Below are 288358 nucleotides of genomic sequence, written 5' to 3'. Positions count from 1 at the left end.
CTTTTTTAATGAGATCAGAGAAGAGCTACTACCAATATCTCATTGCCCAAAGAATGGAGAAAGGGGAGAAAGATGAATGGGATCAGCCCAAGGTCAGAAAAGGGAAGACACATACTGGTTGGGAGCCGGCCAGGAAATAAGGGTGGCAAGGAATGATACCGAATGATAAGATACGAGAAATATTGGTGGTTACAAGGACGGCCTGAAAGAGGCCAGCTAGAATACAGAGTCAGAGTAAGCAGTGAATGAGCTGCTGCTATCGAGGTCAGGGTGATAAAAAATGGTTAAATAGGATTTAACTTTTGGCTTGATCTGGGGTCAGCTCAGCTTGATTGGGTTGAGTTCACCTTATTGTTTATTACAATAAAACTAATTACTCTGCTTGCCTATCCTTCGACTCCTAGAGCCTTCTTTCAAGGTGTGAATCTACTGTGGATTTTACACTCCAACATTCTCCAATGTAGAACCCTCATGATCATCTGAGTTCACTTCTGTTATAGCATGTGTCAGATTGGGGCGAGTATGAAAGTGACTGGGAGAATAAAACTGAATAAAAAAAAATGCTAACCTTTACAAGTACCATAAATTTACACTGGCTGTTACAGACTCAAATCAAATAGTAAGAATAAGAGCAGCTCACTTCTCAAAATGGAGGCATCCAGAATTAAACTGGTGACCTTTTGATTATCAGTCAGCAGTTCTTACCGCTGTAACATCAAAACGGTCGTATTAAGGGCATGTCAATGTCGCAACCTAACACAAGTTATATTCTTGAATAAAAGCACACTTGTATTGTTATACTTGTACCTTTTGTGAAAGTGTTTATTTGATATTTGGACTTCAGGCTTCACACATTATACACTTCATGTCTAAATTTTGTCAATTATTACTAAAATATGAAAAATGTTTGTTTTAATGATGTGTTTACATAGATTGTTGTAGACACGAAACAGACAGGAAATGCATGTATTCCAAATAACAATATTTTATTTACATTATAGAACTGTAGGCAACTCACACACAGGTAAACAGACTTGAGCTGAGAGAACTTTCTGCCCTTTCTGTGTTGGTAGGAGGGTATAGCAGACTGCTTGCTGCTTCTACCGATCAACACATTTACATAACAAAAGATGGTGACGGAGAGGTGCAAATGGATTTAAGATGGGCCGGGATTACAAGGTTTATTTAGGCTTTGATAATTCTAGTGTTAAGCAAGGATCAGTTTTGGCTGCACAGAATCTGGACTGGCTAAATATTCCATTCCAGCTTTACAAAGAAAACCACTTGTGTGGGAATTCTCATACATATAATAAATGCATTTGTAGTATCAGATGTAGTATCTGATTGTCAAAGGTGATATGTGATCGTCATGGGTAATTTATTTAACTGTAAAGTGACTTTGATAAACATTTACGCATGCAATGTGGATGATAGGGACTTCATCCAAAACGTATTTGCATCCATTCCCAACGTGAACACTTAAAAAATTATAATGGCTGGTGACTTTAATTGTGATTTAAGTCCAGACCTACATAGGTCTCCTGCCACAGGGGCGATGACATCTAACACTGTAAAAAAAATTACACAGTTTGTAACCGATTACAACTTATCAGACCCCTGGAGATTTCTAAACCCAAACTCAAGTGCATATTCCTTTTACTCACCAGTGCGTCACTGTTACTCAAGAATTGATTATTTCTCTATAGATAATACTTTCTTGCCTAAGATTAAATCTTCTGAGTACAACACTATTGTTATTTCCGACCATGCCCCTTTAATCATGGAGGTTAAATTACTATGCCCCACATACTCATTTCACAGCTGGCGTCAATCCACTTTTATTAGCTGACAAGAACTGTACAGAAGTTAAATCCAAGCAATCATTTTTTTTTAGAGACAAATACATCCTCAGAGGTCTCTGCAGGAATACTCTGTGAAACTCTGAAGGCTTACTTAAAATGGCAGATTATTGCATATCTTTCTCACAAAAATAAACCAGAAACCAAGAAATTATCAGAGCTAATCACTGAAATTACCAGAATAGATCAAGAACATGCCAGGTGTCCAAATAAGGCACGTCATAGGAAATGGCTTTACATAGAGAACTTAACCTCTTGACAACTAAAGAAACAGACCAACTCATTTAAATCAAGACATCATTACTATAAATATGCAGAAAAGGCTAATAACATTTTAGCTCAACAAATCCACAAGCAGGAAGTTTGCAATGCAATACCAATAATTACCAACACAGACGGAGACAAAAATCATTGATCATAAAAACATAATGCAAACATTTAAAGACTACTATAAGTCCTTATATTCTACTCAGGTTAAAGAAGACAAGACACAATCTAATGCATCTTTGGATGCATTACAGATACCACAACTAGATACTTTCAGTGCAGAGGAATTGGATAAACCTCTGGCACTAAGAGAATTACTAGATGCATTAAACTCACTTCAGAGTGGGAAAGCAGCAGGCTCTGATGGCTACCCTGCCGAATTTTATTAAAAAATTCTCAATTTAGCTCCCTTTTATTAGCAACATTTACATAAAATTCTACCTCAAATTTTAAGTATTAAATTACCATCTTTCCTAAGCAAAATAAGGACTTATTACAAAGTGCATCAAACACACCTATCTCACTTTTGAATAATGATGTTAAGATACTCTCCAAAGTCCAAGCTAGAAGGAGTGAGAAAGTGCTTCCTTCTGTAATATCAAAAGACTGAACTAGATTTATTAAAGGCAGACATTTAGCTTTCAATCTTCGACGCCTGCTTAATGTAATATATTTACCAACAAAGTCTACCACTCCGGAGATGATATTATCATTGGGTGCAGAAAAAGCATTCGATATTGGTAAATGGAACTTCATTTTCACTACATTGGAGAACTTTGGGTCTGGCCTGAACATATGTGCATGCATCAAACTACTATATACTAGTCCAGAAGCTTCAGTTTAACATTATTTCAGAGTACTTCAAACCAGAACGTGGTACTAGACAAGGATGCCCCTTGTGACCACTGCTTTTTGCAATTGCCATAGAGCCACTGGCAGTTCACTGTCATTATGCTTATTAGGTAAAGGGGATTATCAGAGAAGGACTTGAACAGAAAATTTGACTATATGGAGATGATATGGTTCTTTACATATCAGATCCACAAAATACTATGCCTGCAGTAAAGAGTTTAAAAAGATTTCTGGTAATTTGAATAAAAATGTGCTCTTTTCAGTGAACATTCTAGCATACAATACTAGATTGTACACCTTCCCTTTTATCATTGCAGATCAATTAAAAGAGCATAAAGCTCTTTTTAACAAAATTTTGCTGTCTGCATAGAAAAACTGAAGCAAGACTTGCATAGATGGTCTATCCTTCATCTCACTTTAGCTGGAATTAACACTGTCAAGATGAATATCCTTCCTAAGCTTCTTTTTTATTTCAAAGCATACTAATATGCATCAATAAATCATTTTTAAGAAAGTGGGCTCAATCATAACCTCATTTATTTGGAATTCAAAACATCCATGTATCCAAAGGGTGACACTACAAAGACCTAAGGCAGAAGGAGGTATGGCTCTACCTAACTTTCAGTTTTATTACAAGCTATAAAAACCTGGACACTGAAACAAATAGATGAACATGCACAGGCTTGGTCCGCAATAGAAATAAAAGCCTGCATTACTTCTTTATATTTCTTGCTTTGTGCCCCTGTAAATACAAGTTATTGCCAATATACTAACAACCCAATTGTGCTTCATTCACTCATAATATCATTTCTGTGAGTCAGCTGGCTCCTTTTTAAGCTGCACCGGGAGGCTCATTAGGGAGGTTTGGAATTCATTCCAGGTGTGGCGGATGCCCAAGGTAGAGCTCTCCCTAGCGGCATCCACAGTACCAAAAAGGGCTGTGCTGACAAATAGTAATTTCCATACAGCCCTGGGGGAATCTGAAGCACCACTGCAACCCAGGGGGGCTGCCAAGCAGCACTTTGGTGGAGATAGCGTCCTTCAAAAGCCATCTTCCCCTGTCATTCCTTTAAATATTCTGCACTGAAACAATGTAAAGTAGAGCAATAACCAACTTTCGCTCATGTGGTGCATGTTCAGGTTTGACATCTGTATTCATATCAGATTTGAAAACAAAAATTAATCTAAGTAATCAAAAAGAAAAAAAAAACAGCTACGAAGCAAAAATCTGGACGTCACTTTTAGCTGCAGTGTGAGCGTATGCTGTTTTATGTTCTACAATGGTATCCAAAAAAAGACTAAAGGGTTATTTATACTTCTAAAGCAAACCCATGGCCTGTAGTATAAATACTGATTAGGTACTTATTAAGTGTATACTTGTTTACTCATGTATGATACTACAAAGAAAAATTAAGGAGTACTCAACTCAATTTTAAGTCAGCTGCACATCCATTTAAATATTATATAAAAAGACAAATATTGTTTACACAAATGTATACATGTTTATGAATATTGTAAAAAGAGGATAAAGCCTAAAAGGTGTTCCAATGGCTTCATAGGGAAGTCTAAGGATGCATTTTGACACTAATAAAATAAAGAAACCTACCAAAAATATTTACTTCTTATCAATCTAATACAAAACAACAATGCTGTGTGTAGTCAGTGGCGAACTAAAGGCCTGACATTGTAGAAAAGCATAGTCATTAGCTGACTGCCCTTTGTCAGATCATCACCTGTCAAGCTTTGGCTGTCACAGTTTAGCGCAAATTATTTTCAGAAGCAGTGTTTCTTCTGTCAAGAACTGATTGCTCTAAGTCAGGGATATGCCTGTCAAGAGCCATGAAGAGCAATTCCTGTCAAGAGCTGAGTGCCCTGAGTCACAGAAGTTACTGTCAACAGCTAAACAGTACAGTGCTTGTCAACAGTTGAGCGGCCTTGGTCAGAACCCTGCCTGAGCAGTGCAATAGCTGTCAGAAGTTAAGCGAGTTGAGCCAAACCCTGCCATGGTTTCTCATTTTGAAAGTCATTGTACATTTTATGGGACATTTACTTAAAGACCTACAGACATTCTTTGACATGCTTGCCTCTATAAATGTCATTATATTCAAACGCTCCGGCTACTATACTTGAATGAATTAAAGATTTTGTGTACACAATTGAAAAGGACAGTGCATGTTTATTGCCACAAGAATTACAATTACTATATTTTAAAATGAATGTTATTCTAAAAAGCAACAATCACTTCACAACTTTTATAAAATATACCTCCTGATACATGATTTTTACAATTATCTGCTTGCAGGTACACAGGCCTGATCTTTGACTAGCACTTTTTTGCCTTAAACCCTCATCTCAAATTCTGAATAATAAAACTACTGGGTAAAAATGACTGTAAAATGTCCTGGGATAACTTTAAAGCCAATCTACCAAATTATTTGTGGTGTTATAGGCATCCTGCATCGGCTCATTACAGGCATGTATAATGCAATTGCTCATTATAGAATTCCCTATTCCAGTGCTGCATTTTTTAAAATACTCTAATGAAGAGGTTTATTGTTTTATAATGTGTTTATTTTGTGTCATTTTGGCTGGTTACTAATAAAGTTGATGTGTAAAATTAAACAGTATTAGCTTTACTGAAGTTTGTGAGTTTTTCTTCTTCTTCTTTGTTCGGCTACTCCCGTTACGGGTCTCCACAGCGGATCATCTTCTTCCTTATCTTTCTGTCCTCTGCATCTTGTTCTGTTACACCCATCACCTGCATGTCCTCTCTCAACACATCCATAAACCTTCTCTTAGGCCTTCCTCTTTTTCTATTGCCTGGCAGCTCTATCCTTAGCATCCTTTTCCCAATATACTAAGCATCTCTCCTCTGCACATGTCCAAACCAAAGCAATCTCTCGCCTCTCTGACTTTGTCTCCCAACCATCCAACTTCAGGTGGCCCTCTAATGTACTCATTTCTAATCCTATCCATCCTTGTCACACCCAATGCAAATCTTAGCATTTTAACTCTGCTACCTCAAGCTCTGTCTCCTGCTTTCTGGTCAGTGCCACCATCTCCAACCCATATAACATAGCTGGTCTCACTACCGTCCTGTAGACCTTCCCTTTCACTCTTGCTGATATCCATCTGTCACAAATCACTCCTGACACTCTTCACCCATTCCACCCTGCCTGCACTCTCTTTTTCACCTTTCTCCCACAATCCCCATTACTCTGTACTGTTGATCCCAAGTATTTAAACTCATCCACCTTTAACTCTACTCCTTGCATCCTCACCATTCCACTGACTTCCCTCTCATTTACACACATGTATTCTGTCTTGTTCCTACTGACCTTCATTCCTCTCCTCTCTAGAGCATATCTTTACCTCTCCAGGGTCTCCTCAACCTGCTCCCTACTATCACTACAGATCACAATGTCATCGGCAAACATCATAGTCCACGGGGAATCCTGTCTAATCTCGTCTGTCAACCAGTCCATCACCATTGCAAATAAGAAAGGGCTCAGAGCCGATCCCTGATGTAATCCCACCTCCACCTTGAATGCATCTGTCACTCCTACCGCAGACCTCACCACAGTCACACTTCCCTTGTACATATCCTGTACAACTCTTACATACTTCTCTGCCACTCCCGACTTCCTCATATAATACCACAGCTCCTGTCGAGGCACCCTGTCATATGCTTTCTCCAGGTCCACAAAGATGTAATGCAACTCCTTCTGGCCTTCTCTATACTTCTCCATCAGCACCCTCAGAACAAACATCACATTTTGGTGCTCTTTCTTGGCATGAAACCATACTGCTACTCACTAATCATCACCTCACTTCTTAACCTAGCTTCCACTACTCTTTTCCATAGCTTCATGCTGTGCAATTTTATTCCCCTGTAGTTACTACAATCCTGCACATCCCCCTTATTCTTAAATATCAGCACCAGTACACTTCTCCTCCACTCCTCAGGCACCCTCTCACTTTCCAAGATTCCATTAAACAATCTGGTTAAAAACACCACTGCCATCTCTCCTAAACACCTCCATGCTTCCACAGGTATGTCATCTGGGCCAATGGCTTTTCCATTCTTCATCCTCTTCATAGCTGTCCTTACTTCCTCCTTGCTAATCCATTGCACTTCCTGATTCACTATCTCCACATCATCCAACCGCTTCTCTCTCTCTCATTCTCTTCATTCATAATCCTTTCAAAGTACTCTTTCCATCTGCTCAACACACTCTCCTCGCTTGTGAGTACTTTTCCATCTTTATCCTTTATTACCCTAACCTGCTGCACATCTTTCCCAGCTCGGTCCCTCTGTCTAGCCAATCGGTACAGGTTCTTTTCTCCCTCCTTAGTGTCCAGCCTCTCATACAACTCATCATACGCCTTTTCTTTAGCCTTCGCCACCTCTCTCTTCACCTCTTATCTCCTTGTACTCTTGTCTACTTTCTGCATCTCTCTGACTATCTCACTTCTTCTTTGCCATCCTCTTCCTCTGTATACTCTCCTGCACTTCCCCATTCCACCACCAGGTTTCCTTTTCCTCCTTCCTCTGTCCAGATGTCACTCCAAGCACCCTTCTTGGGTACACTGTTCATCACTTCATCCAACTCACTCCAAAAATCTTCTTTCTCATCCATTGCACACCCAACTTGAGGGGCATATGCACTAACAACATTCATCATCACACCTCCAACTTACATCTTCATAATCATTACTCTGTCAGACACTCTTTTCACCTCCAAAACACTCTTGACATACTGTTCCTTCAGAATAACCCCTACTCCATTTCGCCTCCTATCCACACCATAATAGAACCATTTGAATCCACCTCCGATCCACCTGGTCTTACTTCCCTTCCATTTAGCCTCTTGCATGCACAATATATCAACCTTCCTTCTCTTCATCATATCTGATAACTCTCTCCCCTTACCAGTCATACTGCCAACATTCAAAGTTCCTACCCTCAGTTCCACTGTCTTTACCTTCCTCCTGCCTCCGGAAACGTCTCCCCCCACTTTTTCTCCAGCCAACAGTAGCCTAATTTCCGCCAGCACCCTGTTGACTAACAGTACTGGTGGCGGTCGTTGTTAACCCGGGGCTCGACTGATCCGGTATGGAAATTTGTATTGTTGTCCGCATATTGATTTGGCAAAATTTTACACTGGATGCCCTTCCTGAAGTAACCTTCCCCATTTATCCAGGCTTGAGACCGGCACGAAGAAACACACTGGTGTATGTATCTTTGAAGTTAAGATATACATATGTGTGCACATGTGAATTGTTCTGAATAAGAGGTACTTACCAACCACTCCAGTTTTGCTTGGGGAGAAAACAAGAGTTAAAAATAATGACTTGCTTTTCTTTATATTTTAAAAAACACTTTTGGTATGCTTTTTTTAAAGAAGAAAAAATAACACATATAATGAAATCTTTTTGAAGTTTAGAGACAGAAACTCTGGACTGAGCAGAAGTTTCATGAAGAAGAGTTTAAAATTTTCTGCTTTAAATAATAACAATACATTTTTTTCACAGAGGTAGCCTTAAAGCTGTGACAAATCCAAAAAAGCAAGGAAGCTTCAGGAATTGTGGAAAACAAATGTTACCATGAGCTTGTTGTTTAGTAGTCACATATGCACTTGCTTATGCTCCATAACTTAAAGCTTACTGCACTGACTGAGTCAGTGTTTCTTAATAAATTTATAAATCTAACATATGCCGCAGGGCTAACTAGCAACCTATTCTTAGTGTTTCGAGACATTAACCATCGCACTCTGTAACAGTGTCTATATCTTGTCTCTGTTTAAGTGAATACAGTGAATAGATTACAGGTTTCCATGCAGTTTTAAAATAGAAGACATTGTATAAAACTAAAATAAGAATGACTTTAATTAAGTTCTTTACTTAGTTAACATGCCATATATTTTCACAGTTAAATATTAGCCACTACTTATGCTTCAACAGACTGCTACTAAATATACTAAAGCACTAAATAAAAGTTTAGAACACAAATTCTTTTTGATTAAGAAAAATATTGTGTGATTTTCTAGATGTACTAAAACATGTACTGTATGAAATTTTATTGAGTGTCCTGGACTACCTTTGCTGTGGCCATTAAAGAAGCACTTGGTAAGACACATTCAAGATGAACTACAAACCTTTAAAATTATTGAATATCAAAGACAGCAGACATTATTTAGTCTAAGACAGAGAAGGAGATTATGAATTTACATGGACACATTAAATTTCTCACCAACATCTACACATTTTTGGTGGAATCTGCCTTTACTGGCTGCATTACTTCAAGGTATTGCTCAGGACACCAAAGCAATGAATAGAGTGTTGTAGTCAGCAAAGAATATTACTGACAAGTAACTCCCTTCTGTTCTGGACAGACATACCACATGCTGTTGGGTTTTACAGCTCAAAATAGAAAAAAATGGCGTGCAGATGCAAAGCACACTAAAAGACCAGGCCAGATCCTCAATAGTCTACCCCCAAATAAGCCTCACTCAAGGCAATCAGACCCCAAACTCAAGAGGCAGGCTTCAAGGCCCAAATTTGGGGCCCAGGTTATTCAAGTAAAAAAAAAAAACATTAAATATTCAAAATATACAAAAAACCATTAGCTTGAAAAGATAAGGCATAGCAATATTCCTCTAATATAAACAATTATTAAGATAATCAAAAATGAAAGACAAACGAGACAAAACTTAGGCAAAAAGGATATGCCTAAAAAAACAGTCTAAAGCAAGCAAGCTAATATCTGTAATATAATAAATCCAAAGAACAGAAACAAAATACTCAATATCCAGAAATACCAATACAATACTATTATGATCTTCATACCACCAGCATCTTTCATGGTTTTGTCCGATTGTTTTCTTTGTCCTCCATTTAAGCTCCTTTCTTATGTCTTCTTTGTGCAATTGAAAGTGTTTCATATGTATTTATGATGTGTTTATAACATTTAATTATTGAGTAATGTAGTTTCTACTTGTGGTTACATGTCCTATTATTTCCCTTGTGCTTTGTGGGTGGTCCCCCAAGAGGCGGGACACCACTGGTTGGTCTCTGTGTGGAAACATCTCCAGCCCAATTCAGGCAGAGGAGACCCACTGGTCTGGTGGAGGCAGTGTGTCATAGTGATTAAGGCTTTGGACACCAAATCCTGAGGTGGTGGATTCAAATCCCAATACTGACAGTGTGTGACCGTTGGCAAGTCACTTGACCTGTCTGTATTCCAATTGGGAAACCCAAAGAAATGCAATTTTATAATAAATTTTGTAATTTGCATTGAATAGAGACATCAGACAAATAAGTAAATGTAATGTAAAATGTATTGTGGTTCATTTGAATGTGCTTGATGGTTTCAGTGAGTTCTACTGATTGTGTTTTTGTGATTTCCCAGATTTTGACCTTCATGCTCTGTTTTTGACCATTCTTGTTGGATATCTGTCTTTTGGACTTTGATTGCTTTTCAGGCAACTCCTGCTATTCCTTTTGTGCTTGCTGGATCTATTTGTTATAAGGGCATTTTTGTAATTTGTTTTCATTTATAAAGAATCTTTATTTGCCCCTCAATTCTACAAGCTTAAATTGTCTGGGTGTTTCGGAACTCCCTAAGATATTCATTACAAAACCTCTGCCAAGCAGAGATAGACAAGTCATGAATAATTCATTTTATATGAACAACTCTTTTCAGTGAATCATAAGAATTGATTCACGGGCATGAATGAATCGATTCTGTGGAGTACAATAGGAGTGCTAAAGTGCATGTGTACCTTGCATGATGTAATTAGCATCTTTCATTTTACTGATGCTGTTAGATGTTTAAAGTGCATACCTAAAAAAACACATGATTCATGAGTCTTCACTTTTAATTCATTTGAGTTCAAAGTATATAAAGATTGGCAAACAAAGTGTCACTGATAATTCTGTCATTCAGCATACAAGTACAATACATGCATATCATACAGTATTTATATTAGAATACATTGTTTTGTTTTATACAATTCATTATCAGAATTTGTTCAAACTGAATATATTAACAATATTAAAATTAATACATTTATGTTTCTTTGTACATTCAACAAATTAGTCACAAAAAACTGAACCTTATAAAATTAATATTCTAATTCATAACAATTGTTTTAAACTTTACCAGACACTTTTTAATGACTCATTGTGTGTACAAGGCTTGTACCACTCTCTGATTCTTTTGAGGTCAAACTGAATCATTACCTGAGAACTAGTTGCTCAATTCTGATTCATTTGGTTTGTTGACGAATCATTACCAAAAAACTAGTTGTATAATTCTCGCTCATTTGATTCATGAAATTACAACGTAATCATTACCCGAAGACCAGTTGCACAAGTCTCATTTTTTTGATCTGTGAACAAATCATTGACTTAGAACCATTTGCACAAATCTCATTCATGAATCATTACCCATGAACTAATCAGATGATCCTCATTCACTTATGAATTCTGTAATGAAAGAGTTTATTTTAATTATGCATCTTAAATTTGTTGTCATGCTTTGTGTGCTGAAATAGAACAATGTCATAATAACTATATATTTTACATGATGATAATTTTTAAGTTATATATTTGGGATGCTATCAGAAGAGGACCACACCTCCTGTTGACTTTACATACAGTATGTACCATTGACAAAACCTAAAAATGAATAAAGCCAATTAAATCAATTACAGGAATTAATTCATTTAAATGGTTAGTTTGAAAGAATCAATTCAGTAAAGTGAAAATGCCTATTACTACTGATGGGACAATCTCCTCAACATCAGTATAAAGGCTGAGGGCCAGCTCACAGTAGTGATGTCACATGAAAAACAGTAAATGACAAAAAAAAAAAATAATAAAATGGAAAATAAACAAAAGCCAAAGGAAAAACTGTGTTATGATTGATATTTTTCATTAAATTCTTATGGAGTTTTCTGAAGCTTTTTGAGCAAGATTTGTGTCTGTTTGGAGTTTCATTACCCGAAGAATTAAATTCTGACCTTTGCTTTTATCTGGAATGATTTAAGTTGAATATTTTACTGTTATGCTACAACACTATTTTATTTAGTTGAGGGGGATGCCATTGATATAATTTTCATGATGATAGGATTTAAAGCATGTATTAAACGTTGGGTCATGGTGGCGCAGTGCCCCATCCAGAGACTGTTGCTGCCTCTTGCAAGATGCTTGCTGCGCCATGCGTGACCCTCGATTAAATAATTTATTGCAGCAGTACTGTCTCTTTCAAGTGTACTAACCCCAATTCCTGTTCTTCCTTTTCTTTTTCCAAGTAACCAATCACCACACAATCAGCTTTGTAATGAATGTCAAGCCATCTGTAAGCTTAGAACATCGATTCTTCAAAACTTTTAAGGAACATTGAAATTTCTTCATTGTACATGTTAACTATTTCATCCATCTATCCTTCCTGGGCTGTGCCAGTCCCAGCAAGAATACAGCATGAGGCAGGAACAATCCCTGAATGGGGTATCAGCTCATCGCTACTGCTGATCCACCGCTCCCTCACATGTTTAATTATTAACAGTATACATTATTTAAATGAAGTTAAAAATGTATCTGTATAATGCAATATACATACTTTACTGCATTTCATTTTAAAAATGATATCAAGAGCTCCAAGAAGGTAGCGCTTGGAAATCTAAATCGATTTAGAAGCCAGTTGACATCATCTGTAAATATGCACTCTCTTCTATTGAATTGAATTCCTTTATTGTTATTCTATGGTAATATGAGATTCAATATGCAAATCCTCCATAAACTTATTTTCCTATAAAATGATAAAATACAAGTAATAATAATATTATGATAAAAAACAATGAAAAATATACAATTATAATGAATTTTATTAACTGCTATATTTAATTTGGTGCTTAAATATATTGTATTTTTACATTCCCATACTCGGTGGCTGCATCATGTGCCAAGGAACTTTTTTACTTAATCATTATATAATGGCAATAAATGTTTGTCCTTTCAACAATCTGGGCTCTATGATGAAGTTTCTATTTGAATGTAGTGACTAGTGCTTTGAGGATGTAGAAACATTAGCCAGAATTTAATGTAACTTTTTATCTCTTCTCAATGTTAAAAATATTTTCCCCAAATCACCCATCAGCATAATTCCTTTTAAATAGTACAGTAATCCCTCCTCGATCGCGGGGGTTGCGTTCCAGAACCCCCCGCGATAGGTGAAAATCTGCAAAGTAGAAACCATATGTTCTGTATGGTTATTTTTATATATTTTAAGCCTTTAGAAACTGTCCCACACTGTTTATAAATATTCTCTGCACAGTTATACAGTAAACCCTCGTTTATAGCGGTTAATCCGCTCCAGACAGATAAATGAGTTTCCACGAAGTAATATTCTTTAATTATAAATCTAATATTTTCACAGAGCATAAAAAACCTGTTTACGACCTTCTAAATATGTTTTTTAACATTATTAGAGCCCTCTAGACATGAAATAATACCCAAAAGTTTAAACTGTGCTCCATGACAAGACAGAGATGACAGTTCTTTCTCACAATTAAAAGAATGCAAACATGTCTTCCTCTTCAAAGGAGTGCCGTCAGGAGCAGAGAATGTCAGAGAGAGAGAGAAATGTAAACAATCAAAAATCAATAGGTCTGTTAGGCTTTTAAGTATACGAAGCACCCGCGATAAAGCGGCCGCAACGAAGGGATCAATGTGAAGGTAGTCTTTCATCATTGTAGATAACCTGATGATAGTTTGGTATTTTGACCTAATCCGTTTGCCGTACCTGAGTGTATATTGTCACGCTTGGGTCACAGATTTGCACAGAGACACAGAAGGTCGTAGAAAAAAAGAAGGATTTTTATTCAGACACCGCAAACACATGAGCTTAAACGTGCTCCATGACAAGTCAGATATAACAGTTCCGCTAGGAGCAGAGAGAGATAAAAGCAAACAATCAATTCCCAAACTGACAGGCGCTGCAAGGCTTATAAGTCGTCGGAGTACCGCGTAGTGCTTGTATTACGCGTTATAGTGCAAGGATAAGGAGCAATGTGTAGTCAGTGTTTCAGGGTTTGTGGTTTTCCCAGGGGCGTCTGTCTCTATTTGGGGTGCGAACAGCCCTCCAGCTCACACCCTCCCCCTCAGCTTTATTCACATTCCTGTGAATCAAGCGACTCTCTGTACTAGGTTCATTTAGTCGTGATAATACATCTGCGTTGACGTGTTCAGAACCTGGTCGGTGCTTTACTGTGAAACTGTAAGGTTGTAAACCCAGAAACCATCTCATTAGACGAGAGTTTGTATCTTTCTGTCGGTACAACCACTGGAGTGGAGCATGATCAGTTACCAAAGTGAAGTTTCGTCCCCACAAGTAATAGCGAAGCGCTTCCACAGCCCACTTAATTGCCAAGCATTCTTTCTCAATTGTAGAATAATTGCGTTCCCTAGGAAGTAATTTCCTACTCAAATATGTGATTGGATGTTCTTCTCCATCAAAAATTTGTGACAGGACTGCGCCCACACCAAATGCACTTGCGTCTGTTTGCAAGATAAAATCTTTTGTGAAATCCGGGTTCCTTAGAACCGGGTAAGAAGACAATGCTTTTTAAATCGTTGAAAGAACGTTAGCAATTTTCTGTCCACAGGACAGGTCGGTTTTTCTGCCTCTAGTAAGTTCTGTAAGAGGAGCAGCTCTATGTGCAAAATTTGGAATGAATTTTCTGTAGTAACCAGCGAGTCCCAGAAAGGCGTACTTGTTTCTGTGTCTCAGGTCTCGGGTAAACAAGCATTTCTTCTATTTTCCTTAATTGTGGCCTAAGTAAACCCTTGCCCATAGAATAGCCTAAGTAATGAGTCTCGGACATGCCTAGTTTACATTTCTTAGGGTTAGCAGTAAGGCCAGCCTGTCTCAAGCTTTCAAGAACGGCTTGAAGCCGCTCTAAGTGTGTTTTCCAATCATTGCTAAAAATCACGACATCGTCAAGGTATGCCCCAGCATATTCAGAGTGAGGACGTAGGATCTGATCCATCATACGCTGAAAAGTTAGAGGTGCCCGTGAAGACCAAACGGGAGTCTTGTAAATTCATAGAGTCCGTCAGGAGTCGCAAATGCCGTTTTCTCACAACTGCTAGCCTCTAAAGGCACCTGCCAATAGCCTTTCGTGAGATCTAGCGTGGAGATATAGCTCGCCTGACCCAGTTTTTCCAACAGTTCATCGACACGGGGCATGGGATAAGCATCGAATTTAGAGACCTTATTCAAGCGTCTGAAATCGATACAGAACCGAACCGAACCGTCTTGCTTTGGGACTAATACGACTGGGCTGCACCAGTCACTTTTACTTTCACGAATTACACCCAGTGTCAGCATCTTTTTTACCTCTTCGCACAATATTTGCGCGCTTCCGGTATCCGAACGGCCGCATCTGTACGAACATCAGGTCAGTGGTAATTTTATGTTTTGTAATGTTAGTCTTGCCTGGTAAATCTGAAAAGACATCAGTGTTCCGTTCTATCAAAGATAACAGTTCTGTCTTTTGCGTGTCAGTAAGATCGTTACCAATGGTAACATCGGACTGAGAAACAGCAGCCAAGGAAGTGTTAACCTCTTGTCGGTCGTGCCATTCCTTCAAGAGGTTAATGTGTAAAATCTGGAATGGTTTGCGCCGCCGGTATTCTAACCTTGTAATTTACTGGACTCATACGCTCCTCAATAATGGCGGGCCCTGCCATTTAGCTAAGAATTTGTGTGGATCCGAGGGAACCAGTACCAAAACACGATCGCCAGGTTTGAACTCACGGAGCTTGCTGCGCCTATCGTAAAGACGCTTCTGAGTTTCCTGTTCTCGTTGTTGGTGTTCCACAGCAATAGAGGAAAGCATAGAAATTCTGTCTTGCAACGAAATTAGTCGATCTGCAAAGCTTGGACCCTTAGCTGCTCTCTCGTTTCCTATCCATTCCTCACGCATCCACATCCAGGATGCCTCGCGCCGCCTGCCAATAACAACTCGAAGGGACTCAAGCCAGTGGACGCCTGTGGTGATTCTCGCACGCATACAAAACAAACGGTAGGACAGTGTTCCATGTTGTGGGATCATTATGAGCAACTCGCCTGATCATCTGTTTCAATGTTTTGTTAAATCGCCGGTTAAACCATTCGTTTGAGGATGGTAAACAGTAGTACTCAATTTCTTAATAGCAAAGCTGTCACACAATTGTTTCATCACGCGAGAAGTGAAAGGTGTGCCCTGATCAGTTAAGATTTCTCTAGGGATACCAATACGAGTAAAAGTTTCACATAGTGCTTTGGCTACAGCCGAAGAGTTGGCCTTTTCAGCGCATCATTTCTGGATATCGTGTCGCATAATCAACCAACACCAGCAAATATTGGTACCCATCCTTAGTCTTAGGTAATGGTCCCACAATATCTAATCCCACACGCTGAAAGGGAACTTCCAATATGGGCATAGGACAAAGGGGAGCCGAGGAGGCTTATAAGCAGAGACGATCTGGCAGTCTGGACATGAAGTACAAAATCGTTCAACATCTTTTCCCATATTAAGCCAATAAAATCGTTTTGATAACCGGTCTCTAGTTTTGTCGGCACCGAGGTGCCCCCCCAAGATGTGTGAATGTGCCAGATGCAAAACAGTTTCCCTATGTGCTTCAGGTACCACCAGTTGTTCAATAAATTCCCCCTCCAAATGATCTGAGATCACTCTGAAAAGGCAACCGTCCTTTTCTATAAAGTGTGGGTTTTCACACCCGATTTACGCTCTTGGTAATAAGAGTCATTAGCAGGGCGAGCCTGTTTAAATGCATATTCTAATGAGCTATCAGTATGCTGCAAACGCACAAAATCTGATTGTTCGTTAACACTCGGTTTGTGTTCGAGGCGTTTGCAATCTGGGAAGATGTAGAAGGAGCAGCCCATTCTGGAAGATTGTCGGGGGTGACCTCCTCCGTCTCGCTGGAGAGATCGGGTTCAATATCTAAGTTGGGCTCTAGATTTTCCCGGCCGCTACCAGTTCTTCGTCTTGGATTTCTTCTTCTTCCCCCCCCCCACCAAGTTCATTAGTGGACTGGACTACTGGTCCCTTACATTTATTAATCAGTTTCGGAAAAAGGGCATTTCTCCGTCCTATGAGTAATGGCCAAGGGCACGAGTCCGAAACGGCAGACCAAACCTTAAAGTGGCCCCTATAAGTTAAAGGAAGAAGTAAAGTCTGATAATCTTTAACATCACCATGTACACAGCGTATTTTTACAGTCTCACAGTCTCTAAGGCATTGTTCATTAAGACAGTCTCGTCTCACAATACAAAGGTCACTTCCGAATCTAACAATGCTGAGATTTCTTTGTGTCCCAATTTCACCGGGATCAACAAGCCATCTTTTCCATCCGGATATGTAATAGTTGAGCAACAAATCTCGCCAGTCCAATCCCATTGAATGAGCTGGAGACAAGCGACAATCTCTTGCCAAATGGCCGAGCTGATCACATCGGAAACATCTACGGTCGGCTCCGTTTCGAAATATCCTCTGCGACGCCCCGCGTCGGCGTGCTCTGTAGCCTCCACGGTCTTGTCGACCCGCTGTTGCCGCTGTCTCCCCAGAAACAGGCGTCCCATCTACGACTGGATTTCCCGGGGTCCTACCTGACCCCATTAGATTTTCAGGTCCTGCAGCTTGTCGATCGAGCGGCGAGAATGTCCTGGACGTTCGTTCACAGGTTGCGAAGCAGCACGAAATCCACCGCTCTTTCTCCAAGTGGACTGTGAACCCTCTAATCGTCTGGACATAATCGTTAATGATTTAATATCATGGCGTAGAAATTCATCTCGAAGAACTTCAGGTATGCCGGCCAGTAATATATTCACGACAACTGCTTCCATTACGTCTCCTTCAAACCAACAGTGCACTTTATGTATCAAATCTTGAATTTGCGCACGGATTGGGTCATCCATGTTTAGTTTCCAGTCTTTAAGTGCAAATGTTTTAGACTTCTGAAATAAGTCTTCGGCGGCATCCATCTGTGCAACCACTTCTGGTACCACTTGTCACGCTTGGGTCACAGATTTGCACAGAGACACAGAAGGTCATAGAAAAAAAGAAGGATTTTTATGCAGACACCGCAAACACATGAGCTTAAACGTGCTCCATGACAAGTCAGATATAACAGTTCCGCTAGGAGCAGAGAGAGATAAAAGCAAACAATCAATTCCCAAACTGACAGGCGCTGCAAGGCTTATAAGTCGGCGGAGTACCGCCGAGGCTTGTATTACGCGTTATAGTGCAAGGATAAGGAGCAATGTGTAGTCAGTGTTTCAGGGTTTGTGGTTTTCCCAGGGGCGTCTGTCTCTATTTGGGGTGCGAACAGCCCTCCAGCTCACAATATCTATATACGTTTGTGTGTTATATACGTCATTCGTTCTATTGAGTCTGGGCATGTAAGTTCTCTGTTCCTTTATTAAAGCCAAGTTAACTAAAACAACTGCTTCATCATTATTATACTGGTGAACATAAAATAATCATTTTTACAGGGGTGTCCGTATTTTCTAAGCAAACAGCCACTGTGCAAACAGCCCCTCTGCTCACACCCCCTCCGTCAGGAGCAGAGAATGTCAGAGAGAGAGCGAGATTAAAGCAAACAATCAAAAAATCAATACGGGCTGTTAGAGCTTTGAAGTGTGCGAAGCAACATGCAGGAAGCATATCGTATATCATTGAGGAGTTTTATTTAATACGTGCTCTGATTGGGTAGCTTCTCAGCCATCTGCCAATAGTGTCCCTTGTATGAAATCAACTGGGCAAACAAACTGAGGAAGCATGTACCACAAGTTAAAAGACCCATTGTCTGCAGAAATCCGCAAACCAGCGAAAAATCTGTGATATATATTTAGATATGCTTACATTTAAAATCCGCGATGGAGTGAAGCCGCGAAAGTCGAAGCGCGAGGTCACTGTATAGTCATCATCTTTAAACTCAAATGCATAATGCTGCCACATTCTGTGAAAGGACTTTGAAAAGAAGTGTCAGCTTCGATAATGGCACAGAAAAAGTAACTCCTGACAGCTTAAAAAGATAACTAAATTTGGCACTTTAGAAAAGTTAAGTTCTTCTGCCAATTATTTACAGTATGTTGTCCTATTAAGTTATTCTGCTTCATCCAGTGAATTAACACATGTTGTTAAAGTAATAGGTAAAGGACTCAATGGTGGAATTAAAAAAAACAACGGTTTAAAATTTGTGGTAACACTCTTTACACTGGTCTACCCCAATCTGCAACAAAGTACAGTACAACAACTAGTATAGAAACCTACAGTACATACTGAAACAAAGATTTGATAGTATAACAGAAGAGAAAAGCAAACTTCAGAATGGAATAAAACATAGAGAAAAGTAAACCCCTTGGGTTCTGGGCTTCATGGTTATTGCATTTACAGTAGAAGTAACCAGCAACAAATGTCTTCAAACCTTGAATGAACCCTGTACTCTACAGTGGATAGGGACTTAATGTGAAGCAGCCTCTGAGCAAAATGAAGGGGAGCAAGTACAAGTAGTTCCAATAAATTGTTAGTAGAAAGTGAAAAATTACATACCTGATTTTGTAAGTAAGGAGACCACAGTCCAAACTCCTAAAGTTGGTATGAGTAAATAATACTGAGCTCAGAGTGAACAGATTTCTTGTTCAAATTGCTGTACAAACAGTGGAAAAAGTATATAGATACAGTGTACAGTGAAATTGTTAACTTGCATGTACTAATCAACATGCAAATGTCACCTCTCACCGGGACCAGGCTAAGTGAGTATGATTACTGCCTCAAAACTCCTGTCTTACTTAACCTGAAAAAAATGTATTTAACAAATTATACTCATAAAATATGTAAAAATACAATAAACAGTAAAAAAACATAGTCTAACAATAAGTGTTCCTGGAGAATCCCTTGCAGTTACTCTCATCTTGAACTCTTTGACTTGAAATGTTCAGACGATAAAGAGTTTCTTTAAATTCCACATAGCACCTCAAAAAGTTGGTGGGCATAAAAGAAGCTCAGGCCATCAGGACTGTATGTATAATGAAACCCACAAAATGACAACAGACATATATTCAGGGTGAAAGCCCAACAAGATAGGACCCGGGGATTCTACCTTCTTATGCTACATTAATGAATGGTGCTAAAAGGAGGTTAATGGTTTCTGAGGAGTACTTTGCTTCACAGACTGCAAAGGTGGTAGATTCTATAGAAGGAATGGGCACAAAAGGAATATGTGATAAAAAATAAGATCTCCTGTTTTAAGAGGAAGTAAAGTTTGGTTAAAGTTTATTTGTGTTTGATCCAGGGACATTTGTGGAGAAACTGTAGGTTACTGCCAGTTGAAAAATCAAGACAACGGACATATTGCATAAACTGGTTGTGAAAGTTGGCTTCTACTGGAATGAATTCTGAGGTATCTGCTTCTTCTTGTTGCAATGTGTTTTTGAAGAGCCAGAATGTCCTCCACATACTGTTTGTCTCATGCTTGTGGGACTGGCCAATTCATGCACTCAGCCGAGAGGGTTTGGGGCATGTAAAGGTAAGTCGGTGTTTCCTGGGTATTGGGTTCTGCTTCAGAGTGCCCCCTTCTGGTCACAACATATATGCTGCACTAATGTTAAAAGTACATTTTAGACAATATATTGTATTGCTTTAGCTGAGAAAATTCTAACATCCCTGAGATATAAGTAATGAAAACAACTGACAATGTTATGACTTTCAATACTGCATCTGCATTTTTTAAAATAGAAAAATGTGACCTAATCATCTGTAAAATATTTTATTTACATAAGTTCCTTCCTTTAAGGGAATTGAAGCTCTCATCATCAGCTTGTTTCATTGTGTTTTTTTTCCGCTGTTCCATATGCACTCTATCAACAGCCACCCCTGACTCTAACCATGTGCTCATGTTCAACAATAACAGCAGAGGAAAGGAAATTGGAGGCATTGATTCCACTTATCTTGGCCAACTTTTCTTCTACAGATTGAATTCTGTCATCACAGCAGCTATTGAATTGGAAAATTGTATGTGTTCTTTCCAGTCTTCCAAATATATCCATGAGCTTTGTATGAATCAAACTATTTAAGATTTACAAGCTCGCTCTAAACCAATTCACAATGTAATAGCTTAGAAATAAAACACATTATACACATACTGTATACATTAATGTCCTTTAAACTTTTACTGTGACAAACTGAATTCTCTTCCAAGGCTGTCCATTGCTCCTCCGGATTAAGCCCCCTGAAACCCTTTGGTTTGTCAAGTAGGTTCAGCTGGATAATTATTGTTGCCTTTTGCAGTTTGTTTTGCCTAAAGTTAATGGAAAATAATAAAATTATACATATTTGTATACAAGTTTACTCAAATTGTATGTACCTGTACACGACACTAAGAAGGTCCACATTATAAGTGAGATGCAATTTTAAAAATAAACAGCCAAACTGATTTCAAAATAATTTGCTTTGGCAGAACATGATTTCAAGACATCTCAGTGGACAAGAATCTTTTGTGAGATAAGACGACTACCTTGTGCTTTATTTCCTGATCTGTTTTCTCCTTCTGGATACTTCCTTCATACTTACAGTATATTAACATATTGAATAGTTACAGTTTGCTAAATAAAATTCATACCATTTTAACAATACCCATCACAATTTCCTAGCTCCTTGCTAATAATCCAACATAGGCTAATATTGGTAAACACTTACACTTCTCATTTCTTTTTTGAGTTGATCTAGAGCAATAGAGAGATATATATTTTGAAAGTGAATTCACATGTAAAGGGATGTTAAATTACTGCTTGAATATTCTGGTAAACAGGCGCATCAACATATACTATTTGCTTTGTTATGTTTGTGTAGTTCTGCATTTGTATTCAGTATTTTTTAATTAAAAGTGAAGGTGTTGCTGAATGGAAAAATGAAATGATTTTCATGATACTAATAATGGTAAAGTTTTAAAGCTGTAATGCTGACTTCAACAAAATATGTTATTATTCCTGAGAATTAGGATAAATTAAAATGAGTTCTGACACACTTTTTGGCCCATCATCTCATAAATTCAAAGGTCACATAATGACAGAAATGCACCAGTAGAGATGGACAAATAAAACAGTACAAAAACCATCAGAGCATCGTTTTCACAATATGTTAAAAGAAAAAGATGATTTGGTTTTTACCAGAGTACCAGTCAAGCACCCAAATAAGCAGATGCAGAATGGGCACAGCTAGACAATCGGCTTCACAAGGGTCTGAAACCCTGAAAACCACTGCGTGCATATTACCAAAATTATCTAAATTCGTAGCCACAAAAACTATACTTTATTGTATATTTTGGCCTGTCATTTCTTGAAAGATATTTGACAAGTTACTATAATGAGAAAAGAACAAGTCTGTGAGGATTATATGCTGAAACCAGTCACTGTATAAATTCTGTGATAAGTGAAGAAATATAAATAAGAATTAGTTAACAAGAAAAACTGGAGCCATAGAGGCACACTATTCTGAGCTATCTTAATATGCATTTTAAAATATATTGAATTAAGCACAATTTATTAAATCTTCAGGTATTTAAAATTAAGATATTTTAAGCACAATGATGTGAAGTTCAAATTGAATTGCAAGACCAAGATTTCTCATGCACTAAACACTAATTCAATTTATGGCTATCTTGCCTTCATTTTATTATTTCTAAATTCTGGCATGGAACTGAACCACTTTCAGTTTTGTAAATTATACACATGACAATTGAAGGACATTTAGAAAATTTTATACTGTAACAAATTTTAAAACCATGAGTACTGTATGATTTTTGAAAATTAATGTGTAAGAAAAATAAACATTTCAGCCTGCTAAAATGACATGGCATGCCAAACTGTTTACGCTTTAAAAACACAAATTAGTCATTCACACACTTTCAAATATTACACTGTAGGAGTTTACAAGGATATCTGAATATAAAACGGTTGTCAATCTAAATAGTGACTTTTCTTTGAAATTCCATGAAACTCATTTACAAAATAAAAGAAAGGGTCTTACATGGTCAGTTGCTTGTCAGCAATGAAACAATGCAGTTGACAGACATTGTACATTTAACAGTGCAATAAAACACACTCCTGAGATGGACCTGTCTTAACACTTTACATGTTTCAGCCGCCCTTATTTCTGCATCATGTGCTTTTTTTAATTTGTCCTTTCATTTCTATGGGTTAAAGCAAGAGAACATTTTTGAACCTGAATTTATGAACCTGGGTTGGGAGAGATGACAGTTCATAGTGGAGACATTGTTGCTATGAAAAAAATACATTAACCAAAACAGCATGAAAATAAATTTGTCAAAAGTTCTATATTATTTAAATAAAATAAACAAAGGACAGCTTTAAAGTGATTCCTTGTTTCTACACAGCTACTAACCCAAAACAACTGATACTATTAAAACATACTGTAGAGGAAGAAAAGAACTGCGACATAAAGTTATGTTTAAGCCCTTAAGTAAAGTCCACAGTCTATTATTGCTCAGTTCTTTTTTGAATATCAATAAAATATTGTAGCTGATCTAAGGAGATGGTCCTTGCTGCAGCACATGGGATGAGGTGGGGTCAAATGTAGGTGGAGTTGGATGTCTGAGTGTTACCATGTGATGTTCAAATTAAACTTAAGCAACACAAACCCCTAACTTTAACTTACATTCTAAATGTGCTCTCTTAAAATTGTGCTGACATTACCGTATGTCCTAAAACTGCACTGAGTTCATAGGATCGTGGCTCTGAAAATACAAGATACTGCTGCATACTGGTACAGTAGAGGATGGTACTGAAGTGATGAATAAATAAAAAATATATAATTACTAGTGAATTGAATGAATATAGAATGTAAACTACTAGTAAACTGATTAAATAAATACATATCTAACATGGTACCTTCCTTATAGTGGGCATTGCTGAAAATGGGAGGGGTCTGACATCCAGCTCGCCCAAATCAGTCTCAGTCTATGTTCTGCAACAAGGGAAGGAGTACTGAATGCAGCAGGAGTCTTAGATCTGGCTCCACCCACATCAGTCCCTGTCCTATCCTGCATCTTGTGACAAGTAGTTGGAGTAATTAGCCATTTCTTTTACAAATATTATATCTGAAGCTGAAGATGAAACTGAATATGCTGCCAGTTTCTCAGGCGAGGTGGAGGATGGACCAGGTGTAGCAGCTGTCACAGCTTTAACTTCTCCAGATGTTACAGTATTGGTAGTGTGATCATTCCATAGTTTAATGCAGGCTTGAGCAACATTGGTCCTGGAGGGCCATGGTGGTTGCATGTTTTTGTTCCAAACCAACTTCTTATTGAGAAGTCAGTTCTTGCTGATGCAGTACTGATTGCTGAAGCCACATTTTATTGCTTCATTTTAGTTGTCTTGCTTGTTAACATTTTCTACACTTGTTTATTTTAGTCTTAAAAAGCTGTTTTTAATTTCCGCTTATTAGCAATAAGATGCAAATAACAAAGGAACCAGCAGTTGTATATAGAACTTGTTTCCATTTATACCTGTGGGTATTCATCATGAACTATCTGGTGTAATAAAATATTTGGAAATAAACTGAAAAGAATAAAGAGAAGGACTGAGAATTTCTAATCTGATTAAGGCTTCAAATCATTTGGATGATATCTTTGGAAAGGAAAAAATCTACCATATAAGAATGATTTGACATGGCAAAATCAAAAATTCAACTAGCCATTAAATTAAATAAAATCTGCTATTGATAAAGACTGGCATCAAATTAAGCAACTGGGTTGGAACAAAAACATGCAGCCACTACAGCCCTCCAGGACTGATCTAGGTGCTCTAGCGTAAGGAGTGCGTATCTACATGTTATGGCAGAGGCAGCTGCACCTCACGGTGTTTCAATAGAGGTAGTATGATTTAGAGTGGTTAAAGTAGAGGCAATATGGCCTTTGAGTGCTGAAGAGTGACAAATGGTAGACATATTACATCTACAATTGGAGACAGTCTTCCTGGAATGCTGTAATACTGTTTGCTATTTCTCGTGACTTAAGTATTGGTTTTCATGAAGTGTTTCTTTTAATTTTCTGCATGTTCTCTCCCTTTTTAGATACCACTGATATGTTTGATATGAAGAAAGGGAGGATTTACTTAATGTCTGGTCAATCATCATTATGTGGGCTGTCCATTTCCTTGCTTTGGCTGTGGAATGTTGCATGACCCTCACAGATATCTAATTCATCCTGGGTTTGTCTACTTCAAGTATATTATCCATTATATTAAAGGATCTTTCAAACAGAGGGCCCTGATAGTCACCTTGACCAGTTTTTCTAGAACAGAAAATCCTGCATCTACCTTTCGCATCATCCTGGATATAATTCCATTCCATTGTCCAAAAACAACTCACTCTTTTCCCTCAGTATAATTCTAATTATGAATTATCAAGCCCTGGTCTATCTGAAAAGCCTGTAGCTCTTCACCATACTGCCCAATCCCTTCTGGTTTAACAGCATTAGGTAAGGCCTTGCCTAAGATAACATAAGCTGTTTTGACAGATTGCTGCTGAATTAAGGATTGTGTCAATTCAGATGGGGATGTGAGGACATAGTTATCCAAATTAAGGTTTTTTGGAATAAATTTTGCTGAATCAATGTAGCCTTCTCTAAATCAGTTATGCACTTTTACAAAAATATGGCTTCGACTCCATGTGAGATATATTTATTTCAGAGTAGCAACATCTCCCATAAAATATCTTTTTCAGACAACATGAGTCCATCCCCTGGACATTCACTTTCAGTAGCTCCTTTGCACTTAGTGAGGTGGCATCTTGCTTCATGAATATTGGAAGGAGTTCTCTGAGTTGAACCACCATCTCTGTATGTAGCAATTACACTAGGACTTTTAAATGCTGAAGCCATTTTAGTAAAATTCATTAATGAGGTCCCCTAATTTCTTGCGTGCTTATGTTAAAACTTCACTGAAATCTATGAACAGTTATTGCCACCTCTACTGGTTCTGATTAAGACAATTACATAAGACAAAACTTCTAAACTAAGGTTGTTTATTTATGGATTAGAAAATCTATGAATTTTAAAAATAGGAGCTTAACACTGTTTCATGATATTGTAGATAGTTTCACCATTTCTGATATACTGTTGTTAATGCACATTAATGCCTTGAGACATCTGCTGATAGTTCCAAGACACGGTAGAAGTGCATCACCAAAACATCAGTGACACTGCATGTTCTTTCACAAATATTTGACATCTTAAAACTGCTGTTAATGGGTCTGATCAGGCTCCTCACTGACAAACGCAGCAACAGCCTGAAACAGCAAAAACTTTGCTTTGTTTAGTTGGATTTTCAATAAAATCATAGATGTCAGAGCCGAATCCTTCGGCCACTGAGCTAAATCGACCTATGAAAGCCTGGGATAAATAGGACACCATACATAGTAAACATTATCTCCTCGTTTTGCCCAAATGTAAATCACCCTCCTTGCCAGAGTCTCTACTTCTGATTTATTGCCACTCATCAATAGCAATACAGAATACTGATGATTTGTTTTCAGCAGTGACCATGAGTCACAACAATATCTTTTATCTCCGGCATAATGATTGATGTATCAACAATATTTACTTTTCTGCTATCCAAATATTGCATTGTAATTTTACTCAGGTAATCATAATACAATCTCAGCAATACATTTAATATTCTCTTCATGTTCAAGATTCTGCGGTGGGTTGGCACCCTACCCAGGATTGGTTCCTGCCTTGTGCCCTGTGTTGGCTGGGATTGGCTCCAGTGGACCCCCGTGACCCTGTGTTCGGATTCAGCGGGTTAGAAAATGGATGGATGGATGTTCAAGATTGTAACTTGTCTGCCAAACAAAGCCTGAACTAGTAGACAATACACATACCTGGCTTATTTGCACAGCCTTTTATACAAGTCAATGAATGGTTGAGTAATTTCAGAATAGAGTATGCTCCACAATAAGTGTGCCAATGCATACTTTTTGACTACAATATGAAGTCCTGTGTAGACACTGTGGTAGCTGTGCTGGCTGTGGTTCCCACCACCAATGACCCAAAAGGGGAGCACATATACTGTAGCAGGCCCTGTGCACTGTATCTATTTAATGCCATGTACAAGTACAGAAGCAAGCACTGGGTTCCTTTATTTGTGATTTCAAGTGCTAAGGCACTGTCAGTCTCAACTGTTTTCCTCCCATCAAGCCCATAGCCATTTATTTTTAATACCTTATGCTAAACTTGTGCCTCTCCTAGTATTAGGCAACTTTAACTACATTTCAAGGTAAGACTATGAATTATGCTTACAGAGTTTGCACCCCGACATCCACAAGCTAGCCTGAGTGGATGCCACTAGTAAATGCATACTAAGAATACTATTTCACACCTGGTTACAATATATCTAATTATTATTTCTTTTTTATGTGGCTGTTTTATCCTTTAACCTGCTTAATGTTATGTTTACTCTTAGAAAAGTAGGCCAAAAGTGTTGAATTTTTTCAACAGCAAAAAATGTTGTCATGTGTAACAGATGCATGTAAATACAAAAATGTCAACATAATTACAGCAGGAAACATATGTCTAGAGTACACTACTGTGCTGATTCAGAATTGGTACACATGCCTCAAGTGATACATTTTGTAACAGTTACCAAAGCACACAGGCAGTGTTCTTTTTGTTGCTTGTGCATGATGGAGTAGAATGTCAGTGCCTGTCCCACATGATCAACACCATCCATTGTGTTATTGTAGCCTACTGGAGTGTAACACATATTGACTTCCATATTTCCCCTAACATGAACATTGTCAGTTGCTTATGGGGAGGGTATTCCTGTCCTTCCATTTGATCACAATTATTTTAACTTTTTGCCACACAGCTACTGTACCTCATTGCAGTTTGACACATTGAAGTGAACAAAGTTAGCAGGCATATCACAGTGGTTTGGTCATACTGTGCCATGTGCATTAGTTTTCCAAGCAGTTTAGTCGAGGTATGCAAACTAAATTGTTGTACAGTAACCTAGTCCAGCAAAATGTCCACCAATATGTCCACCAATGACAGCACAGATGATGTAGCAATGTCATATTGACTATATTTGCTATACCACTTGGTCCCTATATTGATGTAAAATATCAAGTATCACATTTACCCAGAGCTTACTTCTCAGAGCATGGAAAACTTGATACCGAATTGTGCCCATTTGGATGTGATATAGTGTATACATAACAGCCTTCTCTTGTAATCCATGACACTTTTGTCAATACTTGTGTCATGAATGGGAGCATATGTGTTCTGCATATTTTTGATGGTTGCCTGATACACATCTCACAGTTTGTTTCAGCGCTAGGTGACTGGCTTCATCACAGTCATTATTATTGGTGAAATGCAGGTATTACATAATGAGTGAAAACTGACACATAAATAACACTGCTGAAAATGGGTATTTAGAACAACTGATTTGTGCATCAGTACCATCTCTGGACTGGAACATTCACTATACCCTGCAGTATTAGGAGATTGAAAAACACTCACATGTTGTCGGTAATATCAGCCTGCCAACAAGTGTGGCAAACATATGGTTTACTGTGACTTTTCCAGCACTGCTCAGCATAGCAGTTCATTTTAAACAACTATTTTCTCCACCAGACTATCACTGACAAATTGTAAATAGTCCAGATAATGAAGATCTACAGACAAGATTAGACCAGGTTTACCCATAAATTGGGCAATGAGGAAGTGCAGGACTGTGAGCAGTAGTAAGATGACACTATACATGAACGTCGCTGAAACTTTGCAAGTTTCTACAGAATCATTGCCCGTGTCAAGGTCTAATGGCCAATTCACATCTTCAGCACTATCTCTCAATTCAAGAAATAGTTCAGTTTCAGTTTCTTCTAAAACTGGTATTATGCCTTTTTGTTTGTCATTATGTTTTTGGTTGAAGGTTCAACCACTCTCATAAATATTGATGAGATGCCATAGAGTTAGCATAATGTAGCAGAACACATACATATTTATGATTTTCCTTTGCAGCACAATATTATTTCATCCACTAGATGGCAATAGAATGCTGTCCCAAGAGTTATCCGGGCTTAACACTGTAAAGTGAATCATTACATGTCACCCCAAGACAGACTCAGATTTAACTGTATTTACATAGAACTCTGAGCTAAAATCATATTTTAGGTTAATGCCAAAGAGGTTAATAAAATGACACAATGGGCAGTCAATGTTATTAATTTAAAAATTCCATATTCTGAAAAACTTTAAGCACAGCATTCCAAATGAAACTAACACATTGTTACTATTATTTCTAACGACTGTATTGTACATTTTTAAAATGAATATGCGTTGTGTTTATATAGTGGAGGGCAACATACTTAGTTTCCAAGACAACTTCTCAACTGACCCTGGAAATGTTTCTGTGGTTTGGCTGTAAGTATTTATTGAAATCCAGACAGAGTGGAGATTTTTGTGGTAAAGGTATATGGTTGACAGAAAGAGTCCAGTATTGCGTTTCTTTCAGGTTAAAAAACATACACATACACAATACTGTATTTCCTATTGTCCACTGAATTACTGATTCAATATTTTCCAATGCTGAAAGTCACATACATACGCACTACACTAAGTCATATTCAAAAAAACAAAGGATTACAGTAACATTTAATTCTTTAAAAAAACACAAACCTTCTATTACAGGAAGAAACAGAACTTTGGACCGTTATAACCAAAACTGATTAAAGGTAAATGTGACACATTCTTATTGCAAAGAGATAAAACACATGCTGAACCACACACTTCTTCTTGTTGCAGGAGGATTACTCTTTTTTATTGATTAGCATTCACTGTATTTTATTTCACTTCAGAAGGACACCTCTTTAAAACATGATTCCCAGCACACTGTAGGTGCAGCACGCACTGCATAAACCTATTACTCTAACAATTCAGATGAATGATAAAAAAGATTTATACATTCCAATTATTTAAATGTAGAAAAATAAGTGCTTCTTGGAACAGCAAATGCTTATTAAGCAACTAATCATAATAATTCATCCATTACATTAACTGTTATCATTTATAAATCATCATCAAAGACAAGTATATTAAGAGTAGTAAGAGACATAATAAATTGCCCTGATCTCTATACTTGCATACAGGCAACTACTACAAAAAAAGCTCTCCAATAGTTAATGAGTACTAAAGTAATCAGCAATCTAAAGCAGCAATTGCCAAACTAAAGAGACATCAATCCAAACGTGAAAACAAAAGACATAAAATTTAGCAAATACAGTCCATTTTTGAAGCCAATAATGTTATCAAATATTGATCCACGTCTTAAGACAGAGTTTTCGGGAAAGAGTTAAAAAAGAAAAGATTTTTTTTTGTAAGATTCACCCTTTTTAAAAGAAGACCACCTGTACGCTTCAGCTCACTGCCTGTCTCCATCCAAAACATTTCATCCCTAGATATTGCAGCAGAGACATTTTAAAACTTTGTTATGCTTATAATACATTTGTACAGGTTCTTCACTAAAATCACAGAATTCCTGGTACTTTATAGATTTTGCTTTCATTATTACTTCGCTATTTGCAGTTATCACAATTTATTTGATTATTTTTATTAATGAACATTGACAGTTGTCGTGGGGTCCAGCGGCTGTGAGGCATCTGTTGGTAAAGAAAGATTCACGGATCTTGACTTTTCTGACAATGCTGTGATCTTCACGGAGTCAATGGAGGCTCTGCTCGGGGTGCTCAAGAGACTGAACGAGGAGTATGAGTGTCTGGGCTTGCGAGTGTCCTGGATGAAAACCAAGATCCAGGCTTTTAATGACCTCTTGGGTACAGCCAGCAGCAGTGTGTCTGTTAGCGTAGTGTTGACCTTGTAGAGAGGTTTACTTACCTTGGCAGTGACATGCATGTCTCTGGTAACTCTTCCTATTAAGTCAGTAGACGGATTGAGAGAGCATGGGGGGTCATGAGGTCGCTGGAAAGGGGTGTGTGGCGCTCATAATATCTATACAAAAGGACGAAGGTCCAAGTCTTTAGAGTCCTGGTGCTTCCTGTCTTACTATATGGTTGCGAGACATGGATGATATCCAGTGGCCTGAAACAAAGACTTCACTCCTTTGGTACTGTGTCTACCCGGAAAATACTTGGGTACCGCTGGTTTGACTTTATGTTGAATGAGCGGTTGGTCATGGAGTCCCGAATGAGGCACATTACCGGCATTGTGAGGGAGCGTCGGCTATGTGGCGCGTTCCCCCAATGGTGGTCCAGCTCATAAGATCCTCATTGTTGGGGACCCAAGTGGCTGGACCAGGCCAAGGGGTCACCAACTTAACACCTGGCTGCAGCAGATAGAGGGTCATTTCCGGTGTGTGGGTCTGGACCGCGTGTCTGCCTGGGGGGTTGCCAACCGAGATCCTGAGTTGTCTCGTTGTGTAGTGGGTGCGGCAACACACTGTACCAGCGCATGCTCCCCAACTTGATTTGACTTGACAGTTTATAGTGTAACTCCACTTTTCTTTTGTGATAGGCATCACAATTTGGGGATTTCTGTTATCTAGACAACTGCTAGTTGTTTGGGGGTGCAGTTTCGGAGGTTATCATGCCTGATGTCATTAATGCAATGCTCTAATTCCCAGTGCAATGTCTCTCTCCACATCCCAAATTATGGATAATCTGAAAATTTTGATGTGTGAACTCCATCTTTGAAATCTTTGGCAATCCCTTTTTGACTTTTGGGTTTGATTAGAGTTTGTAGTTTGGCAACAGATTTAACTGTCCTTCCAGTTTTTAACCTGTTTATCTGAGTTTAGACATTGATTCATCTCCTGGTCCATTATTCATCCTTTCTCTGCTTCTTCAAGCATTACACTGGGCCGTGCATACTGTTTCCACCTTGAAAAATCTTCTCCTGCTGCTGTTGCTATCCAGACACATATTGCTAGACAATTATCACCAAAAAAATGTCACAGCAACAATTACTCAGTCTTCAATTATGTGTGCTGAAAATCACAGACAAACTGAAAACTGTTGGTGCTCCAGCAGTTTCAGTCAGGGCCACAGAAAGCATCTGCAGGAGATACTGTGGATATGCAGGAATTGCTGCAAGCTATTACAAAATACATGTATTTGTTAATTCTATAAAGATAATTAAAATCATTTAAATATTATTTATATTTGTTACAAATCAGGGACATCAATAAAAGTCTTCTGTCAGGAATCCACTGAAAATTACTGATTTCTTTTATTCATTTAAAAGCACTGCCCTCAGTTATTCTCTTTTTGCCACATTTTGTGCAACACTGACTTACAATGTGCTATAAAATTCTATATCAGTAGTACTTTATTCTGTTTCATCAATCCTTGGTTCAATCCCTTAATCTGTGTTTTTCTTTCTTTAGCATATTTTTATTGTGCATGCACACAACACCCCACAGAAATTATGTATAATTTTGAGTGATGATTGGCATTACAAACTTAGTAATGATATGCAGGTGGTCTTTCTCTCTTTCAAAAATTTGAAGCTTTGACAAAAAATGTAATTTAGTGTAGTGTGATCCAAGTACAACTAAAGTTTTATTTGTAAACTTCACTAACACGCATCACACACAGTGAATCTAGCTGTGTATTTTATGCAATCCATAACAACTCATAATATAATAGCTGAAAAGAACACTGACAAGATTTCTGCTTTGGAAAACATCTTTTGCTACAAGTCATGGCAGACTATAACCGTTGATAAAACAAAATAAGAGATACAAAAGGTGGAAACTAAGCAGCCTGAAGCTGCAATAAGCCATTTGTGGTGCAATAATGGGAAATGTCAAAACTTAACACACAATAGCTACTGTACGCAGACATGCAAACAGGCAATGTATTCTTACCCAAAGAAAAATAGTACCAAGTATCTGTAATAAAGTTTATTACTTCCAGTTTCCTTTTGTTATCACAGACATGTTTTAAAAATAAGGAAGACACGTTTTAAATCGAAACCTTTGCTACTTCAAAATGGAATATTCAGCAAATTATTGTGGCTTTTATTGATCCTCATTATGTGAGTTTGTATGGCTTTCTTTCATTTGTTTACTCTTTGTAATGACACTTTTTTAACCCCTTGTAAAACTCTTTGTGTTTACTATTTTGTATGAAAATGAGCTATAGAAATAAATGTTGTTGTTGTTTGCTTGCCCTTTGGACACCGTTTTAAACTGTAATGAATATTATGTGACAAATTAATATGTACTTTGACTGTGAAAAAAGAACTTACTAAACTTACCCCTCAATAGTGACTTACATTTAAAATACACTGGTTCAATACCAGTGACTATAATAATGCTGACAATGTATTATTTTAATATACCAGTTGTCTCATTTCTTTTTACATTTTTGTTTTCATAAAATTTCCAGCAAAGATTTGCTCTGCCATGCATTAGTTCTATTTTATATATTAATGGTAATATTAAAGCTTGCTGAGAACAACTTCCTATGCCAGTGATAAAGAAGTTTCCTAATTTAATACCAACTCTGATTAAATACAACAAAGTTAACATGAATTTTCATTAAAGGATATAACACGATCATTAGATTCATAAAGATTGACATATGTATTTTAATGAGCAAATAGTGCAAATTAAATTTGCTCTTTAATAAAATAACACTTTTACAAACTACCTTTTTACTTAAAATATTATTTACTTGTATGTATTTATGCTCTAGGTATACATAGTAAAAAAGACCACTGTAACACACATTTCCAGGTATGTTACCACCATATAACAATGCATAATTAAATTCTGCGTGCAAACTAGCAATTTTACATAATAAGTGTTCAATCATGTGTGACAGTAATTGGTAATGCTGACTGTTACGGTCATTTTCAGGTGATATATGACAGTTTTTAAAGAGCTGTTATTCCTAAAGAAAAATGAGTTGCCTGGGATATTGATCAATGATGGTGCACTGACTGAGAATTAATCAGTACTGTGACCCCCATTAACACATGGGCAGTCTACGTTATAGTCAAGTGCAAAGTAAGTGGCAGTTTGCCTAATTCCACTGAAGGCAACCAGCTGTTAAAAATGACTGCAACCAGCAAGGACAGAAAATGGATAGGCTGTTTGCTCAGAAGACCTCAGCTATAGAATAACTGGTTTGCAAGACATGATATAGTCAGTTTTGATGACTGCTTAATTTTTGCTTTCGAATATTTATAGAAATAAAATACCAGTTTCTGAAAGTATTAGACTTTCAATAAATAACAATTTTAAAAGTATAAGTCTGATTTTAATACTTTTATTAAATTATAGTAGCTGAAAAAAAGTAATTCTCAATCTTATCATTAATTATACTTCATCATGTGTCATGATCTGTGCTTTTCAATAAGTTATTTCACAAATTTATTATATTTTATAGCATATTTTATGTTGATTATTGGATTTTGACACATACACATTCCAAATATAAGGTTTGTTTATGTGTTTTTTGCACTTTACTTTAAAATTTAGGTACATTTTTTAAAATGTGTTTACTTTTTACTACAACGTCATTTTGTCATTTCTCTTGGATGGCAGCATTTTGTGGGTCCTGTTGTCATGATGCAACCTGCTGGGTGTGTGTTTTCAGAGGTTGTGACCCTGACCGTGTTAGATCAAAGGTTCAAAGGTTAGCTTGTAGTTTGCATATAAGCTGTAAGAGCCAATCTTAGAAAGTTAAAGTTTTCAGTTAAACTCATATTAATGTTTGCTTAATTTCAATAGAATGTGCATTTCTTTAATAGTCATAGACAATGGTATAGTCTTTTCCCCCATAAGTTAGTAAGAGATAGAACTTTCTTGCTATAACTAAGATACAGTGTGTTAATTGTTGTTTAGAATCGGTCCCAGTATACAGGGTAAAAGACCGTTTTCAACTTAGAAATGGGACAGGCATTAAGTTTTCTGACCGTTTTGAAATGGTTCAGAAACATTTTGAAGTATTTTGAAATGATTTGAAATGCAACAAGACTTAAGCTTTGAACAGAACTTTTCTTAACAAGAACTTTTCTATTTTTTGATATTTCAATTTTCTCTTTTTTGCGTGAACAGTTTTACTTTGAATTTTGACTAAAACATTTAAAAATGAAGAATATTTTGTCTGTGAAATCATCTCAGCATGTCAGGCTTTTGCTGAACTTTGGTAATTTTGGGAAAACGCAGCTACATAAGTCTTGAATCGTTGAGTTAGACCAGGGGTGGGCAATGTTGGTCCTGGAGAGCCGCAGTGGCTGCAGGATTTTGTTCCAACACAGTTTCTCAATGAGAAGTCAATTATTAGTGATGAAACACTTATTGCTCAAGTGACATTTTGATGCTTCATTTTAATGGTCTTGCTTGTTAAGGTTCCCCACCCTTAACTGCTTATTTCAATCTTAAACAGCTGCATTCACTATTTTAATAGCTCCTTATTAACAATAAGATATAAATGACAAAGCAGGCAGAAGTTCTCCATCTAGCTTGTTTCCTTTTACATTTGTGTGTATTCATCATGCACTGTTTGATTTAATAAAACAGTTAATAGAAAATATGATAGACTGAAAACAGTCCTTTTTAGGCTTCAAATCATTTGGATGATATCCTACGATGTAAGAACCTTACACTGCAGAGCAACAAACCATAAAATTAAATAAGGTCTGAGACTGACAATGACTGGTTTCTAATTAAACAATTGGGTTGGAATGAAAACCTGTAGCCACTGTGGCTCTTCAGGACCGACATTGCCCACCGCTGTGTTAGACTGTTGCTATTGGTGCCTTTCTGCTTAATGAACACCTGCTATTCATTTTATGATTTTGATTGTGTTTTATTTTTGATGAAGGAAGCTTTTTTGTCCTCCTGGTTTCTGATCTGTTGCTTTTGGTTGTGACTTCTGATTTTTTGAATACGTTCCCGGTTTGTTTGCAAGACAGGACTAATTTTCCTTTCTGACTTTGGCATGCTTTTTGACTTCTGCCAGTCCTTACATAAAACAATTTTAATGTTTATCTGTGAGGCTGTACAATTTTTTCATGCTTCCTTTCTAGACAGTCATGTAGCAATCTCTCTACCAGATAAACTAAAAAATTCAATATACAAAAATACAGTTTCTAAAAGTCTCCAAAAACAAGAACCGCAAGACTCCAATCAATAGTACAATGAGGTCAAAAGCCAAATACTTCCAGGACTGTATATCCCCAAAAAGTTCTCTCCTGAAGTGTTAATACACACTTTAATCTAAAGTTTACAACTAATTATTAACCTAAATGACAGGCAAGGTTGAATGTCCTAGTGAACACAAGCAGATTTGCAAGTGTTTACATTTGGGAATAAGAAGAACTATCAAGAATGTCAGCAGCTTTGGTATAAAGAAATTGTACCTTTATTCCCATTACTAGGACTGAGAAATACATTGTAATTAAATATGTTTTTAAAAATACATTGGTAAGTTTTGATTAAGCACTTAATAGTAAAAGGGTATCTTTAGGGAAGTTAAAGCTCCACATCATCATCAAGGGGGGTTTGGAGCAGAATGTTTTTTAGGTCAGATGCCCTTTCTGATGCTAAATTACTTTAATCACCTTCTATGAGTCACAAGAGGGATGGTGACCCAATTCTAACCCCAGGTCATGGGTATAATACACATTACTAGAACTATACCAAAATCAGGACCACACAAATTTCTTTTCCCTAAGTTCTTACTTTCATGATGCTGTTCAAGCATTAGAATCTAAGAAAGCTTTTCCTTTGAGTGGTCAACATTTGGAGACTTTCTTTTGCCTACTGATTTCTTATAGTCGGCAGAGGTGCACACTACCCTGCCAGGGGAAAAGCTGCATATGTAGCCAAAAATAGTGGATCCTAATAAGAAACACTGGGAATGGTTTAAAGGAATCAAAACAACAGAAAAAAAAAAAAAAATGTCATAAATAACATACTACTATGTTTTTATCTGTGAAAGTAATTGAGAGACAGTAACAAATGTGAATTCAAATTTAACACATATACAGAGCAAAAAGAAAAAGAAGAAAATAAGTCAACCACGCATTCCTGACAATAGTAGCCATCATTAAACTTTCAAAAAAATATTGCCTCAAAAAGGAAAAAAAGCCTATTTTGTTTTTCAGTAAGTTTGACCAGAAAAGTCAGTATTTTACCTCACTACAATGCCCTGTTTGCCATAGACGTTGTGCTATGACTTCACACATCAGTATGTGCATGGCAATGACTAGTGACGAGTGAACCCATGAAGTTTGCTGTGCTGTGAGTTCAGTGAAATCATGTAAATGATCAGGCACTTAGCCAAACTTCGTAAAATGCATTGAAGTCAGTGGGGATGGAGAAACTAAACTAGTTTTATAAACAAGAATTATAAACGAGCTATGGTCTTTAAAGTGTCCCTGAGGGCTAGGGAAGCATCTGGCAACAATGCTAAACTGATTATTGGAGCCAAAAATATGATCTGAGCCACTGTGTCTCAAACAATAAAAGATGCAGACGAAATGAATACCACAAACAAAATCAATAAACAGCCACAAACTAGCAATAAGCAAATCAAATATAGATCATCGTACTGACAGTTTTTACCTTCTCTTTTGCCAAAACAGAAATGGAATCTAAATGTATTTCTTGTGCTAAAGGTTTTTTTTAAAATCACACATTTGGTGTCCTATTTTATGTTTAGGGGACAGTTTTTGAAATGTAATTATTCATTTTATCATTCTGTTGGTAACATTATTTGGGTCTATTTTGAAGTAATTGCTTGTTGCAAGTGCCATGTGCATCTTGCATGGTTATGGCTATGTTGTATATGGTTACTGTGCCCATTTCCAGTCGTAATGCACCTAGCTGCCTACAGAACATGGCAGCATGCTTAAGTATGCATCTGAGTGAAAACAAAACACACTGAAAATTAGCAATAGCTAGGCCAAATGCCCACCTATGAGTTTAAGGTCCTTTTAGTTTAAATTTATTTAGCTTTTGTTATTTTTCACCACAGCATGTTATCTGACAAAGCTTTTGCTACTCCATAAGCTTCTTCCATCTCTGTGTTATTTAGCACATTCGTAAAAATTAAATGAATGTTCATTATAAGACTTTCTTGGGCCTAATCATAAACAATTTTCCATTTGTCTCTAATTTGAAACATGGAGGACTATTTTATTAATTAGTCACTTTAATATATTGTTGTTGTTGTACAATTTTCGTTAGCACTAGAATTACCAGAGCCTACAAAAAAACTCATAACTCCAGCCCGCCTTAAATCCTTTTGTCTTCTAAATGTGTCGATAAGCCCAAGCAGTAAGCAGCCTGCTATACCATCTCCCCCACCGCCTCAGAACGGGTAAGAAGTTCTCCTAGTTCCTGCCTCGATTGATTATCTGGGAGTGAGCTACCAGTGAGCTAGTTATGTGTTTGTATTTTCTTGTTCTTGTAATAATTCTTGCAGCTGCATTTTGGATTAACTGGAGACTGTATAGAGAACAGTTTGAACAGCCAGTGAACACAGCATTGCAGAAGTCTGCAGAACTCTAGTTCTCTACTAGAGATAAATGAATTAATTAATTTCTCAGAATCCTGTTTATTTAGAAAGCGCCTTCATTTCCTAACATTTTTAAGATGGAAGAAACATGTTTTGGACAACTTTGTAATATGCGTTTTACTAGAGTCAAAGATAACTCCTAGATTGCGGGCTGATTCAGTAAAATTAATTGGGATTCCAACTGAGTTAAATGATGACAAAATACTGTTGTGATCAGCGTCATTCCCTCCAACAATTAACATCTCTGTTTTATCGGTATTTAAAGACAAGTAGTTCTCATTCATCCACTCCTTTAATTCACTAACACAACTAATTAAAGACATCTGAGAAACTTCATTTGATTTAAATGAAAGGTATAACTGGATGTCAGTACTGAGCCCTGCGGGACACCATATTGAACTTCTGTGTATAATGATGGAGTACTGTCCGCACATTTCTGTACATATTGGAATCGATTTGATAAATAAGAACTAAACCAAGCGAGCACAGGGCCTGTAAGCCCAACATAATTTTCTAGCCTGTGCAGTAAAATAGAATGGTCAATGGTGTCAAATGCTGCACTTAAGTCCAACAACATAATTACCGTGGAGTTTCCTTCATCAGAGGATATCAGAATGTCATTTACAACCCGTGTTAGTGCCGTTTCTGTACTATGACCAGTGCGAAAACCAGACTGGAATTTCTCAAATAAACTGTAATGCGTACGTGTAATGCATGTAATACGAACACAAAGTACCAAGAAAGTTCAACAAACTACTAAAGCAACCGAGGAACTTAATTATTGTAGAGAGCCATCTCGTAACCATTTGTACAGACTTCCGCAAAAAGTTATTACTAAGTGAGATACTGGTTTGTACCAGGTCCTCCAGATGTTGCGTCCTATCACATTGAATTGAAAATCAAAGATAAAATAATGAAAATTTTGTAATATTTCGCTGCGGTGAACACTTTAGGAACCACTGCTTTAATGAAAGGATTAAAGTAATCACTACAGCATTATTTAAAAAAAAAAAAAAAACGGGTGTAAACTTATGCTACTTGTAAGTTAGATTTTTTTCAGTTTTAGTATCTCAGTCACGTTCACACTCTCCCCACCACCCCAACCCCAATCTGACTGTAACTAACAGCACTAGCAAAAATTCACACCCGATCTGATGCTGTTCATTTTCAAATAATATTGCGCTAATGCGATGATGTTTTCTGATTGGTACTTACAGGTCATAAAATGATTTCTTCAAAATGTCATATATATTTGTCTCTTTCTTTTTTTCCCAGTGCTGCGTTGACATCATGTACCAGAAGGCGTGAGCTTATTCAGTGCGAGCAGAAGCTACAAGCCTGATCTGGCGGCGATGAACACACTTGTATTGTACAAGGCGTGCACGGGTCCACTGATAAAATTAGAGTGTTCTTGGCTCACCTTGCAGAGGAACTTCGTTGTCGCTTCTTACAAGAAAAGACGATGGATAAAGCAAAAGAGGTTGCAACATCAACAAGCTTTTGTTCCAAGACCGCCTCTTCTCCCAGGAAAGCAAACTCAGTCAGTGTCAGGCGCCCCTTCAGTGTAATAGTAACCACAGCACAAACAGAAGTGTGTACATTGCAACAGGCACACATGTAAATGTAGGAAGGAAGGTCCTTGGGTGTGTGGGAACTGTTAACATTTAAATTTGATGATTGCATATAGTGCGGAACTGACCGCTCTGTACTATTCTTTCCTCTGCATATTCTGGAGTACAAAAGAAACACCACTATGCATACAAAATGTGGAGACTGGGCAAGATCAGGAAAAAAAAACACAGTCAGTGATTACAACTGCAAGGTACGCAAATGAATATGAATAATATGAATAATGTTGCATCAGTGCCACAATGTTTTCTTAAATATACTATACATGTCCACATGATCATCATCATCAAGTTCTCCAATGAGAACCCTGAATACAATAAGGACTGATTGAGGTCATTTATATTAGGTAGAATGCCTAGAGGGGGCTGGGCGGTCATGTGGCCTGGAACCCCTGCAGATTTAATTTTTTCTCTCCAGCCGTCTGGAGTTTTTTTTTTGTTTTTTCTGACCTCTCTGGCTTACTATTATTTTATATTAATTAGTGTTCCCTTATTTTAATTTTTATTTATTTTGTCTTTTTTCTCTTTCTTCATCATGTAAAGCACTTTGACCTGCATTATTTGTATGAAAATGTGCTATTTAAATAAATGTTGTTGTTGTATACGGGTCATAAAATGAATTATTCCAAATATCACATATACCTATGTGTCTGTTTTTTGTCAGTGCGGCTTTGACATCATTAGCCATAAGGTGCATACTAATTCAGCGTGAGCAGGAACACTCAATAAAACTGAATAAAAAAATTCAAGTAAAAATGAGATACGAATAAGGCAGATTTACCAGCATTTGTGTGTCAGCTTTTATCCCTCCAGATCAGAGAATTTCCAGATTCATTGTCTCAAAACACCAATCACATCTATAGTTATTTCCAGTTTCAGATAAAAACTAACAGCCTCAGATCTGGGGTGGGTGTTGCATCATGATGATGAGAGAAGAAAAAAAAAGGGTAACTTTTACAAGTACTATAAATTTACACAGGCTGTTACAGACACAAATCAAATATATGTTTTTACTGTATAATATTAACAATAAGAGCAGCTCTCTACTCAAAACGGTAAATTTGCGGGGGAGCTGGTTTCAAACACATAACCTCTGGATAACTCAGCAATTCTTGTCACTGCACCACGGAAGCTGTCGTATTGCACTTGTACATTTTGTGAAAGTGTTTATTTGATATTTGACCATCATCCTTCACACAGTATACAGTTCATGTCTACATTGTGTCATTTATTACTAAAACATAAAAAAGTTTTTGTTATAACAATGTGTTTACATTGTTTGTCGTAGTCACGGAACACACATGAAATCATTTCCCCTATACAACTCTTAGGTAGCTGACTCCTAGATAATCATGGCTTGAACTGGGGGAACTTCTTGCCTGTTCTGCGGCAGTTGGGGGGTGGTATAGCAGACTGCTTGGCCTTATCGACACATTTACAAGACAAAAGTCGCTGACGGAGAGGTGGTTTAGGATTTGTTTTGCTCAAATGAATCCCTTGTTTTTTAGGTAGTATCTTTCCCTTTTCAATAGAAACTGGATGTGGCTCCATCTTCTGCCCTTCTCGAAGTTTTGTTTGAGACTTATTACATACCATAAGTATACTGTAGGGGGAAAAAAATAAAACCTATTTTGAATCTTTTTATTTCTCTGTTATATGACACATCATATATTTATGAACAGTCATACTCAAAAGTCTTTTTCATTTATAAAACATTAATTTTCTGTGGACTTAATAATTTAAATAAGCTTCAGTAAACAAGTAATCATATGTTAACTAAACAATAAATGTGAACAAGTCAGGTATATGACAATTCTTGGTTCTACTGGACTGTAAAAATCGGCATTACACATGCCAGCCCTTGCATGTGACATTTAAATAATAGAAATCATTCATGAAAGAAAGCTTCATTATACAGAAAATACTTTAAAGTTAAGAGGAGGAAGCAAAACAAATCTGTAATTACTGTGTTAAATCAACGCATGCTGAAGATAATGAAATGTACACTAGGTTAAAAAAGTTAAAAGTGAGCAGAGCAGCAGTTGAAAAGCTTTTCTCATACTTTAGAATGTTTAAAAGCAAAATATAAACTGATGGGGATGTACATCATTTATTTTCACTCTTTAAAATTATATTTAAGGGTCAGAACATTCTGTTTGATATGTAAATTTAAAGAAACCAAACGTTTTTAAATGTAGAATGAACCAGCAATAGATTACACAGAGTCAAGATTTTTTTTCCAGTATTCTCTGACGGACTTAAAAATATGCAAAAAATGCATAGAGCTGAATATCAATGCATTCTCACTGTATTGCTTTATTCAACATATTAATATGTTAAAAAACAATTTCATATTAACAGAAACTTACTGAAACTTTGATACAGAATAATTAATGGTAATTAGGTGAATAATCTCGTACATTCACATTTAGTGAGAAAACAATCGTGACATAACAAAAAACAATTAATAGAGCCATGAACCAAATATGCAACTTAAAAAATATGATCAGGTTGTATGTATTAAATAAATTAAAATGTTTGTTTACATTAAATAATTAACATGGTATACATGTGCGTTTAACTTTTTGCATTTATGTTTACCTGAAACTTTTAATGGACACAACTTTCAGAAATACAAATATTTCCAAAATGTTATTTTGTTACTGTTTTACCTTTTGCTGAAAGGACAGCAATGAGTTATTTCATACTGTATGTCCAGGGGTAAGCACTATGAAGTTATTTAACATAACTAATTTAAATAATGTCAATAAAAAGGTTTTATTTAGGCAATATTAAACAAGCAACTAAAGTTTATTTCAAACAATGCCTTAACTTTTGCAATTTGCGTATCCTTATTTTTACCAGATACTTGAATGCACATTAAAATTGACTAAGAAAAAATTGTTGATAAAAACAGTACTACTTCACATGTTTAAAATACTATGCTTATGTGAAATTTTGGAAAGCCAGACTCAACAAATGGTTTTGGAGGAAGGTGTGAAAGTATTGTGTGCCCCCATTGGTCTGAAGTATGGCTGTTTGGGATTGGTTTGAATTAGAGGCCATTCTGTAGCAGGACACCCTATTGGTGTAAAGATTTGGACAAAGAATATATACATTTGGTTGCTTTACCCCTCCCTTTTTCTCTCTCCCTCACACCATCATGATGAAGGAGCATCTCACACACCATGGACTGAAAAGAAGACCACACTGAGAAGCACAATTCAGCAGCCATATTAAGACAGACATGCGGCCTCTTTTGAAGAAAGCTGACCAAAAATGATGACTTAACTAGAGACATTTTAAGTAACTAATAAGTCTATGTGTCACCTGAAACTACACATCAGCATTTATCAGGTTCTATGGTTGCCAATATTCAAATGTGCTTTGCTTATTGTTATTAATTTATTATCAGTAATACATTATTTAAGATGCAACTTTATTCCTGCTTGTCTTTTACTCTATGTAATTCCCTGAGGTTATAGATGTAAAAGGAAAGGTGGGGAGAAGTTATAAAGTACAATACCTTATAAACAGTGGTAAGTCTATGGGATTTGAGGCATTCTGATCTGGGAGGTGTTTTTCGTATGTGGATTACCCATTTAGCCGGATGTAATTGTTGATGATCTGGCATGATCCTGGATCTGTCGGTTTTTCGAAACTCTTGCTGGATGTGTTGTCATAGCAGCACATCGAAATCCTCAAACCTGCTCGGAGTAGGTTTGTTCTCTGTAAATAGGGATTACCTCACACACTTAATCAGTGTACGTGAATGGAATTCATTCAGTCATGGCTTCGCCTTTCATGAATAAGTGACCAATATCGGTGCACAAATTATAAGAAGAGAATTTCAAAGAGAGGGTTTTGTGTGATCGACAAGATCCTTTATTGCTCCCAGAGGAAATTCTTTTTGAAAAATACCGCTTTAGCTGGGGGTGAATATTGTACCTCAAAGATTTATTAGCACCTTATAAGTGAAGTCGGGCTCTCACAACCACACAGACAGTATGCATTGCTTTGAGGTTTTTGCAAGTGGCCCTTTTTTTTTTTTTAATATACCATAAGCGATGCAGAAAATCTATCTGAAAGTGCAGTTTGCCAGGCAATTTGTAAAGTCTGTTTGGCTCTGAAATATTTCTTTCAGGTTTTCACACTGTTTCCTGGACACCTGCATGTGCAGACAATAAAAGATGCGTTTCATGCCATTGCAGGTAGGTAATATACAGGCAAAAACACCCACAGTTCCATAAAGAATCTCACAATCAGCCTAACATTCTCATTACCCAGGACTTCCAAATGTGATTGGGGAACATAGCACTCATCAGAGTGGAGTTTGATCAAACATTATTTGGAAAATTTACCTCTCCTCCTGATGAATAGTTAGACACTGTCTTTATGAAATATTTGACCTTCGTCAATATCTCGTTGGTCAGAGACAGGTTCTAGGGAGATGACATTCCCTGCAACTGACCCAACAAAAAAGAGGGCTATATGGAACATACCTATGGCACACTTTGAGGACAAATATATGCAATGACCATCCTTTACTTGAAATGAAGTGACCATTGCATCCTGCCACTGGTTCTGAGGAGGAGCTTCCCCCTGGAATGCCCTCAGAAACAGGCCGATGGGCATTTTGCTGGAGAGCCAACTGTTCTGCAGGGGTTAGGTCTGGACTGCGTGGACCTCCACCTGTTTTTTGCAAGTCTACCTTATAAGCTTTAAAATTTTTTTTGTTATATTATACAGTAATCCCTCCTCGATTGCAGGGGTTGCGTTCCAGAACCTCCCGCGATAGGTGAAAATCCGCGAAGTAGAGACCATATGTTTGTATGGTTATTTTTATATATTTTAAGCTCTTAAAAACTCTCCCACACTGTTTATAAATATTCTCCGCACAGTTATACAGTAAACCCTCATTTATAGCGGTTGATCCGCTCCAGACAAATAAATGTATTTCCAAGAAGTAGGATTCTTTATTTATAAATCTAATATTTTCGCAGTTAGTGCATTGAAAACCTGTTTACGACCTTCTAAATACGTTTTAAAACATTATTAGAGCCCTCTAGACATGAAATAACACCCTTTAGTCAAAGTTAAACTGTGCTCCATGACAAGACAGAGATGACCGTTCTATCTCACAATTAAAAGAATGCAAACATATCTTCCTCTTCAAGGTGCGCCATCAGGAGCAGAGAATGTCAGAGAGAGAGTAAAGTAAACAATCAAAAATCAATAGGGCTGGTGCGCTTTTAAGTATGCAAGCACCGCGATAAAGCAGCGCAATGAAAGGATCAATGTGAAGGTAGCCTTTCAGCATTTTTTTACAGGCGCGTCCGTATCTTCTAAGCAAACAGCCCCTCTGCTCACACCCCCTCCGTCAGGAGCAGATAATGGGGCTAATCATAAGTCTCCCTGATGGTATTGCATGATGGATAAGTATCTGCCTGTATTTCTCAGAGAGAGTGAGACACAGAGAAAAGCAAACAATGAAAAATCAATACGGGCTGTTAGAGCTTTTAAGTGTGCAAAGCAGCGCGCGGAAAGAATATCGTATATCATTGAGGAGTTTTAGTTAATACGTAATACATGCTCTGATTGGGTAGCTTCTCAGCCATCCGCCAATAGTGTCCCTTGTATGAAACCAACTGGGCAAACAAACTGAGGAAGAATGTAACATAAATTGAAAGACCCATTGTCCGCGAAAAATCCGTGATATATATTTAGATATGCTTACATTTAAAATCTGCGATGGAGTGAAGTCGCGAAAGTCGAAGCGCGATATAGCGAGGGATTACTGTATATGATTCTTTATGTCAACAATTCTTTAAATAGTTATATGCCAATATTTACCAGTTTGAAGTATATTCTTGTACTTCACTTTAACCTGCTCCCATGTTTTCCTTGTTCTCACGTTTGATCTGGAATGATGACAAATTAAAAAATAATCTGACACACAGGAAATGAAACGCTGCATTCGTAAGTACAATGCACACTACTTACGCGTTTAATTTGTCGGCCACTTTTTGCAGCTGTCTTTTCTGGTTTGGGCTGCTTTTGCAGTGTTACCCCTTGTGCATATTAAATCTTGAAATTCTTCATATCCCTCGAGTAAAAGGTCCTGCTCCACTTGTGTGAAAAAATGCTCCCGTTATTTCATGATTTTGTTGCAGCTTATCAAAGACTTGCTGATCATGTTTTCTAGACTCAATATATATAGGCCTTTCAATCAGCGCGGGCGAGCACATTCATCTCAGATAATTAGATCCAGCTAGATTATCTACTACACGGCTGCATTTGAAAAACTGACTGATGAGTTTCACTGGCATTAACTCATCCAAGATGAGGCATCTGATCTTGGATGATTTAAGCGACATACGGAAAATACCCCCAAGGGCTACACATTAAAGAATACAAACAGGGAAAGTAGCGTAATATAGAACCCATCAAGACAAAACACTATGTGTCAATATTTGCACAATACTAATTAGCACGTTCAGTATTAGGCCACTTTTACACTCATTTTTCCATGTTTGTGCATTAAAAAATGAAATCAATGCATGAAGTTTTCATCTACATAATGTTAGCATATTGAAGACAAAAGCAAAAAAAAAATAAGTTAACCATTACACTAAACTATTCCCATAACCTGAAATCACATTTAGATCCACATTACCTACAGTAGGTAATGTGGAACTAAATGTTGCATTTCCTAGCAAGCATATGAACACCACCTCTCTTTTCTTTAAGTCTCCCAATTACTGTGTCATTCCAGATGATTCTACAGCAGGTTTACATGACTCAGAGCGGTTCAACTTTCCATAAACAAACTACATAATCTACTAATATCCAGAATGCTGAAAGGTTTGCATGCCCCCAAACAACAAGATCTCTAAAACATTTCACTACCCAAAACATGTAGCCCAGTGTGGCTTGATCAAGATTGATCTACATTGCAAGATTCATATGCTGAATCTTGCCTTGGAAACATTTTGATTAGTTTTAATCAAGATAAATGCACTCAATACAAGATTTTAAGTTGAATAATTGAGTGTTGTGCACAAATGGAGCTAAAATGTATTCTGTACATGGCTGCCTTACACTCCTTTTCTGAAATATTAACTGAAAGATTCTTTCCCCATTGTACCCTGAGATCTTTGAAAGGAAGGGACTCTAAAATGTTTTTATACATTATACAGATAATATCTGAGTCTTCAAGACTGATCAGTATTTCTTCTAGAATATAAATAGGTGGAAATTGAGGAAAACTGGGGATAATGTTTCAGTTCCACTGTTTTCCTAATAACAGTAATTTAGCATGATACGTTGCCAGCTGCATAATTACTGGAAAAGAAAAACACTGCCTTAAAATAAATATGAAAACTGAGTGCAATACAGGGAGCTAAACGCACAAGGTCAGGATAAATGTGTGGTCTTACTTGGCAATTAATCTTGTGGTGCTGATAACCTGATTTCAGTCACCTTTGCCTTCCTTGGATATGAGTAATTTCCCTTTTTCACACTAAGAAAGGGCTGTAAGTGTCATAAGGCCAAAGTTTCTTGAGGCAAGAACAGAAATGTTGGCATCACATTGAAAGCCCATGTGGTTTGCAAATCTGTAAGCTGTTACTTTTTCCGCATCAGGACAATCAATAACTGCCTGTTTTTATACTTGGACTCTAAAAACTAGGCTTAACTCTTGAAGGAATAAAAATAAGAAGGGTTGTTTACTCAATGACTTAATTGTGTAAATGTAACACTAATGATTATGTTAAAGGACAAAAATATATTAAAAATTCAAACAATGGGAACTGCAAAGACAGCCTAGATATAAATTTGCATTTTTAGGACTTGCTTAAAAAGAGATCATCTGTTAACAATGAGAAAGTCACAAGATTTGTCAGTAGTCAGATAATACTGGACTGTCTTGAGCTACAGCAATGGTCAAGGTCTGGTCTTTTTATCTTGCCATGCTGTGACTGAAATAAGCAGGATAAGCAATTAGAAACTGACTGATTGATGCATAGTACAATTTAATGAAAAAAGGAAAGAAAGAAATAAACAACCCTTCTGAATACCCTCTTCTTTTAATGACCAAATGAGCAAAGCACCATGTTTTGGTACAAAACTCTTTCTCCAATGTAGAACTCTCATCCTCAACTGAGTTCACCTCTGTTATAGCACTTCTTTATTTTGAAACTAACAGTGTCAGATAGGGGGGAGTGTGAACGTGACTGAGAGAATAAAACTAAATAATAAAAGAAAAAAATGCTAACCAATAATAAAAGAAAAAAACACTAACCTTTACAAGTACCATAAATTTACACTGGCTGTTACAGACTCAAATCAAATGTATGTTTTTATTCCACAATAGTAATAAGACCAGCTCACTACTCAAAATGGTAAATGCCGGAAGGACCCGGAATCAAACCTGCAACCTCTTGATTATGAGCCAAGCAGAAGTGTCGGCCTCGCCCCCTAACCAATTTCCTTTGGTTATATTCTTGAATAAATGTGCACTTGTTTTATTATACTTGTACCTTTTGTGAAAGTGTTTGATATTTGGGCTTCCCTCTTCACACATTATACACTTCATGTCAACATTTTGTCATTAGTACTATAACATGCAAAAACTTTGTCTTAGTTATGTATTCAACACTTCTTGCCTCGCATTTCCTGTCATCCAACATTTATCCAGATCGTTGCAGACACACATGAAATGAATGTATTCCAAATAACGATATATTATTCACCCTATACAACTCCAGAAAACTTAACACTCAGATCAAGAGCATTTAGCTGGGAGAACTTCAACTGCGTTGGTGGGGCATGGGATAGCAGGCTGCTTGCTACCAGTGCTGATCGACACATTTGCAAAACAAAGATGCTTATGAAGAGATGCAAAGGAGTTTAAGGTGGCCCGTATGCTTCAGGTATTCTAGTATTAATATTTAACCAGTTTAAATTAGCTATAGGGAATTAAAGTTTTGCAATAATAAACAAGCTTAGCACATTTAACCTTAGCTTTACTTTCACTTGTATAAGATTGCACAATCTGCTTATTTTTCACATTTCAATTATAACAATTCATTTGCATCCTCTCAAAATTGTTTTACTTTTTTCATTTGTATATTTAAACATGAGGAGTAGCTGGTCATTTAACCTTTCTTTATAAATGTTTACTGAAGACAGTCTTAGAGCCAATTTATACTTCACGCTCAGAACGCGTACGCGCCCGCATCATGGCTGCCACGCGTTCCCAGTGTTCATTTCACGCGTCCTCTGAGCAGGTCCTCAGAAATTAACGCGTGCGTGAGTTGCAGTACAAGCAAAAAGTTGGAGGGCGCTGTGTGTTCAATTTGGAACGTGACGTCAGAGTTTTTGTTTAACCAACATGGCTGAACGGTTTGAGGAAGATTTGACAGAGGAGGTGAGAAAATATCATCTTTACGATGTCGCAACCCCTTTCCACAGTGACAAACACGCTTGCCAGAACAGCTGTCATCAAATTGCCATGTCTTTGGAAGCAGACATCGAAACATGCAAGACAAAGTGGAAACAAATTTGGGACAGATACGTTCGTGCAAGGCGGAAAATGGCCGGGAAAAGGAGTGGCAATTCGGCCGATTCTGCATTTTGTCCTGAGATCATCAGGCGTCTCGCATGGCTTCATAACTTTGTCAGCCATCGTACAACCGACACAAATTTCGATACTGTGGTAAGTGTCAAAACTTCGTATAGCGTATAATATAGCATACTTTACGTTAATGTGATGCTTAGCTATCATCACCAAATCACAAAGCAATTTTCTGTTAACTCTGTTTTCTTCATGTATACTACCTAATCATTTACTTTTTAGCAATGTGATACTTTATATTTACACAAGTTGTGTATACATGCAGTGTGGTGCTGTGGGTCTGAACGTCAATCAATGATGTTCAATGACACTGATACTGTGTGACCCAAATCAGGTCACTTCACCCACCTGTGCTCCGACTGGAAATGCAAAAGAAATGTGGCCAACTGTATTTTAAAGTTACTGGACAAAATATAAATGTAAAGGTATATTGCCTCCAAATATTTGTTGCCCCCATGTTGCAGTCAGTACAGTTTGTTGACAGAAATAAATTGTATTTTATATTATGGTTACAGAACAAGCAACCAAGAAATCCCAGGACCAAGCACAATACATGTGCCTCCACAGAAAACTGAGCAACATTCTCCAGGCCCTTCCGAGTCCAGTCAGTCGTCAGCAGCTTCGTAACATTCTGGAAAGAGAAAGCGAGACAAAACGGATCCTGTTGACGTTGCTATTCTGCAGACTTTGTCTCACCTGCAAAATAAAAGTGAGAAAGCACCGAACATGTATAGTGCGTTTTGTGGCTACCTGGAACAGTTCCTTCTACAGCTTCCAGAACCAGATGCTAAGAAACTTGTAAAGGATATAAAGCAACTGATGGCTTCATATGAGTAGTTTTATAAACTCATTGATGTTTTGCAATAATAATTGTTAATTGAAAGGTGCAAACTGTATTTATACTTCACATTTCTATTTTGTTCTCATTGAGTTGTATATATTAATATTTGAAATAGTATTCATGGTTATATTTTGGAAACTGTATATATATTTGTGTTCATTTATTGGACTGTTACTTTTATTGGTTTATGTTTAAATAAACACAGTGTGTTCCTATTGTTTACATATGTTTTTGCATGTCACATTCCTTTAAAAAATTGTTTATTTAAAGATTTACACATATAACAAATTGATGTTACAGATCTTACAAAACTGTTTAGCATTACTGCAGCAAAAATAACATCCAGTATTTCTTCCAAAAATGCCACACAAGTAAAAAAAAAATAAAAAAAAATAACAATCTCCCAAAATCTTGAATATTTACATTCTACACCTTTGAGGGCCAAATTATGACAAAAAGCATAAACATAGCCTTAATTGACTGTACCTCGGTGAAGCACAGCATCCTGGAAAGTCACTTTCCCTGCAACAGTCTGAAAATATTCTTTAAGACAGTCACGGACAAGAATGCCAGTCCTTGTAGCCCGGCTGCCAGTGAGGCGTCCTGGGTTTGTTAAGTTGGAATCACCCTCAACTGTGCATCTCCATTCTCCTGGGATGTCGCCCTCATCCACCAGGCGTCTGGAAACATATCATGTCCCATTAGCCTCCATACTGTCACCAGTGCAGAGATAATTGTGTAGACAAATGCACGCTTTGGTGATGTCTTGTGCTCTGTCAACTGAACACTCCATGGCCTTTCCAAAAATCCTGCACCTAGCAGCAAGAATTCCAAATGCATTCTCTACAACCCGTCTTGCTCTGGAATGCCGATAATTGTAGATGCGCTGCTCAGGAGTGAGATTGGTTCCTGTAAATAAAATATGAAACAAAATCAGGATTACATTTCTATATAAGCATCTCTGCTAAAAAGACAAACACACACCAAAAAAGGCAACTGTGTGTGTGTGTGTGAGAGAGAGAGATACAAAAAACACATTCCCAGTCCTAATACTTATTTTTCATTTAGGCAACTGAGAAAAAAAATGTCTCAATCCACTCTCTCTCTTTTTTCAAAATGTACTATCTGAAAAATGTAATAGAGAGCTGTATTTTTAATTTGGCTCTCCATCAACCTGAGATGCTGGGTAAACCTTGCTCTTAATTAAATTTTTATCTCTTCTATGTATATTGCTCCACAGTATGCACATTGAATTGCATTCATACAATTTTGAGTTTAAATTTGGAGTTTCTTTATTATAAATAATCTTGTTTCTAACAAAATGATTTCCTAAAATAGTACATAAGGCATGCACTACAATATCTTTTAAAATTTTGTTTTTACTGTAGGCATTAATTGATTTGAAATTCTGTAAAGGTGAATAGGTCTGTTGTAATTCTTGAAAGTGGGAAAGTATAACTCTGACAACATGTTGTGTTTGGGAAGAAAATGTAAACACCACTGGAATATCTGTAAGCTGGACATTTATAGGAGAAACTGTATAGCACAAGGACATCCAGAGGCCTAATTCTTTCTGTTAGCTCCCTATTCAAATCCATATCAATCATACTTTCTACCATTATTATTACATCCAATCTATCATTCCCCCATCCACTAATTAGGATTAGGTATGAATATCATATCATCTGCAAATGTTCATACTGACCTGAATAGGGTCGCATCAGGTTATCCTTCAAATGGAATGCTTCATCTGCGATGAACACATGGGGGCTCAGCACTTCATTGCCAGGCAGAGTAGATAGAGGCAACAGGGACAGGTTTCCTTCAATAAGTTGTGAGCCAAACTGGCTTCTCACAAATACTCCTGCGTCACTGTCACGTCTGTATGCTCCTATATCCACAACAGTGAATCTGTATCTGGCATCACACACAGCCATTTGGGTGAAGCTGAAGTATCCCTTGTAATTAAAAAATGCACTCCCAGAGTGACATGGTGCACGTACCCTCACATGTTTCCCGCCTATTGCGCCAAGGCAGTTTGGAAAGTTCCAGAAATCCCAGAAATCCTGTCTTATATTCTTCCACTGCTCCTTATCAGGGAAAGCCACAAACACATCCTTTAGGAGAGCCCATATGGCTTGGCAGACCTCGGCCACGATTTTACAAACTGTTGCTGGGCCGAGCTTGTAGCTGGCTGCTAATGCTCGTAGACTCATGCATGTTGCAAGGTAACGCAGCGCAACAGCAAGCCGGATTGCAGCTCCAACAGGATCAATGTGCGTACGTCGATGTTTGATGTGTGGCTTGATTCGGTGAAGCAAATCGTCAAACTTAACAGCTGACTTGCGAAAGTATTCGTGGTATTTTTCCGCAGCCATTTGTCGCAAGGGAAATACAAGTGACAAATATTCCCCATCATAATAACGCAATACATTTAAAGGCCTCACATTCCATCTCCTGTGTCTTTGTTTCTGTCTTTTTTTCATCCTTCACAACAGCATGAGAATACAAAGTTTCTCCGTGGACATCTTTTCCCCTCAACTCACAACACAATCAAACCGGACGTTGTTTACTCGCTGTGATATGATGCTTTCTCACACTGCCACCTGGTGGACTCCTCCAGATTTACGTAAAGTACGTGCGCAAGTATAAACACTTCCACGCTTGCAAAGCAGGAGCGTCTGCTGCAGCATGCGTCGCGTGAAGTATAACTCCGGCCTTAGAATGTCTGTGGAAATATAATATAATCTATATACTGCATAATGCTTTATTTAGACATTTTGTAAAAGAGAATGGTGCTCAAGGACCATCTGCCTTGTCTAGTATGGAAGAAGGTGGTTAAATATGTAGAAACAGTTTAGACGTGGACATGTCAATTTCCTTTTTCTGGTGGTGTAGTTCATTCTGGCAACTGAGAACCTCTTCACTTTAGATACCATTTTTTTGTGTTGTGTGTGTTTTTTCTAATTTGATTATAGAAGAGTCTGAATAATCTGATTCAAACTTCAAATAATATAAGAACAAAAATAAGAAATGAAAGGAGTATGATTTCCAGTAAGAATTGGCTTCTTATATGTTTCCTCAAAGTACCATAGTTTTTGAAGTTAACAAAACATTGGCTTGTGTTAAGTTGCATTTTTTTCACCCATCTTAGGTACTGCCTTCCCATCAATCTATCTTCCCTGAAACAAATGTATTGATATTCTCTCTGTCACGTGTCAATTAAACAAAACAACTCCAATAAAACCCTAAAGTAAAAGCTATGGAAATCAACAATTTTATTTTTCAATGTGCAATCTAGTTTTAAAAAAAAATCAATGTACAGCAAATGTAAACAGCTCAAAAACAGATAGACCAGAATGAAAGAATGTTAATGGAGTAAGAAGTGAAGCTAAGAGGAATGATGAAGAAGATCAATAGGGATCAAAAAGCCAGAAAACCCACAATGCCATATTCTGAAAAATCCAAAACAATAACCAACAAAAAAGCCTAGTCAACCAAAAAAAGGCAAAAGTTCTCACCAAGTTTGTTACAAATTCAAGTCACTTGGACACTAGGAGGAGTGCCACCATCCTAAATATTGTATGCAAATACACAAAATGGAAGTGCCTGCAAACAAAAAAAAACAATGCAAAATGGCAGCATGAAGACTCCAATAATATTACTGTGAAAATTCTATTTAAAAGTTAATGAAGAATTGGATTCAGCATTCACAAAGCCTTAAACCATAAAAAAAATTGATAATGAAAAGAATGTTTACCATTAAACAACTAATTACTTTTCACTAACAACTAATTTACATATATACAATAAATACAGCTATACAAAGTACATTACATTAACAATAGTATTCTGAAATGTTCACATTGTTCCATTAGTTACATCTAACAATTTGGTGCCTCAGTGAATTCTGAATGTGCGAACATTCTATAGCATGTGTTCTTCAAGTTTATCAGTAATTGCTGAATCTTTTCCTGACTCAGAGCGGTTCCACTTTCCATAAACATAATAAATAATCCACTAATATCCAGAAATCTAAAGCATTTCACCACTTACTATGCTCTTTAGTTTGAGATCCAAAATGCAGCCAGGCCTAGCAACTACAATGTACGCATTTAAGCTAGAATTCTTTGTTGGAATGTATCACAATAGGGAGTATAATATGAAACTTCTCTTTTGGTTGCTTAATCCCTTCTGAATATTTATCTGCAGAAAGAAAACATTTATTGCATTTTTTTCAATTTTTCTCTACTATGTTGCTGTTAAAGTTTTCATCGTTCTTAAGAGAACATGCTTAGTATCTGAGAATAACTACACACATTGCCATAAAAATGGGTCAATAAGCAAACTCCCAATTAACTTGAGGTCTACCAAGTCTAAAGTCTCAAATTTTAAAGTCTTAGAATTCCAATAACCCCAGACACTGCTGTAGCTAGACATGAGGTTTTAGTCCTTCCACTCATTCAAGATGAAGGGTGTAAAAACTAGGCCTGGACCGTGGGGAACATGGAACCTAGCAGTCTGGTTGATAATGCACAGACAACCTCAGCTGAATGTGTTAAGGTTTCAATATTTGCACACTTCTCCTTTTACAAATATGAGAACAAAAAATAATACCACTGAGTTCGCATCAATGAAAATCTTCCTTGCCAGTGCAGATTCACTGACTCCAAAAGCCAGTCATCTAGTTAATAGCATTTTAAATATTAAAGGAAAAATGTTGGGGTACTCAAACAAAACACCCAGCATTTTGACAGACACAAAAGCTTTAAAGAAAGCAGAGATTCTCTGCTCAAACAGATTGCCAAAGGTTGAGCTTCACTCATGATCTATACTGGCAGTACAAGTGACATAGGACAAAATACAATTTGAGCCAGTAAAAAATATCCATGTCTCTGCCAGCTATAATGTAGCTGTAGAAATAAGAGTTTCTCTTTAAGCAGGGACCACTAAATTTTGTGTTGCCAAGAAAAGCAAGGAAGTGGGATAAAGCAATGGTTAAGAATCAAGGAGCAGTGGCAGGTCTCTCTCTAGCTACATCCTCTCTTAGATGCCAGATCCTAAAAATGTTCTTGCACCCAATGCAATTAACCCACTGTTTTACAGTACACTTGTTCAAAGTTACTCATATTCTTACGTGTAAGGCTGTCAGTAGATTTTTTTTTTTAATTGCACCTTGCTTTATGAAATTAGTCATGATTAATTGCACAATACGATGCATATTTCACAAGCTTCATTATTATATTCTCTGAACTACATCTCAGATCAGCTATAAATGTAACAAAGTCAGTATTGTAAAATACAAGTAACTTTCAGAAGATTTCAGAAATTTCATTTATTGCCAAAATTATGACAAACACAATATTTTGGATATGGCTGTAACATTGTTCAAGACAACTGTCATCATTAGTTTTCCTTCTTAACATTGAACCAGTTGCTAAGGCACACAAGTTTGTTCACAATATGCACAGCGAGTGAAAACAGTCTCTCACATGTCATAGCTTGTGAACCCTGCACATGGTCGTAGCAGATAAAACAGGTCGTTAGTGGCAATCCTTATAATGTTATTGAGACCCTGCTCTTCAATGATGTTGATAGGATAGCAGTTCATTCCTGTCCACTTTGCAATAGCAGTAGTTTGCCTAGCTGATGTTTGATCATGGTTCGGCTGAATTGGTCCGTGGTGGCAACCAGGTTTTTGGTTTCATAAATTCATGGAATCTCACAGTTATTTTGCATTAATTATTTAATTTCAAGGCTTTTAAGTTAATCTCAAGCATTAACCGTCAATGCTGACAACTGTAGCCATGATTAACACACTTGGTTGCGTGAACCTTACAGAAAATAATACTGCATTAAAACTGGTAATGGAAATGTGAAAACAACTTGTCATCATGTCTTTTGTTCAGTTTGATTTTGTCAAATCACAGATTTTAAGAGTTTGACTATGAATTAGGCTAATACTTTAGAAAACATGTCCAAAATAATTTATCACTTAAAATCTTAAGGCTGTGCTGAGTACTGAAACATATCTTCATCTTTGCAAAAATCTCAATTATTAAATTGCCAGATTGTAAAAAAATAAGTTAGAAAACACATGAATAGTGTAACATTCAAGTGAATTCAGGAAGTCAGTTGGCTGATTTGAAAGTTGGTGCTTTTTAAATATTTTTGAGGCAACAGAGTAACACTACAGCATAATAAAATAAACAAGAGTGATGAAGTGGTAATCTCATTTAAGCCCATTACACAAGCCCATTTCCGCTGGTTAATGTAGCAAAATAAAAACATGATTAAATTGTATAAATAAAGAACACTGGCCTCCCAGGACCCGAGATTGAAGCCCCAGAGTAATACCATCAGCTACTTCCCACTGTGTGACAGTCTGTGGGCTCCAACGTGATTAGTATTTCCTCTACCCATTCCTTTACCAACTTTTTTTATTCCCTTTATGTACCTCTACATCTTCTGTATATACCATTTATTGTAATAAAAAATGTGTTGCATAGTATTAGTGACTTGTGACAAATACTTTGGAATGGAAGTGTTTTGTGAGAAATGTCATAGGTATCAGAGTGCTGTTGTACTTTGTTGAGTTAATTTTAATTAGATGATGCTTCTGCCCTTAGATTGAAGTGTTAGACTAACAGTACATGATCTATAGTGGACTGGACCTGCTAGCACTTAATATGTTGTTTTGCTAATGTTTTAAAAAAAAAATTAGAATACTATGTAACTACAAAAATATAAAAAAAGTATTCTAACATTTTTACAAGAACAAAAACTGAGGACAAAAACTTTTTTTTTGAGATTGCATTACTATGATAGCTTAACTGAATTAAATATATGTCTTAAAAATAGTGAACATCTACTATAAACCTGTAATTAACATAAAACTGTCATCAGGTATTTCTGTTGGTCATTGATGGTGTCCCTGTGGCTGCCATGGCTACCTGATACTGGAAAAGGGTAAAAATCATTTACAACACTGTTCTCTGAAGCAAATTAAGGATCCCATGCTAACAGTACACCTACTGGCTTTTTACAATGAGATACACAACTGAGAAGGTAATTTATATGAGGATTTGGCTAAATTTGCATTAACATGGTGTTTGCTAGCACAGTGGTTTATGGAATAGCAACAAGTCTGTAGAGACAGAAGTCACCAGGATAGACCTGAATGTACATGTTTGTTTATATACAGGATGAAGTGCATTCTTCAGGGATAGTAATGCAATACTTTTAAGTCTACCAAAAATTATTTTTCTACGATGGAGTAATTCCATTCTCTTGTCGGCGATTTTCTACTAAGGTTGTGTGAATACCATCTTGAGCTCATATTTCAAGGCATCAGTTTGGAGAATAAATTCTTTGGTATCTTATATGATGATGTGAAAAGAATGCATTTTTATATCTTATCGATTGGTTTATCATGTTTTTTTATTATGTTTTTCGGTTTAGAGAAATATGTTATGTAATATTTAGAAATAAGACTATACCAGCTTACCTAAGCAAAGTACAGCCTTGTTGTTGCGTAGGAAACGCAGGTACTTTCCTTCAGTCCTGTAAGTTCCTGTGGTTTACTAACACTTTGCTCAGGAGATTAAAAGTTAATGGGTTTCAGATATTCTCAATTTGCACTTTTTTAATTTATGAACCCTAACTTGCTCATACCATGAGGTACAATCTGTAGATGGATAAAATGTGCGACTCCCAGTTTTTTTATGTGACTATGTCATCAAGTTACCCAAGTGAATGCTCTGATTTTGTTAAAATTGAACTCTCCATATAATGAAAGTAGCCTTATGAAGCCCAACTAGGAATCTGCCAAACTCTAAATGATTTTGTTGAAGAAAAAAAGGCGCTTTTGTCAAAAATAGACATCTGCCAGTATTCCTCTGTCAGAGTCAATAGTGATGTAATATTCTACTCCAAACTTTTCCAGACATCTGACGTATGACATTGGTATTCTGCCTGATAGAATTTGCAGGCAAACAAAATTAGATTAAAATCTTTAGAGACAGACCTGGATCAGATGGGCGAAAGTACAGACTCCTCGGGACCACGGTCCGCTACATCGTCGCCTGCTGAGAGCGAAAAGGGGAGCGAAGGTGCGATCGTGAGTGCAGATGTGGATAGCTCGCCGATTGGAGAGGATTACCTGAAACTGGAAAAGGCCGGGAGGTCCGCGGCTTCAGTTACGCAATCACGCGGGACTGGAGCAGCGGGGACACCGGCTTCAGCAGAGTCTGCTGCTTCATCTACGGTACAAGAAGGCACATTTCAGCTATCTGAACTGAAAGTGTTGCTCGCTGACCTCAGGCAAGATATAAAGAAAAGCGAGAAGGCTAATGAGAAAGCAACGGCAAAGGCACATGAGAGACTGAAACAGGAGATGAAACAGGCCAATGAATGTCTGCGACAGGAAATCCAACAGGCAAATGAAAGGCTTCGTCAAGAGGTACAGCTTGAACTTCGACAGGTGCTGGGTAAAATTGAAGAGCGCATTGAGAAAAACTCGGCTAAACTGAGCACGCTTGCTGATCGATTGGAGCATCTTAGTGAGACATTCACGAATCGGATCGAAATAGCCGAACATCTAGCTGCCAGTGCCGAGGAAAGAGCAGTAAATGTCAGTTCGGAATGTAAAAAACTCGGAGAAAAACTTGGAGACAGACTGGCTGCTTTAGAAGATGGGAATAGAAGGTATAATGTCAGAATTGAAGGCTTGCCGGAGAATCGAAAGTTTAAACCCGTGAAATTCGCAACTGAACTTTTTCTAAAATAATCGGGGCGACTTTAAAGCAGAATCTGAGATAGCAGCGCTTACAGCGTCACGCTGATCAAACACCGTCAGACCCCGACCAAGATCTTTTATAGTCCGTTTTGAACGATTATCATTTAAGTTAGAGGTGATGGAACTCCTCAGGAAAAAAGGAAGATATTATATATGAAGATTGCCACATTCGCGTCTTCCCTGACTTCTCTCCAGCAACAGCTATCAAACGCGCCTTCTATAATATTAAACAGCTGCTACGGCAAGCCAATGTCAAATACGGCCTCCTGTATCCGCAAAACTGAAAGTGGAATGGCAGGGCATTTCTATGTTTTCGCTAGCAAGGAGGAGGCAGAAAATGAGTTAAGAAAGCTGATCCCGGACTATTCTGATACATAATTGTGAGTCATGGCGGTAAATGATAAAGCTAGGATTAATAATCTACTGTCTGATCTATTTGTTTTAAAATACGGGTTTTTATCAGCATATATTCTCATATTCTTATATTATTATTACTTACTTATTACTTATCATTACTTAGTATTACTAGGGCTAAATGTTTGTGTTTTATTGTGCTTAATTACGTTTTCCTCCTCTCTTTTTTTTTTTTTCTTTTCTAATTATTTCATGTGTACCCTAAATGAGACTGTTCAATATCATACCCTTGGTTTGCTGTTATTGCTATTACTGCATTAAGACTTGTTATGCTTGTTTTGGACACATCTTTAACACCATCACCTGGGTTTATTATCTGGGGATATCATCTTAATGCACTAAAATTGATGAAGATTATATGTATGTATGTATGTATATATATATATATATATATATATATATATTATAGTGCAAAATTCTTTTCTTTTTTTTTTTTTTTTTTCCTCTTTTAAAGACTATATTGGTAACAGATATCTCTATCTTTTAACCTTAAAGCGCCACTGCATGGGGGCTTGATGTGCTTTGGACGTGCTCTGTCTCTGGGTATGTCAGAGGACTGGGACTGCATGAAGTGGGTTTTAGCCTCACCTGGGGAGGCAAAAAGGGAGGGTGGGGGTTAAGGGGAAGAGAAAGAGAGCAGGCTTGATCTATATCTAATCTATCATCTCAATCTTTATAATTATAACTATCAACGTAATAATAAGCTGCATGGCAACAACTCTTGGGGGAATAGGAAATTAAGACCTAAACTATTTCACTTCCAGTTAAGACTATAATATGACACCAAAAACTCAGAATCAGTGTCTCCATGATGGGACAGTTAACTTCGTAAGCTGGAATGTTAAAGGCCTGAATCACGAATTAAAGAGAAAGAAAGTACTTTCTCACCTAACAGGTCTAAATGCTAAAATAGTATTTTTACAGGAAACCCACTTACTAAGTAAGGATCAGTTCCGCTGCAAAAGACTGGACTGGCCAAATGTTCCATTCTAGTTTTACAAAGAAAACTAGAGGGGTGGGAATTCTCATACATAGAACAGTACCATTTGTAGCATCAGATGTAGTATTGGATCCTGAAGGGAGATATGTGATGGTCATGGGAGACTTATCTAACTGTAAAATGATTTTGATAAATGTTTATGCACCTAATGTTGATGATAAGGAATTTATACAAAATTTATTTGCATCCATTCCCAATCTGAACACTCATAAACTTATAATGGCTGGGGACTTTAATTGTGTTCTAAATCCACTTTTAGATAAGACTTCCTCCACAGGGGGAACGCAACTAACACCGCAAAGATAATTACAAAGTTTATAACTGATCACAACTTATCAGATCCCTGGAGGTTTTAAACCCAAATTCAAGAACATATTCTTTCTACTCACCAGTACATCATTGCTACTCAAGGATTGATTACTTCTTTATAGATAATAACTTCTTGCCTAAGATTAAATCTTGTAAATACGATGCTATTGTTATTTCAGACCATGCTCCGATGATCTTGGAGCTGAAATTACTAAGCCCCATACACTCACCCGAGATGGCGTCTCAATCCGCTTCTATTAGCTGACGAGAATTGTACTGAATTTATATCCAAACAAATTGAATTCTTTCTAGAGACAAATACATCCCCTGAGATCTCTGCAGGAACACTCTGGGAAACTCTTAAGGCCTTCTTAAGAGGACAGATTATCTCATATCTTTCCCACAGAAATAAATCCGAAAGAAAGTAGCAGAGATAAAAGCGAAATTACTAAAATAGATGAAGAACATGCCAGACTACCAAGCGAGACTCTACATAAGAGGAGGCAGGCTCTACATTCAGAATTAAACCTCTTGACAACTAAAGAAACCGAACAACTAATTTACAAATCCAGACATCATTATTATGAACATGGAGAGAAAGCTAATAAGCTTTTAGCGCAACAAATTCACAAGCAAGAAGTGCAACGCAATCTCGTAATTACTAACACGAATGGAGATAAAATCATCGAACACAAAAATATAATGTGCACTTTTAGAGACTACTATAAATCCCTATATACTACTGAGTTTAAAGAAGACAATATACAATCTAATGCATTTCTGGATAAATTACAGATACCACAAATTGACGCTTTTAGTGTGGAGGAGCTCGATAAACCTCTGTCATTATCAGAATTACTGGATGCTATAAAGTCACTCCAAGGTGGAAAAGCAGCAGGCCCTGATGGCTACCCTGCAGAGTTTTACAAGAAATTCTCCGCTCAGCTAGCTCCCTCCTATTAGCAACATTTACAGAAGCCAGAGATAACCAATCTCTTCCACAAACCTTTCGCCAAGCACTAATCACTGTCTTTCCAAAACAAAATAAGGACTTATTACAATGTGCATCATACAGACCAATTTCACTTCTGAATAACGACGTTAAAATACTCTCTAAAATCATAGCTAGAAGGATGGAGAAAGTGCTCCCTCAATAATATCACAAGACCAAACTGGATTTATTAGGGGCCGACACTTATCTTCAAATCTTCGACGCCTGTTTAATGTAATATACTCACCAACTAAATCAAACACCCCAGAAATATTATTATCATTGGATGCAGAAAAAGCATTCGACATGATTGAATGGAAATACCTTTTACTATTTTGGAGAAGTTTGGGTTTGGCCCAACATTTGTGCATGGATTAAATTACTGTATACTAACCCAGAAGCTTCAGTTTGCATCAATAACATTTGCTCAGACTACTTTAAACTAGAACGTGGCACAAGACAAGGATGCCCTTTGTCACCACTGCTGTTTGCAATTGCCATTGAACCACTGGCAATACATTGTCGAAATACTGATCAGATAAAGGGGATTAGCAGAGAAGGACTGGAACAGAAAATCTCATTATATGCAGATGACATGGTACTGTATATATCGGACCCAGAAAATTCTGTGCCTGCAGTCTTAGCAGCACTCACAGAATTTCAAAAGCTCTCTGGTCTCAGAATTAATCTGAATAAAAGTGTACTCTTTCCGTGAATTCGCAAGCATATAATATTAGATTAGACACCCTTCCTTTTATCATTGCAGAACAGTTTAAATACCTCGGGGTAAACATCACAAGTAAACATAAAGCTCTTTATCAAAAAATTTCGTCGTCTGTATGGAAAAAATTAAACAAGACTTGCATAGATGGTCAACCCTTCATCTCACACTAGCTGGAAGAATTAACACTGTTAAGATGAATATTCTTCCTAAGCTCCTTTTTATTTCAAAACATACCAATATACATTAATAAATCGTTCTTTAAGCAATTAGATTCAACAATAACCTCATTTATTTGGAATTCTAAACATCCACGCATCAAAAGAGCGACCCTACAAAGACAAAAGGCAGAAGGCGGCATGGCTCTACCTAACTTCCAGTTTTATTACTGGGCAAATATACAGTCGATAAGAACCTGGACACAAATAGAAGAACATACACAGGCATGGACCGCAATAGAAGTAAAATCCTGCAGTACTTCTTTGTATTCCTTGCTTTGTGCTCCAATAAACACACGTTATCGGCAATACACTAATAACCCAATTGTGCTCCACTCACTTAGAATCTGGAACCAATGTAGAAAGCATTTTAAGACGGAGAAGCTTCTTTCTGTGGCACCCTGCAAAAGAACCACCTCTTTCAACCCTCACAAACATATGCAGTTTTAATATCTGGAAAAATTTGGAATTAACTTGCTTAGAGATCTTTATATAGACAACGTCTTTGCATCCTATGAACAATTACGTTCCAAATTTAACATTCCAGCTACAAATTTCTTTCACTATCTTCAAATCAGGAACTTTGTTAAACAGAACCTTCCAGATTTTCCTCATCTTGCACCCTCATCCACGCTGGAAAAATTATTGCTCAATTTCAAGGAGTTAGACTCCATCTCTACAATATATAAAATCCTTTTACAATCCCTTCCTTTCAAAGATCCAAGAGGACACTGGGAAAATGACCTCTCAATTAATATATCAGAAAAGGAGTGGAAAGTAGCAATGCAGAGAATTCACTCAAGCTCCATATGCAAAGCATACAATTATACAACTCAAAATTATATATCGAGCACATCTGTCTCGACTAAAACTCTCAAAATGTTTCCAGGGCATGATCCAACCTGCGAACGTTGCAACCAAGCCCCAGCCTCACTAGGTCACATGTTCTGGGCCTGCTCCAAATTAACATTATTCTGGACAAAAATTTTAATTACCTCTCAGACAGTCTTGGACTCACAATCCCTCCTAACCCATTAACAGCTGTGTTTGGGGTTCTTCCAGAGGGTCTTAAAGTGGAGAAAGACAAACAAACTGTGATTGCATTCACTACACTGTTGGCACGCAGACTTATTCTGATAAACTGGAAGAACCCAAACTCTCCTCTTTTAAGTCAGTGGGAAACTGATGTGTTATATTATTTAAAATTGGAAAAAATCAAATACTCAGTTAGAGGATCTGTGCAGACTTTTTTCAAAACATGGCAGGATCTAATCAGTAATATTTTGAAATGATTTTATAAAGCACAGAGAATTTGTTGATTTAGGTATTTTTAAAAGCCTTAAATTTTACACCGTTTGGCTTGCTCTCTCTCTCAAGGGTGGGGATCGATCTGTTCTTAGCATAATTCTTTTTTTTTGTAAAAACTTGATTGCTATGTATTGATTGTAATAAAATTAATAAAAAAAAAAAAAAAAAAAAAAATCTTTAGATGAGAGAGGCAGCAATTGAAAGGCTTTTAACCACTCTCAAAATGGCAATAATTTTGTTTTTTTTAATAAGCTGATATGTTTATAGGAGAGAGTTGTAGGTCTAATTCGTGGTAAATTTTGTCAGACTTCAAATAATACATGACTGAGATTATCAGGAGTATGACTTCAAGTATAAATTGGCCACTTATAGTTTTCCCCAAGTAGCCTCAGTTTTTGCAGTTAATAAAACACCTTCTTAGGTATCATATATTCTGCTCTCTTATTAATCTTTCTTCCATGAAACAAATGTATTGATCCTCTCTCTGTCACAATTAAACAATTAGGCACATACAGGCTTCTCCAAAAAATAACCTCAAATAACATTCTGGAAATTAGCTGTTTTATTTTTATTATTCAGTCTAACTGGGTGATAACTTACACATGCTGTACATTTATTTTTTTAAATTAAGTTAAAAACAGATTGACCAGAAGGCAAGAATACTAATGTTGCGGGAAATGAGGCCAAGACAAATCATGGTCAAAACAAATAGGAGTCAAAAAAGCCATATTTCAAAGAAATCCAAAACAATAACCAAAAAATACATTAAAAAAAATTGTTTCTCATGAGGTTTGTTGCAGAAACATGTTACTTATCACACTAGTTGGAGTGCCACCATCTTACATAGTATATGTAAATACACAAAATAGAAGTGTTCACAATCAAAACAACAACAAAAAAAATGTCAGCATGAAGAACTCACTAATATTACTGTGAAAATTCTATTGAAAATAAATGTCAAATTGGGTTCCGCATTCATAAAACCATAAATCATAAGAATTTAGAAGTGAAAATAATATTACTATACATCAAATCATTTTCACCTACTATTAATGTACTTCTACACAATAAATATATCTGTAAAAAGTATATTATGTTAAAACTATATTGAAATATTCATATTGTTGCATTAGTTGCATCCAAAAATTTCATTGCTCAGTGATTTCCGAGTATAGAAACATTCCCCAGCATATCTTCTTAACTAAGTTTGTCATTAATTGTTTTCTTTTCCTGTTTCAGAGTGGTTCCGTTTAACATAAACAAAATAAATATTTAAAATGTAAATACCCAAATGTTGAAAAGTATTCATGCCCCAGCATTTTGTAAAGCGGGCATTTACAAAAATGCTGATCAATGTCAAAAAGGACAATTGGAACGTGAATAGACAAGCATTTTGTTTTCAGTCGCATTTCCAATAATATTCATGTAAATGAGAGACAAGGCCAGCTGCAAAAAACAAGAAACACGAAACATTTCATAACTTGCTAGGTTCCACATAGTTTGAGATTGAAAATGTAGCCAAGCTTAGGAAATAAATACAGTAGTTAAACTAGACAATATGGAGACTAATTTGAAACTTGTTTTTTAGTTGCTTGATCAAACTATTTTCTCCATACTTAACCTTTACTATACTGCTATTAACATTATTTTTATTCTTAAGAAAATGAGAGAATGCTTGGTATCTAAGAATAAGTACAAAGGTTCCCATAATTAAACAGACCACTACAGTCTCAGTTAACATGAGATCTGCTAAATCTAAAATCATAAACATAAAAGCCATCAGAGTTCCACTACTGTAGCCGGAAATCAGGTTTTAGCTCTTCTGTTTATTCAAGATGAAATTTATGAAAATTAGGACTGGACCATGTGGTACATGAAATCTACCAGACAGAGTGATAATGTATAAACAGCTTCAGCTGAATATATATATTTGGTGTATATAACGGCAATAAACAATACCGCAGAGTTCACGCCAGTGAAAATCTTCCTTACAAGTGTAGATTCACTGACTTCAAGTGCCAGTCCACCAGTTAATAGTATAATACGTATTAAAGGAAAAATGTCCGGGTATTTGGACAAAAAAGCTTGAATTATTATTATAACAATTTTATGCAACTTGCATTCTTAAGTTTGTTTGGGTCAAATTTTGCAATCAATTTTTTACCCACTTTTACCAAACCGATTTCCTTCTAACTTTGCATAAATGCTGATCTCCAGTGACAATTCAGTATTTCATCAGCTTTTACATGGGATCTGTACAGTATATTAATTATGTCAAATTTAAATTTATTTCCCTGTACTTTTAGCAAATACACATCCATATAGCGTGTTAGAATTTCAATCCAGTAGTGGAAGGTTCAAGACCACTGTAAATAAATCAAAGAAAACATTTTGATGAATTGTTTTGTCAAATTACTTCAATATGAAAATTAAGCAGTATTGGTCAAGTGCTTAGTGTGTTGGATGTTTATGCGATTTTATTTATTGTCCTTTGTCCGGGTCAAATTTTGCAATTTTTACGCCCTTTCATCAATTTTCTCCACAGTTTGCATGCATGCTGATCTCAGGTGAAAATGCAAAATTTCATCAGTTTTTATCCAGAATCTGTATGTCAATTACATCAAATTTAAATTTCTCATTTCCTTATACTTTTAGGAATACACATATGGTAGTTGCATTTACCCAAATTTATCAAAGTTCTGCAGCTTTAGTTTGGTTTCGTGGAATTCTAGCAATAGCTTGACAAGTTGAAATGACTCCACGGACAAAATATCTTTGTTTTTATTACCTTTAGTAAACATTCAAGGTAAAACAGTTTACACAAAAACAGAGTAAAAATTGGTATTGCAAAGTAAAGAAAAGTTATGTTTAAGGCTTATATATCTTGCTTGTTTCTTTAAGTTTTCTAAAACAGTTGAACCATTTATAATAAGGTCAGAAAACTGTATGCCTATCCCACTTACAAAACGCACGTAGGTCTTTCAGTCCATGCTAGCAATGAGACTAATTCTAATTTTTTAGTGTGTTGGACTTTTGATCAAATGGTTGAAGGTTTAAGACCAATGTAGACAAACTAATTTTTTTTTTTAATTTGATCAATTTTTGTATCATTTATATACAGATTTGGCAACATACTCTTTTCAGTTATTTGGCGATGCTGACTCAGTGGATCAAGTGTTGGGCTTTTTAAAAAAAGAGTGAAGTTTTGATTCTTTAATAGACAAATGCACATTTCCAGTACTTTACACGTGGAAGTTTTTACCATGTACAGAATTTTTTGAAATGAGAAATTAACATGAATGAATGTTATGTTTCACTTTAAGATCGTAATAATAATTCTTTACATTTATATGGCACTTTCAGGTTAGATTTCACTCTGTGACTAATGCCATTCATGTCAAATCACCTTCCTACCCAAGTCAAGGTTTTTGTAACATGCCGAGGACTGTGTGGCATTAGGGTGAAATATATTTTAAAAATGCATATTAAAATGTAAAGATTCCTTGAATGTTTAAAAAAATAACTCTTAACAATTTGAAAGTTTTTCCAATTATAACCATTATTCTATATACTTTAATCAATTTTTATATGTGTCATTTTCTTTCCATAGTTAAGCTGGTTAGAAATTTCACTTTAATGAATCTATACATTTTAATTTAATTAAATTGTTTTATGGGGGCCCCACAATTTTGTTTTTAGTCACATATGACGAACAAGATTTTAGTACAAGAAAACATTATTTCTTTACTTTTTAGTGCATTTTTTTAACAAAATTATGTGATTTAAAAAATATATATATATATTTGATCCTCTGCTCAATCAGATTAATAGATGTTGAGCTTAACACATGAGCTGTGCTGACAGTACAAATGACATAGGAGAGAATCCAGTTCCAGTCAGTAAAAAAACAATGTCCAGATCTCTCCTACCTATAATACAGCTGTAGAAGTAAGAAAAGTTTATTTTTAAATTCTCAGTACTAAATTTTGTGTAGCCAAGAAAAGAAAGGGAGTATTTTTATTCTGAAACAAACTTTGTTATGCTCAATAATAGAAAAACAGCAACACATTACTATATACAGCTAATAAATAATCAACATTTTCATAGAAAGTTAATAATTGCTTTACTCCTCTACTCCACCAGTACACTCCTATTCCTCACATAAATTCAAATAATTACCTATGATAGTTTTTTTTTTTTTTACAAGAAAGAAATGGTATATAGTTTACTCCACCATTACACCCCCTAGAACACTCCTTCTACTCTGTACATAAATTCAATAATTGTAAGTATAAATTATTATAAGTATATTCAGGAAAGCAATGCTTAACAAATACCAGTCTTAGTACAAACAGAAAACAATGAAGTGCCCTCCATGATTTAACACCATTTTACCAATTCCTCACCAACTCGTCACCCTCAGTAGGGTACAGTATTTGTCAAACTCCTCATATATCGCAAAATTTTTTGAACTCATTAATTAGTCTATATATAATACATATATTCAAGTTTTAGTCTACCCTTTACAAGTACTTTAAACATTAGCAGTACAGCACTGGAATTTTTTCTCTTTGCTTTGTCTCATTTTAACAATTACTGGTTTTGCCTGTACTAAGGAAATTCCCAATTGTGCACTTACTCTTAACTTTTTTATTGCATTTTATTTCAAAAATAAAACAGACATTTGGAAAGTCCATTTTTAACCTATTAAAAAGCAAATTTAGGAAGAGAGAGACTTCAGTCTTTCACAATATAGGAAACAATGGAAAATGGTTTCTCATTTTGTGTAAAATGGACACTGATCTGAACATACAGCTTATATTGTGTTGAGGAAGGCATTGGTAGCAAGAGCTAAGTGCATGATCCTCCATTGCAAGTTTTTTTCTGTAATGCAAGTTTGTAAAAGGCTTTCCACACTGGTCTGATGATTTCAGTAATTCTATTCTCTAATACAAGTTTGTCAATTCTGTTAATGATTTGTAAAAAGTCATCGTGGCACACAGGTCATACAAATCTTTTTTTTTTTTGTTAAACGGTTCAAACTGTTTTTCTACCAGATCATCATACATTAGAATGTTCCCTTGTCTGTCTACTCAATCAGAGACATTTGGTCTCACTGTAGTAGAACAAGCTGATGTCTCCAATTCTAATGATCTTTTTACCTGTAAAGTATTCAGCACACAAGAAGTCCATACCTGTTTCATGCAATGCCACCTTCAATTGATTGAGGAAGAATTTGACCAAGCACTCTGATCGAACCCTAACACTGCAGCAAAGTGGGCAGGGGAGTGGCTGGACCTTGTGTTCTCTTTTATCAGTTGTTGGATTTTTGTGATCCCTTTTCTAAGACGAATAAAAACAAATGTTCAGAATGTAACAGAGGACACTCTAGAGCCCTGTTCAAAATGAGAGGTTCCTCCATTAACCAAAAAAAGCTATCCAAGTCCAATGTCCTTACAAATGTATTGTGCCATGTCTGAAATGCTGTATGGTAGACTGTTGGTAAGTTGGATATAGCTAATGTAGCATATTTTACAAATGATTTTGCAGATGATTATCAAAATTGTGATTCTTAACTCTATGTAAAAAATCAAGGGCTAGTTCCATCCATGAAAAATGTTCTGCAGAGTCTGCCATCTAAAGGCCTCCTGCCTGCTCATGAAATCAATGAAATCTTGACCACCCACCTCTACCAGCAAGTACAGAACACTGAACCTCACCGAGTATACACCATCGTAGAAGAAATTTAAGATCATTTTCTGAGTTGCTTTGATGATTAAAATTGGAGGTTCTGCAAAATGTAGCCTGTGGCAGAACATGGAGGCCACCGACTTATTTACAATTAACACCCTGCCCTGACATGAAATGTCTTGAGACATTTCCATTGGTTTATTCTTGTTTGTAATTTATATCCCTAATCAGCCCATGTTTTTACAGCCACCTCATTCTGTCCTAAAAATACTCACAGATATCTGAACCCCTTTTTATTATTATAAAGTCATCTGCATGGGCGACCACCTTGAGGCCCAGTTAGGGAACTTGTGGAATAGTGAGGTCCTGAAAATAATGTCAAAGGCACTGTAGCTAAGGTTCATTAAACAATCTGAACAGCCTTGTAAGTGTTCCTCTAGGAACCAAAAAAGGTGCCATCAAAGTCCCATTAATTTTGCAAATTTTGAAGATATTGTGATGCAAGAATTGAATGTACTGAATAAAAGAGGACCCAAATCTAAAAGCTTTCATTACTTTTATAAGATATTTATGATCCACAGATCCAATAGTTTTTACTTGATCTAATGAAACCAATCCCATTTTGAAACAAAAAATCTTGGCAGCAGTAATCACATCTCACATTTAGTAAATTTTGTCAAAACTCGTGCGGTTAGGAACACAGTAGTTCTGATCCTTATTGACAATAAAAAACTGATAATATTTCTTAGGTGAATGGCCAGGGCCTTGGATAAGATTTTATATTCCATGCACAGAAGGCTCGCTGGGAGCCAATTTTTAATCCCAGTTAGGTCTCCTTTTTTAGGTATTAACATAATTAAAGTTCTTTGGCATGAAAGTGGAAGTTTCCAGTTGTGAGACCATTTAGTGCTAAAGTGAGTTCTTCCAGAGTGAGGCTTGTTCCAGAAGATCCCACTCACAAGTAGGAATCTGCGGTAATCCCTCAGGAAACACAATATCTCAGGCGAATCCTCAGTGAATTTGGTAGAAAACATCTATTGATAAAATTTTAAAGCTAAGGACCAAATGGCCTCAGGCTCTTCAAGTTGCTGCCCTTTATAATTTTTCAAACTGTGAATTATTTTGTTTTGCCTTGTCTTTTTTTGCAGTCCACAAAAGAGCTGAACGGGTGCATACATTTGAGACGGTGACTGCATCCGGGAGTGGACAAGTGCCCCTTGGATTTGCCTGCTGATCTGTTCCATCCTGAGTTGTTTTTTTTATTTTTAAGTTTTTAAAACAATGTCAAAGTTTGTTTTCAGTGCCGAGTAGAGTTCACAAGTTTCTCTGTCTAGCTCTTATACCCTTGCATTGGCTCTTTTAATGGTTTGTTGTGAATGTTGCTGACACAGCACTCATATCTCTGTGTTTGAGCAGTCCCACCAATGACGTAGAGAAGAAAAGCTCCCATTTAGTTTGCTTCCATTGGCTCCAAATGTAACACAAAACATTTCATAAAAATGGAAATCCTACAGCTGCTTGGTGTTAAAGTGCCAGTAAGAAACTCACAGCTGAATAGATAGAGCAGTAAGTGATGAGATTTTTCTGATGTTTAAAGACATAAAACTGATCAAGCCTGGCCATTGAAAGGAGCCCAGCAGAGCCCTTCACCCATGAGTACTGCCTGGTCCCAGGATGCAGAGCCTTTCAAATATCAATGAGGTTTATTCTTTGAGATAATTGACAGATCATGGGTGCAGTTCTGATTCCTGTCTAACTGTTTTCAGAGTAGTTAAAGTCGCCCCCAAAAAACAAACTCTTAATCTTTACATTGCCCAAGTGTATCATTTAAAACTGAAAAGAACTGGAGTCTCTCCCTGCCTTTATTGGAGGCATAAACATTCACATAGATACACCTCTTTTTTCCTGATAATCTGCCTTCTCCTTTAAAAACCTCTCCTGATTATCTCAATGAAATTGAAAGAATTGGGTGGAAAAAAGCTTTTTGAGAAAAGGACGGCCACCTCAGCACTGGCATTAGAGCCATTACTTAACACAGTCTTCCCTCCAGACTCCTTGTGCCATTCCAACTGGCTGATGTTCCGGTGTGCATTTCTTGTAAAATAACAAAACCAGGCATTGCGACTATACTAATATATACAAGGAAAACTAGAAATTTTTGTTGAAACTTGGTACAATAAGGAGTCTAATATGGAACTTGTTTTTAGTTGCTTGATCCCTTGTGAATATTTATCTGCAGCAATAGAAACATTCATTAATATTTTCTTTATGTTTACCTCTACCATACTGCTGTCAACATTATCTTTGTTCTTAAGAGAATGTGCTTGGTATCTGAGAATAAGTACACAGGTTGCCATAAGAAAACTGGCCACTAGAGTCTCAGTTAAATGAGGTCTACTAAGTCTTAAATCTCAAACATATCAGAGTTCCACCACTGTAACCGGAGTTGTTTTTGTAGAACACATAGCTGTTCTGTTCATTCAAGATGTGGTATGTGAAACCTACCAGCCTGGTTGATAATGCATAGACAGTCCCAGCTGAATGTGTTGAAGTTTCAACACTTGCACTCTTCTCATTTAATGAATCCAGATATGACAACAAAAAAGCAATGCCACTGAGTTCACTATAGTGAAAATCTTCCTTACCATTGCAGATTCACTGACTCCAAACGCCAGTCATCCAGTTAACAGCATCATAAGTGTTAAAGGAAAAATGGCCAGGTATTTGGACAAAACACCTGGGGCCTCATGTATAAACGGTGCGTACGCACAGAAATGTTGCGTAAGAACTTTTCCACGTTCAAATCACGATGTATAAAACCTACACTTGGTGTAAAGCCACGCACTTTTCCACGGTACCTCATGCCTTGTCGTACGCAAGTTCTCCGCTCGGTTTTGCAGACTGGCGGCACCCAGCGTCAAAGCAGTGCTACTGTTCCTGTGTGATTACTCCTTATTTTCATGACGCGGCTTTATAAATACACCGAAACTAACTGCATATTGTTTATTAGTGTAACGCATCTGATTGTAATTAACTTCTAACAATATAATGGTCCAGGGAACAGCCATAGTATTCCAAATACCATAACTGATTTAGCGTTGTTACTCTCACTGCACCTTCCTCTTCTTATTTTTCTTCTTCTTCTTTCAGCTCCTCCCATTAGGAGTTGCCACAGCTGATCATCTTTTTCCATATTACTCTCACTGCACGACTCGGAGTATTTATATCACTGTATCTGAGTGTGAATCACAGCAGCAGCTGATCGGAAGAAATTATATACAGGTTCATGGACACGCTGTCTCAGCCACTGCAGAACGTTTTAAAGCAATTCCTGTACGGACCTCGCGGTTCAGAAACAGTCTCATCCCAAGAACTTTAAATGCACTCAATCAATTGCACCTTGTGGAACTGTTTGTACTTATAAATACAATCACCCCACTGTTAACTTGCACTAATTATAATATCGCACAACCTGAGCCACTTTATAAAGCGCGTATTTACATATGATGACGATATCATTTTTAAGATGAAATGCAGCAAAATATGTTTATTAAATTATACAGATAAAACTTTAACTTCATTTAAATAATCTATATTCTTCACTGGGAGTGTCGTTAAGGATAGAATAATTAAACATGTACTACGAAGATATTTCAATGTTCCTTAAACGTTTTGAAGAATCGGCGCTAAGCTTACAGATGGCTTAACGTCTATTACAGAGCTGATTGTATGGCGATCGGTTACTTTTGGAAAGAAAAGCACTGAATGCAGTGACTGCTACGCCAATATATATTGAATATAAATCAGAAAGAGAAAATAACAACACAGCTAAAAACGCAGCAACAAATTTCGGCAAAAGTTAAATGCTTGTGTCATGAGCACGAGGCGGCTAAGCAGTGTCTGCAACGGACATGGCCATCCACCGTGCATAAGCTACCTTACTGACGGGCGGGCGAAGGAGCCACCGATTCTTCCTCTGCCCAGTGCCTCCACAAGCCTAGAGCCACCCCTGAGTACTGCTGCAATAAATTATTTCATCGAAGTGAAACACATGTTTAATAACATGCTTTAACTCCTATCATCATGAAAATGATATCACGTATACATCTCAGTGTTTGAGTTATTCAGAGAGCTGTAATATCATGAATGTAATTGATTCTGTGTCCAGTTGGAGGAAGAGAGCCGGTTTAAGAAGCAAGTAGTGATTCCCACACATAGGCACATAGAAGATCAAATACAAAACAAAGCATTTAACGTGCTACTTTAATTACGATGTGATTTGAGAAACTGGTTAATTAAATGATTTTAAGATGAAGTTTATGATGTTCTACTTTAATGACAAAATAAACTACGTGATTAAAGTGGAAATGTCGAAAATGAAGTTGACATTTCGTGCTTTTTCCCCACTGTGTGCCTTTTTTCTCTGTACTCTAATAAGCTTTCATATGACACTCAGACGGTGGGCTACAACTCGGCTTTTCACGGCGACTTTGATATGTGACTTCTTTTTTATTTCCGCACTGTGCGATTTTGTGAATATGAGCTTTCAACTTTCTCCAACACGCTAAGTCACTCGATCAACTTCCTTTTGTTGATTATACTACGGTTTATTTGAACAAATAGTATGCTTTTCCTTTGCCTCCACTTGGTATTCGCTAAAATTCTTATATTTTCCCCCGTGCTTTTCCTATTGTCTTTTCACAGAAGGCTGCGCTTAAGGGCGATATATATTGATTTGCATATTCAAAGAGGCGTAATTCTGGGAGGAGTAGGGGCGTTACATAAAGCGCGCACGAGCGTTAGTTTTCACGCTGATCGGGATTTACGTAGCGGAAGAGCGTGGAAGTTGGAGTACGCACAGATTCCTGTATCTGAATTTTTTTGTGCGTAAGCACATTTCGGCTTTTGTGCTTACGCCATGTTATAGTGCGAGTTCTACGCACGGTGTTATACATGAGGCCCCTGGCATTTTTGATCCTAAGCTCAATCATATTGTCAAAGGTTGAGCTCCCTGCATGAGCTATGCTTTTAGTAGAAAGGAAGTAGGATAATGCAATGATTAAGATGCAAAGGACAGCAGCAGATCTCTCTCTGGGTATGTCTTTGCTAGGTACATAGACACCAGTTCCCACAGTGCTTCTCGCAATCCGTTGCAATCCAGTACACTCTATTACAGTACCATTTGTTCAAATTTACTTATCTTCTTACTTGCCATGATTTGTACTTCCAGTGCATGGCACTTACAACATACAGCACTCCATCCAATCACACGTCAGTGCTGTAAAGTCAGTAATGGAAATGACTTTTATCACATCTTTCCTTCACAGATTTAAAGTTTGATTGTTTCTACTAAACATGTCAAATATAATTTTACATTTAAAATCTGTAGGCTTTTTTTGAACTGGAAGATATTACAATCAGCCGTAATGTAAAAAATTATGTTAGAAAACACATGCATGGTTTAAAATTCGGTCCTTTCAAGGAGTTAATTAATCAATTTGAAAGTTGATGAAATATTAAATAATTTTGAGGCAACAAAAAAAACATACAAACTAAAAATATAGGAAATTAGAGTGATAGAAGGAATATACTCTGTATTTGTTATTTATTAGATCGAAAAAATGTAATACATTTTATTTAGTACGTGTAACAAATACATTGGAATGGACATGTCGTGAGTGATGTAATAGGTATTATAGAATGCGGCTGTACTTAGTTGAATTTATTTCAAGTAAATGATGTTTCTGCACCTTATTATTATTAAAGTGTTAGACCAACAGTAAATGATTTATGGTGAACTGGACCCGCTAGTATTTAATATATTGTTATTTTTTCTACAGTTCTAAGCAAAAAAATAAGAATACATTTTGAATTGCCAAGATATTCTGAAAACGTGTATGCTAACATGTTTGCAAGAGCGTTAACCTTGTGAAGGACAAAAACTGTGATTTTCAAAGTATAAAGCTGGGTTTTGACATTATCCTAATCAAAGTATATTCATATGTCAAAAGTAGTGAACTTCTACTTGTAGTTAACATAGACCTGTCATCAGTTAGCTCCATTGGTCACTGATGGTGCCCCTATTGCTGCCATAGCTGTTATTTGATGTTGGAAAAGGGATGCAGGATCATTTACAACACTGTTTTCTCTGAAGCAAATTAAGAATCTTCCATTTACTGTTGGCTTTTTACAATAAATTGTCTATTAGGACTTGGCCAAATCTGCATTCACATGTTGTCTGCTAGTAGAGTGGTTTACGGCAAAGCAATAAGTCTGTAGAGACAGAAATCACAAAGGTAGACTGGAATTTGCATCTTTGTTTACATACTGCAACTGTAAAGGGAGCATAATAAGTCACCAGTATGAACTGCCTTACCCAGGGATGGTAATGCAAACCCTTAATTGTCCATTTAACTATCAAAGTCTTTTTCTACAATGGAGTAATTCTGTTCCCATATGAGCAGTTTCTACTTGGGTTGTGTGAACACCATCTTCCATAGTGCAAGGCATCAGTCTGAAGAATAAATTCTTTGCTATCTTACAAGAGAATGTGAAAACAATGCATTTTTATATTGTGTTGTGTGCAAAATATAAATAACTTTTCCCATAACTTTCTATAAGATAAATAACTTGTGCACACCAGTTAATACATTTTCCCACAAGATAATAACTTGTTTCCACAAGGTAAATAACTTGTGTGCACAAGGTTATTCACTATAAATTCATATGCATCTCAAAGGACTTCAGAAGCACACAGACACCATATTATGAAATAATGAAGAGAATTCAGCTAATCAAGTTTTACTTTCACTTTGGAATGACATACAAGGAAATTCTTGCTGCTGTTGCACATAGACTCGGGTTTGTCACCAATAAGACTCATTTCCTTCATGTTCTGAAGGACAGCAGGCTGAGCCGACAGAAGGACTACACAGATTTAGAACATGTCATAGATTCCATCAGGGAACAATTACAGGGTCCAGGTAAATATATGGATGTTCACAAAGTGCAGAGAAAATGGCACTTCTTTTTTGACTCTTAGCAAAAAAGAAGCTAAGAGTCATATTAGCCATGATGGATTCTGAGGGGTCAGTATAAAGACAGCAACGAGGACTTCACAGGAGACGGTACTTCTCAAAGAGACCCAACTGCCTATTTCACATTGATTCATATGACAAGTTAAAACTTTTCAGTGTGTGTATTAATGAGTGTATCGACGGCTTCTCTTGGAAGATAATTTGGCTGAATGCCTACATAACCAGCAGTGACCCGAGAGTAATTGGGTGCTTCTTGTTCAAGCTTTAGAAACACTGAGTAAATTTCCCAAATTTGTAAACACTGATCATGGCACAGAAAACGGCCTTAGACAAGAGTTGCAGGGACATTTATGCACGGGCCATGGAGACAAATTTTTGTGAAAGCAAAGCTACCTCACCATAGTGAGTACCGCAAACCAGTGCATTAAGAGTTGGTGGAGCATCCTTCACAAAGAGGGTATGGAATATTGGATCCAACTCCTTTCGGAGATATGTGACAAAGGAGAGCTTGAAGGAGGTTTCCTGTGCCACTTGATCAAGAGGAGTTGGACAGGTCCAAATGACAATATGTGTTTCACAGTTGTATTTCTTGTGATGGAGATATATTTGATCATTGTACGATACTTATTGAGCAATTTAGCTTACCCAATTAAAAAAAAAGTAAAAGCCCTCTGAATGTTATTGATCTATATTTAACACTAAGAAATGCCATCAACATACAACTAAGTGATGACTACATTTTTTAGGCTACAAGCTATATTCATTCATGTGTCATCAGTAGCAAAGAACTCACTTAACCAGTGATCTGTTTATTTCAAACTGCATTAAATAAGTGACATTACATTTATGTAAAAATGCAGGAAATTTAAAGTGATTTAAACAGCCACTGTTTGTGTAGACATTATCCTGTGTGAACTATAAAAAGCTGTTACTATTGTTAACATTACTGTATTGCATGAAAGACACTGTCACAATCATTTTTTTATCATTGTATCAAGAATACGGTAATATTACATTGGGTGAATTTGAAAATATTTGAATATGGTTCAACACTTCACTGTGAACATGTAACTTGAAACTACGTAGGGTTATCTGTCTTTACAAACAAAAAATGTTTTACAACAAATACTTAAGTTTATGAAATAAAAAGCTCATCTTTCACACACTTACATTTGTAACAAACTTTTCATGAAAAGATGACGACACTATAATATAAAAGCTGATTTCCTAACCTTTTATTCAAGGCTGACTGATGTAAGGTATTATTAACAAAAATATATAAAATTAGAACAAAGCATTGCTTTTTTCACATGTATGAATTTTGTAAATAAAGTAATTTACAGAACCATTCTTTGGCACAGAACACAGCAATACAGTTTGAAAATGATTTAATTGGAATGTTTAACCAAGCCTCACTTATTGATAGTTATTTTTTATATAAATAAGAACTGTAAAATACCAGCCACTGCACTTAAAATTATTGCATGTACTGTACTTCTTGACAGCTTTAATATCAAAATCAAACAGAACCAAAGCCGTCAAACTGCTGAAGTGTTTTGCTTTCTGCCTTCTTTCAAATTCTTCAGCTTAATCAATTCAAACTTTACTTATTGCAACACTGTCATTTATATTACTCTTGACAGTCCTGAGGCAGTCAGGTTACAACAGAAACTTAACACGTTTGTTGCTTAAATATTGTACTATGCAACCAAAATTCAGTATTTATTGTTGTAATGCATAAACTGTGATTGGCTTCTCTACATAACCAATCTGAACAACATGTTGGAGAAAAAACACACTCTGTGCTTTTCTGTATATTTTTGTATAAAGAAAAACAAACAAGATGTGTGAATTTCAACATTTCAAAGAACATGAATGCCTACTATGCAAATTGACGCTTATTATATATCCATCACCCAAACTGAGCTGTTTAGAATTACATTAAAATCACTGCAGAGATCTGGATAGTTCTGATAATTGATGAGTAACATGAGATAGCATCCACATGTGTTTGCTTGCAGTACAAAAGCAAAGGAAGAGCCGTAAACTATTCTCATCCAGTTCCCCAACATATCTTTTCAGGTGTCTGGCCACACAGCTCTGTGCTGCATTCATTGACAGTAGAAATTTCAAGATGTGTTTTACACATTGAAAAAGACCCACTCTTAGAAAGTTAAAGTTTTGAGTTAAACTCATATTAATGTTTGCTTAATTTGAATAGAATATAAATTTCTTTCTTGCGGTGGGCTGGCGCCCTGCCCAGGGTTTGTTTCCTGCCTTGTGCCCTGTGTTGGCTGAGATTGGCTTCAGCAGACCCCCATGTCCCTGTAGTTAGGCTATAGTGGGTTGGATAATGGATGGCTAAATTTCTTCCGTAGTCATAGACAATGGTATAGTCTTTTCCCCCTATAAGTTAGTAAGAGATAGAACTTTCTTGCTATAACTGAGATACAGCGTGATAATTGTTTTAGTTGTTGTTTAGAATAGGTCACAGTAAACAGGGACTTGAAAGACCCATTTTCAACTCAGAAATAGGATAGGCATACAGTTTTCTGAACGTCGTTGTTTTGAAGTAGTTCAGAAACGTTTTGAAGTGATTTTCTGTTTTTTGCTATTTTAATTTTGTTTTTTGTGTGAATTGTTTTACTTTGAATTTTAAGTAAAACTTTTGAAAACAAAGATATTTTATCTGGAATAATTTCGGCACATCAGGATTTTGTTGAATCCCATTTTTAAGCTACAGCTGCTGAACTTTGCTAATTTTTGAAAAACGTAGCTACACACGTTTTGGTGTTGGCATTTGCTGTTGTGTAATCTCTGCTAATTTCTCTGGTGTCAAAACTGCAGAGATCCTTTAAAATAGGTCTCCAGCTCCAGCAACATGGGAGTTTGTATCAGGGCTTTGTGACCCAGCTGAGTTATAAGGCCAAAGATGTTTTCTGCAGTTGGAATTTGATGGCTTTTATGTGAGTGTAGAATATCAGGAAAGGTGCACTGGTCAACTGATCTAATACTGTGTAGTGCCTGCTCTAAGATCTCCATCTCTGGTTTATATGTATAAAACATGGAAGATTCTCTGATGCTGCTGTAGGTGATACCATATAAGGCTCCCTCCAAGAATGGAAAGGGAAGGTTTATATGGAAATATTGCACTTCAAGCCTGCCTTTAATAATTATTCTTCCAATGGCCACTCAAGAGTTTGGTACTCATGTCCAAAGTAGGGCACCTTAACATTGGTACCCACAGTGCATCTGCTATAGAACTCTTTCCGGAATTCAGATAAAAGATCTCTGAATACACCTGAGCCTACTATTTTTTCAGAAGATTTGTTGGGAAATTTCACATGGATTAATACTTCTTGGTTCATAACTGCTGGATCACCAGATACATTCTTTAGGTCAGTGAGACAAAACCCTCTTCTTACTGCAACAACCACAGTAAAACTGATATCTTCAATTAGAATTGTATCATCAAGACTGTCAGATTCACTCTCAGAAAACACTGCCCCTAGAAAACCTCATTGTCCTCATCTTGGTTGTTACTCACATTTAAGCCATTTTCTGAACCAGCATTTGTACTGCCCAGTCCATTCCCTGTTTCTTCAATCCATTCACTGTGCTTACTCATAACATACAGTGTTTGGTCCATCAGGTTTTGTAGTTCTTCCCCAACATCTGTGTCTGAAAGCATGTCTCATCTACAACCATCAAGAGAGTTTTTTCTAGCTCTTCACTGGTTAGTTGAGTGTCATCTGGATGAGGTTGTTCATTTTCCTCAGGTGTGCGTTCATGTGACTATGTAATTTGTTTCATTTAGAGAACTGTGTACCTTCTCCAGTTTCTTGCTACAAAGATATAGTCTCAATAGTTTCACCTTAACTCTTCAATGGTACATTCTTCATCAGTCAGCCTGTGAATGATATTTCGCACATCAGAGTGAAGATTTCTGAGCTCCAAATTATTTGATTTCCCATCTGGAAAAAACAAGCTCTCTACCATAGTTTTGACCTCTTCTGCTGGTGTATGTCTTTCTATGCTAATATGCCTTGTCACTCCTCCTTTTGCAGCTCAAACCTTTTTAAACTCACCTTCATTCTCATTGTTGTTCAGCCAGCCTAATTGCATTCTTCTGTTTTTATTCTTAGCACAAGTGTTTCCCTTATGTTTCTCTGAAAGGTCTTATTTGTGTTTTTTCTTTGTGTAAGGGTTGCATATCCTTGATATTACTTTCTTTAACAAGTCAAGCTTACTGCCCGTCTTGTCTCCATCTGATGACTGATGTTTTACGACAAAAGGCCACAACTGCCACTCTGCCACCATAATGGGGTATGTACTTCGCAAAATCGGACATATGAGAAATCACAGCAATATCAATCTGGAATTAAGGACATGTTTAGAGGGGTTAGTATATCATAGAAAACAAACAGAATTAGATAATAATTTGAAAATTAGAATGCTCAAAAATCTATTCAGTACAGCATTGAGAAAGAGAAACAAATCACATTAAATAGAAATAAAGAATTAACTTATTTTTAGTTTAATCACTTTGGCAGCAGCATTATTAGTGTTTTAAATATGCTCTATAAATAAATTGACATTGAAATTAGTCAGAAATATATTGGCTAGTAATAATAATTTTTTTATAAACAGATAGATAATGTAGAACAATTTTTGTTCAATCATTTACTATACCTGTGAACAAAACCATATTTTGGCATCAGAACAAATCTGGGCATTAGGATACCCACTAATATGAGTTTACCGTCAACAACCAACACATGAGCATAGTTAATGTCTCTCTATTATAAAAAAAAATCCTGTGAGAGGGAATGACTACGAGATGATACGTGACATTCACGTTAAGATCACAGAAGACATTTAAAAGAACGAAAGAGAATGGCCACAGAGTGATTCTCAAGGACATAGAACACGAGATTCTTGCAAGACACATCCTACTTACAAGCAATATCAACAAATAAGAGCACAGGCAGAAAAAAAAAACAGTAGTGTAAAGGCGGTCACGCAGCACACACATATCCAGAGCTCTTATTCCATATAAAGCGTATAAGGACAGTACAGTAGAAATGAAACATCGATGAATAAACGAAGAAGAAAGAGCAGCGCAGAGAAAAGAGACCCAAATGCGTTGGGAGAGAAAAAAATGCTAAAAAGAAAAAGCATAATCTAGGTGTAAATTCAGAAAATAAGGATAATAATGAGTAATAATCAACCCGGAACAAGTGGAATTGGGAAAAAATGCACGTCCAGTCAGGCTCAGAATTAAAAGACAAAGTAGATCTTCATAAAGATATTCAAAAATGTTGGAGCGATACACATGCACAGCAGATTAGAGATTATGAAAGCAGTGGAATTTGAAAGGCTAAAAAAAAAAACGCGCTAAACAAATGCAGAGAAAGTTAAGGAATATGAAAGAAGAAAAATTAGAAAGTATCAAAAAAAATTAAAGATCGCAGTAGCACAAACAAATGGAAATTAGTACTCGAAAAAAGGGAAAATAAACAACATGGAACAGATGTCATTGAAAAAGAGTGGGACAAAACGAGTTCAGAAATAAAAAAACAGTACAAAAAAAAGTAAAATGTCATAAGCAGGTTAAAAAACAAGGGGGAAAAACACAGAGCAGGTGAGAGATGATGAAAACGGAATTCAAAAGACGCAAAAAAACGTAGGCGCGAAACATACAGAGCAAGATACAGAATATGAAAACAGAAAAATAATAAAGTGTCAAAAAAAAAGAAACTAAAGATCGCATTAGCGTAAACAAAGACAAAATTATTACTTGGAGAAAGGTCGAATAGAGAGCAAATATATGGACATTGGTGATAAGTCAGAAGTATGTAAATATTGTAAGGCTTTGAGGTTCAAGTCAGAGACCTGTAGATCGTCTAATTCGTGTTGCCATCAGGGAAAAGTAGTGTTTATAAACAATGAGGAGGCGTATCCAAGAGAATTAAAAGATTTGATGTTTGGGGAAAGTGAAATCCACAAAAATTACAGGCAAAATATTTAAGTCTACAATAATCTTTTCGTATTTGCATCATTCAATGCGCAAAACGTAGATTTACACAAGAGTGGACCATATGCTATGATAATCTGGGATCCACCAACCATTAAAGCAACGACAAGTTTAATTTCGAAGAAACCACAATTCGGGCAGGTGTATATTCATGATCACGGAGAAGCGATGCAACATAGAATCAAAAAAGTTAAACGATTGGACGTATTATAAATTATACAGTCAATAATGGATACAAATCCATATGTCCAAAAGTATTGCACTTTACACAAAATCTATCTGAAAAACATGGACAAAGAAGTTTTCTTGGATTTCTAAATGAATAAGAAAGATCACACATGCATATATAATAAACCAACATGTGACGAGTTATCAGCGATAATAGTTTCGAAAGACGGAAATATCAAAAACAGAGTAGATATTTGTGTTTATCTGAAAGCAGACCATGAATCGACATTTCTGTCTAATTCATCACATTCCGATCCATTACTCTTTACCTTGTTGTTCCCAGATGGAGAAACAAATTGGTCATACAATGTTAAACACACAAACTCATAAAAACGAGTAACACCAACTCAATATTTCAGGGCAAAATTAGCGATACGTTCCAATGTATTTAACCCACTTCTGTCATCTCAACGTCTAATGCAACATTACATTATTAAAGCGTATCTAAAAGTCGAAGCTAATTGTCTTTTCTTTATTAAATCAAATCAAGCAAAACTTAGAACGGAACATATGCAAGGTCTCGTTGATCACGTTCAAAATTCAAATATCAATAGTTCAGACAAATTCAAAAAAAGGTAAAGCAGTAATATTACTATCATCATATCAAGGTAGTCCAAGAGCATTGCAACAGTTATATCATGATGCAGTGGCAATATCCAGAACTATCGGTCGGCCAGATTTATTTATTACAATGACGTGCAATCCACAATGGCCAGAAATCCAGAGATTCTTGAAAACAATGCCACCAGCTACATCGGCTCTAGATATTCTGACTTTCGTAAGTCTTAATTTTATTGAAAGAACTCGAAATGGTGTTGAGTCAAATCCGAGCATACATTTACACGATCGAATTTCAAAAACGGGTTTTACCTCACATGCATTTATTGGTTACTTTAAAAAAATTATTAACTGCTGATGATGTAGAGTGTTTTGTCTGTGCTGAAATTCCAAACAGAAAAACCAATCCAGAGTTATAGTACAAAGTCATTAAACACATGTCTCACGGAACATAAAAGATTCAGCATGTTGGGACTCAAAAGAAAGTGTTTAAATGCAAAGGCATATACGTATGCGCAAATTCCTCAACATTACAACATTACACGTGGCAAAAACAAATATGGCAACCAAGAAAAATTAATTGTAAAAGTGTTGCACAATTAAATACAACATTTTTTTATATAGCACATTTTCATACAAATGTAGCTCAAAGTGCTTTACATGATGAAAAAAGAGAAAAAAGACTAAATAAATAAATAAGAAAAGTAAGACACTAATAAAAGTAAGGTCCGATGGGAGGACAGAAAAAAAAAAAAAAACTCCAGACGACAGGATAAAAAATAAAATCTGCAGGGGTTCCAGACCATTAGACCGCCCAGCCCCCCTCTGGGCATTCTACCTAACATAAATGATCAGTCTTCATTGTATTTAGGGTTCTCATGGAAGGATTTGATGATGGTGGTCATGTGGACTTCTAGCCTTTAACCCATCAATGTAGGAACATCATTTTGCTTTGATTAGGTGGTGGTGGGGCAGGTCGCCACCACAGAAAACCAGGAAAAGAACAGAAGAGAGAGTAGGGGTTAGTATGGATTTTGGAGCCACCATGAATAGTAATGATAATTATTGAATATACAGAGCATCAGAATTAAACTGAAATGAAGTTATGACAAAGCCATGTTAATGTGTTTTTAGCAGTTTTTTAAAGTGCTCCACTGTATTAGCCTGGTGAATTCCTATTGGAAGGCTATTCCAGATTTTAGGTGCATAACAGCAGAGGGCTGCTTCACCGCTTCTTTTAAGTTTAGCTCTTGGAATTCTAAGCAGACACTCATTTGAAGATCTAATATATTGGATTGGAATATAAGGTGTCAGACATTCCGATATATAAGATGGAGCGAGATTATTTAAGGACTTGTAAACCATAAGCAGTTTTTTAAAGTCAATTCTGAATGACACAGGTAACCAGTGTAGTGACATCAAAACTGGAGAAATGTGTTCGGATTTTCTTTTCCTAGTTAGGATTCTAGCAGCTGAATTCTTCACTAGTTGCAAACAATGCATGTCTTTTTTGTGTATTCCTGAGAGAAGTGCGTTACAGTAATCTAGTCGACTGAAAACAAAGGCGTGAACTAGTTTCGCAGTATCCTTCAATGATATATGAGGTCTAACTTTTGCTATATTTCTTAAGTGAAAAAATGTTGTCCTAGGGATCTGATTAATATGCGATTTAAAATTCAGGTCACAGTGAACAGTTACCCCTAAATTCTTTACCTCCGTCTTGACTTTTAATTCTAATGAATCAAGTTTATTTCTAATAACTGTATTAAATCCATTATTGCCAATCACTAAAATTTCTGTTTGCTCTTTATTTAGCTTGAGAAAATTACTATTCATCCATTTAGAAAAAAAAGTAAGATATTGTGTTAGTGAAACAGAGTCGGGGTCATCAGGGGCTATTGACAAATACAGCTGTGTATCATCAGCATAGCTGTGGTAGAACACGTTGTGCCCCGAGGTAATCTGACCTAACAGAAGTTGAAAAGACCAGCGGACCCAGGATAGAGCCTTGTGGAACACCATATAGAATATCATGTATCGTTGAGTTATAATTACCACAATTCACAAAGAATTTTCTACCTGTCACGTAGGATTCAAACCAATTTAAGACACTGCCAGAGACCCACCCATTGACTAAGGTGATTTCTAAGAATATTGTGTTCAATGGTATCAAATGCATGGCACTCAGATCTAAGAGGATGAGAACAGATAAATGGCCTCTATCTGCATTTACCTGCAAGTCATTTACTACTTTTAACGAGTGCAGTTTCTGTGCTGTGATTTGTTCTGAAACCCGACTAAAACTTATCAAGAATAGCATGTTTATTGAGGTGGTCATTTAACTGCTTAATGACTGCCTCTCTAGAATTTTACTTAAGAAAGGCAAGTTAGAAATAGGTCTAAAATTTCAAAAGCAGAGGGGTCAAGATTATTTTTCTTGAGTAGGGGTTTAACTACAGCAGTCTTAAGACAGTCTGGGAAGACCACCGTATCTATTGAGTTTACTATGTTAAGAATATTATTAATTAGCACGCCTAATACTTCTTTGAAAAAACTTGTTGGTATTGGGTCAAGGACGCAGGTGGAGGGTCTCAGTTGAGAAATTAATTCATATAAATCAGGTAAATATATCCTGGTGAAAGAGTTTAATTTGTTTATGATGGAGTACTCGGGATTAAGAGGATCCGCAGTGTTTGGGAGATATATTATGTTATTTCTAATATCATTAATTTTTTGATTAAAAAATACAGCAATAGCCTCAGAAGTTTCACTGGAAGTATTTTGGAGGCATTCCTTTGAGTCACCTGGGTTTAGCAAATGATCGATCGTAGAGAATAAGACTCTGGGATTACTAGCATTGTTATTTATAATTCTAGAGAAGTAGCAGCGCCTCTCAAGACGGAGCGTGTTATTGTACTCTGTTATTTTAACCTTCAATATCTCATAGCGGATAGTTAGTTTAGTTTTTCTCCATTTACGCTCAGCTCTCCGGCATGTTCTCTTTAAATCAGACACTCTTTTATATCACCAAAAGATAGCGAACGTTTTCATTTAAAATTGTTGTGAGAATCGAAAGGAGCAACGTCGTATAATGATGTTCTAACTATATATGGAAATACATACGGGACCTTTCAAGAAGCAGCTCGAGCAGCTGGATTATGTAAATTGGACGACTATTTGTATGAAATGATGTCTGATGCCTGACAAATTAAGACACTTCTTCGTATACTTAATTATGACAGATAAAGTTGATGCTTTACAATAATGGGAAGTGTTCAAAGGAGCATTATCCGAAAAATCAAATAAACAAACGGCTCTTTCAATCATCAAATTATGTTTAGAAGCAGAAGATTTAACAATGCAACAATTTGGACTTCCAGAAGAAATTAACGAATCAGAAGTAAAGAGATAAAAGCAGGCGAAGATGTAACAATTGAAGACCATAGAAAAATATATCAGGAAATGTACTTACAATTAAATGATGATCAAAGATTCATTTTTGACACAATTCATAAAAGTGTTCTCAGAGAAATTAAACAGCGATTATTCTTCACAGATGGACCAGGCGGAAAAGGGAAAACATTTTTGTATAAATGTTTACTCCGTTATTGCAAACAGCTATTCAAAAACATTACATCGATAGCATGGACAGGGATAACAGCAATTGTTCCATATGGTAAAGCAGCTCACGAGAAACGATGAAGTCAAACGAATTAACACAAAAATTGATCGGTTACAAAGAAAATTGATTAAGTGCATATCAATGGACTCTGCTGAAGCAGTTGGTGGTGATGGTGCAGAAGATGAAAACATCAACCTACAATATCCCGTAGAATATCTACAAGCATTAACACCGTCTGGTCTTCCACCAGCTGAATTACTGTTAAAAGAAGGATGTATCATAATGTTTAAGCGTAATTTATATATGAGTGATGGACTATGCAGTGGAACAAGATTAGTTGTATTAAAAATTGGTCGAACGATTCTATCATGTAAAATTTTAACAGGTGACAAAAAAGATAATATAGTATATATTCCATGAATAACATTAGATACCAAAGGAGACCTTGATATGCCATTCATATTAAAATGTTTACAATTCCCCGTTAGAATAGCATTTGCTATGACAATTAACAAATCACAGGGACTAACATTCAAAAAAGTTGGCTTATTTATAAGAGACAAAGAAACAATATTCACTTATGGAGAGTTATACGTTGCGTTGTCACGATGCAAGTCCAAAAACGGATTCAAAATTAAACGCGATCTTGAAGAAAAAATAATTCCAAATATTGTTTTTACCGAAGTTCTAAAATAAAAGGGAAACTCATGAAACAGAAACAATTCCAAGAAAAAAAAATCTCGTAAAAGTGTGCATCAGAAAAACCAATCACAGGGGTTGGCAAGCGAACCCCCTTGTTTTTTTTAAAGGAATGCTGCAAACTCTCTTTCATACACACACACACACACACATCTGACCGTGCACCCTCACTTCACAAAATATAGCCTGCATACAATCCACATCTTTCTCTCCCCATCCCTCTCTCTTTCTCTTACACACACACACTGAACTATGGGTGTCATTAGACATTACTCAAGGCTTAACAAATAAATGCAAATAGACCCAGTAATTCATTCATCATTTTGCATATTCGTTAAGTAGTGTGACAGGGGCTTGGCGTACTTACCTAGCCGAGATGCCTCTACACACTATATTCAGGGGGAACAGCCATGGACATTGCAATGCCTCCCCCTTAACGCTAGTTGGCCACCTCCCTGGGGTGGAACAGTGTCTCGAGTTCCCGCAGGGCATCCTGGTAATTGAAGTTGGGTGGAGACCTGTTGGGTCCCACAGGTACCGCCATGGGGCGCTATATTTGGGACTCCTGAGCCCGTGTGGGCAACCAGTTCATCACACCCGGAAGTGCAGCCAGAAATCAAGGATCAAGCACCTGGAGCAATTCCGGGTGAACTATAAAGGGCGCCAGCGACAACCGCTCAAGGGCCAGAGTCGGGTGGAAGAAGGATGAAGCTTGGTGAGGGGTGATGGAGTGAGAAGAAGAGGAGAAGAAAGTTTTTATTGTGTACTTGGGACTGTGTTGGGCTAGTGGGACACGGGGAAGATGTGTCTCACAGCTGCAGAAAAATAAAAATGTATTTAATTTTACACGTGCCTCCTGTGCCTAATCTATGACGGGTCGGGCGCTATATAGCGTCTTTCTTACAGTAGTTAATTATGAAAGGCAATGCTGGCATCATATTGTGAACTAAATGCATGACTTACACTTAGAAGAGCTGCATGGGGCGAATGTTGGTGCTGAACCTTATAAGTGTTTTGTCCTTCCACTCATATGCCATATCCCTCATACTCAGTTATGCACCTTCTGGTTTCATGCCTTTCGAATGCTCAATGAAAAAACTGGGCCTTTATTTTGTTGATCATTGTGCACTTGTGGTCTGAAAATATGCTTCTTAGAGTGGCCGTATGCAGATATGAGCAGCAGAGTGTTTTCTTATGTTTATTTTAATTTACTGAAAAACCGTTTTAATTTAATATGACATATGTATATGAGTAAGTTATTAAAAAGTTTGGCTCCAAAGACTTGGCCAAGGCATGGGTAGTGAATGGGGGGGGGTTACAATAACTTGTTTAGGAGGGTTATGGCACGGGAATTCCCCCTGCCCATGACAAATTTAAATTTAAACAAATACCAAGCTGTGCATGAGATATGATGCCATCATCAAAGACAACCCAGCTTTCATAAGCCATGACTGAGGATAAGGAAACGCAGCTGTAAAGAATTTGAAAACAGGTTATTTCAGTTATTTTGTAGATCTATTTGATGAATAATCTGAATATGTATATGCCAAATGCTGGCATATTGTGTCGTGCATACTTTAGTGTTGTTCACGACGATTCACCTCTGTTGTGACCACCCACATGAACAGTACAATCCAGTATTAATCCCAAAGTAGAATGCCATAGTGAGATGGAAAAAAGTAAAAACCATAAATGCATATACTCCTACATATACAGTAATGAATAAACTTCACCAGGTAAAAGTGCATGCTCCCGGATATAGGCTTTGGCATACAGGAGCATTCCTTATCCAGTACTGCTCGTCCCACTGTCACCTCCCCTGGCCAGTGAGGATTAATGAACTGATGTGCACCCACACTCAACCCTACTCGTTATGAGAACCAATCTGCACCACATGAATCCCAAAAAATATGGGCTGATCAACCATCCGAAGCCTAACCGGATACCTCTGACTTTAGTTTCTGTAATGATGGAATCCATATCGCACAGTGTTGTACTGTTTCTTTTTTGGGCTGTTTTCCCATACGTTAGCATATAATACCCTAATTACAAATACACTATTGTATCTCATTGTGCCCTAATGTCCAGTATGGTCTGTTTAGTTGGACATGGACGCTTCAGTAACAGAAATCTTCATCCAGCTCCCCTACCAAATACATTTAATTAAATTGTGCACACAAGATAATAACTTGTGCGCACAAGATAAAAAAAAATCTTATTATGGGACTTCACACTTTGAAAATTTATGTAACTTCCTTTATTTAACTTGCTACTGCCATGAGGCTTGGTAACCATGAGAACTACAATTCACCAGTCAGGCTTAGATTCCTTGATGACTCCTGAGTCAAGCATTTTACACTAGTTTCAAACATGTCTGTTATGTATTTTCACATTCAGAAATTTTTACTAAAATATGAAAGTCAGATTTTTTCCTCGATTATAGCTGACTCTTGCCATTGCAACAGTAATTTGTGAGGGTCATTTAGAATGATAATTTCTTTTGTAAAATTCATGCAATTTTATCTATTTGTCAGTGCCATGCTTTTCTATCTCCTATTTCTTCAAAAGCTGTTTTGGTAATAGAAAAGCCTGTAGTATGATGGAGTTTTATTTTCTTCTAAACCACTCTCCTTTTATTATTTTAAAATGTATGAATGTATGGTATGTGTATATATATATATATATATATATATATATATATATATAGTGGTGGATTGCCGGCATGTTACTTCGGCCCTCACCCCCAGGCCGCCAGGAGGAGCCCTTCCGACAGCATGATCATGCCCCGAGTTCCAGCAGGGCATCATGGATTTTTTAGTGTTTTTACACAGCCCAGCTGTATACCTTGGGGGCCACCAGGCGTCGCTGTAGGGGGACTCATAGGCTCGCATGTGCCCTATAACCTGGGAGTACATCATAGTCATGTGACGGGAAGAAACGACGTGCTCCCGAGGTGAAGAAAAGGACTGTTTGCCCTGACCCGGAAGGAATAAGGAATTGTGAGCTGAGCTGGGAGGTAGGAGGGCGAAGTGTCTGGGCGAGGAGGAAAGAGTATTTTGTAGTTTATTGGCGATTTATGAGTGTGGAGTGGAGGGTGCTTGGTGCACTGTATATTAATAAAAATAATAATTATTATACTTTCACCTGGTGTTCAGAGTGGTACCTGAGGGTGTTAGAGGTGGACCACGCCTCTATCTGCTACAATATATATATATATATATATACTAGGGGGGCCTTCGGTGCCCAACCCCCAGTTGTGGCCAGAATATTAGTAAAATCTGTAAATGTACAAAACAAAAATTATTTATTGGAGTCAAAATCATGAAATTCTATAAATATGTAAAACAAAAATGAATTATTTTTTAATGGAATAAAAATCATGAAATGAGGATAAAATATTTACTCTCTTACCGATTGGAGTATTCCCGTTAAACTGAGGTCCACTGTGCTTGATGAGTATTTATAGCAGACTAAATAAACAATCCATTAGTTTTAACTGACATTCTTATAGATAAAAAAAAAAACTTTTTTAAAAAATTGACTCATTTAATTAATTGGAAAAATCATCTGAAAACTAAAGTGGAATGCAGTGGGTTATCGTAACTCGACCTTCAGCTAACTAAATCACCTAAATACAAATATTGGTGTTATGAATAGATAATTTTTTTTAATAGTTCCTGTGAAAGAATGTTTACTCGATCAAAAATAAAAACCACGACTTCCTTGATATTTTAGTTTATAATTTAAAAATGGAATAGGAATCTGAAAATTTAACAACATCACATTAAAGTTTGATAAATTCTGAAAAGAATGAAACCAAACATATATATGTAGGTTTCAAAATAAGCCCCTTTTAAAGCATGACAAAAAATGTGACATATCGTTACACAAAATCGTTGCACTTTTAGGCTTAGGATTTTATATAGAGAGAGTAGATATATATATATATATATATATACTAGCAAAATACCCGCGCTTCGCAGCGGAGAAGTAGTGTGTTAAAGAAGCAATGAAAAGAAAAGGAAACATTTTGAAAATAACGTAACCTGATTGTCAATGTAATTGTTTTGTCACTGTTGTGAGTGATGAGTGTTGTTGTCATATATATATAATATATATATATATATATATATTTACACACACACACATAAACATATATATATATACATATCTATACATATACACATATATACATACATATATATATCTACATATATACACACACATATATACACACACATACATACATACACACACATATATACACACAAATACATATATACTGTATATATACATACATATCTACATATATACACACACAGCTATTTCAGATCAGTGCAATACGCTGTTTGTTAAAACGGTTGACTCCCGCTCTTACGTGCAATAACAAATCAAATCATTCAGTTGTCTTTGCTCATATGTCATTTTAGAGCTGGACGCCTGGCATCTTTTTTGGCCACAAGTTCGTTTCTGTTTGCTGTGAGGTTCTGTGTTGTGGAGATTCTCAGGATGGATTGCAGGTGCTCATCAGTGAGGCGACTCCTGTGTGCTGTTTTGTTAGTCTTTATCACTGAGAAGAGCTTCTCACACAGATATGTGCTACCAAACATGCACAAGGTTCGAGCCGCATGTAGACAGACTTTTTTTGTTCTTCAAAGTCACCAAAGCGCCGTGCAAACTCAGTGCACAATAACTCTAGCTTCGCGAAGCGCTGCATTATGGGATCTGTAGTTTATTGTGTTACCAGCGCTTCATATACCCGGCCATTAATAACAATAATACAGTATATAAAATGATCTCGAGGCCAGATATAATTACACGCGGGCGGATGTGGCCCGCGCCCTTGAGTTTGACACATATGGACTAAATAGAACTTGAAAATATATATTTTTCAAATGTGATCGCGCAATTCAGATAGAGTTGACGCCAAGACTACAGCCTGCATGCCTCAATGAGTCATCCTCCTCGCTCTTACTTTTTACCGCTCATCTAATGAATACACTGAGTATGGCTTTACCAAAACAATCATTGATGGCGAATAAAGTATCCATTATTCGAGTATGTAGATCGGTATATATATATACATATATATATACCCGCGTATCGCAGCGAGAAGTAGTGTGTTAAAAAGCTAGAAAAGAAAAGGGAACATTTTAAAAATAACGTAACATGACTGTCAATATATAGTATTTGTTTTGTGAGTGTTACTGAGTGTTGCTGTCATCAAGGATTTGATTATCATTATTTCTTTCAATCAGGTTCGTATATGTAGGATGTGTTGTGTTCAAGTTACATTCCGTGTTTGTCAATCGTTGTAAAGATGACAGGTTTCATTCATCGATTCGTTTCTTACTGCATCAATAAACAGCTCGTCTTCTTCTTTATCTGAGACCTGACACACTGCATGCACGGGTTTTTTACACTGTCTTCCTTTAGCGGGACATTGACTTTTTCCACCGTGTGCTTTGTTTCCGCAGTAGCTGGATTTATGAATATGCTTATCAGGCGCTTCATATTTTTGCGGCCTTTTCAATTGTGTAATTCGGTTTTGTTCAGCGCTCTTTGGAACTGCTGCTTTTTATCTGTGCACTGCGTCAGTTCACGTGAGCCACTCGGTGTACATGCATCGAAGGTTCCCAGCTGTGCTGGTGCCATCTCGTGCTATGTCCATGGCTGTATTTAATGTTACCATAGTCCTGGCACTTAAAACTTTCTCTCGCAGTTTCGCTGAGTTTGTGTCAAACACCACCCTGACCATCTCATCTTCCTCTCCATAAGCACAGTCCTTCACCCGTGAATATTTACCCGTGGCAGTTTGCTATTGGATTGCCGCTGACGGACGGCCTTATATGGGCAGGCACTAAATTACAAACGCCAGCGGCAGCCTGTCTATGAACTTAATTTAAAGTGTAGGTTTACATCGTGCTTTGTTTCCGAAGTAGCAGAACTCATGAATATGGTTGTATATGTCACTCGCTCACTTCTTATTGTTTCGCTGCCTTCTCAATTATATAATGCATGTTTTCTTCAGCGCTTTTTTGAGGTCTTCCTGGTTTTCTACGTACTGCGTGATTACGTGGGAGGCGTGATGATGTCACAAGAAACTCCGCCCTCACGGCGTTGAAGCTCATCTCCATTACAGTAAATGGAGAAAACTGCTTCCAGTTATGACCATTACGCGTAGAATTTCGATATAAAACCTGCCCAACTTTTGTAAGGAAGCTGTAAGGAATGAACCTGCCAAATTTCAGCCTTCCACCCACACGGGAAGTTGGAGAATTAGTGATGAGTCAGTGAGTGAGTCAGTGAGTGAGTGAGGGCTTTGCCTTTTATTAGTATATATATATATATATATATATATATATATATATATATATATATATATACATTTTGTGATGCCCATGTGTGACACCCCGTGTCATGAAAGACAACAGGCACCAGACTACACACTGGGAATCTTATAGTTTGGGATCAATTTGGATCACAAATGAGAGATGTTAGACAGGGAGGCACAGACACAAAAAGGTTGAATTTCAAAATAAAGTAGGTTTTTATTTATAGATGCATGTCAAATACTTTCGGGCGGGCTTTTTACACAGTCCTCAAATGAAAAAAAAATGAATAAGTGTATATACACAAAAAATTGGCAGCCTTTCTCAATAAAAATTCAGACAGAAAGATGCTATACAAAAACAATGTCCTTTCAATAATAAGATTCACAAAAATATTTACAAGGAGAAAAATCAGTATATATACAAAAAAAAATTGCCACAAACCTAGTTCACCTCCAAAACTATATTATTATTAGGATTAATTTATATATTAAATAAAAGAAGATATATATTAAAAATAAGGCATAGTCTGAAATGCTTGATGTATTTTATGGCCGAGTTAAACCACTCCCTCATCACTATGACTCAAGTCAAAAGACTACAGGAAGTGCCTTTTATACTCGGTGCCATTTTGCTGACCAATCCTGAAGCTCTACGTCACCTGCTAACCAATTGTGGGTGACGCAGGCACTTTCACATGTCTTGTCGCATCCTCCTCTGCAAGGTCCCTATTAAAATGTAAGCAGACTTGCAGGCATACACACGCACACACAGGGATCGGGATTAAACAGTTTTCAGTTCCATATCTAGTACCACTCTTTGTAAACCTGCACTGAGGTTAGTGTTCCAGATACTTTTTGCTATCCAACTAAATGCTTTAAATCTTTTCTTATAAATAAGATGTATGCAAGATAGTGACAATCATTCAAAAAAACAAAACACAAATTTGCACTACCAAAAAAAATATAATATACTGCATCTCGATATACAAAAAAATGAATCAATAAAAATTCCTGTTATGAAGAGACAGAAGGAGGGCACTGTGTTGTTGCATGGTGTAAAAAAAGTGTTACATAAGGAGATAAATGTACTAGAATATATAATACATCTGATAATTATTATTACTAATGTGAATAATTATATGAATAATCATCTTCATATAGACATCTCATAGATATTAGTTCAGAGTTAAAAAACCATAACTGTATGTCCTTCAGACTTAATAAAGTAACTATTGGATTAATTAAACCATGACAATAATGAACACTAATATTAAGCAACACAGACTAATGGGTAACCTATTAATTTATTCCCCAAAATCCAGTTTGCAAGCTCAAACTGTGCTGGAAATGTATTCTCAAACATTCAAAATTCACTTGCAGTCAAGGCTTCAGTCAAATCACAGAGCACTGGGAATTTTATTTTCACAAACAGCACACACAGTTGCTTGGGGCTTCAGATAAATCTAAACTACAAGTCTCTGCAGAGTAAGCACCAAGTGTGATATTGGCACTGAAGGCAATCCATATTTATTAGTTTACACAACAGAAAAACAACAGTCATTTCACATGTTTTGGACAGCATCATTTATAAATATTTGTTTATTAAGGTGCATGGCTCCTTACAAAAACAATAAATATCATGGGAAATACTGTTTACAACATCCAAGTGTGAATGAGAATACGATACCAGCTTGTAAAGGTGTGCCTAACTTTTATATCTTTTTATATTAAATAACAATGATTTTGTATGAGTCCTATTCCCCATGTCCCTTGGCAATATACCCAAAGACAATACAGTACAAAAATATATAAAGCTGAAATTTTGGGTAAGATGTAAACCAAAAAAGGATAAGGTCATATGATTGAATGTATGATTTTACTTAGAAACATTAGTTAATGTATTGTTTTATGACTTTGTATCAGTGTAGAAAGCAAGAATATATTATATTTTGCTTTTTTAAAGTTGCATTTTTGTATATGTGCTAGCTAAATGTGCATTTTTCAAGATTGTAGTTTTAGAAAAGGCCTTGCTTTCTACAGCCATATTACATCAGTAAACCAAGCACATTAATCAATATTTGTAAGAGAAGACAAGTATTAATTTCTAACTAACCATTTTATCACAGTATAACGTACTTTGTAACAGAGAAGTTTAATTCTGCATTTCACAGCATTTTCTTAAAGCATAGGGTTTAAAAACAGCACTGATGGAAATGCATATCACATATAGCCAAAACTAAAAACATATCTAATTGATTTATCCTCTTCAATAAAACCCCTGTGTGCGTCCAGGTGTCCGTGTGTGTGTGTCTTCTGGTGAAGTACGCATGCGCGGGCCACGCCGTGCATCTCGCCGTGCCCCGCCCATGCGCAACGGCACCGTGGACGTGCACACACATTGGAAGCTGGGCACACAATGAATGGCCTAGCCACTGCCGCACATGATAAGTAAATAAAGCACACACACTGGACGATGGGCACACAGTAAATGGCCTTGCCACGGGCGCGCATGATAAGAAATAAAAGACAACATTGTTGGGGAGAGTGCTGATTGGGTAGTCGCAGCCGCGCAAATAAAATCCGTCGCTGGGGAGATGCCAGCACAGATTAAAATACTTGCTGGGGAACTGCACAGTACTTGCTGGGGAGACGACACGGGCACGATTATCAGCTACACGCCACACATTAAATCAGTTGCTGGGGACACTCTGCTGATTGCCCAAAGTTGTGATAGAAAATTAAAGTCATATTACAGACAACAAATCCAGTATTACTGTCATAGAAAATTACAGGCATTTTACGGAAATACAAACCAGTATTACTGCGAGAGAAAATTAAAGACACACAATACAGTGATGCATATTACAGCCACATACAAGCCAGTATTACTGTAAGAGAAAATATTGCGGACGTATCTACTAACAACATGCCACCCAAAAAAAAGGACACGTCAAGTAGGACAAAAGACACGGACAATCAAATCCTATATAAGCAACATCTCCTGGAAGAACAGTCGCTCAACAAGTAAACATCAACAAAAGAAAGGCTGAAAGACAAAGAAAAATACGAGCAAATAGATCGATTGAAGAAAAAGAAAATGACCGTCAGAAAAACACTAAAAGAGAAAGACTCAGAAGAGCAAACCTTACAAAAAGTTGGCATTTACTTTCCAGAGCCAGTATTCAGCCATGGTCAGTTATATATCGCATTATCAAGAGTTAGAAGTTTTCCAAATGTTGTTGTCAACGTTGTAGATGGTCCTGAACATTTCTGTAATGAAATTTTATAGAAACATTTCATGAGGTAAAAAAATTGAAAATTTTTCCTAAATATCTTCTTCAGATATTGTGTCTTACAGATTGTTGCAAAGTTTTACACTAAGGCAATATTAATTTTACTTACTGTGTTGTCATATACGTTTCTATTTTATTATTATTTTACTTTAGGCTTCTTGCAAAAATATTTTTGACAAAAAAAATTAAGACAAGAATCAGAATGAGGTCAAGGTCCCTTGCCATTTAATATAGACTGTTCCTACTAATGTTTATGCACTACTGTTCCAGCGTCCGTTATTGTAACGGGCTTAATGTCTAGTCTAATGACAAAATCATAATGATGTTCGGTAGGTTCACCAATCACATCTTAACAAATATCTGTGAAAATCTAGGACTGACATAAGTTGAAAAGATGGGTGAAGATTAATAATTCCATGTTAGTTTTGTATCCATCCATCCATAGTCCAAGGAATTGTACTGTTGACCTGTTCAAGGGAATGGCCACACAGTTGAACAAGTCTTAGTCTTTTTCTGAAAACAGAATAATATGTCATGGCAACAGAGTGTGAGCCCTAATATTTGCCTACTTTTCCAATGACATTATAGCAGTCTTTTTAACTGTATACTTGTCTTATCAAAACAAATTCCATCATCATCATCATATAGAATTTGCCAATATCAGGATTATTTAAAAGGAAATGTAACTGTTGCATCAAATAAGTCTAAAATGCAGACATTCTCTAAAGTTCCATTCCTCATTTTGCTTATACCTAAACAGGGTGTTCTTTAGTCATGTTTCTCTATTGCCAACTACTTGTGACTGCTGCCCAGTCAACTCCTGGAAGCCCTGGCTGAAGATACAATTTTTATGGTATTTCAAGAACTTCCCAAACAATTGACCTAAATCAGATGAATGATCCTATGCAACTGTTAACTAAAACAGGAATACTAAAAGCTACAAAATGGCATAGTGAACGCACCACCTATTCTCCAATTCCTTCCAGATGAACTTCTTCCCTATGTATAATTTTCTATTTCTGTCCAAACTCATTGGTTGTATTGTTTATGCACAACTGATGCAGCACCCAAGCATTTGTTTGAATTTTCCAGTGAAGAGTTTACTTTCAATACTACTTAAATTGAGTCCATATCTTTGACCTTTGGGAGGGAGCAAACCCATATGAAGATGATGATGACAGGCAGAAACCTATAACAGCACTGACAAGTTGCATCAGTGTGAGGATGACTTTCCTTGCCAAATCAGCAGCACTGTGGGCTGACATTCCATCATTCAAATGAGCAGCTATAGTGCAGAATGTAGTGGAGGGAGATATAAAAAAGGGAAGCCTGCCACAGTTGTATGACTTCCAGTTGGTGTGGTTAAAGCAAGTTGTTCTTCTTAGAATGACAAGCTACATAGAAGAACAACGTGAAAGCAAAAATCACTGGGTCAGTGCAGGCAACCACCATGCACTGTTACATTGTAGTCAAGATTGGGAAAAGGGGAAAACCGTCACTCCGACTCAGCAATGTGGTAGGTGCCAGGGAGATCTAAAGCAGACTTGTTAGGCTCTTCTGAGGAGTGGCTAGTGAGTCTTAAGACTGAGATTCAGTATCTGCAATGCCTTTTGCAGCATAAAGAAAGAAAGAAAACAACTGAGGGCCTGTCACTTCTGCACTTTTATCAATACACAAACACTTCTCCAGCTATTAAAGTCCACAGGCCTTGCTGTATCACTGCTGATGGGGCTTTGGAAAGGATCCTGGGTTGGTTTAGCTTTTGCAGCTAGTGAAAATGTAAAAGATCGTGTTGTCATTGACTCCAAATGAGCAGTGCAAAGCAGAGGCAGTACAGGCAAGAGCAAGGCATGTCATAGTGGTGTTACAGAGCAGATAAGGAGGGATAGTCTTGAAGTTGAGATTCAGGACCTGTCAGTTAAGTAAGGAAAATAGCCAGTAGAATGGTATATCTGCTGCATCAAACAGGGACATTCAACTTCTGACATATAATGAACATATCACCACACTGCATTAAACACAACTGCGGCAAGCATGATAACACAACACTCAATGCCCTTGCTGCCTCATCTGATAGTAAGATTCTTAGTATCACCGCTGCTCTAAAGGTCTGTTTAACTGCACTGACTTGCATCAGCCTGTGCATTCCATTGTTCATATTATTGGCTTCAGCTCCAGCTACAGGGGAGCCTTTGAAAAGGGAATTCTGAAAATCTCTAAATGGTGTAGATAAAGTGAGCCGTCCTTATAAGTACAGCAAGCTACCAGAAAGAACAATGTATTGAAAAAGAATCCACAGGGTTGGTGCTGGTAAGCACCACTACAGTCTTTGTAGAAGGTATTCAAGCTACAACACTGTAAATAGAAAAACACAACAAAATTATTAAAACTGAAAGAAGAAATACCCAAATAAATAAAGGGAAAAAAGCGAAACATTTACAGAATCCCTAAAATTCTGACAAATGTAACATACTGTGTTCTGATGGAGCTATCCAGCTATCAATTAGAAGATCATAAGCATGAGTGACAGACAACAAAGATGAATTCTATTGTTACCAAGAAATTAACATTCAATAGTATAACACACTTCTTTAAGTATGTTTTATTTTCATGTCTATTGGGTGGGTGGGGGAGTGCTCTTAAAGCAGTCTCATTTAAATATCCCTTTCACATTTATTATAACAAATCCATTTATTAATTTAATGCCTCTTCTGTGTAGCTACATGCTATACTATCGTTTTTGTATTAATTTTTGCTGAGAACAGATATCATTCATTAGAAGAGTTACTTTTGCTGGAAAAGTTATTCAAGTGGGATTTTTCTGAATGACCCTGAAAAAAAAGAATGTAGTCTACAGTAGGTTATTTATGTGTATGTCATCTTGTGTTGCACCCACTGAAAAATAGCTAAAACTCTGCCAAGAAACATTTGTTTAGGGAGTTACAGTGTAAGAGAAATATCGACCTGCTTTGCTCAAGTGTGCATGTGCTAGGATGTTCATGTTCAAGATTTTATTATATAGTTTGCATTATTCTTATATTTTACAACAAATCATCCATTGCCAAGTTCTGCTGGTTTATATCAAGATAAAAAATGTTTGCCCTCTCTTGACTATAAAGATCAGCATTATTTTACAAATCATATAGATTATTGATGCTAGCTAAAATAAAGATGTTTTCTTGCTCTGTGATTTTACAAAATCTGATGCAGCTTTAGTTTAAAATTAAATAGTTGTTTTTTCAACAGCATATTCAATTGCCATATATTTTATCTTGTATAAACTTACTACATTTATAATGACATAAGTTCAGTATTACTTAAGTAATCTTTTAAAAATCATTTCTTCTTTGAGGGTATTACATTGAAGTTTTGTATACTGTAGGTGTATCATTCATAGTGGACAGTATGGGAATCTGTGACCCCATATGGTGAGCTGCCCAGAGACCACTTTATCTGCATATCCAATTGTTGGCTGTTTCTAGGGTCCAAGTGTTGCCCAACGTATGCTTATGCACTGTAAAAAGCAGGGTATAGAGTTTACTGAGGCAGCAATTTGCACTCATTTTTCTTGTGTAAATTTAATCAATTTTTTAGTGAAATGTACCTAAATGTAGCAAGTAGTATAAATAAATTCAGTCAAGTGAAGTCTACCTAATATTTTTAGTATAATCTACTTTCTTACTAAGTTGAAAATTACTTTTAAAAGGTAGGTAAACGACTAATAATTGTTAGTATTTTGTACCTAATTTTCTGTTTTCATGGTTTAAGATTAAAGTCACTCAGACTACAAAATGAATGATGCACTTTTTTATTTTTATTGAGAAACAAGTGTTCTGAACAAAATATTTTCTTTTTTGAGATCTTCTTTGCATTTTAAAGTAAACAATTGTTTTTTACATTGTTGAAATTTGAATATCAGCATCAGAATATTAATTTAACACTTCTGTTACTGTACCTGTCAGCCCTGACACTAATTCAAATAAAGCAGAAGTCAAATTCAAACCACAATGTACACTTCTGTCATTCTAGTATGAAACCACTGACTATAAAACTGTAAACTGTGTCATAATAACTACTACCCTTATCATACAACAGCAATACAGCTTTAATTTTCAGAACAGACAAATGTTACAAAAAACAAAATACATATTTACAAATTAGAAGTTAGGTAGGCTTTTGTTTTAAAAACTAAAGTTCACCTAGTATTTAATATTTCAGGACCCAATGACGTTTTAACAAAGTGTAATAAGAACCTATTATCTATTTTTAACTTGAGTAGTTACATTCAAGCCAGCAGTTTGCTTTTTAGTGTCTGAACTTTTCTGAGCAGCTTTTTCCCATCAATCTCAAGGAAAATCTTTTGGAATAACTCAACCGTATACTTTAGCTTTTCTGGGTAGACTAAATTTAAAGTGTAAATAAACCCCATTAATAGGATGCAAGCCTTGGCTCTGCTTCCACAGTTAGTCAGCACTTTACAGCCCTCAGTAATAATGGAAAAATCTACTGGGTCCTCTGCATTGGCACTATGGACGACAAGGAGCTTTAAGAGATGCTCGGTGTTTCCATCTTGATTATCCTCCTTGTTAAAAAAAAAAGTGACAGATTAATACATATTTTTTGTCAAATTCTACATGCAGTACATAATTATACTCCTAAGCTTTTACTGTAGAACCTCCTTGAAATTCCTTGAGTAGACTAAATTAAAGGCCATACGTGGCAGTCTTGGAAAAGGTCCTCATTACTTTCTCCGAGGTACTCTATTAGCACTTTCAGGGCTGATGTCAGCTTTTGTCAAAATTCACAGGTAGAGGACGGGAATCAGCTGTTTGACTCTCTTTGCTAGAAGGAAACCACGATTCCCTACGCGTGCATGAGTAGCGAAGAGCAAACAACCTCTAAAATAGCATCAACATCTGGCAAGAGTCCAAAGTGAATGTGCAAAGCAAAATACTCCATGGACATTTGAATTCGTAATTTCATTGAATAGGACTCTTAACTTGTCGGACTCCGAGTTTGATGCAAGTGATCTGGAGATGGATATCAAAACGAAAGTGAGGTACCGGCATCATCTGATTAGTCCCCAGCTGATAGTGGTGCTGAACACTTTCGTGTAGCTGATGCTCCTACAGCAGCATTCGCCTGGGAGGACCACCACATGATGACAAGATGTACAAATCATATTGTGTCACACTGAGACCACTACCGTCCCCCTCCTGTTGTGATGCCGAACATGCACCAACAACAGCCACAGCACATAGCAACAGACGTTTTATGTTGATTTATGTGAGAAACCATTGCCTTGTGTGCTTTACAGAAAACCTAAGTTTTTTAGAAAAATAATTCAGCCCTCAAAGAGCTAAGCACTGGATAACTCCATCTCTTCTCCTTTCAATATTGAGGTTCTGACCAGAAATATATTTAGAATTAATATATCTTAATTGGTTTATAGTACAATTAAAGATGATTAATCTTACACTTCTTATACTGAACTCTGTTTCTGTTATATTTTAAATTCAAAGCATTAAAATGCTAAATAATTTAAAGTGTCAGTGTTTTGGTTCAGAATATATTCTCATGAATAGAATTTTTATAAATATGCAATGCATTTTTTATAAATATTGACTTGATGCACTTCCAGTATTTTTGTAGAGCCACCCTTTGTAGCAATAACAACTTTACACCCTGTTTGGGAGTGGTTTTGACCAATTGTTTAGTTTAAATCTTTCTTTCACAGCTTTTAAAGATACTCAGACTGTGTATTCTTCAAAAAACCATAATAGTTGGACAGGGACACCATAGCAACCAGGACCTTCTATGCTAGAACAAAATGCCCAGTGCCTTTTTCCAAAATTAAGCAAATGGCATAACTCTTCCACCACCGTTTGTTTTAGTGTATGCCGTGTTAACTCATAGTAGATATAAATTTTGTTAAATCAACAAATATTTGTTGCAGTTCTTGTTATTCAGCAAAATGATGGAATTGGCTGCAGGTGTCAATATTATTACACTTCTTGTTACACCAAGTAAAGAACATACCAAATTAATTACATTAATATATACCTCATTCAAAGTATCCAGGATTGGCCTTATTTTAGTTCCAGCCACTCTTCCCTTGGCTCTCATGAGTTCAAGAAGACGTGGTGTACCTGTATATGTATTGAGTCAGCTCATAAACATCTGCTCCTGGCGAACAGTTGTAATTCTTCTGAATTCTTCCTTGACCTAGTGAGTAAGTAATGGAATTTCATAAGAACAGGAGAATATTCAGAATGGTACAGTCACAAATTCTAAAAAAGTCATAAAAAACTAGAGAGCACTAAGAAGAAACCATATATCCACCAAGAACCCTGAATATACTATCCATTCTTCACTTTGAGATAGAGTGCTGAGAATTAGATGTGAATATGTGTATGGGGATTCAGTTACATATTTTATCTGTCCAGCGTGTAGTATTCGTAATGCATGTGTGTGTGTTTTACAAAAATATAGATCTGCAAGTATGTGTCATCATATCCAGACAGATTTAGATAAAAGTTAGACCAGATGTCGTCTAATCCATCTCTGCGGTTAGGGTGTGTGTTGTAAGTGTGTTTTTATGCAGGTACAATATGTGGTCCAATACTGGATCAATTAATACTCACACCTGGACCCTAATATGCATTTGACAAATGTGACCCTGGCCCTTGCCGTAGCACTCCTTCAAAATTTCATAAAAATCAGTGCAGGACTTTTTATTTTATATGTAACCTGTGCAAATTCACAAAAGATTGATTGATTGATTAATTAAAAAGCAATGAAAATGACTGGATTGAGCATTTTTTACTTGAGCCTCGGTGAATAAAGTCCTTAAAATCATGGATAGCAGGGCTGGAACCAACAACTTCAAGTCTACGACTTGAGAAGGTCTTGGCCATTTTTTCTGCAATGATGTTTTCATTGTTTTTTTTCTTGGCTTCACAAAGCAAGTCAAGTCTCTCCTATTCTAGACTTTCTAGATTTTCCCCTACTGGATGTGGGGGAGATAGTTTAACTGTGCCTTTTTTTGGTTTCTTGATATTCTTTGCAGGGGTCTGTTTACTTGGATGCTTCCTTTTTAAGGAGTTAATTTCAATCTCAAGGCAGGATACTTTTCGATTTTTCAATTTTGCACCGTAATTGTGCATCTTATATTTCAGGCTTTGCTGCCAGCCATACATTCCTGAAATGGACCCAGGCTCCTTCAAACATAAGAATTTGTTGATAAGAGCTTCTACAACCTGCATTATTTGAAGACTTGTGGGATAGGCTGTGTAGCAGAATATTGCTTCTGCGAGAGCTTGCTTAACATCTGATTTAACACTTACATTTTGGAACAGTGTACCATCAACTTGATAAGCTTTGTTTGCTTCTTGAAGAATCATTTCCACATCATGAGAGAACCTAGGTATTTTGAAGTGAGCTAGCCAAGAATCACAACGACATGCAGCAGGGAGCAGAATTGTATCTTGGGAGCTAGCTGAACAGCTTTCATCAGTAGAGCATTGATCCCCTGGGCCTGAAGTTTCAGACAGATCAGGTGTCATTGAAGTAGAGCACAGGTTGGGTTCATCCAATGGTGCTTAAATTAAGGGTGACTGTTGGCTCAATCTGTACAATTTTCACCGTGTCCTTGTCTTTTGCCTTATCTGTTGTACTCGTAGTGAAAAACTTATTTTACCAAAATCTTTATCTTGGTACATAAGACAGAAATTACCCTGAAGCTGGAATTTGTCAATGATAATTGATCGAAGATCATCAACAGCTTCAGGGATACCAGCAGGAAGAGTAATTTTTTTAACATCATGCTGTTCTAATATTACACGTAACTGGGCCAGCAAAGGCATTCTTGCATCCTTGACCCCTGGTAAACACCACCTGTGGAGAGAGAGGGAGTAAGTCTGATTGAAAAGAGGGAAAGGATTGCACACAGGAAACTCAAGTAATTTTACTTTAACTGAAAACCTGAGAGGCTTGCTTACAAATAGCATGTGACACAAGGTTTAAAATCATGTATCAAATTTAAGTACATACAGTAATTCCTTCATCAGGTTGGCTGGATCAGCACTGACTCAGCTGTGGATTGGCCAGTTGGGGGGAGGCAACTTTATGGCTGAGGTTTCCAGGACTTTGAAATAATCTGAATCCTATTTTAGATATAATTTACTCTTGTGTTTTACTCTATAACTTATACTATTACTGCTGTATTCTGTGTAGGATTATTTGTGTTCTGTTATGTGTATTATATTGTATTTACCCCATTTTTTTGACACCCACTACACGCCCAACCTACCTGGAAAGGGGTCTCTCTCTGACTTGCCTTTCCCAAGGTTTCTTCCATTTTTTCCCTACAAGGGTTTTTTTCTTGTCTTCTTAGAGAGTCAAGGCTGGGGGGATGTCAAAAAGACTGAGCTTGTAAAGCGCATTGTGGCACTCCTTGAGTGATTTTGGGCTATATAAAAAATAAATTGTTGTTGTTGTAATTGTTCTAGAATATTCCAGATTGCATGACTATAGAGGAGAGATTAGTCATGTTGGAAACATACATACACTTTGTACAATACAAAACCTAAACACAGCGAAACACACCTTTCAATAAAGGTGTTGTCCTGGTCAAGATCACAGTAATCTGGTGTCAATCTACTGCTCCACAGGGTGGGGAACACTTTGGAAGAGGTGATGTCTTATTGCAGGTCACTGAGACACACAGACAGACAATCCCACTGCAGCAAAGCAGTATAATCAAATAGCCTACCATACATATCTTTTGATGTAGGAGGAAAGCAGAGAGCCCACATAAAACCCACAAGAACAATGGAAAATGTGTGAAATCCACCCAGACAAACTTGAATCCCAGTGCTAATAGGCTAACCATGAAAAATAAGATTTAAATTTCAAGATAATACAGAAACACTCACAACTGTAACAAAGTGTACCATCTACTTTGATATGCAAATGCAGTGTTTAAGGGAAATCGTTCGTCCACCTGCTATATTATATGGAGACAAAGGTAGACATCTGTCAAGTCTGAATGCTCAAGAATTTCAATGATGCCTGTTGATTCTACTTTAAAGCACCTTAAATGCTCATTGTACCATGCACTTTGTAACTTAACAACAAAAGCAGGGCTATCACGCAGAGTAATTATTTGGAGTATTTCTGCAAAGTCACGCAATCCTCCAGTTGACCCAAAAGGTAAAAACATTCCGACACAATAGTCAGTTCCTGAAAAGGTAGTCTTGTTTGTCTTGTTTACAGTTATTTCTTCAAATAATTTCCTTACTACCAACTCCTTAATATTCTCTTTTAGTACCTCCACAGATACTTTAGTCATTCTAGATACTAATAGTATTTGGACCATGGAGACTATATACAATTACTGACTGATGCTTTTTTGCCATTGTCAACAAGATATTTCGAAAAGAACCGGTTTGTCTTAAAATCTTCTTAAATAATCAGTGTTTTCCTTCAAACAGCATTGTCCATAAAGCTTCCAGGGACTAAGGATAGTGCTCTAGGAAGTGATGCTTTGGAATGAGTTTTTCTTGTGGGAATGCTTCCAAAAATCCGTGGTGGTGCTCACCAATCTTGCTGTCAAGATACCCTATACTCTCATCTGTATGAACTGGAGACATAACAAGCTGAACAATATACTTCAGGGTCATTAAAACCTGCTACACTTTATCATCTTCAGGTACTTTGCTACCAACCATAAATGGTAGCATATGCAACAAGCACCAGTTTTCATGTGAATTACCTACTATGCTTTTTCAAGACACATAGTTTAATGGAACAGCTTGCAGGCAGTTTATCTTGTCACTCCATTTGTAGGGAAATCGTTTGATGGAACTATTTATAGCTCCTCTGGTTCAGGATAGTGAGGCACAGTGCCAATTCTAAACGCACAATCCCTTCAAGCAAATCATGCATAATATCTGGGGGTGGTAACAAGATGTGGCATGAAAATAACTCTGTCTTTCAAAAATGGCACAGTGCCTTTTGGGCATGGTCAGACAGTGCCTCTTCAACCTGCAGAGAGGGAACATTCCTGTTCTTACTTCATGATCCTGAATTTGTGAGCAAACTACCAAACAAAATCAACAAAAGTGTGAGACACTAAAACTTTCAACAAACCGTCCAATCGAATGAGTGGCAAGATTATCAGCAACCACACTGAATACAGTGCCCCTAAGGACTTTTCCCAAACTTGGTACAAACAGACCATCATCTTCCAAGCTTTTCAAATCTGTGAGCAAGGGTTCCAGCACTTTGGACTATCCATATTTCTTTACATTATCTGTCTTACAAAGAATGGCTAGATAAATAGACATCAATGTAGATTGCATTGTAGCAGGGATGTCTCCCAACACCCAGTAAACTGCACTGATTTTGTTTCTTGCGAGATGTTCCCAGAGGGTTACACACTTCAAAATAACATAGAGTATAAGTGACAATTTTAACTCATCTCCAGATGAAACATTATTTTCTCTGAAGTATGAGCCATCATGAAAGGTTTTGTATACACTTGAATCAGCAGAAACCTTTTTGTACTGGAACACCTTTTCTTGAACATCTCTTTTCTGCAAAAGCTGTGATAATAATTGCAAAATTGGTATATATTGAAACGTTATTTTCTCCTTATCATCAAGTATGTATTCAAGTGGCTCAATGACGGAAAAAAATGCTGTTTTATGAAGCCACCTCTCTTATAGAATGTGCTGAAGGGTCCATCTGGCCCTAGAGTTGCACATATTGGATTTAACTGGCAAATGTTTTTCTCCAGTTCTGAGATCACAAGACCATCAATACTGTAGTCATCCTTTCTCAAAGTTCTTAGTATAATTTCTTTGATAACTGGGCCAGATGCTGATGATGTAATGAAATGAAGCTCCTCTACCATTTCATCTATGCAGGTGTTGGACACATTAAAATGATTTCCAGTTTAAGAAAAAGGCAACCCAATCTATCAATTATTGCACTCAGTCCTCATCATCCTCAAAGACAGACACAGAGCAGCTGTCACAGTCAACCAAAACAGCTTCTTCTGGTATTTGGTTTGGATGTTCTTGAAAAACTGAAGCCTTAAAATATTCAAGTGAATAAGGATTATGTTTCCTGCTTTTATGAGAGGAAAATGTTGTGTATATGTTTGTTTTGTAATTACAGTTTTTAAAAACACAAGTCACTGTTTTAAACTTTTTAAGATGGCCCCCAAGATAATCAAAATATTGCTTTTCTGAGTGAAAACCACATGATTTACACACTAGACATGTAAAGAACAGGACTTGTCCCAACTCTGTTGACTGTGGGTGATTCCTAGACAAATGTGACCGAAGTACACTCCAAGTCTTAAAAGTGCAAGGGCAATCTGAATAAGGACAGGGAACTGACCAATGAGGCAAAGACCTTTGGCCAACAGCCTTGTGTCAAGAAGGGCAGCAAAGAAACCAAGAAAACGTCAAAGACAGAATGAAAGTACAGGAAGTACAAGGATTGGACAGCAGAAGACTGGTGCAAAGTTATTTTCTTGGATAAATACTTCCGATTGTTTGGGACATCTTAAATATCGATCTCGGAGAAGGAAAAGATGAACACTGCCATGGGTCCTGTTTCGTGCTATCAGTGAAGCTTCCTGAGACCATCCTTGTGTGGGGTTGCTTCTCATCCAAGGGAATGGGACCACTCACAATTCTGCCTAAGAACACTGCCATAAATAAAGAATGGTATCAAAATGTCCTCTGACAGCAACTTCTCCCAGCCGTCCAAGAACAGTTTGGTGACGAACAATGCCTTTTCCAGCATGATGGAGGACCATGTAGCACAAGGGAAAAGTGATAACTAAGTGGCTCGGGGAACAAAACATTGAAATTTTGGGTCCATGGCCAGGAAACTTCCCAGACCTTAATCCCATTGAGAACTTGTGGTCAATCCTCAAGAGGTGGGTGGACAAACAAACACCCATAAATTCTGACAATATCCAAGGATTGATTATGCGAGAATGGGCTGCCATCAGTCAGGATTTGGCCCAGAAGTTGATTGACAACATGCCAGGGCGAATTGCAGAGGTCTTGAAAAAGAAGAGCCAACACTGCAAATATTGACTCTTTGCATAAACTTAATGTAATTGTCAATAAAAGCCTTTGACACTTACGAAATGCTTGTAATTATACTTCAATATACAATACAATACAATATAGTACAATATTTTATACCACACACATCACCATTTTACACAACACATGACTAGCGTACAGGTCAGGATTAGTATCTATTTAAACACCATAAATGCTTAAAGAAAATCTGGCGATATTTCCATTTTCACAAACATTTGACATTATATATCTAACATTACAACAGCCCCAGTCAAGCATTAATAATGTTGTGCTTATAAATACTTTGATTTGAGGACTCGAAGTTTGTTTACAATAAAGCCAAAGCTTCGACTCCACACTTAAATCAACTGATACACTCCATGTTGTTAAAGTTAACTAAAATGAAACAGGCCTCCGACGAATACAGTCAACAATTACTCGGTTATACATTGGCAATTGTGAATGAACTGAAATCTGTATTATTTTATGTAAGCAAATACATCTTACCTTTAATTTGAATTGCTGAATGCCACTTTGTTTAGAAAAATCCACTGTATTCTAGAAGTTTAATTAATACATCCTCCAGCATCCTCCAAGTTCTACCGCAACTAAGGCAAATGCGCAAGTAAGCGTTACGTATTTGAATAACTGTAACTAGATTTTTGAGTTAAATTTTTACTTATTCTACTACATTGTATGAACTATTTTAAATAAAATTTAATATGATCTTATGAACTTCATTTTGTACTGTTAATAAACGGGTAACAGTGTGAATTTTACCCCAAATTGCATATTTCACATTAAAAGTAAATTACTCCAAGTAAATTTTACTCATTTTATATACATTATATTTACCAACCCAAAAAATCATTTTTATCAGTGTGCCCAAAATGGACTTTTTGGATGAAACACATATCAGTTACTAGATTTTATTTTGCTTTTTTAGCATCTTATTAGCATAAGGCATCTTATTGTTGAGCATTTTCAATTATTGACACTTTTTAAATAGATTATTGAACTATGAACTATAGATATGAACTATAAGATGGGCATAGTCTGAGGATCTTTCCTATGATTTTGTTTCTACAGCAATGGTTTTTAGATAAACTGTTGACATGTAAGAAATATGCACTAATTATTGTAAGTTAGGAACACTTATACATGGTAACTTAGCACACTTACTCATTAACCTACTATTAAATAATTACAAAATGATTGACTATGGCGATGTAGTGTATCACAAAAACATCATTTAAAATGTTAGATGTTTCAGAAATGTTATTGTAAGACAACATTACAGCACATACTGTACACAGGGATTCAAAGATGTAATTACATTTACAAAATCCAGTATGTTAGGTACAAGGTGCGCACAATGTCCGTATACCCCTATCTTTTGGAGGATTTTGAAAGCTAAAGGTTACCTCTTAGGAATCGAAAACATCTGTATGGGTCCCTCCATGATCTCTGCATAGCCAAATGCGCTGCCAGGTTCTCCTGCACATGTTCTGCAACATTTGCAGGGTGACTTTCTGGAATGCTGCGCGAACTGCATGTTTCAGTTCATCGTTCGATGAATAACGGCGCATCCACACGTCTTCTTTGATAAACCCCCAGAGTGCATTATCTGGAGTTGTGAGATCAGGGCTTCTCGGAGGCCACGGAAGAGGAACGGAATTGTTATTTGATCCTCGTCAAATCTTCATTGAGGCGATCACGTGCGGTGATTTCGAAATGGGCAGGTGCCCTGTCTTGTTGAAACCAAACACTGTCAAGGACGCCCTGGTTTCTCAGTTGCGGGATGAGCCAGCCATTCAGCATTTCCAGGTAACTGATTTGGTTAACAGAACCATCAAAAAAATAAGGGCTAAACAAATGCTGTGCTGTCATTCCGGCCCAGATTATCACGTGTGGTGGGTTATGCTCAATTTCTTCAAAGAAATGTGGATTTTCTTTTCCCTAGAAAAACACATTTCGATTGCGGGAGCTGCGATAAATCGCGCACTCGTCAGAGAACATAACCTTTTCTTTCTCAGCATTTGTTGGAAATTGATGCAGCATTAGATCACAAGCTTCCTGACGTCTATCCAAGTCGGCATCTGATAACTCATTGGCGTGCAATGGACGCCAACATTTAATTTGCAAGTCCTGTTTGATGTGTTTTTTCGCATTGTCGATTCCACTATTCCCAACTCATCGTTGAACAGACTCTGCCACATCTGCACACGTTTCATGCCTTGTGGATGGTCTTCCACTTCGCGGTGCATCTCGGACACAGCCCATTGCAAAAGCCTTCTTCTCCCACTGCAACAACGTCCTCTTTGTCGACGATGCCTTCCCAAAACACACAACAAAATCATCCATGACATTTTTGATCGATTTCCCAGTAACAGGCCGCTCATGAACCCACACATTGGTCACCAAAAACTTCTCGATCGGGAAAACACTTGTGTCACCCATCGCTTTGTCTTGGAACGACCGCCACGTTGTTGCGATTTCTTGAGCGGCAGCAGGTGGCAGCACCAGACAGAATGTCGGAAACACACCTCGAAATACTGGGAAGACTTGGGCTGATGTCTACAGGAACCAAATTGTCATGTTTATTCCTGTAAATGCTCCTAAAGTTAGGGGTATACGGACTTTGTGCGCACCCTGTACATAATAAAGTGTACAAAATCGGATTCATCATGCTGTGTGAGAGGTTCTGTGTATTATTTTGGAATTTTTGCTGTAATGTTTAAAAATGTGCTTATTATTAGATTCTTGAAAAATGAGTTTTGTTTCTATTTTCATTTTTCTTGTCATGTGTTTTGCAGTGCAATTTGGGTTGTCACGGGTATGCCTTTTCATTTTCCAGTAAATTTGTTCCTAAATAATTTATATAAGGACAGGAGGGCACTTTGCTCATCTGAGCTTTACAGTAAATTAAGATAGGAAACAGTTTTTATATTCTCAATACGAATAATTGCCCATTCCAAAGCTCAGTCCCTTCTTATTTAAATGACTGTGATTTTGATTTTCTTCTTTCGTACCTCTGTCACTTGTATCCAATGCTCCTAGTTTATGTGATTTAATAAAACACGTATTTGGTGCTCACACATAAATCTCAGCACTGAGTGCAAATAATTGTGAGGTTTTTGGTTTTTTTTTTTTGTTTTGAGTAGTTTTTTTATTGCCATTGCTATTTGATTATCAATATACCGTTTTTTTATGTTTCAGAATAAATAGATAGATATAGGGATGCATAATAGATTCAGCTAATACAGAAAACATTTAAGATGAGCAAAAGTGCCATTATGACAGCACCATAATGATTAATGTATTGATTTATGTGGCAGGGGCCAAGCATATTTGTGTTAGCATGTAATGTCATGACGGCCATGGTTCATATAAAATGATCTGAAATAGAAAACCAGAAGCCATTCTATTGACACTCATTTTTGTCTTTCTGTGCTTAGATGCCCTCAAAAATATTGTAACATAATTTTCAAATTTTGTTAGCTAGTCATTGAAATTACATTCAAAAGATTGATTAACTTACAATTTATAACAGTTTTTTTTGGCCACAACAAAGCAATCCAGGCAGCCTCTACATAACATTTCCCACCTCATCGCCTCCCGTCTCTGATCCATTGCAGTCTGAACTTGGGTGGGGCCTAGTAGCTTCAGGAGTCCTATGTATCTACATAGTCTGCATATAGCAAGAAACAGCTCTGCTTGAAATAACTGTCTGTTGTATATCATTAGGGTGGAAGAACCATGTGCCTTGGGAAAGATTTCTTCTGAGAAGTGTAAAATTTATTTGATCAGTTTGTAAACTGTTGTGCAGGAGGATAATTGAGAACATAAGAAAATTCAATATTATTCACTTCTGAATAATACGTGGAAACTTGAGTGAATGCCTAAAATATTTTCGTTCACACTGGAACCTACTCAGAAAGTTATTACTATTAGAAAGAATCAACCTTACTATAAATGGTCTTTGAGATCCTAACAGAAAGGGAAAAAATACAGAAACATGTGCCATGAACAATTTAAGTACAAAAATTAAACTATTAATAGACTGGGGACTGGCCAAGAGGTTTATTTACAAGTGTAATCAATTTTTTGATCTTGGGATTGATTGAGATTAAAATAGACATCTACTGATCTCAACAGAAATGAGTTTACCCTTTCCTGGCCTTTTTTTGCACAGGTAATCAAGGGCAGTTCTAAATATGCAGCATTGGTGTAAAAAATTAAATATATTGTAGGCTATGATGATGGTTATTAAAGAAATGTGCACGTGTCTTACCACACAGTCTTCTAAGGAGGTAGTTAATATTCATATAAAAGAGTAACTGGGCCATACAGAAAATTATATTTAAAATGGAGCTAGTGGGGGCAATGAATAATTCCACTTGCATATAGCTTGTCATGGCTTACTACTCAAATGCTGACCTTGACAGCACTGAGATTTAGAAGGGATAAACTGTTGCCCTTGTTGTACCTTTAAAATATCTTATGTTTAAATATTGATTGGTTGAAAGGTTTTACCAATTTAGATAAAACCAATTCTCAATGAGACTAATTAAATGCAAATTTTGATAGTGACCTCTTTTACTAAGAACTGCCCTCTAAAAAATGGCTGTGGTTAGTGGCAAAGAATACACAGAAATATTAGTATAATAATAATTTGGCATCAAATTTAACCAATTTCTAGTAAATATTTAAAGTTGTGTTTACTGAGATATTGCAAATACTGCATCATACACCAATAGTAATGACATTATATTGACAAGTTCAGCTGAGGATAATGAATTATGCATGGAATGTGAATATTTTAAAATTAAAAAAAATTATATTACATTCTCATATGGTTTATGTCATGGTCATGGCACACAGTAGAAAGTAACCCAGAATGGTGCATAAGGCTATTGCAGGGCTCGCTCATACCCACAGTCACGCTCTCTGAAAATGTATTGATTTCAAAAGCAACAGTTGTTGAGGTGGAGGAGAGAGGGTTACATTTGTCACTAGTGAAGAAATGTTCTAATTTTTAAAGATGTTAGGAAACATAATATTAATCTGACACAATGTAGTATTATATTTTGCAACTTGGCAACTTCTTATCCATATCTAGAACATTATTTTCATAAACAGTAATGTTACAAATATTTTTGCAAGTAAAATTAGTTTACGTTCTTATATACTCTTTGTATTCCCTTTCAACATGCAATTTTATTGCAGACGTTAGGACTTGTGTACTAGCAGAGTACAAAAGAGGCTTTTGGAAACAAAAATGTTAGGCAGAAAAGAGTGTGAGTAATATAAAATTATCCATTCATCAACCCGTTTTCTGAACCCATTTTCCCATTACTGGATTACAGGGACGTAATGCCGTCTCCAGCTGCTTTAAGCTGGTGGATTGATACTCTCAGTACTAAAAATGAACTTTGCACCATTGATGGTTAAGTAAATGTACTGATTTAGTAAGATTTTTAGTGGGCCTAGTAAAAATTTGCTGTTGCAACTTTTGATATTTTCTATATTAAATATGGCATATAATAAACACTATTATTGTAAAATTACATTAACTACATTTTAATTACTTTATTTAAACAAAACATCTCAAACAGCCTAAAAAATATGTCCTAAACCCTTGAATGAAATATGTTCTGTGTTTGGCTTCTCCTCACTTTTCACAAAGTTGAACAGGCTATATGAGGTAAACTATTTAAGAAAGGAAATTTCAGGCAAAAAAAACATTATTCCATGGCAATAAAAACAATTTACAGATTACTATGACATTTGTAATTATAGGGCTCAGTGTGTTAGCCCTAGCAGTCTCCTGTTTAAACATATTTAGAGTAATCACCTCATGATATGCAGCAAAGTCAAACTGAAAACTTTAGCTAAAGGAAGTGCTCATGAATGTGAACTCTATCTCAGCAGAGGCAACACCTTTATAATGAATTCTTTTGAAAGAGAAGAAAAATGTTTAGTAGGCCTGTGTTACTAGTTAAGCGTAATAGTATGTCAAAAATAAGCACTTCAGGGTTTCTTCAAAACTTCACAGTTTTTAACTGTGTATTCACAACAGTCCTGAAACGTTTTAATTTTATTTGGTATACGCTTTTGTAACAGAAACGTTACTCAATACAGACAAAAAAGCAGCAGAATTCATAATTAGAATAATGTGGCTGTGCATAAAAATATGAGGGTAAATAAAAAATTAAGGCAATTTGAAAATTACGCGGTAACCGTAACAGATAAACCCTGATAAAATTCAACAAGTTCACAAATGGGTAGTTTTAACATGCACAGATAGTGCTTTGCTATTAGTCTAGTTGAAGCCAAGTTCAAATGAACATGAACGCTTTATTGTGAGATTGCACCATTGTTAAACAATGCGGCATATTAAGATTTCTTAGGACAGAAGGAGTGAAACCTGCTGAAATTCACTGAAGGATGTTAGCATGTGCAGATCAGTAAGCTGTTTGGTAATCCATCGTGTCCAAACTTTTACGTTTCCCCAACTCATAATGCACTATGGTATGTGCAGCTCCATAGCTGATAACAAAATGTGCAGCAACATCAGACAATGTAATCCATTGATCTTCTCTAATGAAGGCATTCACCATGTTGATGTGGGATTGTGTGCACAAGGTAGATGGTCAACCACATTGAGCTTCGTCAGTTACGCTAATTCTTCTCATTTTACACTTTTCTACCCATTCATAAGCTTTTCATTGAAACATGTTGTTTTCACTTCAACACAGAGCCAATATCCTTCAGTGAATTTCAGCAGGTTTCACTCCCTCTTCCCAAAGAAATCTCACTACAGCATGTTGTTCAACAATTTTACAATCCCAAGGTGGAGCATCCTTGTTCATTTGACCTTGGCATCAGCTGAACTAACAGCAAAACACAGTGCTGTGTGTGTGTGTGTGCGTGTATGTGTGTGTGTGTTCAAATACCCACAAGCCATTTTGAACATGTTGTTTCAGCTTCTTTCTGTTGTGGTCACCATACAATTTTCAAATTGCCTTTACTTTTTTAATTACCTTCATATTTTCTTTTAAAGTGATCAGTTACACAATCTCTGTGCATTACATTAACCCTAAAACTATGAAAAGTATGTTTAAATGTGTGCACAGAAAGAATGTGAAAATCCACAAAGACAATTAAAGAGTCTCAGAATTAAACCCAGCTATATCAACATATCAAAACTGTGGCACCCTACATGTAATTGCTTCATTAAAACAAAGTGTATTGATATTGATCACTTGAAAAATGAATGCCCAGCTGTCAGTCACCTAGAACAGGGGTCCTCAATCCCAGTCCTGGAGAGCCGCAGTGGCTGCAGGTTTTTGTTCTGACCTGGTTGCTTAATTAGAAAGCAATTCTTGCCAATAAAGCACTAACAAGCTATGAAATTAAATTAACTCTGCTATGTCAGGTCATTCTCATATCCTAGATTTTCTTTCCCTTTCTATCATGCAAATGATTTGAAGGCTAAAATGGACGAGTAATTCTCAGTCCTTCACTTTTTTCTCTTCATTTTTCTTCCAAGTATTTAATTAAACCCAATAGTGCAGATAAATACACACAGGTGTAAATGTAAATAAGCTAAATGGAGAAATGCTGCTCTCTCTTGTCATTTGCATGTTATTGATAATAAGGAGCAATTAAAATAGCTGTTTAAGACAAAATTAAGCAATAAGGGCTCAAAATCACTAAAGTGAAACAGAAGTGTTACTTCAGCAATAAGTGCTTTTTATTAAGCAACTGGGTTGGAGCAAAAACCTGCAGCCACTGCGGCTCTCCAGGACCGTGATTGAGGACCCCTGACCTAGAACCATTTTCCACAAAATATTATTCTAATTCCCACTGTGTATGGCAAAAGCTGTGTGATCCCAGTGGTATAAAAAATGAGACAGCAGGGGCTTCTATGTTTACCAAAACTCCAGTAGCAAGTTCTGGTAAAAATGGACTAAAGTAAAAAATGTCACAAACTAAATTATTTATAAAAAAGGAAAAACATTTATATTTAAAAACATATTGATTTACAGTAATTCATTGTGACTTTCTAAAATATTAAAAGAAAAACTCTATATGTAAATAAATATTAATAATCCCAGTTCTCCATGAAAGATTATTTTAATTTCCTACATTTAACATATATAAAATATTGTATGCTAGAGCTTTAGCTCATTATTTAGTTTCTTAAAAGTAAATTCTGTTAATTTTTTTTGTTCTGCCACATCTAATTCAGCTGTTGTGCTGCTATGTAAGGAGTTTTGTAACCCACAGTGAAGGGCATCATCTGCACTAAAGTGTTTGCCTGTCATCCTGCACAGTTTAGGGAATGGGAATTGCAATGATGGAGCTCAAAAATCACAATACCATCTGTAAAGCCATCAAAAAGTGCCTTGTCTCACAGCAGGGTCCAATGAGTATATGTCCTTGGGTATAGTACATAAAAGTCCTTGTATTAGCATAGACACTGTGTAAATAAGGAGCAAATAAAACTAGGCCTGACATTTTAATAGCTGCCAGTGGGCACTGAGAAGGGGGAGAGGCATTCTTCATACTCCATAATTGTCTTGAGCTATTTAAGAAAACAACAAAAGAGAGAAGCAGCTAGATTTTTTAAAAAAGGTGTTTTAAATTAGGTTTCTTGCTATGCACTTTTTATAATATTGCAGTTAAATGTTTTCTGTTATGTAGATTTTAAAAGAAAATGTTTGGTAGAGTTAAAAGAATGGAGACTATGGGGGTTATTTTTTTTAATCTTGCAGTATAAATACAGGAGTGAGTTAAATATATTTATGGATGCACTTTCTCCATTAAAAGTTATGCAGAGTGAGATTTTGAGCTGGCCCAGGATAGGCACTCACCTTAGACCAGACACAGGCCAGCAAAAATTAAACATATTTTAATTTGACTTTGCTGTGCTGTTTTCATATAAATTTGAATTGAGGGCATTTATTTTATGTTAGGTGTAATGCGAGTAAACATGCAGCGACTGAACAAAAATAAGTACATGATATGGAAGCATAAGTGAACAAAAAACCATTCTGAAAAGAACTATGGTTTCTTACTATTTGTGTGGAATTGCACTGCTTCTGTTAGAAGATGAACCATTATTTCATAATGGATTAAGCAGATGTAAATATATTACTTGTCTCAGAAAACATTCTCTCGTAGTAGTCTGAAATTTAGAATATCCAAATGCCATCCCTTCAAATACAGAATAATTCTAAGATTCTTGATCATACAAAAAGAATGTTTGTGTTTCTTTTCTTAATGTAACTTATGGTAGGGTGGCTCAACCCACTTCCCAATCTGCCAGGTTCCACACAATGACTCTTACATCTCACATCTCATTGATCTTTCAAGACTATGGTGTACTGTTCTATGCCCACAGTCTTGGGCACAACCTTCATTTCTGGGATATCGATAGTGTTGACTGAGATGGACCAGGGAGAGTAAGCAGATGAGAAAGACATTTTAATCAGAACATGTGCAGTTTATTTAAAACAGTTAATTGAAGTGTTTAAAAACGTGTAATAAATACTTCAATAAATATTCATTAAAACTTGTGTCATAAAACAAATCAGTGCCTTTGGGTGCTCCAATAAATACTGAATAAGTAAATAATTTATAAAGTCATAGTTCTCCTGCATGACAGTATTCCCTACATGGGACATTCTTATGGATCTATCCCACACCGCCTGACACATCCTAGTCTGCCACATAAACCCGAACTGCCACCTCAGTTTGTACACACAGGTCCCTGAGCTGCCATCTCCACAGCTCCACCTTGCCCTTCTCTTGGATGCTACCATGCTGTAGATTCCTCACATTTCCTTGGTCTCTTTTTGTCCACATCTGCGCCCTTGCTCATCAGCTGTGAATTTCACCACACATCGGAACCTCCATACAGCAATCGGTCCTGCTCCTTTTAAAACTGTGCAACAGTGCCGATGTCAACTTAACAGTTCTCCCTCCGTGGAATACTTATCACAACCCAAAAGGACAAAATGACCAATAGTTTTCTGGCCTTTTGTTTCTTCTCGTAGTCTTGCTTTTTTCCTCCTCCTAGCACTGACCCACCCTGTTTTATCCTGTAGTAATTTGCACCTTATCCTTTTCAAAGTTACCTATTGCCGACTGTACATGTTCATATGCAAGTCGTTTTTCTGCTGTTATGCTAGCAGGCCACACTAAAATCTCATTAAAATCAATAATACATTAACAATTAAAACAGCCCCTGGATCATCTCGCCATATACTGTATAACCCTTTTTCTTTTAACAATAAGTCTTTGCCACAACTCAACTACCAGCACAAAACATACCATAATTCTGGGATGAGTTTAATTTCAAGCCAAGCCATAGAATTGTGTCCATGGTCAGATGGTTTGTGTCAAATCTCCAAAATCTTGTGATCAATTTTGAGCTCATTTATTGTTGAGTAGAGAATTTATTGCTATGCACACAGTAAACAGTCATACTGTACAATGAAAATCTTACTCTTTTTATTCATCCAGTCACCAATATACACAACTTAAACACAATACAATACATGTACTAATGTCCATAATCAATAGATAAGGGAAAAAAAAATAAATACAGCAGTACAATGTAAGCATCCATTTTCCAACCCGCTGAATTCAAACACTGGGTCACGAGGGTCTGCTGGAGCCAATCCCAGCCAACACAGGGCACAAGGCAGGAACCAATCCTGGGCAGGGTGCCAGCCCACCACAGGACACACACAAACACACCAAGGCCAATTTAGAATTGCCAATCCACCTAACCTGCATGTCTTTGGACTGTGGGAGGAAACCCACGCAGACACGGGGAGAACATGCAAACTCCATGCATGGAGGACCTGGGAAGCGAACCCGGATCTCCTAACTGCAAGGCAGCAGCGCTACCACTGCGCCACCGTGCCGCCCCAATGTAAGCATTGTGACGGACAGACGGGTCCCATGCACGGCCGGGACGCCTCTGCTGCATACGTCCCGGGGGAGCCACCATGGACAGTGCGATACCTTCCCTGGGGGCAGCCTCCCTGGCCGTGGGTCTTTCCTCAGTCTCCCCCGTGGCTCCATGAGACATGGAGTCCACCACAGCCCTGTTGGGAGATGGGGTGGCCGCTAGGGGGTGCTGCGGAGAGCCAGCCGCCCCAAGGGACGATTTACCAGCCCCACCCGGAGGTGCAATTAAGACCAGCTGGTCAGCCACCTGGAGCACTTCCGGGTGGGCTATAAAGCGGGCCAACCTCCCTTCATTCTTAGCCAGAATCGGGAGGAAGAGGACGAGGTTGCCTGGGACGAGTGGTGGTGGCAGAAAGGGTTGTTTGGAGTTTGTGTTTTGTGCTTGTGGGACTGTGTTGGGCTTGTGGGACACGGGGAAGACGTGCCCCATGGCTGAAGAGAAAAATAAAAACTCTATTTGTTTTACACGTGCCTCTGCGTGAGTCAGTGCCGGGTTGGGCGTTATATAGCGCCTTTTACAGCATATATAGTGCAAATACTATGGGTATTATGGAAACATATAAATTAGATAGCGAGATCGATATATAATCCAAATAAACATATAACGCAGATATCATAATTCAAAAGGTGAATATAGCAGGTAAATTATTGGCTAGACCAGTGTGCCAAAAAGTCGGATATTGTGAGGGGAAGAGGTAATAGACGGGAATCATTCACATGTCTAATTGTCTGCAAATATAAACTGTTCTGTAGTTTTGTAGTCCTTGATTTCACACTCCTGTAGTGTCTGTCTAATGATAGGAGTGTAAATAGACTGTGTTGTGGCTAGGTGTTCTTCATTTAAAATGCTGTGAGCACTCCTGATTACTTTGGCATAGTAAATGTTCTCCAGAAATGGAAGAGCTGTTCCTGAAATGCTTTGGGCATTCCTGACCACCTACTGTAGGGATTTGCAGTCTTCTGCAGAGCAGTTACCAAACCAGACTGTAATGACTTTGGTAATAATGCTCTCAATAGCATGCAAAATTTCTGTAGGCTTCTCAAAGTACAAATATTGTTGAGATATATTTAACATGGGGCGGCATGGTGGCGCTGCTGCCTCACAGTTAGTAGACCTGGGTTCGCTTCCCGAGTCTTCCATGCGTGGAGTTTGCATGTTCTCCCCATGTCTGCGTGGGTTTCCTCCGGGTACTCTGGTCTCCTCCTACAGTCCAAAAACATGCAGCTTAGGTGCATTCGCAATTCTATATTGTCTCTAGTGTGTGCTTGGTCTGTGGGTGTGTGTGGGCACCCTGCAGTGGGCTGGCACCCTACCCGGGGTTTGTTTCCTGCCTTGCGCCCTGTGCTGGCTGGGATTGGCTCCAGCACACCCCAGTGAGCCTGTAGTTAGGATATAGCGGGTTGGATAATGGATGGATGGATATATTTAACATTTGAACATTGTTGTGGTACCAGGTAAGATCCTAATATTAACACTGAGAAATTTAAACATTTTCTTTCTCTCCACACCTCTACCTCACCAATGCACAGTGGTCTGTGGTGCTCTTTCCTTTTTCACTGGTCCACAGTTCTGCTCAACGTCTTGAGGAGGTTGAAGCAGGCTAGTCTGTGTCCCTCCTGCATTTTGTTTTCTGCGCCACCACCACCTGATCAAAGCACCATGCAGTCCCTACATTGTTGGATTGTAGGTCAGAGGTCCACATGATCATCATCGTCTAATTCTTCCATGTGAAGCCTGAAAACCATGAGGGATTATTTAGATAATTTATGTTTGGTAGAGTGCCTAGTGCGGTCTGGGTGGTCTCATGGCATTGGAACCCCTGCAGATTTTGTTTTTTTCTCCAGCCCTCTGGAGTTTTTTTTTTTGTTTTTTTTTTCTGTCCTCCCTGGCCTTTGGACCTTACTTTACTTTTTATGGGGTTATTGTGGGCACTGCTAAATTACTGGGACCTGAGTACCAAATTTTATTTCTGCATATGGTTGTTGGTCCTTGGTGATTGTGGTATCATAAGCAAATTTGGTGATACTGGTATTATTATGGGAGGAAACAAAGTCACTTGAACCTGAGCCATCCCTGTATTTACAGTAAAACCTATATGTTGGAAATGTGGTTTCCAATTCAAACTACCTGAGGTCTGCCTGTTAGAAAGTCCAGAGCTCGGTTACAAATACTGGGTAGTAAACCAGGGGTGATGAGGGTGTCTGTCAGTTTTGATGGTGTCACTGTATTTAATGCAGAGCTAAAATCCATAAATAGCTTTCCAACACAACTATCCTTGTTCTCAAGGTGTGAGAAAACTACATGCATGACAATAGTTACATCATCTGCTGTGAAGAGACAGATTATACATTTCTGCTAAGATATTTGACAACACTGCCGAACAAGTGGGGCACATGCCTAGGGATGATCTGATCTTGACCCACAGCTTCCCAAGAATTTATTCTGCTCACTTTCCTGTTTTAACTGGTGAGATCGTGAATGGTGTGTTTTGCATGTCCTTGACCACCAGCCCACCCTACAATGGCGTGATGGTAAGGGTCTCAAAGAAGGCATAAAAAATAATCCAGCTCATCAGGCAGTTGACTTAACTGTTGAATTCTCCCCTGTTTTTGCTCTGAAAGTATGTATTTTGTTGTAGTTCCTGCTACATGCACCGGGTATCAGCATTGGTGTTATAACATTCCAACTTTAGTCTGTATTGTCTTTTGGCTTCTTTGATTATTCTATGTAGGTGATATCTGGTCTTTCTGTAGCCATCAGTATTGCCTGGGACAAATGCATCAGAATAAACGTACAGTTTAGACTGAACCTCGCCGTTACTCCATGCCTTGTGATTTGGGTATGGAAGGAAACAATGTTCTCGGTACAAGTATTGATGTAGCTGGTTACCACGGTAGCATATTCCTCTAAATTAACAGTGCAGTCCTTCTGTATAGCAGCAATGTTAAATACCTTCCATTTTGTACAGTCAAAGCAGTCTTGAAACACCTGTTCAGATTCTCCTGTCCACACTTTCACATTTACTTACTGTGGGATAGAAGAACAAGGAGATATGATCTATTACCCAAACTGAGGGTGGAGTACAGCCACGAATGCACACTTCACATTGTTAATGAGTAAGTATATCTTTCTCTTTTGTGTTTAGGAGCACACCCCATGAAAGTTAAAGTCTCCCACAACAATAAGTACAGCGTCCAGATGTTCAGTTTCTTGAATGTAATAACATTTTACAGAAACGACTGCATTGTTGCAGGGTTTGTGTGCGGCAAGATATCATAAAAACAGTAGAAAATTCCCTTGGTAAGTAATAGTGTCTACATCTCACTAGGAGAAATTCTACATCAGCTGAGCAATGTTTACTGATGATCTCTATGTGTAAACACCACCTATTTTTGGCTTAAATGCACCCACTGCTATCTCTACCCATGTATGTGTGAATTTTGCCTGTTCTCCTTGTGATTGCAAGGTTCATGTGATCAATTAGACTCCCACATCATAAAGATATGCATGTTACATTACTTGTCAACTCCACATTGGCCTTGTATTAGTGAGTGTGAATGTGCCCTGTAGTGAACTGGAACTCCAAAGTGGGTTTCCGGCTTTGTTCCTGATGCTGCTACGATAAAACTAACTGAACTAAGCAGGTTCAAAAATGCATGGATGGATGGAAGTTTGAATGGTTGATGTAAGGTTTCTTTGCTAAAACTGACACTGACCTAGAAGTGGTAGTCACTGATGTTCATCATGAGCCCACTGTAGCTCTAAAAAGAACAGGCTTACATGGCAACTCCGCTGCTGATCATTTTATTAAAAGAGTAATACGTCCCTCTCCTTATACCAGCAACAAGCAGGGGAGTACTTGTCTCATTCGTGAGTCGACACCTTTGAGAGATTCTGGTGCTGCTTACTGCCTCCTTCCTTCTTCTAACACTGATCTGCACTGTTGTTGTCTTACTGCCAGTTTAAGCTCTCTCACTTTTTCTTTCTCTCTCATCAGTCCTATCCACTTAATTTTTTAAAATTTTTTTGAAAGTCCCTAAAGTCTTACTGTCTACCACACTACTTGGTAGCTTACTTATAAGTATGTATGGTTCTCCATGTAAAGGAAAACTTTCTAACATTTGTGCAAAATTTATCCTTAACAGGTTTCCAACTGTGTCCCCATTTTCTGTTGTGAGGGCTTTCATAGAGACTTTGTCCTGCCCTATACTATTCTGGTGGTACCCTTGTACTTAGATACCTCATGTGAAGTATACTGTACAACATTATATTAACGTTATGGTCTCGATCACACTGACATGTCTAAATATGATTCTGGCCAAGTGTTAGCATTAGCTGTGCCACATCAAACATGCACCCTCATGAGAATTGTTTGTTACATATACAAGAGTTTTGAAAGTCCTTGAACGGTAAAGTGAACATAAGATTAAATACCTGTTGACTGCCTGTCCAAGCCTCGTTGGGAGTTGATAATGATAAGAAGAATAAGACCATAAAGAGACTAATAAGAAAAGTAGATTTTTCTGACTCTTGTAGCAGTAATGGTGGTGCCTAAACAAAAATCTAAAGGGGGGGGGTGTCAATTCATTGGAGATTGTGGTGAGGTTACGTATGCATTCATGAGTAGCAATGGAAGTCAACAAAAGTATAAAAAGAAAATGACTATACTATTGATGTGGTTTCCATGCATGTACACTGTTTGCCATTTGGATTTGGCAGAGATATATTGAGCATTGACTACTTGTATTTTCATTCGATTTTAGTGAATCATTTGTTGCAGCTTCAGTGGTTCTTTATTAGACGATATGGCAAAGGGCAAATATGTACATCATGTTTGCAGAGGACAAACAGATAGCCATCGGGATAAATGCTCTAGTGTTTGCATGCTTGAACACAAATCGTAGTTTCATGTATTCCAGATGAGTACTTGGACTGTGTAGACATCAAAGTGTAGGAATATCACAACAAACTCTACTGTTTTTCTGTAGGCATCACAGTTGATAAAGGTAGTTGTTAAACTAAGCAAGAGCTAGGGAGTTTTGGATGTCACACTTCAAAGTGAGATTCTAGATCCAAGAAGTGCTGTGAAGATAAAATACTTCAGCAAAGATTTGATATACTATCCTACAACACTGTGAAGGACAGCCAGGTCCCATGCCCGGCAGGGACACCCCTGCTGCTTATGTTCCGGGGGAGCCGCCATGGGCAGTCCAATACCTCCCCTGGGACGCTTGGTGGCAGCCTCCCTGGCCGACAGTGATTCCCCAACCGCCCGCAGGGCTCCATTGAAGATGGAGTCCTCCACAGCTTGGTTGGGGCCCGGGCTGGCTGCTAGGGGGAGCTGTCTGCTTCCCACAGCCCGGCTGGACGAGTCTTCAGCCCCACCTGGAAGTGCAATTAGGACCAGGTGGTTAATCACCTGGAACGCTTCCAGGTGGGCTATAAAAGGGTCCAGCCACCACCACTCGGGGAGCCAAGGTCGGGAGTAGGAGGACTACGCTTGTGGAGGAGTGGTGGTAGTGGAAGAAAAGTGTGTTGCGGTATTCTGCTTGTGCTTTGGGACTGTGTATAGCCTGTGGGTCACGGGGAAGACGTGCGCCCACGGGTGAAGAAAAATAAAGTCTGTGTTTTTATACGTGCCTCCGTGTCTTTGTGTCAGGTCAGGCGCCTATATAGCGCCTTTGTTACAACTGCTATATGTAGGAGAGGAAGAAACCACAGCTGACTGTCAGAATTGAGATGCAGCCCAATTTCCCACATCTTCCTATAGGAGTGGCTGGGGCTTAACCCGGAGTCTTTCCTTTGTATATACTGTAATTGACCCTGAGCTTGCCTGTTTATGTCTGTTGCATTGCAGGAGTTATTGTATTGAAGTTTTATGATGGAAGTGCAGAGGGCATATGGTAAATTGAGGAAGTTACTGCTTGGCTAATGCATGCTGTTTAACATTTTCAGAACAGCTCAACACGAGCTCCCTTTTGGTTGGTATACAGTGTGCTTTTCTAGAGTTTAATGCCTATTAACTTTGTCTTTGTTTTTTGAATTTCAAGTGTTGTTTAATGTTTTTAGGACATGTTTGGAATTACTATTTTTCAATATATTGCTTGTTTTTCGACTACTGTTATTATATTTAGCCATGTGTCATAAGCTATTTTGTACAGTATATGATCACACACTTGCTTTTTATTTAACCATGTCTGCTTCATCAATGACTCACACAAATTTGTAATTTATTTTTGATCTTCGTGATCACTTCTGCTTTACAGAACAGCTAATTCTGGTCATGCTAAAGAGTTAGCATCGGTGGGCCCCTATGTGCACACTCCTGTCTCTGTGGGTGCAGTAGGCTGTTGTGAGCCTAGCACTCGCAAGTCTGTGACTGATTGTTTTGCAGAACTACATTTATTGTAATCTCAATATGTACATATAATCGACACAGTCTTCAGACACATTTTGACTTTAATATTATTTAGGTATGGGTTCATGTGAAAAGAAAAAATCAATCTATTATATTGCAATTACTTGATTGTGTTGTCAGCTCTTGTTTCATTACTACTTTAATAGGTCATGGGATTCCGCTTCCTGCTATTGATAGATAGATAGATAGATAGATAGATAGATAGATAGATAGATAGATAGATAGATAGATAGATAGATAGATACTTTATTAATCCCAAGGGTAAATTACCTAGCCCACAGCCACTGATAGCCTCATTCACATCATTGTCTCCTGCATTCTTGATTCTCTCTCAATCTTGGAATGTGTAGCATGAGCTGAAAATAACTTGAGATTTAATTTCCTAATTTATAGCATGCAGCTTTTGAAGCCTCAATTCCTTGTTGTGGCTGCAGTGCTATTTATAGGCAGTGTTAAAATGTCAGATGCAAGACAAGGATTTCATATAAAAAAGTGATTTTTTTTCTGGTGTCATTTTGAAATCAAGATGCAGTTCTAAATGTCTAAAGGGCCCACATTTAGTATATTCTTTGATGTAACTGGACTTGCTCTGAGCAACACCACTAAGATAAAGAGTTCTGTTTTTTAATATACTGTAAGATGGATAATACATTTTATTCCCATCGCTTTTTTATTTTGGTGGTTGGTTACATTTTTTCATTTTTATGTAACTTAACATGAACTAAGATAACTCAGCCATAGATGTGTATTTTACTTAAAAAATTTCATACCGATACAGTATCAGGGGCAAATATAATAATTTTCGGGCCTAAGGCAAACACAGGCATGTGCCCTACACAAATCTTGTAATTCCCCTTTTTTCATCCAGCTAACTAGCCATTTTCTAACCTGCTTTGTCTGGAACCAGCCTGCGGGGGTCTGATGGAGCCTATCCCAGTTAGCATAGGGCACAAAGCGGGGAACAATCCCTAAACAGGGCACACACACCAAGCACACACTAGGACCAATTCACCTAACCTGCATGTCTTTGTGGGAGGAAATCGGACAACCCAGAGGAAAGCCATGCAGAAACAGGGAAACCATACAAGCTCCATGCAGGTAGAACCCGGGATGCAAACTGTTGTGTGGCATGGGCACTTCCACTGTGCTACCCCAACCCCCTTCAGTCCTTATTTATCCAAGAAAGACTAGCTTATAACTTGATGTACAATGATGACCAGATATCTGGGCTTGCATCTGTAACAAAACACAAAACTAGAGCAGTCAGTAGATTCATTTTTAAATCATGATTAATCACACTTTGGTTATGAAATTAATCGCAATTAATTGTACATTACAGTGCATATTTTAAAAGGTTCATTACTATATCATGTGAACTAAATCATCAGATCAGATATAAATAATGTTAGTATCATGATATGCTGGAAATAATTCTCAGAGGATTTCAGAAATTCCATTTACTGCCAAAATTATGAAAAACAAAGCACAATATGTTAGACATGTCTGTAACATTGCTGAAAGCCACTGTCATCATTATTTTTCCTTCTTAATATTCGACTAGTTGCTTATTCACAAAAGTTTGTTCACATTTTCAGATGCCAGAGCAGATCTTTTTGTGCACAATATGTCCAGCGAGTGAAAAGAGTCTTTCACATGACACCCTTGATGCAGGAGTTGCAAGATAACTCTGTGCAAGGCTGTCTAATTTACCATGAGCTACTCTGTTAGCAGACAACCATTGAACTTTTGTTTTCTGTAGATTTCTGTGCATAATGGTTTATAAAAAAAATTCACAAGAGGCACATAGTTGTTAATTTCATGTAATCTGAGGTAGTTTTAGAGAGATTTTATTCACATGTACTGTATTATGTTAGCATTTATGGTTATCTTCTGTAACAAGGTCAGATGTTCATGGGTGCTAAATATATGCATATGTATGGCTGCTGCTGTGTTTTTCCTTTTCGTTTGTGTGAGAGCATTACGGCATTTGCCCATATTGAAGGTCAGTGGCACAGATGTTTTGGTTGTTTTCAGACCACTGACTTGCAATGAAAAGTATTGTTTTGAGAATCAACTAAATTTAGCATTAGTAGCAATATCACTTGAGCAATCTGGGATGGTACTGCCAGCAGCAACGTGCAGCCCCCTCTTTGCTAGCAGTGCTAACACAAGTGCTGACACAAGCTGTGGCTTCTTGCTGCTCTTTAGTAATATAGTGTCGTCAATAACCGCTGAGAAAAAAGTTGTTATCTTTGGTAGTTTTGCTAAAAACTTTCTGCTTTCCTCGCGCTTCCTCTTTTTCAGTTCCACTGGGGTAGCTTTGCATCAAACGCACAGTACGATTGTGGAATAGTCCAGTGTGAGATGGAATGATAATGAGGGTCTGACAAAATCATTACTAGGTATTCTGGTACCATTTTAACATATAATAATAACACTTTACATTTATATAACACTTTTCACACTACTTAAAGGGTTTTGCATGGTGGACCCGTGACACAGAGCCAAAACCTCCTTGCTGTGAGGCAGCAGCGCTTCCAAAGCTATAACAAAATTTCCTTGAGAGAATCATAAATATGAAGGAAAAGAAATTGTTGTAGACATGCTATTACAATGTTTAGATGGTGGCTTTCTTCTTAGTCAAGTCCAATGATTAATGCGATTTTCTGAGTAGGAAGTGTGTTTCCTTACAGTTTTGACTAACATGATAAATGATGATATACAGACACACTTAATTAATTCACATTACTTCTCCCAAGTGCAAATGTGCTTAGGGCAAGATTAAGTAATTTAACGATTATGGTATTAATGACACATTTAACAAAAAAATACCCCAGTACAAGAAATACTTTTGTAAAATTTGCTTGCTGTGAGATTATAAAGGTGATGAAAACTTTTTTTTTGTAAAATTTTATTTATTTTTTTTAAACATTTTTGTCATTGGACCTTAATAAAATATATGTACACAGTGACCCAGATATCTAGTTACTTCTTAAAAAGTCAAATAGCTAATAGTAAGCAGTTAATACATGATTCAGGATGCAGTGTGCAGATGATTGCAGAACTAGTGCCAATACAAAAAAAGAACAGATTATTATGTGGAAGATATTCTTCAGGCTCTAATGTATCAGGGATGTGGATGCATTGGTTTCTAATTTAATTTTCACACCTTTACCACCTAATAGCTAATGTTTGGTCAGCATACTGGTGCAAGATTGGCTGCAATCGCATCATTGAGGTGGATGCTAAACATAAGTAGTTCCTCACTATCTATTTAAAGCACTTTGAATAGTTTGATAGATAGATAGATTAGATAGATAGATAGATAGTGTAATAAGTTGAGACTTGAGGCGTGAAAAGGTTTGGGGCAGCCACCCGTTTAATTCGGTTTCCTGGCTGCAAACGCACTTGAGACATCATAGTCAAGTTTACACAACAGAGTCCAAAACAGAACTGCCTGCCAGAGCAAAGGCAGTGGGCTTTATAGTACAGAGGGCGGAAGTGATGTCGTCCTCTGGGCCGGAGCTGGAAGTGACATCATCCTTGGGGCCGGAACAGGAAATGACCTTATCCTTGGGGCCGGAACCGGAAGTGATGTGTCCTTCCTGGAAATGGTGGCTCCTGGTGGGATTTCCCGGGTAAGACCTGCAGAGAACTCAGAAAGAGCGTCAGCGTACCCCGCTCCCCCCTGGGCAGATGTATAATCAGTATTTTCTAAGCCCTTCAGCTGCCCCCCATGCACACGTGTGTGACAATAGATAGATACTTTATTAATCCCAAGGGGAAATTCACATAATCCAGCAGCAGTATACTGATACAAAGAAACAATATTAAATTAAATAATAATAAAAATGAAAAGAATTCAAATAAAATTAATGTTCGCATTTACTCCCCCGGGTGGAATTGAAGAGTCGCGTAGTGTGGGGGAGGAACGATCTCCTCAGTCTGTCACTGAAGCTACTCCTCTGCCTGGAGATGACACTGTTCAGTGGATGCAGTGGATTCTTCATGATTGACAGGAGTTTGCTTAGTGCCCGTCGCTCTGCCACAGATGTTAAACTGTCCAACTTTAATCCTACAATGGAGCCTGCCTTCTTAACAAGTTTGTCCAGGCGTGAGGCGTCTTTCATCTTTATGCTGCCACCCCAGCACACCACCGCGTAGAAGAGGGCACTCGCCACAACCGTCTGGTAGAACATCTGCAGCATCTTACTGCAGATGTTGAAGGATGCCAACCTTCTCAGAAAACAGCTATAAACATTTAGTTAGTTATTATTATTTTTGGTAAGTGATCCAGACAAACATTTCCTTAACCATTAATATTAGCTCATAATTATATAAAACTGAAGCCTATCGCCTCTGCACTGGCCACAAGGCATGAAGTAACCCTGGATGCTAGACTTTTACAGGGATCATTCATGCACCAACTAATCAAGGGTCTACCAGTCATTACAAAGCTTATGGCCTTCAGGTCAGCTTAACCAGAGAAAAACAGGAGGAGACATGAACATGACTGCAAAAACATAAAAAGGACCAAGAATTCAAGACAGGCCTACAAGGCTAAGAGGCAGTAGTCACCATATGGAAAGGACTTAGAAAAAATATAGCAAGAAAGTCGATCACCTTACAAATGACATCCAAATATTTTATAGATATCATAAACAAAAGCAATACATACAGAAATAATTTACCTCAGAGTGGAGCTATTAATAATAATGTGTAAAGTAAATAAAGGTGAAACTTTACACTTAGGAAGTAAAAACTATCCATATGCTTGTTTCATGAAAATGCTTGAACTGAAGCCTAAACCAGCAGCAAGCAATGCATGGTAGGAGCCTATCATGAAGAAGACACTAGTCCATCAAAAGAAAGAAAAAAATAGCAAACAAAAGTAATTGAAAAAAACTTATAAGATCCAGTGTACTCATAATGGTCCACAGTGTGTGCACCGATGACTAGAAATACTAGTTGAATGCTGGCCTATACAGTACCAAGTATGACATTCAAAAGGAAAGAAAATAAAATGCTAAGTTATTCAATACACCCATATATTGAATATTGAACTGTTGAGGAATAAGAAAAGATATACCAAAATGTATATGTGGCTAAGGAGGTAGGCAGTATCAATTCGAAAGGGTCAAAATAAAGTGTAAGTAAAAAATAAAGTTTTAGCTCATTTTGGCATTGTGTTGCCCTTCCTACATAACCAAATGTCCACCACAGAATGAAACCCAAGTAAAAGCAATGTCCCAAACACCAAAAAAGAATAAAAAAGTTTAGTAAGGTCTATAGAAACTAATAAAGAGCACCGGTTAAAAAAAATTTAAAGGCATTCATTTACCATACTCCATGATGTATACTTGTACCTTCATCCACTGTGGACATTCATTTTGTCAAAGTTAGGATATGCTCAGAATCAACAACTGTTGATAATCAGTGTGCAGATATGTTCACTTAACTGACTTTTTACCTTAGTTATTTTTTCATCTACTGTAAAAAAAAAGGTATATCAGTATTTTCAGTCTACACTTACAGTCTAAATTTATAACTATTTTCTTTTTTAATGTGTATCAGAAATCTTTAAATGCTCTTTCATAAAAAATCAAAATTCAAGATTAATCCGGTATCAATCATTCCAGCATCACCCCTCATTTATGCTCAGCAGGATACCCACTTCTCATCTGTTCAGACTTGTAGTAATAGGTTCATGCTGTGCTATTTCATATTACTTACCAAGGAGAGCTGTATACTCGAGTTCAGTCTCACCCACCCTATTCTGTCTGCTTCCTGTTGCTCTTTTTTTTCTTTCAGCATTTCATCTGCTGCCAGCAATTTATCAATGTTTTGCTTAACCTGCAACTTTCCATCTGCTTTTCTCTCCTCATTATGGTTTAACCATCTCACAGTATCCCATCTGATCTTTCATAGTGATCACAAACCAATACGGCCAGCCTGTGGAAGTTTAAGTGAGCTTAAGGAAGACTTTGGCTATGTAACAGAAACATTTTATCATCTTAGATAACTTACATCCAAACTAGGTGATTTTGTTTAGCTCTGTAAAGCTTTGGGCAGGTGGAAAGTAAATATTTCTTTCACATCTTAAATGAGTATGTATTACTGAATACTGTTTAAATTTAAAGGAGAATGGCAGAATCAGTAGTAAGATTTCTATATAAGATTTTCAAACCGTTACATTTTAAGGTCACAGATGATTGGGGGAGTCGGAAGTTTGGGGTGGGGTAGGGTGCGAATGCTGTGATATTTCTTTGACTATGCTAATCACAATTTCAGTTAACTTCACGGTAACATGAACTCATCTGAGTCACTTTAGAGTTATTACTTTGCATCAGTTTTCAAAATTTGGCACATTTTTATAAAGTACAGTCTTGTATGTATCATGTAGACTGCAAAATATAAAGATTTTTTTATGAGTGATCGATATAAGCTTGATAGCAATTTAAGGTTAGTTATGCTAAATACCTTTTTATAAGATTAGCTATGCATCATTAAGTAAAGCCAATGTTCTTATCAACGTTTGGCAAGGACAATGAGAGTAAAAAACATTTTGATAAATCCCGTGAGTTAGACACATTAGACACGCCATTCTCATTCTGTAAGAGATCCAACATGGAGTAAACAGGACCTGGTACAAAAAGCTACAACTGATTCTGTCGCTAGAAAGAAAAATTGAAAGCTTCATTCACTTTTTGACTCTACTACAGTCAATGTAGGCACTTGTCTGTTTTTACTATCTCCTACACTAGTAATAAATACCACAGTGCTGAAAAAATTTGAAAATGGCAACCGTTTTAAACAATGAAAATAGAAGCACTCAACAATAAACTGTCCTGAAAAATTTTGAATACAGAAAAATAATATGCAGAATTACATTCACAGATAAGAAAAGTGTTATGTGTTATGCTATTTTCTGTTTTTTTCTGATTTTTGAATGAGAAATTTTCATATTTCTAAGTAATTTATGTTATGTTTGTTTATAATTTTTGTACTTTTTCATTAAACGTGCTGATGTCCCATATACATTTGGGTGGAAACCCAAGAGACAGGACCATCATGATGGCAATGCTGCTGTGTTTTTCCTCTGACTTTATAAGTAGCCCTAAGGAAAAGATCCAGCAGCTATTCATTGAGTTTCCTGGAATTTTCTGTAAGTACATACTGTGTTTTTCTTTGATCTGTTTCTGATTTCTGTTTTTTTTTTTGGATTCTGCCACATTGGCTCCCTGTAGCAGCACTCATTAAGTTCAAATCTTTGATATTTGCTTACAGAGCAGTTAAGGGGTCAGCACCTGCGTACATGGAGGTCCTTCTCGTCCACTGAGGTCTTCCAGAGAACAGTGTCTGGTGATGCCACCTCTGCGTACTATCTTGTTGGTGGAATGGGCCGCCCACCTCCATCTGTACTGCTGATCCACGCAATGTATTTAAGAAGCAATTGAAGACCCATCTTTTCTGAGAATATCTGTTGAATTGATGTCAAATAAACTTTGCTCTGCGATATTTTATACTCTTGGTTAATTAGTTTTAATCACTTTAGTGCTTATAATCTATGATTGTAAATGTACTGTATGTGTTATTACATCCTTTTACTTGTGGCTATAAACTTTTGTTACAAATCCTATTACACTTGCTGAACAAAATGTTAGCCCAATGTTATTCAATTGGTTACCTCTTTTGTAAGTTGATTGGATAAAAACGTCTGCTAAGCTAATAAATGTAAATGTAAAACCTACTGAAGCCACTTTCAAATTGCAGGTATAAATTACTCAATTCCAATTTTTGCCTCATATTCTATAATTTGTTTTGAAAGTTCAAATTATTTTTGCAGGAGATTCAAATCTGATATCTATTCTGTATTGGCAAAATTTATTTTTCTATAAAATTATATTTCAGATTTGACCAAATAGATAACCCATGAATACAAGCTACATGCAGACTGTAAATTTGTCAGCTCATGATGGCAAGTACTCAAAAATGCTTTGAGTAGAATCATCACTGCATGCAGAAACCTTTGGACGCAAGAGAGGAGCAACTCAGCTAGAATGCCTCAGTAAAATATGTGAACTTCACAAAACACATAGCAAATGGGCTGTACTGGTAGGCTTTTTTAAGTTTTGCAGTTTACATTTCTCTAAAAAGACTGAATTGTTGTGCTATCAGTGAAAAATAAATAACTATAGTATTTAACATGAATATAAACAAATGTTTCATATGGAGGCTTTCTATTTAACCCACCACTTTAGCAGGTACATTATGGTGATGGAGACAGAATAATTAGAATCTCACCATGCAGCCCCATTTACATATAAATTAAATTTAGGTCCCTGAAATAAAATGACTAGCCTAACATATTTAAAAAAATGAAATTGATGTTTAATGATTATATTTAAACATTTACCCATAAGTCCTATTTACTGCATCCTAGTGTATGTATGTTATATCATCATCCAATCAGTGAACAACATTAGATTCCAGCAGGTGACAATGGAGAACTTTTTTAGCATGCAGAAGCAAATGTAAAAAATGTATTATTTGTTTTCTTTATCCAGTTCGTAAATTAATTCTTCTTGCCAAGATCTGACTACACCTTTGCTCTTTTCTCACCTGAACATTTTCTAACATTTAAATACTATGATTACACCACTATGTTCTTCATCTTGCAAATTTTGAGAGGAGGTAAGTATTCTGCATTCTTGAATCTTTGGCAGATATTAATTATGAGCATGAAAGTGGAGGTGCAGGCCCAAAATAAGGAGTTTTTAACTTGCAGAATCTTTTTCCAATTACAATATACTCATACATAAAGTTCATATAAAATTATAATAATACACTTTCACTCAATGCCCTGTTTGCACAGAACAATGCCCTCTACTCCATTTTGTATATCAATTTTTATTGCAAGTCAACTTCTTTTTATACTTTGAAGGTTACCTTTCTTCCTTACAGCTCCTACTGTGCAAGTAATGCAGAATGATAGTAATTTCCTCACAGAGCAATTACAGGAAACTTACTTGCCCTTTTCCACAATGCCAGCTGTGTGTGTGTGTTTTTTTTTTCTTGACCAAAGTAAGAAATATTTAAGATTTTTTAACTGTCGTGTGACCTAGGAAGGATAGTCAGTGTAAATCAGAGGAATCTGAAACATCTGTTTTAATAATACTGGACATGTGAATGGCAAACAACTGACCATTATTTTTAATAGCCTTTGAAAGACAGTCAGCTTTTATACACTGGATGGCTACTTTCAAATGTACACATGCCTTCCAAAATAATTGACTGTGTAATAAATGGCAGAATCATGCACTGGTTGCAAGAAGATGTTTGTGAGCCTTTTAGGAATTTTGCACTAATTATTAAAATTGTCTGATGTTCAAATAAGTCACAATAACAGATGAACACAATCTCCTTAAACTAATTGACACCAGAAATTCTACTTCTTGTGACTTACCAACACATCGGTTAAACATTCCCGGAAGGTTTGTAAATCTTTGTATTTAGAAACTGGTAGAACCTCTTTTTGCAGCAATAACCTATACCAAATGTTTTCTGTAGCTTCCTATCAGACTTACAAAGTTTGCTGATATCTCTGATAATCCATACATAAACAATTCTTTTCCATCTATGTCACAGTATTTCAAATAGGTAATAGTCTGGACTTCGACTTTGTCATTCCAGTACAGACATTTTCTTCTGTTTAAGTCATTCTGCTGTTGATGTTGGGGGAAAATTCTGCCAAAGGACCTGAAGATTTAATGGTTGACCACTATAACGGAGAGACTCATGTGCAGGTGATTCAGGTGACTTTAAAGGTAACAGTCCTGCTAGCAGAGTGGATGGTTGCAAGGAAATCGGTAAACTTACTTCCTGGTGAACAGAAACAGGAAAAAGTGAAAAAATATAATGGAAATGTGTGACTGAAAGTCACTTACGAAATCAATTAAGTGAGTTAACTTAAGTGGTCCAGGAATTAGTTGACAATACCACATGGAAAGGACACATTAAATACAATATTGACATAATGGCTGCTGAAAGGTTTATTCATTTACAGTTAATGGTCCAGCAACAAAGTGAGACTTAAGCTAAACCATGGAAAACTTCATCTCTGTCCATAGACAGGGGTCCTATTGGCACTGCCTTTGAGGGTGTGCCATACCAATATACTTAGACTTTATGTGAATGCTCAGCATACTAGTTAATATAATTTAGGGGTGGAGACAAGGAATTTTTTTTTGGAGCTGAGAGTGCTCTACTGCCTGTTTGCTGAAGATTAAAGACAATTCTACTTCTATCCTGCCTCTGCCTGCAATACCCTGGTATATTAAGATCTATAAAGGTGTCTTAATAAATAAGTATCACTCACCTTGTCCAATTATAGTACCTATAATTTTGTTATTAAGGTTCCGCCACCTCATGTTCTGTCCAAAAGCCAGCTATATGTTTTCACTGAGCCTTAAACCAATACCATGGATGTCTATATTGGAGGAAACTAGGATGATGTCTTTATATAGGCATTAGCTGGTCCAATTCAGATTTGATTCCTTCTCACAGAAATAAAGGACAGCTTACTCAATCAGCACATTGGTAACAGATACATAAATAAAACAACACAAAATAAACCTTCTCTGGTCTGGATTAGTATTCAGAAAGGGAAGAAATGGAAAACAACCTTTAACACAGTCCTTAAATACTATAAATACCTATTAATGGCCTTTGGGCTCACAAAAACTCTGGCAGATTTTCAGTCCTATGTTAATGATATTTTTAGCACTGTGCAAGTTATTTCATGGTCTACTGAGTTATTTTAATTTTCTTCTCTGATTTCAAGACCCATGTCACTTATGTTAGCAAAGTTCTCCAAAGGCTTAGAGAAAGTAATCTGTTAATCAAACTTGATAAGTCTTTCACAAGTCTTCTTCTTGTCTTGGGTTACTGATTTTGTATTAGTCTTATGACCACTAGATGTCTTCCAGAGAATTTCAGTAGGACTAAATTTAATTATCAAGTAGCACAGTTTAAGGTCTTTATAGAATGAAGTCATTCGTAACAATAATCAAAACACTTAAGGTCAAAAGATCATTTGTCGAATTTTCAAATAGACAAATAGAGAAGTAGCTATGTATTTCTAAATGAAGAGTGCTCACAAACCTGTTTCTTTAGTTTGCAATAAAGTTTAGCTGCTGTTTAATGCATGCAGACATCTTTTATAACATTGCTGCCAAGATTTCACGAGTCATGGGAAGGAACCCATCAAACCATGTAGCATAACAGCAATCAGACAAACAAAATATTAGTGCTAAAACAAATACAAACTTGGAGGCATTCATAAAAAAATTTTCAAAATGCCAGATACAATTACCTTAGTGGAATAATTGTAAATATATTGAATTTTAACATAAGAATGGAATATTATTTATACAATCCTGATAATTAGAAGACTTCAGACTACAGTTTTGAAGCAGGTGCAAAAATCTACTGGATTCACAATTTACAATCATCTGTTCTTAACTCTGATTCAGTCACACAACCCTTAATAGCTTTTGCCAAACAGAAAAGAGCATTTTCATATACTTCTGAGATTCAAGAAAGGAAATTTTGTTATTTTTATTTATTTTTTTTCTGTTTTAATTTCAAATCATTGTGTATTGTGTTCAGTGTCTAATTTCTTTTCCCCAGGTCTAGTATGCTTAAATTCCCTGAATCCCCCCCAACCTGAACCCTTGATTGTTACCCTAATTGTACTGCATCTGACACTCACACCTTGCCTAGAGATATTTACTACAAGGAACAGTTATCTGGATTATTTTCACCATCTCATCAGCCCTCATTGGCAGTAGGTGTCTGATGTGTTTCTAAGAGCAGTGCCTACTGAATATTATTTCTCAGGTCTCTATTAATTTTGTCTAGTCACACACTCCATGGAAGATCAACCATCTTGTATATTAGTGGTCTGTCTAGCTTGCAGGATACCTTTTTATCTCTGTGTTTCATCTGTGAAGTTGCTGAATACAATAAGCTAGCAGACCCAATTACACATGGTTATCCAGTCTATCCCTACTGGCTATTGGTTTCCTTAGTATACCTAATTCTTGCAAGCTACAGCATTATTCAAACACCTCTATGGAAAACAGTGATTTTGTTGTTCTGATTTTCTCCTTAAATTTTGTCTTGCATTCTGGCTTTGACCTATAGTTTCCCTCATGAATCTGGCTCCCCAAAGTTACAATGTCCTGTCCTTTCCTGATCTTGACCAAGTCCCTGCTGTTGAAATACATTTCTGGTTGGTGCCTTATAATACAGTATCTCTGAGTGAATGTTTTATTTTCTAAAATGGATTGTTTCTAATATTTAGGTACTTGACTTTTCTCAGCCAAAAATTTTTATGTTTTTATTTGCACTCTGTATCATGACACTAGATAGTCATACCACACAGGTATGGATCAGTAGCATCTTCGATGATGCCAATTGAAATAGGGCTTCTCGTTATGTTTCTTTCTAATTTTCTTAATTAATAGTGGATTTATAAAATTACATACTTTTTGTTTTGAATCAATAAATGCTTCCTCCTCAATTTTTCTGTAATTCACATTTAACTGCACATCCTATAAAGACTGTCATCTTTATCTTCATTCATTAGCAAAACATCAATGACATATTAAGAAGACTGACTTTAACTTGTAGCTCTTGTAGCTTAGGGCAACTGGAGTTAAAACGGCCTGTTTTAGTGAAATATTAAAAGGCCATAATTCTTCTTCATCTTTATTAATGATTAAAGAAATATCGCACTCACCTGCCTTGTATCACCTAAATGATGTCTTCTAACAGGATAGTTTAAACATTCACTTGGACTAAACTTCCTTATTTTACTATTGACTCTAGGAATACATGAAGATAATATATATATATTTGTTTCCTTTATCCAACATTCTTTCTAAATTGTGCCTTAATAGTTCATTCTTAAGTTCCTCGGGTACACATTTCCTAACCAGGGCATTAAAACCTCATAATTTCTACCTTAATTAGCTGCAGGAGTACAATATGAATTAAATTGAGAATTCTGCAGTTTTCCTTATTGTTTATTTTAAATTTGACAGTCCATTTATGGCCACATATTATTTCTATGAGTATTTGAGGAATATCCTAAATTTTCTCAAAATTATGTGTAAATATCCTAGTAGAAATACTTTCAAATATTGTGGTAGTCATTTTGAAACTATTTTCTTTTGGTAGTGAAATAATAAAGAAATTTGGGTAACACTTTAGTTTAGGACTGCAAAAAAACAGTACCTAAACTGAACTGTTACTCTATATTAGCCATTTATTCCTGTGTAACAAGACCTTAATTAAGACTTCTTCTGGTGTTACTAACACTCACAAAGCATCAATAAGGTGGATATTCATCTCCTCGGAATCAGAATGACTTTATTGTTAGCTTGTGAAACATACCAGAATTGACTTGGTTATTTGCAAAACATGATATACAAGTCATTACCAACTCAAGGCAACGCAATTTCTACCCGCCTTTAACCAGACTCTGTGCAGAACACTATACAAATACAACAACTTCTTGAACAAAAACAATTACAAACTTCAAAAGTTAAGTAAAAAATGCAAAAACTATGTAAAATAATACAGATATTAAATAGAAGTTGAACAAGTATGACGTATTTACAAATAGACAAACAGTACAGTTACCAGTTACATGTTGCAAAACCAATTAGGATTAAGCCTATGTAAGTTTATTTAACATCTGAATAATTTGAGGAAAGAAGCTACAAAGATGGCGTGTAGTTCAGATCACAATAGACCGCTACCTCCTCTGTGATGGTAATTTATTGAACAGATGGCTGCTGGAGTGGGTGAAGTCAGCTGCAATTTTTCCTGCTCTCATTTTCACTCTGGAGATGAACAGATCTTTCAATTTTGGGAAACAACGGCCAATGATTTTCTTGGCTGAACAAATCATCTGCTGCAACCAAGTCTTAGAAAGAGAGGAGGCAGAAGTGGTGATGGAGGAGGTCACTATACTCTCAAACATGGCTGAGTAAAAGTTTAACAGTATACACCTTGATATGCAAAGCTTCTTAAGCTGACAAACAAAAAAAAATCTCTGCCTGGCTTTCTTGATGATGAAGGTGATGTCTTTGTCCCTTTTAAGTTATTAGTGAAAATAGTCTCCAGGAAAGTAAACAACTGAACCACAAAGTCTGTCCATTCATTTGCAGTGGTTTACAGTTAGTGACTTGTTGGCAGAAATCAATCCTCATGCATCATTATTGGAAATGAGACCCACTGCAGTTGTGTCATCTGCACACAAATTTGTCATGGGTCTACAGTCATTTGAATAAAGTGAATACAGGAGGGGTGAAAGAACACATCCTTGGGGGGTGCCTATGCTAATTGATATTAGATCTGACATATAAGGGCCCATTCTCACGTACTGCTTCCACTGGCAGACATCATAGATTACACCTAACTGGATTTGTTTACTCTGAAGCAACTCTTTAACAATAGTATTGAAGGGTGAGTAAAAATTCACAAACAAGATCCTGACATAGGTGTTAGGCAAGTCCAGGTTCTGAAGAATGCAGCGCAAACATAAATAAATTGCATCCTTCACTAAGCGATTTGCCCTATATGCAAACTGAAGTGGATCAAGCAGAGGGTCAGTGATGGATTTTAGGTAGGAAAGTGTAAGACGTTCGAATACTTTCATAACCACCAAGGTCAAAGCAATTGGCCTATAGTCATTGACTTCAGAGTTTTTTTCCTTGATACAGAAGGCAAAGTGTCAGATTCCAAGCAGGGGCTTATAATCTTATCAAACCAGCAATAAAACTAATTTAGCTGATTAGCCAAAAAAAGGGAGGATAAGACTTGGGAGCACCTCTGCCTGTAATTTGTTCAGAGAACGTCATACTGCCTGGCTGTTACTGCTAAAATCTTTCTCCAACTGATCTTCATAAGTGGCTTTTGCACTTCTCAAAACTTTTTTAAAATTCTCTCTTGCAGATCAATATTCATCCCTGCTCCCAGACCTGTATGCCTGGTCCTTAGCAGCTATGAGAACCCTCTCCTCCATGGTGAACCACGGCTTGTATCTCACAATGGGCTTCTTAGGGATACACAAATCTTCACAGAAGGAGATGTAAGATATTACAATATCTGCTGCTACACCATCCTTCTAGTCTAAACAGTTCCTTAGCCTTCCAACATCCTCAGAAGTCCATCTGTTGCTAATAATCCTGGTGGGCTTTGACTGTTGTAGTTTCTATTTATAGCTAAGAACAGCATAATCATGGCATGGTCAGAATTGTCAAGTGGTGCCTGGGAGAAATGGCCCTTTAATGTTGTTGTAAAAGTGAGCCAATGTTCTGCCTGTGTGGGGCAGTTGATCAGTTTGTGGTATCCAGGCAGATCGTCTTTCTTGTTATTATGGTTAAAATCCCCCATAATAAAAACAACATTACTGGGGAATTTATTTTCCAAATGATGAATGTTATCAGCTAGCAACTGTTGCGTCAACTGAGGATTCAAATCAAGAGGAGAGTAAATACCAACCAATATAACAGAATGAAATTCCCTGGATAGACAGAATGGCTTGTAACGAATTACAAGCGCTTCTATATCAGCAGATGAAAAAGAATTTCAGACACATTCCTGAACCAACTGTTGTTTATAAACATGCACATGCCGCCACCTTGTGATTTGCCACGAAGACCACTGTTATGGTCTGCTCTGAATAACTGATGTTCTGTCATTTGAACATCATTTTCCTGTAGATCCAAATTAAGCCACATTTCAGTAAAACAGAAGGTGCAAAAAATAACTCCATTTTCCTTGTATTTTTTCAAAATACAGAAAACTCTTATTATTTTACAAAATGAAAGATACCAGTTTTAGTTTGCTGGATTTTTTTTTTACTCATTCCATATTTAGTACTCATTACCAAACAAGCACACTGGGCATGTTTACAAAAAGCAACTTACTTATTCCAATTCAGGATCACAATGGGCCAGCAGCAGCACTCGGTGCACAGCAGAAAACAGCCCTGGGTCGGGGCACCAGTCCATCACTGGGTCCGCATCCACATTTGCACCCATACATGGCCAATTTTGGAATCACCAATTACCTTATCCTGGATGTCTGGTAGAATGTGCAAGCTCCACATAGATAAGAAATTGCAGTCGAGCCCAGAATGGCAATAGAGTCCAGTCAGGACAGTTTTAGGCCTCAGACAGATTCAGCGACCTGAAATTTTCTGAGGCTCGTAAGATGATTCCCCTATCAGCTGCATCTCTTTTGACTCCACCCACTTTCCGCGCCCCCACCCCTGTGTTTGCGATACACCTTTGTGCTTAATGTACTATTATAGTAATGGTGGCAAACTAAATGTGTGTGCAAAAAAATATTTATTATAAATAAAAAAGCTTCACCAGGATAAACTGTCGTGCTAATGTAATAAACATCTCTTCGTACTTGCTGCGAGGTCACGAGCCATCCCCAATGGGTATGCAAAGCCACTCGGCTAACAGAAAGGGTCTTGGCTGGGCGACTCAAACGACTACTTTATACTTCTTCGTGCTTCTGAGGGCGAGTGCATCGTTCCTCTGGAGCATAAACTCCACCACAATTAATGCATCGTCAATATAAATATTAAAATTTTGTACACCAGTAATACAGTACTAATTATATAACACAGAGAGGACCACAAAGACAGTACTCTAAAGAGCTCCTAAACGTCAGGCGCGTAGTATTACATATTTTGACTGTTTACACAAATTATATGATTTATTCGATTCAGAGTCTATATGAATATGTATTAATAATCATACTGAGTGCAGCATATAATTTCTTCTTCCTTTTATATGCGGTCAACCTTCTGATTACCAGTGTAGGTCCTTAACCACAGAGCCACTACTCCGTTGAGTGCTGCATATACATGATTAAGACATAGCAAAAGTAGATATAAACTGTGTATACTATAAAATACAAAATGTTACAATTTTTTGTTCCATTTGTTTCTAATATATGACACCAAAACATCTGGTTCGGATGCAGAACTGAAAGACCTCAATAGTTTAGAAATGTAATAAATGCTGAATACACATTTGAGTACAGGAAAACAGAGAAACAGGGAATGGCTCCAGAAGGGGGTGTCAATTGTACCTCTTAGTTTCAGAAGTGCTTGGATCTGTCTGAGGCCTAAAACTGTCCTGACTGCAGCTGGACACTTCTCCGGAACGCTGGGTCTATGAGCCATCATACCTTATCACTGTACCACCACATTAAAAATATAACAAAATGCAAAAAGAGTAATAAGACATAAAAATATACAATATATTAATAGCAAAAAGATACAATGTAAACAGACTTTATAAAGTTTTATGTTCTTAAATCATTTAAATATTAATAATATGACAATCTTGTAAGCAGTTAAAATAACCTGGCCTATTGGAAGAGATATTACAAGAAAACACCTACTATCATTAAAATAGTATGTTATTTAAAGTAATTATAAGCATGCTATAAAATCATCCAGTGAGATGTTTTACTTACTAATGCCAGCATTTTTATTTTCACAAAGTAGTAAATAAAAAACATTTTAAATGATATGTCCTGTTAATGGAAAAACACAATAGTACCAAATTTGTATTAATATTGAAACAAATGTATCTAAAACTATATATACCTAAAATTAGATTTACAAAATACGAAATTAGGAATTATCAGTTATAAACTTTTTGAGTTTTTGGGTCTCATTCATTAAAGAACAACGGATGTGAGTATGAATCCCAGTGCAAATAAAGGCAAGAGACGATTTGAAAGACTTATTCATTCTTCAAAAGCGTGTACATCAATTGAACTTGAAAGTATTACCAAACTCATTATCAGTCTCATCGAAAGGCAGCACAAGCTTCACTGTTGATAAGTAAAACCACACAGCTGTCTCAATGTGCTGACATATTTTACCTCTGTGGAGGCCTCTGGTCTCACTCCTTTAATCTTGGAGATTTTAATGCACTCTCTCTCTCTCTTTCTATTTCTCGTCTCACTTCCTAAGCAACAGCAGCTGCTCCGTCACAGAACGACATGTTCATTTTAGAAAATTTGCATTTAAACTCCTGCAGTGCTTTTTCCCTCTGAGTTTAGCTTTAACTTTGAGCAGAAGAAAATGTCACTGTCTTTTTGTACTTTCCAAACAGAACCACAGTCTGAAGTGTTAATTATCTACAAATACCGTTAATTTAGCAAGTACATCTATAGATGCTGTTAATTCTAATGAGTCTACATTATAACCCAGCATACAGCATGCTTAAGTGTTGTTCTTGAAACATGAGTTTTTATTCTGCATTATTACCTGAATCTAGTTATTATGTTTCCTTGCCTTCCTTGTTTTCCTTTGAATGGGTATAGGCTTTCTGAAGCTTTTCCCCCAGTTTTCCCATTGTTAATTAACTGAGACAGTGGAGCCAGTTCAGCTTCTCACTTTCTTGATGAAAATATATTGCAGGCATTTTCTTGTTAAAGAAAAAAAAAACAGTTAAAATTTATTTTGTTTAACCACTTTCTTTCATTCACCAAATCCATGCTTTAAAATCTTTTTGCTTAAGCTGGGTGAATATGGAGCTGAGTGTATAAGTTTATTTTAGACCCCCATAAACATTGTGTACGGCACATTTCCTTACTGTAACCATGCCAAAGGGCTTTCCAAGTATATTTTTTTACAAAGTCATTCAGTGATGGTTTTTGAAATGGCTACTTTATGGTGTAAAGTCTAATGCCTTAATTGCTAGGCTCCAATGAATTAGGAAAAGGGTAAGCGATGATAAACCAACTCTACACAAACAGTTTTAAAGGTTTACTACCCTATACAAGATTCCATTTCTGGGATGCCAAAGTTGTTTTCCTAGTACCTGATTTCAGGTTTGAACTGTTTGTTATCCAGTCAAAATGGTGTCACCAAACATTCTGCTGGCTGTTCCCGGTGCCAGGATGTCTAAAAGAAGATTGTAAACACATCAGCATTTATTGATCATTTGCTCTTTCTAAGTGCTGTTTAAATCAGGGAATCTCATCCAGAATTCAGCTGTCCTAGAAATGGTTGAAGTTCTAAGTCAGAGCTGTCAAGAAAAGTGAAGTAAAATTTTTATTTTTTTTTTTTGTTACTAACAGAAAATTAGTCATGCCTACGCTGTTCCAAAAATGATTATGGATGTGCAGTGCTGACACATATCTTCTGTTTATTCTGTTTAGTCCTTCCTTCCATGAGAACCCTAAATACAAAGAGGACTGTTTCACTTATGTTAGGTGACTGAACGGTCTCATGGTCTGGAATCCCTACAGATTTTTTCTTTTTCTCCAGCCATCTGGAGTTTTTTTTTTGTTTTTCCTGTCCACCCTGGCCATCGGACCTTACTTATTCAATGTTAATTAATGTTGACTTATTTTTATTTTTTACTGTGTCTTCTATTTTTGTAAAGCACTTTGAGCTACATTTTTTTTGTATGAAAATGTGCTATATAAATAAATGTTGTTGTTGTTAAAATAAAATTCAGAGAAGGATGAGAATGTTTGTTTTTTATTCAATATCACTCTTAACAAACTGTTAACAAATAACATTTATATCAAAAAACACATTTGAATGAAAACAGAACTGCACTTAACATTGATGCTATTGAGTCCTCACATGCCTTTTTGAACTCTATTGCTCCTTCACTTGACAAATCATTACATTATACTGCTGCTTCCGCTTATCAGTACTTGTACAGCTAGTCTTGCTATACAGTAACACATAATATTCACTCATTTATTTAATTAAATGCAAGCATCCCAATTCTGCTCATGTATCAGCTCTTCATATTCATAATCATTTTAGAAACACTGTGGAGCTTTTCTTTGAGTAAAATCATGAAAAATTATATGGTTTTAGTTATCAGATTACCCTGTTTTGTTGAACTGTGGAACAGCCTGCCTGTCAAAATATTATGGACTCCCTTGGAATGTAGCATGCGTCCCATCAGGGACAGGACCACAAGTATAAGAATGGGTAGTGAGCAGGAACAAGGAGCCTTTTGGGTATTTAAGGTGGTGTGGAGAACCCTGCTATTACGCACCTCTAGGGATATGAATTCAGTAACTTGTCTGGCCACTGTGTGAAATTTGTAGGTTTTCCCTGTGGACATTTAACAAGGTAACGCAATTTCCCTTCACATTCGAAAGACCTGTTAGATGAAGTGGTAACTCTATACAGGGATGATGTGGATAGGTGTGTGCTGCAATGGACTGGTTTTGTGTTCTGGCTTTTTTCATGTCTAGTATTTCTGCTAAGATTCTTCCTGATTGTCCACAAAACAGTAAGTAATTTATGTGAGCTGTCCTTCCATTGTGTTATGAATACCCCTTTTTTCTCTTTAAGGGTTATGACTCGTTTTTTTTTATTTGCTATTTTTAACATACTTTTAACACAAGTATTTTCCTTCCTGATGAATGTCCTAATTCTTCTAACTATAAATATCTAATGTGAAGAAGCAGTGAAAACGTTTTTTACAAAGTGCTTGTCATGACGATTATACTGCATGTTCTGTTTCAACAGAAAACATTTTTAAGGTGTGAAATATTATAAATGGATTTTCAGCAACACTAGAACACTACAATAGTCTAAACAGAATCATAAATAAATGAGTAACAGAGGGTTTTTCATTTTAATCAAATCAATGAGAAGTGAAGCAAAATGACACTTTTATTGGCTAACTAGGTAGATTACGATGCACAAGCATGTGAGGCAGTTCAGGCTCCTTCTTCAGGCAAAACCTGTTTTTATTAAAACACTGAATTTCCATCTTTTCATTATGCTCAGTTCTTTTGTTTTGGAAAGATGGTAACTTGGTAAGGACAAAGGGTCTCAAAATGTAAAAAATAATATTAATGCTTAGCAGATTTATAGATCAAGAGGTACTGTAAAAGGCAAAATATGTCAAAGTAACAGAGACAGTCTTTTAGGTCCTAAGATCTAAGTTATCATAATGAAATTAGTCAGCTACATCAGCCATTTTCAAATTTTGACCATTTTAAGTTTGCGACATAGGTTATTACTATATATGTTCTCTTGTCTTTCGGCAATTTTTTCTTTTACTGCAACAGAAAACAATAATCTTAACTACATTATACATTTAGGTGAGTCACTGTCAAGCTAGGAAGAATGTATGGAGTGGTAAATCTGAAGGGGGCAGTAGAATACTGTGTGAGCTGCCTTTCTTATTCTGGCTTGCATGTCATTTCGTTGTTATATTGCACCCAGTTCAATTGTACAGATGGTGCAAGTTGGGAAACCCTTTACACAGTAAATATTTAGTGTTTTATATGTAATCAGTGATCTCAATTAATAAAGAGTAAGACAATCTTTATTTTTCAATTGCATATTTCAGTTTCTGCAATGACAGAGTGTTACATTGATATTTCCCTAAAACAGATATTTTAATATTAATGTTTGCAATGGAAAGTAAAGCAAAATGACATGTTACACTTTGCCTGAAGAAGGGGCCAGAACTGCCTCCAAAGCTTGCATATTGCAATTTAGTCAAGAGAGGCCTGAGCTGGGGCCTGAGCAGCCCCCAAAGCATGCTCAATATATATACAAGCTTTGGAGGCAGCTCAAGCCCCTTCTTCAGGCAAAGTGTAAAGTGTCATTTTGAATTACTTCTCATTGCATCCATAAATGGCTAACAATACTCTGCTACTATTAATTGTTGCAGATAGTAACACTACTAGTATATTTTGTAATTTTAATATTTTATAGAACATTAGAATAATCTAGATGAGAACAGGCCATTCAGCCCAACAAAGCTCACCAGTCCTATCCACTTAATTCTTCCAAACGTCTATTATAGTGTTATATAATAGTAGGCATTGATCTACAGTACTGCAGTGGGCTGCCGCCCTGCCCGGGATTTGTTACCTGCCTTGCGCCATGCATTGGCTGGGATTGGCTCCAGCAGACCCCAGTGACCCTGTAGTTAGGATATAGCGGGTTGGATAATGGATGGATGAATGGATGATTTACAGTATATTCATTTGACCAGGAAAGAGAACTACAGTACTTGATTACTAACTTGTAAATGCTGGCATGTATTTATGAGAAACAAATGTTAAACATGGATTTTTAATATTTTCTTTCCACTCTATCCATCTTTCCAATTTCTGAACTTGCTTTCTTGTTACAAGGTTGTGATTGGCCAAACATTGTTTCGCCTGCATCAGGCACAAGGGGGAAATCAAACTTGGAGAGCTAAATCAATCCATCTCAGGGAATACACACACATGTATACACGGAGTTAACGTGAAACTAACACATAGTACTGCAATGTACAAGGAAACCAGAATACCTGAAAAAATAAATAAATATAAGGCAACAAGGCAGTGGGCAAGCCTTTGAGCCAAACTTGCGTCTCTAGATCAATAACACAGCAACACTAACCATTTGCCATGCCTGTAATAATATTAAAATAAATTTTAAAGTAAAAAAGAAACCGATCAACAATAGATTTTTTTTTTATTTCATAAATGCATCCATATATTTGAAATATTTTTGACATAACTATCAATTGTATTAATCTAATTCTCGGAATTCTTACACCGACAATACAGAAAAATATATTTCAGTGATGTGAACTTAAGAAAGGTCTACAAGGGATTCATTTTTTATAACACAGTCTATACTGAAGGCATTTTAGAAATAATTTATTATTTTTATCATTGCTGATGATGACTTTGTGGTTATGAATACATTTCTGATACCAACTGAGCATCAAAATTCAATAGTTAGGCGACAGTATAGATGCAGCAACTGATAACAGATCTAATACATTTGCTGATGTATACTGTAGTAGCCTTTACAGTTTCAGCCTAAATGGAGCCTGTGCATTAGAAAGTATTGAACTATATACACATTATGTTAAAAAATGGTTACACACTACTTTGACTACCTGATAAAAAGAGCAAAAGGTTTTTTTTATATTGCTAAGGTTATAAATGATGTTTTTTTACAGTGTGTAAGACAGCATAAGGCATATGCATCAAAATATCATGCAATTCTTATTTTGATGCAATATATTTTGGCTGATTTTAAGGTGTGCTCTTTTACGTGCTTTATATCACTTTTGACAGTATTCATAGGCTAGCAATCACAGGGAATAAGTGAGATGACTGGAACAGATAGAGAAGAAAATAAAAAACAGTAGCAATATATATCAGTTCTATGCTATTTCTCACTTTCGACGGCTGGTGAATATCACCTCATTTGGACTTCTATTTTGTCCTGAAAATATGATTTCAGCAAGTGTAAGAAACAACAACAATATTGTAAAAATGTTAAAGATGCTTTTCAATGATCTGTCCTCTATTGTCAAACTGCAGGTGTTAACAGTTAGATGGTAAAAATTATATAAGAACTATGCTTAATTTGTTACCACTTATTATATTTGGATTATTTTCTTAGTATTTTTTTTCCTTAGTTCTTCATTAGTTTCTTTTTCATTTACTTTATAATTGCTAATTTGCTGTTCATTTGGCACAATAGTATGTAATCATACCTCATGGAAAAAGCAGGAGTTGATAATTACATGGCTCGGCTGAAATGAAGAATGAGTGGTGGGTGATATTTAAGTAAAAAAGAAGATCTCAAAGCAATGTGGGAGACAATAGAATTAAATAAAACTTTAAATCCAAAAAGCTCAATGCTCTGTCAAAAGAAATGCTGTACAAAAATCAGTTAATGTAGCTACGTGAATACATTTCAATGTGAGTAAAAGGATGTCTTTGGTGGTAAACATTGATGTATTCTCCTATTAAGATGTATTTTCCTGTTATGCTTGTGCCTGCATTTATAACACAGTAAGAAGTTATCCATAGGTTTGGTCAATATTTTTAATTTCTAAACAATTTCTGTTTTCATACTTTGTTAATTGAAATCATATCCTTGTATATACTGATGAGACCTTGATGAATATTATGGCTGAGAAAAATATAATTGTTATATTCACAGGAAGGTTGAAGGGGAGAACAATTGTCCTTCAATCATTCAATTAATTATTCAAGCCAAACATGTAAGCTCAGCTATTTAAAGTCAAGAAGAGCACTCTGTCTTAAATTGCATTTTCAACACAAAATAATGGATTGAAGTAATGGTGACCAGCACAATAAATTCCACAGAAAGATTTCCTAGTCTCTACCTCTTGCTTCATTCTGAATAGCCTCTTTACCTTTTCCGCATACCTATGCCAAACTCTATGGCAGTGTTTCCCAATCTATGGGCCGGGGCAGCATTGCAGGTGGGCTATGGTTGACTCCGGATGCAACCCCACTCCAATACACACACCTCTGATGATCGCATTAGATTCACAACAGTAACATAGTCAGTCAGTGGATCAAGGCCACTCCTGGATGATCTCCCAACCCTGTTCTGATAAACCTACTGGACTTACCAAAGAGGAAAAGCATAGATGATCATTTTTGATTCATCTAATGCTTTGACACTTCCCCACACTTTGATGACTGTGCTCGATTCACTGAGTGGGACACTCCACTTCTCCCACTGGTGGGTCACAAACACAATGTCATTTTAAAAACTGGGCCGGGGTCATGACACTATAAAGGTTGGGAAACAGTACTCTATGTAATGTGTATTGCTAACTGTTTTGCCTCATTTTCTAATTCTTATTTTCCAGCACACCCTTTTCTTCAAATAAGGTGGATGAAGTGTCTGCACTTAAAGCGAGTCAAGGAGCATAGAAGTACAGTGACATTTTGTACTTTACGTTACAGAGAGCTGGCTTAAACCTGATACAGTATATCTGACACTGTTTTAATGCTGAATGGATTTCACCTTGTTTGAGCAGACAGAGACCCAGTGCAGTGTGTGATAAAGACAGGAGAGAGAGAGAGACTGGTCATTTATTTGATTGAGGAATGGTGTAAAAGCGAGTTTGTAATTCAGAAATTGAAATTCTCGCTGTTACAATTTGTCCACGTTATTTGCCTAAAGAGATAAATTACTTATAAATGTTTATATTCCTTCCTCTGCAAATCGGGACCTAGCAACACAAATGATTCATTCTGTCACCAACACTTTCACGATGACTGACTCTGACCCTGCACTTGTAATATGTGGTGACTTCAACTATGTAACTCTGGAAGGAATGATGACAAATTTCTATCAGTTTTTGACTGGTTCTACCTGAGGAAATAATGAGCTGGATCTGCTGTATTCAATTGTTAAAGATGAATTTAAGTGTAAACCACTTGCTCCTTTAGGCAAATCTGATCACAATCTGATTAATCTTATTCACAGCTATAAGCTATTATTAGACAGCAACCTGATACCACCAGAAGTGTGAGATGGTTCTGGATGATTGCTTCCAAATAACAGACTGGAAAATGATGTGTAAGTCACAAGGGGACAATATTGAGGGACCTTGTCGCTGTATCACGGACAATATTAACTTCGGTGTTGACACTTTGGCACCCACAATAACAGTGTGTTGCTTTCCTAACAACAAGTTCTGGATTAGTAAGGAGCTAAAAAGGTCTTCTGAATGATAAAAAGACAGCATTTAAATCTGGTGACAAAGAGGTTCTGAGGGATGTACAGCAACATGTCCTAAAGAAAAAACCTAGTAAAGGAAAGGATGCTTACAAAGCTAAAATAGAAAACAAACTCACTCAAAATAACATTAAGGATGTCTGGAATGGACTGGGTGTAATTACAGGACTCAAGCAATCTAGGGCTCAGGTGCTAGAAGGGGATATGGACAAAGTTAATACACTGAACCAATTATCAATTTTTAACAGATTTTCCTTCCTACTGCCACCTTCTTGTAATGACGTTTCCCCACACCATCTCTATTACATCAACAACTCAGTGACAAGTCCACCTCTGACCATCAGTGTGGACTGTTCATAACTGAAGACCAAGTAAGAAGACAACTGGGGAAGCTACACACAGAAAAAGCTTCAGGACCAGATGGAGTCATTCCAAAAGTTCTTAAGGCCTGTGCTGACCAACTTTGTTGTGACCTCTGTCACTTGTTCAGTCTGTTCCTAAGGCTTCATAAAGTGCTGTAGAAAACAATCTGTATTGTTCCTTTTTCAAAGGCAGCAGACACCTCTTCACCTAATAACTACAGACGAATGACACGTCTCACATCATGAAGACCTTTGAGAGACTCGTCCTGGACTATTTGAGTCCTCTTATGGTAGACCACCTGCAGTTTACCTATCAGATTAAGACAGGAGTAGAAGATGGAATTATCTATCTCCTCCATAAGGCTTGTTCTCAGCTCGACGAAGCATGCAGCACTTTGACAATCATGTTTTTTGATTTCTCTAGTGCTTTCAATACCACCCAGCTTTGTTAAGAGGTAAGCTCAGAGATATGCAGATGAATAAGCATATGGAACCCTGAATAATGGACACTTGCAGAAATTCTGAACCTATGGGGTGTATTAATAAAGGGAATGAGACAGAGTATAGGAGTCAGGTGGAGAACTTTGTTTCTTGGTGCAGAAAGAATTCTCTTCATATTAACATCAGCAAAACCAATGAACTGGCTACTGACTTTCACGTCACCAAAGAGCTTCTATGCCTGGTCACTATTCAAAGAATGGATGTAGAGGTGGTCCACTCCTACAAGTACTTAGGAGTCCACATTAATGATAAGTTGCACTGGCTTCTGGACTATATAAGAAAAAGCAGAACAGGATTTTTCCTTTGGAGACTGTGTTCCTTTAGTGTGGGAAGTGACATCATTTACATCTTATATAACTCTGTGATGGCCAGTGCGATTTTCACTTCAAGGGAGGCCCACCAAATCAATAAGCTAGTTAAAACAACAAACTCAGTTATAGGGCACTGTAGCAAAGGAGAGGATTAAAACAAATCTGTGTCATTATGAACAATGCAGCACATCCTCATTCTGACACACTAACACAGAGTACTTTCAGCTAACAAATTATTCAGCAGAAGTGTGGCAAAAAATGCTACTGGGGCTCCTTTGTACCAACAGCAACATGTCTGCATGTGTCTGGGACTGGGAACGCCAAGTAAGAACTATTCTTTCTTGTTAATTTTCTTGCTGTATAGTAATTTGATGTGTGTTCTGACCAAACTGTGTTTATTTATTTAAAGACCTTCTTTAAAAAGCCATAAAGTTCTTTATATATATCAGTCTATCTATTCTACAATGTAGATTTCCATATTGCCTTCTCCAGCTCATTACACCTTCTCTGTGACATTCATTATGAGGACATTTTCTTTTCAAGTTGTGTCTGTTCATAAAGCTAGCACAAAAAATCTTATTCATGGATCCATTAAGACAATTCATTTAGAAATATTAGTTTTCTTTCCCTAACTCTTGCATAATACCCTCTTGGGTCATACTGCAGCTCCTCCAGAGTGTGGTATCATTCTCAATAAGTTTTTTGTCCCCATCTGTATTCATACATCTTTTTCTGTTTGGTCATCCATAAATCTCATCCTGTTCATCACCTCTTAATACAGCTATTAAGCTTGTGGTCAACAACCTTAATTTGCTTAAGGCCTTCTACAACATTTGACTCACTAATAAAACATTCTACAGGGTGGTCCAGATCTAATTATGCAGATCCAGATCGTCTGGATGACTTTGACTTATGCGGGGACGTTTCCAGTTCAGCACAAAGACTATTCTTCATGTCGTCAGTTCACACACTTCTCAATGGTTCAGATTTTTCGGGTGATTTTCTATGTAATAAACTTAAGCTATAGCGTAATGAAAATTGCATAATTAGATCTGGACCACCCTATAGTTTAGAAGTTTGCCTGAAAGCCATCTCTCACTATCCCCATCATAAACACTCTAGATTTGTTTTCTTTATGAGTACTCTGTGACTGACTGATTTATGCTGGTTAATTTTTACTTCTTTCTGTGACAACCCCTCTTAAGCCAATGTCATATTATGCGACTTCTAGTCATGGGATTTTTAAGACTTGCTGACTGCATTTCTTGAACTTGTCTTCAGACCAAGTCAATTTAAACAATTGAAATCGCTGGCTATGTCACATTTACCAACTGAATGCTGACCTTTGAGCATGGTTGTGCTTGCACCTTTTTTGACAGCCAATAGTGTACTGCTTGATGAAGATGGTGCTGTATGAAGGTCAGCTATTATCTTTGTCCTTATTTTTTTTATTTTCTATTTTGTCATGATACATAACACACGAGTCATCTGACAAATGAACATCTCTTCTGTTTGTGAGGTCTAAAAAACGTGCATTCCTTATTACTCATTGATGATTATACAGTGGTGTGAAAAACTATTTGCCCCCTTCCTGATTTCTTATTCTTTTGCATGTTTGTCACACAAAATGTTTCTGATCATCAAACACATTTAACCATTAGTCAAATATAACACAAGTAAACACAAAGTGCAGTTTTTAAATGATGTTTTTTATTATTTAGGGAGAAAAAAAATCCAAACCTACATGGCCCTGTGTGAAAAAGTAATTGCCCCTGAACCTAATAACTGGTTGGGCCACCCTTAGCAGCAATAACTGCAATCAAGCGCTTATGATAACTTGCAATGAGTCTTTACAGCTCTGGAGGAATTTTGGCCCACTCACTTTTGCAGAATTGTTGTAATTCAGCTTTATTTGAGGGTTTTCTAGCATGAACCGCCTTTTTAAGGTCATGCCATAGCATCTCAATTGGATTCAGGTCAGGACTTTGACTAGGCCACTCCAAAGTCTTCATTTTGTTTTTCTTCAGCCATTCAGAGGTGGATTTGCTGGTGTGTTTTGGGTCATTGTCCTGTTGCAGCACCCAAGATCGCTTCAGCTTGAGTTGACGAACAGATGGCCGGACATTCTCTTTCAGGATTTTTTGGTAGACAGTAGAATTCATGGTTCCATCTATCACAGCAAGCCTTCCAGGTCCTGAAGCAGCAAAACAACCCCAGACCATCACACTACCACCACCATATTTTACTGTTGGTATGATGTTCTTTTTCTGAAATGCTGTGTTCCTTTTACGCCAGATGTAACGGACATTTGCCTTCCAAAAGTTCAACTTTTGTCTCATCAGTCCACAAGGTATTTTCCCAAAAGTCTTGGCAATCATTGAGATGTTTCTTAGCAAAATTGAGACGAGCCCTAATGTTCTTTTGCTTAACAGTGGTTTGTGTCTTGAAATCTGCCATGCAGGCCGTTTTGCCCAGTCTCTTTCTTATGGTGGAGTCGTGAAACTGACCTTAATTGAGGCAAGTGAGGCCTGCAGTTCTTTAGACGTTGTCCTGGGGTCTTTGTGACCTCTCGGATGAGTCGTCTCTGCGCTCTTGGGGTAATTTTGGTCGGCCGGCCACTCCTGGGAAGGTTCACCACTGTTCCATGTTTTTGCCATTTGTGGATAATGGCTCTCACTGTGGTTCACTGGAGTCCCAAAGCTTTAGAAATGGCTTTATAACCTTTACCAGACTGATAGATCTCAATTACTTCTGTTCTCCTTTGTTCCTGAATTTCTTTGGATCTTGGCATGATGTCTAGCTTTTGAGGTGCTTTTGGTCTACTTCTCTGTGTCAGGCAGCTCCTATTTAAGTGATTTTTTGATTGAAACAGGTGTGGCAGTAATCAGGCCTGGGGGTGGCTACGGAAATTGAACTCAGGTGTGATACACCACAGTTAGGTTATTTTTAACAAGGGGCAATTACTTTTTCACACAGGGCCATGTAGGTTTGGATTTTTTTTCTCCCTAAATAATAAAAACCATCATTTAAAAACTGCATTTTGTGTTTACTAGTGTTATATTTGACTCATGGTTAAATGTGTTTGATGATCAGAAACATTTTGTGTGACAAACATGCAAAAGAATAAGAAATCAGGAAGGGGGCAAATAGTTTTTCACACCACTGTATGCATTGAACTTACGGATGAGCAATCATTGATTATTAGCATTCATGCTCATAAGTCCGCCCCTATGACTAAAGAAAAACATCAAACCTGTTTCATTGTATTGTAGAGGGTCGCAAACTATTTGGACTGGGTCACTGGGGATGTCACATTAGGCAACTGGCTTCATGGGAGTATACCACTGACTACTTTTAACTCTCTAACATTATGTAAGTGAAGGAAGGGTATGACTGATAATCACAGAGAAAACTGCATAATATGACATAGCCTTTACCCTTCAAGACTGTCACAATTAATTTCGTTTTTTGCTAATCCAGATTATGTGCTTCTGGTAAGCCTAACACCATTTTAGGTCAGAAGGGGGGGGGTTTGCCCCCACAACTAGACTGCCCAACCCCCTCCATTTTGAATTTAATGTACATACTGTAACTTTGGCCCTAAAAAACAGTGAAGTGTTTGTCAGTGGTTGGATAATTCACTAATGCCTAATTTACACCAAAAGTAACATGTTTGGACAGTGTAAATAAGCACTTCTTTGTCCAATTCACACCGACTAAAAACAGAAATAAAAACAGCAGCTTTTGGTTTGGGATAATGTTGTAAAAAGCTTTACTGAATTATTTTTGTTTTAGGCCTGTAATATCTATTTAAGTGAATTGAGTTTCTTAATCACAGTAGCTTGGATATCCCACATAACACTGCATTTTAACTTATATTAATATTTATAAATACATCTGGAACATCAATGAATCTGTGAACAATGCAAATGTTAGAAGAGATCAAAGATTTGACCATATTACGTTTTGTTTGAGCGGAGATTACTAATAAACACAAAAGTTAGACTGATTTTTATAATACTAGATTTTAGTAAGGGTTTTTAAGAGGTTTACTCTTACTTTGCTGTTTACTAGGATTGAATGTGAAATTAAAGTTTCACTTGCTGCTTCATTTTAACTGAAATTTAGATGCCCTACAGATTTTGCGCAGGTGTAACCTCCACAACTAGTACAACTAATTTCCTAAACAATGCAAATAATAATGCATTGTGATTCTTGCAATTCTTTCAATATTCACTCCATATGTTCCTTCCATGTCATTCCTTCTTCCTGTTGCCCTTTTGAAATGGCTATTACTACTTCTATTTCTCCACTTCATACCCTTTGATTTTTTTAATCCTCCATCTAGTCTGCTTCATACAGTTAGTATATAGATGTTGCTCTGCTACTTTTGTCTTCCTCGCGGTATTTTTACCATTTTTCTTTAATGTGGTTTGTCCATTGTTTTTTGACCACCCTTTAAATCTGCATCCAGCCCTGCATGTACAGTAGGTCCTCCAACCTGCAGGGAAAAACCTGGGAGCTGGTGGCAGAATTGGCACTCCAGCCACCATAAAATAGCTCACACTGTTCCATTCCATCTGAACATGTGTGGTGCTGAGGTGTCACCTGTTGCATGGCTGCACTTGGGTCCTAATCTGGGATCCTGAGTTGGTTTGTCATGTGGTGGGTGCAGCAATGTGATGTATCAGTGCGTGCTCCTAACCACCCTCTATAAATCTGAATGACTATTTAGGTATTGTCACTGCTCTTGGTTGACCTGTGAAAATACAGTCTAAAATAAATAAAAGGTATTCGGTGAATACAGAGTTGATTGGCAAAGTTCTGAAATCCCTAAGCAAGAGCAATGAGAATGTTACGCAAGCAAAGATCAAACAATTTGGTGAACTTTTGTGAAAAGGGCAAAACAAAACTAAAAATTAGTAAAGTAAAAAAAACAAAAAAATTAGCAAGCTCACAAACCTAAAATATGTCACTTTTATTATTTCTTTGGATACAAAAAGAGTCCTTCCTTTGCTTGTATGAAAGTTGCACAGCAGCATAAATATTCTATAGGAGCAGGCTAAAGACTAACGGGAATTGCATTATCAAAAATGCAGCAGAAAACAGAAACAAAGGTTGATCTCAAGATAAAATGCAGAAAAAGCAAAAAGATAGCCATAAGCAAATTTAAATGATAACATCTAGTTGGTTGATTCAGAGGATCACATTCATTTTGTCGCCCAAATTACTTTCACAGCTTACCCTCTTAAGTTGAGTCAGTTATATGAAGCTTTACTCTAGGACAGAGCTTGTTTTTTCTTAGTGGACCACCTCCAGGAATTGAAGGGTTTTGAAGTACCACAATTTTTTGGGAAGGGTTAAAAGATATTGCAGATAGTTTTGGCAAGTGTGCATCTTTTCATTATTCTTATGAACATCCAATGTTTTTTTTTTTAATTTATTCACTGTATATAACTTGACATACTTTTATTCGACAAACAAATACAGTTTAGTTTTTGAATTTTATGTGTGGCACAGATGGGGCATATCCTCCCAGGATATCAACAAATGAGGAAGAGGGTATTGGCTTTTGAGGGTTTCAGGGTACACCCTTAAAAATAAAGTTGCCAGAGTAATTCTTCAGAGCAGTGATATATAAGAAAACCATTTTTGGTTCCCAGAAGACCAATTCACATGAAGGATCCAGAAAGAATTTTAATTTATTTAGAGCTGTAACAGGCTCCACACAGTAAATAACCATAAATAAATGGTAGCATATTTGTAAAATACCAATGACTCATGATTTTAAAAGGACACAGTTGAAGTTTTCTTAATCTGTTAGTGTCATGCTAGGTAGCCTACTAAAAATTAAAGATTTTGTTTTTCCTACATACTGTATTAGGAAGTTTTTCAAAACACAAATAACCAACTTCATATGCAAAGAATCGGACATACAGAAGAACAAACACACAAACACTTACGCTTTTATTAAGGTTAATGATATGATCACCATGGACAACATGATTTATCTTACCATGTATACATGATAAATTTATTAACTTACAGCTTCTGTCTGTTAACTTTGCTTAAAAAATACAAAAAAATTAACACATTATTATGTGATTTGCATGTGAATACCAAAATAACTCAGGATATTGTCATTTATATAAACTCTTTAACACTGATTTTATAACATCACACTTTTCAAATCAGGTTTGTCAGAAAATGACTTTGTCAGGTTTGTGTCATTTGCTGTGATATTGTACCAGGGTAAGGAGGAGATATTATTCTTCTCTAAGTTTTATTAACCAAATGTATTGTTTGCAGAATCAATTTAAGTATTCTGTTGTTGCACCTCTATTAATGCATTACATGTGATATTGTTAAAAGATTTGCTTTGCTCATCAAAGCTTTATAAACATGTCTGGGAAACATTTCAAAAAACTAAGTAAACAAATTTTATTTTGGATTGAATATGTGGACCAACTAATTTCATAACCGATGTAAACAAGCATGTGTAAGGATGTTGCCCTGTCTGTTTTGCATCTAACATAGCCTGGATAGTCACCCACTCCCAATGATCCTGAACTGGATAAGGTGGTTATAAAGTGAGTGGGTGGTCGGACACACAACTAGTAATTGTTCTTTACAATTATCTCAGATAAATGCAAAGCTTTCATTCATTTATCAGGGGATGTGTAATATTCTATTAAAAATAGATTAATCAGGCCATCATTTCAACTCCCTTGTTGAAATGCATGACACTACAAGTTAAAACAACTGTAAATGACAGCTGTCAGATCTTCTTGTTCTCAAAACATGTACAAATTGGGTATTTTAAATTTATTATCCATCCATCCATTATCCAACCTGCTGAATCTGAACACAGGGTCACGGGGGTCTGCTGGAGCCAATCCCAGCCAACACAGGGCACAAGGCAGGGACCAATCCTGGGCAGGGTGCCAACCCACCACAGGACACACACAAACACACCCACACACCAAGCACACACTAGGGCCAAATTAGAATCGCCAATCCACCTAACCTGCATGTCTTTGGACTGTGAGAGGAAACCGAGCACCCGGAGGAAACCCACGCAGACACGGGAGAACATGCAAACTCCACGCAGGGAGGACCCAGGAAGCGAACCTGGGTCTCCTAACTGCGAGGCAGCAGCGCCACCATGCCGCCCTTAAATTTATTATCCGATTCCAAAATTAAATAAAAGGCCTTTTAATATTTGTGTTCCCCACACATATCACCCTGTAACTCCTCTTGTATCACCAGTGGAATGTATGCCAAAGAACTACTATTATAAAATATTTTATCTTTTTTTTTTTTTTTTCTAATGTATCACCAGGGCTGTATTATTCGCATCATAGGCCCCCGGGTAAGGTAGTGTGCTAGGGCTCTTTTTTGATAGCAAAACAGAAGCATATGTAAAAATCATAAACATCATGCTCCTAGGGCCCCAGCCAGTGCCCATTATGCTCATAAGTTAAGACGGCAGTGTGGATCACCCCTGTTTACTCAAGGATGGCATTTTCCATGTTCTCTGTCTTTTTCTCTTCCCAGCTTCTTTGTACTGTATGTTCACAGATGATACTGATTCTATTTTTGTTCTTACTCTGCAATGATTTCCTAACTGTAGACTTCTCATCTTTCTTACTCCACCCCCGCTGCCTTTCTTTCTTTTGTTCAGCGTTTTAGTATGTAGTTATTCCATTTGATAGTTAAATGTCTCTTGGGCCAGAAATCTGAATAAGGTATCTTGACTCTCTACCTGCTATTTCTATGAACAAAATTAATTTCCATTAATTACATTTTATCACAGTCTTTCTAAATTTAATGCAAACCTTTGTTCCTTTTTAAGTTATATTAACCTTGCTTTCCAAATAATACCCCCAGTCTGCTTGTTTGTGTCATTTTATTCTCTCCTTGTCTGTGCAGGCTGTTCATCACCTTTACAGCACAATGTTAGGACCTAATTATTTCTCTAACAACCACTGGATCATAGAAATAAAATGTCCTTCCTTCATGAAGTCTTTCTTTTTTTCCTTTCTGCTTTATGTACCATTATTAATATTTTTGTTCAGTTGGTGTTTGGGGTTTATTTAACACTAGAATCCCTGAAGCCAATGAAAAAAGTTGTAATCCCAGCCCACTTTAAATTCCTTCGCACCTCCTCATTAGTGTCTTTTGTTTTGTAAATGTGTCAATCAGCACAAGCAGCAAGCAGCCTGCAGTCCCATCCCCACCACCGCTTCAGCCGAAGTTCTCTCAGCTCAAGTCTGTTTATCTGGGTTTGAGGTGCCAAGAGTTGTATAGGGTAAATAATATATCGTCATGTGGAATACATACATTTCATGTGTGTTCCATGTCTACAACGATCTGTGTAAATGTAGAATGACAGGAAATGCAAGGCAAGAAATGTTAAACACATAACTAAAACAGAATTTTTTTTCATCTATACTAATAAAAGGCAAAGCTCTCACTGACTCACTCACTCACTCACTCATCACTAATTCTCCAACATCCCGTGTAGGTAGAAGGCTGAAATTTGGCAGGCTTATTCCTTACAGCTTACTAACAAAAGTTGGGCAGGTTTCATTTCAAAATTCTACGCGTAATGGTCATAACTGGAACCTATCTTTCTCCATGTACTGTAATGGACTTTAGCTCGATGGCCGTGGGGGGCGGAGCTGCATGTCACATCATCACGCCTCCCACGTAATCACGTGAACTGACTGTGAACGCAGTACATAGAAAAGAAGGAAGAGCTCCAAAAGAGCGCTGAAGAAAAACGCATACAAGCTTATTCATAAGTTCAGCCACTGCGGAAACAAAGCAAGGTGTAAACCATAAGTTTAAATTAAGTTTATGGACACGCTCCCGCTGCGTTTGTCATGCCTTCGTCAAATACTTTATTCGCGAGATACAAGTTTAATGAGAAGACACAAGATATAAATGAGACTTTGGATCACTTTGTAACGGAGTTAAAATTGCTGTAGCGAAACTTTTAAGTGCCGGGTCTTAGCTAACATTAAATAAAGCTGTGGACATCGCAACATCACACAAGAGAGCAGCTCACGTGAACTGACTGAACGCAGTACGAGTGATCACTTCCATGCATTAAACCTGTTCAAAAAACGCATTACACAATTGACAAGAATATGCTCCAAGCTGAGCTCCACAGCTAACGCGGTGTTGCGGAAGCAACTTCGTCACGCTGCCACTACATACTCACAGAAAAATTCACAAGTTAATAAACACGCTGTCTCTAGAGTTTCTCCACACTAAATGTATTCCTCACATCCCCATTATACCCTCTGATCCCCCATTTCAATTCAAATGCCTCAAATTTCCAGTAAGGCTCTGCTTCGCGATGACAATTAATAAGTCTCAGGGACAGACCCTACAAAAGGTTGCCATTGATTTGAGGCAACATTGCTTTTCTCCTGGACAACTATACGTTGCATTCTCAAAAGTAATCTCAGTGCACAGCTTGGTCATATTACAACCGAAGTGCAGAACTGACAACGTGGTATATAAAGAGATCCTTAACAGATAGTTATTGTTATATTTTCCCTCAGTTTAAAAAGTTTTCTTTTCTTCTTAATAAAAATGTAAAAGCAGTTCTTCGTTGCTGCGAAGCGCGGGGATTTTGCTATATACAGTATATACACTGCTCACAAAAATTAAAGGAACACTTTAAAGAAACACATTAGATACATCAGATCTCAATATGAAGTTGGATATCTATACAAATAACGACAGGGCAATGTCTTAGGAACAAAAGGATGCCAAGTCTTTTAATGGAAATAAAAGTTTTATGCCTACAGAGGGGTCAATTGTGTAGACACCCTAAAATCAGAGTGAAATGAAGATGTGGCAGGCTAGTCCATTTTTTCAAAAACTTAATTTCTGCTACTCAAAATGCTTTTCAGTATCTTGTGTGGCCCCCACAAGCTTGTATGTGTGCTTGACAACATCGGGGCATGCTCCTAATGAGACGATGGATGGTGTCTTGTGGCATTTCCTCCCAGATTTGTATGAGGGCATCCCTGAGCTGTTGTACAGTCTGAAGAGCAACCTGGCGGCCTAATGGACCAAAACGTAATGTCCCACTGTGACGATGTGGGTTCAGGCTCCACATTCCCTTTGATATTGGAAGCACATGAACCCAACACCGTCGATAATGTTGCCGAGTGAGCTAGTCAATGGAGGCAAATAAACAATTGAGCAAGGGTGGTATACAAAAGTGCAATAGTGCTTTTATTAAAAGCAGTCAACAAAACCAGTGTTCATAAATAGTACTCCCAGATTCATTAAATAAATAATCCATAAAAAGAACACGTGGAGGTTAAAACAACAATAAAAAGAAAATCAAACACATCCTTAAAATCGGAGGTTAAAATCTTCTCTTGGAAGCAGTCTTAAAACCAACAAACAAATCCGGTGCTCTTCGGTTAGCGTCTCACCTGCTAATCCCGATTGGGCATCGCAGCAGGCAAGACGCTCTCTGCAGCTGCCCTCCTGAAACACACGCACGAGACTGGAGACCTCCCGATCCCTGGCTTCGTATGGCACTCATCCCAGTCCCGGAGAACTTGGTTTCCCACAACGGCCAGGTCGCTCACGCTGGGGATTCCCACCACCAAGTCTCCCGACTTCCGCTGCCTTTCAATGGCCTCTCCGCGCCAGTCGCCTTCCCTGGTCACTCCGCTACCTGATCGCCAGCGGAGCGACATCAACACAAACGCCTGGGTGTCGGCCTAACACCCAGCTTCAACGCAGCTGCCCACGAGCGCATTCGCCGCCCGTCCGCTCGCTCTTCGCGGCTCTCTCTCTCTCACCGACCTGCTTCCTCTCCTGCTCCCGGTAACCTCCGTCCTCTCCTTTCCTTTCTCTCTCCGATCGTTTCTTTCTTTTTCTCCTTAAAACCGACTCGCGCTTCTTTTTAAAATGACGAGGGCCACAGCAGCTGCAGCATTAGCCGCGGACAATCATGAATGTGGGCAGTTCCTCACCTGTGCACTAGGTGAGAAACGCCCACACCCTACGGATCGCCCGCGCTCACTATGGCCCAACGTCCCCTCACTAAGCCGCGAGCACATCGTTTATTTATTTAAAATGAATGGCCTTTTGCTCAACGAGCTGTGGACCCATAACACCACACCCACAGATGTTCTATTGGGTTTAAGTCAGGGGATCGTGAAGGCCATTCAATTGTTTCAATTCCTTCATCCTCCAGGTACTGCCTGCATACTCTTGCCACATGAGGCCGGGCATTGTCGTGCATTAGGAGGAAACCAGGACCTACTGCACCAGCGTAGGGTCTGACAATGGGTCCAAGGATTTCATCCTGATACCTAATGGCAGTCAAGATGCCGTTGTCTAGCCTGTAGAGGTCTGTGAGTCGCTCCATGGATATGCCTCCAAGATCATCACTGACCCACCACCAAACCAGTCATGCTAAACGATGTTACAGGCAGCATAATATTCTCCACGGCTTCTCCTGACCCTTTTATGTCTTTCACATATACTCAGGGTGAACCTGCTCTCATCTGTTAAAAGCACAGGACGCCAGTGGTGGACCTGCCAATTCTGGTATTCTATGGCAAATGCCAATTGAACTCCCGGTGCTGTGCAGTGAGCACAGGGCGCAGTAGACATTTGGGCCCTCAGGCAACCCTCATGAAGTCTGTTTCTGATTGTTTGGTCAGAGACATTCACACCAGTGGCCTGCTGGAGGTCAGTTTGTAGGGCTCTGGCAGTGCTCATCCTGTTCCTCCTTGCCCAAAGGAGCAGATACTGGTCCTGCTGATGGGTTATGGACCTTCTATGGCCCTCTCCAGCTCTCCTAGAGTAACTGCTTGTCTCCTAGAATCTCCTCCATGCCCTTGAGACTGTGCAGGGAGACACAGCAAACCTTCTAGCAATGACACGTATTGATGTGCCATCCTGGAGAAGTTGGACTACCTGTGCAACCTCTGTAGGGTCCAGGTATCACCTCGTGCTACCAGTAGTGACACTGACTGTAGCCAAATGCAAAACTAGTGAAGAAACAGTCAGAAAAGACGAGGAGGGAAACATGTCAGTGGCCTCCACCTGTTAAACCATTCCTGTTTTGGGGGTCATCTCATTGTTGCCCCTCTAGTGCATCTGTTGTTAATTTCATTAACACCACAGCAGCTGAAACTGATTAACAACCCCTCTGCTACTTAACTGACCAGATTAATATCCCATAAGTTTCATTGACTTTATGCTATACTCTGATTAAAAGTGTTCCTTTAATTCTTTTGTGTATATATATGTATATATATATGTGTGTATATATGTAGAGATGTATATATATGTAGATCTGTATATATATGTATATATGTGTCTGTGTGTATAGATATATGTGTGTGTGTATGTATGTATGTATATGTATGTGTATATATATGTAGATGTGTATATGTATATATATATATATATATATATATATATAGATATGTGTATGTGTAGATATGTGTATATGTAGATATGTTTGTATGTATTGTGGTCCCGGTCGGGCTGGAGCCCGGCCGGGACGCCCAGGAGGACGGGAGGAGGGCTTGTGCCTCCTCCAGACCGCGAGGGGGCGTCCGTCCTGGTTCTGTTGGGGACCACGGGTTGAGGGCATGGAAGCCCTACCCTGTAGGGGCCGTGGTCGCCGCCAGGCGGTGCTCCGATGCCGGTTTATTCCAGACGGTCCTCGGCTGGGGCTGGAGCCCGGCCGGGACGCCCTGGAGGATCAGAGGAGGCGAGTGTGGACTGAGCGAGAGGAAGGACTGGAGGCGGCCAGGAAGGCACAAGAGACTGTGGGCCTGGACTTTGGGGAAATCGGTGCGAGAAGGCACTGGGGTGCACGTGAGCACAAACTTGTAAATAATGTATATAAATAAATGGTGTGTGGCGAAAAAATGTTGTCCGTCTGTCTGTGCCGGAGCCAGCGTTCACAGTATATATGTATATGTATATATGTTTATATGTGTTTGTGTCTGTGTGTGTATATATATATATATGGCAGCAACACTCATAACAGTGACAAAACAATTACATTGACAAACATGTTACGTTATTTTTAAAATGTTTCCTTTTCTTTTTCATAACTTCTTTAACACACTACTTCTCCGCTGCGAAGCGCGGGTATTTTGCTAGTGTTATAATAATGACAAAATGCAGATGTGAAATGTACAATGTGTGAAAACTCAAGTCCAAATGTCAAATAAACACTTTCACAAAAGGTATAACAAAACAAGTGTGCCTTTGGTGATGGTGGGTATGATAGCAGGCTGTTTGCTGCTTGTGCTGATTAATACATTTGCAAAACAAAGACTGGTGAGGTGCGAGGGAATTTAAGGTGGCCCAGGATTACGACATTTTTTGTAGGCTTCAGGGATTCTAGTGTTAATAGAGAAATGTTGGCAGATGTCTGGCCATCACTTGGTAGTTTGGCTTCATCGCAGCTTTGTATATTTGGTTCCTCAACCAAGCATACAGTAGATATTAAAAAATGTGAATCTTTGGTTACTTTAATACTGAGCAAGATTACAACTATGACAACATATTATTAGTAGAGTAAACATAATCTGTTTTACGGTGGTCTGAGCCCAGGTAAGGGTAAATTCTGCTTTACAATTATATAAAGAGCCAACGTCAAAGGGTCAAAAAGTGACATTGTTATGAACTCTTTGCCACCAAAAGCCAGTTATCCCTGTGGTAGCTTTTCAGACATGTCCTGCTTAAATCCTAAAATTTTAGATGGCCTGTGAGGCCTTGTTTTGAATGTATGTATTCCTACTGAAAATCAAGATCAGGTAAGCTTTTGCCCTTCTGCTTCATGGGAGGTTTCTCATCTCAGTGGACTTTCCTTATTACAAACACATTTTGATTTGAAAGGTGCTCTGCCCCATCCAGTCCCCTCACCTTGTCTCCAGAGCAGGTTACACGCTGGTATACAACACCAAAAGCAATAGTTGTGAGGAGTTGCCCCTTCGCACCTTACCAAGTGAATTTAAGAATAAAAGAAGATTCCTGTGTCACTTTAAAATCTCTCCTTAGTAATGAAGACATTATTTTGGGGTTGTATGAAGTTAGTATCTTAGATGTCTAATATGGTTACATTTCCATTAGTGATCAATTTATATTACATTTTTTTTCATATTTCACACTCTGAAATTATGATGTCTTGCTCCTTCAACAGATTTTAATCTTATCCAACACCTACCTGCAAATAAAGACTTCATGTCCCTGTGAATCTCACAAATGCATGCATTTTAAAATTGCTAAATCTACTTTTTTTTTCCTTAATTTGGTAAAATTCATGTCAGAATATTAAATGCATCTCCTGCGGTGGGTTGGCACCCTGCATGGGATTGGTTCCTGCCTTGTGCCCTGGGTTGGCTGGGATTGGCTCCAGCAGAACCCCGTGACCCTGTGTTCAGATTCGGCGGGTTGGAAAATGGATGGATGGATATTAAATGCAATAAATGAAATTTACAGCACAGCAAAGTGGGCAGAAAGTCAAGGAATCTGAATACTTCCTGAATCCACTATAAATACAGCTACTTTATTAATACTATCAAAAAATTACCTGGTACTGTATGCGACAAAAATGCTAGTGCATTGGAAATTAAATACATATACACTATGTTTAAAGCATACTTCCCAAAAGTGTAGTAAAAAAAATTATATAACAGACTAAAGGAAGAAGAAAATTAAAAGTGTGATGTGATGGCCTGTGTCCTTAGCTGAAGAAGCAACAAGACAAGTAGTAATAGACAGAGCATCAGTGGACTAGTAACTGTGTTTGACACCAGAGTTATATACAAAACATTTCTTACTGTGCCAAACTGAATATCAAAACTCCAAAAACAATTCAAAGTGCACTTTTAAAATAGAAGAACAATAAAAAGTATTTCCTAAAGAAAATCAACAAATAAAATTGCCATTCTTCATTCAGTTATTCTTTCAGTGCATGTATATTTTCAATGCTCTACAAACAAAGCACACAGAGCTCTTCCTCCTAATTGCCACTCTGTCTTGCTAAGATCATATGAACCTACCCTCCTCTAATAGAGTTCTTAACCTGCTGTATCCACAAACTCTACACTTTATCTACAGATTTTACAGTGATCATCCCCAATTTCAATATTAAATCCAAATCACATCAACCAAGACTCCAAACAGCCCCCCTACTGTCTCTGTTCTCATGTATTCATCACCTGCACCAGTCATGTTTCAGTATCTAATAATTTAGTCTCATCTCTGCACTTCTCCTGCACCAAAACCTATATCCTATCATCTGTCAGAGTATCTGAGTAGATTCCACTGATCCTCACCATGCATGCACTGAAAGCTTTTATGTGATTGTGGTACATCACCTAACAGAGTTTGAGAAGCTGTTCTGTGATTATTCCAAACTTATCACATCTGTAAGCTGCCAATCCCTTTGTTGATGGTAGAAGTTTCCACTTGAGTTTTTTCCACACTGTTTCAGTGTTGTCTTTTTAGAATTTGATGTTTTGTTTGCTTTGTTCTTTTATAAAGAAAGTTTTTAAGAGAACAACCCGTGTACAATCATTGACACTCTTTCAAACAATTACGGCGAGCTAAAGCAAGAGAGAACACCTTTTTAGTTCATATGTTTGAAGCATCCTCATCTCCACTGTGTTTAAGTATTTTACCATAAGACAAATTACTTGGAATTAGTTTCCATCCCAGATATATAGAAGAAAAAGAAATCAATCAATTTACATGTTACTGGCAATGTGTGAAAAATGAAGCTAAAATATCAAGCGACACAAAGTAGACATGTTAGTACCACTGGTACAGAGTTAAGAACTGCTGCTTCATAATGAAGAGGTTGCAAGTTTGATCCCGGGTCCCTTCGTATTTACTGTTTTAAGTAGTAGCCACTATTATTATTACTATTATATAATAAAAACATACATTTGATTTGAGTCTGTAACAGCCTTTGTAAATTTATGGTAATTGTAAAAGTTAGTCCTGAAGGGATAAAAGCAGACACATAAACACAGCTAAATCATTTCTTCTTGGTGTCCTTTTGAGAAAACAGACACTGAAGTGTCTATGGTGGATGTTACTTTACCTCACACATGGATATTCTCATCAACATATCATTTGAATTTTTTTTTATTCAAGCATCCAAGAATAAAACTGAATAAAAAATTGTTCAAATGAAGTTTAATTCAAGAATAAAACTGAATAAAAAATCATTCACATTCACTTTTATTCAAGAATCCAAGAATAAAACTAAATTAAAAAAATCGTTCAAATGACATGTTGGTATAAATGTCCATATTTGAGGAAAAGTAACATCTTTTACAAGTACCATAAATTTACATATCAAATGTATATTTGTATTATGTGACAATATTAATAAGAGCAGCTCACTACTGATAGTGCTAAATGCAGAGATGACAAAACCTACTATCTCATCATTGTTAAACAGTAGTTTATCCACTGCATCCGTGAAGGAGCAACATTACCTCTGTGACAAGTGGTTGAAAATGAAACATGCAAATACACATGTATGCAAATATGTTTTACATTGTACCGGCTGAGAGTTTGAATAAAACCATACTTGTTTTGTTAAACCTTTTGTGAACGTGTTTCTTGGATATTTGGGCTTCAGCCTTCACACATCCTACACTTCACGTCAAAATTATGTTGTTATTTCTATAACATATGAAAGCATTTTCTGTTTTAGCCGTGTGTTCAGCATTTCTTGCTGCACATTTCCTCTGTCATTATATATTTACACAGATAGTTGTAGACATGGAACACACGTTAAATGTTTGTATTTCAAATCATGATATTTCATTACTTATCTAATTCCTTACATATCCTTAGATAAACACTTCAACACAGACTTCAGCTGTGATGATTGCAGTGCCTTCAACGAACTAAATGGGGGGTGTAGCAGGCTACGTATACTAAACCACACATTTGCAAAACAAACGTGGGCTATTAGTGCAGTGATAGGAAGCTACGAGTTTCTTGGAGTTTGTCAGGAAAATTCAAGGAGGTCAACGACAACAAAAAGAATCGTAAGTTTCTGGGCTTCTACTGTTAAACTGAAAAGGCTCAATTCTTTTATTTTTTCCACATAACTCATCCCTCATAGCCCTGGAATCAGCCTAGACCCTTTCCAGGACTGCCATGTCCTTTTTGTAGTCTGGAGACCAAAACTACATACAGTACTCCAGGTGAGGCCTTGCCATTGTGTTGTAAAGCTTGAGCATAACCTCCTTGGACTTGAACTCCACACATTGTGCTATATAACCTAATATTCTGTTATCCTTCTTAATGACTTTTGAACACTGTCTGGCAGTTGATTGTGCCGAGTCCACTACGACTCCTATATCCTTCTCATAATGTGCACTTTCAGTTTTCGCACCTCCCATTGTGTATTCAAACCTAACATTATAATTGATTGTCAGCAGCCAGATCTAAATTATTCTCCGTAATTAATGTAGAGTTGCAATCTAGATGTCACCATCAACACTACATGATTATAACTTATATTTAAATAAGATAAAAGGCTGGCATATTCTGGTATAAACAAAGAATATTATCCTAATGGTCTCTAAATTAGCACTACAATTGTGCTGGAATCTGTTTTCATATCTAATACGAGCGCCTCAAGACATGTAACTTCGCCTAAATGTTTTGAGACGATACACAATTCATTACACAGTATTATTCCAAACCATTATTTTCCTAGGTTTTTATCCTTGGATTTACTCTTTCCTTGTTAGTTTATTTGGCTCCTCTGTGTTTCATTTAGAAATATTTGTTAATAAAAGTTTTTATTTTTATTTTTTGTGTTTGTTTCTAAGTACAGTATTTCTCTGTTTTTCAATTGTTTTCTATTTTTCTTTTTGTTCTTTGTTCAGCACTATTGCTGAAACAGTTTCTGCTATTGTTGGGCTCTTTCTCTCTTAGATTTTGATTTTTGAATATTGTAAATTCTCCTTTTCTTCTGCTCTTGTTCCTTAATTTAAATACTATGTCTTTCAGAGAACTTTTTGTATCATCTCCCTTTTTGAATAAACTTTACAATTACTAATACACTTTGTTTTGTTTTTTGTTCTATTTTTTATGGTTCCCCTCTCTCATTCTTGAATTGAATTGTCTTTTGCCCCTTTTTGCCTACTTGTTGAATTTGAAGGCAAGACTTACTAAGTGCTAGTGAGGCCTACTACTATATGTGTATATATTAATGATATTAATTATTATAATAATTATTATTATTATCATTATTATATTAATATTAATTAATTATATAGTATATGTGCATGTATAATTTGTATAGCATAAAGTCAATGAAACTTATGGGATATTAATCTGGTCAGTTAAGTAGCAGAGGGGGTTGTTAATCAGTTTCAGCTGCTGTGGTGTTAATGAAATTAACAACAGGTGCACTAGAGGGGCAACAATGAGATGACCCCAAAACAGGAATGGTTTGACAGGTGGAGGCCACTGACATTTTTCCCTCCTCATCTTTTCTGACTGTTTCTTCACTAGTTTTGCATTTGGCTACAGTCAGTGTCACTACTGGTAGCATGAGGCGATACCTGGACCCTACAGAGGTTGCACAGGTAGTCCAACTTCTCCAGGATGGCACATCAATACGTGTCATTGCCAGAAGGTTTGCTGTGTCTCCCTGCACAGTCTCAAGGGCATGGAGGAGATTCTAGGAGACAAGCAGTTACTCTAGGAGAGCTGGAGAGGGCCATAGAAGGTCCATAACCCATCAGCAGGACCAGTATCTGCTCCTTTGGGCAAGGAGGAACAGGATGAGCACTGCCAGAGCCCTACAAAATGACCTCCAGCAGGCCACTGGTGTGAATGTCTCTGACCAAACAACCAGAAAGACTTCATGAGGGTGACCCAAGGGCCCCATGTCCTCTAATGGGCCCTGAGCTCACTGCCCAGCAGCATGCAGCTCGATTGGCATTCGCCATAGAATACCAGAATTGGCAGATGCACCACTGGTGCCCTGTGCTTTTTACAGATGAGAGCAGGTTCACCCTGAGCACGTGACAGAATTGAAAGGGTCTGGAGATGCCATGGAGAACATTATGCTGCCTGTAACATCATTCAGCATGAGCAGTTTGGTGGTGGGTTAATGATTGTCTGGGGAGGCATATCCATGGAGGGTCACACAGACCGCTACAGGCTTGACAAAGGCACCTTGGCTGCCATTAGGTATCAGGATGAAATCCTTGGACCCATTGTCAGACCCTATGCTGGTACACTGGCTCCTGGTGCATGACAATTCCTGGCCTCATGTGGTGAGAGTATGCAGTCAGTTCCTGGAGGATGAAAGGAATTGATACCATTGACTGGCCACCAAACTTTCCTGACCTAAATCCAATAGAACACCTCTGGGACATCCGACGCCACCAGGTTGCACCTCAGACTGTCCAGGAGCTCAGTGATGCCCTGGTCCAGATCTGGGAGGAGATCCCCACAACACCATCTGTCATCTCATTAGAAGCATGCACCGATGTTGTCAGGCATGTATACAAGAACACAGGGGCCATACAAAGTGCTGCGTACAATTTTGAGTTGCTGCAATTAAATTTTGGCAAAATGGACTAGCCTGCCACATAATTTTTTCACTCTGATTTTTGGGGCGTCTTTGAATTCAGGGCTCTGTAGGTTGATCATTTTCATTTCCATCAAACGATGTGGCATCCTTTTGTTCCTAACACATTACCCAGTCTATATCAGTACAGTATAGATATCCAGGAGGATTTCTTTTTCCCATTGAGATCTGATGTGTTTTCAAAGTGTTCCTTTAATTTTTTTGAGCAGTTTATTTACTGCGGTGGGTTGGCACCCTGCCCAGGATTGGTTCCTGCCTTGTGCCCTGTGTTGGCTGGCATTGGCTCCAGCAGACTCCGTGACCCTGTGTTCGGATTCAGTGGGTTGGAAAATGGATATATATATATATATATATATATACACAAATTATACATGCACATATACTATATAAGTAATTAATATTAATATAATAATGATAATAATAATAATTATTATGATAATTAATATAATGTATATATATATATATATATATATATATATATATATATATATATATATATATATATATATATATATATATATAGTGGACTTTTTTACTTTGTATCCTGTTTTTGGGTTTTGTGGAGCCCAACTTCAAAACAACCTCCTTATTCAATATCTCTTGCTTTATAAAAGAATGTAAAATCATTTCCTGGTGCCTCACCTAATAAATTCTGTCAGAGCTACACTGCCAGTCTTCAGTAAGAAGATAGAGTTTTGATTTTATATTTAATATAATGCTGTTTGTATTCTTTTTGGTTTTGATGATCATTTGAATCCTCAGGATGATTGCAAACAGGCGTTTAGCCAGATTACATCACAAACATTACATTACTGTGATCCTCCTTTTACCATAAAGAAAACTCACATTGCTTTATGTGAAACTAATTAAAATAAGATATTAAGTTTTCTGGTGTATTCAATTCTTTCAGTTTAAAAGAGCCTCCGCTTTTGTTCTAAAATGAAAACTAAGTGACATATTGTAATTTTGTTTAATTACTCTTCCTGGGGTCAATTGCTTAGTGAGTAAATGATGCCAAAAGCACTTATTTTTGCACTGTATCTGTGAAATGCTTATTTTTCTATTAGCTATTAAAAAACAGTTTTCTTTTGTTAAACAGTCTTGTTCAGAAGTCATTGGGGTGTCTTATGTTTCTTTGTAACCAGGAAGGTGGTCCAGAAATCTTAAAAGCAAACTACTTTCTTATGTACTTTCTAAATATAGAGGGGCCATCTCTTTCTTTCTCTTAACCTACAGTACATTAAAAAAACAATGTGTTTAATAAAACAATACCACTTTGAAACCATATTCAGAAGATTGCGTACTTGTTTAGTGAATCTGTTGGATGGCAGGGAAAAATAGTTTAAGACTGCACGCCTTCTGCATTAAGGAAAGACAAAGTGTCCTGTGTAAAAATAGTTAAGAGTGTAAGTCCCAAAATGCTTTCAACGCACTTTCTCTTTAGTTTCTATTTACTTGTATTTTAGTGAAACTACTTTAATAATAAACCAGCTGTAAGTAATCATAGTTGAAAGGAATTGTTTTCTAAAAGGTGAATCTTTCAGTTTCAAAATCAATGTCTACATGAAATTAAGTGTACAATTTTCCATCTTTAATTAAAAGAAGGGGTGCTTACATGCCCCATTCATATGCTTTTATGTGTCTCCGGGGTGCATTTAACTGACTGATTTAGACAGCCAAGACGACAAATGAGGAATGAGCTTCCACTCTTTCCTCAGTCCTGTAAACATAATCCTAAATTGATTAGAAGCTAATAGATCAGTGCTAAATGAAAAATTAATCAGACTGGCTACAGCCAAAGTGAGCACTTACAGCTCAGTGCTTGTGTCTATTTGATCCCCTCTCTTTGGAAAGAGGACAAACTAAGTGCCTTCTCTTAAAGGTCAGTGCACGTCACTTGATCAGAAAGAGTGCTAGTCAATGCTCAGCTCAATAAAGGACTGTCGTAAGAAGATGTCAAAAAGGGCTATAGCTGCTAAACAGCTGTATAATAGCTGAAAGGGTCTGAAAGGCAATTAATCCTTTGACTCACATGTAACTATTTGAAACCTCACATTAGTACTCCTTAGGGCCATAATTGCATTGGTATATGCACATCATCAATCAGTGATGTGTAAGAATGTAAGCTTACTTTGAAATTGTTGAGTCACATTTGGGTAACTTGTAAACACAGAGAACCTTTTATTTTTGAGTAGAAAATGAAAAATATCTACTGTTAAAATCATGTTAATTTTAAAGTAATTAGAGATTTAAAGTCTGTGTGATTTGGTGGCCACAGTATTAGACTTCATATCATAAGGTTACAGGATTAGTGTGTACTTCTAAGTAAGGTGTGCTCCCTTTAAACATACTATATTCGTAAATTGACCCTTTATTAGATATACTTGTATGTTAACACAAATAGCATGTTCTGCCAAATGACCAATCTTGTGGCTTCATGTAGACATGGTTACATAGTTTAGCTGTTTTACAACCAAATATTAGAATGGACAAGACACCTAATCTAAGTGATTTTGACTAGGATATGATTTTTACTGCCTCAGCTGGTGTTTCTAAACCCCAGATACATCTTCCCTCCTGGGATTTTCACACAATAGAGTGGTGACATAAACAGAAAAATTACCCAGTGAGCCTCAGTTGCTAATTAAAGAGGTCAGGGGTGAAAAGCTGGCTCATTCAATCTAAAAAAAGGATATATATACTCAAACAACAGCTCTTTACAACAGTGGTATGCAGATGGACACCTCTGAAAGGCCAATACCTCAGACTTTGCAGTGGAATGGTTACCGTAGGTGACAACACCAACTTCCTCATATTTAACTTATATAGAACTATGATGATCAGACACAGTGGACACATTGTCACCAAAACCAGTCAATTAAAAATTGCAAAAACATCACTTAGCCTGAAAAGTATAGATTTCTGCTAAAACATGCAGAAGGTAGGGATATCATTTGTCATGAACAGCATAGATCCATGGATTCATTCTACCTGGCATCAAATGTACAGGTTTGGCGGTTGGTGTGGAAAGTAATTTCTTAGCATCCATTAGTCTTCTTAAAATCAATTGAAAATCAATTGAATTTCTTATTTCACTTAAGCATTGTTGCCGATGATGTGTATTTCTTTTTTTGGCCACTGTCTACGCTATTTCCTAAGGATGCTTCAAGCGATAAGCTCTGGGCCATGCAATAGAAGCACTTTGTCACAACCTGGTTTCATGAACATGACATGGCTTCCAGCTATTCCAATGACTTGCATGTTTGCCAGATGCTCCAATTTTGGTGGAACAGGAGGTCTCCATATTAACAGAAAGAAGACTGGGAATACATTGTATACTTGCATCAAATCCCCAAGTTCCTCATTGACAACACCAATACCTGTTACTGTGGTCCTGGCTCCTGTAGAGTAACCTGGGAAATGTAGCTGCTACTAAAATCAAATATATGAAGTTAGTGGTCAACCAGATTAATCACAGGTCCAGGCTTTGTGACCACGGTCAGGTGAGTATGGAGTTGGGAGCAGAGCAGGGATGGACTCATTTATGAGGTAGTTTGGGGTTGTATAGAAGAAGGAGAAGAAGGGTATTGAGAATTTAAGGTTGGAAGTTATGTGTATAATATTCTGCTTACTTGCATAGGCGTCTATGGAATTATACTAAGAACAAAAGAGTGTTATTTAAGCCCAGAGTGACATAGTCTTTTGTACCTTAACCACAGAGTGTTCTTGTTCTCCCAATATTCAAGTTTCCCATTGACAAGCATACATGCATACATTCACATACCCACTTAATCCAATGAAGGGTAATAGGGGTCCACCCTAATCAGACAATATTTAGTTAATTGCACAAAACAACCCTGAACTGGGGGCCAGACCATCAAATGGCCCACTCCCTCTTTCTCTCACACATACACACACACACACACAAATATAAATGCACACACATATACAGGGCCAATGTGTAGTCAGCAAATAACCTACCCTTCCAACCCTATTTTTTGGGACGTGGAAGGAAAACTTGAGTACCTGCAAAAAAAACCCACAAACATGTAGATGAGAATGTATAAACTCCATACAGAAAACAACTGGGCACAGGATTTAAACCCTGGATGCTGGATCTCTTAAATGGCAACAGTACCCACTGTTAGTCAATGTAAATTCCTAATTTTGTTTTTAATCCTTCATTCATTTTTCATCCTGCTTATTTCAATAGTGAATGACACAGAACTTCAGACCATCTTTAAGTACTGGGTTGAAGCTAAGGAATCAACCCTTTTGACTGTTCCTGTCTTAGAATCAGCACAGTTTCACCAAATAGCATAGCACACCTACACGCACATATTAGCCCAGTTTAAAGTTAAATGTAAAGTTAACCTGCACATCTCGAAGGAAACACTGACATACCTGAGAAAACACATGCAACTTCAGACAGTGACCAATCATGATGTGAACCCTTTAAATGGGCCTGGATGTTTGAATTTACAAGAGAAAAAATCCTTTTTATTGTGGTATCAGCCAAAAGAAGTCAGATTTAAATTAAAACATGAGAGACTGCATTACTACTCTGTATGGGTCTATCATTGCCAATGGAATATAAATATATAAATGGAATATTACATAGTGTTTCTCTCTCACACCCATACACACACCACGGCTGTCTCATGGGTCTGTATTCATTCAAAAATACAGATGAGGATTAGGTGGATTGGCAATTCTAAATTGGCCCTAGTGTGTGCTTGGTGTGTGGGTGTGTTTGTGTGTGTCCTGCGGTGGGTTGGCACCCTGCCCAGGATTGGTTCCTGCCTTGTGCCCTGTGTTGGCCGGGATTGGCTCCAGCAGACCCCCGTGACCCTATGTTCAGATTCAGCGGGTTGGAAAATGGATGGATGGATGGATGGGTTTTGGTGTGACTCTGCCACTAACACTGTTCCCATTTTATTGAATTTCTCTGTAAGACTACTTATGTCACTTCCTATCAGGATAGCACCAACACTGTTTCCTCCACCTCCTCCTTTTGTTAAACCACTCTCCAACAGGAAAGTACGGCTCATTTAGGACCTTACTTCACACAAGGATGGATCTGCGATGTTGTTAGAAGTCATTTATTGGTGTCACAAGTGCACGTTAGAGGACTCCCTTCTAGGCTTAGCTAAGGTATGTTGTACCAATTCAGGATGAGAGGGTGCACTGTTGCTATTAGTCTTGTCTCCATTTTCTCTCACAGCCTTGAGAAACCGCCCCTTGAGGGCAATGGAGCCAAAGAAGCCTTGTCTCTTCCAGGCAAACTGGTATAAAGTAGGGACTCTCCTAATTATTTTTGGTCTTGCCTATCTCTCACCCCACTACACAGGTGACACAGGTTGGAGCTCCAATGTTTCTTTTCTTAGTTTTCTGTCTATTCATAATAGGTACGGTTTAACTTTATCTGCATATACTGCTTTTTTTAACTGTGCTGATTTTGGGGTAAAAATAGCACTGAAACTGAAAAAATATGCTGTAATAAAAAAGGTATTTGATTGAATGGCACTGCATAATCTTTTAACTTCCCAGTTATAATTGCTAAAAAAAAAAAACTTGAAAAAATTAACACTGTTGTTAGCTAGTTGATTAAGTATAGGTCTCTTTTCTAAAAATTGCATTTCAAAAGTATAATGTAAAGTACTGATAAATAGTGAACACTTCATCCACTGTGAATAAAGTTTGTCTGTTTGTACCATTTCGAATTCAATAAAGAAGGGCTTAAAGTGGATGCTCCAAAGGATCGACACTGTCCAGGGATTGCTGCTACCCTGTAGGTGAGATAGGCTTTGCCTCCACAAATATTTTAACGTTATTAGGTTGGCCTGAAAATTTTATTTGAATGTGCGTGCATTATAGGAGTGTGACCTGTGATAGTGTTTCTTTTGACTGGTGAATTGTCAGTAATCAGAATCAGAATCACGTCTATTGGGAAAGTGTGAATGCATACAAGGAATTTGACTCTAGTTTTGATGACTCTCTAAGTATAAGTTACTTAATCGACATACACACAACTGTTAATCACGTACCTGAGATAAAGAAAAAAACAAGACAGAGAATGTAAATATAAATATTGCATACAAAGTGCAGAGTGCAACCAAGTTCAAAACATGCTGAAATAAACACTTAGAAACAAGTATTAACAACATGTAAACAGTATGGCAACAGTCTGGGAGGCCTGAGGATGGAGTGCCCAGCCTGATTAAGAATTAACCATTTGTGAACTTTATGGCCCGTGGGGAAAAAACTTTTCTTATGTCTGCTTGATTTGGTATACTGTATATACTCACGTTTAAGTCGGGTCTTGAACCCCAAAAAATCGATCATAAAATCAGACCCTGAGTTGTATGCCCATTGAAAAATGCAACACTTAATTTTATTTTTTTATATCTTCTTGCCTTCTCCAATCTCGCATCAGTTTTTCTGACGCATCGCATTTTGATGCAGCATCGCAGATACCAATTTCTTTCGCTACTTCAAAGATGTTTAATTTAAAACCAGCTTCATATTTTCTTCTGATCGAACGCTCCATCGTAGATAAGGGATGTTGTCATGATAAAGGTGTATGAGGGTGTGAGATATAAAAAACACAAATCAGTGCAAATGTAGCTTCGGAATAGTTTGGGTATTACAGTGTGGTCTCGTAGGCACAATATAGAGAAGAGAGAGAGAGGTTAGGAGCACACGCTGATACAGTGCATTGCCGTACACACATATAAAAAAAGGCTGTGTGCTCCATGGTTATTCTCTCAGGTGGGCATTAGCATATCATAATGCCTTGTACCAATAGCGTGAGTTTTCAAAATTCTACTTATACGGCCGACAATATAAAATACCAGAAATTATATGGTAAAATCAAGTCCCAGTTTATCTGCAAGTACATACAGTATATTAAGTTTAAAAACGTTGTGACCTGGATGTGAGGGGTTGGTGATGATTTTCCCTGCCAGTTTCATGACTCTGGAATAATGGTACAGGTTCTGTTAGGTGGGCAGACTGCAGGCACCAATTATATTATCAGGCTGTTTTTGTCATATTTAGTCACTGACCCAAACCTCACTGAGCTGAGAACAGACTTGGTGACTGTTGTGCAAATTTGAATCAGTGGTGAAAGGCTAAACTCCCTCAGCTGTCACAGGGAATACAGGAGTACAAGTCCTGAGAAATGATGGATCCGAGAAACATGAAGATTGTCAAAGCAGTATTAAATATGGAGAGGGGAAATAATATTGTGGGACCTCTCCTAAAGTCCACTGTCATCTCCACAAGTTTGAGAGTATTTGATTGTTCTTACCACACCAAAGAGCCAGCTGCTCAACCTCCTGTCTGTATGCATTACGTTGTCCACATATTTGATAAATTTGACAGAGGGGTCCTTAGAGGTGCAGTCATTAGTGTAGAGGGAGAAGAACATTGGTGAGAGCCCAGGAAGAGCATGATCAAGGGTGTGACTGTGTGTGTCTGTGACAGATATAACTGCAAGAAAACATTGACCAGAATTACTGTGCAAAATGTTTACTTTAAAGAAGCTCTGAAATCATCATCAAGACTCTGCTTCTGAATTATGTGCTGTAAACTGTCTTTTGATTGCTAAAGATTTAAGTTCATTCTACCAATGATTCACCAATCATAACACAGTACTCACAATGAAGCCCACTCTTTTCATTTCAAAGTATAATTCATGTGTTGTTCCACTGAAATAAATAAATGCATAAAGAAATATGCAACAAAAACATATTGTGTAATATATTAAATTATTTATGCTCACATATCATTGTGTTTTATCACATTTCACCATACATTTATTTGCATATATTTTTTATTTTGTCCAAAATATATCCACATAGCTTATACCTTACATTCTGCAGTCCAACTTCCTAACCACTAAGCCACATAGCCTACATCAGTAAGAGCAGTTCCAAATGACAGGAGCACTTGAACATTGCTTGATTACTGATTGTGGGACTTTGTGTTAATCAGCACCATCAATGCAGTCAGAAATCAGCACTGACCAATTGGCATGAAAGTCCATTCAATCAGAGAGATGTTCATTTTTTCTGAATATGTACCCTTTCTGGTAAACCTTTGAAATTTAAATTTAAAAATCACAATTTTCCTTTTTGGTATCACAAGTGCATTCTTTGTTAAGTTTCATTTTGAACTGCAAGAAGCATCTGTGCCTATATAAGCTTTGCTACCTTTAAAATATCTTTTATGTCGTCCTTATTAAGCTTTCCAACTGCATGTCATTTTACAAGATTTCCTTTTTGATGCATCATATATACTGTATTCATTTCATTTATTAAGTTGCTTTATGCATGCAATCAAGGGTTCACATTTACAAATATTAAATGTTGCTAATAATGAACGTATTTGCGTTCTGTTTTCTAAAAGTGCAAGCATGCTTTATTCAAGCATTTTGTTTTCATATAACAAATTATACTTTGCAACTTAATGGGGTGTACCGACATCTCGTTTCACCATTGTTCAATGGTCCTCGATGTTCATGACCGCTAAATTGGATTTCAATCCATTCATCCATTCTCAAACTCACTTAATCCAATTTAGGATTGGAGAAGGCCAGAGCCTAGCCTGACAGCATCAAACACAGACAAAGCACCAACCTTGAACAGAACACTAGTCCGCCCATATAGATTAGATTAGATTAGATTAGATTAGATAAAATTTATTAATCCCATGGGGAAATTCAGATGCATACAGCAGCGGTACCATAAAAACAAAAGAATACAGACTCAAAGAACAGTTAATACAGTCAACAAATCAGTAAATAAATAAATGCAAACAAACTTGAGGAGTAGATTGGGTGGAAGCATTAAATTGCCAGTGGGCAGAATAAAACCCCTTAGCACACTGTCATTGAATGATCCTGTGGCTACAAATGCTCCAAGAGAGTGCCTCTTGCATGGGATCTTTAATGATGGCATCCAAGTTTGCCATCATCCTCTTTTTCACTAAAGCTTCCAGTGTGACCAGGATGCGCCTAGTGATAGAGCAGGTTTACACGAGAAGTTTGTTCAGGGATTGTGCTTCTTTTGTGCCCATGTTGTTCCTTAGGAAACTGCAGTGCAGAACATCACATTGGCTACTATTAACTGGTAAAACATTTTCATCAGTTTGTACAGCACTACTGTGTTCTCAGACCATTCCAGTTTGTTGTTTATAATAAATTCAGTACTGAAAATATCTTTCATAGTTCTGTGAAGTTCTGCTTTAGTTCTGCAGTTAAAGACTAAATTGTAGGAATAAAAAAACAAAACAAAACTAATGAATAGCTTATTAGTGAGAAGCCAGCTATGGTCATTGCCAATAATGTTATGTGGATTGTGTAGATGGGGTTGAGAGAAAGTCACTCAGTGATACAATCTGCTCCCTGCCCTCATTAATATTTGTTATTGCAGAGTAATAAAATGAATTGAGATATGCCATTCAAAGCTGACAGTTAGTTTACTCCTTATTTTGTAATAAATGAAATTGTTGTAAAAAAGTTTGAGATGTAGACTGGTGTGGGGTTGCAGAAAATTCGAAATGTGGTGTGTGCACATGGCGGTAGTGTGTCAGACGCAGAGCACTGTCAGGAGCATACGTATATGTCATCCGCACTAGTCAGAAGGGGTTTCTTTTTATTGTGGATCATCAGTTTGTGTGGAACAGGGAGGAATGGCTGCTGTAAGAGGTGGCAGCTAGCTGCACTCTGGAGTTAAAAGGGAAGTAGGGTTTGGGGTTGCTTATTTTTGTTTTAATTGTGATTTTTTTCTTTATTTTTGAATTTTTAAAGAACATTTTTTCTCACTATATTTTGCTCACATTTTGGATAGAATGCACCTAATCTATTTTTATTATTGCAAATGTTTATTTATTGACATTGTTTTGCTTGGACAATAAATTGATTTTATTTGTACTTGCACTTCTGGAGCCTGCCTTTCTATTCTGCGTCACTGGTCCTGGGTCTCATTACTTCACATCTGTATTCCAGTGTCTATATTTTCAGGGACACCTGATGTCATAGGCTGGTAGTTATTTAAGTCAACAGCCTGAGAAATGCACACTGAAAGAATAAATTAATTCTAAAGCCACTTTCTAACCAAAAGTTTCTTAATTAGTGGTTCATGATCCACTTGTAGATTGTGGACTGCCAGTGGTGGGTCATGAGTTGTTATTGTTTATAAAGGCAATGTTGTGTGGTGGGTCATGAAGTAAGTTGCGGTGGGTTGCGGCTCGATGATCATGATTGACTAACTCTCTGATGATCGCACTCAATTTTAACATAAGAAAGTGGGATTTGACACCAGAGAGTTTGAGAGACAGTGCTTTAACCTATAGAAAGTGTATCTATGAAAATAGATGACTGACGGATGACTGAGCTTCTCACCCTATCTTTAAGGGAAAGCCCAGACACCCTGCGGAGGAAACTCATTTCAGCCGCTTGTATTCGCGATCTCGTTCTTTCAGTCACTAACCCATAGCTCATGATTATAGGTGGGGTAGGAACGTAGATCGACTGGTAAATTGAGAGCTTTGCTTTATGACTCAGCTCCGTTTCACCACGACAGACCGATGTGGGGTGCCAGCCCATTGCATCTTTTTAAAGGTGAATATCACTATTTTACAATAAAACATTTACTTTGTCAAGAAGTACTTAATGTACTCAACAAAATTCTGTATGTCTAAATTTAAAATTATGGGTTGTCTTTGTAGTTTTGAAGTAGACCTCTTCATGTAAGTTCTCTTAGGTAGATTTATTTACAGTATGATCTGAAGCAATGTGAAATTCAGTCATTGCTTACAGTGTTGAAGATTACTTTGTGGGCTCAAGTTATTTCCTTTTAATCATTCATTTTGGAGAGTGCTAGAAGTATTTAAAAAATTCTTAGAGAGATTCAGTTTATTTCCTACCAAGGGAGGACACACAGTGTTGCAGTGGTTAGTACAGCTGCCTCTAGGATCAAGGTTTGAGTAATTTGATATCTGTGTGGAGCTTACATGTTCTCCCCATATCTTTATTCTCCAGGTATGTATGTTTCTTCCTACAACCCTGAAGTTGAATGGCAGTTCTTAGTTGGGCCATTGTGAACGGGTGCAAGAGTGGTCTCTGCTAGAGAGTAGTGTCTTATCCAGGGTCGGTTCCTGCCTTGCACATAATGCTGCCAGGATACAGTAATTTAATTTTCCAAATGATTCAGAATTGGATTGAGTATGGGAAATTTAATGTAATGTTTTGTTCCTTGCAGTAATGTATATTTGAGTGGGGTTTGTTGTTTGTTATAATATAATAATATTTGTATATTGAGGTTCTGTAAAAAGTCAAATTTCCCCCTGAGGACAAATACAGCGCTATCTATCTATTTAATGGACTTTCCAATATGAAATTTGTAAAACACACCCAGGAGTCTTGAAATTATTTAAATGAAATCAATCACAGGTTCAAAATTAAAACTTCTGTCAAAAACATTATTTCAATAAATATTAAGATGGAAAAAGGCTTCTGCTACTTTTAACTAGATTCATTCCAAACCAGGAAGTCCTAATTTATAATTAAATCTTTCACTTACCACAGAATAAGTCAAAACATAATATATAAGAGTCATTTTTCAATAATCATCCTTTTATTTATTCTGCACCAAATTCCAGTATTCCACAAATCAATAATTACATTTGCTTTGCTATATCAGATATTGTTTTGATTGTTGTTTTTTTCACCTGTAATTCATTTTGATAACTGTTGTAGGTAAATAATTACTTTAATATGTTCATTATGACAGGTTTTGTCATTGTTTCACCATTTTAGTATGGATTTTCATCTCAGGTGCCACCTTTTGTACTCTTTAATCATGTCTGCAGCCGCATAGTGACTAGTAACATTGATGTTTGCTGGTGTTGCTCGATCAGTATTTAAGATGGCGATGCAATACTTTCTATATCCAGGCTATCCAAGTTTATGGGTAAATTTAAAACAAAGTTTGCATACGTACAGATCTTTTTTTTGTTGTTGTTTGGTTAAGGAATTCTTGTTAGTTCAGCTTCTCTTCTTTGCTTAGGATCCAGTCATTCTGACCACTAATTTTAGTTCTCCGTTTTGAGTTTTGAGGACCAAATTCTTAGCCTTTTTGTTAAACACTGTAGTCTACTTTTTGACTACTGGTTCACATTAACTTTTCATCTTATGGATATTTCTGGCTCTTTTTACACCACAGATAAGGCTCAAATCAAGCACTCCTTTCTTGGCTGCCAGAGCTGCCTTCTGTGCCAGTTAGTGCAATGCATATTTACCGGATGTTAAAACAATTCTAAAAGCAGAATTATACTGTAACAAACTAGCTGTACTGCCCATTTAAGGTGAGTTGAAGTCTAAGTAATCAATATAGACCTCAATGTTAACGTTTGCAGTGCACCATGCAATGCACATGTCTCTGTCATTTGCCATTTGGTATAGGATTTGTAAAAGCAGTGTTATATATTTGTGATGTGCCATCTATTGTCTATTCTTGATAAATTTCAGTCAGGTTTCAGAACAAATCACAGCACAGAAACTGCACTCGTTAAAGTAGCAAATGACTTGCGGGTAAATGCAGACAGAGGCCATTTATCTATTCTCATTCTCTTAGATCTGAGTGCCGCATTTGACACCATTGATCACAATATTCTTAGAAATCGCCTTAGTCAATGGGTGGGCCTCTCTGGCAGTGTCTTAAATTGGTTTGAATCCTACCTGGCAGGTAGAAAATTCTTTGTGAGTTGTGGTAATCAAATCTCAAAGACACATGATATCCGATATGGTGTTCCACAAGGCTCTATCCTGGGTCCGCTGCTCTTCTCAATCTACATGCTTCCGTTAGGTCAGAATATCTCAGGTTACAACATGAGTTACCACAGCTATGCTGATGACACACAGCTGTACTTATCAATAGCACCTGATGACTCAGACTCTTTCGATTCACTAACACAATGTCTCACTGGTATTTCTGAATGGATGAATAGTAATTTTCTCAAACTAAATAAAGAGAAAACTGAAATTTTAGTGATTGGCAGTAATGGATTCAATGAGGTTATCAGAAATAGTGTAAACTTGATGCATTAGGATAAAAAGTTAAGACGGAAGTAAAAACTTAGGGGTAACTGTTGACTGTAATCTGAATTTTAAATCGCATATTAATCAGACCACTAGGACAGCATTTTTTCACTTAAGAAACATAGCAAAAGTTAGACCTCTTATATCATTGAAAGATGCTGAGAAATTAATTCACGCTTTTGTTTTCAGTCGACTAGATTACTGTAACGCACTCCTCTCAGGACTACCCAAAAAGACATAAATCACTTGCAACGAGTGCAGAATGCAGCTGCTAGAATCCTAACTGGGAAAAGAAAATCCGAACACATCTCTCCAGTTTTGATGTCACTACACTGGTTACCTGTGTCTTTCAGAATTGACTTTAAAATATTGCTTATGGTTTATAAAGCATTAAATAATCTCGCTCCATCTTATATATCGGAATGTCTGACACGTTATATTCCAAATCGTAACCTTAGATCTTCAAATGAGTGTCTCCTTATAATTCCAAAAGCTAAACTTAAAAGAAGTGGTGAGGCGGCCTTCTGTTGTTATGCACCTAAAATCTGGTATAGCCTGCCAATAGGAATTCGCCAGGCAAATACAGTAGAGCACTTTAAAACACTGCTGAAAACACATTACTTTAACATGGCCTTTTTATAACTTCACTTTAACTTAATACTGATACTCTGTATGTTCAACTCATCATAATAACTATTCATAGTGGCTCCAAAATCCGTACTGACCCCTACTCTCTCTTCTGTTTCTTTTTCCGGTTTCTTTGTGGTGGCGGCCTGCGCCACCACCACCTACTCAAAGCATCATGATGCACCAACATTGATGGACTGAAAGCCAGAAGTCTACGTGACCATCATCATCAAGTCCTTCCATGAGAACCCTAAATACAAAGAGGACTGTTTGACTTATGTTAGGTAGATTGCCCAGAGGGACTGGGCGGTCTCGTGGTCTGGAATCCCTACAGATTTTTTTTTTTTCCCCAGCCTCTGGAGTTTTTTTTTTTTTTTCTGTCCACCCTGGCCATCGGACCTTACTTATTCTATGTTAATTAATGTTGACTTATGTTTATTTTTTATTGTGTCTTATATTTTTCTATTCTTCATTTTTTAAAGCACTTTGAGCTACATGTTTTTGTATGAAAATGTGCTATATAAATAAAATTTGTTGTTGTTGTTATTGAAATGACAAATGCAATACGTTGTATTATTAAAAATGTTTGGGATGTGCCATCTTTGGTATGGCAGAAAAATAGCAAGCACACAGACACACATTCTTGTATTGAAGTGGAATAATAGGCTGAATTATACAGAATATAAAATATTTACATTAACAAGTTATTGTATAACCAACTCAACACTCTGACAAACTCTAACACACAAAATCAGAAGGCCAAAACCTTTTGACAAAATTATTAATGAGGCTAAGAAACTCTTTAGGATATCTGCAAACAGAAGCAGGTTTTACCACTCATATACCCCGAATAGTAACATGATTTACTTGATGCATGCCTTTCTCTTATACAAGAGACACAAATAATCCTAGATTACATGTAAAATAATCAAAACATGACGGCAGGGGGGGATTTTCATCTGGGATTTACACTTTTCCTGATAATACACCCCTGATGACCTGAAAGTACTAGTGCCTTGCAGACACAGACATCTTTGTGTATTGAAGACACCTCCAGCCTACAGCTCGGTCAGCCCCAATATTTCATATGTGAGACATGAGAGCTGCCATTATGAGATGGCTTTGGGCAATCTGGATTTTCTGTAGCACAGACCATTCTTAAATGGCAAGAGAAATACTGCTTAAAAACAAAAATGAAGTATATTTCAACATATGGTCAACAAGAGAAATAAAAAAAAAATAACATTAAAATGCAACAGGACTGGAGGATATGGTTTACCCAAATATCTACTGTATGCTTAGAATTAATATTAATATTTTCAATGTAGTCAAATATAAGTTTATATCAGTAACTCTTAGAACTCATCAATTTCCCCAGAACTGTTTTTTTACAAAGCATTATTCGGCTGTCTGCATACAAATCCTAGACCCATTCGGACATTGGATTTCTTCAGCGGCTCAAGCAAACAAGACCTAAAAATACATCTTGTGACATTTACACAAACGCACGTGCCCTCACAGTTATGAATTTATTCCTTTTTTTATGCATTGCATACTATTCTCTGGGTGATCTATTATTTTTTTTTACAATGCAGCCCACAAGTAGATTTGAAATTGTAATAACCTTGTGTTGCTAGGCTGAAAATTTAGTACAAGATACACAGAAAAAGAAACTGAACCCAATGGTATGCAGAATGACAGTCTCTTTTATTTCTCTTTGTTTTACCCGTTTGAGTATGGCTACACTAGATATTGTATCTGAAATGCCTAGAAACAAACTGTAACTTCAAATGAGTGTTAATTTATGTTCTTTAAGCAAATAACCTTTTTATTAGAAACTATAAAGCTTTGCTCGTAAGAAGTGAAATTCCATCTGAAGCATCAAAACTGAAATATTGGCTTTGAGTCCTCCTGTATGAAGTCAGTAGATATGGTTGACGTTTTAGCATTTTGCCAACATAGGAATATAGTGTCTATGGTTACAGCAGTGAAATAATCAAGGGAAGCAGACTTCTGCTCTTCACCTTGATCTCCTGGCAGGCTAGTGGCAGGCCTCTATACAAATATACTGTAATGCCAAATAGCACTGTCCTATTTTACCATGCCACCAATTCTGGTGACTCTTTATAATATATGGTGTTACTGCATCATAAAAATAAACATTTGTAACTGCAACTGAACTACAGCAATTTAAAAGCACATTTTTCAAAATGACCATTGTTGACAAACTCTACTTGATGCACTCTATTGCAGCAATAGATTTTTAATTATTCTAATTAAATTTTTCTAATTATTGCCAAAAAATGTACAGTTCAGAGTGGGCTTTGCACAGCATTTAGTTCATCCATCACCAAGCTTTGTCAAGAGTCACCATGCCAGGGTGCACCCAATACTGGAAGGCTAACCCCCTAGTGGACACATGTGAGAGAGGTATTTTGGTAAAAGGTGAAAAGTTTAAAAATGTTAGGACAATAAAATAACCAAATCTATTTTTAAAATATTAAATTGAATAAAATGGGTAAAAGTCAGGAAAGAAATAAAATCACATTTAAAAACCCTAACAGTTTTTTTAAAAACAACTCACAGAAACATAGGAAATTAGATACAACAAACACCTGAAGAGGCAACCCATAATGATCCTCCTAAGACGCAGTCCACCGTCATTATCAAAAGATCAGCATACTTTACTGCTCTAGTTGGTTCTGCCTTGACATCTTCCCTGGAACTCCTGTGGCAACCAAGGTATTCCCAGTGTCTTCGCCTCGGCTCTATGGCAGTAGAGTACTGTGTTTGCCACCTCACCTTGCCACACTCAATTCCCAGTAGCTTCCATTATCACTGATACTGACTCTCGGTAAACATACCCGCCTCACACCCTGCCTCTCATATTCCCAGCAGAGCACTGTACATCCTGCCTCATGACCTCTTTGACATATTCCTGGGACCCATTGCCTCATCCTCACTTGCTCTTCTTCTTTCAGTAATTTCAAGTCCATTAAAAACCACCATTCCTTCTTTCCTTCTTCTGTGATCGCAGTTCTTCAAGCCCATGATCACATCCATCTCAATAACTGCTCTCCTCAATACTACTAAATTAAGCTTTTTATCCCCTCATTTGGTGTTACCTCCCTCATTACCCAAACCAGCCCCACCAGGCTACTAGCTGTGGATTACCTGCTCCGATCCTGCAGTAATTATTCAATAAAACCGATACTGGAAGGGGAATCACACCTCCAGCCCAATGCACACCCCTTTAAGCTGAAAACCAAAGTTAAAAAAGAAAATTATTGCTTTTCCATGGCATACCTTGTCGCAGTTTTATTTCACTAAATTTCTGGAGTTTGTATTCCTTCATAAAATATACTGTACCTCTCTGTGAATAAAAAAAAGATATAAATGAAAATATAGTGGAATTTCTTAGTGCTCAGAGCATGAATGAATTGTAGCTTTGATTGTGGTTGTTCTTTTAGTTTTGATGTTTTGTTTTAATAGTTTATCTGGGATTTTGTTAAAGCTCAGTGACTACATTATATCACTTAGATCTAATATTTTTAAAATGGGCAGACCTGTTAAATCTAACTAGCAATAAAATTCTGTGGCCATGCAGAACTGGGAGAGAGGTACTAATAGAAGGGGCAGTCATCCTAATAGTCCATGCAGAGAGTGTGAGAAAGTGAGTCAGATAGATAGAGAAATTATAACATGTGAAGTGCAGAACATACAAGACCTGTTCCTCTGCATAATCTGCCAAATATTGCCATACACACAAAATTAAGACCTATCTATATTTTTGCTGAGAGCTTTCTTGTGTATGTGGATTTATTTTTCCAACTTTACATTTTTTTTTTTAATTTTCCACAGTTTTGTGTATTAGGTACATTTTGTTTCTTTGTTTGAAAGAGGTTTTGATTCTTTTTCATCGCTGCATTGTATCCTCATGTTAGAGGTCACTTCAGATGGGCTGTGAGTTGCCATTGCACTTTATCTGGCTGCTGAGGACCACCCTCCTAATGTAAGCTGAAGGGTATTGAAGCAGCAGTGTCGACTACTTTGCCTGGGATACAAATTCAATCAGTAAACAAGTGCACATGGAAAGTTTAGCATTCAACGTTCAGGTTTTAGCTCTCGCTCTTTTGTCTTGACTTGATTTTCGTAGTGTATTGGCTCTGGATATATGTTAGGATTTTCTTGGTGAATGACTAGTTTTTGTACTCTGAAATAATTATCTTTTGCTTTGGTGTTGATTTCTCCATTGAAAACGACAACACAATTATAAAGTTTTGGGGTTTCTGGCCCCATATATTGTAAAGCTCTGAACAAATGGTCAGTGATAGCTTACAAGTGTTACAACAGACAGTATGAAAATGGCGAAAGGGAATAATTTATGGGAAGGGACAGGAAACAGGCAGATGAAATGCTGGGAAGGAACCGAGGTGGTGGATGGGAGTCATGACGTCATCAGAAGTGGACCAGAGGGAAGGAAGGAATGCGGAAGTGGTAGCGCGTGGTTAGGGAGTCCAGCTGAATTCAAGGCGGCGTTGCTTCAGTCTTTCTGTGGAGATAAAGAAAGAGAGGTTAGTACCCTGCTTTTGTCCCCTGGCATGATAAACTACGCTGCTCGTCAGGTCTTTCCACGGCTCCCTATGCACGCACGTGTGAGAGACACCGTCTTTAAGAAAAATAAATCTCTTCTGTTTTTGAAGTAAACTACTTTGTTGCTGATCTATCTGTCATTCTGAGATATGGGTCTGTTTATCTAATCATTAATAATCTTTGCAATTTTTATGTTTTCAGAACAAATAAAAATATGTAAATGACCCTACCTCACTGCTGCTTACACATTATTGTAACAGAAAACAAAAATATGCAACACTTTGGAATCACTATTTGTGAAACTGATAAAATTTACACAAATCTCTGAGCACACCACAATTACCAAAGGTCCTCAGTTTAGTCTGGGACCTGTACCGTAGGTGCTGAGGAGACTCTTTAAGGCTTGGTCACATCATGATTATTGAGTGTTCCTTGTCTTTTATGATAATGACATTTGCCTTAGTATCCTGCTTATTTGACTCCTTCAGGGCTCACAACCTTATTTACTTTTTTAAATCACATTTTTTGCATTCTCTTTTAAATAACCTCTTTTCATTTATTTTTTACATTTTTCACATTTAAATTGTCTCTAATTACTGCAGCTATTTGTGACACACAACTTATTATACAACAGTTTCAGTTGGGGCTTGTGTCTTATTTTGCCAGTTGATGTCTTTCATCTGAAGGTAAAAGTGTAAACAGCAATCAGGGACGTGAAGTTCAATGTTGGTTGGAGTTGGCCATATAAAATGTGACACAGTTTTTTTAAATTAATCTAATGTTTAGCTTTACATAGGAAACAGAATCTACCATCTTCCTGGTCGCCATGGCTCATTTGGAGTAAATCTGAATTCTGCAAGCAGAAATTCAAATATTAATGGAAAAAGAATTCCCTAAATCAGTCAGCTTCCACACAGGTGGTAAGGAAGCCTGCAAAAGGCCTCTACAGAAAAAAAGAACCAGCCCTAGAAAGAAGGCCAGGTGTTTAAACATATACTGTAGATTGATGTGAGATATTGCTACAAAGTAAGAGAGTAAACCCTACCTGTTTAACAGAGAGCTTTTTGTCTAGTAAGACACATAGAAGGCAGTGAGGTTATTGTATTTGTTCTCTATCTGAAGATTATCTTTGTCTCAGTGATTTAAATACTAGCCAGGTCATTTATTTTGTGGTTTCTTTTCATTCTGGGCCAAGCATAGTACTTACCGACATGTTGATTACAACAATAACAAACTTATTTTATTAACAGAGTGAGAACATTAATCTTTTAGATGTTAAATGTGTAATGTGCTGTATAATTGCCTGAAGCTGGTATAACATAATTGTTTTTATGGCATTAACAGCTACCATTAGGCAAAAGACTAGACATTGTTTGAAACAGAGCCTGGTTTGGCTGCAAGGACTAAAAACAGAAATCAACTGAAAGTCAATTATCTGTGAAACAAATCTGTATTTTTGTACAGAGAGAATTTAATGTGCTTATATATCAAGCTAAATTAACATCTGAAAATATCTTGAAAATTATTTTCAGATAAGATGAAACTAATAATACATCTTTTTTGAGCTACCCACTCTCTATGTGTTTATTGGTCAAAATAATAATGTACACTAGGGAGGGATAAATAAGTGTAACTTAACATTTAAAACAACAACTAAATAAGAAAATTAGTGATTGTAATCTCTTCTGCCTGAAGTGAGTCAACCATCTATCCACCTTTTACATAATACCAGCATTAATCTATTGCTTTTTGATGTTTTTTGTCTCCCATTATGTGTGGTGCCACTAAGCGCCACCCACACCTGCTCAGAGTACTCTGTTCTGCAATCACCTGGGGTACTGGGGGAAATCAGGAAGACTTGGAAACCTTATAATCGACTGTGCCCAGTGGAGGATGAGTGACCCGCTGGCCTAGGTCATTCTCACTTTCTTGATGCAGAAAGTGATTACCATCAGACCTAACTATTTGATTTGCTTGTTTCTGTCTTCCAACTGTGGGCCACCTGAGGTTTATTTTTCTCTTAATCCCCATTATAGGAGCTTTTGTTTTTGTCTTCTCCATCTCAACTGGTCTAACAATCACATTCAGGAATCAAGAACTTTATCTACATCTTAAGTCAACTGAAACAATTATGGCCGGTTTTAGTTTCTTTTGTATGTTTTTATTAACTTTAATAACATCAAACTGTTTCCAGTCAATAGGTTGCTATGCACATATGCTTAGGTAAAATGTAGATATATACTGTACTTTATTTTCGTCTATCTGTATGCATGTTTGTCTGGTTTTCACAAGAGAACCTGGATTTAGATTTTTTTTTCTATAATTTGCTTGAACATTCCGGTTGATTTTACGACTTCTCTCTTCATGCTATGTATCATAGTTTGCTTGCGGCAACGATTTATAAGCACGAAATGAGGAGAAAGGCTGCAGGCTGAGTGTAGGGGAAGGCATACAATTAATCAATTGGGGCTCAAATTATTTGACACACTGTCTCAGACAAAAATTTCAATAAATACCATTTATAACACAATGATTCAGTTTATTATCCTACAGAATTTTTAAATTCCATTAATCCTCCTGACATGCCGCTGTACAACTTAGTATTGAATGTAGGCGCACCGATTATCCTTTTGAGAAACCTGAGCCCACCCAAACTTTGCAATTGTACCCATCTCCATGTCTGTCAGCTTCACAATAACATCATAGAGGCGATAATCATCACAGTATGTGGCATTGGCGAGAGGGTTTTAATCCCTCGCATTCCTCTAATCGTGATAGACATGCCCTTTCAATTCAAGAGATTACAGTTCCTGGTGAAGCTGTGCTTTGCAATGTCAATTAACAAGACCCAGGGACAGACACTCAAGTTGGCAGGGGTTGATCATAGCTCACCATTCTTCTCGCATGGTTAGCTTTACGTTGCTTTCTCCCAGGTTACTGTAGTTCCCCAAGAAGCCTATATGTTCTCACACCTGATAACTAAACCAAAAATACTGTATATCAAGAGACCCTCAGATAGGAAACCCATCAATATAAATTGTTCTCAATACAAATTACATTTTTTTATTAATTATTAAGGTTTCTCCACTTTCACTATTATGTGGGTGGAGCCGCAGGGTGACAGCTAGTATATATATATGACAGTTAACTATGTAACATTCTATGATCTGGTTATCACAAATGAGAGGGCACCCGACTTGCAGACCAACCACACGCGTCACCTGGTAGGTAACCACCCATACAATCAGATTTTGATTCAGACTTCGAATGCTATGTACAGTGGTGTGAAAAACTATTTGCCCCTTCCTGATTTCTTATTCTTTTGCATGTTTGTCACACAAAATGTTTCTGATCATCAAACACATTTAACCATTAGTCAAATATAACACAAGTAAACACAAAATGCAGTTTTTAAATGATGGTTTTATTATTTAGGAGAAAAAATTCCAAACCTACATGGCCCTGTGTGAAAAGTAATTGCCCCTTGTTAAAAAATAACCTAACTGTGGTGTATCACACCTGAGTTCAATTTCCGTGGCCACCCCCAGGCCTGATTACTGCCACACCTGTTTCAATCAAGAAATCACTTAAATAGGAGCTGCCTGACACAGAGAAATAGACCAAAAGCACCTCAAAAGCTAGACATCATGCCAAGATCCAAAGAAATTCAGGAACAAATGAGAACAGAAGTAATTGAGATCTATCAGTCTGGTAAAGGTTATAAAGCCTTTTCTAAAGCTTTGGGACTCCAGCGAACCACAGTGAGAGCCATTATCCACAAATGGCAAAAACACGGAACAGTGGTGAACCTTCCCAGGAGTGGCCGGCCGACCAAAATTACCCCAAGAGCGCAGAGACGACTCATCCGAGAGGTCACAAAAGACCCCAGGACAACGTCTAAAGAACTGCAGGCCTCACTTGCCTCAATTAAGGTCAGTGTTCATGACTCCACCATAAGAAAGAGACTGGGCAAAAACGGCCTGCATGGCAGATTTCCAAGACGCAAACCACTGTTAAGCAAAAGAACATTAGGGCTCGTCTCAATTTTGCTAAGAAACATCTCAATGATTGCCAAGACTTTTGGGAAAATACCTTGTGGACTGATGAGACAAAAGTTGAACTTTTTGGAAGGCAAATGTCCCATTACATCTGGCGTAAAAGGAACACAGCGTTTCAGAAAAAGAACATCATACCAACAGTAAAATATGGTGGTGGTAGTGTGATGGTCTGGGGTTGTTTTGCTGCTTCAGGACCTGGAAGGCTTGCTGTGATAGATGGAACCATGAATTCTACTGTCTACCAAAAAATCCTGAAGGAGAATGTCCGGCCATCTGTTCGTCAACTCAAGCTGAAGCGATCTTGGGTGCTGCAACAGGACAATGACCCAAAACACACCAGCAAATCCACCTCTGAATGGCGGAAGAAAAACAAAATGAAGACTTTGGAGTGGCCTAGTCAAAGTCCTGACCTGAATCCAATTGAGATGCTATGGCATGATCTTAAAAAGGCGGTTCGTGCTAGAAAACCCTCAAATAAAGCTGAATTACAACAATTCTGCAAAGATGAGTGGGCCAAAATTCTTCCAGAGCGCCGTAAAAGACTCATTGCAAGTTATCGCAAACACTTGATTGCAGTTATTGCTTCTAAGGGTGGCCCAACTAGTTATTAGGTTCAGGGGGCAATTACTTTTTCACACAGGGCCATGTAGGTTTGGATTTTTTTTTTCTCCCTAAATAATACAAACCATCATTTAAAAACTGCATTTTGTGTTTACTTGTGTTATATTTGACTAATGGTTAAATATGTTTGATGATCAAAAACATTTTGTGTGACAAACATGCAAAAGAATAAGAAATCAGTAAGGGGGCAAATAGTTTTTCACACCACTGTATGTAATTACCCCAACCTCCAGGCTGTCAAGTAAACGAACCAAACGTAAAAGAGCCTTTGCCTCTAACAATGACATCTGAGGTTTGATCCCCGGTGAGGGGTGCAATGGAGTGTGTACACCTGATGAGCCCAAAATAAGGGTGAAACGTCGTGTCGTGTACTCTTTGCCTTATTTGACAGTTAACTATGTAACATTCTATGATCTGCTTCTTGCAACTGAGAGGGCAGCCATGGCAGATATTTACCGACTTGCAGACCAACAACAAGCATTACCTGGTAGGTAAGCACCCATACAATCAGATTGTGATTCAGACTTATATATTTATATTAATTAGATCTAGTTATTCTATTGTCAATCATAATGTATAAATATTTTAATTAGAATTTTTTTTTCTGATAAGAGTGAAGGTTTGTTCTGCACTTTGGTGGTTAAATTTTGCTTAACAATACCTGGTTGATTTTGTATTTAGTATACTTAAATGTCCGAGAAATCATCATAGTATTTAATGATAATAATCCTAGTAAATGTTGTATATATTTGTTTTCCTAGATTAATCTGTGGAAAGGACCCTGAGTTTCATGTAAATGTATGATAAGGTGCTATATAAGTAAAGTTAGTATTATTATTATTACTAAAACAAAACATTCTTTTCTCTTCTCATCTCACAAGTTTATCATTTTTACCATTGAGTCTTCATGTAAACTCTCCTCTTGACTGTAGACTTACAAGTGGTTATGCTTTAAATATATTTTCTGTTCAAGATGAGGAAATGTTTCCATTTTAAGAGTAGTGTGCTTTAGCTACAAGGGTATCAGGCTGCAACTTTTTTTACATGTTTTTTGTGTCCATGCAAACCTGACCTCTGACTGGCCTTTAAAGTGTTTCCTCTCCACCACAGTTCTTAAGCCAACCACAACCTTACAAGTACACCACTGTCCTGTCGCTCATAGTCAGGAAAGATGTGTTGCCTAAAAGTGGTGCCCTTCACTGATTTTGCCCATAAATGGTGATCTTGGTCACCGATCGATCATTTAAAACAAATTGGAAGTATATGGATATTCATTTCTGTTTCTTTTTTCTATATTGTAATTTTGCCATTTGGTGGTTGTAGTGCTTGACAAAATAATATTGTTATCCCTGTGATAAAAAAAAAAAACATAAAATGTTCAAGTTCTGTATTGTGGATACTCACTGCATATGTTCTTTTCCAAACTGCAAGCCCATCTTCTTTCCAATGCTTTTCTACTGACAATTCTCCATGGCCAGCCTTTTCCTCTTAATAGAGGTTCATATATACCCATCTCCTGAGAGCACTGCTCACTTCTTTCCAGTGTGCCTCTCTTCCTTTCTCTCGGGTGCTTCTGGAGGTTTCACATCATACCGCCATGTATGACTGGGCCCCAGGTGGCCTGTGTCTTTCCACCCTGGTATGCACATCTGTTCTGTATCTGTCAATGTGGTTCCCTTTCATTTTTTGTTTGTTTTACAGGAACACCCCACTTTGTGGTGGTGTCTACATGTAACTGAATTTTTTTTTTTTAAACTTTTGTTTAAATAGGGAGTTGTAATATTATAGTAATAATCATAATAATACATTTTATTTATATTGCGCTTTATATTTAACAATCTTAAAGTGCTACAAAATAAGAATAAATTAACAAACAAGATAATCTATAGAAATAATTTAACAAAATGCTTTTCTAAAAAGATAAGTTTTTAGGTTTCGTTTGAAAGCATCAGTCGACTGTGGGGCGCTCAGGTAGTCAGGGAGAGAATTCCACAGCCTCGGCACCACCGAAGAAAAGGCCCTATCACCCATACTGCTAAGCTTAGTTCTGGGAACTTGAGGAGTGTTAGTATGCACATAGTGGAGAGTACATGAGGAAGTATGAGGGATAAGGAGTTCCTGTAAATACAGGGGAGCAGATCCACTGATGGGTAAGGAGGGAAACCTTGTACTCTATTCTAAGTGGTACAGGGAGCCAGTGAATGGTTTTCAAGATAGGATGTGGTTATGCTTTCACACCCTTATCAGGATCCTGGCAGCGCTGTTCTAAATGTACTGGAGTCTCTGGATACTCTTGCCAGGAATCCCAATGAGGAGCACATTACAGTAATCCAGCCTGGACGAGACAAAGGCATGGACAACCTCTCTGCATCTGCCAGGGTAAGTGTTGGATGAAGTTTAGCAATGTTCCTGAGATGGTAAAAAGATGACTTACAGAAATGTTTAATGTGGGTGTCAAAAGTGAGTTGAGAGTCCATTTTAACACCCAAATTTGTAACAAATGCAGAAAGAGGAATGTTTTGACCAGAAAAATTGATACTGGTGATGGTAGAAGAACGAAGATGGTGTGGTGAGCCAACTACAATGGCTTCTGTTTAAGATCTGTTCAGCTAAAGGAAGTTGAGCCTCATCCATGCCTCTATTTCCTCCAAACAAATAGTCAGTGTAGATGTTGGCAGAGGAGGTGGGGGTAGTCCTAAGATAAAACTGAGTGTCATCGGCATAGCAATGGAAAGATAGACCATATCTGCTAATGGCACTTCCAAGGGGGAGCATGACAGTAAAGAAGAATATTATGATCAATTGTACCAAAAGCAGCTGTCAGGTCAAGGAGAATGAGTAAATAAGGAGAACCAGTATCTGCTGACATCAGAAGGTCATTAGTGACCCTGACCAGGGCTGTTACGGTGCTATGGCCAGGGCGAAAACCAGACTGAAACTTTTCAAACAGGTTATTCAGTTTGAGATGATCATGAAGTTGTACTCCAACTATTTTTTTCCAGAACTTTAGAGAGAAATGGAAGATTAGAGATGGGTCTATAGTTAGATAGAACTTCAGGATCCAGGGTGGGTTTTTTCAGTAGAGGTCTGATGACAGCAGTTTTTAGTGCTGAAGGAATATGGCCAGCCAAAAGGGATTGGTGATAAGTGGATAAACAGCAGAAATGTTGGCCCTCAGCAAGGCTGAGGGAAAAGGGTCCAGGGAACTGGTAGACGGTTTCATTTTCCTGATGAGGCAACAGAGAAGGAGCAAAGGGGCTGGACAGTCTCAGACAGCGGGTTGACAGTTGGGGGGAACAGAATATCCATGGTAGAGAGGTGTAAGCGGATGTTATAAACCTTTTGTTTGAAAAAATTTATATGCAAATTACACCTCTCATCAGTGGCCTCGGAATTAGCACATGAAGGATGTTTAAGAAGATGATTTATAGTAGAAAAACGTTTTTTTGGATCCCTGGAGCTATTTCTAATGATGGTAGAATAGAACCTGGACCGTGCAACCTTCAAAGCTTCTGCATATGCCCTCCTATGTTCCCTATAGACCTGTTTGAGATTAGTCAACCCAGAAGCCTTGAGCCGCCGCTCAAGGACACGCCCAGCCGCCTTCATTTTTCGCAGATCACAGGTGTACCATGGTGCTGAGCACGAAAATGAGATGGACCTAGATGTTAAAGGGGTGTGAAAATCCAGAAGACTGCTCAGAGACTGGCTGTAGAGATCCACGAGATCAGCAACAGAGCTGGAACTGGTAAGATCAGTAGAAAGAAGTTTAAGGTCCAGGGCCAAGGCATCCACATTGATGTTCTTCAAATTTCTAAAATGAATCTGCCATTTTGGTTTGGTATAAGGGGAGAAAAAGGGTAGCTCCATTGACACTACTTTGTGGTCTGAAATACCAATATCATAAACCTGTAAATTACTAATTAAAATAGAGTTTGAAATAACCAAGTCAAGTGTATGACCCCTAGAATGTGTGGGGACATCAACATATTGTTGTAAGTTGAGAGAATCTTACAACTCAAGAAAATCAACAGTGAGATAACGTTTAGGATTATCAACATGAATATTTATATCTCCAAGGATTATGTTACAGGTAATGAAATAGGGGACACCCCCAGGACCTGACGATAGATGATGGCTAGACCACCACCACGCCCAGTGCTGCGAGCAGCCTCCAAATAACTGTAGCCAGATGGACATGCTTAATTTAAGGCAGAGTAAGTCTCTGTCAGACATATGAAGTCAAGTCCTTTCTCCCTGATGTGTTCTTCAATCAGTGTGGATTTATTGCTGATGGATTGAGAATTAACAAATTCAAATTTGACCAGTGATTGTGGAGTAAATCTCAGTACAGGTATCAAAACATTAAAATCCACTCCATGCAGCTTGGAATCCACTCCTCAAAATAAATCCAGCCGGGGATGTAAGGATCTCGTGGTATTTCTCACAATGGCTCGGGTGTTTCCCATACTAGAGTGCAGAGATCTCGCGATACTTCTAATGTTGATAGTAGTTGAAACAACGGTGCTCTGATGATGCATCACATGTGCGACAAGTGACCAAAAAGATGGAATGTTGGTAGCAGATCACTTTTGCTGATTATGGAAAAAGAAACTTCTGACCAGAGCCTCTATGAATGTAACGAGGATGGCGAAGAAGTCCAAGTTCTTTAATGATGGGGATGTTAGTTCCAGGAATGGTTACAGGATTTAGTCGGCGAAGTTGTAAACTGGAATAGCTGAGCATCATTCCAACCGAAGAGGGAGAAAAGGATGCCATCCAGACAGTGCTGCAAAATCCACAACAAACGGTAAAGCAGTATATCCAGGCGGCAGGTGAGTAGACAACAAAATCTTGATAAAACTTGATAAAAATTCGTAGAATCCACAGCAAACAATAAAACAGTATGTCCAGACAACAGGTGAATAGACAAAAAAAAACTTGATAAAAATGCGTAAAATCCACGAAAAACAATAAAATAGAGCAGGAAAATTTTCAGAAAAGTATGAGACTTATTTACTAACACTTAAAATAAAATAGTAAATTAGCAATATTAAACTCAGCCTCAGACTCAGAGGGAGAAGCGGCGAACATTCAACGCCAGCGTCCTCTCCCAATACCTCTAGTATACATCTATGTAAGTTTCATTAAAATAAGTAGCTAACCTACAATCTACAATGCTGTAGGTCATATATAAAAATGCTGTGCAAACCCAGTTGTTTTTTCTGCTGTGTCACATATTTGTGTCGCTAACAGTATTGTCTCTTTTCCAACGGCCAGGAGAAGACACTCAGCAAGGGCAACTGACTCCACCACTTTCTAGTACCAGGAACAGTATTTTGAGATGCTCACAGAAGGTGGTGTCTCATTCTGTACCCCACTTGTAAGAGAAGGACCTCCAAACGAGTCCTAATCTGCTAACGATTCCCTGCCGTGGGCAGTTTATGTTTTGTTATTGTACCATCATGTGCCATTTTTGTTTAAAATCTCAGTTTGTTATTTAATTATTTGTTATTTCTCCAGTCCAGCTGTTGTACCTCACATGACCACAGCTGTTTAATATGGCTTAAAGAAGTCATCTAAAATAAAACTGGGAGAGAAAACTGATTTTTGACGCTGTTTGACAGATACTTTGGTGAAAACAAGTGTTCAACTGACTGAAATTTTATAAAGAACAGTGGTTGTTGGCATGGAAGTCAGAAGGAAAGACATCATTTTAGAGGAACCTTCTTGAGCATGATGACTGTGCATTGATATGAGATGTAAGTGTAGCACCCTCCTAGTTGGGTATAATAGTAAACTCAGGAGTAAGCCTCAGTGACAGAGTTTTTTTGTTTCTTTTTTTTTTTTTTTGCTTTAGGCAAAGCAGGAACAGAGATGTGATTGGTGCTATTTACTACCAATCAATGTATAGTGTGCCCTTAGTACTCCAATGATGTTTGTTTTTCTTGGGGTTTTGAGGGGAAGAGTGTGTGGAGACAGAGGAGGTGTGAGGAAGAGCGTATGGAGACAGAGCTAGGTGAAGGAGAGTGTTGAACGAGTGTGTAAGAAAGAAAAAAAAGGAGAAAAGAGAAAGCTGGTACTAAGGTTGTGGAGAGCGGGAGAGCAGGAAAAAAAAAGGTTTTTTTTGGGTGGTGAGTGTTAAACGTGAGAGGCATTGAGCGGGTTTGGCACATTGGAACATGGAAAAAAAAGAGAGCTCGGTTTAAAAATAAAAAAAAGGGACAGACAAACGAAGAGTCGGACGCCTACTTTAGATAAATTTGTTATATAAAAAGGGAACGCAAATAAATCCTGCATCAAGACGAAGCTGCTGTCGTCATCCCAGATGGAGCTGTGAGATTCCTGTGTTTAACCAAGGAGGAAAATGAGAAGTGTGGCGAAAGTTCTGGAAGGACACTGTAAATACATGTGAAGTTATGTACTGTATATGAGCTTCAACTATGCGCCAACGATTTATTTTTATATAGATATACTGTATATACCCATATATACTGTATATATTTATTGTTGATTTCTATGTGTGAACCTTACCTGTGCTGTAACACAGACAAATTTGAGTTAAGTTGAACTGCGATAATATCCCATGAGCGGTGTGTTTAAGTAAATGTGTTTTATTATTTTTTTTCTTTGATTATTTGTTTGTTGTTTTCTATCCATGATTATGTGAAGTGCTTAGATGGTGGTTGCATTTAAATAATTAATAAAAGGAGTGAGTGTTTACAAAACTTACTTTGAAATATTGTAATAATTAGGGATAAATAACAATTATTTCATTGGACCTATTGGTTATTAAAATTTATTGGGAGGTGTTTAATGTGGATCCCACCAGTGAAATTTCATCCTATGTCATAGGTAATGTGCCAGTTCAATAGTGGCTACATAAGAAAAAGCAAAACCTAAGTCCTGTATCTCTTATCTGCTAATAACGATGTAATATGAGACATTTCATTAAGTTCAGTCTGTTGAGAAGTGATACTATAGTCAAATCCTTTATTGCACCTAAAAGTTGCAATTTCAGATTCATGCATCACCCTCTACAATGACAAGAACTCCAGACTAAAGACCACAAGTGTCTTGGCACACTTGAGGTGTTATCCACACTGATAGTGTCCAGGGTGGGATGACCAGGACATAGCGCTGTTGCCTTAATGCCCATGTGTTCTTAGTTTTAAACTCAAATTGATGCATTTGATTTGTTTCTATCTTTTAACTATAAAACACTGCTGAAAACACATTACTTTAACATAGCCTTTTCATAATTCACTTTAACTTAATCCTGATACTCTGTATGTTCAATTCATCATAATAACTATTCATGGTGGCTCTAAAATCCGTACTGACCCCTACTCTCTCTTCTGTTTCTTTTTCCGGTTTCTTTGTGGTGGCGGCCTGTGCCACCACCACCTACTCAAAGCATCATGATGCAAAATTGATAGACTAAAAGTCAGAAGTCTACGTGACCATCATCATCAAGTCCTTCCATGAGAACCCTAAATCCAAAGAGGACTGTTTCATTTATGTTAGGTAGAATGCCCAGCGGGGACTGGGCGGTTTCATGGTCTGGAATCCCTACAGATTTTATTTTTTTCTCCAGCCGTCTGGAGTTATTTTTTGTTTTTTCTGTCCACCCTGGCCATTGGAACCTTACTCTTATTCTATGTTAATTAATGTTGACTTATTTTATTTTCTTATTGTGTCTTTTATTCTTCTATTCCTTATTATGTAAAGCACTTTGAGCTACATTTTTTGTATGAAAATGTGCTATATAAATAAATATTGTTGTTGTTGTAATATTAACTCTGGACATTCATGCATGTTAAGTTCAACTGGAAACTCTAAATTGGCGTTGTGTGAATGTGAGCATGCCCATGGACTTGGGCCCATCCAGGGTTCTGTTTTTGTCCTCAAAGTTTTCAAATTTGGCAGTGTGCCCACTCAGATTCTATTACAATGGTTGAAATATACCAATGTAAGCATGTCTGAACTCTTTGAATTTTCTTAATTCCAGCATGAATGATTCTTCTGCTTTAACCAATAGTACACAAAAATGACTGCTATATTTTACTATATCATGAATATGTGAATTATTCCCTGACTTAAGTTACATTTTTAGCCATATTAGTTGTTTTATTTTATGCAAATCAGCAGTCTGTAGTACACAATCCTTGTTAAGCGTTCTGCTTGATATTTTGTGATGTCACTATTACAAAATTATTATTACTCTGCACTATACATTCCAAGTGACATCCTGCATTTGCTTTTTAATTTGTCCTCATTAACTGGGAGAAGCTTTGCATTTGTCAAAATTAAATGTTATCAATTCATTTTGTTAACCTACTTAGACTAATGAATGCTTGCTTTGAGCTGGTAGCTTTAAGTGCAAGGCTGAGTTTTACTGTTTACACCTGAAGAAGGGGCCCACGTTGCCTCAGAAGCTTACATATTGTAAACTTTTTAGTTAGCTAATAAAATGTGTCATTCTGCTTGACTTCTCACTACATTCACAATGGCTTACACGGTACAACACCCTAGTACACCGTACATAAGTGATCCAAGACAGAACAATGACCATTGTTCCATTATCAAGCCTGCTGGTGACACCACAGTGATTGGATGCATATCTGTTAAGAATGAAAACCATTATTTAAATCAAGAGGACTGTTTAATAAATTGATGTAGTAAGAATCATCGTACTCTGAATGTCAAAAAGATTACTTCAAGAGGCAAGAAACTGCATTTTCACCCATCATTGTTCTGGTGGAAGAGGTAGAAATATTGACTGAATACAAATAGGAACTACTCTAGATAATAATGTTAATTAGAATATTAATACAAAAAAATATATTCTAAATTTAAAGCAGTGCTTATTGCTCCTTCGTAAAATCAAACTATTTAAATCGGACAAAGGCCTCATGTTGTGCTTTTACCACAGTGTGATCTGGTCTGTTATCTTTCAGCTTCATTGACTAGTTTAGTGATTTGAAAAAATAAAATTTAAAAAAGCTCCAGCAAATTACCAAAAATGAAACTAAAGTTATATTTGGGCTGATGTAGATGATTTGGTAAGGGTGTTTCAGATGGCAATGCCTGAAAAAACTGGAAATCACCTCAACTGATGACAGACCCATTACACGCAGAACTTAACTAGTAAATCAGGGTGGACAATCATTTTAATAACCTATACACATTTCTCCAGGAATATTTTTTTCCCAGTGACATACATCTTTTTAATGATAAATACTGAAGATAATAAATGATAGAAGTGTAGAAGTTTTCATATATACTGTACCATGTTATCATTGTAGGTAACAATGCACTATCAAACTGCTAGAAGTAATAAGCAAAGGTTCTGTTTTTCAAATGATGTAAACATTTTTAGAATTTTTATGTCGGTTTTATTTTTTTGTTTCTATTTATTTGTTTTATGTTTTCTTGTGTAAACATGACTAAATAAAAACCTTAAACCTTGAAAGTATATATCAGCCCTAGGCAGGATACAAGTCAGTTACAGTGGAACCTAGGGCCACGACCATAATTCGTTCCAAAACTGTGGTCGCAAGCTGATTTGGTCGTGACCTGAAGTAATTTCCCCCATAGGAATTTATGTAAATACAATTAATCTGTTCCGGACCGTACGAGCTTTATGTAAGTATATATTTTTAAAGATTTTTAAGCACAAAAGTAGTTAATTATACCATTGAATGCACAGTGTAATAGAAAACTAAATGTAAAAACATTGAATAACACTGAGAAAACCTTGAACAGAGAAAACAAACATTGCAGAGTTCACGCTATAACCTTACGAACCGCTCGCTGTAAACACTTTTTTTAATGAGTTTTAAGCACAGGGAAAAAAATGAACATTTGAAAAATCCGTAATTTATACAAAAACTAACCATAAACAAACAAGAAAACTAACCTTGCAAGAGTCGAGTTCTGGCATGAAGGAAGTGAGGAGGAACTGGGTGGAGAGGAGATTATAGTTTTGAGGTAAAGTCCCTCTGTGCGATACACATCTGACGGAGAACAATGTACTGTACATGGAGAGACTAAATACATGCGTAAATCACCGTCACTTACAAACCGGAAGGGAAATGAAATAGAGCACAAAGAGTTCACAGCGAATGCACAGGGAGAGACTGAACACGTGCGGAAATCATCAGCACATATGAACCGGAAGGGAAACTGGCTTGTTCATCACCCGAGTGTGTGGTCGTGAACAGATGCAAAAGTTTGGCGAATGTTTTGGTCGTAACCCGATTTGTACTTGTTCTGAGATGTTCATGACCCGAGGTTCCACTGTATAGGAAAATGTAGACCCACATCCATCCTTCATTCATTCTCACCTGTACAACTGAAAAGAGATTTTTTACTTACCATGTCCATCATTAAAGGACAAAAATGAGAATACACAGAGAAAAACACAAAATCAAATGGAATGTAACCTGAACACATGGAAGTGTGAGGCAATACTGCTAAGAACTCCATCACCTTCAGTAATATTATCCTGTTATGCAAACTTTATCAGCAAATGTGTGATTGATTGCTTTAGCGTGTGTGAGGACATGTGTTTTCACCTTTCACCTGTTTCACTACATGATGACACAAACACCAGCAAAATAAAAAAAATGTAGTTTAGTCTCTGATACGGTATTTTTGAATTAATCCTAGCTGTTGTTGATAAGCACATGACTGCTGAAAAAGAGGTGAAACACCTTAAGGAAAACTGTCGAAATGGAGCCTGAAACCAGATGCTCTCACATGTTGAGAATATCCAAACTTTATTTGAGGCATGTAACTGTGAATTAAAAAGTGATTTTGCTGAACCAAAGCTTATTAAAATAAGTTTTTATTCATTAAACCCATAGGCGCAGTCACTGAAAAGGCTTTAAAATCATTTTACCATAAAATAAATACATTGTTTCTCTTTACATTTATGACACTAAATACAGAAATATGCAGCCATATTCATAATTCAACAAACTGATTTGTCACTTAAACCATATTTGTGTGCCTTTATTGACCGAACCTGCCGATTCCATTACAAGGTCATGATCCTGACAGCATCAAATCCCTGACTCTGGGTCTATGAGTCAACTGCCACCCAGGAATAAATACAAGTTGCTAAAAATGTGAATGTATGTTCTTGCTATTTAAGTAATTTTTTTATTAAAAAAAAAAAAAAGTTGTGACATTTACCTGGTTGTTTCTCTCTTATACCAGTGGTGTTGTTTATTCGCTCATTTATGACCAGAGGTGTTGCACGGTGAGATTCCCTTTAGCAATTCGGCGACACCCTTTAATTTAATTTAATTTAATTTAAATAAAGTGAAAAGCTGAATTAATGTGCCATAATTGACTTACCAGACAGAATTAAATAACAGCGGGCTTAAGCATACTTACAAATATGGAAGTAATTATACTTATAATAAAAAATAATGATAAATATTTGATAAAATAAACTTTATTGTATATTACCACATATTCCCTTAAACATATTACAAACAATATTCAACAATTCACTTTCTGCTTTTATATTAAAACATTGTGGCAGAATCAAGCACAACTCTGGACATAATGTCAGTTAGTCACTAAGCACACTTGTACATGTACTGTTTTGTTTCGGGTCCTAGGGTCGCTATTTTCTTTTTTAGACTTTTAACTATGTAGACCTTAACAGAATGTCTCAAATACCATCTACAGCTCTGGCATTGTTCACTTTTACCAGCCCGGTCAAATTCAGGTTGACTGTTACTGTACTTCAATACTTCACCTTTTCTTTTACATCTTTAACCTCAGGAAATTTATATAGAATACCAGAACAAATAGGAGAGAACAAATACATTTTATTCATAGATTAACCTGAGATTCCCAATGGTGCCCAAAATAAGCAGAACAAAAATGATACCAATACAACTTGAATAATAATATGTTATTCTTGTTTAGGGAACTAGATGGCTCTTTGTCTTCATATGTTGATTGGTTTCTGGTCTAACATGGTCCAGCATAGCCCTTCAATGGAATAACATTTTGCATGAGTGGAACAGCAGAGAAGAGACACAGACAGAAAACATGTCAGCCTCAATTAAAGTCCATTCTAATGGTCCTTGACATGCCTCTGGCAAAAGTGGGGGTGTACCGTATCAGCTCCCTCTCAGAGAGATTCTGTCTCCCTCCTTGTTCAGCTGTCCCTTCATCACAGCTACCTATGGGGAAGCGGTGCTCATGGTTTCTAAAACATGTCCTCCTTCTTGAAACTGAGAAATTCTACCTGTCCAACTAAATCCACACTTCTGAATTTAGAGTACCAAAACAGTAGCTTCACACTGAAAAATGGTGCAGGTTTGATCAAAATCAATCAGATCAAAGTAAAACCTTCTAATCCCTATTTCTAGCTGGCCAGAATTTGTATTGATCTTAACAATAATTGTTCTGACCTGTGGTAAGTACAACAACTGTGTTTTATTAAGCATCTCAGAGTAGTAAAACAGTCCTAACTGGCTCAAAAATCTTAGAGTGATGCAAATTCAGTCTTAATCTTAGGCTAGGTAGAAGCAGCCAGATGTTAGTGTTCGAGCAGAGATTGGCACACACATCACAGAAAGGGCAGAATATTTTGGAAATGCTGGACAACAACAAGCTCGTAAAAAGATATCGATTTGACAAAGATGGAAAAATATTCATAATAAATATGTAATTTCTCTATCTACACAGAGAAATCATGCACTGTGTGCTGAAATTAAAGTGTTGGTAATATTTGGTGTAAAATGCAACTTTGCAATAATGATGATTTGGGTATGTCACAACCCACCCATTTCTCGAATTATTCACCAAACATTGAATGCAAGAGGAAATACACAGATTTCTCCAGTACTTCATGTGAGGAAATGTGAAAGCAAGCTTCATTTATGCAAATTAGCATGCACATAACGATCATTTCCCCAAATGTGGATGAGCACACATATGTGAATTTCAAGCAATATCATAGTAACAACACACAGCTAGTCATGTCTATGGTCAAAACTGTAGGACGGAAGTGACGTCATCATGGTGGAACTGGGAGTGATGTCATCATGAAGGAGCCAGGAGTGACATCATCAGTGTGGAACCAGAAAGTGATATCATTACAATGAACCAGAAGTGACATCATCAGTGCGGGGCTGGAAAGTGGCGTCATCTTCTGGAGTTGGAAGCGGAAATGAGGTTGCACGGTGTAAAGAAAGGAAAGTTGCCTTTTTCTTTTATATAGTGTAGAGAGAGGTCTTCGCTGACGATATGAGCGTTGCGGTGGGTCTCGTGTAGACTGGAGAGACGGCCCTGCCATTAACTGGCCGGGATGGTACTGTCGGTCCTCCACTCCTGTGTGTGTCTTCATAATCCGACCTGACGACCTCATAATCGTATACGTGTAAAAGAAAGTGCGAAGAGCCTTAATATTAGTTTGCCGCGGTCTAGAAATGGGATCCCATGTTTACAGTTGTTTGGGCTATAGCTCATGGGAAGGAGGAAAAAAATTAAAAGTGTTTACTTTCACTTAAGGCAGAAGCGCAGTCAGCGTCTGAAAGGCCGGCACAGCTACGCACGCGAGCTGGCTGCCCGACTTTTGTAGTATTTTTGAAGTGCAGGAAACGCCACTTTTTGCAGACACGTTCATGTGATCAAAAGTCTCCGTGCTCTTTAGAGGTCTTGCTTGCTCTGCGTACTGTGTTCATAGTCAGTTCACATGAGCCGCTAGGAGTACATGCATCGAAGCTTCTGAGCTGTGCCTGTGCTATCTCATGCGATCTCGCGATGTCCACGGCTTTATTTAATGTTAGCTAAGACCCGGCACTTAAAAGTTTCTCGCTACAGCAATTTTAACTCCGTTACAAAGTGATCCAAAGTCTCGTTTATACCTTGTGTCTTCTCATTAAACTTGTATCTCGCTAATAGAAAGTATTCAGCGTTTTTCTTCAGCGCTCTTTGGGAGCTCTTCCTTCTTTTCTACGTACTGCATTCACAGTACGTTCACGTGATTACATTGGATGATGTCACAGGCAGCTCCGCCCCCCCACGGCCATCAACCAAACGTCCATTACAGTATATGGAGAAAAATAGGTTCCAGTTATGACCATTATGCGTAGAATTTTGAAATGACACCTGCCCAACTTTTGTAAGTAAGCTGTAAGGAATAAGCCTGCCAAATTTCAGCCTTCTACCTACACGGGAAGTTGGAGAATTAGTGATGAGTGAGTGAGTGAGGGCTTTGCCTTTTATTAGTATAGATCATATTTTTAGGCGCAATAGCAGCAAATATAAGCAATACAAAGAATTATATTATAAATATATAGTTCATGCTGCCTTCAAGTCTAATAAAAGGCAACCACTCTCCTCCACCTCTTCTTCCCCAAATTGAGCACCAGGCTTTCTTCCTGCTAGTAGAGCTGCTAAAACTTTTATAGTTTCTCAAAACATAGGATTGTTACTGAATTATCACATAAGCTCACAGTCATATTCTCTTGGGAGTCAGAAGCACTGCATTTCTGGTCGGCATAACAAGATTTTCAGGGTTAATGAAACTAGCATCCTGTCAGTATTTTAATCATGATTCTGACACAATTATGAGCCTTTCTATTGCCAGAGCCTGTATTTCCTTTATCCTATATATAAACGTCTGCTTGTGGAAGTGTTTGTGTTTGTTCGACCTGGAAGTGAGAGATGGAGTCAGGGTAAGGGCTCCACCTATGAGGAAACAGAAAACTCGTTTAGGCACTAATAACACAAGCGAGGCCACCATGTCAGCAAAACAAAACCTCAGAAGAAAGACAAAGTCACTTAGCTGCTAACATCAGCAAAATGGTTTCCCTTTTACTTTTCCTTTCACTGCTTATGCACAAACAACGCGAGGACGTTGGCAAAACAAATCCTCCTAGGAGAGAGATGCCCCGAATAGTTCCTTTCAATTACCTGACATCTCTACATTTAAATTTTTTTCCTGAGTATTTCGATAGTTTCTAGGACCCCGGGCTTTTTACAGCATGGGCTTACACAGCTAGTTGTCATATAATTCTAAGGTCCTGTACATGTCCAGTAGCCTCTGCTGTTTGTTGTGGAAGTTTTTGTTTGTCACTGGTACATTTATTACATTTGTTACATTATGAGTCTAAAGTTACAGATAACATACTGATGTAAACATCAAGAATTCTCATTTCTATTCACAATATAAAACAATGAACTGAGTAACATTACTCCAGTGAGTTCAGTAAGCCCTTTATGAAGGAAGCCTTACTTTAGTATAATAAAAACATTTGGAATCTAAAGAGAGTTTACATTTCTTATTTTTATTTTTAGAACAGATCCAACTCGGTAGATCAGGAAACATGTACTCAAGTCTGTAGTGTTCAGAAATACAATGGATGTGTGTTTTTTTTTTTTTTGCTAGTATAATCTACCACTGGACTGGTCACTAATGGCAAGGGACTCTTTTTCAATCCCTTATTAAACATATAGCATTGATTAATACCTGCAATTAATAGGACCTTTTGCCCAGGTTCAGAGAAAAACAGAAGGTATTACACAATATTATAAATTGGGATTCATATTTATACAGTCCATGCTGTAATCTTCAATAAGAAACAGTTAAAGTGGCATCTTGCCGCAGGTTTTTGATTATTTCCACTATATCCTAGAAAATGAGATGAAATCTTATTCTTACAAATTTTCCACTTGAGTATTGTAAAGCAATGAGCTGGGAGTTACTGTATATAACAGAGATATAATTATGCAGCTTTGCAGAAAATAAGGAAATTATTGCAATGTCCCTTTGTAGCTTACTTAACACTTCAAATAGTTGCTAATTTACTGTCTTCATATTTATTCACTTACTTCATATCTTTAAGTAATATATATTTTCTCAGTTTATGTAAATGTACAGTAACATTTTAAATTGATATGTTTCCTGTTGCTAACCAAGACAACATGTGTCCTGGAGGGAATTAATACTAGGGCATGGAAGTTATGTTTCAGGATCAATGATCACCAGTGGTACAATAATAGCAGGCAGACTCCCAAAGTGCACAAACAATTATCATATTTTATTATTAAAAATGATAACAGAACTAAAATAAATATACTCTTCAAAAAAAAGTTCATGTTTGTATACAAAGAAAAATCCGAGCAGGGCTATGACAAGGCTAGGTACTCCCAACAATCAAAAACAATTAATTATTATCTTTCTCCTTCAATTTTCAGAGAGATAGTCCTTCCATCATCAACAATATCAGGCAGCCATCAAAAAGCTAAAGAAGGCCCTTTGCATTTACCCTGGTGACTATGTGATGTTGCTTGTGATCCTCACATGACCAGCAACAGGCGACCACTGTTGTAAACAACATGTTTGGGAAAATACTTAAACATTGCAAAATAATGTTGCCCATGAAAACAGAATGGGTTGAAGTGAAAAGTAACAAAATCAATACATTGTAAAACATTGTTAAATTATTAAAAACCAGTAACGGCACAATGCACAATAATGTGCAGTAAATACACTTGACTTGAGCATTCATAGTTTTCACACTCTTTCTCTGTACGTTTAGCATTTGTTTGCTCAGAGGTTGATGCGCCTGCTGCTTCTGGAGCAGCTCTTCTTTTCTCCACCCTAGAGGCCCACTTCTTCTCTTCATTCGTCGGCACCTTTTGATTAAGTCAGTGTTTGTATTGCAATAACTTAGTATGTTTTCTTTAATTTTTCACTTAAGCTGGCACTTAAGTCTTCAATCTACCTCAAGAATGATTTAGGATATGAAGACGTAGGGGAAGTGACGGCAAAGATGGTATGGATGAGAATGGCACCCATATGTATACGCCGTACAGTCACTCTGCTGGCTGCTGCAGAATGCTGATTCTACAATTAATTAAAATAAAAATCAAAAGAGGAATAACCTTGGAGGTCAATCATCACATGAAAATGGATAGTAGACATCACGTAATATATGTGTACCAAATTTCAGATCAATGGGTCAAACGGTTTGTGAGCTACAGGTGATTTAAAATCCTGGACAGACAAACGAATAGCCACGATAGCGTATTATATAAGAAGATAAATTCTAAATCCATGACACACATTCTTAATGTTGCAATAGAGCACTAATATGTTCACTACAGTGTCACACCTAATGAATGATCAAAAATGTTTTTTGACTAAGCGTAATCATCTACTGTATATTTATTAACATGTAATACACTTAAAGTATCCATTAATTCTTTGTTAGTGGATATTTAGTTCTACAAAATATACAAGCACCATTATGTACACTATGGTAAATGCTGCGATGTTAACAGCATTTTATTTCAAGTACAGTATTCTGTAACACCCTTGCTACAAAGTTTAGATGAGCAACTTAAACTGGGGCCCCCCTCTGGAGCCAGGCCTGGGGGTGGGGCTCGATGGCGAGCGCCTGGAGGCCGGGCCTGCACCCATGGGGCTCGGCCGGGCACAGCCCGAAGAGGTAACGTGGGTCCTCCTTCCCATGGGCTCACCATTTTTGGGAGGGGCCAAGGAGGTTAGGTGCAGTGTGAGTTGGGTGGTGGCCGAAGGCGGGGACCTTGGCGGTCTGATCCTTGGCTACAGAAACTGGCTCTTGGGACGTGGAATGTCACCTCTCTGAAGGGGAAGGAGCCTGAGCTAGTGCGCAAGGTCGAGAGGTTCCGGCTAGATATAGTCAGGCTCACCTCGACGCACAGCTTGGACTCTGGAACCAATCTCCTTGAGAGGGGCTGGACTCTCTACCACTCTGGAGTTGCCCCCGGTGAGAGGCGCCGAGCAGGTGTGGGCATACTTATTGCCCTCCGACTTGGAGCCTGTGCATTGGGGTTTACCCCGGTGGACGAGAGGGTGGCCTCCCTCCGCCTTCGGGTGGGGAAGGGTCCTGACTGTTGTTTGTGCGTATGCCAACAGCAGTTTGGAGTATCCACCCTTTTTGGAGTCTCTGGAGGGGGTGCTAGAGGGCATACCTCTTGGGGATTCCCTCGTTTTGCTGGGAGACTTCAATGCTCACGTGGGCAATGACAGTGAGACCTGGAAGGGCGTGATTGGTGCTCTGGGAGTATGGGGTGGGGTACCGGACCCCCGATAAGGGCTGTTCGGTCCCTGTACAACCGGTGTCAGAGCTTGGTCCGCATTGCCGGCAGTAAGTCGAGCCCGTTTCCAGTGAGAGTTGGACCCTGCCAGGGCTGCCCTTTGTCACCAATTCTGTTCATAACTTTTATGGACAGAATTTCTAGGCGCAGCCAGGGTGTTGAAGGGGTCCGGTTTGGTGGACTCAAGATTGGGTCACTGCTTTTTGCAGATGATGTTGTCCTGTTTGCTTCATTAGGGTGTGATCTTCAGCTCTCTCTGGATCGGTTCGCAGCTGAGTGTGAAGCGGCTGGGATGAGAATCAGCACCTCCTAATCCGAGACCATGGTCCTCAGCCGGAAAAGGGTGGAGTGCCCTCTCAGGGTTGGGGGAGAGATCCTGCCCCAAGTGGAGGAGTTTAAGTATCTCGGGGTCTTGTTCACAAGTGAGGGAAGAATGGAGCGTGAGATCGACAGGCGGATCGGTGCGGCATCCGCAGTGATGCGGGTTCTGCATCGGTCTGTCGTGGTGAAAAAGGAGCTGAGCCGTAAAGCAAAGCTCTCAATTTACCAGTCGATCTACGTTCCTACCCTCACCTATGGTCATGAGCTATGAGTAGTGATCGAAAGAACGAGATCGCGAATACAAGCGGCTGAAATGAGTTTCCTCCGCAGGGTGTCTTGGCTTTCCCTTAAAGATAGGGTGAGAAGCTCAGTCATCCGGGAGGGGCTCAGAGCAGAGCCGCTGCTCCTCTGCATCGAGAGGAGTCAGATGAGGTGGCTCGGGCATCTGATCAGGATGCCTCCTGGACGCCTCCCTGGTGAGGTGTTCCAGGCACATCCAACCGGGAGGAGGCCCCGGGGAAGACCCAGGACACGCTGGAGGGACTATGTCTCCTGGCTGGCCTGGGAACGCCTTGGGATTCTCCCGGAAGAGCTGGAAGAAGCGGCCGGGGAGAGGGAAGTCTGGGCCTCTCTGCTTAAGCTGCTGCCCCCGCGACTCGACCACGGATAAGCGGAAGAGGATGGATGGATGGACTTAAACTGATTAACATTTAAAAGAGCAAAGTGTTTGTGGTGGTGTGCCTAAACAGTGCTCATTTTGCTGGGTGAAAAATGTCGACAGTCAGCACAATCTCCTAAAAATAGGACTCTGCAGCGAGCAGACTATTACAGCAGAGTTTCTCCACTTCCACAATATTCCAACGGATGTAGCGCAGGAACAGGAAGCAAAAGCGGAGCTATAGGACTGGCGTGCAGGCGAGGCTACGGGGGCAGTCACACAAGCCAACTCTTCCTAGCATTTTTCTCACCAATGCAAGAGATCTTGAAAATAAGATGGACAAATTGAAGGTACAGGTTGCAGCGAATAAGATTGTCAAGGACTGTTGCATTCTACTAATCACTGAGACCTGGCTTCATTCATTTATTCCGGATAGAACTTCCAAGTTAGCAGGCCGCACGATACACTCGCAGGAAAGGACCAGATTATCTGTTAGTAAAAAAGGGAGTTTGGGGATATGCCTGTATGTCAACAACAGCTGGTAAACTAACACAAACATTGTACATAGTCACTGTTCCCCAGATTTGGAGTTTGTGACTTAAATGCATGCCCATATATCTTGCCCGGGAGTTTGCTGTAGGCATGGTAACTGCTGTGCTGCTATCACCAGACACTAACACTAACTTGGCTCTTGGGTATTTTTATAGTACCATTACCAACCTGAGGCTGTTCACATCATATCGAGGGACTTTAACCATGTTGATTTAAAAACAGTGCTCTATTCCATTAGCACATTATGTGTGGGGGAGCAAATACACTGGACAAAGTATATTCCAATATCAAACAGGACTTCAGGGGTAAATTACTACCATACCTGGGCCAGTGCAACTACATGTCCCTGCTCCTAATTCCTGCATATACCCCACTTAGGAAGAGTGCTCACATTTAAGACTGTTAAAAAAGTGGCCTGAAGGGACTTCTCAACAGCTGCAGTATTGCTTTCAGAGAACAAACTGGAATATTTTTTAACATCAAGATCTGGAAGAGTATACTACAACTTTTTTAGGCTATATAAGTGCTGCATGGACACGGTCACTGTAGACAAGTGTATCAGGGACTATCCCAATCAGAAGCCCTGGATAACAAAAGAAGTACAGGACCTGGTCTCAGGTGTGATGATAGGGCACAATACAGTGCTGCTGGAGCCAAATTTAAAACAGGCATGAAAAAGGCCAAGGCTGCCTACAAGAGAAGGACTGAGGACTACTTCCATAGTAACAATACAATACAGGTGTGGCAAGGGATAAAGCACTTTGCTGGCTACAAATCCAGAAACCCCCCAGCTGCTGATGGTGATGCCTTCCTGGTTGAGGAGCTGAATCACGTTTTTGCCCATCTTTAAAGTGAAGTCACCAGAGACAGCTACATCATATCCACCAACCCACAACCACCAAATCCTCACAATCGAGGAGCATAAGGTGAGGCTCACACTGAGAGAAGTGAACTCAAGGAAGGCTGTGGGACCTGATAGTGTCTGTGGACGTGTCCTGTTGAACTGTGCATATCTACTGGCTGGGGTCTTTACAAGGATCTTCAACCAGTCCTTATCTCAAACCAATATTCCATCCTTCCTGAAGTCAACTACCAAAAAAAAAAAGACTACCATCAGCAACCTGAATGGCTATCATTCAGTGGCACTTACCCCTGTGATCAAGGTGCTTTGAGAAACTGGTCCGCACTCACAGCATTTCAAGCCTCCCACTCATGTTAGATATACACCAGCATTGTTACAGGGCAAATAGATCTACAGAGGATGCATGGTCACAACTCTCCATGCTGTCCTCACCTACTAGAAACAGCAGGGGAGTTAGGCTAGTCTGCTCTTTGTAGAATTTAACATTTAATATCATCCTCCCTCATAGACTGGTGATCAAATTGTCAGACCTGGGACTAGCCCACTCTGTCTGCCTCTATATTATGGACTTCTTCACTGATCACTCCCACATGGTAAGAATAGGGCTCCACAGCTCCTCAGCCTTCAGCCTTAGAGCTGGCTCTCTGTAGGGCTGTATGGTAAATCCTTTTCTCTACACCCTCTACTCCTATGACTGTACCCCCACACACTCCAGCAATGGCATTGTCAAATTTGCAGATTACACCACTGTAGTGGGGCTAATTTCTGGCGAGAATGAGACCATTTATTAGGATGAGGTGGAGCGGCTGTTTATGTGGTGCAGAGACAACATTCTGGTTCAAAACCAAGGATGTGATCATTGACTTTAGGAGCAAGAAAATGGATATTCAGCCCCTTTTCATTGGTGGGGACTGTGTGCAGATGGTCTCGAACTTCCAGTTCTTGGGTGTTCACATAAAGGAAGACCTAACGTGTAGCACTAACAGCACAAAGCTGGTAAAGAAGGCATAGCCGAGACTTCACTTCCTGAGGATCATCAGGAAGAATAATTTAACTCAAAAACTGCTCATTTCCTTCTATGTTACTCTATAGAGAGCATATTGACTTACTGCATCTGTGTGTGGTTTGTGGTAAATTGAAAGTGGTTGTTGATGGCTAGTTCTACATCTTTAGTTCCCCTGAAGAAGCAGAAAAATAGCTAAAAAGTCTGATTCCAACATTGTCTAAAATATGAACATGAGTAACATTGTGTCCTGGTAATGCAATGAAAATTCTGCTCGCAACTTAGTCTGTCTGTAATGTAACATTTACTGTGACTATACATTCCATTTCTTTTTTGGCCAGTTTTTTTCAGTTACTATATTGAAATTTATTATGTTAAATATATTTTGGTAACCATTAAGTAGCTAGTAATTTAGTGCTGTTAGACTTAAAAAAATCCTCATTTTATTTTCCCCTAAGGAGACTGTTTAACATCATACACTAGGTTTATTGTATCCGGACTGAACTATTATAAGATATCTCAATTTTAATCCTTACCACACCACTGCTGAGGGTTTGCTTGGTTTTGAATGTGGCCTTTTTCTGGACATGTCAGAGGACTGGGACTGTGGTGAGGCAAAATGGGGGAGGGCTTGGGGAGTAGAGAAAGAGAGCGTTACTACTTATTTATCTTTTTCAAACCCTTTAACTGTAAATGCCAAGATAATAATAGGCTCCTTAGCCATAATTCCTGGCAATGATATGAAATCAAGGATAAAGCTAATTTATGAAACAACCCACTATTTTTACTGAAGATTACAAAATGTCCACAAAAGCTCCGAAACAGAGTCTCTCTGACTAAAGAGAGAACTTTGTAAGCTGGACTGTCAAATATCTCAATCACAATCTAAAAAGAAAAAGTATTCTCTCACCTAACCAGTCAAAATGTTAAGATAGTATTTTTACAGGAGACTCACTTAATAAGTAGGGGCCAGTTTAGATTTCAAAGAGATTGGATTGGATAACCTTTTCACTCCACCTATACAATGAAAACGACGAAACACAATCTAATGAGCTTTTTGATGCATTACAAATACCACAGCTAGATACTCTTAGTGCATAAGAACTGGACAAACCTCTTACACTTTCAGAATTACTGGATGCTATAAACTCACTTCAAAGTAGGAAAGCAGCAGTTTCCGATTGCTACCCGGTGGAATTTTATAAAAGAAAATGTCAAATAAGTTAGCTCCAGTATTATTAGCAACACTTATAGAAGCTAGAGAAAACAAAATTCTCTCTCATCCTTTTCACGAAACATGAATTACTATCTTTTCAAATAAAAATAAGGACTTATTACACGGTGCATCATACAGACCAATTTCATTTCTGAATAATGATGTTAAGATACTCTCCAAAGTTCTAGCTAGAAGAACTAAGAAAGTGCTTCCTTCTGTGCTATCACAAGATCAAACCAGCTTTATTAAAGGCAGACACTTAGCTTAAAACATCCGGCATCTGTTTAATATACTCATCCATAAAAACACCAAAGATCTTATTATGTTTGGATGCAGAAAAAGCATTTGACATGGTTGAATCGGACTACCTATTCACCACATTGAACAAATTTGGGTTTAGCCCAAATATACATGCATGTATGAAACTACTTTATACCAGTCCAGAAGCCTCTGTCATTATTTGTAACTACTTCAAACTAGAATATGGAACTCGACAAGGATACAATCTATCATCGTTGCTTTTTGTAATTGCCGTTGAGCCATTGGCTATTCACTTGCGAAATGCATTATAAAGTGGATTATCAGAGAAGGACTTGAATAGAAAATATCACTATATGCAGATAATATGGTACTCTATATATCAGACCCACAAATATCCTTACGTGTAGTCCTGAATGCACTACCAGAATTTTAAAAAACATCTGGACTCAAAATCAATTTGAATAAAAATTAGCTTTTTCCAGTGGATTCTCTAGCACACAATACTAGATTGCACCTATCCATTTATTTTATCAGAACAGTAGAAAATCTAGGGGTAAACAACACAAATAAATATAAATATCTTTTTAAACATAATTTTGCTATCAGCATGGAAACATATCACACAAGATGTGAACAGATGGTCTACCCTCCATCTCACATTAGCAGTGAAAATCAATACTGTCCAGATGAAGATCCTGCATAAGCTTCTTTTTCTATTTTGGAGACTCAAAGTACACATTAACACATCATTCTTTAAGAAATTAGACTCGATTATAACCTCATCTATTTGATATTTGAGACATCCATGCATTTAAAAGCCCAAAGACCAAAAGCAGAAGGTGGTATGGCACCACCTAACTTTCAGCTTTATTATTGGCATTGGCACAAACTAATGAATATACACAAGCCTGGTCTGCAATAGAAATAAAATCTTGCAGTACCTCTTTCTATGCCCTGCTTTGTGCCCCAGTAAATATAAAGTATTGCCCGTATACCAATAATTTAATTCAATCACTCAGAATATGGAACCAATGTAGGAAGAAGTTTAAGGAATAGAAGATTTTAATGTGCTGCATGATACACGATGTGCAAGGTAATCACATTCTACCCTCTCAAACCTACACAATATTTAATCATTGGAAAGAGTCCGGGATTAAAACACTTAGAGAATTATATATACAGTAGTGACCAAAAGTTTTGGCAGTGACACAAATGTTGTGTTTTGCAAAATTTGTGGCTTCAGTTTTAACGGTGGCAATTCACGTTATTGTGCAGAATGATCAGATGCATATTAATTAATTGAAAAGAACTTTATTAGCATAAAAAGTTAACTTTATCACAAAAACTCATTTCACTTATTTTGGCCCTGGCATAAAATGATCAGCTAAAAGTGTCCAGCAAGTGCCAGGCCCATCTCCTCCTGAGGAGTCAGCTACAGAATCGTGTTGCCTCCAGTGTAGAGCTTGCTCAGTATTGGCAGCATGTGGGTGTGAGTGCATCTTGCTTTTCATCTAAGGGAGTGGGCCCACTCACAATTATGCCCAAGAACACTGCCATAAAGAATGCTATCAAAACATCCTCCAAGAGCAACTTCTCCCAACAATCCAGGTGCAATTTGGTGATGATCTCTGTATTTTCCACAAAGTGGCTTGGAGATCATAAAACTGAAAATATGGACCTATAGCCAGAAAATCCCCAGATCTTAATGCCATTGAGAACCTGTGGTCAATTCTCAAAAAGGGGGTGGACAAGCAGAAGCCCACAAGTTGTGATCAACTCCAAGCTCCAAATAGGCAAGAATGGATCAACATCAATCAGGATTTCGCCCAGAAGCTGATATCTAGCATGCCAGAGTGAAATTGCAGAAGTTATGAAGACGAAGGATCAACATTGTACATACTGACTCTACATAAATCTGATATATTTGCCAATAAAAGCCTTTGAAACTTATGAAATGTTTATAATTGTTCTTCAGTATACCATAGGAACTTGTAAAAATTAAACTGAAAATGCTGAGGCAGCAAAGTTTGCAAAACACAAAATTTGTGTCACTGCTAAAACTGTAGGCCACTGCTGTAGATAACATATTTGCATCTTAAGAGCAATTACGCTTTAACTTTAACTTCCAAACAACATAATTTTTCCACTATGACACCAAAAACTTTGCTAAAAAGAACCTACCCAACTTTCCACACCTCACAATCATTTCAATTCAGGAAAAAATACTGATCAATCTTGAAGACTCAGACAACATCCATCCATTAACCAACCCGCTATATCCTAACTACAGGGTCAGGGGGTCTGCTGGAGCCAATCCCAGCCAACACAGGGTGCAAGGCAGGAAACAAACCCTGGGCAGGGCGCCAGCCCACCGCAGGACTCAGACAACATCTCAATGATATATAAAAACATATTAAAGTCTGTTCTTTTCAAAGATCCTAGGGCATAGTGGGGAAAGGATCTTTCACTTAACATCTCAGAAAATAAGTGAAAGGCAGCCATACATAGAATACACTCTAGATCCATATGCACAAAGCATTCAATCACTGAACTTAAAATATTTTTTCAATCCCATTTATCTCATGTAAAATTGTCTAAAATGTGTCCAGGGCAAGATCGAACGTTGCAGTCTAGCTCCAGGCTCATTGCTCCACATGTTTTGGAAGTGCACCAAATTAACATTATTCTCTACAAAAGTCTTTGAATGCCTATCAGACAGCCTTGGTGTTACAATCTCTCCTAATCCATTAATAGCTGTGTTTGGTGTACCTCCAGATGGGCTTAAAGTGGAGAAGTACAAACAAACTGTAATTGCCTTTACTTTACTATTGGCACATGCTCTTATCTTGCTCAACTGGAAGATTCCTAACTGCTTTTTTCAGTCAGTGGGTAACCGATGTTACTTGAAACTGGAAAAAATTAAGCACTCACTTAGAGGATTTGTGTAAAACTTCTTTAAAACCTGACAGGATCTAATTAATAACACTTTAGAATAAGCATTTAAATTGAGGAAGCAGATTCTCTTCCCCTTTTTATTCTATTTATTACTTACTTATTTTTTTACTATTAAAGTTTCACTATGTTGGCCTAGCTCTCTTTCTCATGGGTGTGGGTTGACTTGACTTGAACCTAGTCTTGTAAAATTTGACTTGCTTGTATGGAATGTTGTTTGATTTTAATAAATTCATATATTTATTAATATATATTAATTAATATATATTCATATGTATATATTTTAATTCATATATATTTAATAAATTCATATATATATATATACATATTGTGGTGGACTGCCAGCTTCATACTCCGGTCCTCACCCCCAGGCCGCCAGGAGGAGCTCTCCCGACAGCAGGATCATGCCCTGACTTCCAGCAAGGCATCATGGACCTTGTAGTGTTTATACACAGCCCTGCTGGATACCTTTGGGGTCCCTGGGAGTTGCTGTAAGGGGGCTCGTGGGCTCATATGTGCCCTATAACCCGGGAGTATGTCACGGTCACGTGACAGGAAGAAACGACGTGCTCCCGGGTTGAAGAAAAAGGACTGTTTACCCTGACCCGGAAGGAAAAAGGAACTGTGGACTGGTTGGGCAGGAACACCTCCAGGTCAGGGGCTATAAAAGGACTCTGGGAAAGTCCAGACACTGAGCTGAGCTGGGAATTTAGGAGGGCAAAGTGTCTGGGCGAGGAGGAAAGAGTATTTTCATTGTGTTGTGGTATAATTTGTGAGTAGCGTGGAGGGTGCTTTGTGCACATTATTCTTAAATAATAAAAAGTCTTGGACTTGTATCCGGTGTTTGGAGTGGTTCCTGAGGGTTCAAGGGAGCACTAGTGCCCCCGACTGCCACACTATATATATACAGTGGGTACGGAAAGTATTCAGACCCCCTTCAATTTTTCACTCTTTGTTATATTGCAGCCATTTGCTAAAATCATTTAACTTAATTTTTTTTCCTCACTATTGTCTCCACACATTAGAATTAAGGCCAAAAAGTTCTATCTTGGTCTTATCAGACCAGAGAATCTTATTTCTCACCATCTCAGAGTCCTTCAAGTGTCTTTTAGCAAACTCCATGCGGGCTGTCATGTGTCTTGCCTCTCCTCAGTGTGTGGAGACAACCAGGCACTGCTCATCACTTGTCCAATACAGTCCCCACAGTGAAGCATGGCAGTGGCAGCTTCATGCTGTGGGGGTGTTTTTCAGCTGCAGGGGCAGGATGACTGGTTGCAATCGAGGGAAAGATGAATGTGGCCAAGTACAGGGATATCCTGGACAAAAACATTCTCCAGAGTGCCAAGGACCTCAGACTGGGCCGAAGGTTTACCTTCCAACAAGACAATGACCCTAAGCACACAGCTAAAATAACGAAGGAGTGGCTTCACAACAACTCTGTGACTGTTCTTGAATGGCCCAGCCAGAGCCCTGACTTAAACCCAATTGAGCATCTCTGGAGAGACCTAAAAATGGCTGTCCATCAACGTTTACCATCCAACCTGACAGAACTGGAGAAGATCTGCAAGGAGGAATGGCAGAGGATCCCCAAATCCAGGTGTGAAAAACTTGTTGCATCTTTCCCAAGAAGACTCATGGCTGTATTAGCTCAAAAGGGTGCTTCTACTAAATACTGAGCAAAAGGTCTGAATACTTATGACCATGTGATATTTCAGTTTTTCTTTTTTAATAAATCTGCAACAATTTCAAAAATTCTTTTTTTTGTCTGTCAATATGGGGTGCTGTGTTTACATTAATGAGGGAAAAAATTAATTTAAATGATTTTAGCAAATGGCTGCAATATAACAAAGAGTGAAATATTGAAGGGGGTCTGAATACTTTCCGTACCCACTGTATATATATATTTTGCTATATATATTAGCAAAATACCTGTGCTTCACAGCGGAGAAGTAGTGTGTTAAAGAAGTTATGAAAAAAAAGAGGAAACATTTTAAAATAATGTAACATGATTGCCAATGCAATTGTTTTGTCACAGTTATGAGTGTTGCTGCTATCAAGGATTTGATTATCATTATTTCTTTCAATCAGGTGGACGTGTTGTGTTCAAGTTACAGTCCGCGTTTGTCAATTGTTGTAAAGACACAACAAGTTTCATTGATAAGTTTGTGTCCACGTTTTCAGAGCTGAAATATTCATAAACATCGAAGTGTCCACTACCTGTGAATCTAAGATGCTTAACAGGCATTCCCGGTTGTTCAAAGGTGTAAAATATTTCCCCATTTCTATACAATTGAAAGCGACAATGAAACAATTCCGTGGCAACTATCAGTTCACATGCAGGACCATAGGTTGAGAGTTTAAGCATTTCACTGCTATAGTGGTCCTGTGTAGTATAATTGTTTCCTGTATTGTCATCAGAAAACACCTTGAACCAGTCCCAGTCATTTAATACATAAGACACAATGTCTCTGCAGATATCAAGACTGAGACTGAAATGGCCATGCAATAAGTAAGAGAGAGAATGGAAGAGGCAGGCAGAATCTCTGGGCATGGAAACCACTGGGTACGGGTCGGTGAAATTGTGATTGACAGTGATCACGGGAATAGACATTTTATTTAGGGTAAACTTACACCCGTTAAGAAAAAAAGTACAAAGGAAGGTGAGAAATGGTGGAGCAGGGAATGAAAAGTAGAAGTCAGCACCAGGAAGACGCATGTGAGCATGTAAGGAAGCCCAACAATGACCGCCTTGAAGCGGTACAGTAAAAGAAAAGGCAACAGTCTCCAGGAGGGAGACGTGAAGAAGTAAGGAAATCCAATAATGTCAGCCTTGAAGCGGCGGAGTAAATGAAAAGGCAGGAGTCACCAGCAGGAAGATGTGAAGGAAGGTGAACAATAACAAGCTTGAAATGGTGTAGTAAAGAAGAAGGGAGCAGTGAACATGATGAACAACTGAGGAAAGTAAGGAACCGAGTGAAGAGGCACATGAGCACAAAATGTTGTTAATGTATATAGACATGGAGCCAACCACGTGGTAGGTGCGCAGACAGCGGCCATATGGAAAAAGGAAGGAGGAACAGGGGCGGCCCTTGTGCATCTCTGTCAAGAAATAAATCATCTGTTAACGGAAATAAGGAATGAAACTGCCAAAAAGGAGAGGTCAGTTAAAAAAAGTTCCTTACAGCATAATGGTGAGAACTGCCAAAAAAAGACGTTATTTTCAAAGGTTTGTTACAGGGCACGACACGAAATAAAACATACTTAACGTTTGCAAGTACAGTGTAAAGGATGAGCATGGGAAATTTGAGCTTCCTACGTATATTGGAAGTCACAGAAATAGTGAGGAGGGGATCCCCTATCTATATATACAGTTTAGGGTGTACACCCGTTTCCCCCCCTTGGGAGTTGCAATAGGACATGAAACATACCTAACTTTTGTAAGTACACTGCAAGGAATAAGCACGCGAAATTTCAGCTTCCCACTTATATGGAAAGTGGGAGAATAAGTGATGAGTCAGTAAGGGCTTTGCCTTTTATATATATATATATATATATATATATATATATATATATATATATAACTTCATACTCAATTCACTACTAGCCAACCTTTAGAAACACTTGTATGGCCTGGTGTTGGTCCTTCATTTGCTCCAGGAACACCAAACTAAAACTAGCTTCCTCCAGTCATACCACTTGTCTGTGCATTCCAGTGTGTTTAGTTGCCCTTACAATAATGAGTCCCCTGAGCGGGTCCTTTACAGCCTTCATTAAATAAGAAAAACAGTCCAAATCCAATCATGCACCACGATAGGTTCATGAATGGCCCATTCACAGTAGGTCCTTTAAAAAGGCAACTATTTCCTGTTCCTCTTTGCTTTCTATTTGATAGGAGATCTTGCCCATTCCCACCATGTCTCTGAAGAATCACACCCAGCCTTACAAGAGGATCAACTGCTCTTGATGACTGCTCAGCTACTTGTCTGTGAGAATTTTACAGCAAGGCCACACCTGTTTCTGCTGAATGATTGATTACCTTATTGGCCAGCATGCATATATTCAAGACCCTGTGCGCCTTGCATATGTAGGACCTCTCCTACAAAGTGGCTTTTTCTCTTGTCTGGGCAATTTCTGTGAAATTTCCTCTCACCCCATGTAAACCTGTGGTGCCCTTACCCGGTCAACCTTTTTCCATTTGATTATCCATTCACAATTTTAAGCATATGTGGGAATAGGTTTTGGTCAAGGCACTCCTTAGCCTTCACACCCTCATCTCTATCCAAAATGTATTTGATTATATTGATTATATACTTTGAGTAGCAGCTATGCAGATAAATACAGTTATTTCAAATAAGAGTTTGTACACAGCATTGTGTGGGGAATAAAAGACTGCCTATTCCTGCTATGTAGATTTAATTTATCATACACATTAGGCTAATTAAATATTTCTATTTAGCTCAAAGTGTAAAATTGTGATACATAAAGTTAAATTAAGATGTGCATTCACTTTGTTTTCTATATTGTTTAGCATATTAAAAAAACATCATTGTGACTCAGGCGCCACCAGGAGTGGCAGCCTTTCCAGCAGCTCCGTGTACGACTTTACTTTTCTACCTTTTTCTCTATTTTACTGATCACTCCTTTCACTTTCTTTTATGTGGACTCGTTCCCCGGACACTTTTTACTACTCGGACTACTTGGATTCTTATACGTCGAGACTCGTCTATTCAAGTAGTCAACTTCAAGCGCTGAGAACAAATGCCCGCGCCGATGTAGTTCCCTATTTACCTGATGAGGTAAGAAGGCAGTATTGCGGCAGCAGAGCTGGAGCTAAGCTAAAAGCAAAGCAGCTTGAGAGAAAGTGCCGTTTCAAACCTTCAGTGCCTTCAGTAATCCTGGGAAATGTGAACTCACTACCAAATAAGATCGACGAACTGGCCTAGCTGGTGAAAGATGTCAGGACCTACAGAGAATGCAGTTTGTTCTGTTTTTGTGAAACATGGCTAACAACTAACATCCCAGATGCGAACGTGGAGCTACCCGGGTTTAGCACAGTTAGAGCATTCAGAGACGCAAATACCTGCGGAAAGAAGAAAGGAGGAGGACTCACTCTCTATTTAAAAACAAGGTGGTGTAACTCTGGACATGTAAACCTCAAAATCTCCACTTCCTGCAGGTACATCGAATTGTTGGCCGTAAGTCTGCATCCCTATTACTTGCTCAGAGAGTTTGGACACGTCATTGTTTTTATTGTTTACATCCCTCCTCGCGTGGATGTGGAGATAGTGTGTGACATCATCCACTCCACTGTTGCTAAATTACAAACACAGCACCCTGAGGCGCTTGTGCTAATCGCTGGAGAATTTAACCATGTGACGCTGGACAAAACATTACCTGCCTTCTTCCAGTAAGTGGATTGTAACACCCGGGGAAATAGGACTATTGACCTACTGTATGCAAACGTTAAAGACACATACAGCGCCACCCTGCTGCCTGCGCTTGGGAAAGCAGATCATAACCTGGTTCTGCTTCAGCATCACTACAAACCAAGAGTGAGGGAGCTACCTACAACCATGCGCTCATTCAGGAAGTGGTCCCCTGAGGCAGAGCAGGCTCTGAGAGACTGCTTTAGGACTACGGACTGGGATATCCTGCAGGGGTCACATAGTGAGAACATTGAGGAGGTTGTTGACTGCACTACTGACTACATCAACTTCTGTATGGACATTGTAGTTCCAGTAAGAACAGTACGCTGCTATGCTACCAACAAGCCATGAATTACAAGTGACATCAAGGGCCTTTTGAACCAGAAGAAAAGGGCTTTTAAAGGTGGTGATCAGAATGAGCTCATGTGTGTACAGAAGGAACTCCGAGTCCAGCTCAGGGTGGCTTAGGAGCAGTACAGGAGAAAGCTGAAGCAGAAGTTGCAGAATAACAGCATGAAGGAAGGGATGGGATGAAGATCATCACTGGCTGCAGCTCAAAGCGGGGTACCACCATTGAGAGAGAGAGAGACGTGGAGAGAGCAAACCAAATGAACAACTTCTTTAACAGGTTTGACCACCCTAACCCACTCTCACCTTGGAGTACTGCACCCTCCACCCATCCGTCTGCTGATACCAGCATAGGAGAGACATTTCCATCCACAATTACAACAGCCCAGGGGCCTCATGTATAAACGGTGCGTACGCACAGAAATGTTGCGTAAGAACTTTTCCACGTTCAAATCGCGATGTATAAAACCTACACATGGCGTAAAGCCACGCACTTTTCCACTGTACCTCATGCCTTGTCGTACGCAAGTTCTCTGCTCAGTTTTGCAAACTGGCGGCACCCAGCGTCAAAGCAATGCTACTGTTCCTGTGTGATTACTCATTATTTTCATGACGCGGCTTTATAAATACACAGAAACTAACCGCATATTGTTTATTAGTGTAATGCATCTGATTGTAATTAACTCGTAACAATATAATGGTCCAGGGAACAGCCATAGTATTCCAAATACCATAACTGCTTTAGCGTTGCTCACTTCTCCTTCTCCTTCTCCTTCTTCTTCTTCTTTCAGCTCCTCCCGTTAGGAGTTGCCACAGCGGATCATCATTTTCCATATTACTCTCACTGCACGACTCGGAGTATTTATATCACTGTATCTGAGTGTGAATCACAGCAGCAGCTGATCAGAAAGAGAATTATCGGTATAAAGCTTTAAGGACGCGCTGTCTCAGCCACTGCAAAACTTTTAAAGCCTTTCCTGTACGGACCTCGCGGTTCAAAACAGTTTAATCCCAAGAACTTTAAATGCATTCAATCAATTGCTCCTTGTAGAACGGTTTGTACTTATAAGTACAATCACCCCACTGTAAACTTGCACTACAGTTATAATATCTCACAACCTGAGCCACTTTATTAAGCGCGTATTTACATATGACGATATCATTTTTAAGGTGAAATGCAGCAAAATATGTTTGTTAAATTATACAGATAAAACTTTAACTTCATTTAAATAATCTATATTCTTCACTGGGAGTGTCGTGAAGGATAGAATAATTAAACATGTACTACGAAGATATTTCAATGTTCTTTAAACGTTTTGAAGAATCTGCGCTAAGCTTACAGATGGCTTAACTTCTATTACAGAGCTGATTGTGTGACGATCGGTTACTTGGGGAAAGAAAAGCACTCTTGGGGCGGCCACGCCAATATATATTGAATATAAAACAGAAAGAGAAAATAACAACACAGCTAAAAACGCAGCGACAAATTTCGACAAAAGATAAATGCTTGTCATGAGCACGAGGCTGCTGTGCAGTGTCCGCAACGAACGTAGCCTTCCACCGTGCATAAGCTACCTTACTGACATTGGCCGACGAAGGAGCCACCGATTCTTCCTCTGCCCAGTGCCACCACAAGCCTAGTGCTGCCCCTGAGTACTGCTGCAATAAATTATTTCATCGAAGTGAAACACATGTTTAGTAATGTGCTTTAACTCCTATCATCATGAAAATGACATCACGTATACATCTCAGTATTTTAGTTATTCAGAGAGCTGTAATATCACAAATGTAATGGACTCTGTGTCCAGTTGGAGGAAGAGAGCCGGTTTAAGAAGCAAGTAGTGATTCACACACATAGAGCACATACAGTAGAAGATCAAATACAAAACAAAGCATTTAACGTGCTACTTTAATTACGATGTGATTTGAGAAACTGGTTAATTAAACGATTTTAAGATGAAGTTTATAATGTTCTACTAAATGACAAAATAAACTTCGAGATTAAAGTGGAAATGTCGAGATTGAAGTTGACATTTCGTGCTTTTTCCCCACCGTGTGCCTTTTTTCTCTGTACCCTAATAAACTTTCATATGACACTCAGACAGTGGGCTTACAACTCTTCTTTTCACGGCAACTTTGATATGTGACTTCTTTTTATTTCCGGCACTGTGCGATTTTGTGAATGTGAGCTTTCAAGTTTCTCCAACACGCTATGTCACTCGATCAACTTCCTTTTGTTGATCACGGTTTATTTGAACAAATAGTATGTTTTTCCTTTGCCTCCACTTGGTATTCGCTGAAATTCTTATATTTTCCCCGTGCTTTTCCCATTGTCTTTTCACAGAAGGCTGCGCTTAAGGGCGATTTATATTGATTTGCATATTCAAATAGGCGTAATTCTGGGAGGATTTGGGGCGTTACATAATGCGCGTGCACGAGCGTTAGTTTTCACGCTGATCGGGATTTATGTAGCGGAAGAACGTGGAAGTTGGAGTACGCACAGATTCCTGCATCTGGATTTTTCTGTGCGTAAGCACATTTCGGCTTTTGTGCTTACGCCATGTTATAGTGCGAGTTCTATGCACGGCGTTATACATGAGGCCCCAGGTGAGCAGAGAGCTAAGGAGACTCAGCCCAAAGCAAAGCAGTGGGTCCAGATGGAGTATCATCATGACTGCTGAAGGCCTGTGCGCTGGAGCTGGGGAGTCCTCTACAGCGCATCTTCAACCTGAGCCTGGAACAAGGGAGAGTCCCGAGGCTTTGGAAAACATCTTGCATCACCCCAGTCCAAAAGGTATCACGTCCTAGTGAGCTGAATGACTTCCGGCCTGTTGCCCTGGAAGACCATGGGGCAGCTGCTGCTTAACCACCTGAGGCCACAGGTCCACCATACCCTCGACCCTCTGCAGTTCGCATACCAGGAGAAGGTGGGAGCGGAGGATGCCATCATCTATATGCTACACCGATCCCTCTCCCACTTGGACAGAGGCAGTGGGGCTGTAAGAATTGTGTTTCTGGACTTCTCTAGTGCCTTCAACACCATCCAACCTCTGTTCCTTAGGGACAAGCTGACAGAGATGGGAGTAGATTCATACCTGGTGGCATGGATTGTGGACTATCTTACAGACAGACCTCAGTATGTGCGTCTCGGGAACTGCAGGTCTGACATTGTGGTAGGCAACACAGGAGCGCTGCAGGGGACTGTACTTTCTCTGATCCTGTTCAGCCTATATACTTCCAATACAACTCGGAGTCCTGCCATGTGCAAAAGTTCGCTGACGACACTGCTATCGTGGGCTGCATCAAGAAAGGGTAGGAGGAGGAGTATAGGAACCTAATCAAGGACTTTGTTAAAAAGTGCAACTCAAACCACTTACACCTGAACATCAGCAAAACTAAGGAGCTGGTGGTGGATTTTAGGAGACCCAGGCCCCTCCTGGACCCCGTGATCATCAGAGGTGACTGTGAAGTCTGTGAAGACTTAGAAGACTGGCGTCCTTCAACATCTGCAATAAGATGCTGCAGATGCTCTATCAGACGGTTGTGGCGAGTGCCCTCTTCTATGCGGTGGTGTGCTGGGGAGGTAGCATAAATAAGAAGGACGCCTCACGCCTGGATAAACTGGTGAGGAAGGTAGGCTCTGTTGTAGGCATGGAGCTGGACAGTTTGACATCCGTGGCAGAGCGATGGGCGATAAGCAGGCTCCTGTCAATCATGGAGAATCCACTGAACAGTGTCATCTCCGGACAGAGGAGCAGCTTCAGCAACAGACTGCTGTCACTGTCCTGCTCCACTGACAGACTGAGGAGATTATTCCTCCCCTACGCTATGTGACTCTTCAGTTCCACCCGGGGGGATGGGGGGTGGGGATTTTAAATGTTAACATTATACAAAATTATAGTCTTATTGTCTGTTTTATCTGCATTTTTATCAATTTTTAATTTAATATATATATATATATATATTTTTTATCAGTATGCTGCTGCTGGAGTATGTGAATTTCCCCTTGGGATTAATAAAGTATCTACTGTATCTATCTATCTATCTATCTATCATTATGTTAAAAAACAGACATTATTAATAAAAAATATCTGGAACTTGTTTTCCTAATTAAGACTACATATGGAAACAAGTTGTCTGTTAATATTGACATTATGTGTCATGATGTGAGCCAAACTCCTAAGTGTCAAATTATTGGGGTTTGTGGCCAAAACAGCAGGAGTAAATTTGACACCAGAGCCTGGAGCTTTGCAAGCTGTTATATTGCATATATTTTTTTTTACCTTGCCAGTTCTGAAGCCGTTCCATTATTGTTTTCTGTCATTTATGAAAAAAGACACATATTTTTAACAAAGAAAAGCTGTCCAGGAATTGAATCAAAGTTACCAACAGTTGTGAATAAGCACTTCCAGTTCAGTGGGAATAAAAACTCCACAGCTACAGATTTGTTGTGCTGTGCATTTGTTTCCTTGTAACAAAGAATTCATTATGAATACAAAAATAAAAATATGAAGTAAGTCAATGTTTCATCTCAGTATAAAAGGAAGCATTTTGTAAGTCAGATGCTATTTTTCTTTTTAGTGCAGAAGGCCATTAGAAATGCTGAATGCTACTGTCATGTTGACCTTACAGAGTTTTTCATTTCCCTCAAGGAATCAGGCTCAATGGGATTAACTCTTGGTGCCAGTCAAGGTGGACCTGTGGGAATTTATGTGTCTGTATATAAACTGTACACAATGATAGCGAGTTTTGTTTGAAATTAAAAGTAAATGGAATGAGCTATGTTGTTTTGAACTGAATGATTGTTTCTGCCACAGGCATCTTTTAAATATAAACTGTTTTATTTACTAGGCACAACCACCTGCTTCCCCTAATAGTCAGGCCTATTTTAAAGTCACAACCATTCATTTCTTTTATCATCAGTTCAGATAAATCTGGATGGTTTTGAATTGCCAGATCCATATATTTTTTCAGTTTGCGTCAGATGTATACAGAATCTAAAATGTAAAGATTTAAATCATTGAAATGATTTCCTAACCTGAAATACAGCTGGATGTAACATAACAGCAGTATCTTTAAAACTATCATATTTTGTTAAGCTAAGACAGCTCTGTAGACTCTGGCTGTTTGTGTGAATGCATATTTCAGTACACTGGTGCTCTGTTGCAGGTCAAAGTGGTCATTGACCATTTGGCTAGGCATTAGGGCTGGTTTATACTTCACGCTTAGAACGCGTACGCACACACAATTTGGCTACCACGTGTTCCCAGCGTTCATTTGACGCATCCTCTGAACACATCCTCAGAAACGAACGCGACACATGTGCGAGTAGCAGTCCCACCAAAATGTCGGTGGGCGCAGTCTGATCAAGTCGGAACGTGACATCAGAGTCTGTTTACTATCAACATGTGACAGAAAGCCGCTTTGAGGATCCTTGTCTAAGGCACATCAATGTGCCTGCTTCGATGTTTGATGAATGGTTCAATGTAGTGAAGCAAAATGCCGACATACAAATACATTCGTGGTGTTTTTATATTCAAGTGTTGCATATTCCCCAATATCATGACATGATACATTTTAAAGGTCTCACATACCATGTTCTGTGTCGTTTTTTTTTTACACCTTCACAACAGTATTAGAATGTACGTCAGTGTATTTGAGCCACCGAGAAAAAAATTAAGGACACAGTGAAAATGTCTATTTTGTGATTAAAGTGGAAATTTCAGCCTTAATCTTGAAATGTCCACTTTAACCTCGTAGTTTACTTTATCATTAAAGTAGACAATCATAAACGTCATCTTAAAACCAACCCAGTTGTTAATTGCTACATGCTCCTGGGGCTTCCTCCTGATCTGACAGCAGCAGCAAGGAGCAATAGATCACCACACAGAACACATTATTTTTATGATATTCCAACTCTCTGCACATTTAGAATCCTTAGATTTATACTTGATATCGATTTCATGATGAACTGCATTAAAGTATGTATGTTACATTTTACAGATAAATCGTTAACTTCTTTTAAATAATGAATATTGTTAATAATTACAGATATGGGGGAGGCACGGCGGCAGAGCGGTCTTGCAGTCTTGTAGGAAGTCATGTTGCTGATGTTCCCACCACTCGGCTCCTTGTGTTTATCAATGAATTGTATTTTTCTGTTTTTTAAAAATGAGTGTGCTCCAGTTACCTTGCTATAAGTCTAATGAGCAGAAACTGCCTCCTGCAACAGAGAAAGGTAAGGTAAAGAAAGTAGGAGCCTTACTAAATTATTTCATTAATTACCCGCTCTGCCGAAGGCAAAAAGGACATTAATTAACCAAGTTAAATCTCTTCCTATTCCAGTGTTAGTTCCCAAATTATGTCCATTATTGAGCATCAGCTCTTAGAGTAAGTAGGTTAGAAAATGGATTGATCGACCTTTTATTGTTTTATTCTATCTCATTGTGGCTTTCAAAGTAAGGAACATAAGAAAATAACTGCCATTGACATTCTGTTTACAGTAACTTTCTACATTATGCCAGATACTAACAGGATAGGTTTATAATGTGCAAAGTGGATTAATAAAAATGACATATAGTTTCTCAGTTCCAAGTAGGTAGTGAGATGGCAAGGCAGGTTCCAGCAATAAGTCACATGCATTTCAAACAAAACTCTACAGTCCAAAAAAGTTTGTTTCAAAACTTTATAAAAATTAAAATAAAAACAAATCCCACAAAAGTAGTGTTAGATCATTAGTAAAACTTTGACTTTGGTATTGATACCACCCTTCGGACCTCAGTACCAGTACAAAATTAGTTCCAAAGCAAATGATAGATTATTTCAAAACCCTGTCTTAATCCATCCTTCCTGGTATGCCACACAATTAGACAGATTATACTTTATTTGTCTCCAGGGGAAATTGAAATTTTACAGAAGCTCCAAAAAAATATAATAAAAACAAACAACTCCCCTACCAGACCCACAAAAAAATAGAACGTCTGACTTAGATAAGAGAAAGAGAAAGGTGGCAGTAAGCGGAGTTAGGCCTGCTCAGATTGTAAATTTGCTCGACTCACTGGTCCGCTGTGAAGTTCCTATTGCGTTGAAGCATGTAGTTTTGTTTCCTGAAGTGTACAAACAGATGTTTTACCACAACTGCAATGGCGAGAGGGATCAGATGCTGATTGACAGGAAAAGTTGATGTTTATTTCTGGTACTGAAAATCCTGAAATACCGTTACTGTAACATTTCAAATTTAGTGTTTTTAGGTATTTTTCCAGTACTTGTATACCATATATCTGTGCAAAGTAATCAAGAAAGATTTTATTTTACACAAAAAAGTTTCTTCTCTATGACATGACAATCCTAGGTTTCTGTGTCCAATGACAAAGAATTAGATCTCAATTTTAGGGGTATGGTAAAGGTCTAGACAAATGATACCCAAAACCACAGTTCATCTATGACAGGTTTAACCACAGTTATCACCATAGACTTTGTAGGATCAGCTTTCCTCTCATGATGGTGACTATTGTTTTACTTGTTTCTTGTCTTTCATGCATTTATTTCATGTAGGAATGACTATTGCAATGCATTATTCACTTGCTATACAAGGTATTGTATATGTAGTTTTCAGTTAATCCAAATTGCTGCTTCAAAAACCATTACATAAACTATAAACTACAACCACATAACTCCTGTTGTTATGTCTTTGCACTGTCTTCCATTTAATCTTAGAACTGATTTCGAAAACCTTCCTTCGTCCATATAAAGCCTTAATCACCAAGTCAATGCTTACCAACTTGAACTTATCATTACTTGTTAACCAGAGCATGCATTAGGAAGACAAGATTCCAGCCTACTAAAGAGTCCAAGGATTAACAAAATAATGGAGGGAGGTCAAGCTTTTAGTTACAGGAATCCAAAGCATGGAACCATCTCCCTGCTTATATTTGATGCCCCTTTGGTCTCATACCCCGAAAAGAGCTACTAATTCACTGTGCATACTACATCTCTGTTTGTAAGTCAATATAAGTAACACAGTAATTCTGAACCATTAGTACCTTTGTATTTCTGTCTATTGGAAGACATCTGAGATACTGGAATCATTTTCACAAATCTTGAACACTTTATTTTCTAACATGTAAGGCTTAAATTTCTATAAGTTATTTAATGTCTCATTTAGCTTTACATTTTGGAGCTTTGTAAAGATACAAGAATATTTAGTTCTTCAAGTTAGCAATATTTAGCAAATTATTTATGTGTCTAGTGATTATGATTTGGTGTTAGGTCTTTAGTCTCTTTAGTTCTGACCTCTTCTTCATTAATTTTGATTTTTTTTCACATCTGCCAAATCTTACCTAATTAAAAATACCTGCTGTTGATCCACAGATGTTGTGCTGCCTAACATCTTAAAACAAAACAAATTAAGAAGACCAGTGATAAAGCATCACAAAACTTATTGCAAAAAACACAGTGTCAGTTTACTACTGCTGCCTCATGCTGGCCACTGCTGTATTGGGTCCAGAAAAACAATGATTGTTGGACACAAATTTCAAAGGAGCAGGAAGCTAGCACTGCATCCCTACTTTCATTTTCAAAAACTAAATTTCCTTGTGGCAAACAGAAGCAGAGGTTATTTGAAATAGCAAAAGCACTTACAGGAGGTTTTAAAATATTAACAAAAACAATTTGTATTTTGGGTGAATTGAAGCAGGGTTCAGCTTTGCATTACTAATTGAAAATAGACATTTTAGTTTGTTTGTCAAATTTCAGGGTCTTTTTAGGCCAGAAAAGACATGTCTAGAATGTATTATTTGATTTTTGCAGACAAAATATTTTTAAATACTAAAGTAATGCTTTATTATAGAATGTGTTTTGTACACAAAGTAAATCCACAAAATGAGGTTACAGATGTTTACAAGTAGTGGCCGAGTTTTGCTGATAAGTAAAGCTCTTGTCCACTTCACCTAACCACCTTATGTGACTCCTTTGGCTCCACTTATAGTTAGTCCTAGGGATTCATGGGGCCCTAGGCAAAAACATCCATGGGACCCTCCAAATCACCCTTCCTGGAGTCCTGACATTTTAAAAGTGATTATCATTTTTTTTGTACACAGTCTACAGGCTAACAAGGAGAATTTAGTAAATATAAATCTCTTATTTTAATTTTGTGTAAAATAAATTACATACATAAAATAAATAAATACAACATTTGTATAGAGGTTATGAAAAAAAAGAAGAAAATAAAAATCAAAATAAGAGAAAAGGAAAATAAAAGGCAAATAAATGTAAGGTGTCTATGGTAATAAAAATACACATTGCACATTGTTATATTTAAAAAGTGCACATAATAGACATTTTAGAAAAGGTCTTCTAAAAGTCTTACTGTAACTTTCAGAATTGTTGTTTGCGGGCTTTGGCTAACACAGATGCAGCCAATAAGTCTTCCAGGTTTGTAGACCTCTGAACAGTGCACTTCACTGAAATTAGAATTCGGTCTGTAAGCCCCACCTGGCACATGGTACATCTCTTAAAGATTGAATGAGCTTTAAAGATGAAAAATTCCCTCACTAGAGGCAAGAGTGACAGGAAGAGTTAGGACTACAGAAGGACTAAATGTTGACTTCTTAGATCCCTGTTTCTCTGTTCCCTGCTGACCCATTCAATTGAACCAAGTCAATTCTGCTTCTGGTTCTAGACATCCTGTTCATATACATAAAATCCAATGTCTGTCTGTGTGTCTGCTTTTCACAAGAGAACTACTTAACGGATTTAGATTAGGTTTTTATCTATAATTTACTTGAACATTTGAGTTAAGTATCATAGTTCTCTTGCAGTACCAATTTACAGTCAAATGAAAAAGTTTGGGAACCCCTCTCAGCCTGCATAATAATTTACTCTACTGTCAACAAAAAAGATAACAGTGGTATGTCTTTCATTTCTTAGGAACATCCGAGTACTGGGGTGTTTTCCGAACAAAGATTTTAAGTGAAGCAGTATTTAGTTGTATGAAATTAAATCAAATGTGAAAAACTGGCTGTGCATAAATTTGGGTACACTTGTAATTTTGCTGATTTTAATAGCATGTAACTGCTCAATACTGATTACTTGCAACACCAAATTGGTTGGATTAGCTCGTTAAACCTTGAATATCTTGGAGATAGCCTTGGAGATGTGTCCAATCATGAGAAAAGGTATTTAAGGTGGTCAGTTGCAAGTTGTGCTTCCCTTTGACTCTTCTCTGTAGAGTGACAGCATGGGATCCTCAAATAAACTCTCAAAAGATCTGAAAACAAAGATTGTTCAGTATCTTGGTTTAGGGAAAGGCTACAAAAAGCTATCTCAGAGGTTTAAACTGTCAGTTTCAACTGTAAGGAATGTAATCAGGAAATGGAAGGCCACAGGCACAGCTGCTGTTAAACCCAGGTCTGGCAGGCCAAGAAAAATACAGGAGCAGCATATGCGCAGGATTGTGAGAATGAACAGACAACCTACAGATCACCTCCAAAGACCTGCAAGAACATCTTGCTGCAGATGGTGTATCTTTACATCGTTCTACAATTCAGCACAATTTGCACAAAGAACATCTGTATGGCAGGGTGATGAGAAAGAAGCCCTTTCTGCACTCACGCCACAAACAGAGTCGCTTGTTGTATGCAAATGCTCATTTAGACAAGCCAGATTCATTTTGGAACAAAGTGCTTTGGACTGATGAGACAAAAATTGAGTTATATGGTCATAACAAAAAGTGCTTTCCAAGGCAGAAGAAGAACACCACATTCCAAGAAAAACACCTGATTCCTACTGTCAGATTTGGTGGAGGTTCTATCATGCTGTGGGGCTGTGTGGCTAGTTCAGGGACTGGGGACCTTGTTAAAGTCAAGGGTCGGATGAATTCAACTCAATATCAATAAATACTTCAGGAAACGTTCAAGCATCAGTCACAAAGTTGAAGTTACGCATTCCTTAGACATTCCAATAAGACAATGATCCAAAACACAGTTCAAAATCTACAAGGACATTCATGCAGAGGGAGAAGTACAATGTTCTGAAATGGCCGTCACAGTCCCCTGACTTGAATATGGATGATTTGAAGCAGGCTGTTCATGCTCGGCAGCCATCAAATTTAACTGAACTGGAGAGATTTTGTATGAAAGAATGGTCAAAAAAACCTCCATCCAGAATCCAGACACTCATCAAGGGCTATAGGTAGTATCTAGAGGCTGTTATATTGGCAAAAGGAGGCTCAACTAAGTATTAATGTAATATCTCTGTTGGGGTGCCCAAATTTATGCACCTGTGTAATTTTGTTATGATGCATATTGCAAAACTGTTAATCCAAGAAACTTAATGTCACTGCTGAAATACTACTGTTTCCATAAGGCATGTTATATATTAAAAGGAAGTTGCTACTTTGAAAGCTCAGCCAATGATAAACAAAAATCCAAAGAATAAAGAGCGGTTCCCAAACTTTTTTATATGACTGTATTTGCAAAAATCCGAGAGAGATACTGTGGGCCGTGGGGAGGGAGGCAGGGCCCTCCTTACTCAAGTGCCAGCCTCCGTTCGAGTCAGTCTACCTCTCACCACGTGTTGGAGCGTACCTTGCCTCTGCTTAGCTAGCAATACCTGTTTGTTCAGCAGACATTATAAACTACAGATTGATAAAGAGTAACATTTGACGTTTTTGAGAGAGAGATCAGAGCTACATGTATTTTTGAGGGTAGCTGCTGATTGCCACAGATATCATGGCTACGTGCTTTTCTCCCCATGCAGGGGACGCTCTCCTGAAAACAATCAGATACAGTGCTAACGTTTGACTTTGGAGCATACCTACCTTACGCTTGGCCAGAATTACATTTTTTTTAATTGATTTTGAAAGTTTGTTCAGCTTTACTATTATGTGGATGGAGCTGTGGGGGACAGCTAGTGATTTATAAAAACCATGCTTCTAAAAAAGTACAGTTCATCACACTCAACACTTTTGCAATAGAGACTGTAGCCCCCTTAATGGGGTTTCCATACCTGTATGTGTTGTTGTAGTGTGTCAGTACTACGCTTCGCTACACAGATAAGTAATTTCAATTAGTACATATGAAAATGGATACTGTCAGAGGGCCCCCTCCCAGTTTGTGGCCCCAGGCAATTCCCTGCCTTGCTTGTCCTGTTACTATGTTTCTGGCTACACTGCACTTCTTTCAATTTGCTGGCCTGACTTTCTTGCACTTACTTTCCCAGTTAATGCCCTTTTATAGCTACACATCTTCCATTTGGCTCAGTATACCTCAGCTATGATGTCTTGGTTGGGGTTCACTATTTTTTCTGCTGTTGATATCCATCAGACATATGATGATGCTTGATAGCATCAAGATTAAATGTGATCTGTTTTACTGTGTTTAAATTTAAAATAAAATCACTGCCTATTTTTAATCAAATGCATATTCAGCGACTACCAATAAGTGGATGATCCACGGTTTTAAGAAACATGGTGGAGTGAGCTATCTGCAAAATCAGGGAGCATTGATGTTGAAGGTAAGAAGAGTAAGCCATTTAGAGCATGATGTAACCTAGGTGTAGACAATCATGACAGGAGCTGGAGGGTTTCTACGAACATATGAAAATAACACTGGACAGTTTGCTAGTACATTTGCAGGGCTCTTTCAGTGCCAAATTAGAATTGTCAATGAACTTTTTCAAGCACATAGGGGGAAGCAAGAGCAAACTGAAGTGCGAAGACAAGGAGAGAACATGCAAACTCCATTCAGTAGTCAGGCATGGAATTTAAACTCTGGACACCAGACATGTCAGACAGCGGTGCTAACTATTGACTAGTCAGTATATCAGTGCAAATTCAATCACCCTTAAAGACTAAACTATCACGATTTACAAATATTTACAATTTGTTATAAAGTGACAGACTATTTCACTATTGAGCCGAATTTGCAATGTCATCAAAAGTATAAAATTAATTTTGCTTAGTTGTGAAAACTTAACTTACTTTCAGATATAATAAAAGTTAAGAATGGAACCCTTTTATTATATAACGCTACTTTTTAAAATAGTAGGACAAAATGCTATGGCAACATATTGCATTTCTTGTATGAAATGCAGACTTTTGTTACTGCCATAGTGTTTTCCAACAGAATAAACAACCCAGATTTCTTTATTACATTTCATACAAAAGATAAGCTATTGATATACAGTTGAAAATGACTCCACAGACACCATATACACAACCATGTACAGTTGTTGAGAATTGCTAAAATGAATGCTACATTGAGTAGACACGATATACTTGATTTTGATACATGAATTCACCAAGTGTCTGCTACCTACTTGGTGAAAACAGTCACAAATCAGAGGGAGCGATGTAAACAGATGCTTCCACACACGCCTTAGACACACATTACGGCTGCTGAGCTGTTAGTGTCATTGCTCTTTACAGAATGCCTTTTTCCACTAGATTCTTGCAATATGTTCCTTTTTACCCATTTGCCTTCAATAACATTTTAGTGCATCATAAAATGAAGAAACCATTATTGAATGCGGTGCATCTCATGCAATAAGCAAAATGTCTACTACCATAATATTGTATCATCTTCAAAAAAAAGGAAATTACCAGCTGAAAATATTGAGCCCAGCACTGAGGTATTGAAATGGTGACAATATAACTTCAAGTGAGAGTGACTGCAAACCTAAATAGGTGTAGTATGTGTGAGTGCAGTGTTTGATGTAGGAAAAATGTCTGATGGCATATGATCAAAACAAATCCATTTTAATATTTTAGTCTATTTGTTGTTTGAGCCAATTTTTAAAGTTATCTTCATGCCTTTAACAATATTATTAAATGCCTTTTTAGAATCTTATTTTATACATTTCTGAAAGTTTTGCTTAAATAAAATTATACACAACTAGCCGACCCGCGGCATAGCATACGCCGCATAATTATTCATTGATGGGTGAACATTTCCTGAAAGACACAGTTCAGCAATCCCCTAATCAGCATCGCAATAGGGTGGCGGCCATCACTCCGGTCTCGGTGGCGGTCTAACAAAGGAAAAAATGAAGGGGCACAGAAACAACAGGGAGAACAGAAGCTTGTGGGGACAAACAAAGACGGCAGCAATGAGAGAGACCTGTTTGCAAAGCAAAGCAGCCGAAACAGAAAAGAACAATGAAAAGTCAATGTGGCTCAGAGGTGCATGTGGACTGTAGCAGAGACCAAAGCGACTGAGGATGTGTTTGGTGAGGTGTTGGGGGTGGGCACATGAGCAGGCAGTGCACATGCCTCGAGAGCAAGGGTAGACGCGGGAGGAGGGTTAGAGTTGGCGGGCAGGGCTCTGTCGTGTGTACCCCATGACGCGGGAGGAGGGTTAGAGTTGGCGGGCGGGGCTCTATCGTGCGTACCCCATGGTCGGGCGACTTGGTCGATTATATATATATATAGATATAAAAACAGCAATGTCCTAGATAGTGCTCCTCCAACATAATACAGGTCTAAATAACTTATTCAGTGATTAATTTAGGTTTAACTATCCAATTTAATAAAACTAAAATCTGACCTATGTCTTGAAAATTTAACAACAAAATATCCTGTCTGTATGTGCTGTCAATAACACAAAGCAACACATCGAAGTATTGGAGACCACCTTGGTGACCCCGTTTAATGTCTGAAATGAAAAAGAAGAAAAATGACAAAAAAATTGGGACTGCAGCAGTTCAAACTCAAAAGTCTCTTTAGAGGGAAAACTCCATTTCCTACAGCCACAGGTTCATGAATGAAGGCTGACTTCCGATTTTCCTCCTGGTGAGGTAGAAGAGGTTGGAAAAAGGTGCCAAAAGTGACACCAGAGGTCCTCTGGCAATCTACAGATAAAAAGGGAGAAAGAGTCAACAACCACTTAACGTTACCTTCTGATTCTAACTTTGCTACCTTGACACAGCACCTGGGGCCTCATGCATAACAGCATCCGTAGAATTCTCATTATAACATGACGTAAGCACAAAATCCGAAAAGTGCTTACGCACAGAAAAATCCAGATGCAGGAATCTTTGTGTACTGAAACTTCTGCGTTCTTCCGCTCCATAAATCCCGATCACCGTGAAAACTAATGCATGTGCATGTGCCTTCTGTCCCACCCCATCTCCTCCCAGAATTACGCCTCTTTAAATATGCAAATCAATATAAATAGCCCTTAAGCTCAGCGTTCTGTGAAAAGCAATGGCAAAAGCAAAAGGAAAAATATAAGAATTTCAGGGAATACCAAGTGGAGGCAAAGAAAAAGTACTATTTGTTGGTTTAAACAGTGGTATAATCAACAAAAGGAAGTTGATCGAGTGACATAGCGTGTTGGAGAAACTTGAAAGCTCAAGTTCACAAAGTCACACAGTGCCCGACATAAAAAAAGAAGTTGTCACATATCAAAGTCGCCGTGAAAAGGCGAGACGTAGAACCACCGTCTGAGTGTCATATGAACGCTTATTAGGGTACAGAGAAACAAAAAAGGCATACAGTAGGAAAAAAAGCACAAAATGTTAACTTCAATCTCGAAATTTCCACTTTAATTACGTAGTTTATTTTGTAGAATGGAACATAAACTTCATCTTAAAATCGTTTAATTTACTAGTTTCTCAAATCCCATCGCAACTAAAGTAGCCTGTTAAATGCTTTGTTTTGTATTTGATCTTCAATTTGCTCTATGTGTGAATCACTACATGCTTCCGTTCGTTCTCTTTCTCCAACAGGATACATACATATACAGCTCTCTGAATAATTAAAATACTGAGATGTATACGTGATATCATTTTCATGATGATTGGAATGAAAGCATGTTATTGATGGCGCAGTGATTGTTCCTGTCTCACACAAGATGCTGCTGCGCCATGTGTGACCTTCGATGTGTGACTGTCTCTTTCAAACGTACTAACCTCCAATTCCTGTCCTTACTTTTCTTTCCCTAAATACCCAATCGCCACACAATCAGCTCTTTAATAGACGTTAAGCCATCTGTAAGCTTACAACAACGATTCTACAAAACTTTTAAGGAACACTGAAATATCTTCATAGTATGTGTTTAATTATTCTATCCGTCTATCCTTCCAGTGTCGCGCCAGCCTCAGCAAATATACAGCGCGAGGCAGGAACAATATGTGAACTTGCTAGCGCTGCGGCACCGTGTCCTTTAATTAATGTTGATTTATTTTGTTTTCTTATTGCGTCTTTTATTTTTCTATTCTTTATTATGTAAAGCACTTTGAGCTACTGTTTGTATGAAAATGTGCTATATAAATAAATGCTGTTGTTGTTGTTGTGTCCTGACATGTTTAATTATTAACAATACAGATCATTTAAATGAAGTTAAAGTTGTATCTGTATAATATAATCAACAAAGTTGCTGCATTTCATTTTAAAAATGATATCGTCATCATATGTAAATACGTGCTTTATAAAGTGGTGCAGGTTTTGCAATATTATAACTGTAGTGCAAGTTTACAGTGGGGTAATTGTACTTATCAGTACAAACAGTTCTACAAGGAGAAATTGATTGAGTGTGTTTATAGTTCTTGGGATGAAACCGTTTCTGAACCGTGAGGTCCGTACAGGAAAGTCTGTGAAGCGTTTTGCCATGGCTGAAGGCTTGATGCTGTATAACGATAATTCTCTTTCCGATCAGCTGCTGCTGTGATTCCCCACTCAGATACAGTGATATAAATACTCCGAGTGATGCAGTGAAAGTAATATGGAAAAAGATGATCCGCTGTGGCAACCCTTAAAGGGAGCAGCTGAAAGAAGAAAAAGAAGAAGAAGATGGTTCAGTGAGAGTAACAACGCTAAAGCAGTTATGGTATTTGGAATACTATGGCTATTCCCTGGACCATTATATTGTTACAAGTTAATTACAATCAGATGCATTACACTAATCAACAATATATGGTTAGTTTCAGTGTATTTATAAAGCCGCGTCGGGAAAATAAAGAGTAACCACACAGGAACAATAGCACTGCTTTGACGCTGAGTGCCGCCAGTCTGCAAAACCGAGCGGAGAACTTGCGTACAACAGAGTATGAGATACCGTGGAAAAGTGCGTGGCTTTACGCCAAGTGTAGGATTTATACATCGTGATTTGAATGTGGAAACGTTCTTACGCAACATTTCTGTGCATATGCACCGTTTATACATGAGGCCCCTGAAGACTCTCTCTAGGTGTGTGTGTCTGACATTGCATATAAGCATATAAAATTTTATGAGTTTTCTGCAGTTAGCCTAAGTTTTATTATCTGAAACTAAATATGATAAATATTTAGGTATCTGCTGCTAACCCTTTTTCTTTTTATCCCTGACTTTTTAAGGGATAACAGGTTGCAATTGTCCTTTGTTACTTATATGTTTTTAACCCTACTTGTTTTTAATTATTTGTAAATAAAGATTTGTTTTATATATAGACACTTTTTTACTAATATTTTGGTTATACAGAAAAAAAAAACCCGGTCTTACCCTCCGATTCCAACTTTGCTACCTTGACAAAACCCTGAAGACTCTCTCTAGGTGTGTGTGTCTGACATTGCATATAAGCATATAAAATTTCATGAGTTTTCATCAGTTAGCCTATGTTTTATTATCTGAAACTAAATACAGTATAATAAATAATTGGACATTTTGCATACTGAATTATAACAGCAACATTAACTTTAATAATTATAATAATAATACATTAAATTATAAATCAATAGTTGTCTTACATATTAAGGAGCAAAATAACAAGTAAATGGTGCTGAGCACATCATGATGATTTATTACAAATTGAAGAGACCAAATGTGCATATGCTGGCTTTACCTCACTAAAGTGCCCCTTAAACTACCATATTTTAGCTCACCTATAAATTCCCTTAACTAAATCCTTTATATAACTAATATTTAAGTTAGAGAAAAAAAAATCCTTAAAGTTTATATGGTTAAGAAAAGTCACCTACAGTAGCATAAGGGAAAACTACAGAGTAATATGACAAGCAATATTTTAATTACATTTTCTACAATAATGTTAATAAAAACTTAATAGTGGGACTACCATATTTAAAACTAAAGAGCAACAATGAGCAGTATGCTCATCTGGGGTGTTAATTAAAAAAAAATAAAATAAAAAATTGGCTAAGTCGCATAAATTTAGCTGACATTGACGCAAAACTAGTAAAGCTAATTGTGTTAACATTTTACAAAATAAATCATGTCATGGCATGGATGAAATTAATTTTAATTGTCTTGCTGATGCTGCAACAACTATAGAGCTAATCTTATCTAACACAATCAGAGAGTGAATTGCCTTTAAATTTGTGAGTGAGATGACTGATAGCCCCCTGCACAGAAAATGAAGTAAAAAGTATTTTTTATAGAAGAGCTATGAACTGTTTCAGTGATTTGAAAAAAAAAAAGAAAAGTCCATGCTTTCCTCAAATGAAAGAAGCTGGATATTCATGCTGAACAACAACTGTGACAGATTGGCCGTCAGAATTGCTTGAAGCTAAAACACACTCTAGAGACTACTATTGCACCTACAATAGCTGTGGGGCCAATCTTCATAAATAAGTCTTGAAATATCACCTCATTGTTAGTTCTCAGGCACACAGGGACCGTCTAAAATTACAGGAGATTTTAGAGGACTTCTTTACACAGGAAGGTTAAATAAGAAAGGGAATAAAACAAAGCCAAGCCTGTCACAACATTCACATTTTATTTTGTTTTGTGCAGTGGTCAGCACTCTTCTAAATGTTGCACTGTGTACACGTGACAAAGAACTACATATGTATTTCTTCATTTACAACGTGTATGATGTTAATTTGGGAGTCTCTATTGTTATTATGGAATTGCAACTCTAATGCAAACACATCAAATGGAAAGAAATGTCTTTTACAGTCTGTTTCTGAAAACTGGCACACTAAATCACATGCAGCTTAGACAACCAGACTTTATTGGGGCACAAATTAAACTTGAAACATGTATCCTGGCAGATGTTCACTAGTAATTAAGCCATTTATGTGAATTGACACCAGAAACGGCATGTCTTCACCTTCTGACAGCAACTTGAAATAGAGCTTATGAACACATGCATTCTTGCGAATGTCAGCCATTAATTTTTTTTAAATTGTTTTTTTGTGCCCATAGGACCACACTAAAATATCTTGCTACAGACCCTGAATGAAAAGGAGAAAGTATTTGTGTGAAGTAAGGCCAGAAATGTCACACGCAATTAAACCTGAAATACACTGTTTGCAACAATTATTTTAAGATGCATTTGAAGAATCTATTCTGTCAAATGGCATATTTTGATAATACAGAAATAAGGAACAAAATAAATAGTTTTCTGTTTGTGAATGTTCCTTTTAGGGATAGTTTCTACCTTGTGCCCTTTGCTGCTGGGATAGTTTACTGCTCTGTGTGACTCTGTAACAGGGAGAGCATATTTGGAGGAAATGATTGAATATAATTACTACTTTTATTATTATGGGCTGTTATTCTTAGAATATGGTATTTGGAATTACTTTAGCCAGAGAAAAGACAAATCTGAAAGAAACATTTTATCTAATACTGTGCTTAGTTATATTTTTGTATAAAACCTTTTGTCTTTTGTCACTGAAAAATGTAATGCCATACAAAAATTTTGCTTTTTCGTAGATTACAGTCCTGGACGTCTGCAGTGGCTGCAAGTTCCTTTGTTCAGTTTTTTTTTTAATTAGATCCTGTTTATCTTATACAGTATATAAAACATCTACTCGTGGAAGTCTGTGTGATTGTCCGACCCAGAAGTGAGAGTTGGAGACGGGGTAAGGGTTCCACCTCTGAGAAAACAGAAAACCCGCTTAGCCACTAAAAACACAAACAGGGCCAGCACGTCAGCAAAACGAAACCTCTAGATAAAGACAAAGTCTCTTTGCCGCTAACATCGGCAAAACGGTATCCATTTTTCTTTTCTTTGCGCCGCTAATACACAAATGAGGCAAGTGCATCAGCAAAAAGAATCCTCCTAGGAGAGAGATGCCCAAAGTAGTTCCTTTCAATTACCTGACATCGCTACATTTCAATTTTTTTTTCGGATGATTTCAATAGTTTCTAGGACCCCAGGCTTTTTACAGCACGGGCTTACAAAGCTAGTTTACTAATAAAGCAATATTTTTGGGGTTTAGTTTTAGTTAACTTGCTTGTTATAATTCTGAAACCTTAACTGCCTCTTTAAAACAGCTGCATTTCGTTTTTGTGACCAGTTTTCTTATCAAGCCATCAGTTAATAATGACAAATGACAAAAGAACCACCAGCTCTACAGCTAACGTGATTCTGTTTAAGCCTGTGTACATACATCTTGTATCTGTGTTAGTAAAGTGCTATGAAATAAATGAAAGAGAAGGGAAGGGTCACAAAACACGTGGATAAAGTTCTTCGAAAACAAAAAATATACAATCATTATCTTGGGAGAATGAAAGCACTAACAAGCCATATAATTAAATTCCAAGTTTCATTATCTGTTAGGCCTGGTTTCTAATTATGAAACTAGTTGGAAAGAAAACCTGCAGCAACAAGTTACCTGTTGTAGAAGCATTGGAGATGCATTCACTTCAATGAAAGCTGAGAAAATCTGTAGCAAACTACTTGTGCTGGGCTAGCCAGAGTGTAACAATTATGCTATAGCTATGATAAATTTAGCAAATAGTTATTGGCAAGAAGAGGGAAAGGAAGAGGAGCAATAAAGCAGGTGAGCCATCATTTTCAGCTTTATTTATACTTTTTATGCTTCAGCATACAGTTAATATCACTGTAAATCAATACATTTTAGGGCAACTTTACAATAAGCTTTATTTAGAAGACTGATTAAAAAATGACTTCCACTATTTGTCATCTTTATCAATTTTCAAATCAGAGGTGTTGTTGTCTTTAGCACTAATTAAAGGTTTAGCCCCAACTCCCTTGCGCACTGTCAGCGGCCATTTTCAGGATGGTAGAAGGGAGAAACCAGGGCAAGCCAATAGAGGATCAGGGACTATAGGCATTATGGGAGACAAGGATTTTGAAGATCAGGGGCTACACCCCTGGAAGTACCCCCAACCCCAATGATACTGTAGCACTGATCCAAGCCAACACTTTTTAATATCATGAATCGTTTTCTGTTATGTTCTGAAATGACTGAAAGTTTTGCTCTTCTTTCACATATTTTGAATTGAAACATGTTACAAACCACATAAAGAAGACATTTTGAGCCCAAAGGGAAATAATACAAAAGAAAAAAGTCTACATAGATAGGGGAACATATTCTTTATGATTTATTCAAATCCACGAATCACAATCCTTCTCTTCCTGGAAACATGAGTGATGTTCTTTATGTTTAGGAGTTATTTAAAAAAAATGTGTTCATGTCAAGCTATTTGTTATTTATTCTTCAGATCTGATACTGACTGACTGCCTTGTTAACTGCATCTAATAAACTGCAAAATTTAAGTATGCTTGATCTGATACAGCAGAAAGCTTAACACTAGAATTACCAGAGTCTACAAAAAAACTTGTAGATCTGGCCCACCTTAAAACCATTCTCACTTCTCCGCCAGCGTCCTTTGTCTTGTAAATGTGCCGATTAAGACGAGCAATAAGCAGCCGGCTATTCCATCCCCCACCGTCCCAGAACATTCACTAAGTTTTCCCAGCTCATGCCTTGTTTGATTATCTGGGAGTGACTCAACTGCTGGAGTTTTAGAGTGGAAATAATAGATCATTTTTTGGAACACATGCATTTCATGTGTGATCTGTTTCTACAGTAATCTGTGTAAAAAAATTGTTAAAACAGAAACTTTGTCATATTTTAGTAATAAATGTTACAAAATGTAGGCATAAACTATAGAATGTGTGAAGCCTGATTTCCAAAGATCAAATGAACATTTTCACAAAAGGTTGAAAAGCCCCACAACATCTTCCGTGGCGTAGCGCTAAGATTTGTCTCCAAGAGTGCTGCATGCTTACTAAGCCTCAGACATTCAAGATCAATTCCCCGCTAAGGAGGAAGTCTTACTTTTTTTTCTTTTTAACCTTGGCCGCACCGCTGCCTGCCTGCAAGCGTCTGCTTTCTACGTGCTGGAGCGATTTTCCTTTTTTTCTCTTAAGTAAATCATTAAGTTTAAAATGTCGATCGCGGTTATTTCTGTTGATTAATTCATGCTCATTCATTATAGCTAATACTGTTATCAAGTGGTCGCTATATTTGCCTGTTGTATACAATCTATCTAGCATCTTTATCTCCACTCTCACTGCCCGCTTACCTGTGTGCAGCGTGTGTCGATTGATATATGATTTAATGTATTTTCTTTTTAACCTCAAACGGACATAAAATTTATAAACTGGTATGCACTGTCAGTTAATGAGATCCTTATATTTTCATGTGGGATGCTCCTTGTAAAATATTTTTTAACAATTGAGACTGCAATTAACATAAACAAGTGTCCTTATAACTGTTATCTTTAAGATCCATAACACACAGACAGACAGAGCACTTGTTCATGTTAATTGCAGTCTCAATTGTAAAAAAAAATATCTTAAAAGGAGCATCCCACATGAAAATATAAGGATCTCATTAACTGACAGTGCATACCAGTTTATAAATTGTATGTCCGTTTGAGGTTAAAGAGAAAAAAAAAGTAACACTTTCTCTCTCTCCATAAGGGGAATCAAACTTGGGTCTCTAAGTCACGGCAAACCCACCACACTGAAAATCAATGACTCTTACCACTATGCTACAAACCCTACTCTATCGTCCTTGAGCCTTTTGCGAAAATGTTTATTTAATGTTTTGACGTCATGTTCTGTAGTTTATACCTACATTTTGTAACATTTATTAGTTAAATATGACAAAGTTTCTGTTTTAACAATGTGTTTACATAGATTACTGTAGAAGCGGAACACACATGAAATGCATGTGTTCCAAATAACGATCTATTATTTCCACTCTAAAACTCCACTTCACTCACAGATAATCAATCAAGACATGAACTGGGAGAACTTAGTGAACATTCTGCGCCGGTGGGGGATGGAATAGCCGGCTGATCGTTGCTTGTCTTAATCGGCACATTTACAGGACAAAAGAAGCTGGCCAAGAAGTGTTAACGGTTTTAAGGTGGGCCGGATCTACGAGTTTTTTTCATAGACTCTGGTAATTCTAGTGTTAATTTAGCACTGGCTGGTCGTGGTCAATATATAGGCTAAACTGCCACTAATCCTAGAAACATAAATAAAAATATAATAACCCAAGTATACAAAATCTATAAAATGAACATTGGGACTTGTTTGAATTTTGAAGTGTTTACCTGCTGTTTCTGTTGTTTTTATTTTATATTGCTTTCTGAATAGAAAAACAAACCAGAAAAAAATAAAAAAAACAAAACACCTTCTATTCCTAGGAAAAAGCACATATTCAAAACAACATTCTAATCCGAAAATTTGGAACTCACTATTAAGTAAAGCAAAGGTCAAAACAAATAACATTCAGAAGGGCAAGTCATCTTAATCAGGGTTAACCAGAATTATCACCTGGGACTTGCTAGGGTCAGCTTTTTATTAAATAAGGCAGTCACTGCAAGTTCATATCAGTGACCTTTGTGTACCAAATAGCTGCCACTACAAGATAAGAAGCAGGCAGACAGACTTGAAGATAATATCTTCTTGTTCTGCCCCACATGCTGTTAACTGTTACTGTTATTTGTTGAACTGTGATCCCTCTTTGTCTTGTCATTTATTAACACACCTGTCAGTCACATCCCAAATTAAAATACAATACACCCCATGTGTCTCACGTAGGCACCCCTTTATCTCTTGTTTTGGTCACATCCGAAACGTATCTTTAAGGTATATAAGCTCCTGAGTCTGGTTAGTTGTGGTACGCAACAATTTGTGCCTCTGTCTACGTGCTTCTCTTTGGCTCACTTTGACCGTGGAAATCACTCGTCTTATAAGTGTTTTTAAAGCTGTATTGTTTAAAGTATACTATCTGTTATGTATTGCTTTGTAAATCATTATTTATTGTCTTTGGTTGTACACTTGTAAATACCTGTGTGTTTCTTTTGTATATATTTCAGTTAACAATGAGGTACGTCCAGTAAAAGCCTTCACGAAAGGTCAACCTTGTCGTTTTTATGTGGATGTACTGAGTTGTTTAAACTCTCTGTAGCTGCTGCGTTGCACAGACAGTACAGAGTGAGACAGAAAACGTCTAATTCACTTAATTTAGACTCGGATGCAAATTTGACAATGTTATATACTTTTATTTTCTTAATTTTTAATTTAAAGAACAAAATGTAATAACAAAACATAATGCAATCAAAAAAATATAGTAAGTAAAATATTATGTTCTGAAAACAATCAATATCACACAACACTTAGAGCTCATAGAGCCCCATGTGAAGTTATACTTTATAATGAATTAAAATAAATAAATAAATAGGTTGAGCACAGGCTCAGTGCATACAGTACTTGCAAGTTTCAAACCTCCCATTCTGTATTCAAATTTAACATTTCTGCTTTCTACATTTAATACTTTACATTTAATTTGGTTTAAATTTAATGTACAACAAATCTGCCCAAGTCTGTATGCTATCCAACTCTCCAATTTTACATTTTACATCTACCTAGTTTGGTATTACCTGCAAAGTTAACCAGCTTATTATATTATTGTCTAGATCTTATGTATATTAAAAAACAGCAAACACCTCTTATCGCTGGCACTTATCTCTAGTGGACACCACTTAGGAATTTGGTGTTGTTCAAAACAAGAAACTGTATATGGTAAATAAAGGATTTAATTTTAAAAAACATTACCTTACTCTAAAGAATAGTGTACATTCAGTTATATTCAAATGTATTTCTTGCTTCTTACTAAAACTTGAGCATATTAAGAAAACTCAGATACCTTATTTAAATTGACATTGACATGGACTGGAGACCTAGATTGCTAACTTCTTTTATGAACACTTCTATTAATTTACTTGTAATGCATGTTTCAGGTACTGACCTTTAATTTTTTTAACTAAACATTTAAATACATACATTAAAATTTCTTAGCTTTCAGCCTTTGGGTGTTTTCCTAGTGTTTAGCACTTTCTATATATAATTATTTATTGACTTATTTGTGCACTCATGAATAAACATAGGTTGGCAAAGTTGATTTATTTGCATTTGTTCTTTAGGATCTGTTACGACTACACTGCAAAAAATAAAATCTAAGCCAAGTAAAAAGTATTGAAATCATGACATCAAATATAGTTTTCCTTACTGCAAGAATTATTGACTTATCCAAAAATCTGTATTTATAATTATTTAGCTTACTTTAAGAAATTTGACAAGCAAACTTTGTTTACCCCTAGTGGACATTTTATGCTAAATACAAGCAAAATAACTCCATTTAAAGTTTTTGTTTGTGTAGTTTATACATATGTATTCTTTGCAGTGTATTAAGGTGTTATTATATTCTGCTTTTTATACATTATATGTTTACATCTATCTCACAAATCACCAACTGACTCCAAATTTAAAATATAGCACCAGTTGATGTCTTTAAGGAGCATTTCGATTTGCCTTATATTTCTCTGGTGTACAGTGGTGAACACAGCTGCTTCACAACTAAATCTAAAAGCTTACTGAATGCTACCCATTATCCTCTTTGTGGATTCTACACATTTTAACACTATTTGTTGTATTACCACAGATTCAGTGTTTTTCACTAATACTAAAATTAGGTCTTATAATTTGTTGATATTCAGCTGAATCTATTTTTTTTTTTTCATCTGTTTGATATTTACTGTCCTATTGGCTGCCACACAAGCCCTAAAGTAAAACACATTTCCCTCTTTTTAAATGGAAAGCATGCAGTTATTGTGGTGTGTGGTGGTGTAAGACAGAAAACAACAATGGGTAACAGAGATGGTAACTGACCTCATCTAATAAGTCCCAGAATTTTAGAATATGTTTAGGACCAGAAGATGAGACAGAACCTGAAACCAAACAGAAAGTATGGTGTCAAAAGCCAGGAATCCTACACAAACAAAATGACCCTGCCAAAATGGGAATCCAAAAACTGACTCCGTAATTTTTGCACTGCACATTAACTATAAAGGTCAGTGCTGATCATTTGAGATTACATATATATATATATATATATATATATATATATATATATATATATATATATATATATATATATATATATATGTTTGATGGGGTGTGATTTTTCCCAGTTAAAAGAATCTTTGCCTTAGTTCTTCAATTACAATTTCAGATTAACATTTCTGGATTTGATGAAAGACAGAGTGGATTTATACTTAGCTGTTAACAATATTTCATCTTCTAGATGCGATATTAAATCTCTGTCTCATTGAAGACATAACAGCTGGCTTAAGAAATAATTTAGAGAACTGCATTTCAAACTAACTTTAACGTTATGTTCACCCCCTGTAAAACAAGTCAATAATGTTGAATTTTTTCAACAATAAAAAAATGTTATTAAATATAACAAAAACTTGTAAATACCATACTGTCAAAATTATTATAGTACGCAAAGTATGTTCACTTCTGTACAGATGCAAATTTAGTTAACATCTTTTGTGCAACATATTTTGAGATAGTCGCCAATGCGCAGCCAGAAGTCACAACAAGGACAGTAGAAGCGTGTTTCTTTGCACAGTTTTCTGGTTGGGGTTCAAATTCTTGTTTTATGCCTATGTTGTTCATTTTTGTGTCTTTTATTTATGCTACTGCTGTTTTTTGTTAATTACTTGCATTGTTCCCTATGCCTTTGTTATGTGCCACATGTTTTGTGGGTGGCTCCCCAAGAGGTGGTGCTACCTGCAAGGGACTGCTCTCAGCCCTGTAAAGTTGGTGGCAACCCACAGTCCCTTGTGGTTCATCTAAATGCACTTGTAGTGTGGGAAATTCTCTCGAGTTTAAACCTGTGCTGTCTTTTAACCATTCTTTGAATTTGTGATTTGGAATCATTTTTGTTTTAACTTTATGTGCTCCACTGAGCTTACTTTTGTTCAGAGCATTTTTTTGAGAATAAATTATTTTATTTATAAAGATTCTGCATTGCCCTTTTCATTACTAGCCAAGGTTTTGACAGTGATTTACCCCCTTTAGTGGGCATTTTGAGTATTATCAAGACTTTGTGTGCTTCAGAACTCTCAAGCTAACAACACAGTTTCATTATCCGTGTCAAGTCTGATGACCAATTTACACTGTCATCAGTATTACTTGATTCAACTAATGGTTCAGTTTCAGTTTGTTCTAAAACTGGCTTTAAAGTTTTATGCTTACACGCTATTGTGCTTTGGTTGAAGGCTGCACTACATTTATTAATACAGATGAGTCACCTCAGAATAGAAAACACATAAAAATGTATGAATTTAACAGCATGATGTTATTTCATCCACTATAAGGCAGCAGAATACTGCACCATGAATTACTCAGGCTTTATAGTGTAAAGTGGAACATCACATGTCACCCTGAGTCGGACATGGGAATAACCATGTTTACATAGACTGAGCCATGCTCTTGGAGATTAATACGATAGACACAATGTTTCTTGGATCAAGATCATCGCTGGAGTATTTTGGAGATATTTGCTAAGAACATTGTTCTTTCTAATTTATGTTAGATTCACATTTATTCTGATATATTGTGTAACCTTAGAAATTTCTAAATGACAACCAAAGGGGGTTTGTGGCATTCAGCAAATATTAAGGAGGAAGTAAAAATGAATCTAGACATGTTAAACACCAGGAAAACAAAAAAGTGTTTACATTTACTATAAATGCAAAGTGATACATGCTGCCTGGTAAACTGATTATAATTACAAGATAAGTGACAATGACATACGGCATAGGGAAAAAACTCTGAAAAGTATTCCGAGCCTCCAGGCAATATGCAGAAACAATTACCAAGGCAAATGAGATGTTATATTGTAAAAACTATTAAATATAAATCAAGGGACGTTGTATTCATGCTGTATAAGGCATTATTGGAGCTGTGTCTGGAATAATGTGCAGATTTGATCAATGCCTTGCCAAAAAAAAAAACACATCAGCTCAAGAAGAATAACCATGTACATCCCTGGACTATCCTACCCTAACCAGAAAATTAACCTCTTAAGAAGGTTTAATGAAATGCAAGCCTTCAAAATTCTCAAAAATTTAGAGGTAATGTTGAACAGTTAAATAAAATATCACATACTCTTGAAACTACTTTATTGAAAATGTTTTGAGAATATTTCTAACAATATACATAATATATAAATATTTGAATCAACAATTGAGACCAGTTTCATGCTAAGATTCTTTTGTGTGATTATGGGCAAAATTAGCAAGTACAAATACTAATTCAGCATTTCTTTTTGTAAGGCGATCAATAAAAAGCCATTTTAAAAAAGTCAATGACATTGATGCCAACCCAAACATTAGAAAAACTGCAGAATACCTAGATTTACAGTGCAGAGAGATGACATGTCAGCTATGACTTTCAGGGTTTGAGCTTTACGCCTCATTCATATCTGTCAAATGTCCTCGCTGCCTGGGGTAACTAAGCCATATGGGACAATGCATTGCTCAGCTGATTTATAGATTCGGAGCAACTGATCAAAAGGACAAAAGAGCTTGAATGAGTCCAAATTAAGGTATAATGGAGATAATGACTGTCCTGCTTTCGACAGATAATACAGTCTATGGTAGTTGGCAGTCCTTCAATCACTTTGTTGGCCCTGACCCTGCGCCTTAAACTGTGCATCTCCAGCTGCGTTTATAGAAATCCTAATTAGTAAGGCACCATTGGTCAGCTTCCACAACAGATGCTGAAGATGAGAGTAATATACAAAAAAGGCAAAATGTCACAGACATTTCACAGGGACAATCTTGTGAAGTAATATATCATATCAAACATATTGTCAAAAGCAATTTTGCAAGCAGTAATTTATGATGTACAGTATGTATAGAAAGGTTTCACCAAATGCAAAAACATTTCTTCAATTAAATGACTGTTAATTTAAAGCATATAGTAAGCAATACTTCAAAAAGAAAATATATTTTACGTGCCCAGAAATGTGATGTACATCTGTACATTTAATTGAATACTGTAACACAATGTTAAATCAACACATTACACTCAATAATAAATGTACTTAAGAATGACACACTATTGTATTTTGTTTCTGTTGTGATAAGAAGATCCCTTGGGAATATAATGCACATTTGAAGTTTGTATTGATATACTTTTAAGGTTAGCCTCTCTCTCAAAAGTGGTACCTCTTAGAATTAGATAAGATAATTAAGTGCAATGTGTAATTTGGGTAGAATGACAGGAAGGAGCCCATCTGGGGGAAAAAGAAATATGGTTGTGAAACAGAAGTGCAGGATGTGATAAAGGCTAAGAAGAAGGCAAACAAGACAAGGTGCCAATTAGGGAGGGCAGATGATAGAGAAATGTATTGGCAGACAAACAAGGAGGCAAAGAGGGCAGTAGCAAGAGCCAAGGAACAAGCTTTGGAAGAGGTGTATGGAAAACTGATGACAAAAGTTGGACAGAATCGATTTTTCAATAGCAAAGACTAGAAACAAAGCTGAAAAGGATTCTAGTATGATAAAGCAAATGAAAAATTAAAGCAAGGTGTGGTCTTGAGTGTTCATAATAGGATCAAGAATAGATGGCAGATGTTCTTTGAAAATCTGTTGAATAAAGAAAATCCAATGGCAGTATTTGAGGATGGAGTCCCAAATGAAGGGCTAATATCAAGAATAAGGAGGGAGGAAGCAAAGGAGGAACTGAAAAGAATGAAAAATGGAAATGATGAAATACCTCCAGAAGTGTGAAACAGTTTAGGAGAAGCGGGAGATGATGTGTTGTTGGATCTAATGCAGAACTTCAATGAACAGGAAAGAACACCAAAGAAGAACTTGAGGAACAGTGTGATTGTACCCATTTATAAGAAGGGTGTTATTTAGGATTGAGGAAACTATAGAAGGATAAAGCTGATGTCACATGCAATGAAAATTTAGGAATGAGTTATAAAGAGTAGGCTTGGTAGACTTGAGTAGTTTTGTTTTATGCCAGGGAGAGGAACAACTGATGCAGTCTTTGCATTGAGGCAGCTCATAGTGTAGCATTGAGAAAAACAGAAAGGATTATGGGATGTATTGATTTGGAGAAGGCTTATAATAGAGTGCACATCAAGAGGTCTGAAGGTGCATGAGCGAAAAAGGAGTACCAGAGACGTATGTGAGGATTGTCCAGGATATGTATGAGGGAACTCGGGTTAAAAGCAGTATTGAGATAACAGACAAGATACCAGTTATGGAGGGTTATGGATGTAAAATAAAAGTTCATTCCCCCTGGGTGCATGCTTTTTACAGATGACATTGTGTTGTGAAGCACCAGACAAATGGAAGAGGAAAGGAAGTTGGAAGAATGCAGAATGGATTTGATAGATAGAGGATTAAAGATACATTGGAAGAAGACACAAAATACAGTACGAGGTTTAATGATCAGGATTCAGAAATTGGTATGCTGGGAGAGCTACTGAAAAGAGTGGACAAATTTAAATATCTAGAATCAGTGGTAGTTCAAAATGAAAATTAGATGCAGCGATAACCCACACAGTGTAGTTTGGATTGAACAATTGAATGAAGGTACCAGGAATATTGGCCCTTAAGACTGTCCAATTGTATTTTTTCATACATATCTCCAAACATCATACAGAGAGAATGGCAAACTGCAAAGTTTGTGGTCACTTTTGAACATACTGAAACACAGTTCAAGCAACATTATTACCTTTCCGAACAAGATAAACCTGCTAAATGTCAGAGAAAGAGACAGAAGATTCCAATTCATGTGGCTCTACTCTACTTTACTGCAGTGCCTAAGTGTCATTAGTGCATTGCAGTAATGACCAGATCGTTTTCGGTATTTATAAGTGCACAGTTTTCTAGTCCATAAACAAGGTCATTATAAGGTTTGACATTTCTATCAATATATACTGTAAAAATAATTAAGAAGAGCAGAAAGACTTTCCTAATAATTAATAAGGAACTTTTTTTATAAGTATGCTGTTCTTCTGTATATGTTTGAAATATAAATCTTCAGTCACAATGCTCAGATTCTTGAATATACTAATGAGATTGTATCTGGAGCAGTTGGAGGAGTGCTAGTCACTGTGGTACAAAAAGGTAAGCCATCCAGAGAATAGATACTAAGTGAATCCTTGTGCTATGTCCACACTACTATGTTTTCACCTAAAAATTGCATTTTAAATTAAAACAATCTCGGTCCACTTTAGCATTTTCACATCATTTACAAAAGTATCTGTCCAAACCATGCAATGTAGATGTTTGCCTACATTTGGCATGCATGCATTTGCGGAAAAATCCGTGAAACATTTACAGCCCTATGAAACCAGAATCCCCTGTGCTCTTTGCACTTTCAAAGCTACCTGTGCATGCAGGACTCATTCACAGCATAGAAAAAGAAATTCTTATAGGATCCACAGCAAATTGCCTCTGTGTCATGTCATTGTGCCAATTACAGTGGAAAGAACTTTAAAACTGGTGACGATAACGTGGATCCAAATTCCTTCAGCTAAAAATGTAATAATTTATTTGAAGACGTCACTGAAATTTCAGTGGCAGCCCTTTCAAAGCAAAATCCAAGAACATTTTTGTAAACTACTGATTTATGTGTTGAAAAAACAATTGTGATTAAACATTGGAAAAACTTGGCAATCAAATAAACAAACAGACTAAATAGTCTATTTTTGTCAAATTTCTTAGGATTTTATGTACCAAGTATTTCAAACATTATTATGAGTAGAAAAGTATTAAGTACATTATTTGTAATACCTAGATGTTCACCTATCCAAACAAAGGATGTGTTTCCAAATTTAGCTACAAGACACAGAACATTCTACAGCTATCACCATATCTAATGGGAATGGGTATGGGAGAGACGACGGAATAAGACCTTCTGGGAGGAGGTGGTGGAGAGACACTTCACAGAAAATCTCTGGCTGCAACATTTTAGAATGACACGGCCGACGTTTGAGATGTTGTGTGGATTCATCAGTCCTGATGTTGCGGCCATCACAGGTTGCCACCAACCACCGGTTCCAACCCAAAAACGGATTGCCATCGCCCTTTACAAGCTGGCAACCTGCGCCGAGTATAGAGTAATTGGAGAAACTTTCGGGGTTAGTAAAACTACCGTCCATCGATGTGTATATGCTGTGTGCACTGCTATTAAAGAAAAATTAATGCAGCGTTATATCAGACTTCCGACTGTAGTGGAGGCCAATGGAATTGCATACCGCAATTCCTTGGTGCATCTTGTGCCACAGATTTACGGTGCGCTGGATGGCACGCATGTGCCTATTCTTCCCCCAACGGAAGGCTACCGTGATTACATTAATCGCAAAGGGTGGTCATCTATTGTTCTCCAGGGCCTTGTTGATGACAGGTGCATGATACGAGACATTTGCATTGGCACTCCTGGAAATGCCCATGATGCAGCTGTGTTTGCAGCATCAGATCTGTACAGGTGAGCCTACCTTTCAACATCCCTTCTCAGTGCGATAACAACTGAATTAGTACTGTAACCTGCTGCCCTTAAGGTTTTTAATTAAAACTGAAATTTGAATTAATACAAAATAACAACGTTTAATCAAAAAAAAACTAAAGTTAATATTAATGAGAGAATTTCTCATATATGCTAAAACATCTGCCATTTAATAATAAGAAAAAAATGTTTATATAATGAAACACACGGTTTATTAAATATTTGACTGGCACAGTAAATTACCTTTGTGGTTTTTGTATTATTTAGACATCCTGAGAGACACCCCCAGGCTACAGTTGATGTGGAGGGAGTTCAGGTACCCCTTTTAGTAGCAGGAGACCCAGCCTATCCGCTACTGCATTGGCTCATCACGAGAAATAACGAGTCTCTTCATCAGACCATGCGAACCGCTCCGCCATTCTTGTTTTGATTGCACGTGATGAAAATGTATCATGTGACACATTTATTTGCGTTAAAGCCCTTTTTTCAGACAAAAAGTGTTTCCAATGTCGTTTTTGCGACATCTGAAGTATCGATATGGAATTTAGGCGCTAAAGTTAAACGGAAAAATATTATGTCGACAAGTACAACATTTTTTCGATAATTAGCATTTCCATCAGCTATATCGGTAAAAAAATTTGAAGCGCTAAATATTTTTTCACAAAAACTCCTTGGATGGAAACCTGGTTTATGGGTGCAAGATGGGAACAAGCATTATATGTGGATTTTTTCACATACAATAGTTTTGAGTTCACTGGAGAGAAATGTTGCATATTTAATATGTTGCAATTTCAGCCAAGGACAGTGTCTGAATTATCATTGGGGTTAGGGTCTGAGTGTCATATTCTCCTGGTGTTAGTTTGTTCTCTTGGAGTACTCTGTTTTTCTCTTGCACTCAAATATCATGTAAATTTTGTTGATTGTCAACTTTAAATTGTCCCAATGTGCATATATGCCCTTTTTGATAAATTATCTCATATTACTGCGGTGGTCTGTTCCTGCCTTGCATCCTTTGCTTGCTGGGATTGGCTCCAAGCAGACCCTCGTGACCCTGTGTTAGGATATAGCAGTTTGGATAATGGATGGATGTGTCATATTATGTTTGAATATTACAAGTTGAGTACCCTATTGGACTTATTAATGTATTATGGAGCATGCAAGACATTCATGAACATCTAATAAAATGGAGTGCAAAAGTAGACAGAATACTGGCTGAGATCAAAAGAACATAATAGTCATAAATTGTATATCCAAATGGAGAATACTAAACCAAAACTTATTCAGAAGTTTTTTTTGGTGAATCACAGTTTTTTTTTAATATATGGACACATCTTAAATCTCATGAGTCACAAGGCAAATGATTGGCAAACTCAGAGAATCCCAGTGACAGAATGGCAGTAGCAATAAAAAAACAGGGACACAAAAAGATGGTGCAGATGCAAAGCAAATGCACAAATGGCTATGCAATAATGTCACAAATAATAAAAATGAGAGCAAATGTAAGTAATGCTACAAAATGAAATTGAACAAAGCAGAGATAAGTAAAAAGTGTTCCTAATACCTACCACGTAATGCTTCTGTTTCAGATTACTGCAATTCTGTAAGGAAAATGCAAAATCAGAAAATGGATGGCTGGGGAAAAAAAATTCTAAAGAAAAACATAGACCATAACATTGTTGTAAGGGTACATTTCTATATTTCCAAGGAAAAATAGCAAGTACTGTATTTGTTTTTAAAATGTTGCCCCTTTTTGGCAATACTGTCTGAAATAGAAGTGTCTCATCCTCCCATCCATTATCTACACCCCCTCTCTATCAATTTCCTTTATGAGTTAAGAATTATGGTAGGATCCCATAATTGTGGTAACTCTTTTCCAAATATGGAAAATCTGTGGTTTCATGAATAAATGTTTAATCCCACATTAATAAACATGATGGCTTGTTGAATAACTGAAGCAATGATATGGCATATAAGCCTGGCAAAGCTACTGGGTTTTGTGTTGTTCGCTCTACTGAACCCCATTCCATAGTGAAACTTGAAATTCCATAAACTCTGTATGTTAAGTTGGTCTAGCCGTTACAGTATATGCATGCAAAATGTCCTGGCTATCCACTCAGTTGTTTTGGAAAAATGCATATTTTGTGGTTTTGGCCCTTCTTGAAACTCCATTAAGCCTGAATTTTAAATTGCATGAGCCATAATGTAAGTACACAATTTTGTCAAAGCAGACATAGCCGATTTTGAACTTCTACCAAATCGCTGACTGTAAGTAATGCCAGACCTGAACAATATACCAAACTATTGGCTGAACTGTATTGGCATGATAACACAGTTTAGGTTTTGCATTCAACCTTCCTTACAGCCCTATTTCTCAAATGAAATCTTGAAAGATCTTAAATTGTAGATTTTAAGTTGTATTCAAAGCAGCATTTTGACGAAGGCATTTTGGAGTGATACTTTTTTCTGTACCCCTTCCATTATAGCCACGTTCCTGATTAAATTTTTGAAACACCATGTAGTGTGATTTTACGTTGGTTCAGCTTTATTGAAAAAAAATCATTAAGGTCAATGCAGCCTGTTTTTAAATAATACACAGTTTTTGAGTAGCCCCACCCCATTAAAATACCATCACACAATGAATTTTCCAGATATCCCAAAAGGTATTCCATAAATATTTGAACCTCTTTCAGTCACAAGGACTAAAACCACATTTTAAATTTCCTGATCTGTATTTTCTGTTCTTGCTTATAGCATGGTTTTATCAATATCTGCTTCTTTAAATATATTGCTTGAGATTTCGATTAATTAAAAACATTAATAAAAATAAGACTGAATCACTAGTTGTGAAAGTTCACCTAATGAACATAAAAATGTAATTAGATTGTGGAGTTTATTTCATGAAATTTAAAGCAAGATATATCAAGAAATGCAAGTTGGGGAAAAAATGTATTTCAGACAAAGTGAATCTGGGAAAACAAAGTTAGACATATTTACTGATTACTGACATGTATCTAGTATACGCACGTAAGAACACCCCTTTCTTTAAACTATTTTCTAATAGTTTACTCACTTGCCATGATGCACTCATCAGGGGTCTTAATAAATTAGAGAAAATTAGTTAAATGATAATAATTGCAGCTACCAAAGGCAGAAGAGGCTTAGCGAGACCCATACCGTATATAATAGAGGGACACAGTGTGAAACCGGGCCCGTGATCGATCAGTAGCGGGTGCCAATCCTCTGTGAACCCCACAAGAGAGGCCGGAACATTGACCGAGTGGTCGGGGGATCGAACCAGAGCAGCTGGATGGTGCTGCCTTTCGGAGCGATTCGGTCCTGAAGATCCCGACCCATGTTGTAAATAAATCTAAAGGGGTACAGACAGTAAAGGGTCTCTCTCTATCTCATAGAGAAACTCAGACTGTGGGCAAGCCCCAGATTAAACCGGAGATCACTAAAATAAAACAGGGGTCTCCTGACAAGTTGGAAAAGGGGTTGAAAAGATCAAGGGAGGCCAATGAATCCTCCTCAGCAGAGAAAAGGGTGGAGCCAGAAGTACTGAGGTGCTTCATGTCTCGCAGAGAGAGACTACCAAGCGGACCGCGGGTGTGCTATGAATGCCACAGGCCGGGCCACGAATGGAGCAGTTGTCCTAGGAGGACAGGGGATCAAAATATTTATTCTTATACCGTTCTTCCTAGGTTTGTACGGGAGTGTCAGCTACATCGCCGAGGCTCGACCTTTGGATCCTTTTGAAGGAAGATGTCCCTTTGTGGGGCAGGACGGTCCAAACCATGGTTTTTCACTGGGGGAGGAGTACTGTGGTCTATGGCCAGCTTGTCATCCCAGCCAATACCCCCAGATGGAGCCCTCCCTGCAGCATGGAGGTGCCCCGAAGACAAGTGGGGAATCCTGGACAATGGAGTTTTCATCCACAGCCCTGCTGGATACCACAGGGGCTGCTAGATGGAGCTGCAGGGAGGAACAAAGAATATTATTTGCCCTACGCCCTGGAAGTATGTCCGAGTCACATGGACAAGGGGAATGACGTGCTTCCGGGGTGAAGAAAAAGAAGAGTTTTGATCTGACCCGGAAGTCTTAAGAAGTCACATGGACTGAGGGTTCAGAAATACTTACGGGTTACGGACTATAAAAGGATTGTGGGAACTCCCAGACAATGAGCTGAGCTGGGTGGAAGGGTGGCAACGCGTCTGGGAGTGGAGGACCGTTCATTAGTGATTATTAGTTAATGAGTATTGTGGAGAGAAGGGTGCTTTGTGCACTGTTGTTTATGAATAAAGTCAACTTTTGGACTTTTATCTGGTGTCTTGGACAAGGGTTCAAGGGAGCGATAGCGCCCCCTATCTGTCACAAGGTAAATTAGTTTAGAAATTTTTTGGATAAGTAGATAAAAAAAGAATACATTCAAACTGAATTTCTGTCCAATGTCAAACACACGGGACCTATTTTAAAGTTTTATGAGAAAAAGATTTGGGTTTAATAAAAGGTACTTGCATGTTTTCCATTTGTGTGCTAGGAACAGAGAATTTTGATGCTGAAGAGGAACAGTAACCTCCCAGAAAGTAAGTCCTCATCAGTCTAAAGACAAATATGGATGGAGCAAGGGACTAAAACTTCATGTCATGAAAACCGTTAATCTCCTTAAGTACTGAGTAAATGTAGTCTGTGTATCAAACTATGCAAAAAAAAGTTCCTAAGTTAATTGTATTTTTTTTAAATAAAAGTTCATAGACAAAGAAGCATTTTAAATCTTTGTGTTTAAAAAGCTTTGATGTGACAGAAAACGGAGTGTAGGCATTTCTATTGTAATTTCTGCACAGAATGGAAAACACTGAACTTCTAGACAGCTCATTTTGATATAATAACACACTTTGACCCTTATTTAAGAAACAATCTTACCCTATCAACTGTTCAATATGAATGCAATAGTATGGTAAGAGCAGTGTGACTGGCAGGCAGTCTGGCCTAAGAGCTATGATACTAGACTATAAATCACAAGGTTGTTAATATATTACCTACTAGTGACTCACTGTGTGACACTGAACAAGCCACGCCACCTTCCAGTGCTTCTCTTAAAGACAAATAGTAATAGGTTCTTAAGTACAATATAAATTTCTAAATACAATAAGTATATGGCACATATGTTTAAATGAATAATAAATTTCTGCTTCCCTTTGAAACAATCAAGCATTTCAAACTGACTGCATTTATAAACATAAAAGATTCCCTTTTTATGGCTATGTGCTTGATTCCTTACAATGTGTTTATGTAACAAATGAAAAAGGGTTCTGCCTACTAGAGTAAAAAGTGAATTACTGCAGTAATTTGTTTTTTGTTTAATTCTAAATTCACCTTATCAATACCCATCACTCCATGACACAGTAGTTTCCTCTTCATCTTCATAGCTCCAAAGACACAGATTTGATCCACAGACTGCTCACCATAAATTAAAAGGTTGAGTCAAATGAATACTCTAATTTGTGATTGGTGTTCCATCCAGATTTGGTTCTGTTGTGTGTTCCACAATCCAAAGATAAGTCCTAACTCTGCCTCAATCTATAATGAAAATTATTGGCACAGAAAACAGACAATCTCTAGGTCATTTTAAGGGGATCAAGTAAGTCCCATGTTATTCTTATAAGGGGAAATCAACAAGTAAAGGTAATTTGAAAATTACACAGTAACTGCAACGGATAGAAGCTGACACAATACAAACTATAATGGCTTATGGGTAGTTCATATATGCTCAACACAGGCCTCTGCTATTATTCAGTTGAAGCTAAGGTCAAATGAACATGGACGCTCTGCTGCCGGATTGTAGCATTCTTGAACAACATGCCGTAGTGAGATTTCTTTGGGCAGAGCGAGTGAGGCCTGTTGAAATTCACAAAAGGATGTTTGCTTATACAGATCAGTAAGCCTTATGGTTGCTCATCTTGCACAAAGTTTATGTTACCCCAAGTCATATCTATACTGCTCAAAAGAATTAAAGGAACACTTTTTAATCAGAGTATAGCATAAAGTCAATGAAACTTATGGGATATTAATCTGGTCAGTTAAGTAGCAGAGGGGGTTGTTAATCAGTTTCAGCTGCTGTGGTGTTAATGAAATTAACAACAGATGCACTAGAGGGGCAACAATGAGATGACCCCCAAAACAGGAATGGTTTAACAGGTGGAGGCCACTGCCATTTTTCCCTCCTCATCTTTTCTGACTTTCTCTATTAGTTTTGCATTTGGCTACAGTCAGTGTCACTACTGGTAGCATGAGGCGATACCTGGACCCTACAGAGGTTGCACAGGTAGTCCAACTTCTCCAGGATGGCACATCAATACGTGTCATTGCCAGAAGGTTTGCTGTGTCTCCCTGCACAGTCTCAAGGGCATGGAGGAGATTCTAGGAGACAAGCAGTTACTCTAGGAGAGCTGGAGAGGGCCATAGAAGGTCCATAACCCATCAGCAGGACCAGTATCTGCTCCTTTGGGCAAGGAGGAACAGGATGAGCACTGCCAGAGCCCTACAAAATGACCTCCAGCAGGCCACTGGTGTGAATGTCTCTGACCAAACAACCAGAAAGACTTCATGAGGGTGACCCAAGGGCCCCATGTCCTCTAATGGGCCCTGAGCTCACTGCCCAGCAGCATGCAGCTCGATTGGCATTCGCCATAGAATACCAGAATTGGCAGATGCACCACTGGTGCCCTGTGCTTTTACAGATGAGAGCAGGTTCACCCTGAGCACGTGACAGAAGTGAAAGGGTCTGGAGAAGCCATGGAGAACATTATGCTGCCTGTAACATCATTCAGCATGAGCAGTTTGGTGGTGGGTTAATGATTGTCTGGGGAGGCATATCCATGGAGGGTCACACAGACCGCTACAGGCTTGACAAAGGCACCTTGGCTGCCATTAGGTATCAGGATGAAATCCTTGGACCCATTGTCAGACCCTATGCTTGGTACAGTGGCTCCTGGTGCACGACAATTCCTGGCCTCATGTGGTGAGAGTATGCAGGCAGTTCCTGGAGGATGAAGGAATTGATACCATTGACTGGCCACCACACTTTCCTGACCTAAATCCAATAGAACACCTCTGGGACATTATGTTTTGGTCCATCCAATGCCACCAGGTTGCACCTCAGACTGTCCAGGAGCTCAGTGATGCCCTGGTCCAGATCTGGGAGGAGATCCCCACAACACCATCTGTCATCTCATTAGAAGCATGCACCGATGTTGTCAGGCATGTATACAAGAACACGGGGGCCATACAAAGTGCTGCATACAATTTTGAGTTGCTGCAATTAAATTTTGGCAAAATGGACTAGCCTGCCACATAATTTTTTCACTCTGATTTTTGGGGCGTCTTTGAATTCAGGGCTCTGTAGGTTGATCATTTTCATTTCCATCAAACGATGTGGCATCCTTTCATTCCTAACACATTACCCAGTCTATATCAGTATAGATATCCAGGAGGATTTCTTTTTCCCATTGAGATCTGATGTGTTTTCAAAGTGTTCCTTTAATTTTTTTGAGCAGTTTAGATTGAATAATACCATACATTGCATCAATCTTGTCTTTACACAATGTCTTGTCTTGTTTATGTTTTAATTTTAATTTTAAAATTTTATTTTAATTCTATTTTTAATTTAATTTTAATTTCTTATTTACACTTCATGTTGTTATACTGTGAACCCTGAGCTTCGCAATTTCGTCTATCTGTATACTTGTATATGGTTGAGATGACAATAAATTTCGCTTTGACTTTGGAATGTGCAGATCCATAGCTGATATCCAAATGTACAGCAACAGTGGACAACATAATCCATGTTGGCTTGTGTGTGCGATATTGATGGTTGACCAGATTGAGCTTCTTCAGTTACACTTGTTCTTCCTACTTTAAGCCTTTCTACCCATTCATAAACATTTTCCTTGAGTCATGCTGTTTTCACTAACATTCTGAGCCAACATCCTTCAGTGAATTTCAACAAGTTTCACTCCCTTTGCCTAAAGAAATCTCACTACGGCACATTGTTCAACTAAGGTGCAAACCTGCAGCAGCGTGTCCATGTTCATTTGACCTTGGCTTCAACTTCAGTAGTAACAGAGGGCTGCGTTACAGCCTTGTGTTTACATTCTACCACTTGGACATATAGTTGGACATATAGTGAACATAATATTTAATTTATAACTGAGTACCATCTGCATGCACCTTCATACCAAATGGCATTTCCTGCTAATCTTTAATTGCTTTTTTCAAAAAAATTGGATGAGTGATAACTACTCTAAGCACGGAAAAAACAAATTCTGTTAATTAGTGAGAATGTTACACACAGTAATAAGGTAGTGTTACATTTTAATTTGGAATTCCTGAATATTAATTTTACTGAATCAGCCTACAGCTTACATGTTATCTTTAACACTGACGTATCTTGTAAAAACTGTGCTACACAAAACCTATTACATCTAAAAATAGGAAATTAAAAGTACTTTCTTGTATTATAGGATAGAAAGAAATCAATGTTTACATTTATTTTACGCAGAACTGACATTCATAGGCTGCTTATACTATTTGTAGCTTTTTAAAAAGCAAGGGTAATTAAAAGCAAGAAGGACAACCATATAACTGCTGTTTTTAATTTTTAATTTTGGCTTCATTTATAGTGAAATATTACTTGTATAATATAAAGCTTTGAATAGCTTAGGTCTAATCTATGTAACAGAAAATTATCAATGAATGTACATTACAATCACAAGATGCTGGTCTTCTGAAAATTAAAAGTAAAAATAAACTTTCTGGTTGTTAACTATACAAAACCTTTGGAATGTTTGTGTAAGGGAATGTCACATCGGTTTTAGCATCCAAATCAAACCTTAAGACTCATCACTTTAATCTAGCATAACCGGATTAAAGCTACTGCAGTTTTATTTGTCAATTAGTTACTCAAAATCAAAAGTGCGGTAATCACTTTTATTGTACCAACACAATACCTTCTCATTTAACCTCAGTTTTATGCAGCTGTGGATAAATGCTTATGCTTTTCTTAAAAATCTAGGAAGGACAAATGTTACAAAGAACCATGACATCCTGTTAAGGTAAAACTCTGTATGAATTTTTTAAAAATGCTTCAAACTGTACTTGCCTGTTTAACTAAGACATTCTGCATTATTTCCATTACATTACAAAGAGAATGAGGAGATAACATTGAATTCTTTTTTATTTTGTTCTCAGTAAGAATTTCTATATAAGAAGTTCTTCTTTATATGTAGATGTGTGTCAAATACTTTTAATCTGTTTAACAATTTTAGGACCCTTAGATAATAAATAAGATAAAGGTGTGTTAAAAAGATTATACTAATTATCTGTATGCTGATTGGGGCAAACTACTGTGTTTCTTGACTTTGTTATGCAAGTGAACCTAAATTACTTAACATTATTGCTCTTTTATATTCTCCAGTCATGTCATTCTAAACTGACACATGCAACTGAAAGGGTTTCTCATGCTTGTGTAATAAAGGGCGTCCATCTTTGGATTCATTTGCAATGGTTATCTTGATTATTCTTTATTTTTCTACAGAGGTTTAATGTTTTTGGTTTCATTGATTCAGTTATCTATTGGTTATTATAGCTCAATTCTTAGAAAAATGGTCTTTACACTGACAAGACTTTTAAGGTTAGCCATTGACATTTATTTAATTATGTATGCAAATATTCTCTGTTTTAATACTTTGCTATTAACATATTATCAATAGCTTGTATTTGGTAGAAAAAAAACAGAACAAGAATAACAGAATTAAATTGATTATAGGGGCATAGAGTAACATAATTAAAATAAACAGTTAACTTCCTACTTATCCTCAAGCTGCCTCTTCCTCTTCCAAATAGCCATCTTCACCAATGCCAATCATTGCATATCATTCTTCTGATATGCCAGAATGCACACAGGCAACTTCTCCGTCATCCATACTGATCTTATACCACCAGTCAGTGGCAGCATCTGACAACTACAAAAAGGATCTCAGAAATGTCTCATCCTATAAGGCAATGTCCTCCAGCTTAGACTTCTCTACAAAGCATGTCAACACTTAATGATCATAGTCCAATGCACCAGAGTCTACTAATCAGCATCTATATTTCACCCTTCAGCAGCAAAAAAAGCTCCAGTCTTTACATCAGAATAATATCTGTGAACTGTTTTGGAGTTTTAATTTGTTACATCAGTGATAGTAAACACCTCAAGGTTTTGTGGTCATTTTAATTTTAATGACAGTCAACAGAAGTCAATTTAGTCAAAATGAAGATGTACTGCTCATGTCATTGTAGCATCCATTACCAAAACATATAATATGAAACAAAATAAACTCTCATTTCACAATGCTCTAATTTAATATTTTCCCCTGGTTAGATTTTAAAAAAAATCCACTTCTACATTAATGGTAACTTTAAAAAATATTTTGCTTTCATTGTCTATAGCAGTGATTTTCAACATTTTATACTTGGGACCAATGAAAATATGAGAATTATTTTGTGGATCATTAAGGCAGAAATAAAAATTATTTATACAGTATTTTGTGTATTTGTTTTTAAATATAATACTATAAAATTAAGGGTGGTACGGTGGAGCAGTGATAGCGCTGCTGCCTCGCTGTAAGGAGACCTGGGTTCGCTTCCTAGGTCCTTCCTGCATGGAGTTTGCATGTTCTCCCAGTGTCTATATGGGTTTCCTCTGGGTGCTCTGTGACGATGCGGGTTCGACTCCATGCTCCCATTGCTGTTCAGAAGCCCTTGAACCCAACACCGTTGATAATGTCACCGAGATGAGCTGACAAATCTCTCAAGGCCAGGGGATATACTCCATAAAGTGCTTTTATTTAAAAAAAAATCATCAAATCAAAAAGTGCAAAGTGCAGTGTCAAAGTTCCATAAATAAATCCATAACATCAAGTGTCCAGTGGGGTTAAAACCAACAATAAATAAATCCTTTAAATCTGAGGTTAAAAATGTAGGAGTTAAAAATGCAGTCTCTCACTCCCTTTTTGTTCTCTGGCCCACCTCCATCATTCTCTCCCCGGCTCACCCATTACTCACAGCCGCGGAGACCCAACAGTCACGAGCTCCTTCTGTCAACCTCCGTCTTGGCCTCCAAACGGACGTCACTGCCAGACTGACGAGGTTGGCTCTCCTCCCGTGATCTTTCGCACACCCGTAGTCGCTCCTCAGATCCGACGGGATGACACCTCTCCTGCTTACCCCACTTGCTAATTGTCAGTGGGGCGAACTAGCCCCCAAGAGTGCCTCCATCTAACACTCCTTCACGGGACACCCGCTCGTTCTGTCTCTCTCTTTGCAGGTTGCCAGATCATCCAGCCTAGACTGCCATTGCTATCCTTTAACCTCCTTCTCCTACATACATCTTTCAACCTCCTTCCGTTTCTCTCTCTTTTTTCCACGATTTTTCCCTCCGATTTATCTTATCTTTTTTTTTTCTTTTATCTCTCCCCTCTGGAGTACCTTCGTTTTATATACACTCTGCCTCCGTGGGCACAGCGTCTTAATTACACACCGCAGGAAGCCAATGAGGCAAACAAGAACAACCGCACCCACACGTGCAGGTGCGACTCGCCCCAGTCACCTCATTAACTCCCCGCGGTTGTGCAATCGCGCCCACAGAGAACGACACGGCTATACGGATTTTAAAAAACCTGACTTTTTTTCGGAAGCCGTGGACCCGCTATACCACATGCTCTGGTTTCCTCCCACAGTCCAAAGACATGCAGGTTAGGTGTCTTGGCGATCCTAAATTGTCCCTAGTGTGTGTGCGTGTGTGTGTGTCCTTCGGTCTGCTGGCTCCATGCCCAGGGTTTGTTCCTGACTTGCTCCCTGTGCTGGTTGGGATTGGCTCCAGCAGACCCCTGTGACCCTGTGTTAGGATATAGCGGGTTTGACAATGACTGACTGACTGATTATAAAATAGAAATTCTCTAAAATAACCAGAAACCGAGCAGTAAACAATGCTAATAAAAGAAATGAAATTAGAAATTGAATATAATAAAATAGAACTGAAATTTTTAGAGAGCAATACTTCATTCAGATAAAGGTGGTGTGAAATCTGCCATTGCTTCTTTCAAGAATACTTGATAACCATGGCTGCAGTGTTGCGTCAGAGAAATGAAGCGCTGCATTGACATCCATTTAGTTCAAGAGTTCCTAAAGTGGCCAATATCGACTTCCTGGGGTTGATTTGAACTTTCTAAGGGTTGATAGTTTCAATAAAAAAATTTGGGGGTTGACAACAGCAAAAATAGACCCCCTTACTACTGCTATTTGTTTGTTACTTCAAAATATCTATGATTCCATTAGGTACCTAATTAAGAAATAAAATAATTCAAAAAAACACTTTTTTGATAAAAACACATTACATACCAAAATTGCGAACGAAAAGGTAAAATGTGTCATTAAAAGAGTCTCACGTAAGAGTGCATGCAAATACGTGTAGCACAAACATGTCCGTGTATTGTCTTATCAAACGTATCAAAGGAAGTGCGGACATTGAAAACCATTGCATTTCCGGAGTTGCTCGCGGTGGTACGAGATGACGGATATTCGATAATCTATCAGTCTTGTATGGTCATGCTTTCATAAAACACTATAAATTGGTTGATTTGATGTGATATGTACTTATTTGTGATTTCATCTTTGAATATAATTATGTATTGAGGAGCAGTACTACGAAAAAGAAAATCAGAGGACACAGTTTATTTATCTGAGTTTGAACAAAAATCTTCTGTTTCAAGTAAGTACATACTTTATTGTTTTTTTTTTTTATCACAGGGGCTGTCGAAATTGTTTGTTAATAAAAGTTTTTATTTCTTCAGATAATAATATGACTGAACAAAAAAAGAAATGCAGACAGTACAGCTTGGACTATTTGTACTTATTTTGAATTGAATTTATTTATTTCATAAATGTCAAAAATGTTAAAAAAACTCTGCTCATATTTTTTTACTTTAATTTTCATTAGTGCAGGTTTCGATATTAAATGTTGCACAAGATAATGCCATATTCCGTAGTCCTTTTATCTTTTTCAATCATTAATTACAAGTGATTAAAATAAACATTTTCATATCTAGTGAAATATTTAATAATGAGTACTGTACAAATTTATTAATTTGAGTAAGTAAAGTAAATGACTAAGGGGTCAACGGTTTTAAAAGTTTTTGGTAAAGGGGTCTGTGGCCGAAAAATGTTTGGGAACTCTTGATTTAGTTTCTGTGCTTGTTTTTTTATCATTGATAGGGCTGAAAGTCTTCTCACACAAATAACTAGTAGAAAATATGACTAACAATTAAAACAAAAACAACAAAATAGTTCACTGCCAGGGGGTACAGTGAAACAAAGCTTTAAGTACTCCTTATTGTAATGCCTAACAAAATTTCCTTTTCTTTTTATTTTTGGTTTTTGTGACACATTCCAAAGTTTCAACATATTTCTTTTCCACTGTTTCTTTTTAACTTGAAGTCCTCGTACTTAGTTTACTTTCGGTGTCACTACTTTTCTTCTGAATATTGTTTTTGCTTTTAATGAAGGGTAAAAGGTTTTGTTGTTTTTTCTTTCCATTTTGTAAGGATTAAAATTTTACAGTAAAAATAACTTCCTTAACTACCACAACAAAATATTTGCAAACAATATGCACATGTTGACAACAGGTGAACTGAAGCAATACTAGCAAAACATTGTACTGTCATTCAAAGAATAAACCTACCCCTCCATAGCTCCTTGGAGGACAGTAAGTATCTCCACACTGCCACCTCATCATCCCAGGCAGCACTGTCCAGCTCCACTCTGCTACATGTTTCAGACATATAAGTGGCAATAACTCTTTCACAGCCTGGTGGGAAATTTCTGCCTTAATGGTCCAAAATCCACAGACCAGCAGTTGAAAAACACATCTGGTCTATGATGCTGTTCAGACAGAACTTGTCTTTATAGGCTGAACATTCCTATCATGTGATCAAAAGGAGAATTTTGAAAGAAGTACTACATCATTATAATATGTATTATAATTACATGCAATAATTTAATAATTGCAGGAAATTATTTCGAATAATTCAATACTATTAAAAGTATTGTACTTTTTTTTCTACCCAAATCAAATCTAAGTTGATATTTTGATGTGATGAAATGTGTAACCTGATCATCTTGCAAATCATCTGCTTCCTGCTAAAACAAAAATCACTCGTTTGAGGACTGCAGCATTATTAAATTCTTTCTACTCAGTTTTGTGTCATCAAATTTTAGATTTCTGAATCAATTTACTTTACTAGTCAACATCATGTTGTAAAACCACTACAGGGTTGTTAATTATAACACATCATTTTGATATATGTAAATGATGATTTTTATTGTCCTTGTATATGGTAGCTTGAACTACTTTAACAAAAAAAAATTGGATCATGTAATATTATAATAGGAAATAACCTCCTCCATTTATTTTGCTAAAACTTTTACCAGAATCTTGATACCATTGTTCAATAAGGAACTTGGAAAGGAAGATGTACAATGTAATGGGCTTGCATTCCGTTCATTTTCTTTGAAACAGCTTTCCTCTTTTGTAAGGAAGTTATAATATTTTGAATTCTGGATAGATATACTGGTTTATCCAACACCTCTTCTGCTTTGGAATGAAGACGTAGCAAAATCAGTCAGAAACACAAAAAAAGAGCTAAGAAAAATATTTCTAAAATTGAAACTGAGCTTATATTTCAAACTGGACAGTACAGAGAAGATGATGTCATTCGTGACTTTATAAGGAAAAAATAACTTCAAAATAAGTTCAGGTTTTTTATCAGCAGATTACTGCGTCAAGAGAAAAATGGAGCATTGGCTTCAACAAAAATACAACATGGAAACACAGAGTATTCAATTCATATGCTGTATTGCGTAAGCTGTCAAAAGTGAGGAAAATGGCATTTTCTTCTGTTGCAGACTAACATCAGAGGGTGCCGGTGGAAGGTTTTTTCTTTATTTTGGCCATTTCACTGATTTCTTTCTGTTACTGTATTTGACTTTTGGTGCTTGTGGCATTCTAAGTTGATGACTTTACCTGGCACATCACAGACTGTGTTATTCTGTGTCATGCACATTATTACAACCCTCTTTTTTTAGCCAGAAAGACTTGCTCATCAGATGTTTGCTGTGGTGAGGCATATCAAGGTGCTGCTCTTCAAAGATTTTTTTATTGTTTTTATAGAAGAAAGGAAAAAATTAATTGTGTTTAACAGGGTGCCTTGGAGACTGAATACTCAAATACATATATGAAGCATGTATTTGGCAAATTGATATCAGAGTTTAAAAAAAAGTATCATCTGCATAAAGATGTATTACGGTCACCTCAACAACACAGGTTAAAGAAGTTCATGATGCACACTAGCACAGAAAAATAATTCTCAATGAAGAGAAGAGGTTTTATTCAAAAAACCTTGTATAAGGAAGTATTTCCTGCCTAAATATGTTGTTAACAGCAATTATTTCAGCATACAAGGTGCATGTACACAAGAAGCATGCAAAAGTTGTAAGAACAAGAGAACACAATAAGAAGTTTTGGGGCACCTGTGAGCAAACCCCATATTATTGAATTTCAATAGAAAAACAAAACACAATGAAGTTTGTTAAAGAAAACTCTTTTCAGACAGGAGTCTGGTTCTGACTGATGAGAAAATGGTGGAGTTTCCAGTTATATGGTCTTCGGGCAGGAAGAGGCGTGTCCAGGCAGACATCAACTGGAAGTGATGTTGGTCGTGCAAAAGCTGTCAATCTTCTGGTCTACAGAAGGAGGAGAGAGAAGGTGTTTTCATGCAGTGCCAACCCCTTGAGTTGTGGAGAATTACCATCACCAAAGTACTTAAACTGTCCCTTATGAGCGTGTGTGTGACAGCATACAGGTTACACTGCAAAACAAAATTTTTGCTTCTTGAGCACTACTGGGTGTTTCTTATAGAGTTTTGGGTGCTGATCACGAATATCACATCAAAATTTCCCCATCACGTACCGTTTCAGAGACATCATCAGTGTTGTCATAATTTTTTACAGCCCTATTTTTTATATAGATAGTCAGTGTGTATGTATAGTATCAGTATAGTAAAGTGTAGTACTTGTAGCAATATAACAGTAAGTAAGCTTAATGCTACAGATGTTTTGGTGTCGGGCGATATGTCTCATCAATGTCGTAACAGCCGCCATACATTCTGCTATATCTATGGCGAATATTCACTTGCGCCTCAGAGACGTTGGATGACTGCTCTTGTGAAGAAAGCTTATCATCTGTATCTCTGCTGCAAAATTGGTGATCAAGGCAAGGAATTAGCGTCTCACATTTGCTGCGTGACATGTGCTGTCAGTCTGAGAGCCTGGCTCAGAGGCACTCGAAAGAAGATGTTGTTTGCTGTTCCGATGATATGGCGAGAACAGAAAGACAATGTGACGGACTGTTACTTCTGTTTGAATAATGTGTCTGGTATCTCTGACAAAAAACAAGGTCAATTGAATATCCTAATCTGCCTTCAGCAATGAGACCCATGCCGCATTATGACAGTCTTCCAATTCCGAAACCGCCAGACAACTGGACCTTAGATGAATCAGATGAAGAAACTGCAATGCAGGGTACTGACAGTGACACTGACCTGGATTTTGAACTGTGCTCATCAGGTGATACACATCTGATAACACAGTCCGAATTGAATGATTTGGACAGAGATTTGGGTCAGTCAAAAGCAAAAGCCGAGCTGCTGGGTTTGAGACTGCAGGAATAGCGTTTGCTGTCACCAGGTACAAAGATTTCTGTGCTTTGAGGGCGACATCATAATATAACCAAATTTTTTGTACAAGTCGACAGTCTCTGTTTCTGTTATGACATTCAAGGATTGTTCTCGGCCTTGGGTTGTGATCACAACCCAAAAGAGTGACGTATCTTCATTGATTCGTCAATGGTAAGCCTGAAAGCTGTTCTACTACACAATGGCAACATTTATCCTTCAATACCTGTTGGCTATGCAGCAAACATGAAAGAAACATATGAGAATATGGAACTGTTGCTGAATCACATAAAGTAGAGCAGGTACAACTGAAATACAGTATCTGTGGAGATCTTAAAGTCATTGCTCTGTTACTAGGACTGCAGCTCGGCTATACAAAATACTGTTGTTCATTCTGTGAATGGGACAGCCGTGCCAAAGAGTCGCACTATTCTTGACAGAACTGGCCACTCCGTAAAAAGTTAGTTCCAGGACAGAAAAATGTGGCACAGGAATTGCTTGTCGACCTGGCAAAGATATTTTTGCCTCCTGTTCACATAAAACTGGGACTCATGAAGAATTTCGTGAAAGCGCTGAACAAGGAAGGAGAAGGTTTTCAGTATTTAAGACAGATGTTCTCAAGAATAACTGCCGCCAAGATCAAAGAGGGCATTTTTGTTGGCCCCCAGATCAGACATAATATGAGTGACAAGCGGATTGAAGATCTGTTAGTTGGGCCGGAAAAAAATTCTCAAAGCATATAAGACAATGAAGTACAACATGTCACTCAAGAATCATTTCCTCCACTCACATTTGGACTTCTTCCCTCAAATCTCGATGCTATCAGTGGCGAACACGGTGAAAGGTTTCACCAGGACATTGCTACAATGGAGAAACGATACCAGGGCAACTGGAATCTGTCAATGCTTGCTGACTACTGTTGGACAATGCAACATGATGCACCAGACATTGAATACAAAAGAAAATCAGGAGCAAAACACTTTTAATTCTGTTGAATTTAATACATGTGACGAAATACGTTATTGTCAGTAAACATATAAATGTCTATTTCTCCGAGTTCCTACGTGATGCAGTAAAACCAAAACTATATTTGTACATACCCAGTAGGTACCTGTCACAATCAGCAAAAAAAAATCAGGAAGCAAGCAATTGTTGTGCAGTGTTATTTATCCATTTTCTTATCCTTTTTTTTTTTTACAGTTGAGGCCAGAAGTGCTTTCTACCGAATATTACAGCCTTCTTTAGATATGACATGACATGCTGTTAAGGCTAGTTAAGAGTATGATGCCATCTTATAACACTGATCAGAAATACCCAAGATTGCCCAGTGCAGATATCTATAAAAAAAAGTTCATGTGTGTGAAAACCTTTTGGCCATAAGGGAAACAGAGCAACCAAATCTTAACTGCTGCTATTCTCAATACAAATATGGAGTAAAAAAAGAGTCTAGTTCAACATATACATTACAAGGAAGTCTAGAGTAAAGTCTTACACTAAAATAGGATGAAAGATGGCGCCGGTGCAGGTAACAAGCCATCAGTTCTTACCTGTCTTCCCTGTTTTTGTTGTGTTGAGGCTTTTGTTAGTTCATATTACAATTTCTGTGTTGGTCTATAATCGATTTACTCTGCTGAAACTACGCTTCTGTACCTTGAACCAGAATATTATTACTGGATGCTGACACTTTCATATTCTATCTCCGTTTTTCAGTCTCTGTGTACACCATGAACATTTTATCGTGAAGAAATGTTATTGGGGTAAAAGGGCTGGCACAGCTGTGAAACTAAGAGATTTATTTGTCAACTGTCCCACTGAATGATATTCATTCCTGTCATCGCTACCTCTGCAAGATCCAGCTGGATGAAGCCCCAGCTTGACGTTCGGAAGGATCCTCTCACAGCTATACTTTGTCAGGTATATGCGATCAGACTGCCCCAGCTACCTGTTACTTGCAACCCAGACTTTGCCCTTGTGGGGTAAATTTGCTACATCTTCGTCCATTGGCCTATGCTGTCATCCCAGTGAATGACCAATGCCTGTGTACATCAGCACCAATTAAAATGGCATTGTTTAATGCCATATCATTGGCAAACTATACATATATTCTAAAGGATTTCTTCACTGAGAGAAATTTAGACTTTTTATTCTTAACGAAGATGTGGCTGCAAACCAGTTAATGAACTTCTTCCTCCAGATTTCATCCTTTTAAATTCCACCAGGCTCTCTGGTCATGGTGAAGGTATTGCTGCTGTTTTAAAAAATGCATTTTCATCTTGGACTGTATCATTTGATGTGTTTTTATGCTTTGAATTACAGCAGTTTTAATTAATTGGACATATACCTCTACTGTTTGCTGTAGGTTACAGACTGCCTAAACACAGCACAGATTTTATTATGGAGTTTTCTGACTTTTGCTAATTTTTACATCAAAATATGATAATCTTCTTATTACTGGGGACTTTAACATTCATGTTTCTAATTAATGGTAAAGGACTTTTTAGATCTTATTGATTTTTTTTAATCTTACACAGGCCGTAAAGGTTCCCACACATTTTCACAGTCATACATTGGACTGGTTTTATTTCAGTTTAATATTTGCAATCTTGATATATGTGTTGTGCATTTCTCTGACCACATGCCTGTTTTAATGGGTATGTTTTTTTATTTTTCACACAACTTCTAGAATTACTTCGCACTGTTCTCACATTTTATTATCAGCATTATTAATACCTCCTTCAAAACTGGTTCAGTTCCAGTCTATTTTAAACTTGCTGTGGTATGCCCTCTCTTAAAAAAAAACAAACCTTATTCCGATTGTACTGTCAAATTTTAGACCAATATCTCAGCTATCTTTAGTGTCAAAGATCCTGATTGTACTAGATTAATTGCAAACATTTTTAGAGGAGAATCACATGCATGAAAGTTTTCATTGTGGTTTTAAACAACATGACAGCACTGAAATGGCTCTTTCAAAAGTTCTTAATCATATTTTATTGTGTGTGGATTCTGGGTTAACCTGTTATACTTTTAGAAATGACTGCAGCTTTTGACACCATTGATCACAACATTTAGTATTCGAGGTACTGCTCTAAATTAGTTTCATTCATATTTTTGTGAAAGTTTTTTTTCAGTTTTTTTTTTATTCTGTTTTATTAAAAATAAGAACATTCAACACAGTTAAGTCAAACTTAACAAGACTAGATTCAATTCAACCCCCATCTATGAGAAAGAGAGGAAGGCCAACAGCCAGAGTACAACTTTTATAGTAGAAAAGAGGGAAGATAATCCTTTTCTACCATATAAATGCTTACTCTAGAATGTTAGGGATTAGGTCCTGCCAGGTTTTAAAAACGTTTTGTGCAGATCCTACAGTGAGAATTACATTTTTTCCAATTTCAAATAATATATAACATCAGTTACCCAACTAACTTAAAAGAAGTGGGCTAGGATTCTTCCAGTTGATCAAGATACTGTAAATCCTTCTCCACTTTTAGCCTATGTGGGAGTATTCCAAACACAGCTTCTAATGGATTAGAAGTAATGGTGACACCAAGACCCTCTAAGAGGCATTTAAAGATTTGGGTGCATAATGATGTTAATTTGGAGCATACCTAAAACAAGTGGCCCAGTGAGGCTGGAGCTCGATTGCAATGTTCACAGGTTAGATCTTGCCCTGAAAGCATGTTGGACAATTTTAAATGAGATAGATGTGCTCAATAAAAGATTTTAAGTTCAATAATTGTATGTGTTGTGCAATGTAGTTAGAGTGAATTCTTTGCGTGGTTGCCTTCCACTCCTTTTCTGAAATGTTTAGTAAGAGATCCTTTTCCCACTGTACCCTGGGATCTTTGAAAGGAAGGGTACTTTACAATGTTTTTATATGTTACAGAAATGCTATCTGAGTCTTCTGGAATAGAAATAGGTGGGAGATTAGGAAAATTGGGCAGATTTCGTTTAGCAAAGTTTCTAATTTGGAAGTAGTGGAAAAATTGTGTTGATGGGAAGATAAATTTGGAGTGTAATTGTTCATAGGACACAAATTATGTATATAACAAATCTGTACATTTTCCAAACTTTAAAAACTGTGTTAGTTTGAGAGGGTGGAAAAAGATGGTTATCATGTAGAGGTGCCACAGATAACAGCTTCTCTATCTTGAAGTGCTTCCTACATTGGTTCCATATTCTACGTGAATGAAGAACAATTGGGTTGTTATTATATTGAAGATTACTTGTATTTACTGGGGCACAAAGCAAGGAACATAAAGAAGTACTACAGGATTTTATTCCTATTGTGTACCAAGTTTGTGTGTGTTCATTTATTTGTGTCCATATCCAGGCTTTTATAGTTTGTATACTTGCCGCTCAATAATAAAATTCAAAGTTAGGAAGAGTCATGCCACCTTCTGCTTTAGATCATTGTAGGGTCACTCTTTGGATGTGTGGATGTTTTGAAATGAGGTATGATGTAAATGAGGTTATGATTGAGTCTAATTTCTTTAAAAAAATGTGTTACTGTATATGGGAATGCTTTGAAATAGAAAAAAAAAGCTTAGGAAAGATATTCATCTTGACAGTGTTAATTCTCCCTGCTAAAGTGAGATGGAGATAGCATATAAGATATAGCAAAAACTTCTCTATGCAGATAGCAAACTTTTTGTTGAAAAAAGATTTATATATTTGTGTGATGTTTACCTGTAGGCATCTAACACTAGAATCCTTGAAGCCAACGAAAAAAGTCCTAATCTCAGGCCACCTTAAATTCTTTTGCATCTCCTCATCAACTTCCTCATCCCCCACCAATGCAGCTCAAGTCAGACAAAAAGTTCTCCCAGCTGAAGTCTGTTTATCTGGTTGTGAGGTGCCTGAATTGTATATAGGGTAAATAATATATCGTTATTTGGAACACATGCATTTCATGTGTGTTCTGTGTCTACAACAATCTGGGTAAATTTCGGATGACAGGAAATGTAAGGCAAGAAATGTTGAACACATAGCTAAAACAGAAATGTTTTTCGTGTTATATTACTAATGACAAAATTTTGTATAATGTGTGAAGAGTAAAGTCCAAATATCAAATAAACACTTTCACAAAAGGTATAACAAAACAAATTACCTTTTATTCAAGAATATAACCAAAGAAAAAGAAATTGGGTTCGGGGACGACACTGACATGACCACATCGCTGGTGCAGAAGTAGGAACTGCTGTCTCTTATTCAAGACATTGTGGGTTTGATCTCGGGTTCTTCCTGCATTTACTGTTTGAGTAGTGAGTTGGGGGGTATTTTTCGTACGTGGACTACTCGTTTAGCTGGATGTAATTGTTGACGATTTGGCATGATCTTGAAACTCTTGCTGGATGTGTTGTCATAGCAGCACATCCAAGTCCTTTTGTTCTATGTAAACAAGAATTAACTCACACACTTTATCAGTGTCCGTGCATGGAATTCATTCAGTCATGGCTTCACCGTTCATGAATGAGCGACCAATTGAATATTGGGGGAATATTGTACTTCAAAGATTTATTAACACCTTATATTCGAAGTCAAACTAGGCAAAGTCGGGCTCTTACAACCACACAGACAGTATGAATTGCTTTGAGGTTTATTGCAAGTGGCACTTTTTTTATATACTGTAGGCGATGCGGAAAATCTATCTAAAAGTGCAGTTTGCCAGGCAATTCGTAAAGTCTGTTTGGCTCTGAAATATTTCCTTTGGGTTTTCATAGTGTTTCCTGGACACCTGCGTGCGCAGACTATAAAAGAGCCGTTTCAGGTTGTTGCAGGTAGGTAATACACGGGCAAAAACACCCTCAGCTCCATAAAGAATCTCACAATCAGCCTAACATTCTCATTACATGTCCAAATGTGATTGGGGCACATGGGACTGATCAGAGAGGAGTTTGATCAAACATTATTTGGAAAGTTTACCTCTCCTACTGATGAATAATCAGACACAGTGTCTTCATCTAATATTTGACCTTTGTCAATATCTTGTTGGTGAGACACAGGTTCTAGGGATATGACATTCCCTGCAACTGACCCAACAAAAAAAGAGTTCTATATGGAACATACCTAGGGCACACATTGAGGACATATATATGCAATGACCATCCTTTACCTGAAATGAAGTGACCACTGCATCCTGCCACTGAGGAGGAGCTTCCCCCCGGAATGCCTTCAGAAACAGGGTGATGGGCATTTTCCTGGAGATCCAACTCTTCTGCAGGGGTTAGGTCTGGACCGCGTGGACCTCCACCTGTCTTTTGCTTGTCTGCCTTCTTATTAGCTTTAAAATGAATGTTTTTTATATTATATATGATTCTTTAAGTCAACAATTCTTTAAATAGTTATATTTCAATATTTACCAGTTTGACGTATATTCTTGTACTTCACTTTAACCTGTTCCCATGTTCTCCTTGTGCTCACGTTTGATCTGGAATTATGACATATTAAATAATAATTAATAGGAAATAGGAAATGAAACACTACATTCAGTAAGTACAATGCACACTACTTACGCGTTTAATTTGTCGGCCACTTTTTGCCAGCTGTCTTTTCTGGTTTGGGTTGCTTTTGCAGTGTTACCCCTTGTGCATATTAAATCTTGAAATTCTTCATATCCTTAGAGTAAGAGGTCCTGTTCCACTTGTGTGAAAAAATGTGCCCGTTCTTTCGTCATTTTGTTGCACCTTATCAAAGACTTGCTGATCATGTTTTCTAGACTCAATATATATGGGCTTTTCAATCAGCGCAGGAGCGTGCAATCATCTCGAATGATTAGATCCAGCTAGACTAATCTACTACACAGCTGCATTTGAAAAACCGACTTATCCCGGATGAGTTTCACCAGCTTTAACTCATCCAAGATCAGGCATCTGATCTCGAATGATTTAAGCGACATACGAAAAATACCCCCCTGCTCTTATTGTTACAATTATAGAATAAAAACGTACATTTGATTTGAGTCTGTAACAGCAGGTGTAAATTTATTGTACTTGCAAAGGTTAGCAGTTTTTTTTTATTATTCAGTTTTATTCTCATAGTCATGTTCACTCTCCCCCCGATCTGACACCAATCTGAGAAGCCCTCCCTGCAAGAAACGACCACTCACACGTAAAAAAGTAGCTGCACCAGGTATAAAGGCGAAAGATGGCACTGTATGGATGCAGTAAGAGATTGGGCGTCATCCTGTCAATGAGTCTGCCACTCACATGTCCGTTAACGAAACTGCAGGGCCTATAGAGCTTGCCAAGGTATTGTGCAAAGTTCTGTTTGCGATTATGTTTTTTTGATGGTCTTTATATAAAAAACATTTATATATTAGTTACATAAAAGCCACATTGAATGTTATTTACCTATATTTATTTATCTTCCTAAAAGCAAAAAGTCACAGGTAGACTGCAGAGCTTTCTGTGTTTAATCGACATAGGCATGCTGACAAAGTACAAGTGCAATGCCACTCCTTATCTAGGAAAAGATCCTAGTCGTCCCATGGGAGAAAGATTTTCTGAGACTGTGGTCATAAAGCAGTTTCTGGACAAAAGCAGAAGTGTAACAGCAGACAATTTCCTCAAGTCACTTTTTCTGGCTAATCGACTGCTGCACCACAACACAACTCTGCTTGGCACATAAATAAAATGTGATGGTAGCTTCCACCTGCAGCTATAGACACTTCAGTACGTGAGCAATGGTACCGAGAATGTAGTCAGACTTCTTCTTTTTGAGCATATACACCAGCAGCATGGCACTGCCAGATCTAAACATTAGCATGGAGAACTGCTCGCATACTGAAGTGACTTGTGCTGTAGGTGGAAGCTACCGTTGCACTTTACGTAACTGATCTTTTCCTAAGTAAGGAGTGGCATTGCAGCTCTGAGTATTTTGTGTCTGACTTCAGCTGTGTCAGTGGGGGATGGGATAGCAGGTGTTTGCTGCTTGTGCTGATCAACACATTTGCAAAACAAAGACGCTGATGAGGAGATGCGAAAAAATTTAAGGTAGCCCAGGATTACTACTTTTTTCTTAGGCATCAGGGATCTTAGTGTGAAACTGATAAAAGGGGAGGTGTCCAATCTAATGTTGTGTGCTAGAGCATTCACTGGAAAAAATCACATTTTATTAAAATTATTTTTGAGGCCATATATTTTTTGAAATTCTTTTAGTGCTGTTAGGACTGCAGGCACAGAATTTTGTGGGTCTGATATATATAGTACCATATCATCTGCATGTAGTGATATTTTCTGTTCAGGTCCTACTGTGATGATCCTCTTTATCTCAGATGCATTTCAAAAGTGAACAGCCAAAGGTTCAAAGGCAAGTGCAAGTAGTAGTGGTGAAAGGAGGCATCCTTGTTTAATACCATGTACTAGTACTCTGAAGTAGTGTTGTTACTACAAACTGAGGCCTCTAGACTGGTATATAGTAGTTTGATCCATGCACATTTTTTGGGCCAAACCCAAATTTGTGCAATGTAGTGATCTGGTAGTCCCATTCAACCATATCAAATGCTTTTTCTGCATCCAAAGATAATCTCTAGGGTATTATTTATTTATGGGTGAATATATTGCATTAAACAGACATTGAAGATTGGAAGCTAAGTTTCTGCCTTTAATAAATCTGGTCTGATCTCAGTCCTTCTAGCTAGAACTTTGGAAAGTATTTTAACATCATTATTTAGAAGTGATATTGCTCTGTGTTATGTACATTGTAACAAGTCCTTATTTTTCTTACGAAAGATGGTAATTAATGTTTGGCAAAAAGTTTGAGGTAGAATTTTATTGTCTCTGGCTTCTATAAATGTTGCTAATAAAAGGGGAGCTAACTTAAATGAAAATTCTTTTATAAAATTAAGGAAGGTAGCCATCTGGGCCTGCTTCTTTCCCACTCTGAAGTGAGTTTAGAGAATTTAGTAGTTCTGAGAGTGTCAGAGGTTTATCCAATTCTTTTGAACTAGTTTTGATCTAGTTGTGGTATCTGTAATGCATCAAAAACACATTAGATTGTGTCTTGTCTTCTTTAAACTGAGAAAAATATAAAGACTTATAGTACTCTTAATATGTGCATCATATTTTTGTGGTCAATAATTTTACTTCTGTCTCTGTTGGTAATTACTGATATTGCCTTGCGAACTTCCTGCTTGTGGATTTGTTGAGTTAAGATTAGCCTTCTCTCCATGTTCATAGAAATTATATCAAAATTTCAAACTGAGTTGTTCAGTTTCATTTATTCTCAAGAGGTTGAGATCTGATTGCAAAGCCTGTCTCTTCCTATAAAGTGCCTCATTTGGAGACCTGACATATTTTTGATGTATTCTCATATTTTGCTGATTAACTCTGATGCCTTCTTGATTTCCGATTTATTTTTGTGGGAGAGATAAGAAATAATCTGTCCTCTTAAAAATGCCTTCAGAGTTTTCTACAGTATTCCTGCAGAAACCTCTGAGGATGTGTTGGTTTCTAAAAATAATCAATTCGCTTATACATACATTCTGTGCAGTTGAGCTAATAACATGGTGTTAAGACACCAGCAGCAAGATGAGAGATAAATAAGTAGAGCATAGTGATTTGAGCTCCATGATCAGAGGGTCATGGTCGGAGATAATAATAGCATCATACTTACAAAATTTGATCTTGGCCAAAAAAATAGTTCTCTATAAAGAAATCCATTCTAGAGTAACAATGGCATCCTGGTGAGAAGAAGGAAAATGCTCTTACGTTTGGATTTAGAAATCTCCATGGGTCTGATAAGTTATGATGAATTACAAACTGTAATTGTTTTTGTGGTGTTAGATGTTATCCCCCTGTACTTAATACACAAAGTTTTCAGCCAATATAATTTTAAGAGTGTTCACATTAGGAATGGATGCAAATATGTTTTGGATGAAGTCTCTATCATCCACATTGGATGCGTAGATATTTATCAGTCACTTTACAATTAAATAAATTATCCTTCACGATTACATATCACCCTTCCTGGTCAGATACTACGTCTGATACTACAAATGAAATTGTTCTATGTATTAAGATTCCCACACCTCTAGTTTTTTTTGTATAGAAGATTTTTTTTATGGAATATTATTTTAGTTAATTTAGGTGGATTGGCATTTTTCACACACTTAAGTAAAATATGGCAGTCCATAAGGATAGTTCTATACCTAGGCCAATTCTGTTTTCATTATATATGCTTCCTCTTGGCTCTGTTTTTCATAAACATAATGTATCTTTCCACTATTTTAAAAATGACGCCCAAATTTATTTTCTACATAGAAACAACTCCCTGGG

Source organism: Polypterus senegalus, chromosome 4 (assembly GCF_016835505.1).
Source record: "Polypterus senegalus isolate Bchr_013 chromosome 4, ASM1683550v1, whole genome shotgun sequence".
NCBI lineage: Eukaryota > Metazoa > Chordata > Cladistia > Polypteriformes > Polypteridae > Polypterus > Polypterus senegalus.
This window is presented reverse-complemented; position numbering follows the sequence as displayed.